Source organism: Dunckerocampus dactyliophorus, chromosome 12 (genome assembly GCF_027744805.1).
Source record: "Dunckerocampus dactyliophorus isolate RoL2022-P2 chromosome 12, RoL_Ddac_1.1, whole genome shotgun sequence".
In the NCBI taxonomy this organism is placed as follows: domain Eukaryota; kingdom Metazoa; phylum Chordata; class Actinopteri; order Syngnathiformes; family Syngnathidae; genus Dunckerocampus; species Dunckerocampus dactyliophorus.
The window spans coordinates 17,871,393-18,114,090 of record NC_072830.1 but is presented as its reverse complement, the minus strand read 5'-3'; the positions used below and the strand labels follow the sequence as shown (position 1 = coordinate 18,114,090).

The 242,698-nt window shown below is 41.1% G+C and overlaps 4 protein-coding genes across 17 annotated transcripts; 1 reads left to right on the top strand and 3 right to left on the bottom strand.

The window, feature by feature from the left end:
• Window positions 1-3,869: 3,869 nt before the first annotated feature.
• On the bottom strand, window positions 3,870-130,580 carry fat3a (FAT atypical cadherin 3a). Of its 7 annotated transcripts, XM_054793646.1 has the most exons (31): window positions 130,397-130,580; window positions 80,766-84,089; window positions 76,540-76,863; window positions 74,770-74,831; window positions 72,404-72,718; window positions 70,887-71,094; window positions 68,746-68,814; window positions 65,686-65,825; window positions 64,426-64,701; window positions 61,218-61,428; window positions 58,405-61,133; window positions 54,486-55,857; window positions 51,139-51,335; window positions 50,832-50,985; window positions 50,411-50,644; window positions 49,280-49,672; window positions 47,302-47,516; window positions 45,097-45,234; window positions 38,261-38,404; window positions 37,283-37,480; window positions 36,078-36,879; window positions 34,335-34,469; window positions 34,086-34,240; window positions 31,292-31,534; window positions 29,860-30,106; window positions 28,525-28,678; window positions 22,550-23,262; window positions 22,189-22,302; window positions 17,294-17,353; window positions 14,443-14,472; window positions 3,870-5,738 (listed from the first exon to the last, which is right to left on the bottom strand). In XM_054793646.1, exons 2-31 carry the CDS (start codon window positions 84,070-84,072, stop codon window positions 5,116-5,118), a joined length of 13,962 nt encoding a protein of 4,653 aa, XP_054649621.1. In that variant the 5' UTR covers window positions 84,073-84,089; window positions 130,397-130,580; the 3' UTR covers window positions 3,870-5,115. The 7 variants fall into 7 exon arrangements, with proteins under 7 accessions (XP_054649621.1, XP_054649622.1, XP_054649623.1 ...); XM_054793647.1 differs by lacking the exon at window positions 14,443-14,472; XM_054793648.1 differs by lacking the exon at window positions 17,294-17,353.
• Window positions 130,581-134,075: 3,495 nt separating this feature from the next.
• On the bottom strand, window positions 134,076-143,649 carry mre11a (MRE11 homolog A, double strand break repair nuclease). Of its 2 annotated transcripts, none has more exons than XM_054794246.1 (20): window positions 143,567-143,649; window positions 143,122-143,184; window positions 142,888-143,020; window positions 141,944-142,104; window positions 141,780-141,867; window positions 141,566-141,707; window positions 140,484-140,598; window positions 140,070-140,255; window positions 139,821-139,992; window positions 139,664-139,744; window positions 139,461-139,590; window positions 138,628-138,728; window positions 137,245-137,415; window positions 137,098-137,157; window positions 136,858-137,026; window positions 135,294-135,380; window positions 135,165-135,229; window positions 135,022-135,071; window positions 134,410-134,521; window positions 134,076-134,323 (listed from the first exon to the last, which is right to left on the bottom strand). In XM_054794246.1, exons 2-20 carry the CDS (start codon window positions 143,139-143,141, stop codon window positions 134,282-134,284), a joined length of 2,085 nt encoding a protein of 694 aa, XP_054650221.1. In that variant the 5' UTR covers window positions 143,142-143,184; window positions 143,567-143,649; the 3' UTR covers window positions 134,076-134,281. The 2 variants fall into 2 exon arrangements, with proteins under 2 accessions (XP_054650221.1, XP_054650222.1); XM_054794247.1 differs by having other exon boundaries at window positions 143,539-143,590.
• Window positions 143,650-143,800: 151 nt separating this feature from the next.
• cep57 (centrosomal protein 57) lies at window positions 143,801-150,894 on the top strand. The gene is made up of 11 exons (XM_054795284.1): window positions 143,801-144,036; window positions 144,195-144,363; window positions 144,566-144,760; window positions 145,190-145,311; window positions 145,387-145,515; window positions 147,358-147,435; window positions 147,511-147,594; window positions 147,671-147,739; window positions 147,817-148,052; window positions 148,685-148,829; window positions 148,902-150,894. The coding sequence occupies exons 1-11, from the start codon at window positions 143,995-143,997 to the stop codon at window positions 149,088-149,090; spliced, it is 1,458 nt and encodes a 485-aa protein (XP_054651259.1). The 5' UTR covers window positions 143,801-143,994; the 3' UTR covers window positions 149,091-150,894.
• Window positions 150,895-155,924: 5,030 nt separating this feature from the next.
• dock10 (dedicator of cytokinesis 10) lies at window positions 155,925-239,850 on the bottom strand. 7 transcript variants are annotated; one of them, XM_054793212.1, is made up of 57 exons: window positions 211,255-215,028; window positions 201,424-201,543; window positions 201,052-201,141; window positions 200,861-200,943; window positions 198,690-198,762; window positions 198,311-198,460; window positions 196,102-196,236; window positions 195,839-196,025; window positions 195,188-195,273; window positions 193,213-193,296; window positions 192,954-193,112; window positions 191,935-192,183; window positions 191,731-191,853; window positions 190,964-191,046; window positions 190,765-190,887; window positions 190,624-190,703; window positions 190,361-190,548; window positions 189,300-189,365; window positions 189,127-189,219; window positions 188,915-189,038; window positions 188,709-188,830; window positions 188,294-188,377; window positions 188,047-188,139; window positions 187,736-187,854; window positions 186,159-186,228; window positions 184,739-184,852; window positions 184,589-184,660; window positions 184,359-184,505; window positions 183,628-183,711; window positions 181,883-181,979; window positions 181,707-181,739; window positions 181,407-181,585; window positions 177,622-177,738; window positions 177,425-177,542; window positions 177,211-177,332; window positions 177,010-177,124; window positions 174,016-174,082; window positions 173,810-173,857; window positions 171,902-172,003; window positions 170,611-170,723; window positions 170,425-170,540; window positions 169,155-169,292; window positions 168,902-169,084; window positions 168,728-168,838; window positions 167,288-167,503; window positions 167,155-167,212; window positions 166,516-166,617; window positions 164,154-164,260; window positions 163,939-164,061; window positions 163,210-163,323; window positions 161,360-161,506; window positions 161,088-161,298; window positions 160,404-160,594; window positions 160,226-160,326; window positions 158,457-158,595; window positions 158,277-158,349; window positions 155,925-156,706 (listed from the first exon to the last, which is right to left on the bottom strand). In XM_054793212.1, the coding sequence occupies exons 1-57, from the start codon at window positions 211,411-211,413 to the stop codon at window positions 156,651-156,653; spliced, it is 6,657 nt and encodes a 2,218-aa protein (XP_054649187.1). In that variant the 5' UTR covers window positions 211,414-215,028; the 3' UTR covers window positions 155,925-156,650. The 7 variants fall into 7 exon arrangements, with proteins under 7 accessions (XP_054649187.1, XP_054649193.1, XP_054649188.1 ...); XM_054793214.1 differs by lacking the exon at window positions 211,255-215,028 and adding an exon at window positions 239,604-239,850 and having other exon boundaries at window positions 155,926-156,706; XM_054793215.1 differs by lacking the exon at window positions 211,255-215,028 and adding an exon at window positions 205,982-209,081 and having other exon boundaries at window positions 155,926-156,706.
• Between the last annotated feature and the right edge of the window lie 2,848 nt (window positions 239,851-242,698).

The following is a 242,698-nucleotide window of genomic DNA, read 5'->3' as shown; positions in this document are numbered from 1 at the left end:
ATGGCGGTGACGTTGACGTACGCCTAAACGTTCGATGCGGCGTCTATGTCTGTCAGACGAGATGAACCGGGCAAGATGTCCTATTGCAATCTTGGTAAATGCATATTTTGTATTCCAGTCGTTAAGTCACATTTTCAGTGTGTACTTTTCTTTCTTTTTAAAGCGTTGATAGAACCGTATTTGATTAAATGTGAGTCGCCTTGTTCTACTGCTGCTTGCTTCATTGTGTTTCGTATGTCTCTTTGAACTGTTGCTAAACGTTTCAGTAAGAAAAGTAGCTATTGGCTGTCGTAGAAGCAGCAAGATAACCTCGTAGGAGAGACAAAAAAGTGAGTAAGAAAACCAGAATTACGTTCACAACTCCAAATGAACTTGATTCTTGGTTTGTTAATTTAATATTATCCATCATTTCATCAAAATAAAATAACTTTAATATTTTTTCTCAGCCAGTGCCTCCCACTTTCTTTTTGTATATTTTTTTACATAATATTATGACTTCATCTCATAATATTTTGACTTTATTATTCTGATATTCTAACTTTCCCCAGGCTTAATTTTCAAAAATGTCAACTTTGTCTTTGTTTTGTTTGTTTCTCACATTATCATTTTTTCCTATACAAGTCTATACTATTTTTTCTTAATATGATGACATGAATGTTAATTTTTGCTGTTTTTTTTTTTTTTGTTCACTTGTATTTTTGGAATCGGCCGAGGGCCAGTAAAAAAAACAGCTGTGGGCCATAAATGGCACTTTGGACACCCCTGACTTACAGTATGTTGCCGTATTTTGGTCATTTTAAACATTAGCGGAACGTTCTTCCCGGGCATATTGATTTCACATAGCAACGTAGAAACGAACGCCTACACCTGGCGTTAACTTTTCTAATCTTAAAAACAAAAACACAGCAGCAGTGGCGGCAGCTCCAATATGTAGCGTTACCTTTCGGTAGTGGCCACAGGCATTGTGAGCGCGGCGCTCTCAGTGTGGTGAAGCCAGTCGCTAGCCCGCTAGTGGTTAACTGGTGTGATGTGGCGAGGTGTCACTACGCTAGCAACGTAGTTCTTCAGAGTAACAATGTTAATAATAATAATTACAGTGTCACTGTAGCTTGGTTAATATGCATGCACATTACATACAAATAGGGCGTGGTTGGCGGTTTTTTGAAGTTTTTTCAGAAGGCTTTATAGGCGGAATATGTGCTTCCCATTACGTGCAGTCATGAGCGGTCCGTTTTTTTATCTGTTTTTATCTGAAAGCACAGAAAAGGGAAAGACGTGTTCATGTCACACATAAAGATTGTGGATGATGGATGATGCACTCCAAAAAAGTGCAGTTTTCCCTTAATAGAAACCTTTCAGACGGAATAATAGCGAGGGATAGCCATTCTTCTTCTTCATGCGCTCCTCCCCTCTGTCGCACACCCACACCAAAGGACTGACTACCTTTAAGCTGAAACTGGAATAAATTAACTGGAAGTAAAACCAGGAGTTAGAAAAACAATGACACTCACAAATAAACTGTATAAATAATAATAATAATAACAACTTTTAGTAAAGACACTAAAAACACACACAAAAAATCCCCAAATTGTATTTATTTTTTTAATGTCCATGTTTTATTTTTCAAAGGATCCTTTTGCAATGTCAACACATCTTTTTCTATAATATCAACATTTATTTCCATTGCCAAAACTTAGTGACAATGTTCCGGCTCCGTAATGAAATACTCAATGAAGCCGGTCACATACAAATGAGCGTAGAACTTTTACTGACGTGTTTATTCTGGATGTTGTGTTGATATTCTGTCCATCTCTGTTAAAAATAAACCAACTGTAAAAATGTCGAACCGTTCATAAGAGGGTAAACTTAAAAAATCAGCAGGGGATGAAATAATGTTTTCCCCCACAGTATGTACACTATACAGAGATTTGAAGCCAAACATACGCACTTTACAAAGGAAAATCCTAGAGTAGAACCATTCCACACCTGTGTTTGTGAGCAAATACAGCAGTTGTGGGTTTTTTTTAACCTTTTCAGCTGTCCTTTTCAGTGCCTTTAATTCAGGAAGTATAATGACGTCAACATACCGCATGTCACCGAGGGGTACAATTTATGAACAGGACACAAAGTTTAATTTACATCTTGAAAAAAAAACATCACATCACATCACATATGTACCTTTTTATAAAAAAAAAAACCCAACACATTTTATCAAATAAAATTAATGCAGCCACGAGTACCTGTGGCTGCTGACAGACTTTTGGGGATTTGTATTTGTGTTGTTTTTGACTGAGCCACTTTTTTGTATTTCTGACGTTTGCGGCGATGTTCTTTATGTGCGGTACATCGGCTTGATATTTACACTCTTACATCACAAACCAGCAGGAGCTGATCAACCCACATGCCTAATGCCTCACTCACGGTGCGACCAAAATGTGAAACAAACTATGTAACTTGTGGATATTGAAATAGACACTTACGCACTAATATACACGCAAAACAATATACTTTATGGTGATTTATAACTCACGCACACTCTTCCCCAACAGGAAGTTACCCGGCATACCTTGCGGATCATAAACGAGTATGAAATAGTATTGTTTTGCATGTATATGAGTGTGTAAGCGGTTATTTTGATATGCGATTCCATTGTGTGTTCCACATGTTACTTGTGGTCGCTTCATTACGAGAGGGTCAAAAACAGACATTTTTATGGGGTTTTCGATGACTCATCATTCGTGGGCAGTCCGAGAATGCAGCACAGCAACAGTATCGTACGCCATTTCAGTTATTTATACTTTTACGCTGGGTTATTATTTCTGGTGTCCATCCCAAGTGTAACAGATTATTACTCATTTTTAGTGTTGGGGTGTACAGTTGGCACACATTCCTGTAAGAAATCATATGTACAGTATAAATAATATATACAATCCTGATCAAAATGTTAAGAGCATGTTGAAAAATGGCAAGAATTAACATTTTGCACTGTTGGATCTTATTGAGGTTGTAAGTAGAGCTTTAAAATGCAAAAAGAAGAAATGGAAATGAGACGAACAAAACGTTTTGAGTAAGGAATTTATTGCGAAGAAGCATCAAAGTGAAATAGGCTGTTCATCAATCAGAATTTGAAGACCACGGCCTTTAAAAGCCCAAAATGTTGGCAAAAAGGTGGATTCAATTCAATTCATTTTCTGTCAGGTATTCAGGCTGTCATGATAACTTGATGGCAAAAGCAAAAAGGCTTTCTCACTTTGAACGCGGTGGCATTGTTGAGCTGCATAAGCAAGGCCTCTCACAGCGCAACATTGCTGCTGAGGAAGGACGGAGGAAGACAGTCATTTTAAATTTCTTCAAAGATCCTGAGGGTTATGGATCAAAAAAGTCAAGTGGCAGACCCAAAAAAATGTCACCGGCCCTGAACTGGAGGATCCGATTGGCTGTCTGTCAAGACACGGGAGGATCTTCGGCTCAAATAGAGGTTGTTACTGGTGCCGAGTGCAGTCCAATAACCATCATAAGGCATCTGCGAGAGAAGGGTTTTAAGAAGAAAAAACATCTTCATCTCCTTCAACGCCATGAAATTCCCTGTTTGCAATTTGCACAAGAGCACCAAACATGGGACGTTGAAAGGTGGAAGAAAGTTGTATTCTCTGATGAGACTTGACGTTCCTGATGGCTTCCAACATTACTGGCATGAAAAGAAGGTTCCACTTGAGATGTTTTCCACACGGCACAGTGGAGGGGGTACCATCATGATTCCTGCAATGGAACAATGGAGCTTCGGGTTGTGCAGGGGCGTCAAACGGCAGCTGGCGATGTGGAGATGTAGCAGGGGGCATCGCTTATGACTGAAGACCCTCGTCGGTGTGGTAATGACTGGCTTTTTCACAATGCCCACCTCACAAAGGACTTCTTCCAGGGGAATAAGCTCACTCTTTTGGATCATGCTGCACGTTCCCCTGATCTAAACCCAATTGAGAGCATTTGGGGATGGATGGCGAGGGAAGTTTACAAAGATGAACATCAGTTCCAGACAGTGGATGCCCTCCGTGACGCCATCTTCACCACCTGGAGCAACATTCCCACCAGTCCTGGAAACACTGGCATCAAGCATGCCCACACAAGAACAAGAGTGGAACAGCTACTCATTACCCCCTTTTTTGAACATTTTAGTTCTATTTTAGGAGAGTTTTCTGTTTTTTTTTGAGCCACGGTCTTAAACGGTTGATCAGCTGATGAACAGCCCATTTCACTTTCATGCTTGTTTGCAATAAATTGCTTACTCAAAAATGCTTTTTGTCTCACTCCCATTTTGAAGCTCTGCTTCGGACCTCCTTAAGATCCAACAGTGCAAAACATAAATTCTTGCAATTTTTCAACTGGTCTTAAAATTTGGATCAGGAGTGTAGGTGGACGTAAAAAAGTCATCATTTTCATGGAGCCTAGTCAACATAACCAAGAGAAGTGACTCTATTGGTAGGTTCATACAGCATCATACTGTCTTTTATAATCGGGGGGGTGTGACCCGAAGAATGGGACTTAACAGACGATACAATATATCAGCAACAACAGCAGCCCTTAGCTTTCATACAATACTTGTCAAGGTTTAAGGGGTTACATTCCACACGATATACTTTCACAAACGTTGCCAGAAGTTTCTTCATACCCGATTTTGGGTTACGAGTTAAACAAGATTTGTACAAGCACTTAAAATTTGTCGGGAAAATGCTGCGTTTCAAGAAAGAAGTACTCCTTTGGCGTCTGCGAGTCAGCAGGAAAACAAACCACCTTGTCACTTGCACGGTAGTCCTTTCTGTGTTTACTATTTCTCCATGACACGTCTAAACCTGATCCACTTGCGGATCCATCTTTCTTTTTCACATTCTCTAACCAGTTCTTCTGACATGAAATATGACTTCCTGCATGAAACAGAAAGGGTACTTCTTGCTTTCCTGCATGTCAAGAAAAGGACTGTTGGGGACATTATTTATTTGGCGTGTAAAAACACCAACTTTTCATAAATAACACTTTTTCATACTTAATTTTTCATTGAATGGAACTGCTGCATTAATGAATGATGTCCTTCTTGTCCGCGAGACTTTGCTTGACAATCAATCACACTTCTGTTTGTTGCTGCAGATCCGTGATGATGGTGACGCCTTGATGCAGCTCGTCCATACTGTCCAGCTTGCCGCCGTGTTCAGAATAATCCAGCCCACTGGGGCCCGATGCGTCCGACGCTGATGATGCTCTGATTGACAGGCACATGTTCAGAGACACAGAGTCGTCACTGTCTACATTTTTTGAGGTAACCCCACACGGCGAAGTACTAAAGTCCCCGAGCACTGCCTCCGCCATGGGAAGATGGTGGGGAGGGAGGTATTGACTAGGGTGGAAATGAGGCCTGCCATGCTGAGGTCCAGTGCTGACAGAACTCAAGGTGCTCTCCTTAGAAACCGGGAGGTTGGCAGTTAGCAGTGCATCGGGCTCTGCATAGTCTTCTCCACCGGGTAATGGAGGAGGCAGCTGGTCTTGGCTGAAAAACTCTTCTTCGTGGGGAGGAGGGTAGTCACTGTCAACGTCGTAGCCCCCCAGATAGTAGTCTGACTCTAATTCCCGGGTACTTCCTCCGAGCGGTGCTGCTACGTTGCCTCTGCTACGTGATTTGTGGCTCGGGACCTCCTCAATGTCTGACAACCTGGTGCTCGGCATCCAGTCTGATGTGTCCCAGTGGTATGCTGGACGGTAGAAAAGGAGGAGGTTAGTCCCAATCTGGAATGTGAGCGTTCAACATGGAATAGGCACAAAATTGTGTGCACCAGACGTGTTACACACAGGCAGTGACAGCAACAATGCACAAAGGTGGTGACATTCAATCGCACGAAAAGGACCTGCACCTTAACAGCAGTGGCATGCACACAAGGAAGGTCTGGATCACAGCATGCTATGACTCACGGGAAATTGCAGCACACCAAAGCCATGTTCAGAAATGCAATATTAGTTAGGAGAGAACATGAAATAGTTGGTCGTATACGAACAGAGTTGTTCACTATTGGATGCAGGGTTACAGTATAATATGAAAATAGAGTCGTAAAACTGCAGTAGTAAAATACCCATAGGCACAGCATTCTGGGAGTGCTTCCCAGCATGCTTTGCGGCAGTTGCTAAAGTTACATGTTTAGAGACAACAAAGTTGTTTATGTGTGTTTACATACCTGTTATACGTTGCGCTGTCGTTTTGTGTTCGCACCGCGATTGTAGTTAGTGGTCTGTCTAGTAACTAGTAATCCCCGTTACGTCAACAGAGAGACAGAATGTCAATTAAAAAATCCAGAGAAAACATTTAAAAAGTTAGTTTTCAAATAAATTTGTATTTCACTGAGTGATGTAAGTATTTGATGCCCTAACCCCCACAGACCGATTATGTGCACATAGAGAACACAAATGAGTCCTGTCCTGAAATAGTTAACCGACAGGTCATAGAAGTCAAAGATCTCACAAGGCCAGGCACAGAAGCCAGGAAGATCATTTTTCATTGCCAGATCCCAAGGATGAGGTCCAGACACAACCCATGCCAGGACGTGTTACCATGCGAACTCAGCATGACAACAACGATATATGTTGGCTCGAATGTGAGGATGTCAGACCTTCTTGTGCATACCGGAATACCGCTATGCCGAGAAAGAGGGTCTTTCTTTCTCAAGAGGGTCTGTTGGCTTGAGATCATATTTTCACTCTATCAATCACACTGTTGAGTAAATCTAAGATGGTGACTCTGAAATGAACAGCCACATGAGTCCGAGTGACCCCTGGGTCTTCCAGGATCACCCTCACGTTTCTCCCTTCAGGCGTTAATTTGAAAAATGAAGACCCTGACAGGAGAGAATTGGACTCATGCAAGATTTGACCTCATGGGGTACCCTGATGATTGTGAGAAAGGTGAGGGATCAGCTAAGAGTTCCAAGGGGCGAGCTGGTAAATGGTCTCAAGAGACTTTGGGAGCACAGTCACCAGGAAAACCCTTAGTAACTCACTTGTTTTTGTAATGGATTGAGATCTTGCAGTGCCTGCCTCTTGCTCAAGAGGAAACATGTACAGACCCGTCTAAATTTGACAATGAACACTTAAAGTATTTGGCCAAGGTTTGGTAGAATGTGATGTGGTCATGAGACCAAAATTGAGTTCTTTGGCATCAGCTCGACTTAACGTGTTTGAAAGCAGAGAAATGCTGACTATGCTCCCAAACAACAGCATTCTTACTGTCAAACATCGGGGTGGAAACGTTCGGCTTATGGGACTGTTTCCCTGCTCAGGGTACAGCGAGACTTCACCATATTGAGGGGAAGATTAACGGAGCCTTGTACTGTCAAATCTTGGAACCAACTGACTTCGGCCAGAACACTTAAGATGGGTCGTGGGTGGGTCTTCCAGCATGACAATGACCCAAAGCAACAAAGGAGCGCCTCAAAAACAAGCACATACAAATCCTACCGTGGCCTAGTCAGTCTCCAGAGCTTCAATAGAGAACCTGTGAAGGATGCTGAACCTCGTAACCTTCAGGCTTTGAACTGTAGCTGCAAAGTTGGGTGGGTCAAAATTCCTCCTGGGATGTGTGCAACCCTGTTGATTAGCTCCAAGAAACGTTCGACCTCTGCACTAAGTCATGTTTTGTTCAACAATCAAATACTTCATATACAGTATTTCACTCAATCAAATACACATTTGTTTACCACCTTTATTTTTTATGGACTGTGTGTTGACATTCTGTCTGTCTCTTTTAAAATAAGCGTACCATAAAAGTGATGAACTTTTCATGTCTATGTAAGGCGGTCAACTTACAAAATAAGCAACTGCAGCATAAGATTCTGGCTTTGACGTCAAGTTTCCAACATCCTAAACCAGTGGACCTCAATAATACTACAGTAATATTGTTTATATAGCCTGAGTCATGAACCTCGGCATGATGTGATATTTGGATATTTATATGTATATATTTAATTTTGTAGAAAGATTTTGAAAAAGTGATATTTAAAGACAAAGATTTGTGTTATTTCTGATTATTGGTTTTTGGAGTCAACATTTCCGCTTTTTGTCATTGTGCCTTTTGCTTTGTTTTTTTGTTTTATTTAAACCTTTTATTCTTGGGTTTTTTTTGGTTTAAATAGTTTCTGCCAATGACAAATGAGCCACGGGCCGCGAATGGCCTCTAGGCCGCAAACCATAAATCTATTTGGCTTGATCATTTCCTGTCGCGGGCAAGCGATGGTGGTTGAGGAGGAGTTTTGTTGTGGCTGTGGCTGGTCGATGCGTTACAACAGCCCTAATAATAATAAGCCCGAATAACTCAAGGATTTGTTTGAAGGTGCACGTCACGCGATGCTTGTTGCATGCGGAGTGAGTGTGTGGCGTGCGCTGGCACCTACGGGTTTTGGAGACTGGGCTTAGGGCTGGGAATGGTGGCATTGGTGCCTGCAGAGCGGCAAGGTGTACGAGCGTGTTCAGGGGTCAAAATGCGTGCCCGTTGGTCACTCTCCGGGAAGGAAAGGCACCGATGTGATGATTAGGGTTGGGAATTGTTTGAATTTGAATGATTCTGGTTCCGATTCCTTGTTTCGATTCCAGTTACTAACGATTCTCAATTCCGATGCTTTTTAGAGGCAGGGTCCTAAAAGTTTACATGGTTTAAATGAAGGCGTTAACCAGAGTTCTTTCTGGAAGGAATGCCACAGCTTCTCCATGAATTGTATCACGATATGAACTTTTTTACCAACTTTACTTGCAAATATCAAACCATTAAACTTGAATATAAATGTTATAACGTTTCTTTATACTGGAGTACACTTTCACAAAAGATGTTTACTTTTGAAAAGTAGTATACTTTTGTTTGCTGCCTCAATGTTGGCGTTAGCTATTTTTTAATGTAAACTTCATTTTGTGAACACAGGTAAACAGGATATAGCCGAAAGCGCTCTTATTTTGAGGGCCGGAAGTGTGTTGTGTATGTTGAGAAGGTCCCTTGACTGTTGTTAACAAAGACATAGTAAACTTGCCTAGCCGTAGCCGTAGCCGTAGCTGAGATCCCGTCCTTTATTTACACCAACTTCCACATCAGCTAGCATCCTAAAACCCTCGGCTACATTGGCACGAGACAGACATCATTTATTGTTTGACTTCCCCGATTCTGACTGCTTAGAGGAAGTCCAACGTAGTGCACCAAAGACGAGGTACACTGTTATTGAATGTGTGAACATTAGTCATGTTGATCGTGCACCGTCCTTTGCATGATATCATTGTGTTGCGCATGTTGCACTGAGCCAACCGGTCTTTTTTATGAAGTTAAGCTAAACTTTTTAGCCACTTCGTCTTCGCTGGTGCACGCCAGCTTTTTCGTTGGTGTTCGTGGCTATTTCTTCCGGTTGGTGAACTGCCCATCAAATCTAGGAATTGAAATAAATATACGATCCCGGGAGAATCGGAATGTGAGTCCCGGTTCCCATCGATGCTCGAGTTTCGATGCCCGACCCTAGTGATAATGCATACATTTTTCCTAATATTTTCGGAATCGACCAACAAAGTCCCAAAGATGGAGCGGTCGATCGCGATCGACAGGTTGGCGACCCGTGCTTTATAGCATGTATGAATCACGGTCATGACTGGGCGAAAACACACTCCTCTCCTGTCTCACGTACACACGCAATCATATTTAGATTACATTGTGCTTGCATTTTTTCATGAACATTTTACATTTAAATCCATTCTCATGAGAAATACTTTGGTAATTTTTAATTTTTTTCTCTGAAAATAGGCCATCTAACAACAGATATTTTAATGGCCGTATCAATAAACGGCGATTTGCCATTACCAGGTGGTCTTGGAACGTTAAATTAAAGTTGACTTTTGTATGAGCTGAGGCACCCAAGTGGTCTTACTTTGTTGTCTACTGGATTGACTTTATTAGTCCTCTTGAGGAAGGTCGGAGGGCTGAAACGTGCTGGGGCTGATTAAGGTCCATTAAGGGGATATCCACACGGAAATGTTTTCAGGTCAAAACGGCAAAGTATTTGATCATTTCAGCCTCTCATCCACACGGAAATGGCGTTCTGGAACCCTATAGTTTGAAAATGGCTTCCAGAGTGGGAAAATCTGAAAACACCAGCTTGTCGTTTTCGTGTAGACAGCCGAACTGCTGTTTTACAGAAACGATGACGTCACCGACCCGTCGCCATCACGTGAACAGAAGTGAGCTTTGACGACAAGGCAACATAATATCGGAATATTTCGACTAGCACGACTCACCCCAGTCGACATTCTCCTGATATTTTGTTGTCTTATTCTCCAAAGTGACTTGCAGAAGTAATTCCACTTATGCGCGCGCGTTCTTTCTTCTTCTATGGTTTGGTGTGTCACGTGGTTGCGTCTGCGTGGCTGTTCACAGCGCCACACATAGGTGTGCCTTGTGTATTACATCGTTTTCACTCAGTGATCCATTCCTGTCTGGATGCAACTATTTACTAATCCGGCACAGTGTGGACACACAATTTTTTGTTCCCCCAATATGCCCCCAAAAAATAATCTCAGAAGCGTTGTGGACAGGGCCTAAAACAACCATTAACAATAAAAGCATTTTAACAGAGTAAGAGAGTTTTTTGCTGTTTTTGTCGGTTTCCTGTCCCTATTCCAAAGAGCACCTCTTTCGTTGACTTCTACACTTTTTGGACATCCTGGCAGCATTCCTCTTTAACTTTTGTTGGTCTTACTATATTGTTTTACATTTATGTCAATCTCAATAACTGTCGTATTCTTGATGTTAATTATTAGTACTGCGTGACGTGACTCAAGCAGGAATGGAAAGCACTGAAAATGACTCAACCCCTACTGTAAATTTCATTTATTTGCAAAACGGACAAACAATAAATAGTGACTGCTCATAACATTACTTGTGCTGAACTATTTACATTGTTCTTGTTTTGTTGGTTCATCCATCCATCCATTTTCTATGCCGCTTCTCCTCATTAGAGTCGCGGGGGTATGCTGGAGCCTATCCCAGCTGACTTTAGGGCGAGAGGCGGGGTACACCCTGGACTGGGCGCCAGCCAATCGCAGGGCACATATAGACAAACAACCATTCACACTCACATTCATACCTATGGGCAATTTAGAGTCGCCAATTAACCTAACATGCATGTTTTTGGAATGTGGGAGGAAACCGGAGTACCCGGAGAAAACCCACGCACGCACGCGGAGAACATGCAAACTCCACACAGTCCAAGCGGAGATTCTAACCCAGGTCTCCTGACTGTGTGGCCAACATGTTAACCACTCATCCACCGTGCGGCCCTTGTAGGTTGATTGCACACCATTTTACAGACGAATAAATGTAATTTACAATGGGGTTGAATCACTCTGACTGCAACTGTAACTGGACTTTTTTTTTTTTTTTTTAAGAAACACAAAAAAGAATCAGAACGACAAAAACAATATCATGCATTAAATCTTCAAACTTGCAGAGGACAATCACCGAGATGGACGTATAACTCGTTCAGTGCTGGGCAAACATATTTTTGAAAAGTAATTAAAGTTGCTAGTTACTTTCCCAAAACAGTAACTTCAAAAATGTAATTAATTGCCAGAGAAAATAATTATTGTGTTTAGAGAATTTGCAAATTTGCATTTAACCTTGCAGTGGCCATAGATCGAGAGCTCATGACCTGCAGTTCTCTACCAATACAGTAGGGAGCAGTGCTTTCCTGAGCATGAACAACCACAACTCTCATTGACAAGCTATTGTGTAGCAGCAGTGAACAATGGCGACTGAAGCAACTTCCAGATTGCTGATATAGATATCAGTGCATAAGAACGTGCCACATTTCAGTGTCAGTAACAGTAACAGTGTTAGTCACGCCGTTATTTTAATGCCGTTACTCCTTGGTAAGGTGGCAGGCAAGAGAGGAAGGCAAATCGGGAGACAAATGAGCGATTGTCCTGTGCTGCCACGAAAACATGCTGTGGGAGTGGGAGAAAGCAGGACGCACACATCCACAGCTCAAAGGAAAAGCATGAACGTATCAATGACAAAAGTACATCTTTGTATATAAAGACACAAGGAGTAGACTCATATCAAAACCTACATTTTAAATAGGCCGCAGATGAATATTATGTTATTCTCGGGAGAACCTTGTTGCTCTGAGCGGTGAGGCTCGTTGGTTGGTTTCAGGAGGAAGAAGGTTCCACTGCACATGGCTGAGCAAAGCCGCAGGGCTCGGTCACCGTAACCTTCTGTACTTAGCGTATGCCCGTCTGGTGCAATCATTATGAAGCAAGAGTTTCACACTTTTATCAAATGGAAAATGTGAACTGGATGCTCGTGCAATGGAAAAGGTCAGATGAATTGCTGCTTCGGAAAATACGCCATTTGATCTTGAGATTTACACCATATAAAATATGACCGCCAATAACAATAAAGTCATTGTAAGACTGCATTACACATCTATAGTTGAAGTTGAAGTGATATGAAGTCTACTCTTTGCAGATAGACAACAGAGAAACAGACATACGGATACAAGTTACGATCAGACAGATAGATAGATAGATAGATAGATAGATAGATAGATAGATAGATAGATCGATAGAAAGGGTATCTTCAGGTTTAATTAAGGAAAATTTAAGACGTACAAATTTATGACTACTTTCAAGACCTCTCCTTCACTAACGTGAGCACTAGGAGTGTTTATTTTGTTTTTTTGTTTTTTTTTTAGTGATTGTGGCTGGCAGGTAGCAGCGTTTATTAATAATTAATGCTTACTATATAAATTAGTGTGAAATTATTGTTTTCCTTGTCAGCGGGTGACACAGTTGTGTTTTCATAGCTAAATAGTTGAAAAACCACATTAAAATAATAGTTACGTAATAATAAACACATACTGTACATGAATGCGATTTTGGGTCCACTATGACATACATTTTCAGTTATTAAAAAAAAAAGTACACACAATAAAAATAATAATTTAGACATGGTCAAAATTATACATACAAGCCTAAAGGAAAACTGCACTTTTTGTGGGGAATTTTGCCCGTCATCCACAATCCCTATGTGAGACATGAAAATGAAAAAGTCTCCAAAAAGCGTCACCAATGCTCCATTTACATATAATGTGGCATATATGTGACATATAACCAAGCTACAGCGACATTGTTATTATTATTAACATTGTTACGCCAATCGAACTACATTTCTGGCGCATTTACACTTAGCCAGAACACATCGGCTAGCTACTAGCCGCTAGCTGCTAGCTTCACCACAGACTAGCCTGCAGTGCGTCAGCATCGTGCTCACAACGCCTCAGACCAGTACGAAAAGGCTAGCGCTACATATTTGAGCTGACACCACTGCTGCTGTGTTTTTATTTCTGTGCTTGGAAAAGTTAAGGCTAGGTTTAGCCGTTTGTTTTTATACGATGTGAAATTTCCATATTATGTGAAACCCATGCACCGACAGAGAACTTCCGGTAATGCTTAAAAATGGCCAAAATACGCAAAATACTGTAAGTATTACATGTTCTCATGAATGTACCTGTTACTACATGGTCGCAGCATGGATATAAAACCATAAAACCCTATTGGAGGATTTTGGAGGTGTTTTAATAGCGGTCTTTGTAGGCAGCATAGGTGTGTCCCATTCCATTCAGTAGTGAGCTGTACTCTCTGTTTTTATATCTTTAGAATGCACCGAAAAGAGAAATAAATGTGTGTTCATGTCTCACGTAAGGATTGTTGATGATGGGCAAAATTCCCCCCGAAAAGTGAAGTTTTCCTTTTAATATAAATATACCGCAAACACCCACATTCATATTTGGTGAAAGTTTCACCTCAAACATTGGCTGGATATTTGACCACTCTTCTTGGCAGAATTGGTTAAGTTGAGTTAATTTGGTGAATATGCTTTAAAGCATAGTAGTCACAAAACCCCTCTATCTCATTTACTCTCTCCGTCTTCCCTCTGTCCCTCTATCTCAACCCGACAGAGCCTGGGTTCTGTTCAAGGTTTCTTCCCTGGAGGGAGTTTTTCCTTGCCTCCGTCGCCAAGTGCTTGCTTGTGTGGGGTTCAGTTGGTTCTCTTTGATGTATAAGGAGCTTGGTTGTAGACCTGCTCCATGAATTTCTTTTTCAGCTGTAATCATGATCAGTTAATAGGCCTTGTCGTGTTAAAAAAAAACAGATGTACTGCATATATTGGAGCCGGTATATATAATTTTGACCCTATATAAATGAGAAAATCCAAAATGAATTCAAATTTGTGCTTTTTGTTTCTGGAGGACTAGATGGTTGCGTGTCAATTTTAATTGTATTTAAGATCTAACTTAAGACTCTTTAAGGATCCAAAGACACGCTGTGGACAGATAGACAGACAGAAAGAAAGATAGGCAGACAGATAGATGTTGTCACCTCTATTGTAGTTATGACTTTGGTCCATGACTGTCAGAGGGAAGAACAACATTAGAGGCGTTAAAAACATTAGCGGTGTTAAAAAAAACACACAAACCCCCCCAAAAAACATTAGCGGTGTTAAGCATTTGTATGGAACGGAACCCATAACCGTAGAGCACAGCAAAAGTCTTAAATCACAATGACTTTTGTTGTTTTAATTATCTTATTCACACCATTCATTTTAACAAACTAATAAAACCAAAACACAATGTACTTGGAAGGATTCCCACGAAAACGGAACAAATTTACACATAACTTTGGATCCAGATAGGTGTAGATCCACATAAGTACATTACTATGACTTGGAATGAAACGTTCTACCCCCAGAGTCATTATGTGACCAGAGTGTTTTTTAAAAAACCTTCTAATAACACAAAAAGTAGGCTGATAACAGATGGAGAAACACAAATAAATGATGATCCATCATTTATTTTCGCACTTTTGCAAATAGTTTCTCCTCGGTGAAGGTCTGAGCTCTGCTAAGAGACACTGGAGTTGTACAGCCAGGGTAATAACTATTTGCTGCTGATTTGGTATGTTTACTCTCTTACAAAAACATGAGCAGTCCATTTTTTTCATGTTTATTTTAACAGAGAGAGATGGAATGTAAAAAAACAATTTGATTGAGTTGAAATAAGTATTGCCTGCCCAAGCAAAAGGCGACTTTAATGCTTGGTGGAGGAACCCTTGTTGGCAAGCAGAGAGGTCAGACTTCTCTAGTTAATCACCAGGATTGTACGCGTCTCAGGAGAGATTTTGGTTCGCTCCTCTTTGCAGATACTTTCCAAATCCTAAATGTTTCAAGGCTGTTGCTTGCCAGCAAGAAGTTTTAGCTCCTTCGACGTTCTTCTATGGAATTTGGTAGTGGTAATGGTATTGTTTGATTACAACATGCATACAAGGTCCATGAACCAGCTCTGCACATGTAATTCTGGGCTGGTCGTTTACCTTTCCTAATCCATATCCGACCAGGTAAAATCTTGCATGGAGTTCCGGAGTGAGTGCGACTGATCTTGCATTTGATCTGTTTTTAAATGATCTCGCCAACGGTGGTCCTCTTTCTCACCAAGCTTCTTCTGAAGAACAGGACTATTTTGTGTGCTTCGTGGGCAGATAGCCGGACTGTGGGGGTCATACGTCTTTCTGGTTGGTACAGTATCTCATTATCAAACACTCATTTCACTCAATCCAATACAAATTAATTCATAACCTGTATTCAGTTTTTTAAATCTTGATCCTCTCCACTTTTAAAATAAAGCTACCCCAAAAAATGATGGGACTGTTCACGTCTTTGTAAGAGGGTAAACTTAACAAAATTAACACCAAATTAGCGGGGATCAAATGGACTTTACAATGGGGTTTGAATCATTTTGAGTGCAGAACACCACACAGAACCAAACCACACACGTGCAGGCATGCAAGGACAGATGGGTGCACAAATGGCGCCTGGGCCTCTGGGGGTTGGAGGAGTTCGGCGCCTTGCTCAAGAGCACCTTGACAGGAGTTAAGCAGCGGACTAGCATCTGCGCAACAACTAGTTCAGATTCATTTTTGCCTGTTGGGCTTTTGAACAGGGACTCTTTAGTCCCGACTGACCTGACTGACCTATTGCCACCTCAAATATATTCAGTGATAAATAAATACAAATAATGATCTCTATTAGTCTTAAATTTAGTGGCTAAAGAAATTAGCTGCTACTTCCCACAAGGCATATGCATTGTGGGAGACGTGGAAACAGTGATGTGATTCTTTTTATTTTTTGAGTGGGAGCCATTAGCTTTTACAGAGGAACCTTGGTTTTCGTCGATTCGGTTTTCGATGAAAACTATTTCCAAAAATACTGCATGTCTCAGTTTTCGTACACTGTCTAGGTTATCATATGACCAAACAGTCAGTTAGCAACCACGCATTGATGACTCAGTCTCTGTGAAGAACGGATGGTGGTTCTTTTAGAGTTAGGGTACTACAGATAGATCCCGGCCAGGGAATCATCTTTATTATCTGTGTGTGGGTGGTTTATTTGTTCATCAAACACGCACAGAACGATGGACAACTCTGTATCTGTCGCCTTTTTTCCTCCTAAAAGGCACTGTGTGCCCTGCGCTGACGGGGTGAGTACAGCTGTAAAATAACCCACCATGACACCACAGAAAGTTGCAAGTGCCAGAAATTTGAGAGAGAAGGTGAGAAACAGTATTGAAATCAAGAAAGAAGTCGTACGAAAGTAGAAAGGTAGCGTATGTTCCAGTAGGATTGTAATGTTAAAGTTCCTGGTTAACACAAGTTGCAGGAGGAACGGTTTACGGGAGACACATAACAGATAGTGAGGCAGGCCAGTGTGTGTAATGATGATTGCTGCTGAAGTTAAAGTGAGCAGCTCTAACTGTTTACTTTTTAAAAGTTACGTTTGTAACGGACTAGAGCGAAACCGTGTCCGCGGGGCTGTTCCTCCACCCATCTCTGCGTTTGCTCGTCTTCAGTAAAAAAGGTAAAAGTGATGTTAATGTTCATTTATCTATTTCATTCATCATTCGTATGTATTTCACATTGATTTCTGCATGTAAAACTGTAATTATTCTCTATAAAATGTGTTTTTTGTTCATATTTTTGAGCGTCTGGAATGGAGTCATTTGATTTACATGGAAAAAAATTGTTGTTTTCGTCTGACCTTTTGGAACGGATTATTGACGAAAACCAAGGTTGCACTGTATTTGTTTTGTCAGTGGGTTTCACAAACTGAAAACACTGAGCTGTCAAAATAAGAGCAGAACAGTCAGAGATGAGACACAAAGTGGATGAGACATGCTACCTTCACTTTCGATTGTGTCGACTGCGTCATTGACCAGCCGAATGACGGTCACGATGGAGGCTTTTGGAAGGAAAAAGGAGATATGTTTTGAAATAGTTATTCATGATGATGGCTGAGGATCCCCTCCCAATCCCATTCTTTATCATCCCTTCCTGCACAGAATGCTTCCTTTTCAGCCTTTAAAGTGATCAAGACTTCTCTCAGACTTGGATATTTCGCTCACACATCATGGGAAATGAGCATCCTTGCCACACAAGCGTGCAATGAACAAAACAACGAAAAGAACAAAAAGAAAACTCATCAAAAAGACATCAAATAAAGCAACATGCTTTATGTGAATGATTTGTGTGCCAAGTAGGGGGGAGCAATATACTGTAGCCTCAAATTCTATTTTTAGGAAATACTGCAAATAACCATATTTACTGCAAATAACCATATTTATGATATATTTTTAAAAAATGCAGCCTGCGTGGAACGTTATGTATTACTGAAAGGGAGTGTGTGCAGCAAGGTCCTCCAGCTGCCGAGAGGGCGCCAACATTCGAATGTATGAATAGCATTATATCCCGCCTCTTCATTCTTTGAGTACGTAGGATTATAACACACGCACATGCATTAGTTATGTTTGTTGTAATTCCAGCTATTTGGCAAAGTTTTGCTACTATGGTTAGCTATCATTGACTGTATAGCCTATCATAACCACACAATGACTACAAATTGCCAGTCGCAATCGCTACGGATATGCCTGTCAATACGAGATGGCACTCAGTGACAGCCATCAATGGCAGTTATTTTATTTGGGCCGAAGGAAAATTTTGAACAATTTTTTTAATGCAGTTTAATTCATAATTGTGAAAAATGTGGACATTTTTGAAATTATTATTATTATTATTACTAGCAGGCATTTTATTAAGAAAATGAGGAGGAACATGATGACTGCTTGCATACAAATAACGCATATATTAAAATTAAATATCAAAATTGGACTAAATAAGACTGCAAAATCAGATACTGTACTTCTCTTAAGCAATGAGAATATACTAAGGAACAAGATGACTAAAATATTGCTCAATTTTGCTGCAAAATAAAAAAAAAAATCAGTTGTCTAGTGCATATTTTAATGTGATTTTTGACTAGCTGTCTAGGACCCACCCAGAATGGATTTGTGACCCACTTTTGGGTCCCGACCCATCATGTGAGAATCATTGTTTCAAAGCACTATTGGTAACATGCTAGCCGGTGGTGGTGTTAGATATTTTGGTTTCAAAACATTTGGAGCGAGTTGCAATCAGCTTAATATTTTCATTAAAATGCCAAGAGGAAAAAGGAGGGGAATAGAGCGAAATCCAATGCATAAATCTGAATTTCTGAAACATTTTTTTTTTCAGTTTCTCATTTTCAGTCATCAAATATACTTTATAATTTTAATAAAATACTAAAGGAGTGCTGTTTTGTAAGCCATTTGTGGATGTATTATGCTGAAATCAATCAGTGCATGTATCACCTTTTAAGGATGTGACATTTTGAAAGATTAGTAACAAGTCAGCGCTTGTCCTCATTACGGTAATGGGTCAGGTGGAGCCTATCCCAGCTGACTTCGGCAGAGAAGCGGGGTACACCCTGGACTGATCGCCAGCCAATAATTGGACATATATATATTTATATACAAACAACCATTCATTCTCACATTCACACCTATGGATAATCTAAAGTCTCCAATTAGCCTAAAATGTATGTTTTGGGGATGTAAGAGGAAGCTGGGGTACAGGGAGACATTTTTGATTTGGATGTTTGGTGGTGGTCGGAGAGGCCGGAGGCGTGAATTGGCAGCCACATTTCCGTCAGACTACCCCAGGGCAGCTGTGGATACAGCGAGCATCTTCATCACGTACACACGAATGGAAAGGCGACAGTGCGCAGGGGCACAGCGGGGGACAAATATAACGCCGAGCGATTTGTGAGGTGTGATTTTTTTGAGGAAGCATTTTTATGATGCAAATGTATTACTCTTTTGAACGCATATTGTTTTCAGAAGCCAAACTCTTTACTGAAATGACCCAGCAACTAAGCAGAACTACATTCCTTGTCACAGAAATCCGACCAGAACTGGACTCGTGGGTCCAAATGGGGGGGTTTAGTCACTGTTGATGTAGTCCACTGCTGATGGGGATGTCATACAACTTCATGTCAAAAAATCCAAACTATCCCTTTAAGTTAAAGTGGGGCGGTGGCTGTTTTTGACAACTAGTGGCTGCAATAATTCATTGAGTTGAGCTTGTTGTGACGCAGTTAGGCGCGCAAATTGAATGATACAGAGCAGTGGTTCAGCCGGATGTTGGGATCCTTCCGTTTGAATGGGCTGAACTTGAGCTTCACCTTGGTCCACTTGCAATCACTATGATTTAAGTCTGCATATTTGTTTCATGAAATTGAAAGGGAAAGTTTAAGAAACATGATAAAGCAGTATCCAAAGTACAGAAATACACACAACCGGCGATAAAGGGGGAATCTCCACACTCTCTCATCCTGACACGCACATACATTGACAGGTTTTCATAGCGCCGGGATTGGAACACCAATATAAATGAAATCTTCAAGATTAAAAACTATTAATGCACAACATAATCATCAAACGTACTCACTCGTTCATATAACTCACACAGAGCAATGAAGAACTTCATGCTTTGTCTCATTCCTTCTTTCTGACCTGACAGTGCGTTCTGCACTGTGAAGCGTTCAGGCGCACTCGTCATTGTGAGTGCTAGGCGCTAATTGGTTTTCACATTATTCACGTACCCCCCATGACCTACCCCTGTGGGTACATGTTCCCCACTTTGGGAACCTAGGATACAGAACATACCAGACACTTTTTTGCTACGGAATACAGTAATTCCTAGTTTAGCGTGGTTAATTGGTTCCAGACCCGACCGCAATAAGTGAATTTCCTCGTAATATTTTCATAGAAAGAAAGAACATAGAAAAATTGACTTTCTGAATACAATTTTTACCATTATTAGAGCCCTCTCAATATAATATAACACCCCTATAGTCACCTTTACAATCATATTGCCAAACATATTAGATATAATCAGAAAATAAGCCATTTAAGACATAAGTAAGACCCGTGCTAATGTGAGTTTCAATAAATGTTCCATTTTGAAAAATGCATCAGCATATTCAAAATAAAAATAAGTGCACAAAAAATGTTCGGGATAAACATAATTATGAGTTACTCTGGTAATTCTTTTGAATACATTATTTTGCTACAGTGGAACCTCAGTTAGCGTCCACCCCGGTTTGCGTGTTTTATTTTTATTAGGAGTTCAATTTAGGAGCTGATATCTAGCAACTTCCATGGTTTTCTTGATCATAACCAAAATCACTGAAGTTCTTACTTGAATAGCTATAGCATTGTTCTGCCAAAACATTCAACTCTTATGAGCTATTTTTGTTGTCATTGTTATATTTGTCCAAACAAAGTTAGCTTTAGTTGTATCAGGCATTCAAACGAACAAGAAACTGAAGAAACAAGTGTGGTTTAATCATTTTTTCCATGACTGTAAAAAAAATATGCCAAAATTAGTTAATAATTCATGTGTGTGAGATCAACTGTGTTCTTAATGTTAAAATGTGTTGTCACAAAAGCCCTTATTAGCACCCTTAGCTTGCAAACAAAATGGCAACCGTAATTGGAAGTCAGCTATGTCGCCTGTCTATGATGTCATCAGCTGCTGACTCTCAAAAATGTTAACACAAAACACATTTTTATAGTTTTAAATACATAAACCAATTCTAAATGCATATAAATAACAAACGAAAGGGACAACTGAACATTTAAGGTTACGTTTACCTTCAATGAATATGTGACTGTCCCCAAAGACATGATGTGGAAGCGAGATCAACACCTTCCCCTTCAACACAATTTTCCTGGTTTTATCATAAGTTATTCCTGGAATTCAATTGTGCTTCTCACCTTCTTTATCAATTTGCTGGTAATTGCAACATTATTTGGTTACATTTTGGGTTATTGAGGAAGAGAAACACCATTTAATTTAAAAAATAACTCATGTCAAAACAGGAAGGTGGTGTCCGTGTTCAAGAACGTCTTCAATTAAGGTAAAAGTAACCTTAAAAGTTCATTTATCCCTTTCATTCATCATTTATATGCATTTGGAATAGTTTTTTGCATGTAAAACTATAAATGTAAATGTAAAAAAACGGGTTTTGTGTTAAACATTTTTGGAATGGAATCTGGAATGGAATTGGATTTACATTATCTATTATGGGAAAAATTGATTCGGTTAAGGTTAATTAATGACGCTAACCGAGGTCCACTGTATTTGAGATTCAGTTTTTTTCTTATTTTCTACAGTTTCATTTTTTTTTCCCACTTTCAAATCGTTTCTTTTCACTTGCAGACTTTTGGCCCGGATTTCACATGCGGGTGCGTGTCATCAACTGAGAGGGGTGTGGAATCGTGACAGGCAGCTTACCAAAATGCCGAGGGACCTTCCCCTATCACGCTGCCTTCAGGGAACGTAGGAACTAAATTCGAGTCACCACTCTAAGTGGGCTACATGTCGCTGAAACGATGAGTTCTGAGTATGCACGGTGTGTTGAACAAATACATGAAATAATTGAAAACAATGCAAACGTATGTATGACCACACGCTGCTTTCTGTCTGATGGGGGTTCGTCCGACTTCACCACCAGTAAGTAGTCATGTAAGAAACCTATATTTATGGAAATTATTGGCATTTGCATTTCAATGCAAAATCCCAGGCTGACCGAACAAAGAAGCAGGAGTATTTTGGAATACAATATTATGATATTTTCAGATTCAAAGTGGAATCTTATTACATGCAGGACAGTACAAAGAGAGAGGGTGTATTTACCATTGTCATCACAAGAGTCAGACTGGAAGGAGCTCAGCGACTGGACCTCCGAGTTACTGCCCCTGTTGCTCCCTGAGAGACATGTTACTTCCTCTGCTATATCCATCATCTTACCTGCAAGATAGGACCAAGGCCCGGTTGGGACGTGTTACTGAGACAACACAAATAAGCCTTTTTGTTCAGTAGTCTTGGCTTCTCATCCTAGAATGATGACTATTTTGAATACTGTGTCCAGCAAATACTGAGTGTCAGTCCACCAACATGTTCCATGAGATTTATCCCCACTTTGTTGTGTAGAAAGATCTAAAGGAAAGCTTGCTTTGCAATGCTGAAATATTGCTGCAAGTTCCAATACACTTACCCTCATCACTGTCCCATGGGCTCTTTTGTATAGAGTCACAGTCTGATCGACAGGGAGAAACTGGAGGAAGGTTTGGGGCCACGCTGCACACAACAATCCCTTTCCTGTTGGTCCCTGAGAGAATCCTCTGTGACTCCGGGTGAAAGGTGCTCATCTCTGTATGCTCCACCGTGCGTCCGTCCACCATCTTCTCTAGTGTGGACTGTGGGTCACCCTGGAAACAAGGTGTGTACCCCATAGGCCTCACGGGGACCTGCGGAGGGCCCATCATCCCGCCTGCTCCCATCACAGTGGGCCCCAGCCCGGTCTCTGAATAAAGGTTGATAGGGTCTCCTGCTGTGGAATGCAGGGTCTTAAACTGTAGACCATTGGCTTTGTTGAGCAGGGCTGCTGTAGCGGGGTCCTGGACCAGAGACAAGTTGTTTCGCGAGTAGCTCTTTTGGAAGACCTTCTTACGGAAAGCAATGAAAAGGACGATGAGGGTGGTCATGACGAATAGCACCACAGCAATGCCAATCACTTCCTCCTTTCCAACCACCGCATGCCCCGCTTGCATGTCGGGGACGACGACAGGCCGCAAGCTGCAACGCTGGCCCACAAAGCCGGCTGTGCAGTTACAGTAGAAGGATCCGTGAGTGTTGACACAGGTACCGCCGTTCTCACACTCGCCCTCAGGATTGCTGTGGTCACATTCATTCACATCCTTTTCACATCTGCAGGATGGAGAGATACAGGAAAGACGAGAAGAAGCTGGTGTGAGAAGAATGTATGATTAACAATGGTTGCACATATTATCTTCTCCCGTGGGGTGTACTTTCCAAAGGAGAACACGAGATAGCAAGAGACTCAAAATGAAATTCATTGAGAATAGATTATTCCTCTCTCAGCTCACAAAACAATCTCTTTGTCTTTAGAATAATTCATGATTTTTACGCCTCTGAAGTGAGTGCAAGGTTGCTAGTTTATGTTCTATCTAGCTTGTGGACCTATGCATACATACATAACCAAACCTTAAGTTTTAAAAACACCTAGTTTTCACATGATTCAGTTTTTGCTGAACACAAAGTACAAAGATAGTATCCGCATGGCTGATCTCGCCAAGATGTACAGGAAGTCCGCATCAACAATAAGAAGAAATCAAGAAAGCTAATGTTGGGAAGGGGTAAAGGTGTCAACAAAACAGAGATCACAGATGATGGAAGATGTTGAGAAGTTGCTGCTGGTGTTGACCCCCCTCCCACCAATAAGTCTTCAATAAAGGTTTTATTCATTTCATTCGTCATTTATATATATTAGACATTGTTTTCTGCATGTAAAACTATAACTATTCTCTATAATGTATTTTTTGTTCTTATTTTTGGGTGTCTAAAACGGATTACATTCCCTCGCCACATTGTGTCTAAAATTTTGTGGCTTCACTCCATCACGTTTTTTCAAACATATATTCATTAATAAATCGTGCTGTTTCGTGGTTGAATACGGCTTATAATTAGTAGAAAATGTGCATATTTAAGTAAATTGTATGTATTTTTTTTACCTAAATTAAGTATTTTCAAGAATAAAAATTACTAAATGAACTAAAATACAGAAGCCAATACAGGATAATTAAAATTGTGAATGTAGTATTCTACATTGGTCACTAGGTGTCAGTAATTGTTCGGTGAGACAAGCACCAGACAGGCTCTCCGGAGCAACAGGCTTTTATCGCAGGTTTAAATGATCTCACAACAGGCACTATGATAATAACATAATAATAATCATTATAATAATAAGACGTTGCAGCCGTAGCGCCTGACGAGCTAAAACTTGAGTCTGAACCCCCAACGTTATTTCCCATTCTTCACATGGAACACGTTTGCTGCAACACACACGGGCACGAGTTTTATTGATGGACAGAGGATTTGGGAGGAGTGGCGCTGTAGTACTTGAAGTGTTCCAGGATGGTAGCATCCCGGGAGAAGCACAGGAGCACTTAAATACAAATACGCATACACACATGCACACATTACATGCACGATATTGGGAATGACACGCCTTGACTTCCAGAGTTCAAGTGGTGCTTATTTACTCCAGCTGGCGGTGGCGTGTTCTTACGGACGTTCATGACAAGAGTTTTAAACTATTTTGAACGGTTTCGGTGTTTTCCTGACCACACTTCGGAATTACAAGACTTGAATAGTGTGCTGACATCTCTGACTTCAACTCGGACCGGTGAGAGGTACGAACTCGTCGAAATAAACAAATTATAAGCGCCGACAGCCGTTGGCCAGGCAAGCTAACCGCCGAAGCTCAAGGCGGTTGGTAAGCAACACTGCAGAAAAAAAAAATCTGATCTCGGCGCGGAAACCTCAGGTCCAGATACCCTGGAAAGGCCACCCTGGAAAGAAATCTAACACCAACAGAGCTGCTAAAAGTGTGGGAGCCACCCAAGATGCAGGAAGACGGGGCGCCACTTAAGCTGTCTCAGCCGTGGACCCAAGTGGAGCTCTCAGTATTTCATGGCTCGAGGAATCTATTGATTGTGCCAATGAGAGAACTACAGCATAAAAATACGGCACGAGTACGGCATGATCTAAAAAGCCCGCAAAACAGATTGGAACTCTCCATCGGAACGACAGCCTCAACAAGAGTTTTTCTGAAAGCTTCTCTGAGATTCAGGAGGAGGTTAAACACCTGAGGAAGGAAAACAGAGCATAGCGCAATGAAATCAAGGTATTACAGGATTCTAATGCTCCCTTGAGTGCTGCTCTTAAAGAAGACAAAGAAGCAAAAGAAAAAAAATTGAGCAACTGAACAACACAATTGATGAGATGGATCAGAATGCACAAATGAACGATGTGATCTTGACGGGGCTGCGGATTAAACCCAGCTCGTATGCAATGGCAGTCGGGAACAAAGAAGAACCAGATGAAACGGATGTCGCTTCAACAGAGCAACAAACTGCCAACTTTCTACATTAAAAGGAGGTGGATGTAAACATCCACACTATCGATACTTGAATCCCGCTGTATGGCAGAAACAGCACCACACCCGTCATCATCGTTGAGTTCACCAACAGGAAATTCAAAACCGCACTACTAAAAACGTGGAAAGAAGCTGAAAGGAACAAACGTCTACATGAATCAGCATCTGATAAAACACAAGGCTGACATGGCCAAGAAAGCATGCGATTTGAGGAAGCAGGGAAAGATCCAAGGCACTTGGGGTGCCAACTGCAAAATCTACATCAAGCTAAATGGAGGACCAGAGGCCAGAGTGCTTGTTGTCAAAGACATCACAGACCTGGAAAAATACTAAAGATCATATCACCAAGACAACAAGGAAAAGGAACACAAAAAAAAAAAACGATGCAGAGGGAAGGATTACATTCATTACCATTTGACATCATCATCAGCACGTCACAAGGGACCACTCAACAAGACGCACTGGAATTAGGAACCCATTTATCTACATTTAATGACACTCAAAATACAAAAGTTAGCAGGGCAATAGGATCTAGAATTTGACACCTTTTTCTTTCCAGAACAAAAACAACAGGAATTGGAGAAAGATATACAAGATCCGGACGCAAACCTTTTTTTTTTAATCATATCAGAAACGACTGCTGTTACTACACGGAGGAACAATACAACGATAACTTTAATATCGACAAGTTGTCAATTATCCACATGAACAGCAGAAGCATGTACGCAAATTCTGATCAAATCATCAAACAACATTTGAGTCAATTCAAGGAACCCAAAGTAATCGCAATCTCAGACACCAACAAAAGTGGAGGGGGAACGGCTGTGTACGCGGCCAAAAATCTGAACGACAAAGCGGCAAAGAACATGTCATTTGCAATTGATAGAATGCAGAACGATTGGAATCTGTAAAGAAAAAAGCAAAAATGTAATCCGAAGTTGTTCATATAGAACGCCTAAGCAAAGTATTGAAATGTTCGAGGACTGAATCAAAGCAACCTTCACAGACATCAGCTACAGGTTGGTAAGTTGCCGAACTGAGCACGAGGGCATGCGCGCTTGCATTGGCTGGGCTCTGGTTGGTTGTTTTTTGTTTTTTTTTTGGCTATCTAGCAACTGTCAGTGACAGCGGTGTCTTCACTCCCCACTTCTAATGCTTGTGCCATGTTGTTCTTTCCAATGACTGTACCGTGTTCACCTCCATCACGCTTGCTAGCGGCGATTTGCATTCACGCCTTGCATTCTCTCCTGGCTCGGTGCGATTAGAATGCCGTTGATGCGGCTGAGGCTGTTGTCACAGGGGATATGCCTAGGGTGGTAGAGTGACTCGCAAGGACAGACTGTGGTTTCGATCCGCAGCACCCCACGCAGCCCTGTCGATGTATCCTTGGCAAAGATACTGAACCCCATGCTGGTGCTGCAGCATCAGTGTGTGAAGAAGCTATTCCATTAATCATTGTGCAAGGTGAAGCCCATTTACAGCTTTGAAAAAAGAAGCCATATCACAGCAACGTTTATGTATTTTCCCTTGGCTGAGTGTTCATTCCCACTCTCCCAGTGGGGGTGCTTGTGCTGTGTGTACTCGGCGGTCGCACACATCTAATGGAGTACACAGCATGCTAGCGTTCGGTTGGTGACAGTTCAAGCACGCTCTCACAGCTCATGTCCCTGTTTCTCAGTATCAACTCTTGCATGGTGCAACCTCATTGTCTCTCCCAATGTTGCAGGTGTACACTCCCAACCCCATGTTGGGTTGGAGCCGATCTGATCCATGATCGGGTTCCGATACGTAATTTATGTTTCACGCAGGTGGTATCAGGAATTTCCGATCCACAAGCCACATCTGCGCTTTAGTGTTGTCAGCGTGTTGTTGTCATCAAACGTAGCTAGAAGGATATCAGCAAACGTGGCCAAAAAGAGTGAAGCTGTCTTGACACGTGGACAGCAGCTGCCCTTCTTACGCATGCAGCACACACACACAAGCACACAAAACAATCGTACATCTACATTTGCTGATATTCATTTGGTGTGGTTGCGACTAGGGATGCTCGGATCTTTGTGCTGCCGATGATATCAATGGCTTCTTTTTTCCATTTTACGCCTCCTTCCTGGTCTTTCCGCATTCTCATTCTGCAACTGCGAGATAACATAACCTTACCTTTCTTTTCTGCATTGAGAGCTTCTTCTGTGGATTTAAACATCTTGTAGGTCCCTTAAAAATAGAGGAATTAATGAAGCTAGGGGTGTTGCCTGCTGTTGCGTGGCGTCACACGGGACAGTGGTACAAAATAATGCCACGACTGCTTCACGGATATGGAATATGGTGGTGACAATGCATACCCATGTGCCAACAATGGGCGCCGCACGTACCGTTGTCGTGCACTAGACATAAACAGTACTTGACAAGGCGTACATAAGTCGTGTGGTGGCGTGGTCATTTCGTGCCAATGCGCACCATTTTGCCTGGCACGTGCGTAATTCTTAAACGAAACGCAAACTAGCCTTCACGCTTTTCAGGCATGCCAAAAATAAATAAATAAATGACAGTCATCCTCGAGGCAAATTGCAAGACCACAGGCAAAATGCGTGCAAGTGTAAACACAGCTTATGATGCTTTCCTCTTCCATTTTTTGTTTTCGCTCCATTCCCTCGATCATTTCTCTCCTGTCCTTCTCTATCTCAACGTTGTGCTGGTTCAAGGATTTGAAAGTTCAACGAGAGATTCCATGATAAGGCTCTTCCTGTCATTGCGAAGAAGCAATCACCAAGCATTGGCTTGTTCGCTCACGAACAGAAAACGTTAGCTGGGATTGACCATCGGGACAGGTTAGTTCTGTTATTTTCATTTCTGCCGCCAAAGTGCTTTCTCATGCGGGGCTCAGGTGGTTTTCTTCAATAGGCAAAGAGTGTGTGCGGTCCTGGACCTGCTCCATATGGAAAGAGCACTGAGACGCTATATTTCTAAAACATAATTCAATTTAATAAAAATGTGAAAAATAAGAAGTTACTCACGTTAGACCCTTAAAGCCTCTTCTACAGCTGCATAGGAAAGCATTGCCAATGGCCTTACACACGCCACCATTCCTGCACGGATTGGGAACACATGCGGTTATCTCTATCTCACAGCGCCCTCCGGTGTACAGGCGGTTACAGATGCACGAGAATCCTGCAGACACACAGTTAAGGAAGCAGTCATGAAGTATTCAGAGCATTTTGTGCACAGTGAAGATGTCCAATGTTCAAAGCGAACACTGTCACTAGGGAAAAAGTTTCACACCCACACATCATGAAGAAAGTAAACACACAAAGACTTAACAATTTTTTTTACATTTTTTGTTCGGCCCGAAGAAAATGATTGGCGTTCATGGCTTTCGCTCACCGCTGTCACAAGTACACACGAACATGTCCGTAGCGCATGCATACACAAAAGCAGTCTCAGATACTCATGACAACGCGTCAGCTCACAATGCCCTGAGCATCCCACAGTTCCTGGCCGAGAAGAACATCGCCATGTTGGAGCAGCCTTCCTACTCACCCAACCCGTGTGATTTTTTTTTCCTCAAGAGGATCCGTTCTGAAGACGTGGGGCAAAATCAAGATAGCCATGACTACGAGGCTGCGGAAGAATCCTTCAAGGATTCCATGAATATGTGGCAGGGAAGGCTGGGAAAGTGAGACCCCTACTTCGAAGGAGAAAACCTGTACTGTAGTTTGTAGTTTAGATTTGAAATATATCTTTTTTGACACACGTCACATTTATTTTTCTGGACTTTGATTTTACTGTTGTTGTAATGCTTTTAACTCAGCTTTCCGTTGGGCGTTCCTATGCATTGTGTGGTTATGCTCCCATTTGGTGACATCATAGCCAGTGTTTTCCTCCATTGGTCCATTGCCTCACTCAGGACACGTGTCCGCTTGCTAGCAGACTGAGACCCATACCTCAGGTGTCTTGGTCCCCCTGTTTGGTCCGTTCTTATTGATCCTGTACTGCCCTCACTCTTGACCAAACAAACCGTACTAGCAGTAATTACAGCATGTTTCAGATTTGGGTACATATTAAACATACTGTATTATCTTGTTAGTAAAAAAAAAAAAAGCATTTTTACAGAGATTTCAGGTATTTCATCTTGCTAAGATGTCAGTTGTTTTTTTTTTAATCTCGGCTTTTCATTGGACAGCGATGATATGAAAAATACCCCTTCTACTTCATTGCGTTTACAAAATACTAATACTTATTAATTCGAAAATGCCTTTGTATATATGGAGATTTATTTTTGACTTTATATTGGATAATGCCGAGTTTCAGGGAGCAGGGTTTTTTTTTTTTTTGCAGTGCTGGTCACTCACCACCAGAGGACAGACTGATGCAGCTTCCTCCATTGCGACACGGCTGCTGCAGGCAGGCATCAGGGAAGAGGATGCACCCCAGCTTCAGCTCTGTCAGTCCAACCACTTCAGCATAGTGTGAGCGCTTGTTCTGCAGTGGCAGCTCATTGTTGTTCAGCATGACTGAGTCCAGGCAGCCCTGGAAGCCCTCAATCGCCTTTGTGTCCTTCTGGGAGTCTATGAGGCTGCGTGAGGTGGGATGCTGCACCTGAGACCATTGTGGGCAAGCATTAAAGACAATTATTCAAAAACACACCCACAGACTTCAACCACAATTCCTTCACTTTATACAAGCACAGTACTTAAGTCTTTATGATTTGTTGGAGCCCTTGACTAGTCGGGTTTTATTACATCAGGGGTGTCCAAACTTTGTCCACCAGGGGCCAGATACTGAAACAGGAAAGGATGTGAGAGGCTACTTTGATATTCTTGATATTTGTGTTTAGAAAACACACTAAAACCAATCCAATGTAGGTCAAGATATGCTAAGCAGTAAATACTAGAGGTTGGCCAGGTTGATCCAAATATCGATATTATCGATACCAGGGTAGTGTGATGTGTGATACTTGTGTGATGAGATTTATATTTTTCAGTTCTTGTCTCTGTTTATTTTCACAAATATCGGTGTGTTTTTGTGTTTTGTTCAAATATATTGTTATAGTTATGCATTGTTACATTGTTTAAAAAACTCTGGAAATATGTCTTTGGACACAAGAGAACTTTGGGGGAAAAATGAAGGAGAGCCAATAGTAGTTTTGCTTTTGTTGACTTATTTTTCACTATTGACTTTATTTTGCTCTAACTATTGTACGTTATAAAAGGGGAGTCATTGTATTATTTTGTTGATATCGTTACATTGTCTCGTATTAGTTGTTAAATTGTTCACAAATAAGTGCATTGATAGAAATGATTTTTGTTCGTATAAAACCTTTGTCTTCTGCTTTATTCTGATTGTAATGTGTAGACTATTTGTGCAAAAATCACAAAATCATTCAATAATCTTGACAAAATTTTCAATAAAAAGCATCGGTATCGGCGATAATGGGCCTGTATTTACTCAGTATCAGATCAATACCATCCATCTGTCCATTTTCTATGCCGCTTCTCCTCATTAGGGTCGCGGGGGTATGCACGGAGAACATGCACAATTGAACCCAGGTCTTCCCGATCTCCAGACTGTGACTGTGTCGCCAACATGCTAACCACTAGACCACCGTGCGGCCCATGACTTAACATAGAACATAAAAACTTTAAAAAGTGCTTCCATGTGAGTAACCTTTTATGATTCTGTATCCAATTTCACTGAGGACAGCATATACTGCAGCTATTCACAATCTTAAAGTGGAAGCTGAGGAGCCATAAATGCATGTTGGACAGAAAACCAAGGACTGACCAGTGCTCCAAAGTAGATGGTTCTGTCTGAAGCAAGAGGTTGCATGTATGCTGGTCCACTGCGCCCCTCCACGTAGCTGTCATCCAGAGACAGACTGCTAAAGTTGCGGTTGAGCTCCAGTGTCACTGTGTGCCAGCTGCCATCGTTGACTCGACGGCCAGAGATCCCCAACATGTGGGCACGGTCACCGTGTCCGTCGCCGGGTACGCAGGTGAGCTGGAACCACAGCTTTCCCTCGTCCAGCTGACACACACAAACATATTATCTATGACAGGCTGCATCCATAGATGAGTGCATTCTACAGTAAGTGATTCTGCCATGCTCCAAAAATTGTTTTCGCTCAAATAAAAACAAACTTATGGATAAATGCTTATCTTTTCAGGATGACAGTCATTGAGTGTACTGTATTTAAACTTTTATACTGTGTAATATATCAGAAGTTTGCATACACATCAGCAGCTCAGTACAACTTGACTCTAATGCTCAGAAGCTAACGAGTTATTCTTACATTAGTTTTTTGTGTTTTAGCATGTGCTGTATATGGAGGCTATAAGGACACAGTAGATCCCCGCACATTCATGATTCAGCATTAGCTATCCCGCAAATTTGCGGATTTTTCGGTCAAAAAAAAAAATTCTTTGATTTGATTTTTTTCTCTGAAAATAGCAATTTTTTTCTGCAGAAAACACATTTGAGTATGAATACGTGACAATACAGGTAGAATGTACAGCATACATGTACCACTGTTAGAAAGTCCACAGTTCTTGCATGTTTATGTTTTTATGCTATCACTGATCACTTCACTGATATTTTTTCGTCAAGCACTGAGATTTTGCACTTTTTTGAACGGTCCCTAAATGCTACGTCGCTGCCACAGCTGAATAAATCCACCAAACAGAAGACAAACACAAGCATCTATGCCACTGCCACTCTAAATCAGTTAAATGCCAGGAGATATCTTGTCTTTTGAGATTCTCCGTTTTAACCACCTAAGGACGTGACGTCAGTGCAAGATGGCGCCCTGTTTGTTTGGCTACGTTAGCACGAGCAACGACAGTCAGTCCAGCAAGGTGAACACGAGTTAATATATGATGTGTAAGTTGTAGACGCAGCTCGGAGAAATACCTTCCCTAGCCTGCTAGCCTCTGTGCTAGCCTTACGACCTGGAAAAAGGCTACACTGTGACTCCAATTCCTTCAGTTCATGCATCATTTACATTATAATTCATTAGTTGTGAGTACCTATGCATTTTATATTTTAATTATGTTTAATACGTGTGTGAGGCATATTTAAGGCTTAAACCTGGATTTTGTTGTGCATGAACAATGTCAAATGAAGAGACAAGGGGAGGGAGGGTTCTGGAGCTAAATGTAATTAATAATTACAACACTTTTATTGCAAATGTTGATATGAAATCCGAGAGAACGTCAAGCTAGCAGGAGGGTTTGGAGGAGGGGGAGGGAGCTGTGTGTCAAGAATTTAAAAGACATTCTATGGCCGTCTCAATTACTTGGGGTTTTTCGCCATTCGCTCATAGATCGATTTGGCTGTCAAGACAAGGAAACATGGCTGCTTTGCGTAAGCTTTGCATCAATGCATATGTGGTCAGATGTTGGAGACGGCAACCTGAAAAGCTGACGCAAAGCAAAAAGACACAAAAAGGTTTCAGAGGATGAGATGGCCTGAACTCAAAAACGTGCCTGAAGACTGGGTAACTACACAAAGACCAGATGGCCGCATACGAAGAGCAACTTTTGCACAAGTCTGTCGGTGGATCCTTACAGCGTGGAGCAGTGTAAAAAAACCCCACTATCATCAATTGGTTTCAAAAGCCTGGACTACTGCCAGATGAAGAGGAGGACACTGAGAGCACACCGAAAGAGAGAGAGAGAGAGACCGACAACGTGTGTGACAAAGGAATTATGATGCTGTTCGATTCTGACACAAAAGAGGAAGACTTTTGTTGTTTCAGTTCCCAAGAGGACAGTGATGAATGACTTTTCTGGTAGGCTACTGTTATCCACAGTATGTTACCTGCACTATTCGGCACTGTTGAACTTGCTGTGTACTGTTCTGCACTGTTTAAATAGCAGTGTTACATTACAGTTTGACCCGCACTGTTTGGAAAAAAAAAAAAGCATTTATTTTATTAAAAGTAGAAAAAATCTTTTTGTTTCTGTGCACTAAATATCCCATTTTATGATGTGGACACCTACGGCTTATAGCCCGGTGGGGCTTGTACAGTATATGTACAAATCTTGTTTTCTCTCTAAATTTAGTATGTACGACTTATACACCGGAAATTAACGTTATATGCTTTGGTGAACAGGTGTTGTTTGAGGAGGTTTTTTATGTCCAGTGGTGTCACATATTTGAAATGAGTTGAATAATATTTATTATATATTGGAATACAGTATGTAATACTGTATTGTACAACAAAATATTAGGGTATCCATGTGCTATTATCCATGAAAATGCAACTAAATACAACTAAAACATTGGGTTACATGTTTGTTATGTTGTTATGTTGTTATGAGGTTTCACGCCCTTACACAGCCTCTATTTACTTCTGTCATTGAAGTATCACAGTGCAGAGCCGTTCTCTCAGATGATCACTAGTGGGTATCTTAAGAACTTCATTTTACCCAATCATAATCATGATCATAAATCAGCAACAAAATACTGCCTCCAAGAGGACCATTACAACAAATAAAATCTCCTTAAAGCGCTGACTGACTGAATGCATGATCGTCCTAATGAAGTGCATGAGAGAAGCGCGCGTGCGTGCACGTACCTTGAGCATGGTGCAAGGCTCACTATGAGTGTACATGATGATTCCTCTCGTCTGCAGTGTTCTTATTCTCAGGCTGAGCTTCAGTTCTGTTTGAAGTCGCTCTGAGAGCTGGTATTTAATGTAGCTGTTACCTGAAAAACTCAGTGACGAGTGACCTGCGCGCACATCACACACGCGCATACACACCAGAAAAACAGGTTACATAAGTTAATGAAATAAAGTGTGGCTGTTTTATTGTGTGACACGCACCTGCGCACTCTCCAAGTTTTCCCGGTGGGCACTGACATGCAAAGCGCCCTCTGGTGACGTCCACTGAAACACACTGCATGTCTGCTGGACATGGCTGGTCTTCACATTGTTCTGACAATACAGCGCAGTTGACGTCTAACAACACAAGCAGAAGTAACTTGGAACTTTGTCCGTTCCTTAAAAGGGCCAAATATTTGTTGCACAGTGGACCACGTTTATGTCGACGCCGCTCAGGTTGGCTGACTCACGCTGACGTAGGCGGTTGTCTGCATAACCAAAAACTGCCATGCTTTCATTTTAAAGACCCCTTTGGCTCTCACATATCACATTTACAAAAGCAGTTTGATCATGTATGTTGACGTTGACTTAAGCGGGCACTTTTCGTCATTAAAAGAACATGGTGGACCACGACCTGAGTTGGTCAACATGAGCGAGTTCCACTGTATAAGTACATTTTCGCATATTAAAGTGTATTACATCATAAACGCAACTGCCAATTTTGTGACGATGACACACGAAATGCATTCGAAGCCAATTAACATACAGGTGGCCCTCGGTTTACAATCTCTTTATTGCAAAACTAAAAAAGGATACTGTCGGCTGCAACCACACCAAAACAACATCAGCAAACTCAATTGTCCACCCTGCACGCAGCGACACACACACACACACACACACACACAGTCAGGACACGGCACGTTCACAGACGATCGGAAGTCACAAAACTATTTAACACTACACTCCACTCCACGTAATTGCCAGGTTGTCCTCTGAAAGCGACAGTAATAACTCAGCAGTGTAGTGGTCTTGAGATGGCAAGCTAGCTAGTGCACAGTTCATTTAATTCTTGTAGCACCGTAATTTCCGTAAACTGTAAACCACTACTTTATTCACATGCTTTAAACCCTGCGGCTTAAACAATGATGCGGCTAATTTATGTTTTTTTTTTACGGGCTACTACTAATCATTTATGTTGGCCTGCAGTTATGGAAAGACACATATAAAATAGACTGCAGTCAATTAAGGCTTGTTTACACAAAAGGAACTAAAGTTCCCATGATGCTTAGAGCGCAGATTCAGGAAGTAGTGACGGTCATATCACATTTTAAAGTCTTATGCAGCGATCGTGTTTTGAACTGACAAATCTTAAGTTTGATCATTTGGAGAAGTACTGCAGCTTCTGCTTGGACGATTTGGACCACAGAAGCTGTTGAACTCCCATGAAAGACCGTGTCTCATGTCTCGAAGCTAAAGAGTGATACTGGGAACGCCGAGTGGAGGTAGGATTGCAAGGTTTATTGCGTGCACAAAGCACTTAATGTGCGGCTCTAATCCTGCCTCGAGCACTGCCACTTCTATATGCTCCATATGTTACAACGTGGACACCTGCGGCTTCTAAACAAGTGTGGCCTATATATGTACAATTTTTTTTTCTTTTTAAATTTAGTGTATCTGGCTTATATTCAGATGGGCTCAATAGTCTGGAATTTACATTAAGTGTTTGATTTACTGCATTTTATGTCCGTTGTGTGTTCTGTGTTCTGTGTACAGTGTGAGTGACTTTGGAGTTAATTTAGGTATAATTTACGAACATCACCGTCTAGGAACGGAATTCATACGCAAACTGAGGACCACCTGTATTTGATATATCATATTATATTTGATCTTGCATCCATCGGACCATGTGATTTTGTGCTCTCTGACAATACCATACATGCCATCTTACCATATCCCATGGCTTACCAGTGCATGTGCAGCGTGAGGTTCGATGAAAGCGCGGTGAGACAAAGCTGACTCGTGGTGTGCTGTACGTCGCCAGGTTGTGTGAATCCAAGATGATGCTTTGTTCACACTGCGCTCCGCGACAATCCAGCCCTGAGCAGTTTTTATCCAGGATGGCTGAAACCTTGAGGACTTCCTCTAGTCGCCGCCGAGAAGCACTAAGTTTCTGAGTGAGGTAAGCGGCCTTATAGTAGCCACCCTCAGCTGTTTGCACGGCAACAAGCATATCCAGCTGCTGAGTCCCGCCAACCGGTTGCAGACTGAGCAGGTGTAGAGTGTCGCGCTGCTGTGAGGTGGTAGCCTGCTGCAGCACCTTCAGGACTGTCTTCAAGTGTGAGGATACAAAGTCTTGTGGTGTTACACTCTCAAAGCGAACTGTCACAGCTTCACGCAGCATGTCAGGAGTGGCCTGCTCGACGTGCACACTGACAGGCACGGGGACAGCAAATCGCCCATCACTAACACTGGCGTTAAGGGAGTATCTACCTGCGTCCAATCCTCCCAGGGCGATGATCTTTCCGTCACGAGGGCTGATTTTGAAGAGACTGCGGTGGACTGGCGGAGCATGACCAAATGTCAAGGCATCATAGGGGTCAGCATCTGTGGCATGCAACTTGCCAATGACACCACCGGGAAACTCATCTTCCATGGTGACAATATGGACCTCTAGTGGAAGAGCGACAGGTCTGTGTACGCTTTCTTCAATCACCCTGACTGTCAGCATTGAAGAGGAGGACAGGCGAGGCCTGCCAGAGTCTGTCACCTAATTAAGGAGAAGAGAGAGGAGATTAGATGCGGATATTAGGGCATACTTTGGGCATAATAATCAATTACAGTAGTCGATTGTAGAGCTGTCAAAATTGAAGCGTTATTGCGGATTAATCCATCATAATTATTAATCTGATTAAAATTTTAACACAATTAACCCATATGCAGCAGAGAATGACTTAGTTTCCCTGAAACGTCTCTGGCAAAGCATTTCGGGTTCTAAATAGCACATTTGCCCTCTTGATCGATTGTTATGAATTGATCGAGTAATAATTCATTCAAGTTCTTATGGGATAAGTTGATTATTATAAGAAGAATGCCTAAGGTCTTATCCTCTAACATTAGAAAAACCTCCCTCCATGTATTTATGGTAATGGGAAAAAGCAAGTGGACTGTACCTGTATGTGAATAACATATTTGGTTGCCAAGTCCCTCCTGAACACTTGACTGGCCACTAGTGTTCCATCTTGCTCCAGCACAAACTCGCCTCCCTCATTTCCAGACAAGATGCGGAAATCAAATGGCGGGCCATTGCGCGAGGAGTCGAGGTCGATGACAGACAGCTGGATGATGCTGGTACCGATGGGCTTGTTTTCCTGGGGAAGAAATCATACTGTCACCCAGACCTGCCTGACTGGATATTCATCTGTTCATCCAAATATTGATTTAGTCATTTTCTCCCACTTATCCTACCCTGGGTCACGGCTAATCTGGAGCCTATCTCAGCGTGCTAGTCAATCACAACCAACCATTAACACTCACATTCACACCTATGAGCAATTTAGAGTCTCCAATTAATCTAACGTGTTTCTTTAGAATGTGAGAGGAAGCCAGAGAATACTGGACTGTCACAATTAATAATTCAGGATAAAGATAATATAAGGAGGTGTTAGATCAACAATCTTTTTATTGCAAAAACAAAATAGGCAACTGTTGGCAAACTCAACTGTCCTCTCTGCATGCAACCGCACACATAATCAGGACATGACACGTTCACAGATGTTCAGATATCACAAAACTCTTAACAGTACACATAACTGCCAGGACTTAATGTTGACATGTAAATGTTGCTAGTGCTTAGCTTTTATGTTTTATGACTGTTTCATTTCATTCTTGTAGGTAGTGTTTTATTACCGTATCTAATGTCCTTCATGTATTTTGTGTGTTAATTTAGGCAAAAGATCCCACTTGCACCAAAACTCGACGTATATCAGTCTAGGAATGGAACCCGGGGCCCACCTGTACTGCTTACTGACGGGCAGAATCAGCAACTTCTTTTCCAAAATATTACAAATGCAATAATACAAATACAAATACAAAAACGACCTTCATACAGTGTTGTGGTCTAAATATGAGTCTGTCAGCAAGACATTTACCTGGATGACAGTCGTAAGGTTGGCTGGCAAGAAGGTGGGTGGGTTGTCATTGATGTCGGAGATGTCTATGTTGACCGTAACAGTAGATGACATGGGTGGGATTCCACTGTCCAGAGCTCTGATGGCCAATGAGTAGCTTGGAACCTAGACATAGACAAATACAAATGATCATTACAATTACAGCTGACACAGTGGTTTGAATTAATCCTTAATATTGATTTGCTCATGCAACACATCAGTCAAAGTGACAAATTCTTTTTATAAACTTAGAATGGACAATGTTGAGGAATCAAATCAGCCCAAACAAATACTGCATTAATTATATTATTGTAAAACTCTCTATAGCTTCAACTATGCACAGAAGCCCACAAGTGTCAGTACTGGGCTGCGACAACCCCGAAGTAAACAATAATAAAAACTAATAAAAAAATATGAACCTTTAAATTGCATATAGTTAGCCTGGACTGACTCTTCACTGCACTTAACCGTAATTACTCTGCTGGCCCTCGTCGACAATTGCTTTCCATACTCAATGCTCTGTACACGCCTAATGTGCCACATTTAGAAGAAGAGATACAATCAAGGGAGTTGGGGTGCAGTCACCACGAAATGCATTAGTAACACACTTTGCTGTAATGCAGTGCTTCTCAAATAGTGGGCTGAGGTGTCGGAAGGGGGGTGTAAGGGGTGGCAGGAGGCTTTCTGTATCAGTGTTTTCATGCACCGCCTGCACGCATTGTATTTATGTTTGACTGTTACACAGGCCTGCGATTGACTGGCGACCAGTCCAGGGTGCTCTCGCCCAAAGCCAGCTGGGAAAGGCTCCAGCATACCCCCGCGACCCGAGTGAGGTTTAGCGGCATAGAAAATGGATGGATGATACGCAGGCCTCTAGCTAGGTGGCAGCAGTGGTCAAACTAATCCAGCCTGTTCAACGCAGTGGAAGAAGTGGAATGAACACCCATGTGCAGAGCTGACAGGTCATGAGTGTTGGAGACGTTTCGGGATAAAAGCTCCAGGAAATACGACGAACCATTCATAGCCCTTGGGTTTATCGTGAATACGGTAGGAAATGAGGAAAAACCGGTGCGTGAATTATTTGCACTTTTTTCTCTTTTTGACAACCAACACAGGCTGAGCAGTCATGATTAAATGTTACAAAACCCTTAAGTTGGAAATTGAGAACCACTGCTGTATTGGATTGAGATCCTGCAGTGCCCACAATGTCTCCCTGCTCAATAAGACACATGGACTGGCCCGTGTGAAGTTTGACAACGCCTTTTATCCTTGATCTTTTGTATCAATGATGTACTTCGACCATTACCATTATTTTTTTTTCTACCAAACATAATAATTCTGAATTGTTCATATCCTGTGAGGGGGTCGACTTACAAAATCAGCAGGGTATCAAATACTGATTTTCCCCACTGTATACAAAGACCGCAGTGACATAAATACACAATGTGTTTTATTGTATTTTTAGCTTGCCGTGGCATACAACTGCACTGCATTACCCTCACAACTGTTTCTTAAGGCAATATGTAGCTCATATTGGATCTTATTACCTCATACGGGTGCACCGAATGCTGCACCTGATATTGTAGCCTGTGAGTTTATATTGCATTTCAAGAATAAGTAAGTGCAGTAATACCATTTCCAAAGCCCCTTTCAGTCATGGGCGCTTAGAATCGTCATCACTTATCTCCCTCATTCGGTGCCCCTGATATTTATTGTATGTGTGACTTTCCAAAGGCATCTGGTACACTTTGTTCATTGCTTATTTATAATGATGACAGATGGTTTAACATTGCTGAACACACACACTCACACACGCACACACACCTGACATTTTGGCTAGTTTGTTCTTCTCTGTGTGTTGTTCTCCTCTCTATCTTGAGAAATAAAAAAGTTAATTAAGTACAACTGGGAGAAATGCCAATGCAGCGGCAAAATAATATAAGGAATTCAGGGGGTGCTCAGGTTCCTGTTCATTTTTACTTCCATGGTGATGGCTTTCCTTTTCTTACCTGCTTGCTGTAACTAGTTCTCCAGTCAGTCTCCAAATTCCTTTTTAAATTAATTTAAGGGACATGTAACACGGAACGCCATAAACTGAGAACCACCTGTATAAGAAAAACCCAAATAAAAAAAAACAACTAATTTTTAAAATCACCTCCGACCTGCTTAGCAGAGGGAAAAGGGGTGGTGAATGTAAATGAGAGTAACACATATAAATACAAACCTTTGTATTAACACAGAGAATCACAAAACAAACAAAACAAATCACTCACACACACAAACACACACACACACACAGAAACCACTTCTTGCTGTGTGATAACTCAAACACACTTTCATCATCTTACAGCTTTGATCCCGCACACCCAACTGTCTCTTTCTGAACACATTGAGATGGCTCATAGACTCCACTCATGAATACTTTATGACAGAAATCTAAACGTTACTGAAGTTTTCAAGCACTCCGGATGAATAGAAGATAAGGAAGTGGCAGACGATGAGTAGGAAGATGGTGAAGGGTGAAAAAAAAAGCGCCTGGGAGGAGGAGATGGAAGAGGCAGACGTGTTTATGGCTCTCATACGTATTCATGTTGTCATTTACTGAGCTCCAGGTGTGAGAATCCCATGTTTACGGTGTGTCTGGCTTGTGATTAATTGCCACCTGCTCTGGGATCCACTTTCCGGTGTGCTTATCATCAGCTGTCCACAGGATACCAAATTGCTGCTATGTCTTAAAGACCAAAAATAACACAAAGTTGTTTTCTAACTGAAATGATTACAGGATATTTGGCAGATAAAAATGGTATTTCCCGCACACATTACATCTACAGCATACAGTAGATCACCGCTTTTCATGGGGCTTGCCATCTGAGACCACCTGCGAATGGCGAAAAAGCACGAGTAATTGATACGCTAATAAATTTTTGACCCACAGCTCACTCCTCCAAACCCTTCCCATCCAAAGCCTCCCTGACCAAGAATCCACAAATTTGGGGCGTGAATACTGAATTGCGAATGTGCGAGGATCCACTGTACACTTAACGGACAGAAAGTCTTTGCTTTAAAGGGTCCCTGACATGATTCATAAACCTGGCTTGAATATATTGTACATTGTTTGTAATTATGTTCTACATTGTTCCATTTGTTGAAAGCGAACGGTGAATTTGCAAAAATGACATTTGTTGTTCATGGCCCCCAGCCATGTCGCACTAGTTCTCACAGCTCAACCTCATTTGACGTCATGAGAGTGATACCGCTCAGCTACACAAACAGCGGCGTACGAGACAGAGGATGTTTACAGTCATTACAGCAAAGATTTGAGCGATGTGTCAATAGTTTCAGGAGGAAGAAACATTTGGAGATGAAATAGAGAACTTGCAGAACAGGGACTTGAGCCTTAAGACACAGAGATAGAAATTGGTCGCCTTCAAAACACAGAATGGTACACGACTCTGGGGTTGCTTATTCTTCAGTTATTGTTTTAAATCGGCTTCTTAATGTGTGTAAAGGCGTTTTTAAAGCCCAATCAGAATGCGAGGATTAGTTTTGAATTGGGTAGCTAGTATAATACACATCTGCGAGTTTAAATATTACGTGTGGAGTACCCCAGGGGTCAATATTGGGACCAAAACTGTTCAATTTGTACATCAATGACATTTGTCGAGTGACAAAGGACTTAAAGTTGCTATTCTGTATTTGCGGATGATACTACTGCCTTTTGTTCTGGGGAAAGCACACAAGAACTAATAAAAAAGGTCAAGGATGTAATGGTCATATTAAAGACATGGTTTGATAAAAACAGATTATCCTTGAACTTAAGTAAAACTAAAATAATGCTATTTGGAAATAGCAGAAAGGATACGTACGATCAAATACAAATAAACGGAGTGGACATTGAAAGATTGAAAGAAAATACATTTGTGGGGATCATAATAGAGGGAAAAATTAGTTGGAAATCCATCCATCCATTTTCTATACCGATTCTCCTCTTTAGGGTCGCGAGGGGCATGCTGGAGCCTATCCCAGCTGACTTCGGGCGACAGGCGGGGTACACCCTGGACTGGTTGCCAGCCGGGGTACACCATGGACTGGTTGCCAGCCAATCACAGGGCACATGTAGACAAACAACCATTCACACTCACATTCATACCTATGGACAATTTAGAGTCGCCAATTAACCTAACATGCATGTTTTTGGAATGTGGGAGGAAACCGGAGTACCCGGAGAAAACCCACGCATGCACGGGGAGAACATGCAAACTCCACACAGAAATGCCCAAGGGAGAATCAAATCCAGGTCTTCACAATCTCCAGGCTGTTACTGTGTTGGCCAACATGCTAACCACTAGACCACCGTGCGGCCCGCATTTCAGTATGTGGAATTAAATTATGTAACGGATTGAGTAAGGAATTTAAACAATGTACTCAGATGAGAAAATTAAAAAAACAATACCAGCAGTTGATGTTTGCTAAATACAAGGCAGAAGAGTCTTGATTATTATACTTATTGTTCTGTCATGATTGTTTTTTATTCTTTATTATTTATTTATTACTACACTTATTATTATGTGGAAAAAATATGACTGCAGGAAGTGAACAATATGTACTGCACAAGATGTGGAATGGATGGGGGGTAGGATTAAATAAGCTTTGCTTCTTCCTACTCCTTTTGGACATGTGGAACTGAGAAATGATGATTCATGAGATGTATTCCATTGTAACCTTCATGCATGTTCAAATAAAATTAAACCAGACCAAACCAATCTCACCCACTGCATGAGACAGCGTGGGCTCTAAACACCTCCTTGACCCACAGAATGCTGCACTCACAGTAACAAAAGAACAATAGCACATGTCCTTCATCCCATCAGTCCTCAAGCTGTACAATAATAATGCTACTATAGCATAATGATGTGCAATACAAACACATACAGCCAAAATGCAATAGCACTTCTACTTGATAATTTCATTTATAAAAGAATTTTGCAGTTTGGAATGTTTTTTTTGTTTAATCTTAAAACCCATCGCCTTGTGTACACTCCCGTAACATTTTTGTCATACCATGAGTACCCCCTGATTCATACGTCTTCTTCAAAAGTAGAATGTAATACAACTGTTACGATTTTGGCACAGCTGTGCCACGGGTTATTGTCTCCCCGGGAAAACTAGCCGTAGTGCACACGTTCGATTTTACTGTCTGGCTTAATATGAAATGACTGACTATTTACTTGTCATCTTGAAACTGAAATGTTTCCATGTACCCCCTGCAATTTGCTCGCATACCATTAAGGGTACCTACAGTACCCCTGGTTGGGAATCTCTGCCTTTCTGTACTGGAAATGACTCGAACTGTGACCTTAAAACCGAGGTACTAACCATGATTATAGCATAACGTTATACCCCAAATGGTAAACAACAGCACTGAGAATATCGAACACTTTCCTTTTTTGAAACTATTTTCCAAACCAGTGCATGAAAACAAACTAGCATTTTAAGGGTTCTATTTTTTGAAGTGAATGGATATTTTTATACTTTTAATTAGGGATGCTCCCATCGATCGGCCACCGATCAGTATCGGTGATATATGCCGATAAATGCCTTTCAAAGCCGATCACCTGTGTAGCGTCTTGGGCTGCGTCGTCCTCCCACTTTCCTGCTGTGTGGAATTTTAACTGCCAACACATGCCATGAAAACTATCTTGTGGGTCTAGCACGTTCAAAAGCTTTAATACAGCGATTGAAAAACAAACACGTGACGGATTATGGTGAGTTTCCGAGGCTCACGGTGTGATCATCAGTCAAACGGCAGCTAATGCAGCCATGTGGACAACACTCGCCCGTATATGTGTGACTGTCAGAAGGCTAAGTGCTCTAAGTGCTCTCTCACTTACCTGGAAGTCCTGCTAGAGTAGTAGTAGTACTTTATTAATCCCACAGCAGGGAAATTCATCTGTTACAGCAGCAAGCAAGATACACAAGTATGTACACAAGTACACAAGAGCTCCAAAAATGTACTCTCACATCCAAAGTCTCCTTAAAGAAGGCGTGTCATCCTCTGTAAGTTTCACGAGTGATATATGTTCTCTTCAAAAACTAAGTCAAATGTGTTTTTGTCTAAATTAAGGTGATGTTATGGTTCCTTTTTTCATATCACATAGCCAGTAGCAGGGGTGCAGCAAGGAATTCTGGGTAGCATGAAAAAAAAATCATGTTGCCCATTTTTTGGGCCTCCTGGCAGTCAAGGGACCTTGGAATTGTCCTGACTTTTCCTCTTTATACGGCAACTTTGTATAAATAAATAAATTTAAAAATGTATACTTAATCCATGTGATCGGCATTGGTGTGATCGTATCGGAATCAGCAGCCATAAAACCCTGATCGGAGCATCCCTACTTTTTATACTACCTATACAAGAACTGTAGAAACACACACACAAAAAAACATTTATGGAAGACAGTGAAGCACAAAAAACGTCCAAAAATTACAGCTTCAGCAGTGTGTTAGTTGGCATTTTGGCCACTGACTAAATTGATATTAAAATCTAACAAAAGGACACTCAAGTCTTGATATTGACAGACATGATGTAAGCCTACTGTTACTTTTGTGGCACTTGTGTGTGTGTGTGTTTGTGTTTGTAATGGGAACATTTCCATCCATGTTACTTTGAGACTCTGCCCAGCAGGGCAGAGGCTATGATGATGCATGCATGACTGACCATTTGCAAATGGTGCATTTAAATTCCGTACAGGCAAAGACGACTATTTTGTTTCCTGATAGTTTGTGAAAAACTGCCACTTCATGTGATTGTGTGGCCTTACTGTCTCACGGTCCAAATGCTTGTTGACACTGATGATCCCGCTGAGTGGGTCAATGAAGAACTGGTTGTCTCGGTCCCCACTCACAATGGAATAGAGAATTTCTCCATTCAGCAGGCTGTCCATATCCTCTGCTACCAGCTGTAACACACACACACACACACACATAATATAGAGTGGGAAAAATAAATATTTCATCCCCTGCTGCTTTTGTAAGTTTACGCCCTTACAAAAACAGTCCAGAATTTTTATGGTAAATTTGTTTTGAATGCAGAAAAAAATTCAGAAAAGTAACATTAAGTAAAGGTTATGATTTAACTGAGGGAGAAAAAGTATTTAATCCCAAAGTCAAATGCGGCTTAATACTGAAAGTACAGACGTCTTGCAGTTGGTCACCAGGGGTGCATACATCTCATTTGGTGTTTTGGTCAAAGAAACATCCTCAAAGCAGAGTGTTTCCACCTCCATGTTTGACAGTAAGGACTGTTAGGAATGGAATGTTTTCCACTCTGTTCTGGATGGGTACTGGCTTAATATGAAGTAACAGAAACGATTTACTTATCATTTTGGAAATTAAATGTTTCTACATACCCCCTGCAATTTGCTTGTGTACTGGTTGGAAATCACAGGGTTAGCGTATCAAATACTTATTACCCTCAATCATGTATACGTCAATTTATAACCTTTAATGTTTTTTTTCTGGATTTTCTTTTTACATTCTTTTTACATGTTTGTCTCTCTTACAATAAACCTACCATAAAAGTGATATACGCACAGTACTCTAAATGTACAAAATCAGCAGGGGATCAAGTACGTACAGTATGTTCCTCACTGTAACCATCAGCCTCTTGTGATTCAAATGTCAGGTTTATGTGGTTACAAAGCGTCAAACCCGTTGGACTTTTTTTTTTTCTTTATAAAAATATTCTTTAGACAATTTTATTAACTGACACTTTCAGATAATTTCAATGTGTGCACAGATCCTTAATATATTTTTAATATTGTATGTTTTATATTTGAAAACACTTGAACTCAAGTGAATATATTTCTCTTGTTATTAGCAACAAAATATTTTTATCATTTGACAGACATTGGACTGAACAATATCCGCTGTGTCGTAATATGAGATGTGTTTTTTTTTTTTATTACTAACACTATCTGCTAAGGAACTATAAATGACAGTGAATAACAACAATAAATTCAAAAGACAATACAAACTGACTGCTGGGAGATAATGTAGCTCTTACTTGTCTTCTTTTCCTGTCACAGCCTATACAAAATGTTGGCGTGTAAAATGCGACTGAAAAATGATGGTGTAAAGTCAACTATACGGCCTATACAGCCTGCACAATTTGTTGGTGTGTATAGTGTTGAAAAAAACTTTACTAACTTTACTAAAAGAGTTTACTGTGTTGGAATTGAGCAAGGCTGTTGGCGTGCTAAGAGAGGCTATACAATTTTTAAAAAGTGTCTCACTCTGTGTCTTAGTGGGGACGTTGCATTATTAAGAAGGCGCAATAACACCTTTAAGCACTTGTTGCAGTCTGCATTCATTTAGCACCGAAATGAAGCACCGCTTTATGAGTGTAAAGGAGATTATAGACTATAGATAAAGGAGACTATATATATATTTAATGTCTAGAGGGCTCTATTAATGTTAAAAAAACATATTTAGAAAGAAGGTCGTAAACATGCTTTTTATGCTCAACTTACAAATATATTAAATTTAACAGTTTGCGGAAATTCACTTATCATTGGTCGGGTCTGGTCGGGTCTGGAACCAATTAACCACGATAAACAAGAGATTACTGTGTACAGTTTTCAAGGGTTAGCCTCCCTATGCAGTATCTAAGGTGCACCTCTAAGGACACCTTTAAGAGCTAGTTGGATGTTTTTGGATTGACTATGGACTGAATACAAATAAACTCCCAAATTTACTTCAAATTTCTGGAAAATAAATGAATCAAACAGTTGTACAGGTGGATGTTTGCGTAATTCAAAAAGATACAGGAAGCGGTCCGCTGCATTCAAGAAGCATGATGTTCTTATGCTCAAGCACACTTAATTGAACGATATTTGTGAGCCTGTGGTTGTTTGCGGAACTGATAAAAAAAAAAACACTGCTTGTGAAAAAAGGCTTAAGGGACTTGTTGAAAAGAAATACCATTGGTCATTGAATATTTTTTTTGGAAATTGGATTGTTCGTACCTGAAGAATCGACTCTCCAATTGTGGCATCCTCCGACACAACAGCAGTGTAAAGGTCACGGCTGAACATAGGGCCGTTGTCGTTGACATCTGTTAGGTTTATGTTTACCGTGGTAATGGCACTCAGTGGAGGCGTACCCCCATCTCGAGCCTCCACTGTTAAGAAGTAGTCCCTGCATGTTTCATAGTCCAGAGATTCAGCAACTGTAATGACACCTGAGGAAGGCAAACACGGAAAAAGACAAAAGTGAATATTTTTGAATGAGTGCGGTACAGTGGAACCCGTTTATCTCAACGCCCCTTGAACTGGCTGTCTGACCTCAACATAGTCGATTGTCGACATCACCAAAATCCAAATCGAAAGTAGTTATTGCTTGCACGTTTACTTGTGATTTTCGCCAAAGACATGCAGAGACTGGGCGACAATGAAGGATTTTGAACCTACAGCAGTTTGTTGACTGAGGTTGGGTATTGTTTACATATTATCCGAAACCGGTGCAAAATCTGTACTTTTGAAAATGTGTCTGTGCTTAAACGATGACCGAACAGGTACTTTAAAAAAGAAAAACATACAATTTTTATCAAAAAACAATGCCTTTTAATTTTCACGGAACATGCAAGTTGACCAGAGTAGTAATTTAAATATAGTACAGGCAAAAAGTTTGGACACACACAATACAACAACACCATTAATAAGGAAAGAAATTCTACTAAGTAACCCTGACAAGGCACACCTGTGACGTGAAAAGCATTTTGGGTGACTACCTCATAAAGGTCATTGAGAGAACACCAAGGGTTTGCAGCGCTATCAAAAAAAAAAGACATCAAATATATATTTAAATATAAGACATATTTAGAGTTATCACACACTTTTTTGTTAAGTACATAATTCCACATGTGTTTATTCATAGTTTTGAGAATCTACAATGTAAATAGTCATGAAAATAAAGAAAATACATTGATTGAGGTGTGTCCAAAATTTTGGCCTGTACTGTATTTCCAAAATGCATATAAAATGATAACTAAGTAATATATTCACCGAAGTGTAATAAAATCCACAGCAAATTATCATAAATATCACAGCAAAACTAGAAGCAATACACAACAAAAACATTGCAAGATTCTACAGTACTTTAAGTGCATATGTTCTGCTATTTAAGTGCACAATTTCACACAACTCAAGCAGAAATGGCTAATTGATACACCATTCTGGTGATCTGCTTCTGTTAATGTTCAGAATACCGGTGTTTGTGAATGCACCTCGCTCGCCATTGTTGGACAATGTGGAAGTGTTGTATTGTGTTGGTGTGGACAGCCACCGAGAAACGTGTGCAAGTTTACCGTGCTGGAATCAAGCACTGCTGTTGGCGTGTTGAGGTCGGCAAGGCATTTCAAAAAGAGCATCAAACTTTAAGTGCGTCTGTGGGGATGTTGCATTACTTACAAGACGTTATTTGCATAATATTACAATATCATCTTCAAGCTCTTGTTGCAGGTGGCTGAGTCTGTATTAATTTAGCACTGAAATGAGGCACGTCAGTTACATAATTTTCCGGTTTACATCGGAACCGGTGTCATTATGATATAGAGTTTCGGTACGCATCTCTATTGCTTACATTATTTTCTTCTATTTGCATATATTCTTATTCTTTTGTTTTCAGCTTACTTTGCACTGAATAGGAAGTATAAGTGTGTACAGTATGTTTTAATGCTGTGTAACTAAACACTAGTTACGTCACTGTTGACTCCTTTGGGTCTCAAATTTTATCTTGAGAAAAAAGCGGTCGACCATGTATGTCAACTCTGACTTAAGCGGGCACTTTTATAATAATAAAAACACGGTGGACCAGGACTTGATGAGTTGGGTCAATATATACGGGCAGGTTCCACTGTATGGCACAAATGACACTCTACAGTAATGAGCTGCACTGAAGAGCATGTACTGACTGTGTTGTGTGAAGATTACCAGTCACACTCACCAGTGAGAGGATGGATACTGAATTTCCCATGCTCATTTCCAGATCGAATACTATAAGTAATCTCAGCATTGGTCCCTATGTCCTTGCTGGCTGCATACACTGTGAGAATCTTGGTGCCCACTCCCACGTCCTCTGGGATGGTCACCAGCCTATCACGACGCTCAAACACTGGCGGGTTGTCGTTTATGTCCAGCACAGTGATTGTAACATTGATCAATGAAGAGAGGGGCACAGGCAAGCCCTGATCCGATGCACGGACTGTTATCTGATATGATGGCTGAATCTCACGATCCAGGATGCGTTCAAGGACGATGATGCCTGACGACTTGTCGATAGAGAAGGATCCTTCGGCAGAGTCTGCTAAAGAGTACACAACAGCACGTCCTGGACCAGCTGCATGGAAAAAATAAGCATGGGGTTGTTTTTCACTTTGACATTCCAAACAAAGATATTGGACAACATAACTATATCATTTACATGAACTTAAATAATGATTGAACAAATGGAAGAGGAGTGGCATGACATGGGCAGGTAGTAGGCAATAAAACAGTATTTTAACTGGACTGTGAATGCTTGATATGGTTTTCAATATATTTACTGCTGAAAGTAATGACACAGAATATACAGGTGGCCCTCGGGTTTACATGTGAATTGGTTACAGCGTAGACTGCACAAAGCCGTCCTCGTCCCGCACCCACACGCACAGTCAGGACTCGTGTCACAGACAGTAGGAAATCACAAAAACTGTTAAAACTGTTAAAGGACCTGTTCCTATGAAAGCGACATTAATAACTAGGCAGTGTGATGAGATGGAAAGGTTGCTAATGTTTGGGCTTTTACTTATTTTATTACCGTTTTATTTAATTTTTGTATTTTTTTATTTTATTACTTCATTTTATGATGCTTTGCATCAAAGAAAAGGAAAGCCATCACCATGGAAGTGTCGTTCGTGTGTTCTGTGTACAGTGTAAGTGACTCAGGAGTTAATTTTGGTATAATTTAGGTATAATATCCGACTTAGACCAAAACTTGACAAACAGTCTAGGAACAAAACTTGTACGTAACCTGAGGACCACCTGTAACAGTAGATGAAAAATAATGAGGTAATATTATTGCAAGTAAAAATATAACCTTCATCGGGGTCTATGGCTTGGATACGGGTGAGAAGGGCTTTAGTGGCAGTGTCTTCATAAACACTTGCTGTATACTGTTGAAGTGTAAAGATAGGTGGGTTGTCATTCACATCCGTCACTTCCAACTGCACCTCGGCACGGCACCACCGTCCACCACCATCAGTTGCCTGGGCGACCAGCCAGTAGCTGGATGTCATCTCCCGGTCCAGAGTTACAGCAGACTTGACCTCACCTAGTCATTGAAGTTATTAAAAGCACATAAAACAGGAGGAGACTGATAAAAACAAGGATGTGGTAAACGTGATGTACAGTTGATGTGTAACATGAGACTGGTGACCTTGCTCTTAGTTGTTGTTGGCAGTTTTATTCGACACAGGCTTGGTAACGTAATCTCGTATCATAAAAAAAGGCATTCCTACCCGTGTCTGGGTCAATACTGAAGTCATGAGATCCACGACCATGTAAGGAATATTGGATCCAGGCATTGATGCCTACATCTGCATCAGTAGCACCAACCTGGAGCAGTACACTATTCACTGGGAAATTCTCTGGAATGAATGCAGTATAGCGTGCCTGTGGACATAAAACACACTCAGACACACAGGATTCCATAATTTACCAAGCAGTGACACCGGCTTGCCACATTCATAATGTTTCACAATATCATTATCAGTCTTTGTCATATCCAAATCTGGTGCAGCAAAAAAATGGCATCTCAAAAGTCACCTGGTCACAAACAGGGTTGTTATCATTGGCATCCGTCACTGTGACCTCTACGGTTGCTTGGGAAACAAATAGTCCGTCACTTGAAGTGACATTTATAATGTAAAGGTTGCGTTCCTCTCTGTCCAGTGGCCCTTTCACATACATTTTCCATTCACCCTGAACCAGGCCCAGTGCAAACACACCACGATGGTTTCCACCTGAAAAACATGCAGAAACACAGGTTAGTAAATCTTGTGACTGAATAATTGTTCACTGGTAATTTATCCAACTAACCGCAACTAACCACAACTGCACACTAATAGATGTCACTTTTACAACAGTTTTAAGCCATAATAACTGCCATGAGGTGGCAGAAGTGCATTTGATAAGAGCTCGGCATGGATCATTTGCCTGTAAAAACACACTCGACAGCAAGGAGAAAGTGGAAGAGCATGGAGGAGTGTAGCATGCAGAAGGTTACGCATTGTAGGGAAATTGTGTGCACACACACAGTTTAGATCCAAATGTGATAATTGTACATAGTTCATGTTATTATATTTGTAAATAATTTGTTATTTTGATGTAAAACAACCATTTGTTCATGGATCATATACAGTACATTATCAGTCATTTGTGTACCTGTTTAATAAGTATGTGAGGCATATTTAGGGCTTAAACCTGCATTGTACATTAAGCATTTATCTTTTTCGCTTCTGTGGTTAGTGAACGATGGCAACTGAATAGAGAAGGCGAGGCTTCTGGAGCTGAATCCAATCTAATAATTCCAAAAGTCACTTTTGTTGCAAATGTTGATCCAAAGGGGGAGAACGGAGAACGGTTGGAAGCGAGCTGTGTGTTAAAAATAGACATTTTTATGGGCAAGAGGGATAAGGGATAAGACGGGGGACAAAAAAAGACAAGGACATTTGACAACAATAACAGAGCAACAGAAACAAACAGGGCTACATCAGCAAATGTCTGTGACGACTCAAAAAAAAAAAAAGATAACTTGTTCAACATGCACAAGGTGCATGCATATATACATACATTCACTTAGGTCTGTGGCTCTTGATTTTTTTTTTGTCATGTCTGTCATGTTTCCACTGTGAAATATTTTTTCAATGCCCCCTACCAGATAAAATCATTGGTTGAAAATTGATTAATTAATTGTCCAAAACAGTGCTCATGTGTAGTGGTCTTGTTTGAAATATTTGGAAATAAAAATACATATGAAATAAAATAAATCCAATTTATTTACAAGAAAATAATTCATTTAATTGCGAATAAAGCTTTGTGCACAGAAAAATAATTAGCAACTTAGAGTGCGCTCTTTTAGGATTATAATGAAGATGTGTTCTTAAATGCAAATACAAATTCATTTAAACTTACTTATTTTAACCACTGTATTACATATTTCTTAAATCTCAAGTACCCCCAGGAGTATTCATACGCCCATTTGAGAATCATACCTTTTAGTAAGTGGTGCTGATGGGTCTAGAATCCCTTTTTACTGCCCCATTACCTTCTTGTTAGTGATCATAATTGACTGCAGAGGATAGTTTCTCTTTGCCAACATAAAAATAATTAGTTTGACAGCACTCATTAGATCAGGGGTCTTTAACAAGTAACTCAGGAGGTACCTGTAGCTTGCCAGCTGATTTTGAGTAGCTCACCAAAGGGTCAAAGAATATTCTGCATTGTTATTACAACATTATGCATCTATTAAATGACAAATTACCACACAATAGCATAGACAATGACCACACTTTGAGTTGAGATCTGCTGTGTGACTGAAGTACAATTCAAATTTTGGAGTTGGAGTTTTTGGAGTACAATTCAAAATGTGAGTTGTGGATACCAACGTTTTGTCAATGTTCTGGCAAAACATGCTTATTCCATTTGTTTGTGTTGAAATAAGCTACAAAGTAAATGCTACAAAAAGGGGTACCAGTACCTCTGGGCCATTTTCATTACATAAAAGTAGCTCGCAGAAGAAAAAAGGTTGAAGACCCCTGTATTAGATAAAACAATACTGACAACAAATGAAAAGTTCCAAGAACACAATGAAGATTCAACCAACTGTATGAACTACAGTATAAGTACAAGCCAAATGCCTTATGAGGAAGGTTTTATGGTCAAACGAGACAAAGATTGAGCTATTTGACCTCAATAGTGAATAGTACAGTATCTCACAAGTCGTTGAAATGTGAGGGGTCCCTTTTGTGATATACTGCATGTTTATATGAGTCAAGGTGAGGCTTTCAAACCTGAGAACACTGTCATGGTGGTGGGAGCATCATGCTCTTGGGTTGTTACTGGTGCACTGCACAAACTGGTTAGAATAATGAAGAAGGAATTTCTTCAAATTCGCCTCAAATCAACAGCTAGACGGCTAGGGAAAAGATTTCAAACCGATATCAAAACTGTTTTTGGTAATGATAAAGCAAGCTAAGATTACACTTCTGGAATGGGCTTCCCAAATCCCTAACATGAACCCTAATTAACATTTGTGGACTATGTCAGAAAACGTACCAATTTAAATGAACGCTACCAATTCCGGCAAAAACTTGTTGAGGGCTACAAAAAAGACATTTATCCGCCCCAACATTTCATTCATTTTCTATGTCGCTCATTAGGGTTGCCGGGGTATCTGGAGCCTATCCCAGCTGACTTAGGGCAAGAGGCAAGGGACACAGTGGACTGGTCACCAGCCAATTGCAAGACACATATAGACAAACAATCACACTCACATTCACACCTATGGACTATTTAGAGTCTCCAATTAACCTAACATGCATGTTTTTGGAATGAGTGAGGAAACTGGAGTACTCAGACAAAACCCACACACAGGAACAACATGCAACATGCCAAACAGAGATACGAACCCAGAGCTTCCAGATCTCCTGCCCGTGCGGCCAACATGCTATCCACTAGGCCGCCGTGACCAATTATGCCACCTATGTGACTTTCAGCTTTTTTTTTTTTTGAGCGACTACAGTGGTACAGTGGAACACGTTAAGGTTGACCGAAAATAGCCATTGCATGCGCATTTACTTGTGTGACATTTACTGTGACGGAAAGGGGGATGAAAGAAAATGGCTGAGAAGGCTTCCACCAAAGAGGGACCTTCTAGTCTATGCCGAAGCTTTGAAAGTAAGTGGGAATTCCTTAAGAAATAACCACTTTGGGTCTTGAGTTTTATGTTGACAAAAGTGGTCAACCGTGTATGTCGATGTCAGCTTAAGTGGGCACTCTTGGGTAATAATACGAACACGGTGGACCAAGACTAGGTGAGACGAGTTGTCAGCATAAACAACGTTGACTTACACATGTTCCACTGTAATACATCAATAACAAACAGAACTCACCGGTTATGTGGTAGCTGACTTGTCGGTTAATCGCAGAACTGTCGTTGTCTCGAGTGTTCAGCACAGCAACCACTTCTCCTGGTGGGTCACTCTCCTTAACTGTGCCAATATAGCGTTGCTCCAGGAAAACGGGTGGGTTGTCGTTGATATCCGATACTGCCACTGTAACAGTGGTGGTACTGGAAAGAGATATTGCCTCCCCTAGATCCGAGGCAATCACTGTGAAGGTGTATGATGGATTGGACTCATGGTCCACGTTCTTCCGGGATGAAATCCAGCCTGTGTTGCTGTCAACACTGAACATTCCAATCAGTTCATCTGACTCACGCTCAGAATGAATCAAGGCCCCAAGACTGTATGTTACTTGTCCATTGGCAGCTGAGTCCAAGTCATGAGCTTGGACCTGAATAATTTTGGTGCCAATTGGCACTCCTTCTAAAACAGTGGCTTCATAAGAGGTGGTCTCAAAGGATGGCTTGTTGTCATTTAAGTCCACTACTTTAACATCAACATCAACGGAAGTTACAGAATCCAGCTTGCTCTGTTGTACAGTGGCAATAACTTTGAAGTGGTATTCTTTAATAAACTCATGGTCCAAGAGCTTATCAATTTTGATCACACCTGTATCTTTATCTATCACAAATACCACATCTTGGTTGTTTTCTCCACTCTCTCCATTAATCAGAGAAAATGTAGATGTAAGAGTGTCATATCCAGGAGGATTGTTAAGGCGCACCATACCTATAGCATAGCCTATTGGTGTATCCTCTGACATGCTGAATGAGTACTTGTGTTGCCCAAATGAGGGAATAATGCCATCTGGAGAAAGAACATGGATGTAAACAGACACTAAAGAGTGGCGAACTGGGTTTCCACCATCTACAGCTTTGACAAAAAAAGATAACACAGAGTTCCTCAAGTGACTAAAGCTTCCTTTTGTAACCATCCAGCCATTTTCTGGGTCAATCTCCAAAATGTCTGCCACAGGGACGTGTGCCTCACTGTAGAGGGAATATGTCACTCTGGCATTGGGCCCATCATCAGGATCACTGGCCTGTATCTGTATCACAAAAAAACCTGCTGCCACATCAGATTTGACAGAAGCTCTGTATTCAGTTGCACCAAAATGGGGTGTATTGTCATTGTCATCCAAAAGTGTAACTCGTACTGTACAGTAAGATCCATGTCCACCTGAGTCTTGGGCTAGCACTGTTAATACAATGTCTTTGTTTGCAGGATCCTCACGATCAAGCTTTTCCACTGTGGTGATTTTGCCACTTGTATCAATGCTGAATTGGTACTTGCCAACGTCGCTGACAAAGGAATACGTAACTTGACCATAGACACCAGGGTCTGCATCTGTTGCCTTTACCTAGAAAAAAACACATTAATTAAATAACTATATTATATTATTAATTCATTATACAGTACAGCGTATATACTGTATATAACTGACCCTCTGCTGATTTCATATGTTTACCCCTTACAAAAACATGACCCCAAGTTGATTTTAACAGAACAAAACAGAATACCAGCAAATAATGCAGAAAAGTTCATCAAATAATGGCTATAAATTAATTTGTATTTGATGCCCTCCCAAAAAGCTGACACCCACACACCTGTTATGTGCCCATTAAGCACACAAATTACTCCTGTCCCTCAGCAAGAAGCTTGGTGAGATAGAGACCACTACTGGCACAATGAAAATGGAATTAATACAAGATAACAGTCACCCTTGCTCTGGAGCTCCATGCAAGAACTCAGAATTACACAGGAGCTTGTTTGGTCAGCCTTTTCAAGTGCAGGCTGGCTTAAGTCCAAAAGAACTTGACACTTGATAACCATAGTTGATGGATGGAGAAGAAATTCTTGAAAGGTTCCAAGGTCCAGGTCAAACTGCTGACGATCTGAGATCCATTAAAATGGAGGATCGATTTTCAGAGATAAAGTTAAAAACTTAAAAAGCAGTGGGTAGCTGCTAAATCTTCCTTCACAAGGAGTGTTAATCCTATTCAAAAACGGACAGACGATGACAGAGAAAGAGTTCCAGCTAGAGTTTGCTAGTCTCTACATGGACTATTAATGGAAGCAAGTGAAAATTAAAAAACTGAATTCCTTGAAGTGGAAACGGCTGATGGAAAAGTAAACATAGCGCTTTAAAAGCACTTGGAAGAAGACATAGAACAAATCGATGCAAGAGATTTTTGCCCAGGCACACCTATTGGAAATATATAAGGAGCATATTCTTATGTCTGTACTCAGAAGGATCACAAAAGACATAATTGAACACGTATCCCCCACTGATATGACCCTTGATGGCTACAAATCACTTCAGGATGACTTTGAAAAACAGGTGACTGAAGCCACGAAAGCTATGTCAGCGTGAGAAATGTGGATACCAAAGTTTGATGAAAGGACTAAAGACCAGGGTCCAAACTATGCTGAGGACAAGGAATCAAATGAAGTATTAAAAAAACCATTTTTGCATCCCACAGACTAGGGAGATGCTGGCTGCTAAAGGAAGTTCAGGGAAACCGGCATCAGTACGGCAGCCACCAGTCCCAGCCCAATGCGTAAAAATCAAACTGACTCGTCTACCCATCTTCAGTCTACCTTCAATTAAAATGCTACAGTACTGGTGAAGAGATATTCAGAATTCTGAGAAACCTGTATGGAAACAAATCATCCATTGTCATCGAGATCTTGAGGGTGGTGCAGGAATTACCTCGCGTTTAGGGTAACAACCCAAAACAGGTCAATGAGGAAAACAGAAAAAGCTCTCGCAGATTTTGAAGAACTAAAAGATTATGGTCCAGTGCAGGATTGACTTACTGTGCTGTCAGTGGACAGTAAATGACCCTTCTTCCTCCAAAATGAGTGGCTAAAATGTGTAGATGATTCCAGAAACAATGTTTCATCTTCCAACAGATTCAGTAAATTATTATCATTCCTGAAGTTTCGAGAGAGAAATCTTGAATAAATTGAAAGTAAGGGCCTGCGAACTGTGTCTAAGGTGCCACAATGAAGATTGCTGCAATAAAACATACCTCTGCAACTACAAGGAGTGCAGAAGGGACCGCCATTACTTTCTCTGCCCAAAAAGAGAAAAGGACAGTGAAAGAACGAAAGAGAGAACCGGCAATCTGACCAACGAACTTTTCACCCGTCAGTACAGAGGAAGGCCAAAAAGCTCTTGTCTAAAAACTCACCCGTAAATCCAAAAGACGCCAAGAAAGCTTGTAGAAACAATCAAGTACTTTAATCGAACATAATGACACCGCAAAGGTAGGTGAAAATACCATCACTAAAGTCAACACTGAAGACAGACCAACTGGTTGCATTGCTGTGTTGGAGAATTTCTCAACAGAGACCTTGACACTGAAGCGAAAGCGTTCTTTGGAAAAGTTATTGTTTTTGACAATTATGAAACCATTGGAAGGTCTAATGGAAAAATGTTTGAGTGAATTGAAACCTTGAGTTGCCAAAAGCATCAAAATCTTCAGGATTTGAAGAGTGGCTGTAAAAATAAGTGGACCAAGATATGTGCAACCCTGTTGACTAACTACAATAAACGGCTTACCTGTGTGTGCCAACAAAGGTTTGTGCTTCAAGCACTAAGCCACATTTTGCATGATAATCAAACACTTATTTCACTTAATCAAATTCCAGTTAATTCATAACCGTTTTTTCTGGACATTTGTTGATATTATGCATTAATTACTAAAATGTCATGTCTTTGTAAGGGGATAAACACACATAATCAGGGTGAGATCAAATCTGTATATATACAGTATATATATATATATATATATATATATATATATATACTGTATATATATGCATACAGTATATTCAATATGTACAGTATACATTTTTTTTATTACAAAAAATGATATTTTTATATAATTGCAGTTATTACCTGTATTACTTTGGTTCCCACAGCAGCATTCTCTCTCAGCTCTGCTTCGTAGACATTCTGGCCAAAGATGGGGCTATACAAATTGGCTGCCAACACATTAACATGAACTTGTGCAGTGTTGGTGAAGACGCCGTCTGACACTGAAACATTAAGACTGTAAACTGGCTCCATCCTTTGTTTATTGTTGCTGGAGAATGTGATAATTCCCGTCTTTTTTTCCATCACAAAGTTCATTCTTTCATTTCCTGACAAAATACTGTATTCCAGCTTGTCAAAGTCAGAACTGTCAGCATCCGAGGCTTGGACACAGGTAACAAATTGACCCTTTGGTGCTAACTCATTCACATGGGCCTCATACAGAAGCTGGTTGAAAACCGGAGGATTGTCATTTGTGTCATTCACCACAACTCTGACAAACACCTCACTACTTAACGGTGGAAAGCCATTATCAGTTGCTCTGACAATGAAGTCATACTTCTGGACTAGTTCATAGTCCAGCATACGGGCAGTCAAAATTAGTCCACTACTGCTGTCAATATGAAAGTAGTCTGTGTTGTTGTGTGTATCTGAGAAGATTTGGTAAAGGACAACATTATTCTTGTCAGAGTCTTTGTCAGTGGCAACAACCTGAAGAGCCGGTGTCCCAATCATGGCTGTTTCCGATAAAACTACAGAGTATGACATTTTCTGGAACATGGGTCCATTGTCATTAACATCCTGAACAGCCACATTCACGTCAACCTCAGCACGGGCCCCAGTCAAATAGTCTGTTGCTCTGATGGTCAGATGGTAGTATGATGCTGTTTCATAGTCCAAAGAATGGACAACACTTATGACTCCAGTGTCAAAACCAATGTCAAACAGAAGAGACGGATCTCCATCAACGATTGTGTAGAAGATATGCTGACCTTCGGGACTAGTTGCATTGATGCCAAGAATAGGAGTATGCACAGCCACATCCTCATTAACAGAAACAGAATAAAACGATTTGTCAAAGACAGGCATGGCTTTGTTGACAACAATAATAGGAAACTCTATAGTGGAGGAGAGCGGTGGATAACCACCATCACTGGCATATATCACCATCATATATTCCATATTGGACACGTCAGATTCAAAGGCCCTCTTGAGCATAACACTTCCTGTTTGCTGATTAATTTCAAAGTGATCATGGTCATCCTTAAGATAGTAAGACACCTCTCCGTTAATTCCTTTATCCCTATCAACTGCCATGACTTTGAAAATGTGTGATCCTGGCTCAGCTTCCACTTGAACAGCTGCATAATAAGGAAGTCCAACAAATATTGGGGCATTGTCATTAATGTCTTCCACCTGGACTTTCACCAGAACTCTCGCTACATGCAAAAGGTCGTGCTCCCTTCTTGCCTCAACAACCAGTTCATAGAATTCTTGCTCTTCGCGATCAAAGGCTAAACCTGTGGTCTGTATCACGCCAGAAGTTGGACGGATTTTAAAATGTTTACCAGGATTCAACAACTTGTACTTCAATGGTTCATTAAGACGGTTTCCCACAGCATTAACAACAGCCACCTTGGTGATATTTGATACATTTTCTTTAATCGCGGAAGTATAAAGGTTATTAGTGAAGCTGAGACCAGAATCCAGAGCTTCTCGAACAACAATAGTCACCAGAGCTGTGTTGGAGAATTTCCCATCTGAGACTTTGACGCTGAAGCGAAACCGTTCTTTGGAAAAGTTATTGTTTTTGACGATTATGATTCCATTGGAAGGTCTAATGGAAAAATGTTCCAGTGCTCCATCTGTTAGAGAGTAAGAGAGTTCTGTAGGGATATCTTTGTCTGGGTCTACGGCTGAGACGCGCAGAGCTTCCACTCCTACATAGGTGGGTAGAAGCAATACTATTTCATACGCACTCTGGGTGAAACGAGGCGGTGAATCATTTGTGTCTATCACTTGTACCGTGACCTCAGTTGGGCTTTCTGCAGTCATCTGTGGCCTGCCATTATCCCTGACTTGAACATGGAAGTGAAAGGTGAAAAATGTCTCATGGTCTAGATTTGCAATAGTTCTGATGGAGCCTGTCCCCGAGTCCACTGTGAAGAACATTTTTGCTTTGTCCTCAACTATTTGGTAAATGAGCAGAGCATTCTGGTTCTGGTCAGCATCAGTGGCCTTGATTACAAGAGGAGAATCTTCTGCGTTTAAGACGATACTGTTGACTGGTGCAGCTTCGCTGATTCTGCCATGATAGTGAAGTTCCTTGAACACTGGTGGGTTATCATTTTCATCCAAGACTTGGATGAGAAGAGTTGCGTTGGTGGTCAGGCCTGCCATATTTGTAGCCTGCACTGTAAGAGTATAAGATGCTCTTGTCTCGTAATCCAGGAGCTTCTGAGTTGTAATAACTCCACTGTACTGGTTTATCTGAAAAATTCGATCTGCGTTGCCTTGTTTGATATCATATGTGACAGTGGACTGACTGACTGCACTTACTGTGGTGACAGAGGTACCAACTGCCATGTTTTCTGTGATATCGGCTTGGTACTCAGGCTGAGGGAACTTTGGGCCTGCGTTATTTGAGATGGTGACAGCAATACGTACTATAGTGGTTGTGGACAGGGAGGGGGATCCATTGTCTGTCGCTCTGACTGTGAGTATGTAGTGGCCTATACTAGACAAGTCAAGGTCACGTGCAACAGTAATGATTCCCAAGACTGGCTCAATATGAAATGAATTTTCATGGTTCCCTGTTGGAAAGTAAAAAATATATTTTTTCTTAACATGATAATTATATTATATCAAAGTACAGTCAGATTTTTAGATACACCAACCTGATTCAATGGAATAGAGTAGCTCTGCATTCTTGCCATTGTCTTTATCCAGGGCAGTCACTTGGACAACAGCAGATCCCACTGCTGCTGACTCATAAACGGAACCCTCATACATAGCACTCGTGAAGATCGGTACATGGTCATTTATATCGTCCACCTCGACTAGCACACGAGCCAGGTTCTTACGATAGGGGAACTCTTGGTCTTTTACCTGTGAAGAAACAAATGGTCAAATGTTGAGGTAAATAGCAAAATAAGCAAAATAGTTGAGCAAAATAAGTTCTATATCCTGATATGTTAAACTGTTGAGTAAAATATTAAAAGTGATTGGTGGAAATTACACCCTTTGTTTAGTGGGATAATTATCATTAAAGGCTGGAGCTAATGGAATCAATGGATGTCCTCATTCTACATAATTGTAGAATAAATGTATTTTAGCAAGTATATTTCATAGCATCTAAAATTAGATCCCAACAGTTCCTGGCTATAAATGCTATTTAACGCTTGTATCCGAGCTTCCATTCAGACGTGCTATTTTGCGTGGAAGAGTTCTTCGTTTTAGCTTTGCGATTGACTGGCATCAATCCAGGGTGTAGGACAGGCACCAGCTCACTCTTATGAGGACAAGTGGTGTAGAAAATTGATTGGTGGATAGTTCCTAGATATATTGTAAATATTGTAATTTTCTTCTTATCCTTTGATGTAATGTTCAATGTTGACTAAATCCAATAGTCATATGGGGGATAAATTGTAAACTAAACCCCTTCAGGACAGTTATCAGTAAGGCTGCCAGCATATCATAGCGTCTTTGTCAGGACAGTGCCATTTGTCGACACTCTGCCATCAACAAAAGGGTTTGTCCTCCAGGGCCATAAACAAACCAACTAGGAGCATTAACTCCTCCATGAATCACCAACTTGTCGTGGTGGAAGGGTTTGAGTGCCCGAGTGATCCTAGGAGCTATGTTGGAAAGGGCTATATGCCCCTGGCAGGGTCTCCCAAGGCAAACAGGTCCTAGGTGACGGGCCAGACCAAGAGTGATTCAGAAAACCTTATGAATAAACGCAAGAGGATGGACCGCACCTCGCCCGGACGTGGGGTACCGGGGCCTGACCCTGGAGCCAGGCCCGGGGGAGGGGCTCGCAGGCAAGCGCCTGGTGGTCGCTCCCCAGTGGAAAAGCTCCGGGGGTGGATGAGTTTTGCCCTGAATTCCTTAAGGCTCTGGATGTTAAGGGACTGTCTTGGCTGACACGTCTCTTCAACATTGCGCGGAAGTCGGGAACAGTACCTCTGGATTGTCAGACCGGGGTGGTGGTCCCCCTTTTCAAGAAGGGTGACCGGAGGGTGTGTTCCAACTATAGGGGGATCACACTCCTCAGCCTCCCTAGGAAAGTATATTCCAGGATGCTGGAGGGACATTAGTCGAACCTCGGCTACAGGAGGTGCAATGTGGTTTTCGTCTCAGTCGTGGAACACTGGACTAGCTCTACACGCTTGTGAGGGTAATGGAGGGTACATGGGAGTTTGCCAAACCGGTCTACATGTGGACTTGGAAAAAGCATTCGGCCGTGTCTCTCACGGTCTCCTGTTAAGGGTGTTCCAGGAGTACGGGATTGGTGGTGCGCCACTACCATACTGCCATTCGGTCCTTGTACAACTGGAGCAGGAGCCTGTTTCCGGTGAACGTTGGCCTCTGCCAAGGCTGCCCTTTGTCACTGATCCTGTTCGTAATTTTCATAGACAGAATTTCTAGGCGCAGCCAAGGCGTCGAGGGAGTCCAGTTCGGGGGCCTTAGGATCTCATCTCTGCTATTTGTAGACGATCTGGTCCTGTTGGCCCCATAGGGCTGTGACCTTCAGTGTTTACTGGGGCGGTTTGCTTCTGAGTGTGAAGCTTCTGGGATGAGACTCAGCACCTCCAAATCCGAGGCCATGGTTCTCAGTCAGAAAAGGGTGGTTGCTCCCTCTGGGTTGGGAATGAGGTCCTTCCCCAGGTGGAGGAGTTCAAGTATCTTGGAGTCTTGTTCACGAGTTAGGGAAGGTTGGAGCGTGGGGTCGACAGGCGGATCGGCGCAGCGTCTGCAGTAATGCGATCGCTGTACCAGACCGTCGTGATTGAGAGAATGCTGAGCTGGAAGGCAAAGCTCTCAATTTACTGGTCGATCTACGTTCCCACCCTCATCTATGGTCATGAACAAGAATGAGATCGTGGATATAAGCGGCTGAAATGAGTTTCCTCCGTAGGGTGGCTTGACTCCCCCTAAGTAATGGGTGAGGAGCTGAGGAGCTCAGTGATCAGGGAGGGGTTCAGAGTAGAGCCTCTGTTCCTTCACATCAAGAGGAGCCAGTTGAGGTGGCTCAGGCATCTAGTCCAGATGCCTCCCGGACGCCTCCCTGGTGAGGTGTTCCAGGCATGCCCAGCCAGGAGAAGGCCCCGTGGCAGACCTAGGACATGCTGGCGGGATAGTGTCTCACAGTTGGCCTGGGAACGCCTTGGTGTCCTCCCGGTGGATCTGGAGGAGGTGGCTGGGGACCGGGAAGTCTCGGCTTCCCTACTGAGACTGCTGCGCCCGCAACCCGGACCCGTAGGAAAATGGATGCATATGAGCATTAACTGTTTAAATGTCTGGTAATGGAAGTAAAAAGGACAGTTATTTCTCTTCATTAACATCCACTACTACTTAGTGACTATTCTGAGAGCAGCGTGAGCTCACATTTTTGGATACCATGCTATAGAGAATAAATCAACGACTGTAGTACTGTAGTACTACATGACCCGCACCCACAGACTGTGTCTATGAGTGCAAGTAAGGGACGGCTGCGTGCAGAAAGGAGAGTTGAGTTTGCTTATGTTGTTTTGGCATGCTTGCGACAGACAGTAGCCTGTGTTGTTTTTTCAATAAAGAGACGTTACAATGCAATCTTTATTCCTAATGATGGTCACCGACGACAGCCAAGCGATTGAAACAAGTGTGGCCAGTATTGAGCGCATTGTATATTCTTCCGTGGTGCCCTGCTCTGTGACACACACCACCAAGCGTGACATGATTTATACTGTTGTATGAATGGCAGCAGGTGGATCCACAGGTTAATTATGTACCTTCTGCCATCTAGTGGAAGCGCATGTAACTGTTCCCTATACGTCACTGGCATAAACAGTAGAGCAAAGATACATTATTACTAGGCCATAGCAAAGAAAAATATCATACCATGACAGTAAAGATGTGCTGTGCACAAGCTTCATGGTCCAAACTCTGGGTTGTGTAGATGGTGCCCATTGTGGGATGAATGCGGAATAGACGCATGCTGTTTGGGTCTATGGAGCTCTGCAAAGAGTAGCTCAGCCGATGGTACTCATCCCGGTCCGTGGCTAGGACCTGAAAGACCTTAGTGTCAGGAGGTGTGTCCTCTGAAATTTTCACCTCATACGATGGCTGGGAGAAGATGGGATCGTTGTCATTGTTGTCAGTAACCGTGATGTGAACCTTGATAGCGAGGAGAAAAGAAATGGGGAAAAAGAGAGAATCATACTCAAATTAGTGGGTTTTATTATCATGTACTCTTGAAAGTAAATGCATTGATGATTTGCAGGTAGTTGTAAATAGATTCCATATTGGACATAGACATATTGGACATAGTGTGCATAGATTGAGCAATCTATGCACACTGACATAGTGATTGTGCCAAATAATGTGACATGAATCTGTTTGGCAACCTGCATTGTGTGAAGTGTCATAATTACCATAGACCAGATGGGAGGGGGTGCGTGAAAACAAAATTTTGTCCCCTAGAGGGGGCATGACGGAAAATAATTGAGAACCACTGCCTTTGACACAAATACATTTTGTAAATCTGTGACGGATTTCTATGTAACCAGACATGCTAACAGATTGGTGTAGAAATTGTTATAAGAGCTGCCAACATTTGGTGTTTACAATTCAATAGAGACACAAAGCACCAGCTTTAACAGTCAATCTGGCCTCAAAACTTGCAGTGAGGTAAACACAAATTAACATATAATCGCAAGTCGTTACTGGAATAGCAAAAGGCAAGCACTGTTGGTTATGTAGACATGGCTTGGAGAAACGCCTGGTCTAACCTGCTCGCGTTAGCCTGGCAACTAGGCTAAAGGCTACACCGTGATCTACCACTTGTCATAAAGTGTTAAAAATTGCACAAGTCAAAAATGTCAATATTGTAAACTACTGGTTCGAGCTTTAATCAGAAAATGAAGTACAAAAACTTCCTGAGCCTTTAGTATTTCTCTTAGTGTGTTACGAACTGCTGAAATCAGAATTTGCACGATATTCTAAATTGTTGAGCTGACCTGTAGTTCTACAGTTGCAGTCAAAATTATTCCACTATTGTAAATTACATTTATTTCCAAAATACATAATAAAGGCTGAATAATTTTGAGTGCATAGGTACATCGTATCGGTGAACCAAAGACAGATATGTGTGTGTGTTACCTGTGTGTAGGCAATGTGGATGCCGTCTGTAGCTTGCACTGTTATGTTGTAGAAGGAGCATTGTTCAGCATCCAGAGGCTTGGCAATGATGATGGTCCCCATCGCCTTCTCGACAGCAAACACATGGTCTGTATTCCCACCTGGTCCACACAGTGGGGATAGACAAGGTCATACTGATACAGACGTGTCGACTTCTAGTTCAAACATACAAAATAGCTGCAATGACAAATATGTGCACACACACAAACACATTGCGAGATATTTATTATGGACCAGTGACTTGCTCCCATTTCTTGAAGCAGATCCTTGTGTGCGTTGAAGTCTGTGAGGTCTTCTGGCTACAACGGTTGGATACCAGTGTTGTAGCCCCATTTGTTCAGAGCAACCTTGGATCTTGGGCCTGTTGTTATTCTCAAGAGTTTGGGTCCATGGTGCATCTGAGCCCAGAGAAAGTTCTTCAGCAGCTGGTATTTGCATGTGGACTGGTGGGAGTTCCTTTTGGAGCTTTTCCAACCAAAGCTGGAGACTGGTTTCTCTCCGAGGTGTTGTTGGACATGGCTGAGAAAGATTTTCTTGACTGAAGTCAGCGTCTGGGGGATGATTGAGATTGTACCGTTCATCTGACTTCACAACATTTATTGAATGGAGTCATGAATAGTTATTCTGGTTGTAGTTTGTAGAACTGCACTGCTTTCTACTGAAAGGTTTTTGTAATATTTATTATTTATGTCGACCCTGCTTGGAGGAATGCCTTCTGTAGCCTGCTAGCCTCTAGCACTAACCTGACGACCAAGCTAAAGTCTATACCCTGACTCCGATTCCATCTGTTCATCGATAATCTTACATTATCATTCATTAGTGGTGAGTATCTATGCATTTTATACTTTAAATGTTTTTATAAGTGTATGAAGCATATTTAGGGCTTAAACCTGGATTGCGTGGTAAGTGAATGGATGCATGAAAGTACTCCACTGCATGGATACCCATGCCATTACCTTAAAGATGAAAGAATAATGATATTCCATGCATGCGATGGAGCATTATCAGGCATATAAATCAGACACGGTTCAGAGAAGTGGACTGTTTTCCAAACAAACACAGCATACCCTATTGACAACTTGTAGGCCTTTTCACATGGAAGATTTGTTGTGAACAAAAATAGTCTACATAGTCAACAGCTCTGGTTGCTGTTGATCCAACCAGGTTTCATTAAAAACTTGATAATACAGCTCAAGTCTAGCTCAGTCCTATGAGCGTGAACTGATTAAGCCTGGTCGGATGAGAGGTGAAACGTCTTCTAAGACAACCTGAACCGTTCAATTGTGATAGATTCAATACCCTGAGAGTACTTTCTTAAATATTCAGCTCTTAGGTTTATTAACATTTTAGACTGAGAGCAATGTAGTTGTTCAATGATTAAATACTCAAAAATACTACTTGCCTACTAATTGTGCACAGTGTTGCTATTTGGCTGTGGCTGACTTCTTTGCTCCTCATAGTTTCCATTTGCCTGCAGGATCCCCAGGTATTTGTAGTTGTCCTGAACATCGTCTATGTTGTCTTCCTGTTGTCCAACCACTTCCGTTGTAATCATCTTTCATCTCTTCTCTACAACACTGCCACACTTCAGTTATCTGAATGACACGACAGTTTCATCGCTGTAGATGTGGATCATTGAGTCGATGTTATTGCTGACATACATTGCTTGATGACATCTATGTAGCCTCCATGTCATGCAGAAGCAGGTTATTCGGACGGTGGCTGGATGGAGTTGTTCCCTTCTGGGGAGTTCTTCACGATCAGGTTACAATCTCTGCCTTTGTGATGGCCACTGTATCTTGTTCTGGGAGATTGCTGTGATATGCTCTCAGATCCACTAGCCCCTGAGCGTTGGTGTTGTGTGATGCCTCCTTGGGCAACACTACTCCTTATGTTGGCTTATGTTGTTCATCTAAATTATATAAAACCATGGAGGAACCAGAAGGCCATGAGCTGAGCTGGGTCCTTTCTGTGCAGAGTTTGTTTTCCTCTTGAATTCTCGACAAAGAACTTTGGATGAGTTAAAACAGAGAATTCAGGATGAAATTCACAGTATCCCAGCTGAGATGTTGCAGCGGTCAATGAGGAATCTTAACAGCAGATTTCAAGAATGCATTCGTACAGGAGGACGCCATCTACAGGATGTAATTTAAAAAAAATTACAATTCCATCATTGTTTCTTAAATGACATGTTTTAAGGTTTCAATTACTATGAATCAAATATTTTTCCTCCATCACTCTTGGTTTTATTGGATTGTTAAAAAGTTCCTGTTTTTTTGTGTCACCCTGTATATATAATATACGAAGTCGCCCGACTTCCCCCGACTTCAATATTTTGTAGAATATATTGAAGTTGAGGCAATTGTTTTGAAAGCTGTACATTAAAAAAAGTTATATGTAGCCATTGTGTTCATCCACGATTGTTGATTTGCTGAAACCTACATTGTATCTTCAAGCTGTGAAAAGGTTGTGGTACATTTCTACCGAAGCGTTACCTCCAAAGCTATACCTCAATCTCACTTAGTAGCGTCTCCTTCATAATATATTCATGTTGGTTACACATAATGAGACACATATAATACATCCCAAGACATTAATACTTCAGGCTTACTGGTGTTCTCTCTTGAGTCAACCACATCATGTGCAACCAACTCACCCGAATGATATCAGCCTCTTAGCTAGACAGTAAATTTTTGTATGTACTTTATTTATCCCACAGCGGGGAAATTTACTTGTTACAGCAGCAAGCAAGCAAGATACGCAATGGATGAAAACAGTCTATTGCTTGTCAGCAGCTTGAACAATTGTACATCACAGACTGACACAGATAAGGTACTGACCAAGTGCAAGTCTGGAGTGAAATTGGTTGCCATCTAAACCAACAAATAGGAAGATGTGACCAACACCAATGAGAAGCACATGGGTGGACAATGACAATGATCAAAACTAATTACAAAGAAATGAAAAGATACCAAGTGAATAGTTGACAGCAAAAAGCGGTAGTAGTCAGTAGTCAGATACCTTCTGAAGAACAGTTCCTGTTGCAAGTGCTCTGTAGAATAATAAACATCCCCAGGAAAGACCTGGGACCTTCCAGGCATGAAGCATTGAGGAAAAAAGGAAGAAAGAAGGTAAGAAACAAAGGCCAGAATGAGAGAGGAGGACGATGTGGTGATTTTATGAAGAGACAGACAGAGAAGGCTCTTGGTCAGAAGTTTACATACACTCATCACGGGAATGGCATTTAGAAACTAGAGAAGCCGCGCAAACCTCCGCGTAGCACCATAGTTAGCCCCATATTGTGAGTCATGCCAAAATAATAAGGTAAAAATATGTATTGGCACTGGAAAAGGTTGCATTGAAAATCAAAACATGCAATTGGCTGGCGACCAGTCCAGGGTCTACCCTGCCTCTCGCCCGTAGTCAGCTGGGATAGGCTCCAGCATACCCCAGCAACCTTAGTGAGGACAATCAGCGTAAACGATGGATGGATGGATAAAAATCAAAACACGAAAATGACTACAAAGTACAATACAGGAAAACCTTGGTTAGCGTACTAAGAAATATGATCTCAGGGAAAAACTAAACTTGAAACACTTATATGAGAGAACAATGCTAAAAACCCACAGCATTTCAGTATGTGGAATCAAATTATGGAACGGAGTAAGGAACTCAAACAATGCATTGAGATGAGCGAATTCAAGAAACAAAACAAGTAGTTGATGTTTGCAAAATACAGAGTTTTTACTTGTTTGTTATGTTTGTCTCAATTCATTATTATTTATTTATTATTACACTGATTATTATATATGATTTCTATTTATTATGAAAAAATCTTAATTATATCATCATGATTAAAAAATCACATATGGAATACAGGAGGTGAATAAATGTACTGCAATAGATGTTGAACGGATGAGGGGTAGGATTAAATAAGCTTTTCTTCTTGCTACTCCTTTTGGACATGTGGAACTGTGAATTGAATTATGTGATGTATTCCATTGTAACTTGTATGCATGTTAAAATAAAATTAAACCATTACCATTACAAATTCAAGAAATAACTCATAGAACAACACAAAGGTGGTGTCGTGTGGATATCGCCTCTCCTCTTCCCTCACTGCTCGTCATCGTCATCTTTGTCAACAATCAAGTTGTCAATCAATGTAAAAGTGACGTTAAATGTTCCTTTATCCCTTTCATTAATCATTTATATGCATTTTTTTATAATCTTGTGCATGTAAAACTATAATTGTCAAACTATAAGAATGTGTTTTGTTTTAACATTTTTGGCTTTCTGATACTGATTAATTGAATTTGCATTACAGTAATCCCTCGTTTATCGCTGTTAATCGGTTCAAGACCCGACCATGATAAGTGAATTTCCACAAAGTAGGACTCCTTATTTATAAATGGAATATTATTCTTAGTTAGACTACAGAAAACGTGGTTACGACCTTCTGAATACGTTTTTAACATTACGAACAGAGCCCTCTAGACATGAAATAACACCCATATTGTCACCTTTACACTTGTATTACCCAATATAGAAGACATAATAACAGAAAATTAGACATATTACACATAAAATACCCTGGAAAAAGACAATTAAAAGCCCCAAATGAATATGCCATTGACACTGACATTCATGCCTATGAGTGGATCTAAACTTCGAACCAAACCTGTCACTGGGACCACACTGCAATCACTGGCATCCAAAATAGGTTAAACCTTTCAAGTTGAGTAAAGTGTGAAATTATATGTCATTCAGATGGTTTTATCTTTTGTAGAAATGTCCATAGATTAGTGTAATGAAATACAAGTGCAAAGATGTTCAGGGCAATCATCATCACCGTCATGCTCAATTATATGATGACTTTTATTTAATTAATTTTAATTATGTACTCATTATGTACTAAGATTATAACAAGATTATAAAAGTTATTTAATGACTGCTGGGTCCATTCATCATTTCTATTCGAACAAGTACACAGTAAATATCTGAAATGTGGGATTCACCATGGTGACTGCGTGGGAGATCAAATATTGAGTAAGCATTACCTGAGCTGCTCTGATAATGCGATTATTTATTCAGCCAAATACGCCATGCAAAAAGCATTAACTTTGTGACGGATGATTATTGTTAGTTGTTTTGCTTTTTACCTGTGATGTCAAACCATAAGGGGGCTGAGCTCCGCTGCATGGAGACTACACCGACAATCTCTGCCACTTTGTCATTTTCCATCACAGTAAAATTGTAGAAAGGCTCATCAAACAGTGGTGGCAGAGCTGTGGGAGGACGATGGATCCACTCGATGTGGAGGCGAGCCGTAGATGACTTCTGAGGACGACCGTTGTCTGTTGCCTTGATCTAAACAAAGAAGTCAACAATTAAGAGTCAGGAGCTGGACAAGACTTCTTACCCCCTGAATATTAATTATTTGTCTTTCAGACACCTTTTAGACAATTCAGCACACAAAACATGTCTTACCAAACGATAGGAAGCTGTTTTAGAAGTAAGTTTTCTTCAATTTTCACTTCCTGTTGCTGTCATTACTCTGTCTGTTTTTGTAATTTAAAGGATCTGCATAAAGTAGCAATGCAGTTTGCTGCACATCCAGCTTCCACAATATTTGTCACCAATTTGCTGTATTATATAAACTATGACACGTCCTCCAAACCTGCAAAGATCTTTACAAAGATCTTCTTTTGTATGGATTTTTTGTATTAATTTTTTTTTTAATTATTAGTCAAAGGTAAAATGGAAATTCTGTGCTTGTAATTGCTAGATTATTGAGGAATAGTGACGATAAAATGAATCTTCAATAAGGTTTGGTATTTTCTTGATTGATGATTTAATATTATTTACATGACGGTCTTTAGGACCGTTTTAAACATTTGCTGATGTAGTCCCGTTGTTCGTTCCTCTTGCTTTGTTATTGTTGCAATTGTTGTTGTTGCTGATGTTGTTGTACCCCTCTATGGAACAGGAAAACTATGGAACAGGAGAAGAGTATCTTACACTTTTCCCTGGCAGAGAAAATCTTTTTAGCATGTACATCAACAATAATATCTGCCCCAATGGCTGGACAGGACATAAAAAAATGCATTGGTGTGCAATCATCATTGACATATTTTGGTGAGTGCTTTATTTGTCTCCATTTTTCATGAACTTATTAACATTGTACAGCTATTGTTTTGCATGTGTTTTATGATGTGGCTCCAATTGAACACTGATTGACATTGAGTGCACATCAGCTTTAAAGTTTGACTTCCTTGTCAGGTTTTTAGTCAGCAGGTTCGGAGAACGTTTCAAATTGTTTATCTGCACAGAACATAAAGACGTTCTAGGTGATCAAGGGAGCTTTTATCATATGCTGTACACATGGCAAAAGTTGATCCAAGGTCACATCAGCTCACATTCTGCCCGGAAACATGATGATCAAAAGGATTTTCAGGATACTACGGTATTATTTATATATCGTAATATCAGCCTCCCAGTTCCCACTTGATGCACTATGAGCTTTGATTTATTAAAAAAAAAACACTAGAAAGAGCCAATATTCAAATGTTGGTGCACTATAATTTAAAGCAAAAGTAAACAATAGTTCTGATGAAGAATGTGAGAAAATCCAATGTGATAAGGAATCAGGTCTATAACATGAAGAGTAGTTACATACTGTCAGGATATCATAGCTCCCAGCATTGAAGGCCTTCCGAGATGACACCACTGCAGTTTTCGTGTCAATAAAGAACTTGCCATCCTCATTGCCATCCACAATGCTATAAGAAAGGTCGCTGTTGGGTCCATCATCACGGTCATAGGCAAACACACGATATATAGGCTCTCCCTTTTTTCTCCTCCCCCTCTCTGGGAGCTTGACCTGGTAGACCTTCTCTGGAAACGTTGGTTTGTTGTCATTTTCATCTAGGACCTGCACCATCACCCACACTGTACTCTGCATTGGATTGGTCCCACCATCTGAGATTAATACCTTAAACAGCAAGACAGAAGATATTAGATAGTGTACGATGATTATATAACGAATCATTCAATGAACTGTCACAGTTTCTTGGTTCAACCCTGGGCTTGAAAAAGACATATCCAAATTCAAAAACATTTTTCCCTCCACCTACATGGTCAACAGCACATGGATGATCTAGGTGTCAAAGTAGATGGGAGACATTGATGGTTGGTAGATGTGAAAAGTTGGTGGTCACGGCATACGCTGGTCTCAGACTGCTTGCTTGCCCATTTCAGTGTTTGTGGTTTGATTTGATCGACTGAAAATTGTGCTCCGAACTTCTCCCACACCCGAATTTTTCCTTCAACTGCCACATAAGCCGTGCACCACTTGGCCTGCCGATACCTGTCAGCTGCTTCCAGAATCCCACAAGCCATCCATGCTTGGTATGACTCCTTCAGCCCATAACCTCTGCCGTCTACCATCGGCTTGGGGGGTTGCCACGACTGGCACCGACCACCTTGCGACCACAGCTCTGATCGGCCACTTCATACATTTTTTAATTGTAAAACAATTTAAAAAATAATAAATAAATAATAGTGTATGACTTGGAAATCAGTATATGTATTTATATTGTGTCAAAAATGTTAATTATTGTTTCAATATGTTATATTTTATTTAGGAATGTCCGATAATATAGGCCGACCAATATTATCAGTCAAAACTGCCATAAAAATTAAATTTCAGTTCATATTGGTACTGTTTTTTCTGCCGCTAAAGATATTGCTGTGTGAATGATGATGTGCTCCACACAGCTAGCTCAGCACATTTGCTGTCCGGAATTATTTCACAGTTTCGCCTTTGGATTGTATATATAGTGTATATACAGTACAGTGGAACAGATGACCCCAAAATCCAAGGCTCTGTCTACAGTATATTGCTATATTACTAATAGGGCTGTCAAAAATAGTTAGTTAGGTAACTCATTTATTTAATTAATTGTGTTAACTTTTTTGCGTAATTAACGCATACGCATCATGGCAAGCCACACCTCTTTGTTATGGCGAGAGGTGGAGGCACAGTGTAGCGCACCCAGCGTCACACAGAGTCTGTGGTCGCTCCTTTATATATGTATCTCCAACTCATAAACACGTCTCTAGTCCCTTCGTCCTGGGAACAACGCTCTCTTATTGTCTCCAAACATCACAACAACGTCTTTATTATGCATTCGGTCTAAATAAACAGAAGGCAAAGAAAAACAATAAGTGGATATTATTATCACTCACTTAGAAACTCTTAATACAGAAGAGCAATTTGCTGCATTTAGGTATGCTCAGAAACCCCAAACTAGGAAGACCATCAACATCGACTGACTTATTGGCTCATAATGGCGACTAAAAAATCATCCAAAGTGTGGGAGTATTTTGAAAAGGTTAAAGGGACTCCAGAACGTGAAGTACAACTTGTGTCAGCAGCTTCTTACATATCAAACGACAACAACCAACACAGCATATCATTTTACGCCAACTTCATTCTATATCCTGACTGTGAATTTTAATGCAAGAAATGAGGCTGCTAACAGAGTTTTGGCAAGTTGTTGTTTTTCAAGCCATGTTGTTCATATTTATGTGCACTTTTCTGATGTGTACCGACAGCGACCGTGTTTTAGTCGTCTCGCTTTTTGTGTCACTAAATAAATGAAGGTACCGGGGTTGCACACCTACCATGCTTTCTGTTTATCTGAGTGTTTTAGCCTGTTTCTTTGAGGTGGAAAAAGTCCCAAATGAGATCTGTTTATTTGTCGAGATAGTCGAAGGCAGCCCTACAAAATTGCCAGTTTATGATTATGAATCTAGTCTTAACTTTTCTGTTATATGAAGGAAGCACCGTTTTTTTATGTTAGTCCTTGGTTTGGTGTTATCTATTGGCCAAATTTGGAGGCGTCATCTTGTTTCCATCGGCTGCAATCTTTCGAATGTCATGCCACTCGTTCAGATCGGACGTTGCTTTAAGGACAAAACCATACATCAGATGCACCTAACGTTGTGTTGGGTTATTACTTCAAACACCAAAGTCCTCACCTCTAAAACGTGTTCTGTTTGTTGTTCACGGTCCAGTTTCCTGGAGGTTGTTGTGATCAGACCTGATGCGGAAAAAAGCAGAGACATATGTTTTAGAAACCACACACACACACACACACCGATGCAAGCAGACCTGCGTGTCACACACATGTGCTGCCGTCTACTTAAACTGTCTTCTAATTAAATTGATATAAGCTTTTGGTAAGCTCAGCTGGTAAAAATAGCCCAATGTGAGATAACATATATCATACAGTCATGGAAAAAATTATTACACCACCCTTGTTTCTTCAATTTATTGATCCATTTTAATGTCTGGTACAACTAAAGGCACATTTGTTTGGACAATTATAATGATGATAACAAATATAGCTCATAAGAGTTTAATTGAAGAGCTGATATCTTGCAACTTCCATGGTTTTTTTCATAATAACCAAAATCACTTAAGTTCTTACATGAATTTAACTCTTATGAACTATTTTTGTTGTCATTGTTATAGTTGTCCAAACAAAGGTACCATTAGTTGTATCAGGCATTAAAATGAACAAGAAACTGAAGAAACAAGGGTGGTCTAATATTTTTTTCCATGACTGTATAGCATATTCACCCCAGCAGACAGCATTTTTGTTTGGAAAGTTTGCGTTTTGTCAATGTAATACATTACAAACTGCCCAATCTGGTTATCACTTTATGCATGTTTTTTTACCGTCTTGTATTAAATCCCATGATAAAAATATCAGTGCAAAAACCAAGTGACCCTCTTTGTACTGTGCATGTGTTCGACCAGAGTACAGAACTACAAGTGTGAACACAGCCTCACACCATGAGGCGGTGTACACCCAGAATAAATAACAAAACTGGCACATAGAGACAACCATTCACACTCACATTTACACCTTTGAGCCAGTTTATTATAAACATAACAATCATTCATTCATTTTCTATGCCGCTTGTCCTCACTAGGATCGTGGGGGTATGCTGCACCGTATGTTGGCTCATTATGGGTGAGAGGCGGGATACTTTCTGGATTGGTTGCCAGCCAATTGCAGGGCACATATAGGAAAAAAAACATTCACACTCACACCTATGGACAATTTAGAGTCTCCAATTAACATAACATGCATATTTTTGGAATGTGGGAGGAAGCTGGAGTACCTGAGATAATCCACGCACGGGGAGAACATGCAAACTCCTCACTGAGATGCCCAAACGGAGATACAATCCCAGAGCTTCCATATCTCCTGACTGTGTGACCAACATGCCACACAGGATACAGCCTTGGTTTGGAGATCGTGTTAGATAAAAATAAAATGAAGCTAGAACCGCCACTGCTTGTCCTTTTGTTATTCAAACTAAACAGCGTTGCCTTATTTACCTTATTTACATGACAGCATGCCATGTCTGTCTCTACATGGTCACAATTACAATTTCGCACCTGCTGTCTCTATCACCTGCAGAGGAGGACATTAATTAAATGGCACATCTTTTGTCTTGGTGGATTCGTTTAGAGTCTGTCTAGAGCTGTCTATTGTGAAACTGTGGGGTAGTGATAGCAATGCATGCGTGTGCATATGTACCTGTACCGCGTTTGTATCGGTGTTTCAGTTACCTCCCCTCTCCGCCCCAACCCAATTGGCTATGCTGTGCATGTTTGTGCCCCTGCACCTCCAAAGATGTAAACCTAGGGGAAACTCTCTCCTGAATGTTACATTTTACAAAGGAATTGAGGCACTGTTTAGAGTAAAGGACAACCATAAGCAAGCATTGACTGACCAGTTCGAGTGTTGATAGTGAAGAAATTTTGTGGGTTTCCACTGATGATGCGGAAGTTGAGCCTTTCAGTAGATGAGGGCGGTGTAGAGTCAGGATCTTGGGCTTGGATCTGGACCACAGAAACATCACGAGGAGAGTTCTCTGGTATTGATGGTCGGTACAGCGGTTCAGACGTCAAGGGGGCATTGTCGTTTACATCCTCTACATGGATGAATACTTCAATCGTGGCGAACTGTGGGACGACCCCGTGGTCGCTGGCATACACTGTCAGCCAATAGGAGTCTTTGGTCTCACGATCGAGCACGTCTGTCGTATAGATCACCCCTGTTGGAGGAAGACACACATTGCAGTATTAACACTATGTTCTTTGTCTATACAAAATGCAAAATCTGATGTGAATGACATTCTTTTCAGAGGCGGAAAGGGCTAAAAAACAGTTCTGGATGTTTTCATTCAGACCAGCCCATGATTTACTGAACCCTGACTCCTGAAATCAAATCCACGGCTCCACTGTGCCCATTTGCCCTGACATCTGTAACCTTGGTGTCATCTTTAATCACACCCTATCCTTTGACCAGCACATCAAACACCATCACCAAAGACAGCCTTTCATCACCCGCTTCCATCCATTCCTCCCCAATTGAGCTGCTGAGACCCTCATTCATGCTTTCATCACGTCTAGACTGGACTACTGCAATGGTCTCATCTGTGGTTCATCATCCAAAGCACTAAACAAACTGCTTTATAGCACAAGGAACTGAAAAAAGTTTGGGTTTTGACTCTGGTGTCTACTTCTGGGTCCAACTGGCTGTCGCAGCATAATCATATAAACAACAAAACAATAAATGAAAATGCTTGATTGTTTATGTCACAATAGATAGAACACAAGCATCATTGGCTTTGACTGCTGACCAAGTCGTATCAATGACAACAGCAAACTCATTTAAAAAAGGACAGTCTTCTTGTCTCTTTCATACACAGTCCTTTTTTGTACAATTTATGGATAAATTCAACAAATTACTTACACTTGTAAATGTTTGAGATTACTCTTCATTGCAATGAGTCAAACTGACGCAATACTGTATACAGAGTTGATTGTTTCAACAATTATGCAGTCAATTTGACGAGAACCAGATTTTCAATAAATGAAGCAGGAATACTTGAGCGTTTGCACAACAGTAACAGAACAGCACGCCTAAAGATGGGTAACAAGTTTGTAAAGGTTTAACCAGTAAAACTATTACATTTCCAGCTCAACTGCAAAGTCCACATGTTGAAAATGTAATTAACTGTATATGTACCTGTTGGGTCAAGACAGTCAACGTTTTTGCCTTCTTCACAGGTCACACACTTCTTGGCAGTGAAATGACCTTGATTCATATTTCCATCCGCACTCTTAAAGAACCTGAAAGTTAGTCCTAGTCGTCTTTGTAGATACTGTCAGGAAAATATGGTTTGTCATTGTACTTAAACTTGTGTTCCTTATTCCATTTGAGTTGACAAATACTAGTTGTAGTTATGCACTAACATAAATATGTATTTCCGCTAAGATACACCTTAGTGTCACACTGACTTGCTATGATTATCTGCATGAGACTCGAGGCCTCTTGTCTCCAAAACAAGTCCTCCACATGCTTATCAACTGATTCAAATAGCTTTGGGTATCTGGGCATGTAAAAGATAGCTTTAGTCTCTTATTTTAGATTACCCCACCCCTCACATATGCTCATCTAATATAGTAATATACTCTCTGTAAAAGTTAGCCATTTTCTCTAGAAGCCATCCCTTTTGGTTGTGTTGATTTGATTCCTTGCCTGCAAGTTTTATTCAATTGAACCTCTCATTATTCTCAAAGAACTTTTCTCGTCTCTTGTCTATTTACAGCAGTGCTTCTCAAATAGTGGGGCGGAGGGGACACCTGGGGCGGTGGGCGCGTTGAACTGTCGGGGGGGGGGGGGGGGGGGGAGTTGGCACATGACAGGCAGGAGGAACTTTCAATATTAGTGCAGGACTGCCAACATGCATGAATTTGTCGTACTCAGCATGCAATTTGACTCTTAATAAGAGAATCTACACAAACACTTTGTAGGTACAAATATACCTTAATCACCATCTCTTCATTTGCCTTCTGCCATGTTTAGCTGGAGCAAATTAAATTTTGCAATGACTCTTTCACTAGCGGACTGGCTTCTCACTCCTCTTCTTCTTACAATCCAGTTTGTTACTAACCTTTGAGTGCACACTCTTTGATGCTTAACACATTAGGAACAATAATTACATTTAGAAACTTTAGTACTGCGAGGAACGGGACACTCACCGTCCATTGCTACTGTTACTCAAACTCAACGTTAATGTGACTGTTTCCAAGAAACGTTTCTGTGTAAGAAACAGTACAACTAAACATCTTGAAATGTTATCATGGTTTATTGCTAAACTGGATACCATTTCATCTCTAGCAGTTCTCTCATACTTCATTTTACCCTGTTGCTTCAAAAGCCGATGTAGCATATCATGTAACATATGTAACATATTAATAGCTTTCAGTGACAATTTTTTTCACATTAAGTCAACGTCACACACCCTCAGTCAAACAGACTAAATTTATGTGTGTGTTTTACCACCAATCTGTTTAAAATTTGATTGTGAATCTGCTTTCTACATCCAGTCTTTTTAAAAATGCCAACATGTCTGCTAAGCAACCAGAGTGAACAAAGACCAGACCGCCGAGGCACCCACCCTTGATCACTCATCACACATTTCCCTGACCCCCAATGTTAGGTCCCTCCACGGGTGAGAGGTCGCTGGGGGGATGGACCCTTGTGGCTGTGACCAGGGGTGAGGTCCCAGCCACCAAGTGCTCGACAGCAAGCACCTTCATCAGTTCTTTGAGTGAGGCTGGACGAGGTACAGTGTTATTGATGTGCATTCAGCTAAGCAGTGCCTTTCAGCAAATGCTTTTCATTAATCATGAATCTATGGAAACAAAATGCCAATTATCATGGCTAATTGTGTTGAGTTTGGAGACAAAAAAGGTACTGGTGATGACATTTGTTGCTAGTATTTACTCCAGCTGGTCTGCCAATCGCAGCTGTCTGAGCATGAAGATCTGAGGAAAGCGAAAGGTCACAGGGAAAGGTAGTGAATGTTGGTTATGATGGACAGACGTAAAACAGCGTGAGAAATAGAGATGTATTCTCAGGGCATTGAATCGATCGTAAATGGACTGTTCAGGTTGTCTTAGAGGTTTTGCCTCTCATCCATGCAGGCTTCATCACTTCATGCTCAAGGACAGGACAGCTCTAGTCTGAGGGCCTCACAATTCTTAATGTCTACCAAACATCTTCACTTTACCAAGAGGTCATTGTCATTTTGCATATTTTTAGTTTAACAGAATACAGTGAATCCCAGCATATTCGCAATTCAGTTTACAAGACCCCGCAAATTCGCACATTTTTGGTCCAAAAAATGTTTATATATTTTAAATTTTCGAAATCTCCAAAAATAGGCCGAAAACGCATCTCATTCACCCTAGGTTGGTAACAATTTATAAATACGTGATAATACATCATAAAATGTACAGACTACATGTACTGTACCACTAATGGTAAACACTAATGAATTTAAGAAAGAACTCGTAGCAAAGTACAAATGTAACGTCTGTTCCAATAGGATTGTAAAGTAAAGGTTCCTAGTGAACACAAGTTGAGGGGGAATGGGTTAGGGGAGACACATAATATGGTAGTGAGCCAGGCTAAAACATGTCAAGTGAGCAAGTAGACAGATGTAACTGTCCACTCTTTAAGTTTGTAACCAACTAGAATTAAATAGGGGCCGTGGGGCTCGTCTGTCCCCTTTCCCTCCTTCCTCTACTCATCACCTTGTTCACCAGCATGAGTCTTTATTAGAGTAAGAGTGATGCTAAATGTTCATTTATCCATTTCATTCAACATTTAGTTTGGATTTTTCTGCATGTATAATAACTATAATTATTCTCTATGAAATGTGTTTTTTGTTGATATTTTCCGGTTGTTATATGTTTTAGTTTACATCAAACCTTTTGGAACGGAATAATGACAAAAACCGAGGTTTCACTGTATCGTTACTTCATTTCGAGCTGAAACAACAATAGCCTACCTAATGACTGTGTTTTGAATCAAGGTCAGATGATTCCAATTGATTCCAATCCCATCAAAAGTATGACTACACAATTTTCAAAGGAAACTTACCTGTTTCTTCATCAATGGCAAATCGTCCAAGCCCACTCCCATCACGAATGGAGTATTGGATTTCTCCATCCCTGCCATCGTCTTCATCATTTGCGCTGACTTGTAGAAGGGTAGTTCCAATCCGTGCATTCTCTTTAATTAATCCTGACAAGGCAAACTGGGAAAAGTATGGCGCGTAGAGGTTTTCATTCACGTCAAGGACCTCCACTTCCACATAAGTGACAGAGAGAAGAGATACTGGTTTTCCTTTGTCTTTGGCCCTAACAGTAAGGTTGTAGAACTGCTGTGTCTCATAGTCCAACTCCTTGGTCAAACGGATAGCTCCACTTGCTTTGTCTATGTCAAACCATTCATTGTAGTCACTGGCTAAAGAGTAGCGGACCTGGCCCCCCAAACCCAAATCTGGGTCTTGGGTTTCTAACCAGGCCACAACAGTTCCAACTGGGAGATCCTCTAGAGCTCTGGCTTTGTACACACTTGGAATAAAGAGTGGGGGGCAGTCATTCACATCTTCCAATATGACTTGTAATGAGGTTATAGAAAATCTCTGTTTACCTTTCTCTGCCTTGTCCCTAGCCTCAATCTTCAAATTAAAAGAAGAGGCAAACTCCCTATCAAGTTGCCCAGCAACATATACGATGCCATTAGTGGAGTTGATACCAAACTGTGTGATGCTGGTCAAAAAAGAGTATATGAGTTCTCCATTTAGTCCAAGATCTTTGTCAGTGGCCTCCACTTGAATGACATCTGTCCCGATGGCAGTGTTTTCAGGTATGGAAATCCTGTAACCTCCTTCTTGCAAAAATTGTGGTGCATTATCATTCGCATCCAGGATGTAGATAGTAAGCAAACGCCAAGCAGATTTCTGTGGCAGGCCAAGGTCATAGATAGTGATGTTGAGAAGATAACGATCTCTCTTTTCTCTGTCCATGGGAAGGAAGACACGAATAAGACCAGTCTCCATGTCCATTTGAAAACAGTTGTCAATATTCCCATCTGAAATAGAGTAAATAATCTGACCATTGAAACCTGTGTCACCATCATAGGCTTTTACCTGGAAAACACTCGAGCCAAGTTTTAGGTCTTCTGCTACAGAGATATCAGTGGGAAAAGATCTTTCAAACAGCGGCATTTGACGGTTGACAGAAAAAAGGTCAATAAACCCCTCCTCTATTTTGGGCTTGGTGCTTGTTTTTGACTTTTTGAGTAATTTTTCAGCCAACTTTTGAGCTACTCTCGTCTCTTTGCAGTCAAAATCTTTGGGCGGAGATTTCCCATTGACAAGTGAAATGTTTACAAACGTGGGTTCGGAAAAATTCTCACCATCTGTGGCAGTTATTTTGAGACTGAAGACACCGTTCTTTGGACTGGCTGTACCCAGGGGGCGTCTCAGTGCAAGGATTCCAGAATCAGGGTTAAGGTCAAAGTACCCCCGTTCGTTCCCTGAAATGATCTTATATTTAACTAGATCTAACTCGTCTATATCGATTGCAGACATTGTGGTTATTACTTCATCCATTGGGAAATCTGTGGAGATCACACCCCGACATGCTACCTTCTCAAATAAGGGCTGGTTGTCATTTACATTCTCGAGGTGAATAGTAACATTCACTTCACTCTCTCGTCTATAGGGTGAGCCCCAGTCGGATGCTCTGACAACAAACACAAATGTCTCTGAAGATGACTCAAAGTCCAACTTTTTTGTTGTACTGATGATACCAGAAAACTGATTGATTTGGAATGGCAACGGCACAAGACTAGAAATACTAAAAGTTATATATCCGTTTTCTCCTCTATCTACATCCATCGCAGAAACTGTTAAGACAGTGGTCCCAACTGGTACACTCTCGTTGACAAAAACCTCATAAGAGGACTGAGAAAATGTTGGGGTATTGTCATTGGCATCCACAATAGAAATCTGCACTTTCACTTTGAGCTCGCTATCTATTTCCAAAACTTCAAGGTTAAAGACACTCTGAGTCATCTGGGTGAACCAGCCAATGGTGGAGATGACACCTGTTAAGGTATTTATTTGAAAAAATTGAGAATCTGCAGAAGGTGTCAATATATATTCTGCATCATCTGGTTCTGGTGTTATTTTTACAGCCTGTACAATTGTGCCTGGCGGTGCAATTTCGCTCAGACTAACATCATAAATGTCTTGCTCAAACTTTACATCCAATGTCGGTTGTTTTTTAACTGCAACGTAGACAACTTTGACAGCAGAAAACTTTGCTGGGTTTCCTCTATCTTTGGCTTGCAATGTGAGGTTACAGCCATATGGATAAGTCTCCCAATTTATTGTCTCAGAAGCTTTTATGGCAAATTCCCTTTCATTAGATCTTTCAATGAAAAACTGGTTAGAAGGGTCCCCACCAACAATAACCACTGAGTCTATATACCCATTTATACCCTCATCTGGATCTTGTACAGTGACAATGGCAAATACTGAGTTCCTGTCAAGCCAAGAGGGGTGGTGGGCAATCACGTTTATGAGTGGCGCATGCATATTTACGCGCTCAATGTGGACAAAGAGCTTGGCCGTGCTGCTGACCCCATTATTTCCATAAAGCTTCATGCCTCGGTCCACTGCCAGTATTTCTAAGTCGTAACGGTTTTGCTCCTCAACATTGAGCTTTCCACTGAGGGAAACTACTCCACTAGTTGGATGCACTGCAAACAGCTCCATTTTTTCCTTGAAAAAATAGTAAAACTCCCCATTGGAGCCAGTGTCTGCATCTGTAGCTGTAACTTGTGCTATGCTAGTTCTGAGAGGAGTGCTTTCTGCTATGGTCACAGAGTACGTGGTAGGGGAAAAAAGAGGCCGCAGGTCATTCATGTCCAAGACTTGGATGCTGATTTTAGTCCAGGTCTCCATGACCGCATCTCCCTTAATGGAGGCTTTGACTGTCAAAACATAGTTGTCCTGAATTTCTCTGTTTAAGATGGCAGCATTTCCACCTTTAGTTCTTATGCGCAAAAAGCAGAAGTCGCCCAGCACATACTCCTCAGCTTTGAAAAACCCCTCATCATCTCCTGATGTGATTCTGTAGCGTATCTCCCAGGACCGCAGGGCCAGGTGGATGCCCATTTTAATTTTACTGTTGGCATAGGTGCGAGCAGCTGAGTTTTCGTAGACTGTGGCATGGTACACCGGCTGAGTGAAGTCAAAATGAGGTGAATTCAGAGAGGCCCCTTGGGTGTTCTGTCCGCAGCAGGGTGGTGGCTTGAAGAGAAACAGCAGCAGGAAGACAAGGCCGAGCAGAGGGGCACGCATGCCTGCCCACTGGCCCATATTCAAATCCATCCCATCGTCATTCCATTCTGAAACACAAAAAGAAAAAGGAGTGAGAATGATTTACAGTGAGAAGGATGTACAGCATTAAAAGAAAGAGCCACATAGCAATGATTTGACCTTTCAGTTCCCTACACCAGTGCTTCTCAAATAGGGTGGTGGGCCCCCCTAGGGGGTGAAGTGAGGTGTCGGGGTCGCGTGAGAGGCGGGGGGACTATACATTTTCTTTGAGGTTGACAGGTTGCTTAGTGTCTATTCATGCTTGAACACTGCTGGTGCCAGCAACTCATACAGTGGTTTGTACCAGGGATGGCGTCGCCGTAGACTTTCAACACCAGCGTAATTCACGGATTGGAATTGTCCCACACCACCTGCGAAGATATATTCCAATCTATGAGCCATGGCTGTGCTTGAATGCTGGTTATTCTGCTAACTCGTTTCAAAATGTAATGCAGTGTGCTGTAGCTAGTGCAGCTAAAGTATGTAAAGTTCTTTAATTAATTAGTTAACTAATGCTCACCTGGCAAATAGAGTAAATTTCTCACAAGAATCATTATCACTACAGGAGGACGATCCAAGAATAGCTAAGCAGACAGAGAAGCCATGCTAGACGCTAAGCTAGCTTGAACGTAAAGTAGTGGAAACAAAATAATAAGTACACTTTAACAGAAGTCTAGTTGAAACCGCAGCCAGTAACCAGCTTTGAACAGGAAATTAGCAAGTAGATTAAGAGTCTACAGCAGGGGGCGGCAACCTTTACTATCACAATTTTGCCCGAGCCCGGTATTCGTGGTAAGCTTATCGCAGGGGGAAAAGACATCTCTGTCATGGCTCAACAAATGCAGGCAGGCAAACACCGGCTCACCCTCCTTTCCTAACCCTCATCCAGTCCCCAGTCAGAACTCAGCCCGGATGCATTCATGGCCTTACAGAAAATCTGATATTTTGAAGACAAATATAATACAACAGATACAAAGACGGACTGCATTGTGAACGAACACGTACAAAAACTGGAATGACGCATTATGTTACTGCATATGTCAACATCCAAAAGTGGAGCCGTTATAACTTGTCATACCTGCATATAGACAGGAGTTTATTATAGCCTAATATAAAATCAACCATAATGATAATAATAACATTAAAGCAAACAAAGCTCTGGAATCGAAACAGTATCGTATCGGCAGATATCCAAATTAATATATCTGGATCGGAAGTGTAAAAATGTGGATCGGTGCATTCCTAGTGTGCACAGATGGATAAATAAATAAATATTATCAGGTTGTCAATAATTTTTTTAATCAGGTGCGACGAACAGACAATAATTGCAAACTACTGCCCTACTCTAATGAGCTACTAATTAACCAACAGAATAAGGGGAAATGTCCCCTTTACACTCCACATCTTTGGAATTTGGAGGAGTGACACCCCGCAGCAAATTGCTATGGTTTGGTGCCTTTGTCAAGGGTACCTTGGTGTACTCACCCAGACCGCTAAGACTTATTGGCTGTGGGGAGGAGAGTGGGTGAATGGCTCTTTCTTGTGAAACCAAAATGGCTTCTGACATCATTCTTCACAAAACCGGAGGTGGTTTGAGAAGGAACAAAATAATTACACGACTAGGAAGATAAGTGTAACATCACCAAAACCGACAGTCAAGAAAATAACCTCCAAGCGCAACATGAAAGGCGAATTCATCATGAACGTATCAGACTCATTTTCCTGAAATTCAAGTCGACTGCATTTCGACATCTTAAAAACTATGTAATAGTTTGCCAGAGGCAAATGTATTCAGAGAGTGTTCTGTTTTAAGGCAGTCACAAATATGTGCAAAGTTGGTCTTTGGAAGACAAACCTGATGCAGTAAAAGTCATGTTGTGGTCAAAGGAAAGCCACACTGGTCTGCAACTTGATGACTTGGCACTTTTCACCACGAGTAAATGGGGCAGGGCAGGCAAGCATTCATATAATAACATATTACCAAAGTACACAGGTTCAATTCTTCGCCACACAGTCTTCCTTGCTTTCACAAGAGCACTACATTTTTGCATCGCACAAGAGGAAACCAAACATTTTTTGGTCTGTGTGTCCAAAAACCACCCCAGTAAGAAACCATGTACGCCAACATTTTAAATACAATTCTTTCAAGTCATTCAGGAAAGAAAGTCTCAACTCCACTGGTGTGAAATACTGAGAACCCTACAATTTTCATCTGACCTTAAACTGTCATTGTGATACCAACTTCAGTCAGTGAAGAGGCTGAGTGGAGGTGGAGAAGACTTTCTGCAAGAAGTGTCTCAAAGCAATTTTACTAGGTCAGTCCATCTCTCTTGGGAAAAAAATAAGAAGCGGAAGGCATTTATGATGCCTCAACACTAAACAAAGCATCCAAACACCCTTGAATAATAGCTTGCTTGCTTTGGGTCATACTCTTCACTTGGTTTATTTAAATGCCAGAGACAACACATGTGCAGGAAAGACAGAAAGATGACAAAATCATTAAAAACATTAAGCAGAATGAAAGGTCAAAGAATATGACTGAACCTCATTGTGATAAAACACCGAAAAAGAAGAAAATTAACACGTGAACCATAAAATGTTGAAGAAATGATTGTGAAAATGAAGTATTTCCCTGTAGTGCGTAAGTAGAATAATGTGCTTTCACATTTATAGTGGGTTTTCTCTGGACTGTATCAGTTGAGGGATGTTTGTAAACCTTAAGTACAGTGGTTCCGCTTACATTGGCAATTCAGCAAATTTGCGGCTTTTTGGTGTTAAGATGTCTTACTTTGTTCAGCGGTCCTTGAATGCACCATAGTTGCGTGAGGCAAAGCAAAAGCGGAACTTACCGTAAATTCCAGTGTATAAGCTGCACCGGTGTATAAGCCGAACCTACTAAATTTTGAGGAAAAAAACAGATTTGTTCTTATATAAGACGCACCGGTGTATAAGCCGCAGGTGTGGATATTTAGTGCACAGAAAGATTTGTTCAACTTTTAATAAAATAAATGCTTTTTTTCCAAACGGTGCGTGCCAGACAGTGGTGCAACACTGATAATTAACAGTGCAGAACAGTACACAGCTAGCTAAAAACAGTGCCGAATAGTGCACGTAACATACAGTAGATAACAATAGCCAACCCTCTTCCATGCCAGAATTGAACAGCGTCCTAATTCATTCGTCACACATGGTTGTCAGCTCTCTCTCTCTTTTGGTGTGGGAAGGCGGGGAAGGTGGACTTAAGCGGGTAGCGAAAGTGAGGTGAAGGAGGAGAAGCACGTTTGGCAGAAATGCAATGGAGATGGAGGAAAATTCGCAAGCTGATGAGGAACGGAGAGGTGGGGTGTCTGTGAGCACTGTAGTCATGTAGCAGCATCGTAATGGTCTTCAACTAGCAGTAGTCCTACGCAAAGTAGCCATGTTTCCTTGTCTTGACTGCCAAATCCATTGCCATCCATCCAACGATCTTCTCCTCAAATCCATTGCCTTTAACTTGAAAGTGGCATCAATTTCATTTCTTCGTGTTTGTTCGATAATGGAAGGTTGTCACTGCGACTGTGCACAACACGTTCCACATTCTGGTACAGTAGGTGGAGGAATGCATCTAAACGTTGGTTCCGACCCGCCATAAACAAGAAGTAGAAGAAGAAGAAGAACGTCTACATCCGGTCGTTTATTTTCGGCAGTAAGTGTTACGTAGATAGATCCTTTATTCATCACCAACAGAACTACACGGCATTTTATGTTTTGTTTTATATGCTTTATTGTATCTGTATTTGTAGTTACTGATGTATACGTGAACAGATATGATGTGTACGCCTGTGGCGCTACTTACATTGCATAAGGCTTACGTAGGGTCAGTTGTGAAATTGCTGGATATTACACATTATTTCTGCTGGAGTTATCCTCTAGACTTCATGAGAACCACAGTACAGTGGGTCCAGGGATACCATGGTCTGCCTTCCGTTAAGTTTGGGTCATCAATTTCAGTGTCAGCACTGACAGGGAAAATTCACTGCTCTTGGAGCACCAACTGCAAAATCTACATCATCAAGTTAAAGTACTTTGTTGTCAAAGACATCAAGGAACTGGACAAACATTAAAGATCACATTACCTCGACTAAAAAGAAAACGAAAGGCACAACACATCGGCTGAAACAAACACTGCAAAGAGAAATGTACTACCTGCAGGAATAATACAGCAGCAATATAAACTCTGAGTATAAACCATGACCATTTTAATCACATGACACCAAAGGCTGCAGTTGTAATCCAAGAATTTATTTGAAGATGATAAAAAAGTAAACATTTGATTTCCATTATTAATCATGTATTTGGTAGCATATTCATGGACAAATGAATACGTGCACTGCTATTAACTTTCAACATAGACGACCAATGTTAATATCAGATGCAAATCTATGCTACATCTTGTGTGCATTTGAAGCGATGAATTTAATGCTTGGCTGCAGTGTGATCAAAGCAGCACCGCGGTGACTTGACTTGGACAAAATGGATGCATGCTGCATGAAAATACATTTTTCAGGCAAATCCTAGTTGTTTTCTTTTTTACTGTGATAATCAGAGCCTTATCTGAAAAAAGTGCAAGAAAGCTGACTGACAGATGGAATAAAGAGTCTAAAAGCTGGATGAGAATACAAACAAGCAAGACATAGAGAGGACAGAAGGAGAAAGTGGGGTAGTGAGCATTATCTCATCCATACATAGCACTGCACACACAAGAGTGCCTGCAACCATGACTGTCAACTCTGGTTAACACATCAATCAGTAGGATGACATCCACTGGGCCGAGAAAAATACTAAATACTAAATTACCCCAAAATATATTTTTTTGTGTTTTTGCCCTACAAGGGACCTTGCCCCACAGTTCCACGTATGACTCATAGTATGACCAATTAAAATATTTTTACTGAAACTGATTTACCTTCAGCCAGTGTATGTGTGCAAGTGGGTTTTGTGTGTGTGTGTGTGTGTGTGCAACAGAGTGGGACAGAGAGAAGGTAAGCGGAATGTGCACATAAAAAGAAAAAATAATAATGGGTCTAGGTCAGACACCACAGATCTAGTTTCATTGCCACATCACAAAATAGACAAAAACACTTGCAAAAAAACAAAAGGTGCAGTTTTATCACACAGCACAATGCCAGAAATGTTGCAGAAGTGTTGAGGGAGCGTGCAATAGGCATGCTGACTGCAGGAATGTCTACCAGAGCTGTTGCTTGTGAATTGATTGTTCATTTGTCTGCAATAGGCCGTCTCCAAAGGCTTTTCAGCGAATTTGGCAGTAGAGTCGTCCCTCGCTATATTGCGGTTCGAATATCGCTTCCTCACAATATTGTGTTTTTTTTCTAAAAATAAGAAGTTAATACATGATCGCTGATTTGTGATTGTCTATGTGAAAAAATATTAAAAGACAAGTTATATGTAGTATTGTGGTCACTAGGCATCAGTAATGTCATGAGACATGACGTATGGAGAGCTGAGCCAACATGACATGGCTGAGACGGACATGCCATGGCTGAGAGCGAGTGAAAAAAAGGTTATCCTCTCATTCTGGAAGTGGTAAGTTTTTGGATTCTGTGTGCTTCTTCCCCACTCCGTTTGAAACAATTTCTTAAGTTTAGAATAAATAAATTGGCGAGGCTAAGTAGTTAGCTCAGTAGCTTGCTGTGCTAGTGGCGGCCGTCTCTTATGTCCCTGTAGTGATACCGTAGCCTGTGCTGTGATGTAACCAAATAATAATAGTGAAAGTGAAAAAGTTACCATTGGGGTGTCAATTCATGTCTACAGGGTTCTAATAATGTTAAAAACTGTATTTAGAATGTCATAAACAGGTTTTCTATGCTCTAACTACAAAAATATTCTATATGAAGATGCTTGCATCTTCATCCACGACGGAACGCCGTGGCCATCTTGTTTACGTGTGTTCCACAGCGGAAGAAGATGCGAGCATCTTCATCACATACACACGAATGGAGATGGAGAGGCGACAGTGCGCAGGGACAGCGGGAGACAAATATAACCCAGAGCAATTTGTGAGCTATGATTTTTTTGAGGAGGCATTTTTATGATGCAAATGTATTACTCTTTTGAACGCATATTGTTTTGAGCCAAAATCTTTACTTAAATGACCCAGCAACTAAGAACTAAGCAGAATTACGTACCTCTTCACGGAAATCCAACCAGTACTGGACTCACGGGACCAAATCGGGGGAGTAAGTCCCTGTTGATATAGTCCACTGCTGATGGGGAGGTCATACAACTTCATGTCAAAAAATCCGAACTATCCCTTGAATATGGAATCCCACTTCGCAGAGATTCACTTATCGCAGTCGAGTCTGGAACCAATTAACTGTGATAAATGAGGGATTACTGTACATCCAACCAGCCTCATCACGTGTAACCACACCAGCCCAGGTCCTCCACAACTAGCATTTTCACCTCCAACATCACCTGGGACCAGCCACCCGGACAGCTGCTGCCACAATCGGTTTGCATGGCCAAAGAATTTCAGCAGCAACTGTCAAAACCATCTCAGAAAAGCTCACCTGCATGCTTGTTGTCCTCCTCAGGGTCTCAACCTGACTGCAGTTCATCATCGTAACCAACTTGAGTGGGCAAATGCTCACATTCATGCGGCCTTTTATTGTAGCCAGCCTAAGGTACACTTATGCAATAATCGTGCTCTACCCGTGCTCTCTAACACAGATTTAGACAGGTTTGTGAACAATATTAGAGAGGAATAGGCTTTTGTGTACATAGAAAAAGAGTTAGCTCATGCAGTTCAGCTCATGATAAATGTGAGCCAAAACAATTGCATTTGTGCGTTTTTGCTGAGTGTATGTACAGCTGAACAACTGTTCCTCTTTTGCTGGCATTGTTTCAACAAGACAATCATTACGATTTAATGCACCGCTGCTAATAATCATAGTCACTGACTACAGACGGAACAGATCCAAGAAAATCATTAATTTATTCATTCATTTTCCACCACTTACCCGGTTCAGGGTCACAGTTGAGCGGGTGCCTACCAGCTGTCTTTGGGCAATCTGTGAGGTACACCTTGGACTGGTTGCTGGACAATCACTGAGCATATGTAGACAACCAAGCATTTAGATTCAGACCAACTGTATTGACAATTACAGTCTTTATTTAACCTAAAATGCAGGTTAGTTGAATGCAACCCTGAGAAAACACACCCAGGCACGGTGAGAACACTGCTCACAGAGAGATCAAACCTGAGATCCAAACCCAGAATCTCCTGGCTGTGAAGCAGACGTGCTACCCACACGCAAATGAGCAAATCCTTTGTTGTAAATAAAGCAACAAACAAACAAGCTGCACTATAATTGTCAATATAGAAATGTTTGTTTCAGCCAAGGGCTGTTGCAGGTGAAAATAATGCTTCAAGCCTGGCTAGGCACCACACTGAATACAATCAGCGCTAATCAATCTCACTGCAAATGAGGAGGGTAGACCTGAAGCTCCTCCAGGGTAATAAGAAAACACCAGAAGCTTCCACATTAAATGCAGAAAAAAAATCTAAATCTCTCTTGCTGGTGAAACAAGGAGTGCACGCATTTTATAATCACATTAGTACTGCTATGCTATTTTTTACGTGATTTCAAAAAACAACAGCTTCAATAACATTATTTATCAGCAAAATGTAGCAAAAACATTTTGTTTTCGTGAACAAACCAGCACTGTGTTTGAATCTTGGCTCGTTTTGCATGTTCTCGGTGTGCTTGGGCTCTCCTCTTTTCCCCCAAACACCAAAAATATCCTTGCCCGAAGTCAATTGGGATAGGCTCACCAGCGACAAACATATTGAAAATGAATGAATGTTTTTTCTTTAGCAATTTTCTAGATACTTAAAACCCTTTACATTGAAGCCATTATTCATTCGGTCACACACTGATAGTGGTCAGCTACACATGACCACAGCTGCCCTAGAGCAGATTGGCCAAACATTCATTCACATTTCTACATCGGCGTGGGCGTCACTGGAGGCGAGGTCGGTGAAGTGTCTTGCCCAAGGACGAAACTGCAGACTGTGATGGACGCATTTAGAACCGGCAACCTTCTGGTTATTGCCAGGACCAGTGTTTACAGTATGTGCCCGATGTGTATATAATCTGGGTCAGAGTCTTCAACTCCTTGGCAGCTGCAAGAGTGCACCTCCATGTGCAGCCAATTGACAACAGCATCTCTGCCTGCATGTGTTTGTGAAAATTGTCTGTCCCACAGATGTAACAAACTCGAAAGGACTATTATCATAACAATCTGATCAGCACTAATGACAAAGTTTCCACAGGTCCTTCATTGTTTTATAGCAAGAGAAAAACGCACGTTTGTTGGATACTCCAATTAAACTATCTGGTCAGAGTTTTATATACACTACCAGTCAAAAGTTTGAACACACTTTGTCATTCAATAACATTAGAAAGTGTGCCCAAGTTTTTGACTGGTAGTTTATATTGAAACCAACAAACTGAATACTGAAATTCTGGAAGCAGACAACCACCCATCTACAGTATTTTCATCCGCACCTGTTCAAGATAGCAGAGAGATGAAGCCGGCTTTGGGAGAAAGGTGGACTACACCGTAGACTGGTCGCTAGTCAATCACAGGTCTTCAATAAAAAGTAAGGTAAAAGTGATGTTAAATGATCATTTATCAATTTTATTCCCAATTTGTTATTATTTTTGCATTATTTTCTGCATGAAAAACTTCAATTATTCTCTATACAATGTATTTTTTGATAATATTTAGGGTGTCTGGACTGGATTATTTGGGTTTCGTGCGGACCTTTCAGTTTTCATTGGACCTTTTGGAACAGATTAAGAAAAAACAAGGTACGAATGTATTTTATATAATTGCGTTGATTTTCAGGGATATCTAACACAAAATGGCTGAGCCAACCATTGCAAAAATATGCTATTGCTCTTTATTGACCTCTGCATTCTTACAATTCTCAACCGGGTCACTACAGACTCCACAAACTCTCAATGGGTCCGTCTAGTGTGAAAGTGCAATATTAATATTGAAATACATGTGGGTGTGTGTTGTGCTTCATACTTTACATTAGGGGTCACCAACGCAGTGCCTGCGAGCACCAGGTGGCCCCCCACAACCACACGAGGAGCCCGCAAGCCTGCTTTTTATTCAGGTTTTTATTTAATAATGTGAGAACACTAGAAAGAAATGCGTTGTGAAATACAAAATGTGAGTGTGTGCTGTTGTGGATACCAGCATTTTCTTAACGTTCTGGTAAAACAAGCATATTCGGTTTATTTGGTTTGAAATAAGCTATGAAAATAAATGTTACAAAAAATGAGCAGCTCTTGGCCATTTTCATTTTGTAAAAGTAGCTCTCACAAGAAAAAACGTTGGAGACCACTGCTTTACATGTAACATAAATAAGTCATTGCGTGTCATTGATATTCTGCTCTCATTCGCCCAAGTCACTCTGTTCTGTGCAGCACCGAGAATAGAAAATACATTATTTATAGGAGCCTATTTTCTGACAGGAATTATTACTGTAGTTTTGTTTTCGCAACTTTTATTCAAAAGGTCGAACTGACACATTCCATGTTTTTCATTACCCTTTGACCTGGGGTGAACTATGTTTTCTCCAATAGTATATTTCCAAATAAAATGAAATTAGCCAAAGTAGTACCAATTTTCAAGACTGAAGATGAACATCAATTTACGAACTACAGACCAGTTTCTTTATTGCCACAATTTTCAAAAATCATCAAAAAGTTATTTAACAACAGACTAGATAAATTTATAAATAAGAATGCAATACGGATACAGAGCTAACATTTCAACTTCCATGGCATTGACTGAAATAACCAAGGAAATTACCAACGCTATAGATCGCGGAGAGTATCCAGCTGCAGTATTTATGGACTTAAAAGCATTTGATCCAATTAATCACAATATTTTAATTAACAAAGTAGAAAGGCATGGAATCAAAGGGTTAGTCTTGAAGTGGGTAAAAAGCTACAAAGTAAACAGGAAGCAATATGCGAAGCTAGGAGAATATACATACACAAAGTTAAATATATCATGGGGCGTACCCCAGGGTTCGGTACCGGGGCCAAAACTGTTCAACTACCGCATTCTGTTCTGGAGAAGGACTATATTAATATTATCTGACTATATTAAAAAGATGGTTTGACAAAAACAGATTAACCCTGAACCTAAGTAAAACTAAAATAATGCTATTAGGTAAAAGCACAAAGGATAAATACGTGTAAATACAAGTAGACGGTGTGGACATTGACAGAGTGAATGAAAATACATTTATAGGTGTGATAATAGATGACAAAATGAGTTGGAAATCCCACATTAAAACTATACAATATAAAGTGGCAAGAAATACCTCAGTATTGAATAAAGCAAAATTCGTTCTGTACCAATAATCACTCCATACTCTCTATTGTTCTCTAGTCTTACCATATCTAACGTAGTGTGCGAAGATATGGGGGAATAACTATAAAAGCAAACTTCACTCACAAACTGAACTACAAATCAGATCATTATCCATAAGAGAACACACAAATCCTCTATTCCTAAAATCGGAACTGTTAAAATTTATTGACCTGGTAAACCTTCAAACAGCTAAAATTATGAATAAAGCAAGAAATAACCAGCTACCCAAAAACACAATACAAATTCTTCTCATCAAGGGAAGAGAAATATAACCTTGGGAAAAAATTTAACTTAAAACACATACAGTAAACGCCCGCACAACACTAAAAACAGCATATCAGTATGAGGGATCAAATTATGGAACGGATTGAGTGAAGAACTCAAACAATGCACTAAAATGAGCCATTTCAAGAAAGAGTACAAGCGGCTGATGTTTACAAAATATAAGGAAGAAGAATGGTGAACCACAGAGACATACTATGCTAAGCCATATGGCACCTGCACTTTATGCAATTTGCAGCAATTTGTCCATACAGATTTACAAACCTCAACTTCATTGTAATGCATTGTTGTATTTCTTTGTCATTTTCTCAAGCTATTCAGAGTTTGCAAAGGGAACATGATAAATGGGAAATGAACAAACGTATTAGCAATTGATGTGAAACAGAGTGGGTAGGATTGAATAAGCCCTGCTTCTCCCTACTCCTTTTGAACATGAGGATGTGAATTATAATATGTGCTTTATGTGAAATGAAATGTTCACATGTTCAAATAAATCAAAACAAATCAAACTCAATGCTGATTCATCTTCTTCAGAGTCACTGCATTTTCTCTCTTGACCCTTCTTGTTCTGAGACCTTCCTTTTCTACGTTTGTCCCCTTTTCATGTGGCAGCTCTTTATTTGTCTTCCTCCTCCTAGCACCGACCTACTTCCCATGTGTTGTTGTTCTCACGGTTCCCTCTGACACTTAACAGAGAGACAGCATGTGTGGGTGGGAATAAACTTTCAGCAGGTGAAATTCATTTATTCACTCACAGTGAGGTGAAATCTACAAACATTCGCCAACGGTGCATTTTTCAGATCCCCTCATTATTTTGTTGCCTTCCATGAAATCATGATCTCTTCACTCTATCCATCCATCCATCTTCTATGCCGCTTATCCTCGTTAGGGTCACAGGTATGCTGGAGACTATACCAGCTGACTTCAGGCGAGAGGCCGGGTACACACTGGACTGGTCAATATAGACAAACAACCATTCACACTCACATTCATACCTATGGACAATTTAGAGCCGCCAATTAGCCTAACATGCATGTTTTGGAATGTGGGAGGAAACCAGAGTACCCGGAGAAAACCCACGCGTGAACGGGGAGAACATGCAAACTCCAAACAGAGATGCCCAAGCGGAGAATCGAACCCAGGTCTTCCTGATCTCCTGACTGTGTGGCCAACATCTTAACCACCCTAATAAAGTATTATTTACTATGGGGAAAATTACAGTATTTTACAGACTATACAGTACGTTGCTCCACAGTATAAGTCATAAATACATACACGTTGTAGTGGACTAGAAGTCACATTTAAATGGTAATTGTGGCTTTTCCACCTCCAAGGCACTCAAAGTGAGGTGACACTATTATCACATTTACCTACTGATGCCACAGCATCAGGAGCAAATGGGGGTTCAGTATCTTATCTCAGATATGTAGTTTTCTACACTGGTCACTCGGTGTCAGTAATGTTACTGTAATGACGCGCAACAGACTTGATCGCCGGAACAACAGGCTTTTATTGCAGGTTTAAATTATCTCACAACAGGCACAGTCTGTAACACAGGCTACAGGCTACTGTTGGCACCAAGCTACAATTCAATTCTGAACCCCCAACATCATGTCATCCTGTCCACCTCTCACTCATCTCCCTAGCACTGGAACACATTCAGTCTTATGTATGTTTAAATGGCTTATTTACTGTTATTGTGTTTACTATATTGGGTAATGCGAGTGTAAAAGTGACTACAGAGGGTGTGCTATGCTCTAACTCCAAAAATACTACATTTATTATTATCACCTCTGTATTTTTTAATTTTATTCTGATTCTGATTCTGATTATAGAGTCATGAATGGTAATAACCCTAAAATCATGTTTATTCTCCTGGCCTCTACCTTTCTCGTGTCGCTCTGGAGAGTAGCTAAGGTTGTGAGTCTTTGCTTAGCTCGTAAGTCTCAAGTGCCTCAGCTGTGGACATCTTGCTGTATTTCTTGTGCAGTTCATTATTAAGGTTCACACCTGTGCTCAGCTCTTTTAGGAGACTAACATCTCTCCAGGTCACCATTATTTTTGCCTCTTGCCTTCTCTTCCATAGAGGGTGCCCTTGCTCCTTACTTGTAATGTAGCCAAGCATCTCAAGGATGACGGACACCGCCACATATATTAGCTATTTTTTGGTTTGAAAAATGTAATTTGGAGCTAGTTGCATAAATTCCTTTTAAAGAATGGCAGATGTGCATCCTGGCTGGGCTGCAATGGCATCTGTGTGTGACTATGGCGATGTACACACTGCAGGCAAATTAGATTTGTTCATCAAATCAGATGTTGAAGCTCTACCATGTATGGGTTGCTATGGTAACATACGTACAGAGGAATATAAACTACCGAATCAAATACTGTGGGTGTGTGTGTGTGTGTGTGTGTGTGCGTGTGATTGCGTTGCTTTCAACCACACTCAAAGTGGAGAGCTTTGCATCTTCCATGCCGATGTCTTCAAAGTTGTTGCTGTTCTGAATCGGCTGTGTTATTGTGCCAAAAGTTGTGCCACTGCCTGCCCCCTCCATCTTTACTGTGTTACTTTTTTATGTGAGTCCCCGCTTCAGGTGACACAAACACTGCTTTGATGTCAGGTTTGAAAGCTCACATCATGTCAAACCTCCTCTACATCCTTCATGCTAAAATCTGATATAAAAGGGATTTTTGCTGTTCAGACTGCATACTGTATATAAAATCGGATTTGGTGTCGGCAGTGTAAACTTGGGATGGGTACCAAAACTCAGATACATACAGGCGCCTGTGTCAACATTAACTGTCGTAACCAGATGTGCTAAAGGTGCTAAAGGAATGGAACACAGTCTTTTTAACTTTATTTCTATCTTAATACACCAACAGCAGTGCTCAATTCCAAGTCCGCAGACACACTGTGCTGTCCAGCTACATAGCACTGTCCACAACAGCAACGTAACATGTCCTCATTATCAACCAATCACAGTCACGGGGAGCAAGGTGTATTCACAAACAGAGGAATTGCGAACATCACAAGCAGAAACACAAACAGGTTGTTTTTTTTTTTCCTACGTTCTCTGTGTTCTGTACTGCTGCTGGTTTTGCTGTGATAATTAGGACAATTTGTTGAAGGTTTTATTTTATATTGGTGAATTTATTAGTTATCATTTGATATATATTATTGAAGTATTTAAATTACTAAAAATAAAAAGGCACTGTTTTTGGAAAAAATTTATGTTTTCCCATTTTAAAGTACCGGTGGACAACATTTTAAAAGTAACGATTTGGCATTGGTATTGGAGAAAATTACAGCAATACCCCTCCCTAAAGTAAACATAGCCTTTGTTGAATTTTAATTATTTTTAACTTAATTAAGCGGCAGCTGTTAAACAAATTAGAAAAATACCAACTTGGTGAGAACTGATAGAAAACTCCAGCTTCATGAAATGACAACAAATGTAGCAAAATGGCTGAGAAGTACGGCTGCACAAAAAAAAACCCATCACCATCTCCATCCTCACTAACATGCAATCTAATTTATAAAAGCCGATTTTTTCAAATGCACCACTTTACTCAAGGACTCACGCGGCACTGTCGGCATGATGGCTGACACGTCCTCTTCACTCTCCACATTCCCCAAAAGCCCTCGCTCGCCAGGGTGACTTGGCTCCACTCTGGTTCGATCATCTATTATTCATCAGGTCTTAGGAGGAGTGATCACACTGATTTGATTGATTAACTTTTCTTTTGACTTGTCTTTATCATGTGGATGTACTGTCAAGTTAGCGAGCGTTCTATATTTTTGACTTGATTATTTTGTCCTTTTCTATTTCTATTAAATGTACTGTCCCTTTCCAAACTATACTTTTTTTTCCCCAACGAACAAATACAAGAACATCCTCACCGGCAAGCAGATGTTACCAACAGTGGTGTAAAAGAACATATTGAACAACTAAATGTCTGCCACAATTCATAGTTAAACTTCGTAAAAATTTAGTTCCAGTCGAATAAGAGGATTGGCATACAAAGCTTTCACTCATCGCTGGTATTCACGTAAATGCCCATGCCATGTGCACATACACACCAGCAGTCTGTGGGAAACGAGCGACAATTTGGTCATTGTGTTGTTATGATACATGTATATTATGATACATACAGGCTATACATTCAATAATAGCAAAAATAAGTAGCTAAACTTTGCCAAATCACTATCATTAGCTGGCAACATACATGGCTAATGTGAGTGTGTGTGTTGTGTGGTGTTGTGTTGGGCGTGGCTTGCAACGCCGGAGCACGAAGTGAGCGGAATTTACAGTTTTCAAGTCCATCATGAAACGTCCTTCTGGGACATCCAATGAAGAACAGCAGAAAGACCATCAGATTTCTTTAAAGCAAAAAAAGACTATAATAATAATAATAATAATAATATTAATAATATTAATAATAACGTACAGTAAGGACTTGAACCGGATATGTGTGAAAAATCATCCCATAGAATCAAATTCTCAATTCTAAGCAAGAAAATTCAAATTTTTTCCATAATTGTGCAACCTTACTGAGAAGCCAAACAAACCATTAACCAAATACAATAAATGAGCAGATAAATACTGAACACACCCCTCACACTGTACTACACCAGGGGTCTCAAAAATGCAGCCCGTGGGACATTTGCGGCCCGCCGAATAACATTGTGCGGCCCGCAACATGTCATCGACGATGACTGTAAATGTGGCCAGCGAGGTCTAAGTTAAGCCACTGATACTCATATATAGTGACGCATAAGCCACCATTGAACTAAGCGTGAGTATGTCACATAGTGAAATGAACAGAGGGGTCACGAGACAGAACATCACCTGCAATTGTTGTGCTAACACAAAAAAATTAAACATGACAGCACAACATGTAACAAGTAAGTAAACACACATAGGGCAACTAACACTACTATGGGGAATAATAAACAACTCTAAACACATAACTTCAACATAACTTTTTTACAAACCAAGTGCCACAAAGCATGCTGGGAGCCGGCATCACTCTCAAATATTGAGTAACTTCTATCATTGTTTCTTCTCAGTGAGTCGAGTCACCATTTTACATGTCATATAGGAGGAGCTTGGCACAAAATTGGGCGGAAACCACAGAAGAAGAAGAAGAAATGAAAGCGAAAGAAGAAAAAATAAACAAGCTGTGCAGAATGGTAGACTCGCCCGGCGAAGTTAAACGGAAAGATAACCAGGCATAGTTCAAATCAAAAGTGTGGACTCGTCTTCGTCTTCGTCTTTTGTGGCGTGGACAAGACAATACTAGACTGTGCAGTATGGAAAAAATGTCTCACGAAAATACGACACAGACCATTAGTCACCGGTAACTACCTGAAGCCTATCCCAGCTCAATGCAGCAAAATATAAACAATTAAATTATTTATTTATTTTGGTCCACCCTATCACCGTATCGACATATTATCGTTATTGTGTGCCATGTATCGCACATCGTATTGTGAGGTACCCTGAGATTCCCAGCACTACTCCCAATACTTGACACAACATTCACTATGAATACAATCCTCTACTTCAATGATTACACTAGGAGGAAAAGCAGAATAAGAGAGAAAAATATACTCTTGAGTTGTGAGGCTTCCATCAGGCATACAGAGTAGAGAGAGCTACGGGGGGCATCCCTCATGGGTGAAAATGAGGGTGCTTAACCTAACTGCTTGAGCTCCTGTAACAGGAGATTTTCTCCCCGGGATTAGAACGAGGCTAAAGGCTTCAGACCATTTTTGTTGGAAGGGCATAGAGCACAATCAGGCAGGTATTTATAGCAAGCAGCGTTCCTGTCCTGGCCTGAAGTAGCTGCTGCTTTTGTGAGACGAAAGCTCATGTTTCTCAGTAATTGCCCGGTCTGCACACAAAGATGTGTATGTAACTGCATACACCGACTTAAACACAGCTGTGAGTGCAATTGAGCAGGAACATCTGGACAAAAGCTTAACTGGCGGTTACAAAGACAACATTACCCCTGCCATAATACCTCCCCACCATCACCACCACGAAGCACGGTTGTGTGCATGGGAGTGTGTGTTCCCCAGTAGCTCCACCATCCAACAACTTCCACCAACTTTACCCCTTAACCCCAAACTTAAAAGTATCTATGAGAGAGGTGGGACTGGGTAAAGTGGAACACCCACCATGTTTACGCTCCATTTTTACAAGCTTCAGTTGGTATTCTCCCTGAAGCTGTCCTATCTAGTCCGACTGGAGCTGTCCTACCTAGTGTTTGAAGCCTCCTCAGATGGAAGGCTGAGCGTCTTCTAAGACAACCTGAAGAGTCAACAGTCAGTGCCCTGAGAATACAATGACCTGGATGAATGACAATATTCAGCTTCAATATGATCATTTGGAAAATGGAGCAAAAGAAGAAAAGCTACGAGAAGTTTGAGCTAGGAATGATCTGATCGATTGCAAATGATTAGTATCGGCTGATTTCTGTGAAAAAGAATGTGATCGGCGTATGTCGATAAATGCCTGTCAATGACGAGCACTAAAGCCGATCAACTGAAAAATTATTGCAGCCTATAGCGATTCCTGCGTGCAGTGTAGTGTCTTGCCCTAACTAACGTCTTGGGCAACGTCCTCCACCCACTTTCCGTCACACTGCACAGGCGTGCCACAACTTAAACAGGTCTGCCGTGTGGATCTTACCTGCCAACACATGTCATGAAAAATATCTCACAGGGGTAAGCATGTTAAAAAGCTTTAATTTAACAGAGCATCTGAAGAACAAACACTTGATGGTGCATGGTGCGTTTTCATCAGCCAAACGCAAATGTACTTGATCTCACGTCCAAAGTCTCCTCAAAGAAGGATGTAAGTTTCACGAGTGATATGTGTTGAAGTTGAAATAGCAAGTCAAATATGTTTTTGTGTCAATAAAGGTGATTTTATGGTTCCTTTTTTCATATCAGCCAATAGCAGGGGTGCAGCCAGGAATTCTGGGCCCCATGAAAAAAAATGACGTTTCCCCACTTTTTTTAATTAATTAATTAATTACTAATTTTTATTAGTAATTACCTATTTTATGGACCCCCTGGCAGTTAGGGGACTTTGGAATTATCCTGACTTTTCCCCTTTACACAGCACCGCTAGTCAATAGCACTTATAAATAAATTGAAAAATGCACAATTAATCCATAATCCATCAGTTAATCTCACTTATGGATGATCGTATCAAAATCGGCAGCATAAAACCCTGATGGGAGCATTCCTAGTTTGAGCGTATTTGCCGAGAAAGCTATTCCGTAGAACTTCGACCAAGTCCCTAGAAGAATAGCTGGCAGGTCTAAATGTAATGTACCCGCTGAAACAAATCTGTAAAAAGTTGAAGATACTCAAGCAAGAAACTGAAGGGCTGCCACAGTGGGTCCAACCAAGTGGTAGGACCAGCTTGGCGTACTGCAGCAACAAAGCACTCTGCAAACTCATTGCTCGAGGATATACTAAATATTCACTATTTTCTTACATGCTGCTGACATTCTCTCTAACCGGTCAATGAGCTGACACCAAACCTACATCAACTAGATGTGTTTGTGTCTTAACAGACACATTTATTATTTATGTAGTGCGATTTCCGCCTGAAATGGACCATACAGACCCATCTGACCAGAATAAGCTCATCATCTGGCTGTCCTAGACACTGTGGACAAGCTCATCCAGACACCAGAAACGCTTAATCCTTCAATGACTTTTTTATTTTGTCAATCTCAGGGCACCTTGTTTTTTTATCGCCTTGTTTTGCATCTTAATTGCACTTTACCTAATACTGTCTGGCATCAACGTAAATGGCATCAATGTAAAAATAAAGCACTCCCTCATGCGTCATATATTGTATATATACATTGTAAATAAATTTAAGCAAATTAAATATATTTTTTTGCCTAAATTAAGCATTTTCAAGCATATAAATGGCTAAATTAATTAAAATACAAATATAAGGCATTCAGAAGAAGCATTCAAAGGCATGTTGTGATGAGGTGCCATTAATGTTACATCGATTTGACAAAATCCACCACAGGAAGCACTGTACAGAAAGAGGAAATACAAAAGAAACAACAAAAAGGAACTCTCCCAATGCTAACATGTGCGCCTGTATGATGTCTTATTTATGTCTCAAATGTCTTATTTTCTCTTATTATGTCTACTATATTGGGTAATATAAGTGTAAAGGTGGCTATAAGGGTGTTATTTGATGTCTAGGGGGCTCTAATAATGTTAAAAAATGTATTTGGAAGGTCGTAAACAGGTTTCCTAAGCTTTAACTACGAAAATATTAGATTTATAAATGAGGAATCCTACTTCACGGAAACTCACTTACCACGGTCTTGTCTGGAACTGGTTAACTGTGATGACCGAGGGATAACTGTGTATACTTGTATAAATATATATTCTATAGAGAAAGAACGAGACCATGTTACTGAAACTGGGCAGCAAATATCCAGGTCATATTCCTTTTGAGCAGGCAGCACAAATGAAACTGGATAAAGTGGTCCATTACGACGGTTTACTTTGGACTGGCACAACTTCAGGTCAGAGTTCATTTTAGTTGCACTCAAAGTCCTGCCTGAATTTAGTCAAACATTGAGTCAGTTGACAGCGACAAGGAAGCTTGCCCCAAATTAACTGTCATGCTCTGATTGAAAAGAACAAGCGCGCAGCATGGCCACGGTAAATTGAGTGTAATCCTGTTTAGTCAGACTTCATACGATGCCTGGAACCACAACAACTCCTCCTCTTTGCCTCATATCTGGGGCGCTATTAATTCTTTCGAAACATTTGCAGTAAAAGGCAGTACCGAGTTCTATTCATCTTTGTCTGGGTGCAGAAACTGCACACAGACTATCATTTGTTATATGTTTTTTTGTGCCTTTGCCTCTCCTCTGTGCTTTGGTTTTACTGGAGTGAGTTAAAGTTTCTGTTCTTAAAGTCATTAGTTCAGGCGTCTTAGAATTGGCTACAAACAAACAGGCAAACATCCAAGATTAAAGGCAGTTCAGTGAAGTGGAGAAAAAAAGATTGGGTGAGATTTAGGGCTGCCTCACACTTTCCCACACACACACCTCTGCTGTAATTTAAGTGTGGGAGGAACTTACAAACTGACCGTTATTTTGCTTCTGTCTTCACCAGTTGTTTAGCTTGTTCTTCAGTCTTTGTCTTGCTTGCCACCTCCCTTCCATCCAAGCCTATAAATGTAGCTGTGGTAAAGAGAAGGGGGGTGAGCTACCATGGCAGCAGATGCCAGGGACTCTTCTGGCCGGTGCCCATGGCCGAGCATTCCAACATCCCAACACCACTCATCTGGCCAACTGCAATAACATGTCACCAGCAGACAAAGGCTGCCTGACTCCCAGAACTTACCATGTTGGCATCATTCCACCTCCAGACTAAATTGGTGTGTTTGTTCACTCACGTGACTCTTCTGTAGAATTTGGCCAAAAGGTTTGAGAAAAATAAAAGTTGCATGAAATTTTGGACATTGAACGGTCATCATGTGCAATGTCAGCAAACAGCACCAGACCTACCTCAGCATTAAATGATTGACTGCTTGTATGTTTTGGTCTTTTTTCCCTTTGGCTTTGGGACTTTTACATGTATTTGTACAAAGAAAAGTATTATGCACAGTCAAACCTCAGTTTTAGAAAGCCCTAGTTTTCATTCATTCATTTTCTATACTGCTTTGTCCTCATTAGGGTTGCAGTGGTATGCTGGAGCCTATGCCAGCTGACTTTGGGAGCGATGCGGGGTACACTGTGGACTGGTTGCCAGCCAACATTCGCACCTACGGACAATTTAGAGTTTCCAGTTAACCTAAGATGCATATTTTTGGAATATGGGAGGAAGCCAGAGTACCCGGAGAGAACACGCAAACTCAACACAAAGATGGCCAAAAGGAGACACAAACCCAGATCTTCCAGATCTCCAAACTGTGTGGCCAACATTGTAACCACTAGACCACCGTGCAACCGACCCAGTTTTCATGTGATTCGGTTTGCCGAATCTGCCTCGAATCTCGTACACTGTCTCAGTAATCGGACTGTATATTGCGCGTAACAAACTGTCACATAAATGCGGAGGATGATACTCCCAGCATTGCTTGTTTATTCAGCCATCTTGGATTACATACCCAACACAAAAATATGCCTGTGAACACAAAAATCTCACGATACTTAGTTTACACAATACTATGGTATCCTACAAGGCAGGATGCGGAACGTCACTACCAACAGTGATTCAAAAACCTTTCTTCCCTTCTGGGATCTGCTCCCATAAGATAGAAAGACATGGACACTCCCAGTGCAGGGGATCACATCACAGGTACACTTTGTGAAGTGTTCTTCATTATGGTGCCATACAGACTCACTCTGACTGGCCTGTAATGAAGAAGAGTGTTGAAGTTCGTTGCATTCATTTGGTAAACTCAAATGAGAATGTGACACAATCTAGTCCGTTTGCCACATCAACAATAACCTAATGTTGCAAAAGGAGTAATGGTGTTCACAAAACAGAGATCACAAACAATGGAACATGTTGAGAAATTGTGGAAACATTTCTGTCCCCCGGGAGGGGGCATGACAAAAAAGAATTGAGAACCACTGCATTTGACCCAAGTCATGACAGCTGAGACAGTCGACTCACTAGATATTCTAGCCTGTTCAAAATAAACCCCATAATGACTAAAACAGATTTCCTGTGGCTGGCGGAGTCTAGATCAGCTCATCTGGCAACAGGACAAGAAAATGGGACTTGTTCTGAAGAAGTGTGAGGCAGTGAATGCGAGTAAAGAGCGGTTCTTTGCTCACGCTTAGTATGCATAACCAGACAACTGGCAGTGTTGACTCAGAGAGATTGCTGTTGAGCTCTGTTCAGTCATTTCTTCCCAACTTGCATCAGTACAATTGGTCTTGACTGAACGATGAAGACTTATCTCATCTATTGTAATCTCCTCCAGAATTGTGTAATGGAAAACCGTAGAAAGCCTCCAAATTAATCCACCAAGTCCAAATAATTATGTGTCATTTCATTAATGCGATTGCTCTTCCGCACGCGATAGAAAGCAGATAAGAAATTGTAAACACAACTATGTACAAACAGAAAAGATATGCTGCCATGCAAATAAGATGACACTATTTAGTCTGTTTAATCAAAGAGCGATAGATAGACCTGTTACGTGTGAAAAGTACTGTAGCGTCCTAACAGAGACACACAATGACACCATGCGCTTTTGAAGATTTATTGCCAACCTTAGCACGCCAACAGCGGTGTTCAATTCCAAAACCGTATCCGCAGGCTTGCACATGCCAGGGTTTCCGGTACATGTAATTGATCATGGCGGTGTGCCACTACAAAATAAAAGCCACGACAGCTTAAAAATTTGTTTGTTTGTTTTTTTACTTGAAAAAATGTTAAGTAATATGTTGTATGAATGTATATATATATACTGTATCTATGCTATATAGACATATATATATAGCTTATTATTTACGCGCACACTGACCACAATTACTTTGAAAACAATTTAAAATATTATAGAAATGTTTCACTGCACTTTATTTGATAAGCACGCACCGGAATCGCCTGTCTGCCTCGCTGGCACTTGCTCCAACATCCAACGTGAAACTAACTAAAGCCTGCATGGTGGTGTTGTGTTTTCTTCTTCTTGCGAGTGGCAACCAGCTTTGAGGCACTTTACCGCACCTGCCATGTTGGAGTGTGGCTCAGAGTTATGAACGTGATACGGCAACCGGATCGGCCCGATCTCGTGGCGGAAGCTGATATTATCCGATCTTCACAAATACAGAGGATCAACGGATCGGGACATCCCTAATTATAAATGTATTTTCCCAAATGATTCCAATCGTTTTAAACATTTCCTGAAGTAAATATCGCTGACTTTGCACATTTCCTGATAAAATCCAGGGCAGAAACATAAAATGAGGTTGCCGCAAGCGTTTCCTCTCGACCTAGTGCGCAAGCCAGACAGCCTGTGTGATGGCTTTAATGTAAGCGTGACATCATTATTCTTGCTAGTTGGACCATAAAATACACAGAAATGTCATACAGAAGGCGCTTGCGGTATTCACATCATCCTGAAGGGGTGAGGGGGTACGTGAGCTGGTGCTTGTCACTGCCATCCTTCTGCAGAGAGGATAAGCCAACTGGAGAGTCAAATGCAAGATATTTGTATGCTCTGTTGAATGAATGAATTTGACTGCCAAAATGGAGGATTATATACCCAAGCTCACCAGGAGGTGATCAAACCTTTACAACAAAGTATCAGAACTTTTCTACAATAGGGTGGATGTACTTCATATACAAAAGGTAAGAACACAAATGTTTGTCAGTTAATAAAAAAAAATGAATATGTGACTAAGAAGTATGGGGGGTAAGGGGGTCTGGGGGGAAAGGAACCCCACCCCCCCACCCCCCCAATATCATGGTATGGGAAACACTGATTTACTTGTGTGCACAAGTACTTGGAATTGAAAAATATATTATTGCACTAAATCAAGTTATTCAGATCTAATTATTAGTTGGATTTTGTTAGTAATCCAGTCCAAAAGGTCAAACAAAAAAATAAAACATACAAAAACCAAAGCAATTTGTCCCTGAAGAAATAATGCAAATTCAATGAATCCAATAGTTGCCATATTGTACACAGCTCAGACAGTGTACGAGAACTGAGGCAAAATTTTGGTGTAAATTTCAGTTAAAAACTGAATCATACAAAAATCGGGGCATTCAAAAACTGAAATTTGACCGTATTAGTATTCCTCGTCAGGCTAACATTGACAAAATCTTGTTGCTTCTCAACACACATGACTTCTGCAGCCCTCATCATGCAGGTTTTAACAAACTCACCGCCGGAGTACAACTTTGATTTTGCTCGCAATTACAGAGCAGACTTTCGCTGTTGCTACACTGGCCTCTCAGCTGTGGGTGAAAATAGACTGCTGTTTCATCAAACCCTGCAGCAATTCATTTATCTTTATACAGTTTATCTATTCTCACTCAGCCTTGTATGCTGTCGTAGTTTTCGCCGTGACGAGCCTCATAGTGGTGCCGAATATTATATTCTTCGAGCACCGAAACTTGCTGTATTACACACCAAAAACACACAGGTTTCAACATTTTGGTGAGTAAAAAAGAGGGCTTAAAAATGTCTACTTCATGTTATTTATGCATTTTTTTTCATTTTGAAATTCATCCTGCGGGCCGAGTGTTGAGTCATCTTTTTGTTTTTTCTTGAAGGAACTACTCCTGCTAGACTTGATTCTACCAGAATGTCATGGCAGTTACTTTATGTAAGACACTGAGGCATCACTCAAGGGTGAAAAAGCATCTCACGCACCACAACACATAGAAGTCAACAGGAGTGTGATAGAGAGCGTCCAACTAAGTGAGGAGGGTGAGAATAAAAACTGCATTCTCAAGATGAGGCGCAGTGAATTATAAGCACACAGTTAGAGCTAATGATATGTGGGCTATAGATTACACTGCTTAAATATATTACTCAGTGTCTAACTGCAAAGAAACATTCCAAAAGGTATGGGGACATTTGTTGCTATACAATGGAACCTTGGTTAGTGTCATTCCATCGTTCCAGAAGGTCCAATTCTAACCAAAGTGGACGCTAACCGAATCATTTTTTTCCATAAGAAATAATGTAAATCCAATTAATCTGTTCCAGAAAGCCAAAAATGTCAACACAAAACCCGTTTTTAGAGTTTTACAATTATAGTTTTACATGCAGAAAACAATTGGAAATTCATATAAATACATATAAATGATGAATGAAAGGGATACATGAACATTTAAGGTTACTTTTACCTTCAAAGATGTGATTGTTGATGTGCCTAAAAACAGGAAGGTGGTGGTTGGTTGATCTTGCTGCAATATCATGTCTTTAGGAACAGTCACGTCTTAAGTGAAGGTTAAAGTACCCTCAAATGCTCATTTATTGCCTTAATTCGTGATTTATATGCATTTAATTTAATTGTAAAACTATAAAAACGTGTTTTGTGTTGACATTTTTGAGAGTCAACTGCTGATGACATCAAAGACGGGCAACATAATGTAGCTTCCAGTTCAGCTTCTGGTTTTATTTAGCTAGCTAATAGGATGCTAAAAAGGAAGGGTCTTTTGTGATTAAAAAAAAACAAAACATTAAGAACACAGTTGGACTCACATCACGACAAGACGCACGCCATATTGAACAGGAGAATGCACGCCAACCGAGACGAAAATTTTCGACGTTAACCGAAAAACACGCTAACTTGTACGGATGCTAACCGAGGGTCCACTGTACTTTTCCAACCTTAAACCTAACTACGTGTTGAATCCGTCATCTATTTTATATGTGTTCTGTACAGTGTTCAGTTGCTCAGTTGGTACTGCCTTCTGGGCCCATCTACATTCACCTACTTAAAAAAAAACATTTTCGACCAAATGCAGCAAATAAAATATACCTCAATTGCACACCAGTGAAGTCCTCCACTGAATCCAACTCACATTCCTTTAAATGACAGCCAGTATTAGAAGCCATCTTGTTCGGGAGACCTGACAAAAAATATACAAATTAAATCTCCATATCTAGGTTGCCTTCAGAGGTGGCAAACTAGAGCAGTTGTTAGGGCTTTGGAGTGATGTGCAGCCAACAAAATCATCCTCTCAATGCAATCTACTGAAGCCCAAACCCACCTCCACGCCTCATTCCACCATGTTGATGAACACTAAATTGTATATTTCCGTACCAACACTGACTGAAATCAGAATGTGCCATGCTTTCTTCCATGCCTTCAGTAGATGTTGGCTTTCAGGACCAGTTAGCTGAAGCATGGAGAGCAGGGGTTTTTGAAGTCAAACATTGTGGGCCTCCCTGCCAAGCAGCTACAGCACCCCCAAAGCCAACACCCCACCCACAAACAACTACCCCCCAACATACTCTGGCACACAAGTACATGCAGATGTGTAAACACAAACAGATGCATATTAGTTTTTAAGTAAAAAAAAATTACGGTAACAATTTCAAAAAGGTTTCACTGTATGAAAATAATGGTGCTGCTGTGAATGCTTTCAACATATTTGAAAAATATTTGAAATATCATCTGCTTTAACATTCAAACCATCTGACTGTAATGTTTAGCCTGAATACTTGAGAATTACAGTGGCACCTCGGGTAGCGTCCACCCCCGTTAGCGTGTTTTTTGTTTTTTTTACCCCCAAATTTTGCCTCGGTTTGCGTACATGTTAGCGTACAAAATGGTGCGCGCCTTGTCGTGTTATTCATTCATTCAATATCAAAGATGCAGTTATACGTTTTTATAAAATCGAAAGCCCAATCCCAACAACGTGTCTTTTACGTTTTTTTTTGCGCAAGAGACTAAAGGAGGTGATGATGCAACTCCTTACTAATGCATTAGGATTGAGAGCAATTTTAATGCCTTAAAAACGACCATTAGGTGACAGAAGTGCATCATGAGCGGAAGGAGAAACACACATGACAGGAAGAGGAAGCCCTTGCATAAAGGCAGCTGTTACACTGCGTACCACACGAAAAAAAAGATGCATTGTAGGAAAATGTTAACGCTTGCACAAGCACACACGCACATGCACACACATAGTTCAGTTCCAACTCACATAGTTAGGTTCCAAATGTGATACTGTAAATAGTTCATGGTGTTGTATTTGTAAATAGTTACTTCGATGTGTTGTTTATGTTGTGCTATAGTTGTTTAGATACAGTATTTGAGCTGTCAAAAAAGCAAAAAATATTTGTGTCAAAGTGAAAGTTATGCTTGAAATATATTTTTTCGCCCTTTTCTAGTCAGCAACAGATATTTGCTCAAACGTACCTATGTTCTACTGCTGATTACTAAAGAACGGAAAAAGGTAGAAGCAAACTTTTTTTTCTGATGAAACAACACAATATGTTGTGTGTCTAGAAGGTTCAGTCAAAATCGTCTAAAATGGCCATTACTGAAGGGGTTGTCTTGTGAAAAATGGCTGGGATTGAATGACTTTATACACTGCGTGAGTCCAACTGTGTTCTTAATGTATTTTTATCACAAATGTCCTTGTTAGCATCCTTAGCTTCCAAACAAAATGGCACCTGGGAGTCAGCTACAGTATGTCACCCTTCTATGTCATCAGCTGTTGACTCTCAAAAATGTTAACACAAAACATGTTTTGTCTATTTTACACAAATAAAACAATTCTAAATGTGTATAAATGGCAAATGAGCATTTAAGGTTATGTTTACCTCATTGAAGACATGATGCGGCAGCCAGACACCACACGGACACCGTCTGCCTGTTTTGTCATGATTCGGTGAGTTTTGGTTAGAGTTGAACCTTCTGGAACGAATTAATGACGCTAACCAAGGTACTTTGTTGTCCCTGAACAGCTACAGACTGTACAGCTCAGGGATTTCAAAGTCTAACATGTGTGACTTGGAGCACACCACCGGTGTTTGTCGCATCTTGTGTGCTTAAGGTGTACTGTACATTACCTGCAGTTTTCAATGGAATTTTCTGCCATATTCTAATCGCTCATGCCACTCCATCTCCAGCCTCACACTTTGAAAACCCCAAATGTGGAGGAACACACTGACACAACACAGGAACAGATCACATCATGTTGATATAACGTGTTGGACAGGAAAAATAATAAAATTATAAAAGATTGGACATATACAAGACCATTTCAAATGATTATCAGTAAATTAATGAAACTGCATCTGTAAAGAAGTCCATATTGTGAAATATCCACTGTGTGTAGTTTCTTCTGAATGCCTTGACCAATTTGAGTATACAATATACGCACTGCCCAGCCAAAAAAGATGACACGCGCCAGGATCTTGTATTGATGACAGGAGATTTTGACCACAGCGCAAAGTTTGCCCACTGTCCTCCCGCTTTTTAATAGTGGACCGTTCTTAACCCGATTTTAGCAGTTTCAGCAACCTCCTTAGATGTTTTCTGATGCTTGATGCATGCCAATGTCTTTGGACATAGTTGTTCAACAAATGAAAAGCTACTAACTGCATAATTTTGGGTTAAATAACACCCAGTGTAATAACAACCCATCGCCGTAATTATATATAATTTTGACTTATCGACTTTACCAGCAGTTACAGTTCATCCAGAGAGGAATAGAGGGAGATAAAACGAACAAGAAATTGAACTTTTTCTGCAGTGCTTTTCAACTGCCTGTCAAAAGGTCAGAGCTGCATGGTTACCAGCAGGCTTGACTGTGCGTGTGAGTGTGTGTGTGCGTGCGTGCATGTGTGCGTCTGGTGGGTGAGGCAGTGAAATGTTAATGAGGGCAGTGGGATGTGAAGAAACAGCTTCCAGCCTGATGAATCTATTCAGACAAAGACAGAAACAGACACACAGAGAGACAACCGCTGCAGGAGGAACTTCAGGGGTCCAACACTAAAATCTGAATATAAATGGACACAGACGAACCAGCAGCTTAGTCGGGCTGTGTTTGTTTATGTATGTACAGTATGTGTGGATCCCTCACATTTCCAACAGTCCCGTGGGTATTAAGCTTTAATATTCTGATGTCATTCATAACTTGTGTCGCTTGTTCAAACAGAAAAACATCACAGTAATAGGATAAACACACTCTCAATCCATCTTTGCATTCATAATATCAATTTATTTCCAGGACACATCATCAGAAACGATTCTAGTATTATGCAGCGCGGTTGTAATACCATCATATTCATTGTTAAACTGCTCACTTCCTTCCAGTGTCAAAGTTGTACATTATTATCTTTGCCAAGGGAGAACTAAGTCAGCTACGTTACGTCGCCCGTCTATAATGTCATCAGCTGTTGACCCTCAACACATGTTTTTATAGTTTTACAATTATAGTTTTGCATGCAGGGTTGAAGCTGTGGTGGTGGACTGTACGGGAGCCGGACTGCCACTGCTGCGTCACTGAAGCAGGATTTTTTTTTTAATATTTAAATTGACTGTCGTTTATGTCAACATTAGGGTCGTTTTCACAGGCTTGAACAACAAATGCATTAATGAACATGAAATGCTTTTTCTTCCACTCCTTATCTGTCAAGTGCCAACAGGGCAGACAGATGATTCCGGTGCATGTTTTTCAAAACAAAGTGAAGTGAAAAGTTTTCATGAGATTTGATATATATTTTATTTCACATTAATTGTGGTCAATGTGTAAATAATAGGCTATACATGTATCTATATAGCACAGGGGTGCCGACGTCTGTTCTCCAAATTTTTTATGCTGCCGCCGCGGCACAGGACCAAATCAGGTCCGAATCAGGACTGAATCATTTTGGCATTCTGGAACAGATTAATTCAATTTATATTATTTCTTCTGTAAAAATTTATTCGGTTAATGTCCGTTTCAGTTATGAGCCAGACCTTCTGGAATGGATTAATGACACTAACCAAGGTTCCACTGTATATCACAATATATACTTCGGCATATACTGTAAATTATAAAAGACCCATATAAAAAATGGGGGGTTAAAAATACGTTACAGACACAATTGGACTCACGCAACGACAAGACGTGCGCCATAATGTACACTAACCTGGAAATATATGCAAACCGAGGCAATTTTTTTTCGGCGTAAATGTTAGACGTCCATCAATCTTCTATGCTGCTTATCCTCACTTGGGTCGCGGGGGTATACTGGAGCCTATGGAGAGGCGGGGGGTACACCCTGGACTGATCGCCAGCCAATCACAGGGCACATATAGACAAACAATCATTCACACTCACATTGGCATCACCAATTAACCTGTTTTTGGAATGTGGGAGAAAACCAGAGTATGCGGAGAAAACCCATGCACGAACGGGGAGAACATGCAAAGTCCACACAGACAGGCCTAACGGAGAGTACAGAAGTATAAAAAAGTCTATAAATAAAAGATGCGACACACTGTCTGTGTCTATCAGGATACAAATGTTGTCTGGATCATCACACCACCTCCAGTGGCTTGGTGAAAAATTATAGTCGGTCACTCGTAGTTCAACACCAGACCTGTGAAACCCTCTACTATGTCTCCCGCTTGCTCAAACACATATGCCTGAAGCTAAATTCACACTGTGCTATTAAGTACTTTCCACTCACTTGACTTCCATGGGTATACACGCGCACACACACACACACACACAACTATTAGGATATGTTGCACTGTTATTTTTTGCCTGAGTCTGCCTGTGGCTATGTTTATGTGTTAGTGTATGCATGCGGGTATTGCCAGACAATTTTGTTTGCTTTCCCACTACAGTAGATCCGATGGCAAAAATCAGTAATTGGTACACCCATAAAAATGTCTATTTTCGACACATAGCTCGCTCCCATCCCTCCAGACCCTCTTGCTAACTTGACATTGATGTTCTCCAATTTTGGATCATCATTTGCAATAAAAATGACTGCTGGAATTATTAGATTAGGTTCAGCTGCAGAAACCTCTCCATTCAAAGGGTGCTTGGTCATAACGGTGAGGTGTCCCGCCTGGCGCACGGCCAAAGAGGCTCCAGAGGAGGCAAGGAAGGAAGGGCAGCGTGGAAGGGCAGCGGGGAAGTGCAGCGAGGAACTGTGCCTCCAGCAGCCCAGAAATAGTGCCTGGAACCCAGCCAGAGCGGCAGATATTTAAAAAAATATATATATGAACAATCTCGGGATAATTGGAATATTAATACTGGTTCCCATCGATGCTTGAGACTCGATTCCCAACCCTACTTATATTCTAGAGCAAAAAGTTGCAAAAATGACATAATTCATAGATTGGGGTGGCCATGATTAAACAATTATCTATAATCGACTGTGAGGAATTTCATGTATTCTTGTGGCATTAGATTGTTCTACATACTAACATTAGCAACTAAAATGTAAGGTTGCCTAGTGATAGGCCTGTCACGATAACAGATTTTGCTGGTATATACTGTACATGTGCAGTAACTGTCCAACAAATTATTGTCGATAATCGATATTATTTACAACATTTTTTGAGACTGATTTTTAATTATTTTTTTCATTAATTACATGGCATAATAATGAGAGTACACCGTATCTAAAGCAATAAACTATATAACTCGTATTTAACATTGTAATTGGAAAGTCAACAGCTTTTAAATAGATTAAACAAACAAGCAACATAATAAACAAACAAAAAAAGACAAACAAAAAATTTATGAAAATGAAATGGACGCTGTCTCTGTTAACAAAGAAAACACTCCAATAAAAAACATACACACACACTCACCATGCACACAAATATGTAGTGTAATGTTAAACTAATATAGGGGGTCATATTTGAGCTGGCCCACATATCTGTGGTAGCAGAGAAAAATGCATTGTTTCTGATGTCCTTCAACACGTCTTCTTTCACTCCGTTATACAGTTCAGGAAATGTTTGAGACATGTTGTACATGAACGTTCTCCCAGGCAATTTGTTCTGTCTGTGAAACATTTTTAACATGTAATGTAGCGAGCGACACTGACTGACTGTCAGGACAAATGCTCCTTCTGTTTTAGGTGTACATAAAAGTTGGTTGTACTCCTGTGGTTCCTCGCCACTACTTTCGCACAAATGCGACACCTCACTTTGTTGGTGTTCATGCGCTCACACTGGGGATGCGGCATTTCGCATATCGCTTTTGTGGCGTCATTCATGTTAACGCATGCTGGCTCACGAGGCTAATTTGATGCTTGCCAAGGTAGCCCCGCCTCCTAGTAACCTTGATCTTGAACCAATGTATGTTATGTTCTCATTCTGTTTTTTTTTTTATTTGTTTGCCCTTGTTTATTTCTGTTATTGGGCTCTCTTCATGTCACTATTAATTTATTACAAATATAAGATTTATTCACTTGTTTTTTAATACTTACAGTATAAGATTTTTTCTGAGAAAACAGTATAGTAGTAGTATGACAGCCTTTTTCCAAAATGGATTAAATAATTTTTTGCCCTCAAAATTCTGCAGACAATACCCAATAATGACAACATGAAAAAAGTTTCATTGAAATATTTGCAAATTTATTAAAAATAAGCAAAAAAAGGAAAAAGAAATTACATGTACATAAGTATTCACAGTCTTTGCTTAATATTTTCTTCGTGTACCATTGGCAGTGAATACAGGCTCATGTTTTCTTGAATAGGATGCCCCATCTTGGCGCACCGGTCTTTGGACAGTTTCATCCATTCCTCTTTGCAGCACCGCCCAAGCACCATCAGGTTGGATGGGAAGCATCTCTCTCCAGAGATCTTCATTAGGATTCAAGTCTGGGCCATGCAAGGACTTTCGCAGAGTTGTCCTGAAGACACTCCTTTGATATTGTGCTTAGCATCTTTGTCCTGCTGAAAGATGAACCATTGCGTTCGTCTGAGGTTAAGAGCGCTCTGGAGCAGGTTTTCATCCAGGTGATGAGCTGTGCCTGGTTTCCTCCAAACATGACGCCTAACATTGACGCCAAATAGTTCAATCTTTGTCTCATCGGGTCAGATAATTTTGCTTCAAAGTCCAGGTGGATTGCCATGTGCCTTTTACTAAGGAGTGGCTTCCATCTGGCCACAATACCATACAGGCGTGATTAGTTGATTCATGCACAGATGATTGTCATTTTGGAAGGTTCTCCTCTCTCCACAGAAGAACAGAGCCAGAGTGACCACCGAGTTCTTGGTCACCTCCTTGACTAAGCTCAGTTTAGACGGCCGGCCAGTTCAAGGCAGTGTCCTGGTGGTTCAGAATTTCTTCTATTTATGGATGATAAAGGCAACGGTGCCCATTGGGACCTTCAAGCAGCTGTTCCCTTCCCCAGATTTGTGCCTGAAGACAAGCCTGTCCTCTGCGCTCTACAGACAATTCCTTTGACTTCATGCTTGGTTTGTGCTCTGACGTGCACTGTCAACTGCGGGACCTTACATAGACAGGTGTTGGCCTTTCCAAATCATGTCCAATCAACTGAATTTACCACAGGAGGACTCCAATGGAGCTGTAGAAGCAAGGATGATCGGTGGAAACAGGATGCACCTGATATACATTTACAGCTTTGTGGCAAAGGTTGTGAATACTTATGTACATTGTCTGATTTTTTTATTTCATTTTTTTATTATTTGCAAAAAAATGTTTCATGTTGTCCTTATGGGGTATTGTGTGTAGAATGTTAAGGGAAAAATGTATTAAATGGAATTTTGGGTGTAACAACAATATTACAAAACAACAAAATGTGGAAAAATTGAAGCTCTGTGAATAATCTCCAGAGGCACCGCATCAAGCAGTGTCACGAATTTTGAGGACTCATCTCACAGTGTGTCTGCCCCTTGGTGCACGTCAGTCATAAGACACCATCCACATGCATCCACACAGTTACAGACATCATCAAACAGATGGAGATGGAGGCGACTTAAAGGAAAACTGCACTTTTTTTTGGAATTTTGCCAATCATCCACAATCCTTATGTGAAACATGAACACATTTCTTTCCATTTTCTGTGCATTCTAAGAGACAAAGTATGACTGAGCTAACAATGGACGTCATGGGACCCACCTATTTCGACGATAAAGCCCTAAAACAAAAACCTAAAAAAAACGTCAACAATGTTCCATTTACATAACTGACATGTGTATTAACCAAGCTACAGCTATATCGTTATTGTAGCAGCGAACACGAAGAACTATATTTATCTGGCAGAGTAACGCAATGCCTAGTTCGTCTCTCGCAACGCCTCAAGCCACTGCAACGGGACAGACTGAAGAGGGGATACTACTGGCTCTCAACTTCGCTACGAAGACACAAATGTCGCCATCTTGGCTACATAGCAGAAGGAGAGGGACTACCTTGAGTGGTTGGAATTTACAATTAAAAAGGAGAGAAGAAGAAGAGGGAGTGGGGACAGCCCTACACTGTCAAAATAGATTTGAATTCTATCGCCCTATTGCGATAATGCATGTTGATGACGCAATCCCGGATGATGTTCATCTTTGATGTTCAGTTACAGGCCGCAGGATACGATTTGGTGGGCCGCAAATGGCCCGCGGGCCGCGAGTTTGAGACCCCTGCTCTAAACAGACACACAGACAGAACCACGAGACACACCAAAAAAATAGAACAAGAAAGAATGCATGTGCACGAGGTCCGTCGTGATCTTGCTCGTCTCGCTTGTCCAGACTTACGACAACGTGGAATTACTTCTGCGAGTCACTTTGGAGTCTAAGACACAAAAATATCAGGAGAATGTCAACTGGGAGTCATGCCTATTTTGTTGGTTTTTCGGCAGCAGCACACGACCGCTCAATTCTGCTGATGTTGCGGTGACGTCATCAGTTTCAGAATGTAGCGGGATGGTTGTCCGCACGGCAAAGACAAGACGGCTTTATCAGATTTTCCCACGCTGGAAGCTGATTTTAAAAGATATATTTTAACATAAACATTTTAAAATACATTTTATTGCATTTTATTGTTTCCGGGCAAGCCTGAAACAATAAAATACTTTACTGTTTCCACCTGAAAATGTTCCCATGGGGATAGGCTCTCAGTTTTACACTGAGTTTTACACAGTTTGGCTCTCCTTAGGGTCTATGTAACCTGTTTGGAAATGTTTCTATTATAATTGATATGCCAAAGAATACATCAAGATGTATGTAATTATTGCAAAAGGCTGACTGCATATGTCAATTTGAATTTTAGGCCATAGCGCCCATCCCTAGTGTAAACGTTAACATTCTAATTTGATTAGTTCTATTTTTGGGCTTTAAAGTATTGGCTTGCCACAGTTTGTCACATGAGCTTGGTTTTGCTAATTTAATTTATTATACTGATTATAATCCCCCAAGGGAAAATTAAATTTACACTATGCTGTGTATAATGTTTTGCATGCCACATGGAACCGGACCACACACATAGGCATGCAGGGAAAGATGTCAGGCCTGCGGGGAGGGTTGGATGTCTTGCTCAGGGGCACGTCAACATTAGTCAGGAAGCAGTGACTTGACCTTGCCTTACATATCAATAAAGAGAAGCCACCTCAAATTTGTCAGTTGTGGATGTGTTTCTTTCAAGTAGACAACAACACTGCCATGCTTGCCAACGCCATGGTCACATCCGTCCTTGAGTCCTGTAACTCTGCACTCTCTGTTCTTACACTCAAACACTTATAAAACCTACAACTGTCCAGGAGTCATGGCTTGCGATAGTGCCAAGAAGAAGCCAGAGCTCGAAAAGCCTCTTCCGTCTATAAAGTTTCCTGTTTGGGAACATTTGGCCTTCCCCTGGCCTTATATAAACAGACAAAGTTAGGTGGATAAGAGGAAAGCAGTGTGCTGGCATTGTGGGCTACAAGCTGGAACTATAATTTGCATTCCATTGTACTGTTTTGCATTCCAGGGATCTTTCTATTGATGGATACAATTATTGTTATACACATTGTTTTCTTGCCTTCAACCCCAATTATTCAACCACTCTATCGACCCTCTCCCTCTACTCTGTCTCTCTATCTAGACTAGAGCTGCCCTATCTAGTCATTTAGCATGAACTGATGAAGCCTGCTCCTGAGCAGTCCAGTTGTGCTGAGAATACAATGACCTGGATGAATGACAATATTCGCAGACATGTCTCCCTATCTCAGGCCAACTGGTTGAGACAGACGGCAGCCCCACAGAGTCTGGGTTCAGATCGAGGTTCCTTCCCTAGAGGAGTTTTTCCTTACCTCTGTTGCCAAGTGCTGGCTTATGTGTTGTTCAGTTGTTGTTCTAAATGTATCAGGCGCATGCATGGTTCTTGATCAGTTCAATGTGTAAAGTGCTGCAAGAGAACTTCTGTTGTGAATTTGCGTACTACTGAAATATGAGATGTATTTGTTAAAATAAGCAAAATAATCTGGCGGCAGAAAAAGAAAATTTGACTTGTTCTCTTGGCAGATTTTTGCACTTTAGACCCGCATTTCAGATATTTAATCTGTCTTAGAGTTCCACTTATTATAGTGTGGCACCTCCTGCTCCTGTTCTCGGCCATGGCTTGGAGCAAGATTTTAAGCTCAATTAGACACACCTCCTGGCCGGTTATATGATCCCGCCACTGCTGTCTTGCTGTTTGCACATGAACAATGAGCACACAAATCCTGTAGCATGCCTTCTGCTCACGTCACAATCATAAAGGCTGGGGACTAATCTGCAGCTGACCAATACTGACAGTGAACAGACTCCAAGTCTGCCATTTTCATCGTCCTCTCACAGAATGCTGGAGTACAATTTTTCACCAATAATGACAGAATAATCAGCACTTACAATGTCTTGAAGGGGAACAATGTTGAATTCAAGTCAAATTTTCTTTCTGTTGGCAGAATATTGTGCTTATTTTAAAGTAATATATCTCAGGTTACTTCCAATAAAAAAAAATTGCTCAAACATAGAAAGTGCCTGGTAAGGGAAAGGTGTTTTTTTTCTCATAGTGTAGGGTTATAATTTAACAAACCACAAAATGTTTAATTACTAGGACGCACATGAAATTGCAACTCAGCAGGCACTAAGAAAACATCCCTTATATTATCACATCACTGTCTCTAGCATAGACTGTTGGGAAGGGCAGATTCATAGATTCATACAGTTTCTGAGCCGAGTAATACATGAAGTGCTGAAGTGCCAAATCGGTCTAAGGCAGGGGTCAGCAACCTCTAGCATCAAAAGAGCCATTTGGGCCCGTTTCCACCAAATTAAAACTTACTTGGAGCCACAAAACCTATTTGAACACTAAATTGAAGGTAACACCACATATATAGTTTCCTTAAACCTATTGTCACGTTCCTTTTTTGTCTTCCTGTGCTTCCTGACGGAGTGACGACCCACATCTGGCAGTTAGTCGTGTTTCTGCAGCCTGTTTTTAAGCCTTCTCCACAAATTTCGAATCAAAGTTCGCAATAAAAGTGGTGCACATCGATTTGTTCCAGTTCCAGTACCACTTTCCATGTCGCTTTAGTTGCCATCATTCATGAGTGACAAAGGAAGCTAACAAGCCAAGTAGTGGACCAGCGTCGTGGTTTCTCACTGACTGACCAGAAAACACTGCCCCTAGCACTTCGGTGGAGAACTGCACGGCACACGCTCCAACTCTGACTTTGAAAGGCTCATGATGGCACCAGTAGTGACTACACAGAAGCCTAAACCAGCTGGAGCCACAGAAGAAGGATGCAAAAGAGCCACATGTGGGCACGGAGCCGCAGGTTGCAGACCCCTGGTCTTAGAGTACACTCAAACTAGACCATTCGTACTGTGCTGGCGTTGCCTTTGATTCCCCCTCCCTCTCCTGGCCCCCGCTGGCCAGCACTCACACTGAGTCCATCAATTTTACAATGCTGCATTGCTGCAATTTCCCTGTTTTTTGGATCTTATTTTGAGTTGTTCTGATTGTTTCTACTGGGCAATGTGGCGACTGTCATTCATTACTTAATGACACACAGGTGAGCGAGTGTGGGTTTTGACTTTTGGATTATTTTTAGTATTCCTTTTTCTTTCTGTTTAGTGGATTGTCTTTAGTCCCTTTCCCAGCAAAGAAATTTGTATTGACTACCCAGACCTTTTTATCCAGGTAAAATAATCTGTGTGGTTGATGTCGTTTTAGTGTAAGGTTTTATCAAAATCCCAGGTAAATAAAAAAACTTCCTGTGGTGGAAATGGGGCTATTGAAAACTTGCAAGGACCAATCACAGCTCGCCGTTTTTCACGCCATTCTGTTGTGTCAATTTCCAAGGAGGCGAGCAGTTACAGTACCCGTCTGGCATCATTATCGTGTCATGATTAAAACCAATGCGATTATGGCAAAGCTTCTTCTAAATACGTTTGCAGATCTTCGCATTGTTCAAAAAATGAGCCTGTCCTTTTTTTTTTGTATGTGTATCACTGTAATGCATTTTTATTCCTCGCAGTTCGTACACGTGGGTTACAGTGCTGCAGCTAACAATTGTTATTTCTTTGTCAATTAATCTGAAGTTTGTTTCGATTATTTGAGTAATTGTTTAGGCCCTAGACCAGGGGTGTCCAAACTTTTCCCACATAGGGCCGTTTCATTTAATATCTACAATGCGCCATTGGCCAATAATACACCAGCCGCGGGCCGCACTTTGGACACCCCTGCCCTAGACGGTCCAAATCACTATGAACCAAATACAGTTCGTGGTCTGGTCCTGTTGGGACCAGCCCTTTCACAGGGCTCTCATCAATTGCAACTGGACTGTTGCGGAGGTCTCAGAAGACGTTTCGCCTCTGATCCGAACAGGCCGAAACGGTACGCAGGTCGACTGAACCGAACATGCGGAACGGAAACGGTTCAATACATCCGTGTGAACCGTTACACCCCTACTAGATGTAGATGTTTGTGTGGGCAAGAGAATAGAGTGTTTGTATCGGCCCAGATGGCCTCGTGATTGTGCTGTTTCTGCCATCAACAAGCCTTCAACATGTGTTGTTCAAAGCAGACGTAAAATATTGCATGTCTAACAGTTCACAACATACCAGAAAAAAAACAAAAATGTCCCATCACTGTTTTCCAAAGTCAAAGCTGATGTGTGTGAATATCTTGTTTTGCCTAAAACACAAAGATAATACGGCTGTCTTCATGGATGACTAAGGAAATTAAACATTCTTCACATATGAGAGGCTGAAATCAGAGGATTTTAAAATGTAAAAAAAATGATTAATCAAAAACCAAAATATCCACGCATCCTTACTAGTGTCGCGGGGGTATGCTCGAGCCTATCCCAGGTGACTTCGGCCGAGAGACAGGGTACACCCTGGACTGGTCGCCAGCCAATCACAGAGCAAAAAACAAAATAGTTGTCTATTAATTAGATAATCAATTTATTATCGATTCACTGTATTATTAATTGCGGCTCTAAGTGCCACAAAAACAAAAATCAGCACACTTACATGAATCTGGGGTGTGAATTATAAAACAAAAATGCCTCTTTATTTATTATTTCTTTCACATCTGTGCAATGTAAGGCAAAATACTGTCAGCATATTGAACACAATGTTCCAACGCTAGTTCATCTAAATAAATATTCATGTGAGTCACTGATGGGAAAAGTGATATGGTATATTGCTGTGTCTTCTATGCTTAAATGCAGTCGATGTTTAGGGAGGCAGGCTCATTGTGAGACGAGGCAGTCTCACAAAAGAGAGCGAAATTGTCCATACGCATATGGAAATGACAAAGAAACACAATATTGCTGGGCATCTGAATTGACACAGCCACCATTCAACAGCATTCCAGCAGTTGTTGAGAACAATGGTGGGGCCTTGCATACAAACACACACCCTTACCCACACACCAGCCAACCGTCCCAACGCTGAGAGTGAAGCTCCACACACAACACAGACCAGCCCCCCCCCCCCCAACTTGAAGGAAGAGGGGAACCATAGAAATCCCTCAACTCACTCTCTCTACACGCTGTGTAGGGGGGCCTTCAGAGTGCTGTCATTTGGCACGAACAGACGCTCATAAAGGCCTCGGGACTACGGAGATGAAGGAGAAGTGTGGGGGAGGGTGAAGGAGCAGGGAGGGAGGGGTAGCAGTAATGCCATTTCCAAGCAGGCAGCCTGTGGAGCCAAGCGCTCAGGGAGAACAAAAGGGAAGGAGAGAGGGCCTCCCTCTAACTCCTCCTCCATGTGGAGGTCAGTGTGCTTCACAGAGAGGTCAGCCACTGCAGGCAGGGAATGACACCCCTCTGCAGTATCTGCAAGTCACCAACAGCATGACATGCGACGCAATCCACAGTGCAGACATGCACTCGGTTACATATTAAGATGTCTGTCAGACAAACTGAAATTATACTAACATTTAGGGGAGGGCCTCTTTACAAACGTAGGGGTTTTCTGCTCTGATGTGCCCCTTTTCCACTGTTCGGTGCTGGTGCAGATTCAGGTCAGACCCTGAACTGACTATACACCAGTTTCACTTTCATTACATCACAGGGATTACGCCCCAAACCAGGAAATAACAAACGGGAGATCAGCGTACGCAATTAATTCATGTTTATTTTGTCAAACAATGAATGAAAAGCAATGAGTCTCCCGGAGCGCAGGTTACGCTTGAGCTTTTATGTTCCTGATCTTATACAACCTAAAACTAATTCCTAATCTTCCGTCACAATTTGCCAAACTATCAATCAATAAAAAAAATACTCACAGCTATTACTGTGTGTACTATTCAAGTAAAGAACAGATATTCTGCAAGACGACAGTATTTCAGTGTTTCCCGTACATTTATGTGTGGCGGCTCGCCACTAATTAATTTTGGCCATCACAGATCAATTTGCTGCTACCTATTAAGAAGTCACCATGTTTCTGCAGAGACTCTTATGGTGAAACCTTTTTTTCACTTGCGCTTCCGCTGTGTGTTTTGGTCCGGCGTCTGCAGTGATGCGGACTCTGCATCGGTTGTGGTGAAGAGAGAGCAGAGCTGAAAGGCAAACTCTCAATTTACCGGTCGATCTACGTTCCTACCCTTCCCTATGGTCATGAACATTGGGTAGTGACCGAAAGGACAAGATCGCGGGTACAAGCGGCCGAAATGAGTTTTCTCCGTAGGGAGGCTGGGCTCCTTTGAGATAAGGTGAGAAGCACTGTCATCCAGGAGAAATTCGGAGTAGAACCACTGCTCCTTCGAATTGAGAGGAGCCGGATGAGGTGGCTTGGGCATCTGGTCAGGATGCCTCCCGGATGCCTCTCTGGGGAGGTGTTCAGGGCACGTCCGACCGGTAGAAGGCCTCGGGGAAGACCCAGGACACGTTGGAGAGACTATTGGGTTGGGAACGCCTTGGGATCCGCCGGGAGGAGCTGGACAAAGTGGCTGGGGAGAAGGAAGTCTGGGCTTCTCTGCTGAGGCTGCTGTCCCCGCGACCCAACCTTGGCTAAGCAGTAGAAGATGGATGGATGGATGGATGGATGGATGGATGGATGGATGGGAGTCATCCAGGGGGGTAGTGAGGAAGGAATCCATAAAAATGCTCCTCAACAGACGCAACTGAATAGTGAGAAATGTGTGAATGAATGTCAGTTTTAATAATACTCAACGTCATTCACTTCATCGTTTCACTGAGATTGTGGTCGGCGGTGCAAAAAATTATTACGCACATTAGCGTAATTGGAGGTTAAAAATTTGACAACTAACTAAGTCTGCACTGGCTGTCACATTTACAGCAAAAACCAAGACCTGTCGAAATGGAGGTAACCAGCGGCTATTTACCATTCAGCACTGAGCCCAGCACGCTTTTAGAGCCACAGTTCAGCCCCAAAAAAAAAAAAACACCTCCAGTTCAGCACCCCTGCGGCGCCGTGAGAACGGGAAACAAAGGCTCTGAAAACTTCCTCCGAACCAACTCGGAAACAGCAACGGCGGAAAAAGGGTAAGCGATGCAAACGAATAAATGAAAATCAAGTCAAGTTAGGAGACCCATTTCTCAAGGGATCTTGCCCTCACACTTGACCAAACACACCGCATGGGCAGAGCAAGAATTTTTTTTTCCCAAACAAAACATCACACGTGTGAAAAAAGCACAACAGATGAGCAGTTATGATGCATATTTTAAGATAATGGTGATCAACAAAGCAGAGTCACCAAGCAGCTGTCAAGCGGTTAAGTCATATGTTTAACATCAGGGTATCTTCCAATCAGGTTCATACAAATACCAGATAACACAACCGTTTAAAGCAGTCTTCACGAGTTAGAACGAGATACAACTAGTTAAACTAGAGTCCTGCATTTGCTGGGATAACCGTGGTAGTAGTTTTTCTGCGCCCTCCGAAGCAAAATTCTCCACCAGCAGCAGCGCTGATCTGACACGGATTTAAAAGATAACTATATACGTTATCAATATTAAAATCAAAGCCACATCAGACATATGTTTTGTTGGTTTTTCACAACAGTATTGTCTATATAACACCGCAGAAGTCATTTAAGGATACCTTTCCTACAGAACAGGTGTATACCTTGTCTTTCGTAAACAAACTAATCAGCCATGTTACGTATGTATCTTATTTACACAACAGCATCAGCACCATTTGTGTCTCTTGATTGTCACACACGTGCAATTCTCCTCTGCTCTCTGTGTCGTGCATGGCGGGAGGAGTGATCGCATTAATTCAGTGACTCATCTTATTACATGTGCGAATGTATTCACGAGTGAGCGAACATGCCATGGGTTTTCAATTGGTGGGTTTTTTTCTTTCTACTTACTTTGTATCGCGAAAGGTGGCAGTTGTAATACATAACTTGCAAGGAGGAATCACATTGCAGTCATCCCTCGCTACAACAGGGTTTGAATATCGCTCCCTTTTTTAAAACGTCATTTTTTAATAAATGATCGCTGTTTCGTGGTTGACTGTGGCCCATTATGAGTCAAGGATTATTGAAATACAAGTTATATGTGGTATTCTGGCCACTCAGCATCAGCACTGACACAAAACATTGATGAGGCATGGCATGGCACATCACATACTGCATGGAGTCAGCCATGGCATGTCTGACATGACAGAGTGAAACAAAGTTCTCCTCCTATTCCGTGTGGAAGTGGTTAGTTTTGGGCTTCTTATTGTGTCTTTCTTTCCCTTTCTTCCCCTTCCTCCTTCCTTACGTTTAGAATAGACATGAGCCGGTATGAGATTCTGACCGTATGATAACCTTGGGCAAAAATATCACGGTTTCACAGTATTATGATTACTGCTCTAAAATGTGTTACTTTGAAATACCTTTATTGAAAAGAAGAGAAAACAAATTCTGTTGTACAGTCATTTTCAAACATCATAATGGAACATGATGGCAGTGGAACATATGTATTTAAAATCAATAAATAAACAAAAAAATAAAAATTATTTCGAAATAAATAATAAATAAAATGCTAAAGTGCTAAATGCTACGGGATGCAAAACTCTACGAGGGCACAAGTCTTGTCACACCGGCGCTGTTTGATGCTAACGAGGCAGCTAACGTCAATGCTAGCTATGCCGTGATGGTTAAGTTGCCGACTTTGGGCAACACAGCTCATGCTCAGCACATCAAACCGCAGGTCCAACAGCAAGGAATAACACAGGACATAAAGTATTTCCACATGGTGGCCGCATGGACCACCACTTTATCTCATACCGTAGGACGATTATTCACTTACAGAAATTCACTTACCGCGGCCGGGTCTGGAACCAACTAACCGTGATAAACGAGGGACGACTGTACACTCATTCTATGACATTCTGTGGGAGGCCAGGCTATGTATCCATCTATTTACAGTGGGACCTCGGTTAGCATCCGCCCTGGGTAGCGTGTTTTTCAGTTAACATAGACAATTCAGTTTGCATACATTTTCCGGTCAGTGTACAAGATGGCGCGTGCCTTGTTGTGTTAGAAATACGCTGCGGGAGGCCAGCTGTGTTCTTAATGTATTTTTTTATCACAAAACATTCTGTTAGCATCTTTAGCGTGCTAACAAAAAGGCAACCGGAACCAGAAGTCAGCTATGTCGCCCATCTATGATGAAAAACACAGTCTTATATTTTTACGTGCATAAAACAATTCTACATGATAACTGAGGAATGACAGGGATAAATGAACATTGAAGGTTACTTTTACCTTCATGGAAGACGTGACTGTTCCCAAAGCAAAAATGCAACAAACACAGCATGTAAGCAAAAAGTAAAAAAAACACACAAATGTCCCAGAACGTATGATTTTTTCTGCAGAACTTTGTCATTGATAGCGAATGCTTCCCTGTCTCAGGTGGGGACTGATGGTCAAACACACAATCATGAAGTTGGGAGAAAACCACTCGAACACACCCCAAGCTCACGGGAGGAGCGATTGCATTCATTGACTGACTTTTCTTCGGACTTGTCTTTATTACGTGCATGAATGTACTGTGGAGTGAACCACTGTGCCATGTTTTGACTTGTCTTTCTGTTAAATTCTATTAAAGGGGACCTATCATGCGTGCGTTTCCTCTTTTCCGACCTATAAATGTTGTTACAATGTTGTATTCTCGTGTTAAACGATGCCAACGCGTCAGATAATGAGGTTTGCGCTATTGGAAGTGAGACCAGAAAGCAGTTTTGGACGGCTCTGCTGTGTTTTACAGTTTGTTATTTAACACCGAGTTCCATTAACGTCAATGCAACCCAGACTTCCTTATATTGGCATGCCCAGCACCCCCCGCTCTGCTTGGCTCTGTTCACGGTGTTAGCATGTCGAGCAGTGGCTCCCAGGAAGTGTTTGTTGGGGTGTGCCTAAAGAGGCAAGCATGAGGCAGACGTGGTTGGAGTTGCTGATTCCCGGCCAGCAAGAGCAAAATATGCTCATCTGTCAACGGCATTTCACTGGGACTGTTTTGTGGACATGGGCCAATACGAAGCTGGACTATCCGCCAAACTGTTGCTGAAGTCTGACGCCTTTCCAACGTTACATGGTCGTGTTGAAGAGTCAGAAGAGCAATCTGTAAATAACAACGTATCAGTGTCCTAACTGTTTATTTGGTGTAAGTAATCAGACAAAAGGGGTTCAGAAGCTGTCCGGAAGTCCTGGGAGTGTGACCAATCACAGTGGAGTGGGCTCGGCGGGAGGCGTACCTGGAGCAGGGCCGCGGGTGGACTAAATTACACAGACCGTTTGGGCGGGAGGCAGGAAACACTGAAGGAAGAGTCTGGAAGATCTAGAACGCTTTCTGTGTGGGTTATCGTGTGTAGCTGCTCTTTAGGAGTCCAGAACTTAATACAAAGGCCCGAAAATGAGTCTAATAGGTCCCCTTTAAGAACGTGAATTGTGAATCATGATTTCCTTGTTTAAAATTACGATTGAGATTCTCTGGGATGATTTTTTTTTTTTTTACAATTATTATTATTAGACTCCTCATGGTCTTGTTCGGCCTTAAATGAACTTCCAGTGGTCTTTCCGCCATTCTTCATGGGAGGTCTCGGAAGGATTTCTTAATAGCAATTCACAGAAAGACAAGAGAATCCAACAAGTCAAGAAAATGACATGCTCACTCATGCAACAACACATTCATGCGCACAGTAGTAAAGACAAGTCAAAAGAAAAAAAGTCACTTAATTAATGTGATCGCTCTTCCCGCGTACTGATGAATGACAGCCAACGAGCCCCGCTGGCCAAGATGAGGCAGCTCTGCCGCCCGGGCCAACGAGGCTCGCTAGGGCTCGGTGAGAGTGAGGAGAAAGTGTCCGTCGTCATGGTAGCGTAAATCCTTCAGTAAAATGCCAGCATTTGTTTGTGATGCAGCTCAAAATTGTCGATATTTGGAAATTAGATCGCAATTTTTTCCCGATTTTTTTGTGTAGCACCAGAATGCACGCTAATATTATTGGTCATATTATTATATTATGGCATATTTACAATTTACATAGCAGTACATCACATGTTATAATCATTAATAATATAAACATTGATTACACGTTGGTGGGGGGGTGGGGGGGGGGAAATGAGGATAAACACTAAAAGTGCAATGTTAAAATCACATATCATATCGCAAAATATCTTCTCCACATGAAGAGAAGGTGGTGATAAAAGGAGGTGCAAGGATAAGAGGTGATGGGGTAGTAGAGAAGGAGGTGTTGGGGACAGAAGTGGGGAGGTGTAACACAGGCCCACAGAGCATGGAAGACAGATGTGCAATTGTTGGGCTGTCTGCCAGCTGAAAGAAAGGTGAGAGAGAAGGAGCTGCAGATGTGTGAGCACACAATGTGTGTGTACGCGTGTCTGTGCATGTGTGTAGAGAAGCAAAGCTCTAGATGGGGGGGGGGGGAAGCACATGGGTCATATTGGCTCATTAGTCGCATGGATCCTAATGGATTTAGCAGAAAGCAGAGCAGAAATCAGCAAATGTATTCCACCCTGCTAAAGCATCCCTCACATGAGTACCAACCTTCATAATGGAAATGCATGGAACATCCAGGACCAGCCCCTGTTATTGCTTCCATTTGCTTGTCTGCAGCAGCATGCATTCCGACAGGCATCAGTCTGACAGTCGCAGACCCCAACAACCTCAAACATCCACCCCCCCATTTCATTTTTTTTAATGCAGACACAGGATACCACCACAATTACCACATAGTTAACTATCTTCTGTGTACACGAATACCAATCGAACACCTGTCTCTGCAGGATATCATCAATCAAACTGAGCCTTTTCCACCTTACTACTCCAAATATGCATTTGATTATTCACATCCCGGCATAGGTTGGTGGTTAAAAGGGGGAAGCCATGATAAATAGTGTGATGTAGTCCGGATGGGGCTACCGGGGAGAGTGAGACTGAAACACCGCGCTTATCATCAGCAATCACATGTTATTGAGGACACACTGCTGCAGGACGATATTAAAAACCCCCTCACGCCATGGATCGTCCACTTTCCCCTGCACGGCCGTGACAATTACGTATATAATACAAGCATCACCGGTTGCAGAAACTCCCGTTCCGCCGCATTCGTGCCAGCACGTTTCAATCCATGTTTGGAACTTTGCACGGATCATCTTCAAAATGATGGCGGCTCCAGCCGCAGGACTTACCCGGTCATGCTGCACAATATCCTGGCGAAAAAGTCAGCTGCACGGGCTTTTTTTTCCCCCATCCACGGCGGTATCACCGTAATACAGAGCGATAGTTGCTGCTCGGCGAGTAAAGATGCTCGGCTGCGCTTCCTCTCCTCTTGCCGCGCGCGCATGGCAGGGCCTGGTCGCGCGCAGAAGCGCGGGGGGACAGCGAAGCCTGCAGGAGAAGAACAAAAATCAGTTCACATTATTCAACCATAAAATCCCCATACAAAGTAGGCAGGGGGCGGGTGGATCGATTCGAATACCGATAGTATCGATACTAAGGGTAGCACCAATATTGAATCGATAATATTGTGATGAGATTCATATATTTTTCAGGTCTTTTCTATGATTTATTTTCTATTATTTCTTTTATTTAGTTTTTTGTTGTATTTTTCATATTGTTAAACATTGTTGATGTTGTTATATTTACACATTGTTTGAAAACTTCAAATGATTTGAATGGGAGTCAGTTTTTGCTTTTTTAGAAAAAAGTTGACAATGTACATTAACATACTCCTTGTAGGGGATTTTTCAGCTCGATGTCAAATGTGGATCAAGTAGGCCTACTAAATAAGACAGACTGACAGGCGGAAGTTGCTAAAAGCACACGTGGTGGGTGTGTCATAGCAGCATAACTCCAACTCTGAAGGTGTGCAAATGTCTTGCTTCTTATTGTTCAATACTACCAGTATAATTTTTACTGCTCGTCAGTTGTCCACGCAACAGTCTGCACATAGTATGCAATTCACTCTTTGATGCAAGAGAACACAATAAATGTGCGCCTTTCCTGGCGCTCATCCAGTCACCAGTCAGAACTCAGTCATGATGCATTCGCGGTCTGACAGAAAGTCAGATATTTTTATCTCTTTTCAAAAATGCACATTGTCCTCACTCGAATGTTAAAAAATGGCAAAAAATGTCGAGCATTGCGAAGGGAGCCACAACAAGGAGGCTGCAGAGCCACGTGCGGCTCCAGAGCCAGGGGTTGCTCACCCCTGAGCTAACAGGTTCATTTCTACCACACACAGACTGGCTAGGCTACAAAACCCCCGCAACTGCCGCCTGACAAGGAACACACTGCAGTGCTCAGTCAATATGGAAGGTTACTTTTTATCAATGCGGATATTTAACCGTTTCTGCCAAATAAAATAGATTGCTTAAATCGTTTTCTGACTATATATGTATTTAAAAAATGACAACAAGACAACAAAATTATCTACTACTGATCCCTGTAAGTCATGGACCCTTAGAATTGTCCTAACTTTCCCCCCCTTTAAGGCGCCCCTGATTTGACCATCGCTCAAACAATATAGTGAAACAATATATTTTTGGGTGGCCAAATATCTTTTTAATGTGATTTCACGGTAGCCGAGAGGTGCGAAACAATTTTCCGAACTGTGTAACACTCTTACATTGCATAAAACAAATGTACATTTCAAAAAATAACGAAGACTCGAAACAAATGTACATGTGCTGGATATTAGACATGCATTATCATATTGCAACATATGGTGATGGCATAGCCATGGGCCTCTGGATCTTGTCACGGTATCACTGTGCATTCAAAATGGCATCAATAAAATGCACCTGTGTTTGTTGTCGTTAACATACAGTATACCTGCCCATACTATAACTCCACCGCCAGCCACTCATCCCGTGTTGACATCATCAAACCACTCACCCACATGACCCCATACACGCTGCCCGCCATCGCCATAGAATGTGAGCATTTACACTCTCAAACGGCAGTCAGGTCGAGACCCTGATGAGGACGACGAGCATGCGGATGAGCTTCCCTGAGACCGTTTGTGCAGAAATTCTTTGGTTATGCAAATCTATTGTTGCAGCAGCTGTCTGAGAGCAGAGGTGAAGATGCTGCATGTGGAGGTCAGAGGCTTTAGAGGTTGGTGTGTGGTTACACAAGGTTGGATATACAGCCAAATTCTCTGAAAGGCCTTTTTAGACGGCTTATGGTTGAGGAACGAACATTCAATTCACGGGCAACATCTCATGAAATGATTCATGAGATGTTTTCCCATTGTAACCTGCATGCGTGTTCAAATAAAATGAAACCAAACCAAACAGCTCTGGTGAACATTTCTGCCGTTAATGATGTTGCACGCTCCCACCACGTGTCACGATTAAAATTTTAAAACCGCACATTTTGGAGTGGCCTTTTGTGGTGGCCAACCTATTGCGCATCTGTGCAATAAACGTGCTGTCTAATCAGCATCTTGATATGCCACAGGATGGTTCGTCTCAGTAAAGGAGAAGCGCTCCCTAACACAGATTTATCCCGGCATTAATCAGTGCCATTCTCCAGCAGTCTGGCTCACACAGAAATGTAAGCCACTCCATCGTTGTTTGCTCTTAAACCCGATTGGACGGTAATTGATGCATTCAATGAGGCAGATTCTGTGGGGAAAATTTGGTGTTTTGCTGGAAGTTACATAATAATGTTTACGTTCATTGAATACATGGGGACACATTTTAGTCAACACACTCACCGAAAATATAAAATACTTTCAAGTCGTTAGATTAAAGTCCAATTCAAGTCCTGCGTCATTGATGTCAAAAGTCCAAGTTGAGGTGCAAGTCTTTGAAGTCGGATCCAAAGTCATCAAAATTGTGACTCGCGTCTACACGTCTGGGAATAAGCCTTTAGTGTACCTAGAAAAGGTTCAACATCTTTGACTGCAGCTCATGAAAAATGGGAGCAAAAACAAGAGTTGCCTGCATATTTTTTTATATTTTTTAGCTTTGAAAATAAAATCTTCCTCAAGAAATGAATCATATTCAACCTGTACATACAATTTCTGTCCAAAACGCTACAGAATGTTCTATTGTGTTTTTTCAAACTATCCCAATTGACATTAACCAACCCTTGTAAAAGATAACACAGGACACATTTTTACATTTGTATTTTCATAGTTTGTAGATTACAATATGGACAACGTCAGAGTAGCTCTGTAATGACCATTGTTGAGGTGGCCTCCGTAGTAAACATCAAAGTGGGGAAAGCAGTGGCTGGCTGTTGTTTTAGCCACCTTTTGTAATGGTTTTAAGGCGCCCCCTGGTGGCGGCCAATGCAGTGGTTAACCACTGACCACTTTTGATGTGAGTGTCTCTCCTGTCGCAATAATAAGGGGCGACAAATGGAAGGGGTCTGAGATTAGTTTGACTTTTATTTACAGCAAGGGTTAAGGTTAGAACACAACAGATAATGGATATGTGAAATGAAATACTGTCTTGTAACTAAAAACTACTGTCGGTCCTTTTTATTGGCAATGGAAGCGCACTATTTCACCGTGTGTTTTTGTAAACATACTAGCCAACAAGCGGCCAGAGACAAGGAGGTCCCTCCAACGTCAATCTACATCTTTCTTCATAAAATTCATGGAGAAACACAACAAATGTGCTAGAAATTGAGTATTTCTTTGTTCTGTTCACTTACCATTGATTGAAGGTTAAAAAGAGGATGATATATTGTAAACTACGCGCAATAAAAGGAGCCATCATTCATCATTGTGGGTCTGATAACACAATGGAATTAGACACTTTTGACACCCAGATGAATTTTCACAGCCTTACCTTTTGACTGGCTGCTTTAAGCATCCGTTATTTTCACTTTTGAAGGAACAAAGGCAATGAAGACTTTTATAGGAAACATTTTAATTAGAGGCTATCTCTTGTTTTATCTACACATCAAAACAGATGGAAAGAAAAGCTTCAAACAATCCTACTAGAGTGCCATGGAAAACCGGCAAAACAACTCGCAAAGTACCATTTTGTGTCATTTTTGAGGGTGAAACAACACAAGGAAGACCACGGAGCTGTTATGAGGGACGCGGCTCTGAGTTATCGCCTTGCACGACGGCTGGGGCCTTTAAAAGGATCATCCTGGATAGAAGTAAAATAACGGATTAAAGGTTGAGTGTGGGAAAGGACAAATGTTATTGATGTGACATAAAATAGTTCTGCTTTACCTCATCATCATCATCATCGCTGTCATCATATGCAATGCCTTTAGATGTCTGGCTCTGGCTCTGAGAGCTGTGCCGCAAAAAGGACGAGGATGACGAGGACGATGGTCTGGCTCTGAGGTAATCAAGAGGATGGTGAAAATAAGAACTAGGGATGGGACATGGCTTTAGATGATCATTAAGAATTTTTATATGATACATCCCTCGTTTGTTTGTATCGGTACAGTTTTGTTGTGCCAGTGTGCTGCATAAACAGGCTGCAGTAGCTCAGAAACAGGAGTTAAGTACAAATCTATTCATAACCTGACCAAATTTTAAGTAACAGTAGATTTGTATTTGTTGATTGGGTATGACTCAGCTGGTGATGACTGCAAGTGATACAAGAATGTAGCAACAGAGTGAAAAATGTTGGGGTTTTTTTCTGTACATTTTAGACAGGAAGCTCATCTGGAGGGTCTGGAACCAATTAACCGCAATAAACGAGAGATTACTGTACATATACTGTTTTTTTTTATTTGGTTGCTTAATCATATTGTTGGTTTTCCTAATCATGGATCAAAGACACCGATTTACCATCTCTCAAACAAAAATATGAGTGAAGAGAAACAAACATACTTGGGCGCTTTCATCACAGGCGTCTCTTCGTCAGAGTCGTCAATGGTGATCTGGAGATGACAAGAAGCAAAGGCAGATAATACTGACATGAAAGACAAAAATAAGTTACAAAAAAAATAAAACAAATGTTTTTGTTCACATACATTATCTGCTGCATAGGATGTGGTCGCTGTGGTCCGACAAGATCTCTGGGATGAGGCTTGAAACGCTACATAAGGTCGGAATGAGCATTTGTGACCATCCGCACACATTTGAAGTTGCAAAACACTCACCGTGCATGATGCTTCCGCTTTGGGTTGTCACTGAAGATTTCTTGGAAGTGCCCCGTCCAGAGGATTTAGGTTCTGAAGCTTTAGCACCTGGGTGACGGTAAAGATGAAATATTTTAAAGAAAAATAATTTAACAAGAGGTTTTGTTAAAAATAAATTAAAAAAAACAATTACTTTTTTCCTTTTCATAAAATAAAATGGAATGTGTTGAAATACCTATAAAAATAATTAAATATTTTAGAATATATACAACTTATTACATTAGAATATAAAACATTTTTTGTCAGTAAATGCAAAAAAATTAGGGCTGTCAAAAATAGCGTGTTAACAACGGTAAATAGTGTATTTAATTAATTACGTTTAAATTTTTGTTGCGTAATTAAGGCGTACGCATCATGGCAAGCCACGGCTCTCTGACGGCAGTACAGTGTGGCTCCCCACAGAGTCACACAGAGCCCGACGCTCTTTTTTAACTTTATTCTGACCTGAACACATCAGCAGCAGTGCAATCCAACACCATATACAAGTACTGTATGTACTGTATCTCCTACTCCAAACAAACACGTCTCTAATCCATTCGTCACTGCAATGACACTTCCTCATTGTCACGAGACAGACCACGAGATACATCCACGGAAACTCCAAACATCACAGCAACGTCTTTATTATGCGTGTATATACAGTATGGTCTAAGTCAACAGAAATGCAAAGAAAACAAGCAAACAGTCAGTGTACAGTCTATTCTTATCACTCACTTTTAACTCTTAATGCAGAAGTACAATTTGCTGCATTTAAGTGTGCTCGGAAATCCCTGAAAATTCACTCAAAATGTCAATTCAACTTAAATGACGTGGTGTCTTTGAACACAACTCCTAATTGCTCATAATAACACGGTTAAAGTCTGATTCAAATATTCTGCTGTTAAAGAAACCAGTGTTAGGTAAATAGATTTGAGGACATGTGTGCCATCTCTTACGTGTTTTCAGTTAATTTGGCACGGCAAATTCATACCAATATATACAATCCTGCCCTGTCATTTATCTTTCTTTCAAAAAAATACAGTAAAAATGAGCATATTTCAAACATACAGTGGTGCGAAAATGTGCTTGCCCCCTTCCTGATGTCTTACTCTTTTGCATGTTTGCCAGAAAACGCCTTGATGACCCCCAAGACCTTTTGGGAAAATACTGTCTGACGAGACAAAAGTTAAACTTTTTGGAAGGTGTGTGTCCCATTACATCTGGCGTAAAAAAGTAACGCTGCATTTCAGAAAAAGAACATCAACAATAAAATATGGTGGTGGTAGTGTGATGGTCTGGGGCTGTTTTGCTGCTTCAGGACCTGGAATACTTGCTCTGATAAATGGAACCATGAATTCTGCTGTCTCCCTAAAAATCCCAAAGGAGAATATCCGGCCATCTCCTCGTGACCTCAAGCTAAAACCAACTTTGGTTCTGCAGCAGGTCAATACAGTAATCCAAAACGCACCAGCGAGTTCACCTCTGAATGGCTGGAGAAAACCAAAATGAACTAAAATTAAGATTAAAGGTTTGGAACGTGACTCACCTCTCCCCCGCCCTCGACCTCGCCCGCCCCGCCCTCTGCCTCCTCTTCCCCTTCCTCTAGCAGGCGTAGGTTCTTGCTCGGAGTCCACGTCGCTCAGCTCGTCTGACATGTTTATGTCCCTGGTGTCCTCTCCTCGCTCCATGCGGTGAGCCTTGGCTCTGTTGATTGCCTGAAAGAGGAGGGAAAGGCTGAGATAGAGGAAACGTTCCATGCCCGTCCGTGTGCGTTCACGTCACGAACCTCTTTGATTTCATTTTCTTCCTCCGTTGTGTTCCTCTTGGACTCTCTGACTCGTCGGATCTGGACATTCATAAAATGCGTACCAGTACTTTAACTGCCCGGTTGTCACTGATAGAACAGACATCACGTGCCAGCTGCCGTGCTCACCTCCGCGTCGATTTCTTGCTCTGTGATGACGCTTCGGCCTTGGAGGTGGCGCTGCGTCTTTTCCAGCTGGTAGGTAATTAGCTCCTCGATGGCGTCTCTTTCGTCTTTGTCAACAAACTCCTGAATGGCTTTGCCCATGCCCTGCTCTGTCAGGAGGGACAGCTGCACCTTCTGTGGACACACGATGAACACAGTGTTGCAGCCCACCACAACTAAAATTAGACCACCACAGATAGATTTGGCGCTAACTGTTTGCCCTTGCTCACAAACACATTATAATGGGACTGTCTGTGTGGCTTGTTGTTCCAATCCCATACAGCAGATGGCACTGTAGCTCTGCTTCTTCCCACAAATCATATGCAAGTACCACAAGTGACTCGGTGGCACAATGATGTGTACATTAGCTTGAACTCTTTCAATACCAAAGACGTATTTATACATTTTTATAATCCTGAACGCCCGATCCCAAAGACGTAGTTTTACGTACTTGTAAGTTTTTTTGCACGAAAGGCAAAAAGAGGTGATGATGCAACTGCACACTAACGGATGCCACTTTAAGAGCCGTTTTAAGCCATAAAAACAGCCAAAAGGTGGTAGAATTGCATTTGATAAGAGTTCGGCATGTGAATTTGAATGGAAAAAACATACATGACAGCAAGGAGGAAGTGGAAGAACGTGGAGGAGTGTAGCGTGCACAAGGTTACGCATTGTAGGGAAATTTTAACACATGCACACACAAACACACATGCGCACACCCGCGAGTACACGTGTGCACACACACCGTTGAGTTCCAAACGTGAAAACTGTAAATAGTTCATGGTGTTATATTTGTAAATATATTGTTATTTTGTTTATTTTGTATTGATTATGTTGTCGTATAGTTGTTTAAGATATTCAAGCTGTCACAAAAGCAAAACATTTGTGTCAAAGTGAAAGTTGAAATGTATCTTTCCACAAAAAGCTGGTTTTCTCTCTTTTAGTGGGGAACTGATATTTTCCTGAAACTTACGAAATGTAAAAACCGAAAAAGGTAGAAACAAACTTTTTTTTCTGATGAAAGATGGGAGTCTAATCTTTCCTTTGGTAGGTTCCATGTTTATATAGCCATAGAACACAATATTCTGTGTGCCTTGAAAGATCAGTCAAAATTGTCTAAAATGGCCGGTGGTGAACGGGTTGTCTTTTGGGATTGAATGATTTAATATATGCACACACTTACATGGGGCTCAGGAAACATCATTGATGCTTTTTTAATTGGCCGTGCGTGCATGAAACAAAACACATGCAAGTCAATGACTCCATGTTCTGTTGTTAAAATTTCAAAACACTCCACAGAGAGAGATTGCGGTCCCGTGTGAAACACTGTGTTTGTGTGCACATCACCTGCTCTGCCACTTCAAAGTACTGCTTGACCAGGTCCTCCACTCTCAGGCCCTCAAGTGCAGATGTTTTTATCACCTTGCTGTAGTCAACATAGATTTCATCTACGCACAGACAAAAGCATTTATATAGTATAGATTAACACATGCGTTGGGTATCGCTTATCCGATACCGGTGCAAAATCAGTACTTTTGAAAGTGTATTAACTGTAAATTTAAAATCACTTTAATTTAGACAAAACATATGAAACACAGAGGAAGAGACACCTTTTAAGGAGGCTTTCGATGTGAGAGTATATTGTCTGATGGAGCTCTACGTCCAGGTAGTAACATAGCTAGGCTCCAAGTGAGAGAACAGTCGGTGGAACCCGGTGCCTTCCACCACTGAGAACAGCGATTTTTCCAGCCTTCTGACTGTCACGCACATACCAGTGACTACGTTAGCTGTGGTTTGACTGTGGCTGCTTGTGTTTGTTCTTCAAAAAGCCGTGTTAAATGAAAGCTATTTAACATGCTCCCCCGGTGAGACATTTTTCACGGCATGTGTTGCAGAATGCAAACCTTACATCACTCTCACAAATGACACACAAGCCCCGCACAGCAGACATGTTGAGTTTGCCCCCACACACCTGCGCAGTGTAAAGGTGAGGGCGAGGGGACAGTACTATGTTAATCCTACATGCAAAAGTCGTGCATTCATTGAGTTGCTTAAACAACGTTCTCTCCTAACTGTATTGTAGCGCACCTGGCAATTAACTGACGCGCGGCATCTATTAAAGCAGAGGCCACTATAGAAAATATACTATCCAATATACAACAAGGGCAATCGAGTTTTACCTTTGACTTTCTCCTTTTTCTCGCGGCATCTGAGAAAGTGAATGATGTCTTTCGGGTTGGCTACGCGGTCCACATATTTCTGACTGAAGCGAGATGTGTTGAACATCTCGAACCCGCCAGAGTAGTCCACCTGAGAAAGGGAGAACAAACATGAGCTCTGGCGGTATTATGACTGGAGATTTCGAGGAGGGAGTCAAGCTAACCCTGAGGCGAACAAGTGGCTTCTCTGGGGTGAGTGGACAGCCCAGTCGCTCCCTCTCGGCTTGCTCTAGCATCTCGTTGACCTACAAACACAAATTCAAACACTAACAGATGAGACAAAGAGCAACAGACTTTTGTCTGCTGCTTGATGGAGAGTACCTTAGCATGGCAAAGGTTCTCCACTTTCTTGGTGACATTCGGTGTGTCCACCGTGAACGCATCCTGGTAGTCGGAAAGCACCACATCTTGGATGAAGAACTGACGCACTGTCTTTAGGGGGATCTTCTGCAGGTTCATTTTACGGCCTTTCACCCTAAGCAACCCTATGTGCCTGAATACACCATAACATCAGGCCGCTGTAGCTACCACGTAGCCTCAAATTGCATGCGTGTGTGTGTGCTTTGGTACTTTTTAGTAGCCTCCCCAGGAGACAGCGATGTGGCTACAGAGCTGCCGGGCTGCGTCACGTAGAAGAGCTGCTGCTCATTTCTGGTTGGCGCAATGAGGCACTCGTGCTCATGACCCCACACCACCAGGTCCAGGAATTCATCCAGGAACTGCTCGGGAATGTAGTTTGTGGGGCCGTGCTTACTCCTGGACACAAAGACATAATGCACTCAAGACTAGACAACAAGTTTGCTGTGTAAAGAAGAACTACGGGAACCTGAGCTACTGTACATCCATTCAGACCTCCTAAAGGCCGCAACATGATTCTACAGGGCGGAACCGATCGCATCAAAACAGCGTGAGCAGTGTTCCTATACGGTATCTCTTGGAATTGATCTTGTTAAAGTGGTCAAATGAAGTGAGCAAGTCCCACACCTGTTCTGGTGAATGGCAAACAGGTTAAACCACTCATCCTGGTCTTCTTTGGGGCGGAGCATCATTACTTGATTGTTGACAAACATCCTGTACAGACGCTCATCTGGGATGGACCCTAGTACACAGACACACATACATTATTACATACTGTACTCTTCAAACCAAGGGGTGTCCAAACATTTTTCATACAGAAAAATCAAAGGATGCGGGGGCTAAAAAAGATATTATGGTTATTGTTTGCTTTTTAAAAATTGGTAATTATTTAATTTTTTATTTTAATCTTTTAAAATTGTATTTCTACAATCTAAAAATATTAGAAATCAAAATTCAATCTAAAATATATTTTAAGATCAAGTTGGTGTTATTATTAGTATTATTTGCTGTTTTTTAAATGAATTTCATGTTTTTATTAATTTTAGAAAAATTGTAAATCAAATGGAATTAATTTTTTAAAATAATACTTAATTTTTTCTTTTTTATTACTAAAATCTATTAAAATTCTACATAACATTTTAAATACACATTAAATCTAAAATATATATTTTAAAATAAAGTTGGTGTTATTATTTGTTTTTTTAAATTAAATTAACTTTTTTATTTTAATACTACAATCCAGTGCAATTCTAAATAAAATTTGAAATCAAAACTAAACCTAAAATATATATTTTAAAATAAAGTTTGTGTTGTTATTAGTATTGTATGCTGTTTTTATTAATTATTTTTGTATTTTATGTTTTTAAATTGTATTTCTAGAACTAGAAAAATTGTAAATCAAAATTGAAATCAAAATTCAATCTAAAATATATATTTTAAGAGAAAGTTTGTGTTATTCTTAGCATTATTTGCTGTTTTCTTTAATTATTTAAAAATATTTTTTTAATTTTTTATTAATACATTTTTTTTATTTTATTTCTACAATCTAGAAAAATTCTAGAATTTCAATCTAAAATATATATTTTAAGACAAAGTATGTGTTATTGTTAGTATTTAACTAATAACATTATTGAAAACAATTTGGATTCCACAACGTGCTGCAGGCCACCCCTGCTTTTAACAGTGTCTATTAGCCTATATGTACATACCAAGGCCATATAAGGCCAGCTTGCTGTTGCCTTTCTGCAAGAGGATTGGGCTGATCTCTATCTTCTCCACAGACTGGGAGTGACCGAAGTGGTTCACCAGACCGGAGGCACTGAGCAGATCCAGCGCACACAAACCTTCAGCCTTCAAGAGGAGAACACCACATCAAACCACCTGTACATGTTAATCTTGTGTGTGTTACTGCAGGGAACTCACCCCCGTTGGGTCGTCGTGGTTACCGTGGATGCTGAACACAGGAATGGAGATGTTCAGGTTCTCATCCTGGTAATTAACCCACGGAAACCTGAATAAATATTGAAGACGGCTTCAGTATAAGATGGTGGGGAGTTGTGAATACGCAAACACACTGTGGGACTTACTGGGTGGTGTTAAAGTTAGCTGTCTGGTCACTGAGTATGTTGAAGTGTATCGGCGAGTCTCCCATGCAGTATTTCCTCAGCATGGTGATGCAGGTGTGCAGGCAGCGGCGAGTTGGCTTGTTGTCATGGAACAAATCACCACCCAGCAGGATGAAATCCACCTAAGAGTCACAGTCATCCCTTGTTTATCGCAGTTAACTGGTTCCAGACCCGACAGCGATAAGTGACCTTCCATGAAGTACAATTCTTTATTTATAAATTGAATATTTTCGTAATTAGCGAATAGGAAACCTTTTTATAACCATCTAAATACATTTTTTTTTTTACATTGTTAGGGCCCTCTAGACATAAAATAACACACCTATAGTCTCCTTTACGATCACATCACCAATATAGTGGACATAAGAGAAAAGACATAAGACATAATATAGAATCACACATGTTAGAATTGGGAGAGTTCCTAGTTGTTGTTTCTGCTATACTTCCGGTTTGTGTCCAGTACTTACTGCAGTGGTTATCGTTTCATCAATGTAACATTACTGGCACCTAGTGACCTGTTTATAATACTACATATCATCACAAGATGTCTTTGAATGCCTTATGTACTGTATGTGTTTTAGCTCATGTAGACTTTTTTATGCTTAAGCCAAAAATATGTCAATTATGCTTAAACATGCATTTTTTTGTTTACTAATAAGAGGCCATAGTCAACCATGAAACTGCAACACAAGAGGCCTCTTCCTCTCAAATATTGTTCATTTCAATATTGAACTCTGTAGGAACACTGTTTATTTTTTATCATTAAGATTCAGCTCGTTATGTTCCAGAGTACACTTTACACCACTGCAAACTACAACTACAATTACAAATATGTTGTTACATGAAGACTTATGTGCCTCTGTCAGTTAATTTGTTTATACACAAACATGACTTGTGTTATTTACCTGATTTGTCTGGGCACATTTTAAGATCTCGTCAAATGTGTTGTAGGAGTCGTGGCCACGGACGGCGTCTTTCTCAAGGTAACCGAGGTGGATATCGGTAGCAATCAGGATCTTAAAGGTGTCACCATCGTCCCTAGCGAGAGAAACACAAGTTAAACTCATACATTGCATTGTGAAGCATTATAACCCCCATACAGTATATGTAATTAGGAGAAAGTATGTTAACAAACTTACAAGGCGTTTTCCGAGGACATGATGATGCAGAAATTAGATGATCACACCAGACTAAATGCCTTTCTGCAAACATACACAAAGAACAGAACATTTACCCCTTTGTTACCAGTGCTAACACTCTAAGTTGATGTATTAGGAAACTTAAAAAGTACATGCTAGCTAAATAAACGTCACAGCAACACCATGTGTTATGACTTCGAATGAAAAGTCGCATATTAAAATAACACGATGTTAACTAACATAGTGCAACATCATGCATGGATTTTGTACAGTACAGTACTAGCAAACACAATTAGCTTTCTAGCTTTGCTACAGCTACGCACTAGCTTTATGTTGCCAATTAAAATGGAGCTCGGATTTTATTATGAATATGTGTTTAACTATCAGTTAAAATGGATTAAAACAAATCACGCGTACATAAGAAAAATCACATTGCAGCACCCACCTCTCCACCAGAAACACAAACATGCCGTAAAACTCCTGGCAAGTCTTGCGAACCCCGCCCTCCAACACGTTACTCCTTCCGAGACGTGCTCTTGTGGGTATTGTAGTTTAGTTCTCTTTGCGACTACAGAACATGTCTTGGGGAAAAACTACATTTCCTGTCAACAAGCGTTGTGCGTTTGTTTTGTCAATAAGGGCAGACCGCTTCCACCAGTACCACAAATTGTCAACAAGCGTAGGACTTCCGGGCTACGCTGAACTCTGAATCGCTCCTTTTTTTTAAGAAGCAGTGTGTTGGTTTGCTATTTGTTTTCATTCGACACAAGCAGTAGAAACGGCACGCCGCGAACCAAATGTTAGTTACGTGACTTTATTTTTCATTTTTCTAACATTTTCTACTTGTTTGTCCATCGGATCGGGAGAACTTCAATGGAGACTCTGTCCAAAACTGCTGAGTGTACGCGGGAAACGGTACCTTTGCTAATACAACTTACAATAAGGAAATAAAGCAGCTGAACCTCAGTTAAAACAAGCGATCGACTCCATATTGTTACATATTATGAGTGTGCAGTGTGTTACATCATAGTGGTGCTAATAATCTGTTGGTATTATTATTGTGTTTCGTGCAGGAGCTGCATCCACGTATTGTGTGTGACAACCTGTCATTGCCCTCCTATAAGGACTATCCAGCTCACCGGCCATGCACAGGCACACTTGAGCACCAGACACCAAGTGACACATATGACCCTTATCGGCCTCCATCACCCAGCAAAGGCTACCCAGAGACCAACAGTGCAGGTTATTCTAAATTCACAGGCTTTCTCCATCATGTATGTCTCCACTGTCGCATGTCAGAGCACCATGGTTACAGCAACACATGCAACATGACGCCACGCTGCTTCTGCAACACATCTGCTCCTCTCTAAACTCTCTACTCATGCTTTTCCATCCGAAATGCATGAGCAAATCTCGTGTTTTTGAATTATTTTTTTTTCTACAGCCATCTTGTCAGCTCTGAGGCATCTCCAGGAGAAGATCAGGCGGTTGGAGTTGGAGAAACAGCATGTAGATCTTGATCACGCAAACAGAGGAGACGCAGCACCGCATCCACATGCCCACAGGACGGCACAGAAAGCGGCAGCCAGTCAGACGGATGAAAGAAAGCCGACGAATGAGCAGTACAATTGCAACCAAGGTGAGCGTGGTCACGACATATGAATGTTACACATATGCTTGGAGCCGTAACATGAACATATGCAGTCATGTGGCAAAAAAAAGGCTATTTTTTTCCAAAGGTGTACACACAATTTAGTGGTGATTGGGCAAAACAGCTTAACATTACAGCAGGTGTTTTTGGAGAGGACATTGGGCTGTGCGGGAAATATCAAGTCAGTCCGATTTATGGGGGTCAAATTTGTGGTGTAACTCAACTTCCCGTAGATGTTGTTCTTCTTTAGACCACAAACGGAATCAGCAGCACCTAACCCTAACCCCAGACTCCAAAATATACTCTATCATGCACATAAATGAATGATGAGCAACATATTTCATTTTCAGATCGTGTCCATGCATGATGAGCAATAACGCAGATTGTGGCATTTAACCTGTGTGTGTTCCTGTGCAGCGTTAGTCACCCAGCTGGCGGCCGCGGAGTCTCGCTGTGTCAACTTGGAGCGTCAGCTGGGTCACATGAGGAAGATGTTGCGCAACGCTAAAGGAGAGAAGAGCAGCCTGCTCAAACAGCAGGTGACTGCTCACAATTTTATTTTTCTCTCTCCAATTAACCTAACGGGGTGTTTTGTGCTCTCCGTGTACCGTCAGGCGAGCATGGAGGCTTTGAGGTCTGCGCACAAACAACCCGGTCCTGTCTCGGAGCAGGTCCAGCTGCAGAAAATGGTGCGACTGGAGCAGGAATATCTCAGGCTGACGCGCACGCAGGGACAAGCCGAGGTACCCAAAGGAACATAAAGTAGCAGACGTTATGGGTGCAACGGTACGGCATCCTCACGGTTCAGTACATACTTCGGTGTTAAGGTCGCGCTTTGGTTAATTTTTGGTACAGTAAGGAAACAAAATTCAAAGCATAAAACTGCTTAGCCTTTGTGTTAAATGATTTTTTTAAAATGAAGCATGAAGATGCAAATACAAGCTACTGGCACACAATTCTCCAATAAATAAAAAATACAATTATATATCTTATCCTATGTTAATATATATATATATTACAGATTGATATAGCATACAGAATCACTGAAGGATATGGGGGTGGGGGGGCACTTTGATGGGTACATTAAAGGTGCTAAAAGCAATCTAAAGTAGTATAAAGTAGGTCTCTATATTGTAATGTGCTTTGTGTCATAAGTGACAAAGCAACTTACTGTAATATATAATAATGTATCTCATTAATAACAGCTTTTATTTTTAGAATAAGCCATGGGCCAATAAAGAACAAGCTGCAGGCCAAAAATTGCCCCTGGGTCGCACTTTGGACACCCCTGGTTATAGTGTTTCTTTTTAAGAAGGTGCAAGTGCAACAGTAGGAGTTTCAACAGGGTGATGATTTTTATTTTTAGTGAAGTTTCTTACTTGAAGTGCAGTATTCAAAGTTTCAGTGTGTAGCACCATTCTCATACTGTTTCAAGTTTAAGTATTTTACGGGAGGTGAAGTGTTCAAAAGCAGGTGCACCGCACCTCCAGGTTGGGGCCAGTAGGCGGGGTTCCCAGCAGACCGAGGACATCCGCACGAAGGGCGTCCGGAGTCGCCTCCACCCATTGCTGACACAGACAGGCGGGGCACGACCACTGACTTGCACGAGGCCTGGCAGCAGAAGCGGCACAGCGCCCATGCGGCTGTTGTTGCCTTGCTTTCCGCTTCCACGACAAATTCCCCGCCTTTTTGTCCGCTTTTAGGAAGACTCCCCCTCACTTGAAATATGCAACGTTACTTCGCGGTGAGGGCTTTTCGCCAGCCTGGACAGGTGCACGCGCGCAAACACACCCACAAAATGTATTACAAATCAGTGGTCGGGTAGTTTACCATGTACCGCTGCGTCCTTAGTAGAAGTAGTAACCATAACAACAGAACTGTGAAGATAAACAACATATACTGACACTCAACTGCAGAGTGTACCAGGCTTCTATTGAGGTTATAATGTACAGTATATGCTTTTTAAAAAATAATGTTAAATCATATTTGTGAGGAAAATGTGACACAATTTTGTTTTGTATATATATACAAAACAAAATTGTGTCACATTTTCCTCACAAATATGATTTAACGTATATATATTTTCTATGCCGCTTATCCTAAGTAGGGTCACAGGGGTATGCTGGAGCCTATCCCAGCTGACTTCGGGCGACAGGCAGGGTACACCCTGGACTGGTCGCCAGCCAATCGCAGGGCACATATAGACAAACAACCATTCACACTCACATTCATACCTATGGACAATTTAGAGTCACCAATTAACCTAACATGCATGTTTTTGGAATGTTGGAGGAAACCGGAGTACCCGGAGAAAACCCACGCACGCACGGGGAGAACATGCAAACTCCACACAGAGATGTCCAGTGGAGATTCGAACATTTCTGTGTGGAGTTTTCATGATGATGTCCACTTTCACTTCCATGGTGATGGCCTTTATTTTCGAAGCGCACGTCCACCGGAAGAACCTTCCAATGGCGTGCAAAGAGTTAATTAATAAGCGAGTGACAGGAAGAAAGGCTCTGACTTGCTTGAAGGAAAGTAATTTGGGGGCACTTAAAAAAAAAAAAAGCATTTTTATGTGTCAGGTGAAGATTGACGAGCTGGAGCAGAAACTGCAGGAAGAGGAGCACCAGAGGAAGCTGCTCCAGGATAAAGCCAAGCAGGTACCACAACACATTGAAGCTGCTTCTTAAAGTGAACATTGATGTGCTCACCATCACTTTTTTTGTGTTCCTCAGCTGCAGATGGGTTTGGAAGCCAACAGGATTCTTCTGCAGTCGTCGTCATCACGTTTGACCAAAGAGAGGAAGAGCATCTTAAAGGTAAAAGTCTTTAAAAAACAAAAACGGGCATCACCACCAACACAAACACTGATTCACTCTCTGCTTTGCTTTTCAGAAGCAGTCGTCCTACTCAGACCCTCACTACAGACTCAACCTCAAAGATGTACCTTTTGTGGCCGGAACGGTAGCGTAGTATAAACCCGCTGCATCTGTCTACTTCCTGCCTTTAGGTCATATTTGATTTGGTAAATTTGTATACAGTCAGTAGGCGGCAGCCACTCAGTCCGAGCCAACGTGCAGTCGGTTCTGTCTCTCCTAAAGCGCCACCAGCCTCACCTGTGCAACAATCACGTCCTCGACAACAACAGCAAGCCCTTCTGCTTGGACGCGGGAGGCCGACGCCGCTCGGACGCTTCCTCTGGCGCCGCCTCTTCCGCCAGCGGGGAGCTGTCGGAACTTCTGCAGGCCCTACAGGAGGAACTAAGACTGATGAGTTTGTGAGTACACTTTCAGATCAATTTTTGCTTTGAAATGTTATATTATGGCTGTTGGTGTTATTGTAGTTCTCTGTGTCCCCTCTTAAATGAAGGTATACCAAACACTAGCAGGCAATGTTGATGGTTTTGCATTTTGTTCTCTATTTCTTCTGTCTGTCCCCTCTTAAATGAAGCTTAACCAAGCACAAGCAGGCAATGTTGTTGCGTTTTCTTCTCCAGTTTCTGTCTGTCCCCTCTTAAATGAAGCTCTACCAAGCACTACCAGGCAATATTGTTGCATTTTGTGGTCTATTTTCTGTCCGTCCCCTCTACAATTAAGCTATACCAAGCACGAACAGGCCATGTTGTTGTTTATTGTTTTTTGTGTTCTGGTCTGTTTTGTCTGCCTGTCCCCTCTTAAATGAAGCTCTACCAAGTGCTAAAATCAGAGCGTTGGCTCTGCCATCTTCTGTTGCTTCATTTTGCTCGCTCTTTTATCTCTCTGTCCCCTCGTAAATGACGCTAAACAAAACACTAGCGGACAATGTTGTCCTTGCTTTTTGTTCTATATTTTATGCCTGTCCCTTCTTAACTTACAAGCTAAAACAAGCACAAGTAGGCAATGTGTTTTGGTGTGTGTGTGTGTGTCGCAGAGAGCAGGACGAGTTGATGCGTCAGCTGGACCTCAGTGTTTCTCTGCAGGAAAGAAAGCAGCTCGAGAGGGAACAAGAGCAGCTGCTCCTCAAAATGGAGCGCAAAGGAGATCAGATCAGTAAACTCTACAGGCATAAAATACAGGTACGCACACACAAAAAGATCACTTAAAAACCTCGTGGTCATCCTTTTTATTGTCGATGTTCCTGCGGCTAGATGAAGAAATTAAGAAAGGAAGCACATACGAGGCAGGCGAGCAGGACCCCACCGACAAGAGTGAGCGCGACGGTTCCCACTAGGGGGCGTTCTGCGGGAGCAGTCAAGACAAAACCAGGGGAGAAAAGCAGGTGCAATCTGAGGCTGCTCAAGGACATGAAAGCCCTGCAGACTTCATTAAGGACCTGAGATGCTGCCAGGAAGTAATCACATCCACATCCACATGAATCCTGCAGGTGCTACTCCCTTAAAGTGCATATTTAATTTCCCTTATCGCTACATGTCACATTGCAACACACAACAAAAGGAAAGCTTAATAATGATGACATCGTTTTGCTACCAGCAGAGGGCGTTACAGTTTAAACATGTCGGTTTGAACGTCCCCAATACAAATAATGGTGCTGTCTATGTACACTCTTGCTGCGGAAACATTATAATGCTTGATATATTTTTATTTTTTTAAATTATAAAACATTCATACGGTAAGGAAATGACTGTGAAAGATTTCTCTTTGATATATACAATATGATATTGTGTCTGTGTGGTTATCACATGTCAACATACAGTACAGTATCTTCAATAAAGAGCGAAAGCTGCATCAAGTGCATTATTTACTATTTTTTAATGGTTTGCTATGTCCACCTAATGATTTTATAAATATATAATGTGTCAAATTATTATTTTAATGACTAATTAACGTCTTGTATTCCATTAAGTACACCTGCGCAACCAAATAGGACCATTATTATAGTCAATTTAGTGGTTCCTATCTCGAAGCCATTTAGGCAAAATGGAGTGCACTACTTGGCTGCAACCAGCAGGGGCACTGATGAGTCATTCTCACTATGATGTAAGCTATGCTTGTTATTGTGTAGCATTTAATTTTAGTCATTCATTTTCTATGCCGCTTGTCCTCACTAGGATGGAATGCTGGAGCCTATCCCAGCTGACTTTGGGCAAGAGGCGGGATACACCCTGGACGGGTCGCTAGCTAATCACAGTTTTAATTATTATGTGTGAAAATATGTAATCATTATTCACAATTATTAATAATTTATTTTTAAAATAGACATCTATATAAAACACTTTTTGTCTTTTCTGCCATCTAAAATTAATTAAAAAAAACATTAAAATAATCACTGCCGATCCCCAAAGATCACTAAAAAACAGCTCCCTATAATAATGATAATAATATAACAAAGTGTCAATCAAAAGTGAGCATCATTAAGGTAGAATTGTTGTTGTCATGTTTATGTCATTCTGTGAGCATAGCTGGGCAGTATCAACAACCGGGTCAAGCGTGACCCCTTTTATTGCATGTTAGTGAGAGAGAAAAGGCTGACTAAATAATAAATGGACCTGCGTCAGTGACCGCAAACATCCACAACCTGCAGGGTTCCAAAACCACTTGAGCGGAGGACATGTGATCCTCTCCGTAGAGGCTCCTGTGTCTCATCAATGTGTAACCAGACGCCAATCTTTTTGTTCGTGTCTGTGCGCCGCTGTGATAAAATCGCTTTCGGAGCCTGGAAGAAGGTGACCTACAGTACAAGAAGAGGCATTCGGACCACAAAGGTTAGATTCAATTCAGTCCTTGCTGATTGGTTCTTTTTCATGAGTCAGTCTCAATGATTTTGGACAGAGCTGGTCTGTTGGTGTAAATGTCATCCACTGGAAGAAGGAAGGTGACCGTTTTCATCTTGGCTCTGCAGGGACAAATGGACAGTTGCAATTATCTTCCAAAAGTATAGTTATAAAACATGTAAATCATTATTATTGTAACTAAAATCACATGTAGGTCATTTTTAAAAAGCAATAAAAGTGTAACTATCTATCAAATGCGATAATAATTTGAATTTGCTCTCATTCATTCTCATCACAATTTCTATGCCACTTGTTGCTAGGCAGATTTAATAAGGGTTCAAGCAGAAGCACCTCATCATGATTGGCCTGTGCAAAAATGAGAACACTCTAGTTAGACTACATTTAGCAAAATAAAAATAAAAAATAAAGTATTCAAATAAAAATTTGCAAATGTTGTGATCCCCCTCCTCCAAAAAAACCCATAATACTGCAATGTGTAATCATTCTAACTATTTTAACTCGCTTTTAGCTAAGTTTTTTAAATAGCAGAATATCACCATCGCCGTGTTTTTGTCCTGCCACTTGTTGCTAGGCAGAATTCGATTCACCGTTCAATCACTGCCCCATGATTGGCCAAAGAAAAATTAGGTCCAGACACACGTGAGAGAAATTATTCAAATAAATTGAAAGCGGATGAACTAGCAGTCTAACGAGCTCTCAGAGAATATTTCTGGTCATGTTTGTCTTGCCGCTCGTTGCTAGGCAGAATTTATTATGCAGTTCAATCAAAACTGCCCCATGATAAGCCAATGAAAAATAATGTTTATATGCGAGTCAGGCATACTTGGGAAATTACTCCGAAAAAATATATAGCGTAAAATTAAAAACCAAATACATGAATCGATCGCAGATCGCAGAACCGCTGACGTGCATCAGTAACTTATCATTTCAGACAAAACGAAAACAGCTAAAGTAGTTCCAATTTAACATCAATTTACAAACTAACACCCAGTTTTGTTATTTCCACAATTTTCCAAAATCATTGAAAACCATTCAACAACAAGTTGGACTAATTTATTAGTAAGAATGAATTACTTGCAGACAGCCAATACGAATACAGAGCTAATATTTCAACCTCCAGGTCACTGATCAAAATTACAGATGAAATGACCAATGCTATAGACCGCAGAAAGTGTGCAGCTGCAGTATTTATGCATCTGACAAAAGCTTTCAATAATATGTAATATGTGATGTATTCCAGTGTAACCTGTATGCATGTTCAAATAAATTAAACCACTACCATAATCATACATTTGACAAATTCTTTATTTTATCAATGTATTTAAGCACCTGTAAGTGCTTAGAAAAGCGCTATACCGGTGATATAACAAGCATCATCTTTTAAAATAGTGTTACAGTTGCAGGCTGTGTTATTGCTAGGCAGAATTCATACGCTTTAACAGTAATTCCCGAATGGACCAAGGAAAAAATTGCCAAGGAAATGAATAAATTATGAAAAAAAATGTTTTAAATACATTTTACAATTTTTTTATAGTCTTAGAGGCTACATTATATAAATGTGTTGCACTCCTGCAATTATTAATTACTGCTTCGTATAAAATATTAGCGTCATTGGATACAAAGAGAAACAGCACCATCTGCTGTACTAATGAGTTACTGCACTTGTGCAAGAGCTGCTGCCCATCCATTCTCCTCATTAGGGTCGCGGGGGCACGCTGGGGCCAACCCCAGCTGACTCAGGGCGAGAGGCGGGGTACATGACAGAGGGTACCTTTCATGTTGATTATTGTGACTGTAGAAGTGTACTGCTCCATATTGTTTCTAATATTTTGGTTATTTTATCGAGCTAAGTGATTGACAGCATTTCTTCTTTACCTGTTCTTGTGCACATATTCCTGCAGGGACTTTCTGTTGCTGGCTGAGCCGTCCTCTTGACCACTAGATGAGGCATTAGCAGGGTTCCCACTGCCATGTCGGATCTCCTCGTGTAATCGCCCCCATCCAGGGGGGCTCTGCCGCCCTGCGTCTGTCAGGAGGGGGTCCACGCCAGGCAGGCTGGAGCTCACAGAGTACCTGCGCACTGTCATGACAACGTTGTCTGGGGAATGCCAGCAACATGCAGTCGATAAATCAGGGCTCTCAAACCCCCTACTTGGCATCAACGTTTAGCGTTATTTATTATGTATTGTGTAAAACTAAGACATGAAGAACATCAAATTAAAAGCACAAAATGAATGCCGACCCAACATCCACCAGTTCAAGTTCCAGCCAAGTTTTTCCAGAGAGATGATTACGTCGCTGTTTGACGTGTGTGGTAAAAGGCAGTGCGCTAGCATGAATTAACTTGAGACAAATGTGCACATTAGCACTCAATAAGTCATCAAAACTTACCTTTATGCATTCCCACATAGTATCAGCATTTGACACCAAATATGAGGTGAAAGAAAAATGGTAAAAATACAGTAGTCGTCTATCTGTGCGGCGAGATCAAGTTAGCACACGCACAATGACACGCGTCAAGTGAAACGGATGTAACAGAGAGAATCCGGCCACTTTTCAAAATAAAACATAAAAAATGAAATAATGGAAATTATTTTTTCTTTCTGTGCGGCCCGGTACCAGGCCGCGGCCCGGGGGTTGGGGATCACTGCTCTAACATGTTACCTTTCCTAGCAGGCGTGAGTAAGTGAATGAGACGACTACCAGTGAGTCCCGTTCCAGTCAAAATCAAGACTTTTGAACGATTGGTTCAATACTGAACCAGCTCTATTTCAGATGTGTGACAAGCTCATTGTGAGTTCCATGTTGGTTACTGCGTGCCAGTATAAAGAGCAAGTGCCTTTGACCATCTCATATTATATTTTAATACTTATTTTAGATTTATTACCCTGAGTGCGGCCCAGCCTTACCCAGAGTCTATGTCCAGCAGCCCCCAGGTAAACTGAGTCTGAGACCCCTGAGATAAATAAATACATACCTTTATATTTCTTCAGGATGGGAGAAGATGCATTCCTCCTGAGATTCCCATAAGGGTTTTCCATCACTGCAGGTGCTTCCTGTATGTGCTCCTGGTCCTGGTCCTGACGCAGCACTCTGTTCTCAGCCTCCAGCTTCTTGATCTCCTGCCGCATCTCCATGATAACCTGCGCCAAGCTGCGGGTGCTCTCCATGGTGCTGCTGCTGCGTTGCCAGAACCACGGCTTCCCGAATACCGGCGGAGGAGGTGGTGTCTCACTGTGCTGCTGGGCTTTTGACATGGTGACTTTCCACCCCCTCGGTGTACACAATCCGAGTCCAGATCTTGGTGCTTGTGCCTGCAGCCCATAGCGGCACTTGTGTACACATTCAGAGCTCAGCCCTCAGGGAGAAGGTTTTATTTATTCATCAGCAGCCAGCCGGGTACTGTTTCTGGAAAACTAAGCAGGGGTCCTACATGGCACATGGAGACCTAAATCCACATCAGCTTTGTGGTTCTCAATGCACCATAGGGGCCCATTTCTCTACAATCTAGATTTACAGTATATACCTACCTCTTAGGGATAATTACTGGACTACTGGTACCAATAATGCCGAGGTATGGTTCTTACATGTACTTTTACTCACTCAAGTTCATCCATAGTATGTTATGGACAAATGTTCTCATTTGTCTTTTGCAAGTGAAAGTTTCTTCATAATAATATTGCTTTTGAAATGACAGAAAACAATCAAAACACTCCAAGTCACATTTTTAACCCAAATATAAAAAAAAAAACAAATATTAAAAAAAATATTATTTTTAATTTTCATTTGAGACTTTTGTTCAAAAAATATTTATAGATTTTTATTTTAGGTTTCTTCTAATCCTTTTTTCTCTGATTTTATTTTTTTCAGATAAAATATTTCATTCAGTCGGTCGTCATTTCTAGATAATACAGTTAACATGTACAGCATACATGTCACTTTTATTGCAAATGTTGATCCAAAATCAGAGGAGTAATTTTCCTGTAATTTCCCCAGCGTTCTTATTTTTTTTACTCCCACATTGGCTCAAATGTTTTTTTTTATAACATCCTATAGGAGAACATAGTTTTTAAAATCATATCCAATCTATCAATATAAAAGCTAATGATGGATGAATATAACAGCATTACAACTACTAATGTTAATAATATTAATGATAATGACAATAATAATAATAATAATCATTATTTTATTTATGTCTGCAGGATTGAGTCTCTGCTTTTTGCAGATAATGTGGTCCTGCTGGCCTCATCAAGCCGTGAACTTCAACTTTCACTGGATCGGTTCACGGCCGGGATGAGAATCAGCACCTCCAAGTCCGAGTCCATGGTTCTCTCCCGGAAAAGGCTGGAGTGCCATCTCCAGGTCGGGGATGAGATCCTGCCCCAAGTGGAGGAGTTTAGGTACCTTGGGGTCTTGTTCACGAGTGCGTGAAGGATGGAACGCGAGATCGACAGGCGAATCGGTGCGACGTCTGCAGTGATGCGGACTCTACGTCGGTCTGTTGTGGTGAAGAGGGAGCTGAGCCAAAAGGCAAAGCTCTCAATTTACCAGTCACTCCTACCCTCACCTATGGTCATGAGCTCTGGGTAGTGACCGAAAGGACAAGATCGTGGGTACAAGCGGCCAAAATGAGTTTTCTCCGTAGGGTGGCTGGGCTCTCTCTTAGAGATAAGGTGAGAAGCACTGTCATCCGGGAGAGACTCGGAGTAGAACCGCTACTCCTCCGCATTGAGAGGAGCCAGATGAAGTGGCTTGGGCATCTGGTCAGGATGCCTCCTGGACGTTCAGGGCACGTCCGACTGGGAAGACCCAGGACTTGTTGGAGAGACTATGTCTCCCAACTGGCCTGGGGACGCCTCGGGATCCACCGGGAGCAGCTGGACGAAGTGGCTGGGGAGAGGGAAGTATGGCTTCCCTGCTTAGGCTGTTGCTCCTGCGACCCGACGTCAGATAAGCGGAGGAAAATGGATGGATGAATGGATGGATGGATGGATGCTACTATTAAAAGAGACTAGTATTAGAAAAATTGATTTTTAGACTTGCGTGGTATCTTTTAGCTTGATTATTAATTAATTGAGAAACTGTGATTAATCTGATTAAACTTTTAAAATCATTTGACAGCCCTAATAATAATAATAATAATAATAATAATGATTATTATTTAATTTAATTAATAATTATATATATTTAGATCATAATTTTAAGTGATAACATAATAATAATACCTAATTCTGTGGCGCGTGAATGTCGCTGTTAGTGATTAAACCTCAGAGTGAGTAAGCAACCTGAGCCCCCCACGGTGTGTAGTGGAGAATGGCAGCATGTAGAAGCAGTCTGCGTGTGGCTGAGAGAAACCCAGTCAGCCTCCTTCCGCCTCACACCACCTTGGCTGCGAGTCTACACAATCATTACCCAGCAATCACTCATTAACAAATTTTTATTTCAATGTTATACATAAAACATTTTTTTAAAGTCAGCTAAACAAATATTTATATGTATATTTCATTAAAAAAGGAACATTTCAAATGTTTTAAATATTAATATTTCTTATATACAATTGAAAACAGTAAATAATAACAGTAACAATGCATTTTGCACCATAAAAATGTTACAAAACCTATCATTTTTTCCTTTTTTTTTTTTTTTTTAATTTGAGCATTTCCACTTGAAAATGGGCGAGCTGATTTTCGGGTCACGTTAGCAAAGGATACAAATTAGCACTGTGGAGCTGCTTTACATTCAAAACACCAAGTCGAGGTGCCTTCAGCTCTTTCTTTTGTTAGCTTACTTAGTCTGATTTCGTATTTGAAAAGTTGAAAATGCACCAGGGAAGCGACGTAATGACGCGTGAAGCTCGAGCTCAGTAAGGACACTGTACTCTAAAGGGCAACGCTGTGGCGAGAAGGCGCATGTGTCTCTAAGTAACATGTTTTTGCTTGTCAGCGTGTAAGCTGATGAGGCTGACCCACTCTTCTAGAACCAAAACAAACAGAACCAAGCGCATCCATCCCCGCCCCTGGGCCACGTTCAACAACAGGACAATAGCAAGACTAGCACGAGCACAGTCTACACACGTCTTCTTCTTTCCTTTGTCTTCTTCTACCACAAACAAGCACAAGGCGAGAGTCCTCAGCTACCTTTTTAGCCGTTCAGAAGCCGCTGTGGCGCTCCGTTCCGGGTTGCCTTGAGTGAGGAATCTGGACACACAAAATAAAATGGAAGTTAGTGTGTAAATGTGTAAAAAATGCTCATCAGCGCGATTAATGACTACTGCTATGACAATATTGGCTCTGTTGCTGCTGCGTTGTACAATATACTTGTTAGAGTAAGCCTTTCTGGTAGTCATGATGATAGGCCCAAGGGGTGTGGCCTAGTAAGAACATAAGACTTCCACAAGGATCGTCTTCTAAAACATTGATTGAAGGCCGCTTGTTGCTAGGTAGAATTCAACTCACCTCAACCATATTTCCGCAATAGGCCAATGAAAAAAAATGGGCTTTTGCTCTGGAAATTAATCCAAAAAAAGCACGATTGTCCAATGAAAAGCATGGATCTCTGTTGCAAGCTCAATCGTGGAAAAAAAAAAAAATTGTACATAAAGTTACACTTGTTGCTAGGCAGAATAACCATAATTCTCTGGTGGAGCAAAGAAAAACCCATCATGACGTCACAACAACAAAACAAAAAATTGGCGCTATGTGGTTTTTAATTGGAAAATGACAATGAGACGGCTTTATTCACATATTCATTTAGCAATTTTAAATGCTGCTTTGTATTAAATATGCTATACATAATATCCCTGATGCGGCACGAGATCCAAAAGTAGAACTATTGACAAAATTCGGCCTTTCTAAAGATAATAATATAGCGATAAAATGGTTTTTGTTATTCAGAGCAATTTTTCCCATAGGAAATAATGTAAATCCAAGTAATCCGTCCACCCAAAATGTTAACAAAAATACATTTTATAGAGAATAATTGTAGTTTTACAACAGAAAGCAATGCAAAGTAATTATAAATGACAGGTGAAATGGATAAATGAACATGTAGCATCATTTTTACTGGGGATATCCAATAATATCAGCCAATATTGGCATAAAAATGACAGTTCATATCCGTGTTGGGTTTTTTTTCCTGCCAATAATGATATTGACGTGATGACGTGCTCCACGCAGCAACGTGCTGTGCTGAATGAGCCCAGTGTCTAATTTCACCAATTGTACACATCCAGAGTTTCATACTTTGCGCTTTAATTTTGTGCCACATAGAAATGGGCAACTTTCAAAATAGTATCATTGCCAGCATTATTCAATTGTATTCTTATTTTTATGACTGTAATATGGAATAAGATGTATTATTATTACTAAGCTGTCTTACTTGTTGATAGTAGGAGAACATACTATAATAGCCGACTTTTGGTCATCATTTTTTTAATGGCTATTGTGTTGAGACAAAATGTTTAAAATTAATTTGGCATTTTTGTGCTAATATTGCCACTTACACTGCATATTGCAGTATTTGGCTTATTTTGCACAAATAGTGTTTATTTGTGAAATGCATCCAGTGGCCTGGCAATAGTTTAAGGGAAGATCTGCTGCCAATATCGGTACTTTGGGTTTTGCATAAAAACATGTTCAAACTGTGGTTTTATTGAACAGGTGCAAAGTTAAGGTGGTGCAGACAATGTGGCTAACATGCTGGGGTGTGTGCGTGTGCAGACAGGCATGGTGAAGCGACAGGAATGAGTGAGCCCCAGACATGACATACCAGTCTTAGACAGAGTGGAAAGAGAGCTGTTAGAGAGAGAGGTGGCGCTGGAGGCCAGAAGACGTTTTCGCAGCTGCAGGGTGGAAAAGAAAAAGTAGAAGGACAACAATGACGTGACGTGAGAGAGGAGAAAATGGAAGATGCTTCGCTAAAAGTGTGTTTGGGGCGCCAAGGCGAGACCTGCTCATTCATGATGGCCGACAGCTCGCTCAGCATGTCCCTGTAGTGAGCTCTCATCTCCTCCTGGTACTCCAGCTGGTCCTCCTTGATCAGACGCTCATTCACGTCCAACGCCTGGCCGCAAGCTTCTGCAAACTGCCTGCATGCCGAAAACAACATAACACTTTCACATTCATGTTTCTATGCAACGGGAGATGGGAGAAAGGTATGCAAAAATGTCATGTTTTTCACATTTTCAAAAATACGTAACACTAGGGCTGACAAATGATTACAAATTTTAATCAAATTAATCACAGTTTACAAATTAATTAATCGTGATTAATCACCACATGTGACATATGCCCTTTTTACTGTATTTTTTGAACAAAAAGATAAATGACAGGACCCACTTTCATATATTTGCATCTATTAACAGTTCCAAATGAAATGAAAATTTCAATCATGCTAAAAGATACTACACATGTCTGAAAATCTAAAACACCAGTCTATTTCATAGTAGCGGAACATTTGAATCACACTTTAACCGTGTTATTATGAGCCATGATGAGCTGCGTTCAAATACATCACAGAATTTTTTAAAGTTGAATTCAGTGTTTTGAGTGTAGATGTATTTTCCGGGATTTCCATGCATACTTAAATGCAGAACAATGTACTGTACTTCCGCAGTATGAGTTCCGATAGTCAGTGACGAGAATATCCACTTTCTGTTTTTCTTTGTCTTTCTATTTACTTAGACCTCACCTACGCGCATAATAAAGACGTTGTGATGTTCCGAGTGCCCCTGAATGCACTTCGCTGTTGTCTTGTGACAATGAGAGAGTGTCGTTCCGAGGAGGACGAGAGATGTGTTTGTGAGTTGGAGATACATACAGTATATGGTGCTGGAATTGCACTGCTGTTCTAAAATAATGACACCTAAAATTTTAACGGAATTAATAAAATGAACTAGTTACTGCCGTTACCGCTCCATTTTTGACAGCCCTACTTAAAACACATTAAAGTGCATTTTCGTGTGCATCTTACTAAACTCTGATTTTATCGCTGCCCTCAGCCCTGAGACAGAGCCAGCTGGCCCATGAGGCAATTTGGGAAGATGCTAAGGGTGCTGTGGCCTCAAGGGGGCGCCAAAAATAAGGAAAACAATTAACCTTTAATAATTAAAAGTACTTTTTACTATCAAGTCTTTAAAATGGAACAGCTCACGTTGATTAAAAATTAAAGAAATTCCCAATTACTAATATTATGTAGGGATTATTATTATTATTATTGTTACTACAAATGATAACAAAAAAAGTCTCATGATTTCTGTAGTAGTTTTGCATATAGTTATTTTATTTTAAATAGGTTTTATATAAAGTCATTTTATTTAGTTTACTGTATATTTAGACGAATACACTGTGTGTATACAGGTATTGCATTGTGTAAATGTATCTTAAATATAGACTTATTGAGTGCAGACTGTGTGGCTATTTAAATTGTTTAATGTTGATTGTTTTGTTGATTGTATTAAAAATGTATTACTATATTTGTTATTTATTCACAGGATTTGTATTTTGTGGCAATGGTATTTATATTGTATTTCAGATATTTCAGACATCTTAATATTACAAAAAAAATCTTAATATCATTTCAATTAGATCAACTAAAATTAATCAATCTATCAATTATTTAATAATTTAATAATAATAATCATTAAAAAAAAGAAATTATATTTCTCTTGCAGGCAAAAACCACTGATAGATTGACTGATTGATTGCAGTATGCACTACCTGAAGATCTGCTTGAGCAGTTTGACTTGGTTGTCTGGATACTTCTTGGCATTCTTCTCTTCTAAAAAGGCCCGAGCGTAGGCCATCGGGCCTGCATTCACCTGTAGAGCAAAGGTCAAGTAAGCGACAAAAACAAAAAGCATGGGCAGAGTTGGAAGCGTGAGGGGAGGACACACACTTTGGCACTGACGCTTCCCTGCAGTTTAAGCTGCAGTCGGATCATGTCCACCTCCTCCATGTTGCACAGCTGGTTGAGCTCGGAGACTTTCCGCGACATCTCGTCAATCGCCACCTCGATGGGGTTCATCTCCGTGCTCTGCTGCTCCACCACCTGGATACGCTTTTTCAGGTAAGGGAAGCTGGAGCTTGCTAAGGAAAGACAAAGAAAAAACAACTTATTTGAAATCATGGCTAAGCACATCCACACAAGCTAATGAGATCCAATCCAAGAGTTGGAGCACAAATTTTGCCTGTTGGTTCCGAAGGAGAACTCATTACATTTTGTTGCAGAGGTGGACAAAGGAACACAACAAGAGACATCTATTTTCATCGTTTTGGTGTTAGAGTCCACTTGCATTGGGAGCCAAGTGGGACGCTGACCCACCACATCCAGCAGGTGAAGCCACAGCGAAAAAAACCGAAAACTATGGTGTGCTCAAGGGCCGCCGAACAGAGTGCAAAATCTCATTGCTTCACAAAAAACAATATCAGTGAAGCATAAAGACATAAACGTGTCAAAATTCTGGGCTTGTACATGTATGCTGTATGTATGCTTTTGTATACAAGTCTTATATTAGATCTCATTACAGTATATTATGCAGCCGTGCCTAAATGAAAATGCAAATAAAGAAAGAATGCTCACTGGTTAAAATGGTGCGCCTCTTGCACTGCTCCTCCACATCTCCGTGTTTCTTCCCGGAGAGCGTGAAGGGTGTCTCGAACACAAAGCGGTTGATGTTGTGATGCCTCTCAAAGTCCGTCCTTTTGTCCTGTTGTTCCTTCTCATCAAAGTAAGGCAGCACGTACGTCACCTGAATGTAGGCAAACTTTGGGTCCAGGTCTTTGGGGTTGACCTATGTGAGAAAAAGGGAGATTTTAACACTTTCAAACCATCACAAAATTGCCGTCACTTACCTTATTGGAATCTTGAATCATTTTGACATTGTCGGCTCCGAACTTGTCCGAGTAGAGTTTTAGCAATCTCTGGGAGATTTCCGACAGGCCGGTCAGCTTGGGCTCCTTGTAGATGAACTCCTTGCTCTCCTCCTCCTCAAAGAAACCCTGCCACAGCACACAACAACAAACACATACAATCATTGTATGCTACATACAATCTTAACACCGTAAATCGGGGTGTCCAAACTTTTTCCAGCGAGGGCCACATACAGATAAATAAAATAATAAAATAATAAATAAAAGGATGCAAGGGCCACTTTAATATTTTGTAAAGCAACACATCTAGATAATGTAAGAAGTTATATATATTTCAAGAAAAAAAACTGCATGGTGAAATTTTTTTTGCTGTTCTTCTACTAAATTTTCTTCTCGTAATTATGACTTTCTTCCTGTAATGTTATGACTTTTTGATCAACTTTATTTTTTCAAAAATTACAACTTTAGTCTTTGTTTCTCATAATATCACCACTTGAACTAAATATTTTTTCTTTAATATTTCAAGACTATGCTTCTAAAATGTCATTAATTTTCCTCATATTACAAGTTTCTTCTCATAAAATTACAACTTTTTTTTGTTAGAATGTGACTTTTTCCTCTTAATATTTTAACTTTAGTCTTGTAAAATTGCAGCTGTTTTTTTTTCCATTTGTGCTGTTTTTTTATTTCAACTTTCTTTTTGTAAATTTTCTTCTTATAATATAACTTTATTCCTATAATATTGTGACTTTATCCTTGTAACACTTAAAAGTTTTCTGCAACCTAATTAAAAAAACAGACAACGTTATTCTTTGTTTAGTTTGTTTTCATAATCTTACGAACTTAAAAAATGTTTTTTTTAAATATTTCAACTCTATGCTAATAAAGTTATTTTTCCTCATAATATAACAACATTATTCTCGTAAAAATACAACTTTTTCTCTTCATAGTTTGACTTTGTTCTGGTAAAATTACTGCTGATTTTTCATGTTAATTAAAAAAAACAGCCGGCAAATGGCCCCCGGGCCACACTTTGGACACCCCTGCCGCAAATGCTCCAATTAACGCCTCCATTCAATCAACCGCACAGACTCCTACAGTCGGCAAGTGTGTGGTCTACAAGAGCAAATAACCGCCAGGGTCACAAAAAACAATGGCATGAACAGCTGTGGCTGTAGGCAACCTCCTGTTTGCCGCCGTGTTGCACATGTTCAGATATTCTACATTTTAACTCCTCTTTTGTTATAATTAGAGCATTTACGGCATGTACAGTGCATGATTGCTGTCCAAAGTGACTGAACTCAAGCCAGTCTGGCTTCACGTCGCCCCCAAGTGGTGTGAAGACGTCTTTGCCATTGTGTTAGAAAGAATGAGGTTTATTTTGCATAACTTCCTGTCTGCTCTTGTTTGTTGAGGAATAAACCCACTTTGGGATAAAAAGGGAGTCAAATGGAGCACAGCAAGCTTTTGACAAACCTTTCCAAAGGGGGAGGATTAGACAGTTAATAGCGGCAAACGGGGAGGAGAGGAGCAAAGTTGTTAGCGCTGAGGAATGTGGCAAACAAAGACAGCCCAACTTACCGCAATCTTGACATAGAATATAATACAAAAGGAAGAAAAGAGCAAACAGAGACATTAAAGGCACTGGCACATAGGTAATGTGGTCTCCACTGATTGGCCACAACATTAGGTACACCTCCACATTCACGGTCATAGAACTAGTGGCTGTAATGTAGATTGCAGTGGTGTATAAATAAATCCTCATTCAAAACTAATTAAGGATGCAGAGCAGCATGGTTCTGAATAGAAGGCATTCAGGAACAGTCCCTCACCTGTCCATAGAATGCTACACGGTAGTAGCGTCCAAAAAGGCGCTTCTCTGAGTTCACCACCTCTGTCACCTTCAGGTAAGAGCGATGGATGTCGTAGTACAGCTCCGACAGCCTCTGCAGGTACAAAAAAACACAGGTGTGCACGTGTGTATGCCCACAACATCATGGAAAACAGCTTCGCTACACATTTTAAAATAAATAAAGAATGGAGCTCTGCCAACTAACCAACAGTCAGCTATAGTGGAAGCTGTTAGTTTGATCGTTTTGCAATTTGTTTTTCTTCAGCAAATAGGCTCAGCTAGCATGATCTTCTTGTTCAAATGTGAGTGTAATGTTAGCACTGTAGCTCACATATCTATGCTAGTGTTGCTAACATTTGTGTCCTCCTGTCCCACTCCCTAATGTTACCTTGTTTTATGTGATATACGGCATCTATTACGTTGGACAAGTGCAGAGTTACAGTGTAAAGTAGATAAAGTACACAGCAGGGCTTCTTGGAGCCACGCGCTCTGTTGGAGACAGGTGTGGACAAACACAGCCCATTAGCATTAAAGCTACGCACACAAAAAACGGCGTGTTCCCAGCACGGCTTATTAAAAATACTTTTAACATTTACATTGAGATCTCACACTTTGTTCAGCGGTCCTTGAATGCAGCATGCGCTCAATAACTCGTGTGTGAAGGGCTCTAGGGTATCTCACTATGCACTGTAAGAAGGCCACAGCTTACCTTGAAGTCTCTCCTCTTCTCAAAGACAACAATGACAGGCTTGTTGATGTCAGCGATGAGCTCGTATCTCTCCGACTTCCACAGGTAGTCCACGCACAGCTCCAGCTGCTCCACCAAGGTGTCCTAAACGTGGCCACAGAGAAGACCACAAACGTCGATGAGAGAGCAGATTGGCGAAGTCATTAAACTGTCCCAGATAGAGATACAAGACCAACCTCAGTGTAAGGAGTGTCCTGCGTGCCGGCGTCTTCCTTCATGGCTCCCTCCTCCTTGACATTAGGACTGATGCACATGAAGGCTGCCCAGCCCAGAGAAAACGATGCTGGAGTTGTCAGAAATTATGAAAAGGATCTCAGGGTGCAGTTGATAAGTGAGATGAATCACACATATTTCACACATAACAGTAAACACTGTATTTCCTCATATAGTGGCAAGTGCGTCTGTATGTACTGTACACAACTGCAGAGAGTACCAACCATTTATTTATTGAAGGGGGGGCTTCATTTGGACATTACTACAGTAACAGTGAACATTGAAATGTTTTGCCATTTTTGCCACTTTCTTGTTTAACTCCACTGTAAACGTCAGCTTTACAGATGCCACGCTGACTGTGACATATGGCGGTACCAGTAATTGGACAGGTAACCACAGTCATCTATCTATCTATTAATCTACCGTAAATTCTGCTGTATAAGCCCCAACTTTTTTCTTAAACTTAGCTGCGGTTTACACAGTGGTGCGGCTAATTTGGGGCTAAATTCTAATCTCGTGACATCTTCTTTACTTCAGAACTCCTACTAATTGTTCAAATACTGTGCTGCTCCCGAGTCAGTGAGGAAACGATAGCTTTTTCTTTGGCAGGAGCTATCAACGCACTCACAAGCTTGACAACCCACTGGATGTCAGTGAAGGTCAGTATAAATACCAGTATAACAACATAACAGTCTGACTCACGGTGTCGTCTTTCAATGAACACTTTACTAACAGCACTGAATTGATCACACAGCAACTTAATACTCAAATAGTGTATGTACAAATATACAAACAGGTCCCAATATGACTTTTAAATTAAAAAAAAACAACATTTTTAAGTTTTCCCGTAAAGGCAAATGCGTCTGAGCAACACATTAATTAGGGTACAGCAATGACATTAGCTTCCCTCTTTTTCCTTTGGCTCCCTCTGGTGGACAGAAGCACCATTTTTCATGTAAAACTCGTATTGATACATGTTTGTATATTTCTGAGGAATAACGTTTGAGTGTTAGTTGCTGTGTGTTGAGTTTAATGTTGTTTGTAAGATGAAACCGTGAGTCAGACTGTTATTTTGAGTAATAACCTCTTGCAATTTCCAATGGGTTGACAAGTTCTGTGTGAGTTTTTTCATAGCTTGTGATTGGCTCCTGTCAAATGAAGAGCTGACTGGTCCTCACGGGCTCGTGTGCACCACAATATGCCACTTTATGACGTGGACACGCGCGGCTTAATCACCGGTGCAGCTTATATAACAAAAATCTGTTTTTTCCTCAAAATTTTGTGTTTGCGGCTTACACACCAGTGTGGCTTATACATCGTCATCTGCGGTATATGTCTATCATCATCTATTTACCTGAGATGCAAAAAGTAGCTATTTATTCAAATTTATTCTATTTATTCAGTTCTTATTTATTCAAGTGCACCGAGGGTAGGGTGGACGTGACTATTTGAGGAAATGAGTATTTAACAACATTGACACTCTAGCCTCTTTCACACAGAAATCCTGCAAAATTGGCGCATCAGAGCCATAACAGCAGGTCCCGCATTTATTTGTATACAGTAGCTCTCCGCTGTTCACGGCGGTCATAGTCCGTGGTGAAAAATTGCGAGTAATTGATACAGATTTTGACATTTTGACACACGGCTCATAGCTAGTGCCTCCTTAGCCAAAAGAACTTTTGCATCTCACGGCACACAGCCATACAACTATGGTGTGTTCAAAGACTGCCGAACAAAGTGCGAAATCTCAACGCATGACGAAATAGCATTAACACAGAATCATCAACAAAACACAAAAACATGTAAAAACTGTGGGCTTTCTAATGGTGGTGTATGTATGCTCATAGTGTATTTTACCTCTATAATCACATATTTATAAGTTCTTAAGTTGAGTTCTTCCGACTGAGATGTGTTTTCTGCAGAAAAAAAGGCCTATTTTCGGAGTCGCAAATATACTGTACTGTATACATTTGAAATAGAACAGGAATCCTGCTATGTGTAACATCTAAAATACTTTTCTAATGCTGCCATTTGCTTGCTGCCATTTGCAAAACAACAGGCACTGTCCTGCTTTTGTTACGGCTCTGACACTACCATCCTCAGCTGGAAAATTCCAGGCTTGATGCCCCAAAAATCCACATTGATGCCATTTTTAAAGGCAGTGTGAAAGTGTTCCGCTCGGAATAAAAATATTACAACCGACATCACCATGTCTCTTGAAAGCATCACAGTGCACCTGATAAGATCATCACCCCCTGCTTCTCTCTCAATCCCACTGATGGCCTGACCCAAACACCCAGCCGGCCCCCAGGCTCACACACTCACTGTCTTGGTCTCGGGAGGTAGTTAGTAAGGAGCTACATTTAAACACAGGACTTTCTTCGGGGGACACACTGGACATCCGGGCCTTGTCTGCTCTCCAGTAGCCTGTTTGGTAGGAGGGGAGGAGGACACATTTTTTTTAAACGTCCACAAGCAGCTAGGTAGCTTGTGTTCATCACATGCATGCAGGGTATGCAACAAGGTTAGAATGAAGAATGGGCATACAGTACAAAGAGGTGGTACGAGGTCATTAGGGCCAGGAGGGGCATAGGGATGCAAAGACAGAGACACGTTACTGACATGACAATTATTCTTCACGCCTTCCTCAGCAAAGACATCCAAATGTGCCCGATGATACAAACACACACGTATGACCATTGCAGTGACAATGCTAGTGGAAAAGAGAGTGTGACTGAATTTCTTAGTTAGAATGCCTGAAGAGATGCACACACTGAGAAAGAGAAATGTCATAGCAACTGCATATGGACAACAGTACTGAGACAAGCCTCTTCCGCAACTCGTACATTGGCCTTGGATGCCGAGCCAGCAGTGCCTCAATGCTTTTGTGCATATGTCGTATTTGTACAAAAGCGTGAAAACAGGGAATCCATGCTGCAATACTTTGTGCATGCGTGCACTCACCTCTCCTCTTAAGTGACTCAGCAATCAGAGCAGAGATGTGGATGTAGCACATAGCAGCCTGAGGACAAAAAACAGAATCTGTATTTGCCAACTTTTGAACAAAAATGTTAAAAATGCATAAAACAGGTAGAACCTCAGAGAGATCTCCATTGCGGACGTGGACCTTGGCCATGCTCTCCAGCCAGGTGCGTCGCAGCTCGGGAGTGCTGGCGTACGAATTGGCCAAACTGTACTGAAGGTCCACCAGCATCTCAGGATCCTTCTCGTGCTCCTTCATCTGAGCCGTGGCCATCAGCACCGTCCTAACACGCTTGGTCAAGTCTTTCACCTCGGCTGGGAAGGGGGAATTCTGACAGAATAATGTACTTTTAATGATCTGACAGTACATTCATTGAAATATAGGTAGAGTGGATCCCTGCTTTCCATGGGGGTTATGTGTAATTGATACGCCAATAAAAATGTCCATTTTTGACAAGTGACTTTTGCGCACTTTAGTATACCTTATTTTCTTTATATATATATTTTCTTATATATATATACATATATATATATACATATATGTATATATATATATATATATATATATATACATATATATATATATATATACATATACATACATATATATATATATATATATATATATATATATATATATATATATATATAAAATTTAACTTAATGTGCTACCTTTAAAGTCCGCCATAATGAACTGAGGTGAGCTTGTTGTGATGCATTTTGATACGCAACTGGAACAAAACAGAGCATACCGGATGCTTTTTGTTACATTCTAATGCGCTACTGCCTTGGAGTCTATGTGTCTGTAAGTAATGTGCAACTACAATGATATGATATCTATGAGGATTGAGAAATGTGGTATTTTAGACAATTTACCTGTATTATCACATATTTACGAATTATTACCGACTTATGGTTACCTTTTTCTGTGGAAAAAGCGACCTATTTTCAGGGGTAAATGTATTTTTAAAAATTATTTTATGAGCCAATAAAGTGTTACATGTGCAAAAAAATCCAAATTTGGATCAGAATCAATTTAAATAGCCACTTCATGCATACGCCTGAAGATTTATGCATTACTCAAAGGGAAAGTAACCATAAAGTACCAGAGGTAAAAGTAAAAGTAAAAGAGGTAAAAGTGTCGATGACAGTTTTCCAAAGTCAACGATGATGTGCGTGATTTTTTGTCTAAAAAACAAAGATAATAGGTCTGCTTTTAGGGATGACTAAGGAAATTTAAAAATGTTCACATTTGAGAGCCTGAAATCAGCGGATAGTTACATTTTGAAATTCAAAAACAATTAATCGAATACCAAAGTAGTTAATCGTCAATTCATTGATTAATTGTTGCAGCTCTAGAGCAAACAACAGTAAACGCAAGTATGTCACGCAAGGGTTTCACACTAACAGATAAGTAGTGCAACCAACATTATAAAGCGCATGCAGAGGTAGATAAAGCTGTTGGATGCTGACCACTCAACAGAAAAAACTACATGAGGAGCTCACCTAGAGCCACAGGCAGTGCATTACATATCACTTGAACGTAGGGCTTTACCTTGAGTGGGGCGTCTCCATTGGCAAAGTTATTCACGATGGCCAGCGACTGCTGGAATCTGGAGCCTCCAATGCCAGCATCGGCTATCAATTGGCTCACTGCCTTGATCACCTAAAGATGACGTGACAGCATGAAAGTAGGTCAAATTTACAAAGCAAAAAAAGGCACACATACCTGAAGATGCGAGCGCACTATAGATTTGCCTTTAGTAAACTCAAAGTTCTTCCTCATGACAAAATAGAGCAGGGCAGCTGCCTCCGTTTGGGTGGAGCTAGAGCGGTGGTTGCAGCATTTGAGGATCTCGTAGCAAAGACAGCCGCAAAGGTCCGCTTTACCTTGAAAGAACGCACTGGGGAACTAACAGGAAGAGGGGAAAAAATGACATCTGTGGACATGTGGTGAGAATCAACATGGTGGCGTAGAAGACCTTTTGCACAAAGAGCCTGAGCGCTGCAAAGATGTGGCGCAGGGTGGCGGTGGATTGGTTGATCTGAAAGAAAAGCAAGTAGGTGTCCAGCACCTTCTTCATCAGGGCGTTCTGTCCATCATCCATCAGCAGTTGCTTCTGAAACATATTTCATATATGCAATGACGTATTTGAAAAGCACACAGTCAAAATTGTTGTACTCCCATTGTCTTTATTAGCAGCACTTACTGATGTAAAACAATTTGCAATGATACAAAAATAAATTTAAATAATTCAACACAAGCAGTCACTGTTTATTGAAAGTGACCAGTACTGAAAGTTTTTACTTTTTGCAACAGGGGTTAAATCATTTTGAGTGGTGTTAACCACTGCAACCACCAGAGGGCAGCAGAGTACCATGGATGAAGCCAAACAAGCAGCAGGTCTCACTGAATAGTCTCGCACAGTGGCAGAGTCAACTCTCCGGCCACCACTGGTAATCTAGACATTTCAGGTATCAATTTATTGCCACCCCTTTGTGAGTAATGGTCTCACCTTGGCCACCGCCACTGGTCTCCCAGACTTCATAATGTTGGTGGAAAATATTAATTATAAATTAATATTGTATAATTAATTAATTAATTCATTCATTGGTAAATATCAATTTTAATACTAATGCAATATTAAAATTGATATTAGTATGTATAATATGTATCCCATTTTTATTTAATATTTTGCTGCCATATGTAAACATAACAATAAAAAATGTATTTTAATAAAATCAGAGTGATACCAAAGGCCATGTATTGGTAATCCCTCATTTATCGCGGTTAATTGTCATAAAATAACACCCCTATAGTCACCTTTACGCTCATATTACCCAATATTGTAGTCATAATAATAGAAAATAAGCCACTGAAGGCATAAATAAGACTTTTTCATGTGTGTTGCTATAAATGTGCTGCGGCAATCAAATCTGGTGATTGTGTGTCTCACCAAACATTACAGTAACATTGCTGACACATAGTGACCAGTGTAGAATACTACATACCATCACAGTGCGTCTTATATGAATGCCTTATATTTGTATTTTCATTCATTTAGCTATTTTTATGTATGAAAATGCTTCATTACTATATATGGATATGTAGAACATAAGAGCTAAAAAATCCCAATAAGACATAAAAATAAATTGTGTAATTTGCATATGACACTTTTTATTTACTAACTATGCCAAAGTGGGGCTTCCTATGCAGTTGTGGTGGCGTACTGTCATGTTGTGAACACGCACCTTGTGATGGTGAACAAAGAGCTCTAGAACATCCAGCACAGTGAGTGCCACCTCAGTAGACAAGTTGGCCTCCACATCAGTGGGACTCAAATTGTCCCCATCCTGGATATTCCCATCTGGAAACAAGAGACCAACGCAGATGACATGAACAAAGTCCCTCAAAACGTGCCTGTGTGCGTCACCTACCGGTCTCCATCATCTGCAGCAGTTTGGGGTTGGTGAGGGCATTCTTTCCCCGGATGATGGGCATGGTCTGGGAACGAGCCTGTCGGTGACCTTCCGCTCCTGAAGAAGCCATCCTGAAGGAAAGCGCGACGGTGAGCATATCGTTGTGATTGGAGTACATTCTTTTAACCAACGACACTCCCTGGACTGTTCATTAGATACACGTGCACAGTTAGTAGATCTGGTAAGATTGTGCAGGTGTACCTAATGTTTTGGTGCACACGTGTGCAGTATACTACATAGTGGAGATATAAAAATGGATGCTACGGTCTATGAGCAAATGGAAAACAATAACAACCACACAAAAGAATAGCGGGGCCATGCTGAGAACAGAGCTACAGTGTCTACCATGAAACTATTAAGTGGTGGTCACATCACTGATGAATCGTTACAAATATGTACAGTATCAGCCTGATAATGTTCCGATTCTTACTTCATTTTCCATTATTTGTAGCTTTAAAGGTCCCTTATTATGCAAAATATGCTTTTTTTTCCATTCTAACTGTAATATGAGTCCCGAGAACCAAACGTGTAAACATTTTATTATCTCCCTCACTTGTTTGCTCCACTTTAGAGAAAAGAGGTGCTCAAAATGCTTGCCTTTGAGGAAAAACCGGCTTTCTTCTAGACATGATAGCGGCTCCCACCCACCCCTAGCCCGATGAGCCCGTGTATACGCCAACCACGTGACAGTGAATGGCTTTGTTTAAAAAAAAAAAGAAAAGAAAAAAGGCTTCGCTACACATCTTAAAACCTGGAGCTCTGCCAACTATTGGTCAGTCGGCTACAAGCGTGGGAGCTGTAAGTTTGATCATTTTGTTTTTCTTCAGTGCTTCAGCGAATAGGCTAACCTAGCATGATGTAAGCACTGTAGCTCACATACTGTAGCTATGCTAGTGATGCTAACTTGGTGTCCCACTCCTTAAGGTTACGTTGTTGCATGTGATATATGGCAATTATTATGTTGGACAAGTGCAGAGTTACAGCGAATACTGGTATGTAAAAAGGGGATTAAATGCAATAGCAATAGCGCTTTTTGGAGAGTGATGGGGGTGAACAAACACAGGTCAATAACATTAAAGCTACAGACACATGGTTTAAACTGTCTAAATTCCGGTATTAACGTTAAGATTTTGGACAAGACTTATTTCAACTTGTTGAAAAATAGTATAATATGGGACCTTTAAGGACAATTCCAATACTGTATGTTTAAACAACAGTTGTGGCCCAAGCGTCGGAGGCTGCTGGTTACCATTGCGGGAGGAGGCTTGAGGGCTGGGAGGGATGGTTAGGGACCTTCAGGGTGCCATTGGCGTGGGTGGACTGGGCCAGCTTTAGTGCCGCTGCTAGCTTCCTGTTCACGAGCCAATCACATCACAGCTAACATTAGTAGGTTTAGTTTTACTCAGTGTGCATTTTGTGTGTGGCATGACAAGTGCAAGCTTGAGCATGCCTGAGACTGCTTTGCAGAACATTGTGTAGCATTCAGGTCCACTGTGTCCTTGGACCTCATAGTTTTACTGGCATTCACCTCGATAATGTGTGGTTAAATCGTGCATGTTAGTGGTGAGTAGAGGTCTGACAATTACATTAATACACTGCAGATTAGAATGGGATGCCAGTTAAACTGTATCGCAGATCAGCTTAGTAACCCGATCCCAACAAACAGATGTTTAAAATGCACCGCGGTGCTGTTTGATGCTTCAGTGAAGCCAGATCACAGACTAATGCAGGAGGCCATATGAAAAAAAATATTAGTGCCTTGGCCGGCTCAATGGAAAGACTACTCATGCAATATCTAAACCAGTCACCGCATTTGGTACACCTTGATTTAATACAACTCCTTTACAGGAATAATGAAGTTAGTCTATCTTTAGCTCTTTATAGGGCAATAAACCATATTAGGTAACCTAAAATCATTCACTGCAAGACAGAACCATGTGACGTCTCTCAGCCAATCAATAAAGAAAAGCAATGATCATAATGACGGAAACTAGATGGTATTAATTTAATAAGACGCTTGTATCCTGCAGTGGTGTAAACCTGCACTGCATCATACTGGATCTTACATTTTGGCTACGTGGGATTGTGAAGACAACCTCATATTATGGGACGGTATCAATCAAAGCTCAGCATTATTGGCTCTCGCATTAGATCTCAGGTGTACCTAATGTTGTGGCCAACGTGTGGACATACTGAAACTACAAGAATCTGCACGCCCATTTATCATTGCAATGTAAATGACGTGAAGACAGTCCATCAAAGCACACAGACACTTACAAAGGCATGCACGGATGGGAATGTACCATGAGGCATGCAGGTGGATAGGACATTCAGATATTTGTCTGTGCATGTACCTATATGTAAATATGTTGAACACAATAAAAAACTAAAGAGGTGAGGCCCCCCCTGCCCCCCTGCAATGATGAACAAGAAGGAATTAGGGTGCTTTGCGGCTTTTATCAACTTGTCATCTGATAGGCTGGCTGTCTGCCTCTCTCGCTTGCATGCTGGATACTGCCGGTGTAATTCATCCAACGGCAACTTCAATGGGCGCCGAGCATCAAACGCAGCAACAGAGACAGACAGCGAGACAGTGTAACATGGCGAGCTCCCCTTGGCCTGCTATCACAGACGAATGTTAAGTAGCTCGCAGCCCCCCACACAAGGCTGCGCTACATCTGAGAGCGCTAGCTGAGGGCTTCCAGCTATCTTTATTCCGTTAATGCTTGCACGCAGTAAAGCCTCTCGTTGGCTTACATGCAAGCTGAGAGTGGGGGCTAATTTAATTAGCTGGGGAGGAAGCAGAAGATGGAGAGAGCGGGTGCCAATGGCTCAGCTCCAGTAGTCCTGCACGGGAAAACAACCCCCACGGTGTGCTCGCCAAATACTACAGCACAATATCCAGCTGTGCTGCACACATCACAGCAAGACGCCCCTCCCCATTTTCCTCCCATCTTGAGTGTGCACACGCATACGCAGCACACATTAGTGTTTCTGCCTGACCGCGTTCTTTGCAGGTGTTGTGAACACACGTGTAATCCCATGAATTATGCATAAACTCAGGTGGTTGTGTGTATGCATGTAAAGTTAATAAGATGTTTGCATGCGTGCAGCGGTGTTGCAATTAAAAAGAAAAGAGGTTCGCCTCTTTGTCTACCTGGCGATGTGGCGCTTGCCCATGAATCTGAAGTGCTGCAGAGAGAGCCTGAAGAGAGGGAACATGCACATCACATGACAGAACAACACAAAAATACAGAAACAAGGGAAATTACTGCACTGCTCAGCAGACTGGAAGAGGAAATCATCCGACTTTACCCCACTTTTGCTGTACAATACAAGAGATGCGTGCTCAGCAAATCTTACTCTAATATTTTAAAGAAGTCCGAGATCTCCTGGTGAATGGCCCGGTGCCAGTAGGAAACTAGCACATCTGGAAAAAGACAACACAGGGAGATGGGAAGACATGTGTTGGAGCTATTAGAGTGACTCAGAAGAATTATAGCCAGTCTGACAAATACAGTAGAACCCCTGCTTTTGTGTTAGCGTCAGCAAATGGCAAAAATCAGCGAGTAATTGAGACGCCCACAAAAATGTCTATTTTTGAGACACGGCTCGCTCCTCCCCTTTCAAACCCTCCTGCTAGCTTGATGTTGATGTTCTCCTCCGATTCTGGAGCAACATTTGCAATAAGAGTGACTATATGAATAAGATGAGCAATGAACAGATGGAATCAGTGTTACGGTGTAGAAGTTATACATAAGTTTCACTTTTGTGTCACACAGCAACTATGGTGCGTTCGAGGACCGCCCAACAAAGCGTGAAATCCCAACGCTAGATGAAAAATCATTATCAGTGAAGCATAAAGACATAAACATGTAAAAACGATGTACTTTTTTAAAAGTGGTTCATGTATGCTGTACATTTTACCTCTATTATTATGTACTAATAACTAATTACCGACTTAAGAGTCCATGAAATGCTTTTTTCAGACAAAAAAACTGAAATAAAATAAAAAATAAAAAATTTGACTAATAATCTGTGAATTTGGGGGGCCTTTAATGCAGAAATTATATGCAGGGATCAACGGTACCTAATACCAGACTAAACAGATAAATAGTAATATTACTATAACACCATAAAAGTTGTACCACAAAAAAGTCATAGTATTACGAGAATAACGTATATTTCTCAAGAATAACATTGAAATATTATGGCTAGCGATGCTCCGATCAGAGTTTTATGCTTGCGATTCCGATACCGATCAACCGTAAGTGAAATCGGCCAATACCGATCACATAGATTAAGTGTAAATTTTTTAATTTACTGTTGGCTGCATGATATAGAAAAAGAGAACCATAAAATCACCTTCATTTAGACAAAAACATATTTGACTTACTTTTTCATGAGAACATACTATATCACTGAAACTTACGAGAGTTTGAGAGGCCTTCTCCAAGGAGACTTTGGATGTAAGCGTACATACAGTAGTTTGATTCTAGCAGGACTTTGAGGTGGCTCCAAGTGACAGAGCAGTCCGCAAACCAGCTGTCTTCCACCGCTGGTCATATAGTCCAATGAATTCAATTATTTTTCGGGTTATTTGCTTTAGAGTTCTGAATGTCACGCACATATAGGTGAGTGTTGTCCAGCATTGGATTCATTAGCTGCCGTTTGAATGCTGCTGCCATCAAGTGTTGTTGTTGGGTTAAAGCTTTTTAACGTTCTACCCCCACGAGATACATTTTCGTGGCATGTTTTGCAGTGTGCAAAATGTATATCACGCTCACAAACGACAGGTACGGTAAGTACGACACGGCAGACATGTTTGTTTTAGGTTTAGCATGCCTGCGCAGTGTGAAGGAAAGGAAAGTGGCCGGGAGACACTCGCTACAGGCTGCATGCCGCAATAGTATGAGCCACAGGTGATCGGCTTTTGTGATCGGAGATGAGAGGCATATATCGGAGCATCCCTATCCCCTATGACAACAACAAAAAAAACAAAAACAGAGACAGAATTCACCAAGCGATGGATTGTTCACCCACTAATAGGGAACGTGAGCTGGGTTTAGACCATCGTGAGACTTGAGACGTGAGACATGACAACTACATGAAGTCCTAATGTTATGAGATTGAAGTCACAATAAGCATGTTTAATAATATATATAATCTAATATATATAATATATAATGTAGAAAATAGATATAATACGCCTTTATGTTACAAGAAGAAGTGGAATGTTATAAAAATAAACTTGGAATGTTTTGAGAAAAAAATATTTTTTCACAAAAGAAAACGCTGAAAATTAAAATAATAAATTCTGAATATTATGAGAAAAAGTATTAATGTGATGAAAAAAATTTAATAAGAAAAATGACAAGAATGTTTTAGTTAAATAATAAAAAGAATGTTGTACTCAGAAACATAATACTTGACACTTACATAAAGCCCTACTATTACGAGATTAAAGCCGTAATAATATGAGAAAAATATTGTGACGATACAAGAGTAAAGTTGTAATATTACAAGAAGTTGGAGTGTTATGAAAATAAAGTTGGAATGGTTTGAGAAGTAATAATTTTAAATAATATTATGTATTCACGTGTATATTTTTTTCTGAGGAAAATGCTGAAAAGTTTTAAGTTAAAAGAAAATATTATAAGATTATAATCTTAAAAAATACATTTGTATTTAATTACAAAAAAACCTCACTGTAAAGTTATGATAATAATGTAAACGGACAAGAATAAAGCTGTGCTATTAAAAATAGTACATAACTACATGAAGTCTTAATGTTATGAGATAACGTACTATGAGAAAAATATTACGAGAAGAGGTTGGAATCCTATGAAAACAACGTTGGAATATTTTGAGGAAAAAATATGCTTCTTTTTTTTCAAAAGAAAATGCAAAAAATTACAATAATAATTTCAGATTATTATTATAAAGTTGTATTTTTTTTAAAAACAGTCTAATGTTACAGGAGTAATGTTATATTTAAGAAAAAAATACTATTGTGCTGTAATATAATATAAAAAAGTCAACATTATGGGGATGATGTAGTGATATTACATTACTGAAATTGTGAACATTACTAGAATAAAATCAGTCACAATATTAGGAGAATTAAGGTTTTTTTTTGTTGTTGTTTTTTAAATACTTGCTGAAACAACACACAAATAAGTCGGAATTTCAACAAGTGACCACCTAGATTTGGGAAAAATGAGACTTGCCATACATTCATAAGGATTAATTCATACATTCATACATTCATAATTCAGCAGACACTGATTGACAAGATTCTAGCCCAAACTGGTAAGAATAATCAGAATAGCGCGTAATTAGTCATGTGAGGTTTACCTTCAGATATGGTTTTCATGATGTGCAGGAAGCACATGAGGAGGCTGCGGGTCTCCGCCTGGTCTAGCTTGTCACAGCGAGAACCGTAGCCTATGAGGGACTGAGGCCGAGCAAACTGACAACACATGGAGCCCAGTCAAAGATCTTATTGTTGCTATCAATTATCTGAGGATGTATGTCACTTTATTCCTTTTTCTTTACCTTCTCGCAGCCATCCATCTTCTCACTGTTCCTGTCACTGTTGCTGGGGTTGGAGTCCACGCTGATTAGGGAGCCCCGAGAGTCGGCCTGGTTGCCCGTAGCAACTGCCAAGGATGAAAAGGCTAGCAGAGGAGCAAGGGGGGAAGGGGTGGGTGTCAGTGACCTCATTTGCACTTTTTTCTCCTGCAAAACAACGTACAGTGCCACACACTACCTGTGATGGAGTTGAGCACCTCTTTGGAAAAGGAGGCATCCACTGAGTTGCCGTGGCGAGTGACGGGCAGCGTCCCTCCGGCCACACCTCCTCCTACGCTGAGGTCGTCTCGAGAACCCTGCAAGTCAGAAGAAGATGTACGTAGATGAAACTCAACTTGATAATCACAGCTTGGTATGTTGTCCAGTGACATTTACCTGACCGCTGGAGGTCAGGTAAATGGGGAAAAGGTCCCTGAGGAAGAAGCGAGGCATGTTGTCCAGGATCAGACCATAGAGAGGAAGATAGAGAGATGCTATTCTTGCTTGCTTCTCCTGAAAGTAATAAGAAGACAACACATATTTTATGATCATTCGAAAAACATCCTTAAGGTTATAATTCATTTCATTGTCACATTAAATGCTTTTTGGAAGCTAAAGACAAAAGACAAAATAACCCTTTAAAAAAAAAAAGTTTTAAATATCAGTGAAATAGCAATAATACCATACCAAGATGGAGCTGCGGATGTTTGCCTCTAGCGCTTTCTTTGTATGATACTGTATGTGACCATATTTTGTTATAGTAAAGTGGCTAACGTATTTATCTAAAGTATTTATCTGTACAAACCACTGTATGAGTTGCTCGTTCAAGCAAGAATAAAGACAGCCCCCCACAGCTCCCCCAACACTCATTTAATGCCCTACATTTTATTATAGTGTGTAGTGTTCTTTTCTCCATTTAACTACTAAGTATACATCTGTGTAGGCTCTCAGTCGTACAGGAGTTGTCCATCGAGGAAAAGGCTTCTTGAGACGTCATCTGTACTTCTGTGTAGAAGGTGTCGGACGTCGGACGGTGTCCGACACCTTCTACACAGAAGTACAGATGACGTCTCAAGAAGCCTTTTCCTCGATGGACAACTCCTGTACGACTGAGAGCCTACACAGACGCATTGCGACCAACTTTGGGAGAGACATCCTTCTGCTGGTACGTAGCTTAGAAAAGGCCACTCTTAAATTAGCAGATTTAAGGAACCACCTCAGATTTAATCTTAGATGCAGGCAGAGTAGGTTAATCCCCAAATGCATGAGGCAAGCGTCCCTTGAGCAAGGACACTTGGCAAGGAAAATGCAACAAAACTACATCAGAAAAATACAGAATTTGAGAATTAGGAGGCTTAACATAGAGATAAAAAATAAACAGTCTGAAGTAGAAACCTTCTATCAGAGATTGCAAACCAAGCTTACGCACGAAACCTATCAGGAGGTTTGTGAATTTACCAAATCAGGTTATATGAAGCACCATAGCAAAACCAAATAAAGGCATAAGGGAAAATTCCAGAAACTTCTATTGGAAAATCGACCACAGCTTGTCGTAAACACTAAGGATGGGGGGAATCAGACCAATACTAAAGAAAATTGGATCAAAAATCTGTCAGACAGAAGCCTCTCGGAGACAGAGAAGGCAGTATTAACCAAGGGTCTCAACTTCTCAGTGACTCCTAAAACGATACCCACAGTAGACTATATCACAGCAGCTGAATCGGCCATCAGGAACAATAACCTTTCTAGAACAGAGGCAGGGGACCTTCGTCTGAGAATATCGGCCCTTCTCAGTAGTGCCAAACCACCACCGTCCAATATCACGTTAGGTGAGAGGAAAGCATTAGCGGCTCTGCAGAAAGATGAGAGCATCACCATCTTACCAGCTGATAAGGGCAGATGCACAGTGGTTCTCAACACATTGGACTACGAAGAAAAAATAACAAGTCTAATTAGTGATGCCAACACATATGAGCAACTTAAAAGGGACCCATCCAGTAGGTATAAGAAAGAAATCATACACTGTCTCCAAAAGTTAGAGAAGGAAGAACTAATTGACAGACAGATGTATCATAGGTTATACCCTGGGGAGGCTACACCATGTATCTATGGCCTTCCAAAAATCCACAAGGAAGGGTTTCCCCTCAGACCCATTGTCTGTAGCATTGACTCTACCACGTACAATGTAGCGAAATATGTAAAAACAGTCTTATCCCCATTGGTAGGCAACACTGATCATCATATAGAGAACACAAAAGGGTTTGTGGCGAGCATCAAAGACCTCAGATTGGAGCCAGAGGAAACTTTGGTGTCTTATGATGTGACTTCACTTTTCACATCTGTCCCCACCTCAGCAGCAGTCTCGGTGGTGAGGAAGAGACTGCTCGAGGACTCAACTCTGCATCGGAGAACAAAACTTAGTGCTGACCACATCTGCCAATTACTGGAAATTTGCCTTAACACCACATATTTTCAGTTTAGAGGGAAATTCTACAGACAAATTCATGGTTGTGCTATGGGCTCACCAGTCTCACCCATAGTGGCGAATCTGTACATGGAAGAGATGGAGAAACAGGCTCTCACATCCTTCTCAGGGACAAAACCAAGGCACTGGTTTAGATACGTGGATGACACCTTTGTCATAATCAAAAAACAAGAAATTCAGTCTTTCACAGATCACATCAATGCGGTGGACACCAATATCAAATTCACTCGCGAGGACACTATAGAGAACCAACTAGCCTTCTTAGACTGCAAGGTAATTATAGGAAAGGACAGAGCTACTTACAGAGGTCTTTAGAAAGGCCACACACACTGACCAATACCTGCTTTTTGAATCAAACCATCCACTACAACATAAACTAGGGGTTATTAGGACCCTCCAACATAGAGCGGAACAAATACCAACTAGTGCTGAGGGAAAGAAAAAGGAGACACAACATGTCCAGAGAGCGCTCTCAACCTGTGGGTACCCACGGTGGGCTTTTAACAAATGTCAAAAGAAGAGAGTAGGGAAAGAAACCCAAAAGCCCACAGAAGCAAAAAGGAGAGGAGTGGTAGTCCCTTATGTAGCGGGGGTCTCCGAAAAACTCCAGAGGATCTTATGGCAACACAAAATTCCTACCTATTTCAAACCAGTAAATACCCTGAGACAAAAATTAGTGCATCCTAAAGACAAGGCTCCAAACCAGAAACAGAGCAATGTGGTCTATTCCATCCACTGTAAAGATGAGGAATGCAAAGAGCACTACATTGGGGAAACTAAGCAAATGCTCCAAAAAAGGCTTTATCAACATCGCAGGGACAATGCTAGTGGTCCTCAATCAGCAGTACATCTACACCTGAAAGCTACCAATCACTCTTTTCAGGACAGCGAGGTTAAGATTTTGGCCAAAGAAAACAGATGGTTTGAAAGAGGAGTTAAGGAAGCTATTTTTGTCAAACAACAGAACCCATCATTGAATCGGAATGGTGGTTTGAGGTTTAATTTGGACCCTGTGTTCAGCAGGTTACTGAGACCAAAACCCACAGCTCTTAGTCTTGCAAATGAGGTGAAGGCAGGGCCGAGCCAGAACAATAGATGCTAACAAGCCAGTATCAGAGTCGTTCATACCCAATTCAGGGAGCGACACTTCCCTTTTATCGTAGGTGTGAATAACAGGATAGGATTATACCACTGCTCCGCCCAGGCTTAGTGTAACGAACCAATAGGAGGAGGGTGTTGGCACACCAATTCCGCCCACTCTTACTGTATTTAAGGCCTAAGCTACCAGCACTTATTAGTTTGCTGACGAAGCTCTTCGGATGAGGAGCGAAACGTCCGACACCTTCTACACAGAAGTACAGATGACGTCTCAAGAAGCCTTTTCCTACTAAGTATACAGTAGCACTAGAGTGACTCTGTCTACTGGCAACACATCCCTTGTGTGTCTTTAACACACTTGGCCAATAAATATGATTCTGATAAAACTGCATATCATATTTCTTATGACTTCTTCATGACTCTGCATCATTAATGTTAAAATTTGCATCGTAACTTTTCCTCTCTTGTTTGCTAACTACCGCTGTCGTCATTGGTGTGTGTGAGTGACAGGAGGAAAAGCTCTGACTCGCTTGGGCAGAAATAGTTTGGTGCCACCTGTTGGACCTTGAGAAGCTTGAAAGTCTCTTGTTCTACCGACCTTGGTGGCGTAGCGTGCATCCAGAGAGTGCTTGGCCATGAGGGTCTTCAGGGTGGCCAAAGCCAGGTGCCTCAGGTCCTGCTCATCTTGCAGGGCCAGCCCAAGTTCTCGTAACAGCAGGCCCGTCATGAAGTGCTTCCTGCAGAACTCTCCGGTCAGGTTGTACTCAGGCACAGAAGCTGCAATAAAGAACGAGAATGCATGTTAAATTAAGCTAATCGATGTGATGCAGATGTGATTACAATAAGCATTGTGTTTTGTGTAATGTTTGCACACACAAACAAGAGTGCACATATTTACCATGAGTGCTTTGTGGCTCTGGGGATGCATGGTCTGATATGGACATACACATCAAGAAAGAGGTGACAGGGTAGAAAATAAAGAGGAGAGCTTGTTACCATAACAGACAAATGACAGCGAGCGACAAACTCGGTGCATGACTATTAACACAAACAAATAACGGCTCTGCCTATTACCTGTGATGCGAGCGGAGGGCAGGGGCAAGCTGAGCGGAATGTAGTGCTCGTGGTTGCACACCTCTCTCAGAAACTCAAACTTCAGTTCACACAACACCTTGAAAACACAAGCGCGATTCATGGATTCATTGCACGAAATGTATACACAATGGAACCCCTGTTTTCGTCATTAAATAATGAATTCAATTAGAAATAATGTAAACCCAATCAATCCGTTCCAGACACAAAAATATGGGGAAAAAAACCCTTAGTCAGAAAACAAAGCAAAATAGATACCCGGCTCACTTCCTGTAATGTGTCTCATTTAAAAAGTTCCCCCTGCAACCCGTGTTAACTAGTAACCTTTACATTACAATCCTACTGTAACAGACGCAAACCTCCATACTTTGCTATGAACTCTTACTTGAATTCAAATTCTGGCACTTGCAATTTCTTTGGCGTAAAAAAGCACACAGCACACTGAGAAATATGCAGCGCGGTTGTGTTTGAAAGGAGGAGGAAAGGAGACAAATACTGAGTTGTTCATCCTTCTGTGTGCATTTTATGAACAAATAAACCACACCGACACATAATAAAGATGATTAAAGGATTCCCTGACGGGAATCTGTCTACAGTGTACCTACTCTAAACGAACCACTCTCCATTCTTCACAGCGACTGAATCATCAAACTCTGTTATTGTTTGGCCAAACAGTGCCCGAACAATAACCGAGAAATAGTTTTGCTAAACGCAGAAGCCTGCAAAAACCGAGGTTCCTGTTAACGTCCGCCCCGGTTAGCATTAGTTTTTCAGTCAAAGTAAAAAAATTTACTGCAAAATTTTGCCTCAGTTTACGTACATTTTCAGGTTAGCTTAGTCTTGTCGTACTGTTGATACACCGTGTGAGTCCAGCTGTGTTTTTAATGTATTGTTAGCACAAATCGTCCTAAGCTTTTAACAAAGAAGCTAGCTTGCTAACAAAATGGCAACTGGGACCGGAAGTCAGCTATGTAGCCTGTCTATGATGTCATCAGCGGTGGACTCTAAAAAATGTTAACACAAAACATGTTTTCATCCTTTTACATGCATAAAACAATAAACAATTTTAAATGCATATAAATCATGGATGAAAGGGATAAATGAACATTTAAGGTTACCTTTACCTTCACTGAAGACATGATTCTTGATGTGCTGGCTGGAAAATGCTGGCACTTGAACCCATTTTTGGTTATTGGGGTGAGAAATACTATCGAATTCAAGAACTAACTCATGGCAAAACAGGAAGGTGGTGTCCGTGTGGTGTCTCGCTGCCACATGGTGTCTTTGGAAACACTGACATCGTGAATGATGCCTTCAGTGAAGGTAAAGGCAACCTTTTCTTTCTTTTCTTGGGAGAATGAACAGAATAAGATTTTCATTGCATGGTATAACTGCTGTTTTACTATGCACATGACAATAAAACTCTCTTGAATCTTGAATCTTGAATCTTTAAATGTTCATTTATCTCTTTCATTCATCATTTATGTATTAATGTATGTATTTATATGCATTTAGAATTGTTTTCTGCATGTAAAACTGTAATAATGCGATTTGTTTTAGCATTTTTGTAACAGATTAATCAGATTTACATTATTTCTTATGGGAAAAATGTATTCCGTTTTATTTATTCCGTTTCAGTTAGAGTCAGACCTTCTGTCAAGAATTAATGAGGCTAACCAGGGTTCCGCTGTATTTAATTTACTGTAATTCTCTGTTAGGGTTTGTACCTTGCTGTCAGTTGCAGTGATCATGTTGACGTAGTTGCTGATCAGTTTAAAGGTGAAGCCTCTGTCCATCAGAGTGAAGCAACGCTGCAGAAAAAACACATTACATGACAAAATTAGGTAGAGCTTTCACAAAATAATTAAATATGTGTCCTTTGGTCATGCCCAAACTACGCAGTGATTTCCATATAAATGTAACAAAGAATACTAATATATAATATATAACGCCCCTTCCTCCTATACATAGGTGGTCTAAAATGACAGATAGAATTTTTTAAATATATACTGTATATATTTTAATTTTTTCTTCTTTCCGGTATTTAATTTAACATATTATTTCAAGATTCAAATGTAACATTATTACTCTGCTGTATATATTACGTTGCATGCATGACAGCACACAAAGAACCAGAAAATAATGCATGACTGTAGACCACAACAACATATTTTATGCGCCTTAAAAGCCAGGTTCAAATAATACAGTTTAACTGTCCTTTGAATGGCATTTAATCTGTTATAAATCAAATATACAGCATCATAACTTCTTAAATAGTAAAGAAAGAAAGCCCATTTCTGGACCACGTTGTGGTCTTAAGCACTACTTCAAAGACACTTTTATCTGCAGTTTGTATGGCTGTATGTGTTGAACCTCAGTAGAGCAAATGTTCTTATGGAAATCAAATGCATCTGTTGAAATAAAATACTGCATATATATTCAAGGCAAAAACTACTACCTTGACAAAAGCTGCCACAGCTAAGTTGGCGCTGCGCGACTCCTCTGCCAGGTCTTTGTTCTTCCAGAAGATGTGATCAGACACCGTCTCAACCAGGGTTTCCACACGGCTCTGGTAAGACGAGGGGAAACGCTGCGGCCTTGGAAGCTGACAAGAAAGAAGTAAACGTGACTCTTCATGCACAGTGAATGCATGTGTTCAATATTTTCTTCGCCAATACACCATATTACCTTCACTTTGTCCGAGTCCACCAGATGTTGGGCCATGGACTTGACAATCAGTTCAAAGAAGAACCAAGAAAACTGAAAGAGACGTCAACAGCGCTATTGATAATGTATCGATGCACACGTATGCACTTTATGAAGTCACGTGGGGCTAACCTTCAAGACGTTCCTGACTGCTGCTTGCTCGTTGCTCTTCAGGTCAAAAGTCATGCCTTTGGCCAACTCCTCGTGCACCGTCCTGAAGCCATGAGCCTCTGACTTGAATACATACTACACACGGAACACAATGAGTGACTCAGAGGAAAAGGAGCAGTCGATAAATCAAAATGGCTTTAAAAACTCTAATTAACGGCCCCATTCAATAAGGACAAGTCTCCTATAGTCGCCAGGTGCGTGGTCTAAAAAAACGCAAATAACTGTCGGGGTCTCTAATTAGTGCCAGGTCATGTCAAATCAGGCCTCCTGATTTACTGCTTCTATTGACAGTAGCTGCATTTGGAGTATCATGGCTGGTCAGCACCCAGGTTTATCCACCTCTGTATGCGCTTTAAAATTTTGCTACTCAGATATTGGTGCGAAACTCAAGCGTGTTACACTTGTGCACTCATCAGCGGTATTAATGATGGCTGAGCAGTTTGCTCCTTACTGCTATTACAACATTGGTTCACTTGCTGCTGTGTTGTGCAATACACTTGTTTGTCCTCCTGGACTTTTCGGCAAATCAACGCCCCTGCAAAAATTACAGCATTTACGATAATTGATGGTTTTTTTTTAAAACATATTTTTTACATTTTTTTCTGAATGTTGAGCAGACGTGGTTGTAGCTCAGCTTCCCATAGCTGATGCCATGTTGTTCTTAAGACAGTAAACTAGATGAGACTGAATCAACAGAGCCTCTGCTGGTTGCAGCCAAGAAGTGCACTCTGTCGTGCTTGAGTTGCTTCAAGACACAGTTAATCAACACCCATCGCATCACAATTAGTTGATTAGTATGATAAATATATTAAAAACGATTAAAAGCATGTTAGCAAATAGCCTTCATTCATAGAAGAAGGCCATGTTACATTCCCCACGTGAATAGCAGCCTCCGCCATTCACGCTACAGTGAATTACAACTGGAGGACACACACAGAGAGCGCCAAATATTGTGCCAATCTGTCACCATGGCAACAGCAGCTCCATCAGCCTTGCTGCAAAGTCCTCCTCCATTTGTCTCTGCCACAAATTCCCTCGCAGTTTTACAACACTGCGGCCGACAAGAAACAGTTCTTGTGGTCTTTCTGACTGAGACAATGACCCAGTTTGTGTCCTACTCAAATAGCTTTTCTTTCTCTCGTCTTCTGTACGCGTGTTTGTGCAGTTTTTCCGTCGTGTGGCCACAACATACTCCATATCCACAAGTAAAGCCCTCTTTTGTGTGTGTTTTTTCCCCCTTTCTGCAAATAAAGACGTGTGTGAAGTCGTTCCACAGCCTTGTGGAAAATAAAAGTTATGATAATCGTTGCATGACGTCCGTGTGAGATGCAAGCATCATAACATGCATCCCACACATACCGCAAACAAAAGTTCAGCATACCTTAATATAGGAGTGCAGATAATGATCAAGGTTTTCCTCATGGCACTTGGATACAATGTGGACCAGCACTCTGCAAACACAAACATGGATGCGGCAGTTTTTCTTTTAAATTGATTACATAGCAGCCATTCAAATGTGAAATCTACATATCAGCTTGTCTCACAATCCTCATCATCTTGTCTTAGGAGATGCAACTGTAGCCCAGTTCAGCCCTGCACCCTGGTCGGGGCAACGAGCTAAAAGCCAGAGCTGTCGAGTGGAGCTCTTAAGGTTAACCAACGTACTTTGCACAGCCACACCAGCCAGGGGCATGGTGCAAAAATTATTAAGCCCTATAAATCCTACCTAGCAATAGCACATGCAAGTACATGAGGCGCCCCCTATGGGTTGTGCTCAAAATACAGGGAAAAATTTTCGGAATACGCTAACCAAGGCGTACAATGTTCCCTCGCTCCATCGCTGTCCATCCTTCGCAGACTCGCTGTTTCGATGTCTTCTGTGTCCTTATTGGCGAAGGGAGAACCTGCTCATTATCTTCTACATCCTGATTGGCTGTAGACCATTGTCAGTCAATCTCCTTCATGCCGAACTGCCGTGTTTCATGTTGTCTGATCGCTAGCAAACAGCTTGCTGAGACTCTGAACTTTGTATGTTTGCACATTTTCTCTCCGGCAAAACCCACAATGTCGACGAAACGTTGTGCACCCAAAAGGCAGAGGACGATGCTAACCGTTGCACATAAAGTTGGACTTCTGGACATGCTGAAGGAAGGTAAACGTTCCGCGGCTGCAGGCTCTCCAGGACGAAGAGTGAAACACACGTGAGTCACTTAATAATTTCTTTTGCCCAACCTCGCAGGTTGATCATTACAATTCAAACGAGGGTTTGAACTTAAGAGTGTGTAAACAAGAGAGAAATGTGAGCAAATGTTAATGCCTGTCTGAGAAAAGTGTATGAAGTGTATTGTGATGAATTTTACAGCCTTAAAACATATAGAATTGAAAAAAAATAAAGTTGCCTACTTCGCGGATTTCATTTATTGCGGGCTATTGTGGGAACCTATCACCTGCGATAAACTAGGGAACCTGTACGCTATTTGAGGTTCAACTGTATAGTAAAAAAAATAGCTGTTGGGCCTGTTGCGAGATAACCCAAACCTGCAACAAAAGCCTGTTGTTCCGGTCTGGTGCTTGTGTGTCTCACTGAACATTACAGTATTACTGACACCTGGTGACCAGCGTAGAATACAACATATCATCACAACATCTTTCAAGTGTGTCTTCTGAATGCCTTCTATTGTATTTTAGGTCATTCTGACATTTTTATGCTTGAAAATGAAAAAATACAAGGCAAAAAATACCAAAATTTGATTAAATATCCATATTTTTAACTAATAATAGGTTGTATGAAATGAAATAGCATGATTTATTAATTAATATATTTTTGAAAAAACGTGATGAAGCGAAGCCGTGAAATTCAAAGTGCGAAATGGTGAGAGATTACTGCACATCACATAGTGATGATGGTGTCTGTCAACTCAGTCTCCCTATAAAAAGCCTGTAATGGCAATAATCTACCTGGTGGTGGCAGTAGTGACCTCATCATTGTCAGTCTGAGTCAGAACCTTGAAGAGCTGGTTGAAAAGCACCGGCAGAAATCTGATGATCACTGGGATTTTCTCCATACTGAGGAGACCCTGGAAGAGGGTGGAAAAGGCGGAGGAGAAAGAGCGAGAGAGGAACAAGGGAGGGTAAAATCATTAAAAAAAGGCTCAGGACCGCAAAATGAAATCTGACATACTGTAATGTTTCACTGATTAGACGCGGAATGGTTTGGCCTTGTTTGAGGAATCAGTGGGGGGATTGGAAGTGTTTTTTTTTCCTCTAACCTTCAGGCAGTTGAGGAAGTTGGAGGTAGGAGGTAGCGAGAGGTCCAGCTCTCTTTTCTGGCACTGCTGGAAAAATCGGTTCAGGTGGGGGTCCTGGCGGGAGGAGAGGAATCCAGGAGAAACACGTCCAAGTTATTAAGGAAGTATGGGCTGCATTTGCAAAACATACAGTACGTGGCTGTAAGAGGTAAAAAAACATCAGCCTAACCACGCTCATGACTGCTAATAAGGGTCACCTTGATGTTACCTGAGTGTATACAGTTGACACCACATTGGTGGACACTTTGAAGATGGCCTTGGCCCCATCCACCCACTTCACATCAGCTCCATTCTGTAAAGCACACACATCATGTGAATAACGGGCCTCATTCGTTCTTAAATCGCTTCTACTCCAGAACTGCTGCACACAAAAGGGTGAAAATTTGTCAAAACACGCACCCTTACTGTGTTGCCCGTGCTATTATTTTTGGTGTCACTGTTATTAGTAATCCCCCATAACAAGTCAGATTCACTTGAAATTCTTCACATAGCTCACATAGTGCTCGAGAAAAAACATCCACTGTAACTTCGTTCGTCAAATTACCACAAAATTTGGTACACAACTTTAGAGGACTGGCAAGCACATGTGTCACAGTCAAAATATACCTTCAATTCCCTCTCACCTTGGTGTTGCTGGCCTCTTTTGTTGCCAGGTAACCAGGTGGCAGGTTACTGGAGACAGAGATGTTGAACTCCTGAGATGACAGACGACCCTCTTTGAGGAGAGGCAGCCAAGAGTAGCCCACTATAAATCCACCAACACAACACAGGATATTCAATGTTACAAAAAATAAAATCCTGCACCAGCACACACACCAGTGATGCTCACCAGGGGTCTCCAGGGCTTCTTTCCTCTTAGCGTTGGTCTTCGCATTGATATCACAAGTGACGTGGTAAAACGAGAAGAGCAGATGGTGCTTTTCGTGAAGTTGTGTCGGGAGCTCGATCTTCACCTTTTGGCACGGAAGAAACAACTTATCTTATGTGTTCTTGTTGCAAGCACCAATTGGAATTTGGATGTGATGATTTTGTTGAGCCCACCTCATCGTAGAAGTCGGGGTTCTGAGAGTGATGCAGGACGGTGGAACAGGCCGCTGAGGTGAAGACTGGACCTCCTGGCTTGCCGTAAATGCACTGGACAAGACAAATGAAATGTTTGGGTGTCCTTTCATGGCATAATGAAAGCCATGCTTGTGTTCTGGCGAGCATGTTACCTTTAAAGGTTTGGCAAGTTCTTCATCTGAGCTGCGGAACTCCACGTAGACTGCTAGATTACGAGCCTGTGGACAAAAAGACCACGATAACGCATCATATATAAATAATGGCAGAGGAAATGTAGCCACATGTCACTAAGTAAATAGGTATGAAATTTCCAAAAGGCAATGACTGCAGTTTTGGTGTTTAACACTAAACAATAGGGGTGCCATTCCTTGAACCAGGGTGTCTCAAAGTCTTAAAAACAATTATGATGAGTGCTAGATTGGATTATAAATTCTTTTTCTAGATCAATTGTTATCATTACCATTTCAATCTTTGACTTAATAGAACCCAAGCATGGAGGTGCAAGGACCCTCTTGAAGTATAATACAGACAAACATCGGTTTTCCAACACGGCAATTTTCATATGTTTCGGTTTTAAAGAGTTCACAGTTCTTGTACGCTTTCTTGGTGACCGTACATTATTACGAGTAACAAACTGTTGGCTTTTACGCTTTGCTACGTTGAATCTTTTGCAAAACAAACTCCAGGCTCGTAGTGTTGGGAAAGGTATGCTGGGGTTATGCTGGAGCCTATCCCAGCTGACCTTGAGCGAGAGGCGGGGTACACACTGGTCACCAGCCAATCACAGGGCACATACAGACGAACAACCGTTCACACTCACATTCATGCCTATGGACAATTTAGAGTCGCCGATGAACCTAACATGCATGTTTTTGGAATGTGGGAGGAAACCGGAGTACCCGGAGAAAACCCACGCACGAACTGGGAGAGCATGCAAACTCCACACAGAGATGCCCAAGCGGAGATTCGAACCCAGATCTTCCCGATCTACTAACTGTGTGGCCAACATGCTAATCACTCGGTCACCGTGCAGCCCTATAGGAAAAAATACCGTCTTATATTCTGGTCAATAGAATATTTTGTTTTTATTAGTCAGCTGTTTGAGGAAAACTGTCTCAACGACCGTAACCTGTGGTCATGGAAGAGATGTTACACGGAAATAAACCCTGAATGACGCCATAGTGAATGGTCTCATCTCCCCACACTGCTTTACCTTGGCAAAGCTCTTCTGGCTGTCGTATTTGAGATGTTTGGGGTAGACATAGATGTGGTTTCTATAGACACGGTACGGCTGAGTGAACTTGGTGGTGTCTTGGACAAACTCCTCCACCTCCACTGTGGGTTGGTGTTTGCTCAGATCCTCAAAGGGCTTCACAGGTATGTAGGAGGATGTAACACAGTCTGAAAATATAAATACAAGATGTTCAGAGAGAGAAAGGCAGCACTGGAGAGGAAGATGTGTCTAAATGGTCATACTTGGAAGCTCCAGTGGAACATAGTCCACTGTGACATCCAGCGTCCCAGGGATGGTCTGAAGCTTGCTTGTCTTCTCAGCCCTGGTTTGGTAAAAATGTTGTAAGAATGTTGCCTTGAAGAAGTCAAACTGAGCTTCTTTACCTTCTGTACTCTGACACGAGCTTAATCAGGTCTTCTGTGGAAATCTTGTTGCTCTCCTGTTTGAAGAGAGGCGAGAACCGAGACTCTCGGTCCAGTGCCCCGTGGTTGTCCTTAAAAAGGGACCTTTTAACATAAAGAGATAATAAAGGTTATGTCAGGATGAAACAGAAATGATCATGTTCTGTTGACTGACACTGACCTGACAGACCAAGCAAAGGGCATTCGGTATTTTCCCAGCTTACCACAGAACTGTTTGTTGGATTTTAGAATCTTTTGGACAGTCTGTATAAGGAAGCAGAAGGATGATTGATCACAACAGCAGCATATGCTAACAAACTAGCAAGGAGTAGTAGTTATGTCGGCCGTGTGGCAGTATTTTTAGTTAAAGTCTGAAAAAGACGTTGCAGCTGAGTGCAAAACTTGTCATGCACAAGTTTCCCGTGGTGGCACGGAATAGGGGAAGTTTAATACAACCTCATAGTGCATTTGAAGCAGCATCACAAAAAACAGCATAAGATTTCTGCAAGGCCGCAAAGGCAAAGAAACAAACCTCTAGGCTCCTTCAATCCACCAACGCTGTCCGAAACATTTGCAATAGTGTGAGAAACTCCCACGTGACGGCAAAAAGTCATTAGCTATAACAGAAAAAAGCCAGCCCCTGTTGGTGGTGAGTAATTTCGAGCTTAAACACCTACTGTTGCTGACTACCAAACAAAACAAACAAAAGTATGATTCGGTTAGACAGTAGATGTACATGGCTTTTGATTTGGACGAAGTTGCGAGGTCGTCGATTGGTTGAATTGGTGTGAATTGGCGTGATTGCAACACGAGGATCCTGGAGGATCTGCTTTATGTTAAGATTTCAATTTGCACTACTGCCTTTTTATATTTGTCCACTAGATGGCACTACTATTTCCCGTTCCAAGCATGCAGCAAAATTGCTCAAGTTCTTAAGTTCTTTCTGACCTTGCTGGAGTCTGTGTTCTTGATGTATGGCTCTGTCCCACAAGCAATATTTCCCATCAGCACTTTCTCTACTCTGGCCACCATCACGATGTCCACGTGAGGGTTGGTCAATGAGAATATCGCCTGCATGAATTGCATGCCAAGAACATATTATTAAATTCTCAACACCTACTTTTGGAGTTTGGTGGTACAGTTTGGTGGTACCTGTTTAGGAAAGCATAACCAGTGCTCCAACTCCACGCTAGGATGACTATCTCCTGAACTCTTTTCCGCAGGAGAGCACAGGCCGTTCTCCTGAGCTCCTGAGCCAGTGCCCGCACTGCATGACCCGTTGCTGACACCCCCCAGCATCTGACGAACTGCCTCGTGGTTGAGGTCCACATGGAAGTCAGCAGATACTTTCCTCCCATCTCTTATATCCAACAGTGCTAACGACACGAAGAAAGGCTCAATCTGGTGGAAGATAGGGGATAAAAATGAGTCATTCTTTACAAATGAAGGATGAATTAAGTGCCTTTGCAAAACTGCTTATCCTGCTTTTTGGTTTTTGTTTAGAGCTTCGGGTGCCTGCTAAGCTAGCTGGCATCCATTACACTAACGTAACATGACGGTGCTGTAAAAATGTGAGGGTAATGTGTAATGAGCACTGTGGCTGACATAGCTAAGCTAGTGTTGCTAACGTTTGTGTCCTTCTGTCCCACTCGGAAATGTTCAGTAGTTGAATGTGATATAAGGCCTTTATTAAGTTATTAAGTGCAGGAACGTGTATGGTATAGAGCTGCAACAATTAAGTGACAAAAATTCCAGCATCAAAGCTAGATTTTGGCTAATAGACTTCCAATACAATATTGTGGGACTTTTGAGATTTAGTATTGATGAAAGATAGTATAAAATGAGACCTGGTTGAGGAGTGGAATGCCACCCCACAGCACCGTGTGACCAGGCTGCTGACCAATCCAATCCAGCAAAGAACACCAAACAAGAGTCCATAGCAACAGCAGGATAAGCCGTTTGGCATTGGCAGGGAACAATCGGCTGCTCATCCCCCAAATGCATATTCCTTACAAAATGGGGCATGCACTTAAAAAGAGAAATAAACAGGCTTTCCAATGGGATAAACGTTGATGGCAAGAAGCATTGTTCCAACAGAGACATAATCTACAAAACACACATTTTCCAACTTGCAGTCAACATCAGCAAGCTGAAGAATAACGCTTCCTTACGTTAGTGACCGGTCCTGTTTCACTCTCACTGATGCAGCCCTGCAGCATGAAGTTCAGCGATCGGCAGGTCACCATGAACCTTCTACCCAGTTTCTCCTCAAAAGGACGCGCTGTGGTGTTTTCACTTGATGGGTGTTCCACTCGTGGGCTCCTCAGCACCTGTGATTGACAAATGCCACATTGTTCGCCAGCCGCTGCAGTAGATATAGTTTACAGTAGGTATGAATTCAAACATATGCGTGGTGCCATTCATACATACAGGAGTGTCGGGGTCAAGTGAGAAAAGATTCAATCGCTCTTCTCTCCGAGCACATCGAATTCCCTCATCTGTCTCTGAGATATACTGCAGAAGAGAAGAAGACACAATGAACCAAAAGAGAAATACACTCTTCTAGATAATTATATCCTTGAAAAACCATAAACCGCATTGCTGCTGCACGCTCTGAATAGACACTTGCGTCTATATCTGCACCATGAGGTTAGATTAAAAGGCTTTCTAAGGAGTATAATTACCTTAAACCACAATACTAATTATGCTATTCAGTCGCATCCCCTCAAAGGAAGTAAAACACATTTGCGCAATTCTTTTTGGATTTTTGTTTTGTAATAGTCATTTTACCTAATTTCTTATTTTTAATAGTAGGTTACCGAATGACACTGTTCGTTGCATATATTCATTATACTCAATATACTATTTTTTTGACTGGAATTTAACAATCACATCTTTTAAAATGTGCTTTAACTATGCTTAAAACATAACTAGACAGCCAGTGTTGTAAATCTAAGAAATAGTAGTACAGTGGTACCTTGGTTAACGTCCGCCCCGGTTAACAACCCAAATTTGTGCTAAAATTTAGTTTTGGCTTGCATTCGCCTGCTTGGTTTGCATCCAAAATAACGCCATCTTGAATCATGCAGCCAAGACGAAATCTCTCAATAGTTGCGCATGCTCAAGCAATGCATCTGCTGCTGCGGTCGCCGTTTTAGTTCGTTTCTAACAGAGTTGTAGAGAGATACGCGACGTAACACACACATGGGCCGCACAAAAGAGAAAGGCAATGGACCGTACTGAGACAAGAGTGCAAGACCTGAGAATTTCCGGGTTAAAGAAAAGACCGTCCTCATTTCAGAGGTATGCAAATGTAACGGGAGTGGCTCTGTCATTGGCTGCGGTGCATACTACTCCGGTTCCCGCGTAACAGTTTGTCAACTCAGCGGTGCATGGAGGTTTTTGGTTCCAACAGCAACAAATAAGCATTCAAACTTACTGTAGCATGTTCGCGGTATCCCGAGTCAAACATAGCACACATCGCCAGCTCGCTGATGCGCTTCCGTGGCGTCACTGCCGCCAATGTTTTGTTTTTTTCCATTTTCTATATTAAACGGCAAGGTACATGTTTATTGGTTCGAGAAGGGTTTGTAGGGTTTTTTTTCTAGCAAAACTAGGTAAAAGGGATGTTCTATGTCCAGTTGTCCATTCATTCGTCATTTGTAAATAGTTTTGCCTCATTTTCTGCATGTAAAACTATAATTATTGTCTATAAAATGTGTTTTGTGTACACAATTTTGGGTGTGCGGAACGGATTAATTGGATTTACATTATTTTCTATGTGAAAATTTGCTGTCTGTTTTGGTTTCAGTCGGACCTTCTGGAACGGATTAATGACGTTAACCAAGGCACCACTGTAGTAGGGTCACATTCACAAAAAATAAATCATAACATTTTGCAAGAACAATTTTTTATTCTTAAAATTAGAATAAATAAATAATTTTTGATCAAAATTACAAGAAAAAGAAAACAGTCCTAATTTTACAGGAATAAGACAAAAAAGAGCAATATTAGGATTAAAAAAATAATTTCATGAAAACACTGTCCTACTTTTACATGATAAAAGTTATAATATTATGAGAAAAACGTAGCAACATTAAAAGAAAAAAGTTGGCACTTCCTGAGAATACCGTTTTCATTTTGCAAAAATAATGTAGTCATTTCAAGAAAGAAAAATAGCAATATTATCGAAAAACAGCAGCAATTAGATGAAAGTATAGTCAAACAAAATATATACAAATATAGAGAAAAAATATGAATATTATTATTGTATTATTATAAAAATGAGACAATTTATTAGAACTTTTTTTACAACATTAAAACCGAATTCTTGTACTTTGTTTTCTAAATAAATACATTTCAATACGAACATCTTTAGATTATGACAGAGACAAAAGCAGCCAACCTTAGCTAGCTCAGGGTTAATGCCGTTTTCCGTCGCATCTTCGTTCTCCTGCAAACAGCAGTCGGTCAATGACAGGTCGAACACATCTGGAGGAAGAGCAAACATCATTTAGTATCTTGATGGGCTGTCCCAAAGGTCAAAATTCAGCAGTAATGCATTGTCAGTGTACATTAAGCTAGTACAGGTGGTCCATGGTTCCTTGTTACGACGTTCTGTGGTTACGAACGCGCTCCCGTAAATTCATTAAAAACGTAATTTTGGTCGGTAAACACGGGACAGGATGACGTTGCTAATTTATTAACTTTATACTCTTCATTATGTCTCCCAGGCGGCAGTGCGCCAAAGAAAAGAAAAACCATCACCATGGAAGAGAAAATGAACATCATAAAAAGCTCATAAAAAGAGAGAGGAGAAATGCCCACCAATATTAGCTGCACTCTTGGTCTCTATCGCTTGGCTGGATAAAGGATTAAGGATAACGATTATTTAACGCTAATGAATGCTAGCAGGGTCATGGATTCCTTGTGCTGTTACAGGGAGATCTGGGAGGGGAAGAGGAGCTTATCCTTCCAGACTAGCCTCACACAATATTTCATAATACATGTATAATATTCATTCATCCATCCATAGCTTGCTCCAACTATTTCTCACCCTGGCGATGGTCAGACAGGTCCAGACTCTTGCGGTCCGGAGCGGGCCCGTCGTGAGGCGTGATCTGCAAGATGCGTGTCAAGGTGCTGATCCACTCCTCCATGTCCTGCTCAGTCTCCGCGGCCAGCACGAAGTATGTGACCTCGTTCATCTTCAGCTCAAAGGCATGCTTCCTCAGACGATTATTCTTGAAGACATCACGTCACTGTATGTTCATAAAAACTGAACAAAAATGGCGCACCTTGTGATGATTTATAGCATACCTGCACCACACCGGTACATGAGTCAAGGAAGATGCAACCTTTGGGTTCCTTGGAGATCTTCTCGTCCTTGTAGAAGTTCATGATGTAGGAGTTGTCCGTCAACTGCGTCAGCTGGAAGTATCTCCTCTTGAATGACTGTGCAATGACATCAAGGCATGATGTTGGAATACATTACATGTCTGCAGGACCACAGTCATGGGAGGTACCTAAATAGCAGTGTGCTGCAAATAACAACAGCTTATTTGGGGTGGAACAAAAATGCATGTCTGTTCATTATTGTTATGGGATTATGCAAAAACCACACATCTTATTTTTTTCTTTTTGCTGTTTGAGTAAAGATGGAACGATCACCCGCAATCTGAGAATGCATCTAACATCTTACCTCACTCTCATGAACCTAAAAATAGCCTTCAAGCTAACCTACAGACATCTTTCGTAAAAACTAAGTAGCTATCGGTGCGTCATTTGGGTGCTAAATGCATGCAGACTCAGCCACCTGCATGTAGCAGCATCCTGGTGGACGCACACAGAGTCTGACTCCCTGTTTAAACTTTATTGCTGACCTTAGCACGCCAACAGCAGTGCTCAGTCCTAGCGCTGCACACACATTTCGCCGTAGCGCTCGGCGTCAGCACCACAGCACTTCCTCATTATCCACCAAACACTATCACGGCGAGCGGGGTGCATTCATGAACTGCGGAATTCTGAACGTCGTTGGGTTACACGTGCGCTGCATTGCTGCTGGTTTTTCTGTGATAATTATGATTTGTTGTGGATTTTATTTGATATTGGTGAATGTGTTACATAGTTAGCATTTTATTTACATGATTGAGGTATTTAAATGACTATTCTGTTCAACTCGCGTGTCATAAAATTCCATAAAAATAAAAGGGTATTGTTTTTTTGGACACAATGTGTACATTTTCCCTTTTTGTAACACTGTTACAAGGCACTGTTTAAGCATCGGCACCGTTTCAACAGTACCTACTTGGCACCGGTATTGAATAACACGTAAACTAGGGAACACCAACTGGTAGGCCGACGTCCGAGTCCAGACAAAGATGCCGTCCAATACGGACCAAGAGTCAATAAATTATTGAAGTATTTGAAGTTTTGGCAGTATTTCTACAGGGTATCCACGGGGTCTTAAAATGTCTTAAAAAGTCTAAAATCCTATCATTATAATTGAAGGCTTTAAATGTCTAAAATTCTCTTAAAATCTCATAAAATAATAAAAAGTTTAAATGTTTTAATTTTTGGAGGACTCTATAACCTAACTACAAAACGGAACTAATATGAGTTCACAATAAAGAGGCTTCTGATGTTTTTAGTTAGGTTAAACATTTTGTATTCTTTTACCTTTTGCCAGTATGGCTGTGAAATGGGTCTTAAATTGTATTCTTTACGGTCTTAAAAAAACTGAAAACTAAATTGAAACCTGCAGAGACACTGTAAATCTATTTTGACCTGCGCATCTTTTGTAGATATTTTATGGTAGACTTTAGACGATATCGGTTGAGAAGCGTGGAAAACCCACTGGCCAATTGCATGTGAGTTAAGCCATTCCACATGATGCTACTCAGCCAATGAAATCTGTGCATTGGCTCTAAATACAGCAGATGAAAGAGGAGAGAGGTGTGACACGGAAGAACGAGTGAGACATGCAAGGAAAGAAGATAGAAACGAGCGATAAATACGGATAAAGAGGAGAGCGGGACAAGTGAAAGTTACGAGGAAAGAAGAGCGATATGTCCATCCCCCTGTCTCCCTGCTTGCTACTCCCGCCTTCTTCGCCTTGGCCACCGTCGTCGGGACCAAACCTTAGCTTGAGGACATTTTCTATGTCTGAACCTGTTTGCATTTGAGTTGAATACCCCTGATGTAAATGATGCCCAACCCTAAATTTATGTTCCTGAGTTAGGATTCTATCTTATGTTGACTTATGTTTTGTTTTAACTTAACTTTTTTTTAACTTTTTTTTTATTAGAACACAGATTTCTGTCCTTTGCAGAAGCGTGTTTGTCTATTATCATCTATTGCTTCGTTTTTTGTCAGAGCGCACACTTCTGATTGCAGAAATTCCACAATTGGTTGGGCAAACAAACGAAATTAGTATTTTTCATCCTTAGTTCAACCTTAGGAGAGGTCTGTGCTCTCTTGAGAGCTATTCTAGTGCACTGAAAGAAAAAAAAAGATAACTGGTCCTCACCCGCACAGTGATACTGTTGTTGACAGTGCTGTTAAAGTTGCCCTTGTATAGCCAGCCCGACCGAAACACTCCAACTCCTCCTCCACCTCCTCCCCCGCCTCCTCCTCCTCCTCCACCACCTCCTTTGGAGGAGGACAGGGAGGTGGTATCCTGTAAAAAGACAAGTAAAGTACAACCTCTCAGTCAGTAGATCAATAGAATGGAAGTCGGCCATTTGTCAAACGCTGTGCACCAACACTGATGAGCTCACTTGAGTGTGTTGTAACAGCGTGAAGGCTTCAAAATAAACTGATTTGAGCGTCATAAGGCCAGGGCGTTTCCAGCATGTAATGCATTCACTCTAAAAGGCATTTGTCAGAAGAGAGAAGCCATTACCGACCTCATCTTTGTCCATGTCCTCATAGTCGATCTCAAATGAATGGGAAGGCAGCTTCTCCGCTTTGTATAATTTCCTATACAGGACAAAAGCAGGAGACAATATTGATGTGGAACTCTGGTGATGAAGTATGCAAAGACTTAACTCAATTAATCCTCTCTTGAGCAGACTAGCTGGCTTCACAGAGTCAACAATAGATAAGCTGTCGGTTTGCTTTGTCACGAGGATGGCTGCGCCAGTGTCGGAAAGACATCTTTACAAAAGGTCACGTGGTGGTAAAAGCTGTCTAAAATAATCGCCGCAGTCGGAGGATTTGCGGCCACGGCGGGCTGACGTAGGAATGTCCGTACTGGCAGATGCAGTCAAATCTTAGCGGAAACCGCCAAATGCACACAGGAGCTGCATATTTTGAGTATGACATTGTTTATGCATCACTTCACTTTGCTCTCAAAGGATGCAAGTTGGCTTGAACTCGCATAAACAGGAAGATTTTTCTGTGCATTTTGGTCTTTGGTCCACACGGGTCACTGAATGCTGACTGTTTGGAAGGACTGCCCAAAACATAATGATGATGTACACTGCAGAAAGTCACATTTAAGTAAGATTAAATACCTAGAATGATGGTAAAAAACACAGTGGAACCTTGATTTTCGTACACCCCGGTTTTCACCAGAAATTATTGCCATAAATATGTCTCGGTTTTCGTGAACCGTCTTGGTTTTGGTGCCCAAACAAAGCATCCACGCATTGGTGACTCAGTCTCTGTGACAAACGGATGGTGGTTCTTGTACAGTTGGGACGCTATAGACAGATTCCGGCCAGGGAATCCTTTAATCACCTTTACTGTGTGTGTGAGTGTGGTTTATTTGTTCGTAGAAGGCACACCGAACGATGAACAACTCTGTATCTGTCTCCTTCCTGCCTTCTTTCAAGCACTGCGCCGGGCGCTGATGAGGCGTTCATATGAGTCTGTGCTTTATTTCAAGAAAGAACTCGTAGCAGAGTATGAAGATAGCGCCTGTTATATTACGACTGTAATGGAAAGGCTCCTTAGTTCACACAAGTTGCAGGGGTAATGGTTTAACGGAGACACATAAGAGTCTGTCGAGCAAATGTGTGTCATGATGGTTGTACCTGCTGCTGAAGTTTACAATAAAGTACAACGCTAACCTTCCACTCTTTAAAGTTAAGTTTGTAACAGACTAGAAAGAAACCTCCTCCATCCCTCCCTACGCACATCTCTGTGTTTGCTAGCCTTCATTAAAGGTGTAAGTGATGTTAAATGTTCATTTATCCGTTTCACTCATTAACTGATATGCATTTTGCTCTTTTTTTTGCATGTAAAACTATAATTATTCTCTATGAAATGTATTTTTTGGTTAATTTTTGGATGTCTGAAATGGATTAATTAGATTTACATGATTCCTTCTTGGAAACATTTATTCAGTTTCTGTCTGATCTTTTGGAAGAAATTAATGATAAAACCGAAGCTCCACTATACTTATTTTTGACTAAGAATAGTTTTTTGCTGACTATATTGCTTATGTCGGAGGTTGGATATTGTAATAAGTCTCAAATGTAGCCTGATGCTGGAATTACACTGTTTAAAAGTGCTTTTAGTACGCTGTTCTTTTTAGATACTATTTTACATATGGGCCTTTAACTCGTGTGATAAAAAACCAAAAACCAAAGGGGCCTGTAAGATTTTCTATCCTGCTTTAAGTGCACTTCCTGTTGGTTTAAAGGTCATGTGAACTGACAGTGGCGACCCATGGGATAGAGGGTGAACATTCCTGTGGTTGGAATTGCCGGACTGTTTTGGATCAGTCCCATCTCAGAATCACTTTGACTTATTTCAACGACTTAATGACCTTCCACTCCGGGATTGCCGTTTTCCTTCGACCCGTGCCACCAGGCTTTGTCCTCAGTCATCCATACCTGTCCCATTTTCAGTGGGAAACTACCGAATTGTGCCGTTCTTTCCCGGCTCCCTCCTGCTTTAACACTTTCCCGTATTTTAACTTTGGGCAACACTTGGGCAACATTATCGTAATACATCCAGCAGCTGGTAAAGTCAGGTGGAAATTCTGGCAGAAGAGCAGAATCTTCCTTCATTTTCAGGAAAATGTCCGAATGCAAATGTTGACAGGTGTGCCATAACACCATAACGCTACCTTGGCAGCAGGCGGTAGTCTCCAGCATAGTCGTCATACTTAAACTGGACCACGTTTAGATCCGAGTTGTAATACTTGCAGGCCTGCAAGAGAGCGGAGAACATGAATAAATATGGGCTTTCACAAAATGCATTGGGCCAAGGCGGCTCTGGAGGAAGCCCATCCAAGCACACATATCAGAATGCATCGACCTGTCTGACCAGCAGACATTCAGCCTGGAGATCTGCACCCTCAGGAACAGCTGACCTGAGAGTCCTTCTCTCTTGGGGCACTGTGGATACCTGCAGGGATGAGAGGAAGGAGAGGAAACGTGTTACCATGGCAGCAGCTGTGCACAAAATGGGCTATTGGGTTATTGTTAGCATCTATTCATTCATTCCTCACCGCTTTTTAGTCCTCTGAAATGCAGCTGGGGTGCAAATGAAGCACCCAGGCCCATATTTTGACATATTCCCACATTATGCAATGATGCTGCTGTGTGTTCTACAAGGGATTTCCCTCTCATGCTCTTTGAAAGCTATATGTTGATCTGATTAGGCTGCATTAGCTGCACAGACACTTACTGTGAAATCATTGTCAGGAAACAGAAGCAGCTCTCTAAGAGGGTCTTCCTTGAGCTCAGCTCCCAGTTCGGAGATGACAGCCTCATAGTCGAGAGGATCAATCAGCTTGGGCTTCTCTTGCTGCAAAGCAAAACAAAAGCCATATTAGTAACTTGAGAGACATTCAAGGGATTTGTAGCACAGGCTCGCGCACTGAAAACAGACTGATAATAAATCTGAGCCTGTGACATGAATGCAGCCTCAGTGACAACATGTGGTTTCAACATGGAAACAGTAAATTATCCCTATAGGCAACACACAATCTGACTATTCTTGGGGGAAAAGTCATGATCTCAACATTTCCTGTGCGGTGCTATGACATCACCAGGACCTAAAAACAGCGTACAGGAAGAGGCTATTACCACTGATGGCAGGCAGGGACACACCCCGAAGCGCTTGATGACACAAAGGCAAAATAAGATACAGAAGCTTCGCTGCAGTTGATCTACCCACGATAGGGTTGGAATTTCCGCGCTGTACAAGAATACACCACGCATGTGCACAACAAGCACACTGACGCATGATGTGACTCGGAACATGAACTGAGACAGGAAAAAAAATGTCTTACTTCCATGCAGTATAGTCCAATCAGAGACAACATTGGGAACACATGGACAAAGGAGAACCACAACCAAGACTGCTTTTACAAAGATAATCACCCTAAATGCTTGAATTATAACTGTGGCAATTATTTACCCAAAAAGCAAAAAAGACAGGGGCTGTTACGTCATTTATGAACAACCATAGGCCTATCGCACATCACAGCAGCAGAACCAATGTTGTAATAGTGAGAAAACTGCTCAGCCAGCATTAATGCCGCTAATGAGTCCATTTTAAACAACAATAAGGCAAGTGTAGCGCGTATGAGTTTCACACCTACAGCGCAACCAACATTTTAGGTTAAGTTAGGTTAAGTTAGGTTAAGTTAGGTCAGGGGTGCCCAAACTTTTTCCACCGAGGGCCACATACACGCAGTGCAAGGGGCCGCTTTGATATTTTGTAAAAGCAACACATGTAGTTATGCTAAGAAGTTATATCCTGTACATTTCCAAAAAATCTGCATCTCAGCTTTGTGATATTATTAGTATGAACTTCGGTCTTTGCTTCCCCCCCATTTTTTTCTCTCCAAATATTTAAACTTTCTTCTTGCAAATGTTCTTTTTGTAATATATACCTTCATTCCAATAATATTTTGACTCCCATTATGTTATAACTTTTTCCCCAACCCAGTTTTCCTTGATTTTGTTTTGTTTGTTTCTCATCATATTAGAGACTATAAAAAAAGCATGTTTTCTTTCATAGTTCAACTTTATGGGACTGAAATGACATTATTTGTCCTCATAATATTACAAGTTTTGTAAAATTGCAGGTTTTTCTCAACATTTTTCTCTTGACATTTTGACTTTATTCCCGTGAAATTACAGCTGTTGATGTTTATTTTTAGGATTGCAACTTTCTCTGAATATTTTGACTTTATTCTTGTAAAATTATTGCTGATTTTTCCATTTTTGCTGTTTTTTTTTTTTTTTTTAGGGTTAGGTTAGATAGTACTTTTTTCATCTTGAAGGAAATTACGAGGTAGTCTGTCCACACAATCAATAGATAAAATACATCAAAAACAACATAACAACAAACAACAATAAAAAACAGCATTTATAAAAAAAAAGCACAGCAAGATCAATAAATATGTTACCACTATTAAAAATAAAAGCACCAAAACTAAGATGCATGTAGAGATAGATAAAGTTGCTGGGTGCTGACCACTCATGATACTTTAAATGCGGTCACAGTGGATCCTGGCATATTCGTGATTCAGCCTTTGCGACCCGGCAAATTTGCTGATTTTTTTTTTTTCCGCAGAAAACACATTTCAAGTCAGTAATCATTCATACGTTTGTGATAGTACAGGTCAAATGTACAGCATACATGTACAGTACAACATAAAGACCTGATTTCAGTGTAATATGGCAGTGCCCTGTTGGAAGCATGAGCTTTGACAGCCAATCCGAAGGAAAAATTGAAGACAAGTTAGTATATGATGGTAAATCGTTACGGGACTTACAACAGGCAAGCAGTGTGGATTATGTAGACGCGGCCTGGAGAAACAGCTAACCAGCACGACCTAGCGGAGCCACAGAGCCACTTGAGAGGGAAATGGAAGCGGCCACACAAGCGCTAGCCTGACGACCAGGCTAAAGGATAGACTGTGTCTCCGATTCACCTTTCATTACCATTCTTCAGTGGTGATACATTTTATTGTTTTAAATGCACTTAATAAGAGTGTGAGACATATTTAGGGCTTAAACTTGCATTTAGGCTGTTACAGTATCTTTAGAACAACGGCAATTGAAGAGAGAAGGGGATGGTTTTGGAGTCGAAGCTATTCTAATTACTACAACAGTCTCTTTAATTGAAAATGCTGATCCGAAATTGAAGGAGACTGTAAACGTCAAAAAAAAAAACTACATCAGGAGGTTGTCTACAGCCACAACTGTCAATGCCAACGTTATTATTTGCTTTTGTAGAGCATGCAGGAATGGTTTTGTGGTTAATTGCATGGAAGCTGTAATTGGGGCATTTCAGCTCACTTTTGATCAGCCGGAGATGCATCTTTATTACTGTGGTTGTATCTTGCAATGCAATAAAAATGTGGACTCATGGTAAGAACCAAGCACCACTAAGTATCCTAACAGATATATTTAATTTTTCATGCACTTCAATCCACAAATGAAAACACAAGTCAATTGCAGTTGCTCTATCTAGACACCAGAAAATCAACAATGTACAGTAAATTCACTCAAGGTGAGTTTCCCAATGTTATACTGATGCTAATGTACAACGGGGGGATGAAAAATCAATAGGTAGTATACTTTTGCTTCCGGCTCGCGCCGTAATTCATTCATCATTCGTCTGAATTATTATTGTACCATTCTTACAATCAACCTGCAACTTTACAAATGAATTACTAATTCAATAACTAAAAATAGTTGAACCATTAAAGCATCAATATGTCTTTGTTTGACCTTAAAGGTGCTGCACACTACCTTGCAATAAGATGGCGTGTATGTGCCGTTGCCATGGCAATCCCAGATCACCTTCAGTAATTCAGCAAGTCTAAAATGACATTAAAATATGTAATATGCTAATAAACAACCCATTTGGTGAACCGTTTTTTTTTGTTTGTTTGTAAAATGGATGAAGTGGCCATTTTCAGACTTTTTATCTTGTAAAGAGGCAAAAAAAAAAGCTTTATATGTATTTCAAGACAAAACTTTGTGTTTATAGGTCGGTGGCTCTGAACACGTTTCGCCGCGGGACGAACCGTCATCGCTAAATTACAAGCGGCGACACAAATTGCGGAATTTTTCCACTCAAACTTCTCCGGTATCTTATATTGAATGGGACTGTTTGCAACACAACATGAGCTGTAGCGGTGAGACGCTGTCTGCCTTTATGGCACGCTCTTTTCCAGTAGATATCGGCAACTGCGTGTCAGACGGACAGCATGTTAAGTCCCCACTTAATGTCCTTCCACTCCCGCTCAAGCTTGACAAAGTCGCCCATAAACATGGCACGCGCCCCGTGGCGGGGTAGAAAGCGAATAGCGCAGACAAGATCGCGAGGTGCATTCACAAACATTGGGTATTACATTTTTTTTCCTGCTCAGGCATAGACCAGCGACCCACTGAATGCAGCTCTGCGACCCACTTTTGGGTCCAGACCCACCAGTTGAGAATCACTGTAGGTGACAAAGCATAATATTATTATTAACACCTATTATTACACCTTTTTGCTCTTTTTTCCCCCATTGTTGCTGTTGTTGTTTTTTTGTTTAATTTAATTCCTAGAATGTGGCCCGGGACAATAAAAAAAACGAGCTGTGGGCTGCAAAATGGCCCCCGGGCCGTAGTTTGGCAACTGGACAATTTTTCTAAAACACAAGCACTTTGGACATGTAATTATGTGGTTTGACTCAAATAAAAATATATTAAAAAAATAAATAAATAAATGGAAGCACAATTAAATAAAAACATAAAAAACAAAAATGACAAACAAAAGTGTAAAACATAATAAAAATAATAATAACAAAAATGAAGAAAAAAAAATACCATTAAAAATGATAAATACGTGGGTCCCAGGCTGAGACCATTTGGTGTACCAGCCTGGACCAGCTCTAGCATCACTAGCGTCATAGCTTTAAATCATATATTAGTCACTTACCAACTGAATGCTTTATATTGTTTTTCACACAGTTTCATTTTCCTATCATCATCAAAAGAAACCCCCCTCTAGCTGTCTGTTTCTAGAATGGAGCTCTGCTAAATGAACTCTAGTCACTGAAAAAGAATAAGAGGAACTGAAGCACTCACGAACCTTCATGGCAACAGACATCGGTCATTACCGACGCAGAAATTGCACAGCAGCCGGCTTGTCAGACAAGAAACGTTGACAGCAGTAGCAAGAGCCGTAAGCGACAGCGCACAGGCAGCAAACAAAACAATAAAGACGAAATACATACAATACTCAACTGGCTGAAAGCCGATCTCACACGTTTAGTCTTTATTTTCCTCCTGAAGGTGATTTTGCTCCTGAAGCTCATAGCAAAAGCTAAATAAACTCAACGGCTCAGCTGTAAACAAGTACAAAAAAAAAAGAAAACACAACAACAAAGTGTCAGTTACTATTCCAAAGATGCTAAACAAACGCACGTCGCAGAACATGTGCTCTGTCGCAAGCAGAACTGGCACCTTGTTCGGGTGGCTACACGCGCGGATGGAGAGGAAGTTGTTAATGTTCAACACACTCACACACACCCACACACACACACACACACACAGTTCAAAATTCCCCAACAAATGAGCTATCAACCAACCAGGTGCTAGAACTCCTTATGTTCATATTTTGCAATTTCATTTATACTAAGACATGATATTAAACTACCACGGTATAGTATAGTGGTACTGACCAACACGCTTTGTTGGTTTACATACAAACTCACAAACATTAACTTCCTGTTTTGAGTTTGAAGTCTTACTAAAAAAACGGGCCAACAAGAGAATTATTCTGTTGCATATGATTGTGTTCAGTGCTTTTACTTGTATGCAGGGTCATAATAGTCAGAGCCTGTATACACACACACACATGCACACGCACACACACACACACACACGCACACGCAGCTGTGCACTTCCTCAGATAAAACCTCAGAGCAGAACAGATATCCATAAGAGGAAACGACTTATAACAGTTGATGTGCAGACACTAGTTTTTGGCAGATAATGCTATTTTTTTTTGCATCTGATACAAGACATGACTAATTCAATTGCTTAAAACGTGTTTAATAATCAACCAGATGATGCAAGTCCATAAGTTTGCCCCTAAAATGTATCAATTGAGGTCAACAAACATTGTATTATATCTTCTCAAGGGGCAATACTATAGAAATGGAACTTGGATATACTTTAGAAGGCAGCGTGCAGCTTGTATCGCAGTATATATCTACTGTTATATACTGAAAATAAGTCCTACATACATGTATTATTGTCTAAATAGCTGGCAACACAAGTGAGTACACCTCACAGAGAACATGTCCAAAGTGTAAATGTCGAGCACTGCCTTATTCCTCTTGGGCATAGAATTCACCAAAATCCATGAGTCCTCCATGATGACATCACAGGTACTCCTCCACCGTCCTTCGGATTGAGGATGCCCCACAGGTCATCCTGGAGGTGTGTTTGGGCTCCTTAGCATGTTGGCAAACTGTCATGCAGACCGGTTTCCTGAAGGGACGGTGCTCATGCTGTGGAAGAATGTTTCGCCTCAATAAACCAGAGTTCCCCGAGTGCGGGCAGCACCCATGCAGCACCAGACCATGACACCACCATCTTGCAACTCAATTGCGTTGCCAGATATTTAGAGAATAATGGCTGTGTGGGGTTTCATTTCTATGGGATTGTTCCTTGAGAAGACACACTGATGAAAATGCTTGCTTAAATGTGAGATGGTGCGAAGATGACTAAGCGGAAAGCAAAGTGCAGTTCTTACATGTCGTCTATCAAGCGAACACATTATCTTAATCTGCAGTCCAGCTGCCTCGGATACAGTAACTCCTTTCTTTCTCTATCTTGTCCTCGTCTCATCAAACGCCCTCTTCCTTTGCTTTCCATCATGTCTTTTCACCACTCTCTTGCTCGCATCCTATTAACCTTTCAACATGTCTGCTCAACACCTCCCACGGTTTGCTCTCCCTCGCTATTAGCAGGCGTGAGGTAGATGTTGATAAACTACAGCTGTGAGCGGGGAGCATGTAGACCACGAGACTGGCCAACTTGGATGAATTGTGCGTAATAAATCTGCACGGGTCAACAGTTGAGATGGAGAGCCAAGCACGGTAACAATGAAGGGAAACTAAATGACATTACCTCATTGTGAACAAGGTGGTCTGTGTTTATCTGAAGTACCGTACAGTATATTTAATTGATCACTGTCTTGCTAAGGGAAAGGAGACGACCAAAACTGGAGAGGATGAAAGATTGATGGGGAGAAAGTTGAGGAAGTCAGACACATGAGACATCTGCTTTACATCATTACAACAAGGTTTTGCGTCATAAAATGAGTGCTTTATGTTTTTAATTTTAGTGTTTTTGTTCACATATCTCTTACGAGTGATTCATTTCTGCAACATTACATCAAACATTATGAATCACAGAGGTGCTAGAGTTGCATGAACGCTTTTCAGTCATGTCAAGTCCACTGAAAATGCAGTTGTATTCATTCAATTTGGATATGGCGTTATCCATGGTGGTGTAACGGTACTGTACGCTTCTCCCTTTCATTGGAGGGGGCATGGTTTCGATTCCCGGCCAGGGCTGCATCAGGAAGGACATCAATACAATATCTGAAGGTGAATTTGAGCGTTGGTGTTCCCCAGGGTTCAATGATAGCACCAAAGTATTTTTTTAAGCAAATAGGCGGCTTGCTATGATGATGCCATAATTCCTAACATTTTGGTTAGATTTTTATTTTTTAGAATATCCAACAAGTAATAATAGTGATTTAAAAAAATATTGAATGAAGTACTGTATTTTGTCTGTGCATTACTAATGCATACTAATGCATCACTCTTGCACCTCTGTAATTCTTAACTTTGATCATTTTAGGGGTTATTTACACTGAACAAAAACATGGATTAAACCTGGGTAATCTACAATTTTTTTTTACCAAAACTAGTCCGTTTGCCCTGTACTGTATAGTTCTGCTGAATCCAGTGCCCAAACAAAGCACCCTACGTGTTGGTGGCTCATTATCTTTGGATATTTTATTGAACGCAACTGTTAAATAACCTGCCATGGGGTCAAAGGAAGTTGTGAGTATCAACAATTTGGTAAAGAAGGTGAAAAATAATATTGAATTCAAGAAGGAACTCAACACAAAGTGCGAAGATGGCGTCCCCTCCCCTCCTTCCTCGCTGCTCCTCGTTGTCTTTGCCGACAACAGTCTTCAATAAAGGTAATGTTAAATGTTCATTTATCCATTTCATTCATCATGTATAATTCTTTCAAATTGTTTTCTGCATGTAAAACTATAATTATTCTCGATAAAGTGTATTTTTTGTTAATATTTTTGGGTGTCTGGAATGGATTCAGGGCCGCACGCCTAGTGGTTAGCATGTTGGCCACACAGTCAGAAGATCGGGAAGATCTGGGTTCGAATCTCCGTTGGGCATCTCTGTGTGGAGTTTGCATGTTCTCCCGTGTGTGCGTGGGTTTTCTCCGGGTACTCCGGTTTCCTCCCACATTCCAAAAACATGCATGTTAGGTTAATTGGAGACTCTAAATTGCTCTCTAATCCATGGGTATGAATGTGAGTGTGAATGGTTGTTTGTCTATATGTGCCCTGCGATTGGCTGGCGACCAGTCTAGGGTGTACCCCGCCTGTCGCCACGAAGTCAGCTGGGATAGGCTCCAGCATACCCATGACCCTAATGAGGATAAGCGGCACAGAAGATGGATGGATGGATGGATGGATAGATGGATGGATGGATGGATGGATGGATGGAATGGATTCATTTGCTTTACCTTATTTGCATGATAAAAATTGCTTTGGTTTTTGTTTGACCTTTCGGAACGAATTAATAACAAAAACCGAGGTACAGCTGTATGTCGTCTTGGCTGCGGATAGTTTATATGACAATGGCATTTGGAGACTAAACAATTTTGCAAATGATTGCGTTACTGTTCCCATCTAAACACAGAAAAAATGATTGTGTCATCCATTTCTGCATCGAAGTGATGGGGTAGTGTTTTCTCGTGAGTCAGCTCGGTGAGAAACCGTGATGCTGGTCAACGGTTTTGCATGTTAGCTTCCTTTGTCGCTCATGAACGACGGCAACTAACATGGAGGACGGTACTGGAACTGGCAGTAATTGATGTTGATCCAAAATCGGTGGCGAATGCTAATTACTAATTAGTAATTGCTAGGTCGCAACAGGTGTGGCTCGTCACTCTGCTAGGAAGACAGAAGAGGAACATGACAATATGCTTAATATGGTTAGTCCTCTGAACTAACCAATTACTAGACATCAAGCATCAGGTTAATCCATCCATCCATCTTCTATGCCACTTATCCTCATTAGGGTCATGGGTATGCTAGAGCCTATCCCAGCTGACTTCGGGCGAGAGGCGGGGTACACCCTGGACTGGTCGCCAGCCAATCGCAGGGCACATATAGACAAACAGTCATTCACGCTCAAATTCATACCTATGGACAATTTAGAGTCGCCAATTAACCTAACATGCATGTTTTTGGAATGTGGCGGGAAACCGGAAAGAACATGCAAACTCCACACAACGGAGATTCAAACCCAGATCATCCAGATCACCGGACTGTGTGGCCAACATGCTAACCACCGGGCCACCGTGTAGCCCGCATCAGATTAATCGACTAAGAAAATCATCATTAGTTGCAGCAATATGCGTGTTGTGTTCCTTTACAAAGTGACATCGCTACCTACTGGCTTGGCATGAATGTTGTGTGTGAAGAGGGATTGCTTTGACATTTGTATGGTCATCTCTAATTAAAAGGTAAAAAACACACACACAAAAAAAGCCTTAGTGCCATTTTTGAAAGTATATTCTGAAAGTATTTCCTACAGGGAAGCTCAGTCAAGGGCTGAGTCAGTGTGAAATATTCACTTTACCATAGAGACCTGAGAGGGAGATGAAGAGACGAAAGCTTTATCGTGGGAAAGTAAGAAAAAACAGAAAACAAGGGGGAACAACTGTAAAGATCACACTGTGCCAAAACATTTTTCCACTGAGCTTGCAGAAACCAGGGTCTTGCTCGGGATAACAAAAAAAAAAAAAAAAATGGTGGTTCCAGATACCTAACAGATGGCTGCATTGTGCTGGACAGTTGTTTAGGAAAAACACATCCAACTTGATGTAGTGCAATCATACACTCAATCATGCATGCATGCATTCATTTATTCATTCAGCCAGTGAGCTGAAGGTTGTTTTTCTGTGTTTTAAATCACCTTCTATCTCCATGTATGTGGGGAGTTTTTCCACTGATTCCTTATGTATGACCCCATCCTCCACCACTGCTACCCCCTTCCCCATTTCCGTCCTCACAGCTGTTACAGCCATCCCCTTCTTTTTGAACACGAGGTAATGCGGACAGCAAAAATGAACATGGTTTCCCCAAGAAAAAGTGAAAGCACACACAAACCCCCCCCCCAACAAACCACCCTCATCCACACACACATGCATTTGGTGCGCCAGTGCCGGTTACCATGACAATGATGGTCAGAGGTGAGCTGGCGGCGGTGTAGCCTTCCAGGGTGGGTGTCGCAGCATCCGCTGACGTTTGGTCCTGCCTTGAACACATGTGGCCGCAGTCTGCCCCACCCACCGACCGTAGAAGTAGAACCACACTGGCAGAACAACCCATGTCACCTGTTGTGAAGCCAGATGGTGGAAAGCAGCCGCTGGTCCAGCCAGTGGTGCCAAGCCCTTCCTCAAGCCCTGTCAGGCAGCGAACGCTCCATCCTAACTAACCTTCCGTACAAGCTTCCACTAGTGTACTGCTACAGATTCTGTGGATATGGCTGAGAAAACACACCGCCAGTCTCTCTCTTTCTCTCTCTCTCACACACACACACACACACTCACTGACTGCATCTGTGTACAGTCCAGCCCAGCCCAGCCCAGCTCAGCCCAGCCAAGCTCACCCCAACAAATGGCAGACAGCAATAACGACCAGAACCAGCTGCTACACAGTACACAAAGCCGCATCATTTTTCCTCACTGTCACTCTGCAGCACTGTCTTTTGATTATTTTCCTCCCAGTCACACCACTCCTTCCACTTTTGCAGAAAGCCACCGGTGCTGCCGCAGTGGCGATAACACACACCCTTTGCTGCAGACTGCATAAACTTTGTAGTGTGTGTTGGCGCCTGAAGGGAAAGCCAGGGTGCTCCAGACTAAAGGCTGGCAACAACGCTAGTACAGTATGTGAGGCTCTGGGGAGGTTGTTGCAGAGTTGTGAGCAATAGAGCAGAGAGTGGAGGGAAAATAGGGAGTGGGCGGATTTCGAGATGAAGCATGCAGCATGTGGACAGAGTGCACAGAACTGCTCTGGTAGATGTCTTGTACTGCAACACTCACTGGTGTCCGCTCTAATTGTCTCTCAGTCTTCGCCATAGCGTTGGGCGTAGCCTAAATTCTTAATTTTCACCGTGTGTGGCTCAAGACGCAGATGAAAAAAGCTATTTTTTAACATTGAAACACATTGCATGACATGAGTCACTGACTGTGTGAATTGTTAAACCAATAGTAAAGTGCAGGTGTCAGCTAATGCCAAACTGTTAACAATCATGCAAAAAAAAGCCCTATTTGCTTGTCCAATTGTTAATTAGCCGGCAATTTCCTGGTTCATGGAGCATGGTGTAGGGCAGCGCCTCTCATATGGTGGGGCACACCCGTCTGGCAGGGTCCTGTGAGGTGTCAGGGGTGGTGTCAGGTGAGAGGCAGGGGGACTTTCTGTAGTAATGCTCTTGAATTCAACACAAAGACGTAAATACATGTGGATAAAGTCCTCCCTCGCCACATAGCGGCTTGAATTTCATGTCTTCACTCTCCACATTCATAATGGGCACTGTCTGCAAGGCCCCACCGCTGTACTGAAACATCCTGAAACGGAAACGTCCCACACCTGTCCTCAGGCGGTTGAAGGTTGTCCACTGCTTTTGGTTTAGGTGCTCACCAGGGACTTCGTGGGGTCCTCAGGGTTGCATGCTCGATAGCAAAACCAATGTCTTCAACACGTCTACGGACCCCAGCACTAGCGCTCCTCCAAATACACTACTGTATAACCTTTACGGGTGAACTTAATTTGAGCTTCTCTAATTTTGAATGCACATGTCCAACATGTTCAATACTTAAAGCACGTAACGCACAACTTGCTGTTGTCTAACATTACAGTTGTGCAAATCCCTGACTTTTTGTGAGTAGTATATAAGACATTAAGAAGACGCATTCAAATTGTGACTCTAGTATTCTAGACTGGTCACCAGGTGTCGGTAATGTTACTGTAATGATGGGTAAGACACACAAGCACCAGACTTGGTCGCTGTAAAGGCCTTTTATGGCAGATTTGAATGATCTCACAATAATAATCCTAATAATAACACGGCCTACTGTTGCTGCCGTAACCCATGCCAAGCTCTGACCCCCTGACGTCACTTCCTGTCCTCCACACATCCGGACTACACTTACTGCGACACACACGAGCATGGGTTTTATTTATGTCTTAAATGGCTTATTTTCTCTTATTGGGGTATTGGGTAATACAAAGTGATTGAGAACCACTGACGTGGCGTTAAAAATACAAATATGTGAGGAGTGTACTCACTTTTATGAACTATTGTAAATAAAGCTGAGTACAAAATAGTATTTCAAAATGAGGATAAACTAAAAATAAACTTAAAGAAAAAACTTAGCAGTCAAAAAACAAAGACATCAAGCTTTGGTGAAAAACCAACACTTAAGTGGAGGCTTTACATAAAACGTATAATCTGGCTGCGCGTGCGTATGCATTGTTGTCTAAGGACTTGTCTGCAGGCCTGTTATTTGCCATCTCATACAGATCCGCACATTCTCACGCTGTTTGCCTCCTGCTGGGGTAACCATGGTGTTGATCGTAGGTCATAATTAGTCCAAATGTATCCGTGTCACTTGAGATCCCGCCCCAACACCCATGTGCGAGGCTCATCATTATTATTATTATGCCTTATAGGGCTAAATATAACCAGTACACAGAGAAAAGGCAAACACACTAAGCATTAAGAAGTTTACTGTGTTTTCCTTTCCTTCTTTACACAGGGCTTGAATGACAAAGTGTAAGCAAGCAGGATATTGCAGGTGTCAACATGTAAAAGATACGGTGTGAATGAATGATCAGGAGAAGGATTGGGGTTAAATAAGCTCTGCTTCTTCCTGCTCCTTTTCAGCCATGCTGAATTGAGCAAATGTGATTTTACTTAATGTAACTCGTCTGAAACCATGCCATACCACACCACTTCACTTTTTAAAAAGTCAAATAAGCATCCTCCCTCACAGGCGATTGGCTGTTTGTTGCGGGGAGGTGCCGGGTATGTGTCAGATAACCATTACTTTAAAGCGTGACTTGACATAAAAGAATGAGGAAATGACGGAGGCTGCAGCTAACAATTATTCAGCTGACAGTTAAAAGGTAAAATGAAAACAGCTGTTGCTTTACTATACATTCGTGTGTGTTTTAATGCACATTTGCTATACAGTCTACGCTTGCATGTCGGGACCAGAGTTACAATGTATGTATTAAATGAAAGAAATGACAACATCGTGGTGTACAGGCCGTCAATTTGTGTCAATGTCTCCCAGCTGTGCTGCAGCTTCATCTGTCCCCGGGAAGAACTACTGCTCGGCCCTCGCCTCTCTGATGGCGGCCGCTTTTTATGTGTGCACATGCTGCATAATCATGCTTGCGGTTGAGCTATTTACACAATAGACAAACGTACACCATTTTACTGGCTTCAAATAGCCAACCCGGGCCTAAGGAGGAAACCTCGGTCTAATAAAAACTCCTGGATGTTGCTTTGTAAGCAGTTAGCTGGGCTATAGTTGGGTTCCCTGAAGAGCAGGGAGCTGAGTAATGGTGGTGTTTGATGTGGTGCTGAACTCCAATTACTTTAAAACGCTCTCCTGTTACCACGGTGACCAGTAGAGGGATGCTGTCACTCCTTAAAGAGATAGTTTGGACTTTTTGACATTAAGTTGTATGACATTCCCATCAGCAGTGTAGTCCATCAACAGCGTCTTACCCCCCCACTTGGTCCCGTAAGTCCAGTTCTGGTTGGATTTTGTTGATGAAGAAAGTAGTTCCAGGTAGTCGCTGCGGTTGCACATGTAAGGAGTTTGGCTTCTCAAAACAATATGAGTTCAAAAAAGTAATACATAAAAAATAAAAAAACACACCTCAAAAATCGCTCGATGGTATATTTGTTATATCCCTGCGCACTGTCGCCTATCCGTTCTTGTGTATGTGACGAAGACGCACGCATCTTCTTCCGCTGTGGAACACACAGGTAGACAAGATGGCTGTGGTGCTCCGTCACGGAAGAAGATGCGAGCGTCATCGTTCCATACACAAGAATGGACAGGTGACAGTGCGCAGGGATACGTCGGAACCATCATCATAAGCGACTTCACCTTATCATGCAAGATGTCCGTCTCTTTGTCCAGGCTACCGAGTACAACAAGCAAACAATAAGACAACCCTAACAATCAAATAACTTAGCTTCTTGTAGTCCTTATATTACTTTAGACTTGCAGCCTTGCTGTTTTCTTTGACTTATGAACAGCTGTGTACTTCTTTTTACACTAAAAATGTCATTCATTATTACAAACCGGAGATCAGCTACTGTGTGCATCTTGAAACCTCGACCTAAGAGGCTGCACTGTATTCGATTCAGACACTCTGAATGTGGCCTGTGTGAACTCACTGAGGTTTGCACTTCGCAGTAAAACCTCAGGGTGTACACTGCATTTGCACTAACAGGAAGACAGTAAAGCTGGGCAATTTGTTTCCTGCATTTCATCCCAACCTACACCCTTGACTCTATCACTGATTTTGTGTTGAAATCGCTTAGACAAAGTATGAAAATTCAAAAATTGTTTTCTAATTGGTCACAATTCATCATAAAAGAGAAAGTACACATACTATGTGATCGAAAAATGTAGAATTTACAGGTATAACTTAGTTATATGTATATGTATAACTGTATAACTGTATGTAATGTCCAGAAGAACAAGGACCATAGGACCACTGGACCATTACCTATGGTCATGAACTTTGGGTAGATTGCAGGTACAAGCGGCCGCAATTAGTTTTTTCCATAGGGTGTCTGGGCTTTCACTTAGAGATAAGGTGAGAAGCATTGTAATCCGGGACAAACTCGGAGTAGAACTACTGCTCCTCCTCATTGAGAGGATCCAGATGAGGTGGCTCGGGCATCTGGTCAGGATGCCTCCCTGGGGAGGTGTTTAGGGACCGTTTGCCTCGTAGGCGGCCTCGGGGAAGACCCAGGGCACATTGGAAAGACTATGTCTCTCAACTGCTATGGGAATGCCTCTGGATCTGCCAGGAGGAGCTGGACGAAGTAGCCATGGAGAGGGTAGTCTGGGCTTCCCTGCTTAGGCTGCTGCCCCCCGCGACCCAAGCTCGGCTAACGCAAAAAAAATGGATGGATGAAGAACAAGGAAACCACTGGTGTATGAACACACAGTTGCAGACATTGAACAGCTGTTTCAATGTGATGACAGAGGTACTGCAAAGAAAGACCGTAAAACAGCTGTTAGTGACATCCACACCAACCTGCAGAGAGAAAGAGTGAAGGTATCACTATCTACTGTTCATAGAAGACTTCATGAACACAAGTACGATGGCTACACCAGCAAATGCAAACCACTCATTAGCAAAAAGAATAGGAAGGCTAAATTTGCACAAAAGTACAGAGATGGGCATCAAAAATTCTTCAGTCCATGCAACTTTTGTCTCAGAATTTTTGTTCGACGTCTGTTACTTTGTACACCAGTGGTTTATTTCTTCTTCAGGACATTCCAAACGGTTGCAGTGGCTATGATCAATGTTTGTGCAGTGGTTCTGACTGATTGGCCATCTTATGTCAGTTTCACAATTGCTTGCTTTTGCTGTCTGGTTTTTGTGTTGTTTTCACATCTAAATGCAGTGCACGCAGGCAAAACCTATCCTACCCAATCTTGTGGATTGAATAAGCAATGCGATAGGACACATCTGCGCAACAAAACACACCTGTCCAAACAAAAGGTGCTATCTTTTAAGCTGTGCATCTGATCCACTTCTGCAAGGCACTGCATAGTGGCACCCAAGCGTAAAATCTTCTTTTGATGTAACTTCTTTCCCGAGACACGCCAACATAAGGTGGAAGTTTGCTTCTTTTGTGATGTCATTCATTTGCATGCGATGAGCTATAAGATGTTTCAGTCAGAAAGCCACTTTGAGGCCAGACCTCTGCAGACTTCTATGCACGCTGTATGTTATAGGACCCCCTTTGCAAAGGTAATAAAGTGATAAAAGTTTTATGTCTTTACTTGAGGCATTCACTTCCGTAGGATATATATTTTTTCTATAACTACGGTGTAGTTTACAATATTTTACTCTGGGACCTGTACTGCTGGATTATGCATTTGTAAACAGGATTATATAACTATATATGGTTGACTTTAAAGCAAAGGGGCCAAGACAAAATTCTTTACATTTTGGAGCAGATCCAATGAACACACCATCATTTTTATACACCCCCCCTTGGTGGAGATCTGCACTGTACGGATTGCCCTTCTAGTTTTCCTGCTAACTCAACTCAAAATGGCATTTTCTTCTACTTTTTATTACATTTGAGAGGTCCATCTTGACTGTTACTGACATCATCTCTAGTAAAGAGTTTGACTGAGTGGGGTAACAGGAAGAAGTACACTGTCAATGCCATCTAGTGCTGAGAGCTCAACACAGCAGGCTCTTCACCTCTGTCCCTCTGCTGTTACTTTATTACGCCATCTGCAGGAGCCGCTGAGAGCCAGCGATATTATCTGCTCCGCTGGCTGCTGTTGGTTTATTTAGAAAAGGAAGCTATTAAAACGTCTTTAACTGAGAACTCAAGTCCAGAGGCGGTATGGCTGTTGTTGTGGGCGGGGCTATGGAGACGAGGTGGAGAGGATAGGGGGACTGGGGAGCAACTGCTGGGAAAGTGTCTATTGTTAAAAAAAAAAAGATCCCATTCTTTTCCCCCCCAAGTAAAAATAGATAGAGATATTAGAGATATCAGAGATATTATAATGCAAGAGCATTCATTAAAAATTCATATCTGGGCAACATTTTGGCATTTTTTTGCACTTTAAAGAAGCCAGTCTTTTAAACCAGTGGTCCCCAACCCCCGGTACCGGGCCGCACAGACAGAAAAAATAATTTCCATTATTTCATTTTTTTTGTTTGTTTGTTTTATTTTGAAAAGTTGCCGGATTCTCTCTGTTACATCCGTCTCACTTGACGCATGTGGGAATGCATAAAGGTAAGTTTTGATGACTTATTGAGTGCTAATGTGCACATTTGTCTCAAGTTAATTCATGCTAGCACACTGCCTTTTACCACACACGTCAAACAGCGATGTAATCATCTCTCTGGAAAAACTTGGCTGGAACTTGAACTGGTGGATGGTGGGTCGGCATTCATTTTGTGCTTTTAATTTGATGTTATTCATGTCTTAGTTTTACACAATACATAATAAATAAGATAAATTAGATCGCTATATTGTACGAAATAATGTACAAATATGTATGAAGTAATGCTGGCAATGATGCAATTTGGAAAGCTGCACATTTCTATGTGGCACAAACATCCGTATAAGAACAAAGTAAAGCGCAAAGCATGAAACTCTGAACTAAGACAATCAGTTTTTTTGCTGCATGTAAGCACTCATGCGCCAATTTCTTTATCAGCAGAAAAAAAGGAGACCAATATCTCATATTATTGAACATCCCTAATATCAATTGTTCATTTTTGTTGGTGTTTTCAACCCTGTAATTCCAGTATGTTTGCATAGAGTTTTAGTTACATACACACCATTCCAATATCAATAGTGACGCACACTTAGCAAGGCAACCTGGCAGAAAACACTAATCGCTGTGAAGTTTTGCTGCATGCTTTGAATGGGAAAAAGTAGCACAATTTGGTGGGCAAATATAGAAATAAAACATTGAAATCTTACATAAGGTCTGCTATAAGGTCTAATAAAACTAATACTGAAACAAGGTCTTTGTCTGAGGCGGTGAGGTGATTTTTACAAGTGCTGTTTCTGTACTGTGGTGCATCCTAAACCCTGACTGAAAGACCTCAAGTAGGTGGCAGTTTTGAAGGAAATGATGTAACTGATTGGCAATTACTTTCTCTAGGACCATGGAGAAAAATGGAAGGTTAGCTATTGGTCTGTAGTTAGCTAAGACATGTGGATCAAGGTTAGGTTTTTTAAGAAGCGGTAAAAGAAGAAAGAGAATAAAGTTACAATTTTTGTAAAATAAATAAATAAATAAATATTAATAATATGCTATGTCACTGATAACACAAACCTGAGATGCAGGCTCTTTTTTTCTTTGAGTATAAAAAACGCCTCAGCATATGAGCAGGTGTTGGTTTAAAAAAAATGCAACAGTGCCCCTGCATCTTTTGATTTGTCAGTATGCGGCCCTCGTTTGGACACCCCTGTCTTAAAACCTTGGCCATGCAGTTAATGAAGGTTTTAACATGGTGACAGTTTGATACTGTTCCATTATTTCCTATGGGAAATCTTAGCATAAGGTGGAACAGATTGTGTTGACTTTAGAGGTACCACTGCATCTGTACCACTGTGCCGCCTCCTTCCTACTGTTTACTAAGACCTTCTGTTGTGAAAGTCCTGAATCAGCATCTTAGGAGGAAAGTCTGGGATCCATAAAGTGCGGCACACAAGAGATATTTTATTCAGCAAACAAGCAGCAGAGAGACACACAACTACTGTCACATAGTTGCAGCCTCATTAATTCACTCCCCCACATGGCACCCCCCCGCCCCGGCGTTCTATCCTGGGTCGGACCCCAGCTGCATTGTATTGTGCAAACCACTGATTTTAATATTTGCAATAAAAGCCATGCATTTTACAAAATAGATGAACCAGCGAGATTTTTAGGAAGCGTTGTTTGGTAACAGAGGTACTCAAATAATAAAAAAAAGAGGCTTTTATGTTGCTATAATGCTTTAAATGAGAAACAGGTTACTGTTGATACTGCAGGGATGGTTTATAAGAACAGCAGCAGGGAACACAGCCACTCTTTCATAGTGATTTTATGAGACGTTAATTAGAAGCAAGGGGGAAAAAAAAGGAATGGAAGGTTCGCTTCTCCTTGCTGAGGAAGGGATTTTGCTGATATTAATCTGCTCATCATCGCTGGAAAGATTGAGGTTGTAATAAATATGAGAACGATTCCTCTCAGCTCTGCCTCTGCAGTCCTACTTTTACAGTTACACAGCCTCCCTTGTTTCCGGGCTAGGTATACTCTGTTGGAGCCAACTCAAACTCCAGCGAAACCGCAATCCCTCTGCATGACGAGGCCGCTGTCACTCGGAAATTATCCCAAATGATTCCTGTTTCCTGTAACCCTGTCAGTAGTGTGTCCTCGCCCTGAACTTGCTGTGTTGTCATGCTAAAGCCACAGAGAGAGAAATCTTACACTCACGTAATCCTGACAGAAACTTACACCGAGCCTATGGATACGCAATGAAGGCGAAGTACTGCAGCGCAATCGTACAAATTGTCAAAGCAGACGCAAGGAAGGAACTGACTTGGTTTGCGAAAGTGGCTCTCCCTACAGTTGTGAAGCCACCAAGAACACGTACGGCGTTTAGTGACACAAAAGCGGCTCAATTGATTTCCACAAAAGTATTGTGGGTAAATAAAAAAAAAAAAAGTGATCCAATCTTTCATTTTTCTTAATAACAGTCCAGATCATGAACATTTATTCAGAACATGGACGGGTTCCCGCTTCCCAGCATTCCTTCGGCACTTGTTTTGCCACTTTGTTTTGTTTAATCTTAACATAGTTGCTGTTTATTATTGCCCTATAGCACCTATGTGTGTTTACTTACCTGTTACATGTAGCGCTGTCATTTGTGTTTGCACCGTGGCTGTAGTTACATTGTAGTTCGATTTAGTAACACCCTGTCAGGTTCACTGTGTGACAAGCTGAAAAAAGTTCTTGCATTATTATGAGAGTAAATTCATATTTTGAATGTAAGACACTATATAAAAAAAATCTCTCTCTCTCTCTCTCTATATATATATATATATTTAAATACTAGGTTTTATTCTATAATTGAAAAAATAGAAAATATATAAATACAATTATATAAACAAAATGTTACTTCATGTTCTCTTTTGCAGTGTTTTTTGTTTGACGAAAATGCATTTACTCTCGTAACATAAATTTCTTCTTGGATCACAAATTCCTCTTTCTATAATTTCATTATTTTATGTTCCTGTAGCATTACAAGTTTTTCGTCTTGAAGACAAATGACTCTTTGTCACACTCTGTGTGAAAGTTTGGATGTTGAGTTGTGCTTCCCCCAATAGTTCCAGTTCATTGATGTATTTGTGATATACTGTATTTATTCCACCTTTTCTGCCTGGATTTAACACAACAACACTGGTAAAATGTGACACTCTTAACATGAATGCATTCATGACTACTATTTTTGTTGCTTCTGTTGTTTGCTTGTTAGTTAACTTTAGCAACTTTAGCTTGCTTAAAGGAAGAGGGTCTTTCATTGGGCATGCAATAGCCAATACTGAACTGGCAGCAGGGCCGCACGGTGGCCTAGTGGTTAGCATGTTGGCCACACAGTCAGGAGATTGGGTTCGAATCTCCGCTTGGGCATCTCTGTGCGGAGTTTGCATGTGCGTGCGTGGGTTTTCTCCGGGTAAATTGTCCATAGGTGTGAATGTGAGTGTGAATGGATGTTTGTCTATATGTGCCCTGCGATTGGCTGGAGACCCCGCCTCTCGATCAAAGTCAGCTGGGATAGGCTCCAGCATACCGCGATCCTGAAGATAAGTGGCATAGAAAATGGATGGATGGAACTGGCAGTGAGCTTGTCACACAGTGAAATGAGCAGGTGAGTCACAAGAAGGAACACTACCTACAATCACTAACTACACTGACTCCATTGGAGCCCATCACCATTCGGGGCCGGGAGGCGGTCGTAGTGGATCACTACGAGTACTTGGGAGTCCACACAAACGGCCGACTGGACTAGAAGGTGGCTACAAGAAGGGCATGAGCAGACTCAACTTCCTGAGGATGCTTATGTCCTTCAGTGTGTGCAGCAAGCTGCTGGAGATCTTCTACCAGTCTGTGCTTGCCAGTGCCCTGTACTTTGCTGTGGTTTGTTGGGGGAGCAGCATCAGCAAAAAGGACATAAACCGGATGGACAAACTGATCCGGAAAGCCGAACAAGTTACCGGCACTCATTTGGAGGCGGTTGCAAAAGAGAGATACAGGAGGACAAACTGCTCTCCATCATGGACAACCCCACCTGCCACCCATATTCATATTGCACAGCATTTTATTTAAGAGTGTTTTTCTTCTTCTTCTTCTTCTTCTTCTTCTTCTTCTTCTTCTTCTTCTTCTTCTTCTTCTTCTTCTTCTTCTTCTTCTTCTTCTTCTTCTTCTTCTTCTTCTTCTTCTTCTTCTTCTTCTTCTTCTTCTTCTTCTTCTTCTTCTTCTTCTTCTTCTTCAATTGAGCTACTGTAACCAAGCAATTCCCCTTGTGGATCAATAAAGTCTGTTAAGTCTAATCACAATGTGAACAAAAAAAGGCCAGCACAACATTTAACATTAAACTACTACAGGCAATAATAAACTAATAATATATAAATAATAATAATAATAATAATAATAATAATAATAATAATAATAATAATAATAATAATAATAATAATAATAAACTATGTTAACTCTAAATGTGCAACTTGACCAAGTTTTTATGAAACAAAAAGTGCTGCAAGTCATGCTGGGAAGCCGAAAGCACTCCCAGTGACACTACAATATAATATTTTATATTTATGTTTTATAATTTAAAAAAAATACTTAAAACCCCTTGTTTTGGAATACTTGATACGGCCCAGACTCTTACAGTCTTTTTTCTCAACAACAATGTATTGGGGGCCGCACGGTGGTCTAGTGGTTAGCACGTTGGCCAATACAGGAACAGCCTGGAGATCGGGAAGACCTGGGTTCGATTCTCCCCTGGGCATTTCTGTGTGGAGTTTGCACGTTCTCCCCGTGTGCGCGTGGGTTTTCTCCGGGTACTCCGGCTTCCTCCCACATTCCAAAAACATGCATGTTAGGTTAATTGGCGACTCTAAATTGCCCATAGGTATGAATGTGAGTGTGAATGGTTGTTTGTCTATATGTGCCCTGTGATTGGCTGGCGACCAGTCCAGGGTGTACCCCGCCTGTCGCCCGAAGTCGGCTGGGATGGGCTCCAGCATGCCCCCGCGACCCTCATGAGGATGAAGCGGTATAGAAAATGGATGGATGGATGGACAATGTATTGGAGTTACAGTCCACTTGCATTGAGGCCAAGTGGTGCAGTGACCAACCAGAGCCAGCAGATGGAGCCTACCACTTACAGGTCTAGAGTGAAACCGAACGGCCATGTTGTTAGTAGCACTGAGGTTACTGTTGCTTTAAGAGTGGCATAATTCAAATAGTGAAACTACTTGAGCAAAGTGAAAGCTCTCCAGAATGCCTCAGTAAATTACTCAGTCATAACGCCAACGAACGACACCCACACAAAGCCTACATGTAACCTTTGGGTGACCTTGAAACCAGCTATCTTCCAGACGCCCACTTCCCCTTGCCTGCTCCGTGTCCCCGAGGTCCCACTGTAGACCCACAACGCAGCTGCTCTGAAGACTTTTCCGCCTGTGTTTTTATTCATAAAATCCTTGCCCTACACCGAATCATGTCCCAAATTTCCCTTCCCCCTAGTTCCTTGATTTAGAGTCTCCCTCCCAGCCTTGCTTTTCTCTGCTGGTGTGCTTCCAGCAGCTCTGAGATGAGGCACTCAAACTTGTTGTGCGTACACCAAAGAATATATTTAACATACTGTATATAATATAAATCAGCACAGAGCCATAAAAAGCATGTAGAACACATGCAAGCAAGGATCTTTTAGACTTTAGAACTTTTAGACTTTTTAACTTTAGACAGTGCCTGAACCATGTTTGTCAGCACTGGTAGCAATGTTATCTTTAGAACGGCAACGGCAGAATCTTTACTAAAGCTTTTGTATTACATCATATTTTTATTGTGTGTCCAAAGTGCGGCCCAGGGGCCATTTGTGGCCCACGACAGTTTTTTTTTTTTTTTTTTTTATTGGCCCCCGACACATTCTCAAAATATGATTGAACAAGAAAACTAAAAGAAAAAAACAACAGCAAAAATTAAACAATCCGTAATAATTTTACGAGAATAAAGTCAAAATATTCAGAGATAAAAGTCGTCATTTTACAAGAATGAGGTTGAAATGTTATGAGGAAAAATAATGTCATTTTAGTAGCATAAAGTTGAAATATTAAAGAATTGTTTGTTTGTTTTTTTAAAGTCGTAATATTATTTGAAACAACACAACAAATAAAGTAGTCATTTTTGGACAATTAGGCTGTGAAAAAAATTATGTTACGAAATTAAAGTCAAAATAAAATTGGAATAAAGTCATGAATATGAGAGGAACTTTTTTATAGTTTAAATAGTTGGAAAATTAAAAAAAAAAAAACAACAGGAATGGGAAAAATCAGCAGTAATTATACAAGAATAACATCTAAATATTGAGAAAAAAAGTTGTATTGTGACAAGAAAATCATAATTTTACAAGAACAACCTCATAATATAATGAGGAAAAATAATGTCATTTTATTAGCATAGAGTTGAAATATTAAAGAAAAGAGACTTTTTATGAATATTTTGAGAAATCAACAAAACAAAGTTATCATTTTTGGAACATTTGTTTGGGGAAAAAGACTTAATATTATAGGAATAAAGTAAAAATATTATGGGAGTAAATAATTACGAAAAGAAAATCTGCAAGAAGAGAGTTGAAATAATTAGGAAAAAAAATAATGGCAGAAATGGAAAAAACTGTTGAAATTTTATAAGAATAAAGTCAAATTATTAAGACAAAAAAAGTCGGATTCTAACGAGTACAAAGGTCATACAGTATTTTCCGAGAATAAACTACTATTATTTGGAAAAATGTCATTTTAGTAGCATAGAGTTGAAATATTAATTTTAATTTGAAAATGTTGGGAAAGGTAAGAAAGTTGAAATCTTTGGAAAATGCAAAAACACAGTTGACACTAATTATAGGCTTTTATTTTTATTTTTTTTACCTATATCACAAAGCTGAGATGTCGTTTTTTCTTGAAATACATTAAACTTCAGAAAATATCAAAGCGGCCCTTGCATCCTTTCAATTTTCAGTATGTGGCCCTCGGTGGAAAAAGTCTGAACATCCCTGGTGTAGATGTATCTAATGTTGTGACCAGTGAGTGTATACGAGTACAGGTGGTCCTTTTTTTATGGCATTATGTCATATTTTTCGTGTTTACTTCATTTTGGTCCATCAACAGGAGACAAGGCAACATTGATCTCAAAAGCTACACAAACCAAAGACCTGGATCTTGTTTCTTGTTTCTCTTAAGAGAAAATGCATTGGAAGTACTGTCTCTCTGCTCCCCCTCTGTTTATGTGACAACACAGCTCTTTAAAAGTATATTTAACAAGCTTTTGGTGAAATCTAAACTGGTATATACAGCAAAATATAAAAACAACCTACATATTCTACCCAGCATACCGCATATTTGAGTACTTTATTCATATGTTTTTTTACTGTGCAGCCTCTGGTCCCATGACAAAAATACCAGTGTGAGTGCTAAGTGAACCGCACCAAAGGTTTTGATCCGTACCAGTGTACTGAAATAGAAGTAGTCCAGAAGAACATACAGCACTTTTGAAGTAAGTCTATTACCGGCTGTAAGTCTAACGGGGCCATTGAGACGGATATAATGGTTTTTATCAGTGTAGCTGCGCCTGGACTTACAGCGCTGGTGCCCTAAGATTAATAATGGCAGCTCGTCTCGGTCGCTTCCTTTTTATATACCTTCTGCTATCAAGGGTCAAAAGGGACAGGTCTGGTTGGACTGGATTATAGTCAGGGTGATCAAAGCCAACACGGAGCAGTTAGACAGGCGGATCTTGGAGTGTGTAAAAAGGATTAACGGTTCTGTTGCTCACAGCTCCAGACTTTGGCTTGAGCTTGCACTAGTTGTCTCGCAGGCATTTCGCTTTTACACGTCAATGGTTTGAGGAGGAAGATGAGCTTAGTAGTCCCTCGAAGGAGAAATCCAATTTACACTCTGTATGACATGAGAAGTAGAAAAACATATCGAGACAATCAAAGAATGACCCAGCCATCCATTTCTTACACATCATAATCAAGTTACATTTCTATGAACCAGCATGCTTCGGATCGGGAGGAAATCATGTTACCACGAAAGCACAGGGAGAACAGCCACAGCTAAAATTCTAAACTGCATCTCAACTACAGACTTTATTTTTTTGGACATTAGAGGGTCTTGATCCTGCAACCTTCTGGTCCGCATGTCTGGACTTTATAGCCAAACAGAACAAGACACGCCAGCAAGCAACAATTGAGGAGAACAAGGGACTCCTGTCTCCACCATAAGGAGACCATTTTTATCCAAGAGGAGACTGAGGGCAGCAAGCACCCTTCTGATCCCCAAGTCAAAACATATTAGCCAGTCCCTTACAGACCAATTGGCCACTGCACACCTGGTTATCCACTGCCTAAGTACAGTGGATAACTGCAAAAACCAGGCAGAATTGAACACATCAGTCCAGAATGAAACACGCTGACAAACAGCAACAGAAGACAACAAAGGTCTTGTGTACTTTTCAGTACAGAATATGTGACTAACACATTTTATTCAAGAGGAAACCGAGGGCAGCAAAAAAAACAGAGCACTGCAGCAAAGTGGAGACCATGGAGTGCAGTTGTGAAAAAATGAGCCAACAGGATGTGTGAATCTACTCCTGAGCCGTTGCACACAAAAAAGTGAAACGAGCTACGGTGTTTGCTTGTGCTATTATTTTTTGGCCAAATACACCACATGCTGGTGCTGTCATTAAACCCCAAGGTTCAACCCTATAAACCAGATCACAAAGCGCAATGCGCTCTACAAAACACCCGCTGTAACTTTACGGTGGTTTGCCGAATCGCTGCGGAATTTGGTACACAGCTTTAGGGGGCTGTCAAGCACATGTGTTTAAAATTTGAGCAAGATTGGTTGAAAAACATGGCCGCCATCAGGCAAAACATCTTTACAGGGCCACAGGTGGGACTGTAACTAGCAAGTAATTGTCCGTCAGTTATTGACCATTTGTGGAATGATTATAAAACCTAGAATATCTCTATTACATGTATGCTAGCATCTATTCCAAAACATTTTGACCACAACCCATAGGGGGTGCCACCAGGCCTGTCACGATAACAGATTTTGGTGGTCGATAATTGTGCTAAAATCTATTGACAATAATCGATAATTTCTACCTTTTTTTAAACCATGTTATCATTTGGTTTATTATTATTCAGTGATCATGTTGTCATGTCACATTTGCGCCACGAGATGGCACTCAAGCATCGTGCACCTGAGGCACAGAAGCCGCCTACGAGAACACTCGCGACGAGACAGCGAGCTAAAATGCAAAGTTGCTGATATCTCCCAGGCAATTCCTACCGTTGGCTTTTCAACCGTATTGAAAGGCTGCATTTCTTTTGCAATGTAGCAAGCGACACTATGAACGCGCACCGTTTTGCGATGTTTCGTTCAATATTTACTCCGCCGATCAAACGCCTCAGTAAGCGTCGGCTGCCGGGAAGAAGGCTTTGCTCCGCATCCACACTGGAACTGTGGCATTCGGCTTAGAAACGATTACTTTTGTGCCTTCATTCATCATCGCGTATGCTAGCTAACTGCTCGCGCTCCGTGTACGTAGCCCCGGCCTCCACCACTTCTGCACACTTGAAAAACATAAACCTTTTTTTAATCTTAATTAACTTGACGTAGTGAACATAATCCATTGGTTAATTTTATAGTAATTCCGGGTCAAAATTTGTATTTTGCATTTTGATAAAGTTTCAAATGAGCACTGATAAATAGATAAGTAATCATCCTGCATATGTTTTATTCCAGTCTGATGTTGGCGTCCTTCTGTATGAATGGCTTGGATATGACCTTCACTTTTTTTGTCCACTCACGATGGCTATGGTTTAAGCCTGCATATTCATTTCAAACCAAATTGAAGGGGAAAGTTGAACAATCATGATAAAGCAGTATCCCAAGTACAAAAATACATACAGTCCAACCAACGAAAAAGCCAAAAGCCCTCTACTTTCTGCTCCGTTCTCTTTGCGCCGTCAGGCATTCGGGCGCACTTGTAATGGTGAAAGTTAGGCGGTAATTGTTTTTCATTTTCATTCACGTGCCCCCTACTACAATTGGTGTACTCCTGGGAGTACGCAAACCCCACTTTGGGAACCCAGGCACTCCATCGCTCGTTTATCGCAGTTAATTGGCTCCTGACTGAATTTTCAGTAGGATTCAGTAGGATTCATTATAATCCATATATCCATTTATAAATGGAATAGTTTCATAGTTCGAGCATAGAAAACCTGTTTACAACCTTCTAAATACGTTTTTTAACATCAGAACCCTCTAGACATGAAATACCACCCCTATCGTCACCTTTACACTCCTATTACCCAATATAGCAGCCATAATTAGATAAAATAAGACACACAATATATAAGACATAATATAAACTCACACATGTTAGCATTGGGAGAGCTCCTTGTTGTTATTTTGTTTTTTTTTACATCCTGTTCTGTACATTACCTCCTGCAGTGGCTATTGTCCCATCAATGTAACATTAGTGACCTATTGACAAGTGTAGAATAGAACATCATCATCGCGTTTTTGAATGTGTCTTCCGAATGCCTTATATTTGAATTTTAGTTCATTTCCCCATTTAGATGGCTGAAAATGCTTAATTTAGGAAAAAAGTATGTCAAATTAGCTTTAATAAGCATATTTTTTGACTAATAATAAGCTGTATTCAACCACAAAAAAGTGATAATTTATTAATTAATATATTTTTGGGAAACTGTGAGAGTGAAGCCGCGAAATTCGAAGCATAAAATGGCGAGGCTTTACTGTACTAGAGTATTCAGAGGTAAGGAATAGCAACAGGGTGTGTTTATTTTGGTCATTTTTAGCAGTGCAGCCTCTTGGCTATGATGAATGTGCTCAACCAACAGTTGGTTTTACCGATGGAGAAGTCTCAATAGCGAGTAGGACCGCGTCGAGTCGACTAGGTGAGCACACTCTGTTCTTGTGCTACTCAGTCAGCAGATGTAGCTCAAAAGGTTTGCAGTTAAGCATCACAAGGCATGCACCAGTGCGTGTGTGCAGATGCTCAAGGGCGAGGGCAGCGGGACATTGGTTGGGGGGGGGGGCTCAGACGGTAATGGCAGTGGCATATTCAAGCCTCCTACTCAGGAATGCAGAGTGAGGGGTGAGACACAACACTTCAATTCACTCACAAGAGAGTAAGTGGACTATTCTTAGTCCAGTTATGTGGAGTGGACCCAACAGGACCCTCACACCGCCTTGTTTCCACCCCGAGGCCTGGGTGAACAAGAGGCGAGAGTGCATGCATGGTGGCATCCATCGTGAGCTTTTCAAGAGAATGAGGCTTAAAGTTCACGTCTAGAAAAGCAAAAGCATGGCAAAACCAAATGGCTCTCTCCTAACTTTAATGTGACTTCATTTGTCTTATTCTGCAGCAAATTGCTGCGCAGAAAGTTTCCTAATTCCAGCTACGGTGTGCCCAAAGGCCCCGTGCAGCGTCATGTAGCAATCAAACAGTGGCTCAATTCAGCAGGAGACAACAACACAGCCTTTCTTTTTGTTTCCCTTGCTCTTCTCTTTGCTTTTATTTCACTGTCCTCACGCTCTCTTCGCCCCCTCTGTCTGCCTGAATGAGTCATTGAGAAGATACACCAGTCCAAGCCGTGCTCGGTCCCACTGTTATCAGGCTAACGCCGGCTCAGCCGTCTGCAGTTCAGTCATAACAAACGTCTAAAAAGAGCTATTCATCTCATTTAATCCCTTGTTCTACTCTCTTGTGTGCACACTGTGACGATGCGAGAAGGCACTCGCGTAAAATAACTAGGAAGTGAAGAAGGAGGCCATCCAGCTGCTTTGAAAGAAACAGTCATCATTTCTGAGATTCATAAAAGTTAATGAATGAATGAATGAATGAATGAATGAATGAATCATACTGTTAGTTTATGTTATTATATAATACAAAATATAAATAATAATTTTGATATTTTTGGGGTATTTTTGGAAAACATTTTGTTACTCTGTTGTCATTATTCTTTATTTTACAATTAAAACAATATATTTTGATAATTACTTAAAATAAATATAATATAATAATAAAAATAATAAATATAATAATATAAATATAAAATATTTCATAATAATAAATAATCATAACAAATATATTATATTAAATTTATTTACATAATTTTATGTATTAGAATTAATAATATATTTCATTATTTTACTATTAAACATAATTTTTTTCCCCTCATAAAAATACAACCTTACTCTTGCAACATTGCATTTTGTTTCATAAATGTGTGTCGTTATTCTTTTTTTTCTGTAACATGGCTGAATCTAATTCTTAAGACTTTATGTACAGCTGCACTTCAAATTCATGACCCCCCCATTGTAAATTCTGTATGTGATTCCGTATTCTGTATGCATTTGCAGACTTTTAAATTTGCAGTATAGTATAGTAAAAACAAAACAAAACGACTTAAATATCTCGGTGTAAATAATCACAAATAAGCACTATTTTTGCAATTACCGTTCTGGTCAAAGTTTTGCAAATTTTATTAAATACATTTTAAATTTAATTTTGCAAATACGTAAATGTAATTTGCAGTGGGGGTTCATTAATTTCAGCTGTATGTATAGATTTTTTTTTTTTTTCGGTTGTAATTGCGCTGGGCCCAAAATATAGGGAGGAATAGAAGATGATGTGTTTTGGAGAAAAACAGATTTTACAGATTGGGAGCGAAGAAGCACTCCTGCTGCAGGGCACCTCTCCCAACACACATTTAGCATGTATAAAATGATGCAGACCCCTCGACAAAGAAGTGTGCATGAATTCAAGAGGCATGCTGTGAGAGAAACAGAGAATGTGTGACTTCCTGTCCCACGCCTGTCACAGTACGTGACTCATCGCATGCATGGGGGACAACAGCTCTCAAAAGTTGCAACACAAGGTGCTGACACAAACACAACACATACAACTCATGTACTGGCTCTCGTTCAATGGGGTGTACCTAATGAAGTGGCCGGTGAGATACCGTTTAGCTCGTTCGTAATGTGCCAACATCGATGGCGCGTGCTCTCGGGGGACAATAAATCACATTGTTTGTCCTCATAGGAGTACGTACTTGAGCTGACAAAGAGGACAGCAGCTGCCAGGCGAAGCTTCAGTGTGACCCCCTTTCACTTTCACAATGCTGCACGAGTACGGACACAAGGTCCACCTACAGTACGACAATGTGGGATGAGTGATCGGATCACTGATCATTCATTCATTTCCTGCCCACTAGCGTACATTGTCAATGTTGGCAAGATTTATAGTCGAAGATAATCTATATCACTGATTCTCTATTGGTGGGTGGGGACCCAAAAGTAAGTCGTGACACTGAAAAAAACCCGATGTCCGTGAATGCACTTGCTCCCTTGCTGCGCCACCAAAGGGTGCATGCTATGTTTCTGGAGGACTTTGTCAGGCTTGAGCGGAAGGGGAAAGACATCAAGAAAGGACTTAACGTGCCGTTTGTGCCAGCAAAATAGAGAGGGCAGCGTCTCACCGCTGCAGCTCACGTTAGATATTTTAGAAGGTTGAGCTGGAAAAAAAAAATCTGCAATTTGGGGCACCGCTTGTTATTGAGGGGTGATGGCGGGTCCCGCAGCCAAAACAGTTGAGACACACCTACATTGGGGGTGTCTCAAAGCGGGGGCCACTGCTCCAGTTTTTAAACCAACCCAGGTAGGTATGCAGAGACATTGACAGATTTTAGCCTTTCCTTTTTTTGAAACAAACATTTCCACATTCTTCTTGTACATTTTTCTTATAATAGTATGGCTTTATCGTCATAACATTTGGACTTTATTATCGTAATATTATAACTTTAACCACTTTTTCACACAGGGTCATGGAGGGTTTTTTGTCTTCCTTAACAATAAAAAGTTTCATTTAAAAACTTCATTTTGTGTTCAGTTGTGTTGTCACTCCATCCATCCATTTTCTATACCTCTTCTCCTCATTAGGGTCGTGGAGGCATGCTGGAGCCTATCTCAGTTGATTTCGGGCAACAGGCGGGGTACACCCTGGACTGGTCGCCAGTCAATCGCAGGGCACATATAGACAAACAACCATTCACACTCACATTCATACCTATGGACTATTTAGAGTCGCCAATTAACCTAACATGCATGTTTTTGGAATGTGGGAGGAAACAGGAGTATCCGGAGAAAACCCACGCACACACGGGAAGAACATGCAAACTCCACACAGAGAATCGAACCCAGGTCTTCCCGATCTAAAGACTATTACTGTGTTGCCGACATGCTAACCACTAGACCACCGTGTTGTCACTAATATTTAAATTTGTTTTATGACCTGAAACATATAAGTGTGACAAAAATAGTTTCACACCACTGTAAATGTCTGAAGGGATGGTAAAAATGCCACAACTGCAGCCTAACATCAGCTTGCAGATACCATTTTAACACAGACCCTGGGGGACTCAAATCAACTCAAATCTTCTCCCCTCCTCTTTTAATTTCTCTCTCTGGATTTTCCCTGTTTATGGTTTAACTGATCCAGCTTGATTCTTGTTTCTGGGGAAATAACGGTAAAACTATGGATGAACATAATAGCTTGAAATGAGATGGAACACTTGACAAAGAGCTATGCAAAGACTGATAGGAGAGCTTCCTGTTAGAATTCCATCTTAATTGACCCCTGTGTGTTGCCGTGGAAACAGAGGCACAGCGACGTAAGGGTAGCTCCCTGTTAATACAACCAGTACCGCTCCTCAGGGACAATTGATTTTCAACATCATTTGTTTGTCTTGTGTTTTTTTTTTTTTGCATGGTAGAAGTGATGGGCATATCTATAAAAAACACACATGCTACTGTATTGTGATGTATAACTAGGCGGGTCGCTAGTCGAGCATGATGCACCCCAGGCAATCGGCATGTCATGAAGAGAGAGCATCGTCAAGTTGACAGCCAGTCCCCTGACGAATACGTTCCATTCATATCACAGACACACGTCTACCCAGAATGCCCCCCATTGCTCAAACGCTGTCTGACACGCATTACAGCTCCAGACATACAGACATACCCACTGGTGTTATTTCTCCCCAAGAACAACCCTCCGATTACAGCCAAAGAAGCTCAAGCAAATGCAAGAAGATGCCAAAAGTGTCCATTTGGAGGATTGGAGAGCAGATGCTTGATGCTTTCCATAGTTCTTTCTTCACTCCTTCGCAGGGACAACAGACAAGGCAAGGCGGAAAAAAAAACAAACACATGTTGGACAGATGTGACCTCTCCCAGTGCTTGCATGCTTCAGGTCATTGATAAAAATCGCAAACTCTGGTAAGGGAAAGGTCCTCCATCTTGAAGGGTGACTTTCATGTGCTTTCACATGAAGGGCAAGCAATCATGCCGACAGATGGATTTCTTTGGTTTATTGTGATTTAAGTAAGAAAATATTCAAAGTCGTCATCAGTTGCGTGAATGTTTGCGAGAGTTGGGCTTCAACAAAAGCCACAAAATGTTGCTTAATCATTTTGGAGACTGTGGACTATTAAACTGCAACAATAGCAATGATACATTCACACTAATCCATTGCATGAGTCCAAAGAACAACCGCTGTGGTCAAACAGAATCAGATCTGTTTTAGGGCTGGGCGATAAGAACCAAAACTCATACCCCGATATATTTGGGTTGAATATCGATATATACGATATATATCCCGATATTTCTTAAGCAACGTGAGTTTAGACAAAATCAAAGCCAAATAAGCGTGTCAAGTTGTTTTATTAAAATAAATACTTAACACGAGGACGTTTGTTGAAATTTAAAGCCAGTGTGTGGGTGGCAGTCGGAAGTCTAATGCGGATAGCCCGAAAAGTGGTTGGATTCGTCGGACTGGATGGCCGGCCGTCGGCGGCGGTGGAGGAAACTGGGTTTGCCGACTGCCTGGGGTTCCTGTTGGAGCGCCATCAAGCTGATATCGCATCCAAAGTTTGCTTAAGGCGTGATCCTCTCAGTTTCACTAGTCACTTTGAAGAAGTAAGTCAAATATGTTTTTGTCTAAATATTATGGTTCCCCTTTCATATCATATAGCTCAGGGATCACCAACGTGGTGCCCGCTGGCACCAGGGAGCCCCCCATGACCACCTGAGGCGCCTGCAAGCCTGCTTTTCATTCAGGTTTTCAGTTTATAATGTGAGAACACTACAAAGAAAATAATTGTGAAATACAAAATGTAAGTTGTGGATACCAGCATTTTGTAAATGTTCTGGTAAAACAAGCATATTCGGTTTCTTTGGGTTGAAATAAGCTATGAAAATAAATGTTACAAAAATGAGTAGCTCTTGGCTATTTTCATTTTGTAAAATTAGCTCTCACAAGAAAAAACGTTGGTGACCCCCAATATAGCCAATAGTCAATTTAAAAATGTACACTTAATCTATGTGATCGGTATCGGCTGATTTCACTCATGGATGATAGGTATCGGTATCGGCAGCATGAAAACCTGATCGGAGCATCCCTATCTTGGAGTAATCAGTGTACATCTGTTATAGTTGTATAAATTGTGAAAATGAGTGAACAAACAGTCATTATTGTCGAAGTAACACAAGTGAGTGAATACATCATATGTCACAAGCATGCAATATTTCCTTTCATATGTCATCTTTCATTCCGTAAAGTTGCGGAATTGCCATTTGTGACATGTATTTTCTCACAAGCAATCGGTACTGTCTATAAAACGTTTGGAGCATTTCTTGAAATGCTGGCTTGTTAAAGAGCAGCATTTCTTTGGTGATGTATTAAACTAAACTGTTGTTTTTTTTTCCCCTTATGGCAAAACTGGGTCGAGTGGATATGTTTGAGGTGGGCAAGTTCGTTTTGTTGCCTTTTATGTTTCGAACAGATTTAGCATTTTTGCAATTTTGCTCATTACTGTGGCATTTCGCTTTGCAATCATCTTTTTTCCTCCTAAATTCTATGACGTTACCTTGCACTGCTTCTCAGGAAGTTCCACTCTTTTGCTGTGTGCTAGCGGCCCTGCCTCGCCCCCATTTTGACAAAGCAACTGTATGACTGACAGAGAGGTCTCACTCCGTTCAAGCCGTTCTAAGGAACGCCTGTGGAAGTGTCTACAGTAGGTGCTGAAACCAATGCATGGAGTGAACCCTCTTCCTGCCTGTTTGGAGGCGAGAGATGAGGAAAACGTGCACACACAAAATTATCCATTTATGATTAATTGTCATAAGTGCGTTTTTTTCTAAACAAAAAAGATGTTTTAAGATTTGGTGACATGAAATCTCGTGACACCCCTACCTCACAGTGAACCAAACTGTTTCCAAAGTTTGAATATTTAAAGTGAGCATCACTGTTATCTAGCGCTGCCTTAATCCTCTTGGCCATGGAATTGACCAGAGCTGCCCAGGTTGTGACTGGAATCCTCTTCCACTCCACTCCATGATAACGTCACTGCTGGAGGTGGTGGGTGCTTGAGGGGATGCCCAAAGGGTGCTCAATTGGGTTCATGTCTGATGGTGACATACTTGGCCATTCCATCACCTTCACCTTCCTCAGCAAGGCACTTGTCATCTTGAAGGTGTGTTTGGACTTGCTATCATGTTGGAAAACTGTCACGCTGCCTAGTTTCCTAAAGGGAAGGGATCAGGTTATGCTTGTGTCACAGTACATGTTGCAGCACTCATGCAGCCCCAGACCATGAGGCTACCACCACCATGCTTGAACGTAAGCAAGATACAATTATGTTGCTACTCACTTGTGTTGCCAGCTGTTTAGACTATAATGGTTGTGTGTTGACTCATTTTCAGTGGATAGTAAATATATGCTGCCATATAAACTGTACACTGACTACTCTAGAGTATATCCAAGTTTCATTTATAGTATTGTCCCTTGAGAAGATCTAAAATCGGGGGTTAATTCTGAGGGAAATACACATTCAAGATCACAAAAATGCTCCATTTGTGTTTGTACCATAAGGGCATCATGGATGCCAATGCTCATGAGCGAGCATTACCAAGGTCTGCATAGTGGGCAGCCTCGTGCCATTGCAGATACAGAGCTGTACAATGGGATGCCAGGGCAGACATGTTAGCCATGTGGTTAGTGTGGGCTGGAATCCACCAGCGCTGTATGTCATGTGGTTTGTCCCAGCAGGCAGCATCCACCGCAAGGATGACACGTGTGGCTACATGCTGCTGATTTTTGAGCAAACCTCACAATAAACACTCCAAAAAAGATGTGAAATAAACTCAATTCATAAGCTCAAATGGAAGAAATTCTGTCTTTATGTTAATGCTGATCTTCGCCATATTTGCACTGTAGCTCGCAGTGAAGCCAGAGAAAACAACTAAAGACCACCATCCATGCCGTTACATATTTGAAGATGGGTGGTCTGCCAATGAAGAGAAGGATTATAAAGCAGCCTTGACAGCGCAACAGGAGGAGGCCGGAACCCATTTTTTGAACTAGCCGTACTACAGTGAAACTATAGAAGAGCCAGAAACAGAGAGGGAGTGACACGGAGTGAATGAGCAGAACTGGAAGAGAAACAGAGAGAGAGGCTCACGCTTCAATGAATGTCACGCCAAAGGGCCCGATTCTGCTGACCTGCTTTCTTTCACCAACAAAAAAAGCCATGCATTAACACATTGGTACAAACATCCATGTGAGCACGCGCTCAAATGCCTGTGGACCTTTTACACACCCGCTTAGTTTGAGCTTGTGCACAGCAGTGTCGTACCTGCACAGTTAGACACATGTTTACCCCAGATTCGTCCAGCTGCAGCTGAATCCTACTTAAAAGGTCCCATTTATGCTGGTTTTTGACTATTTAGTGAGTGAAAAAGTGCGTTTCATGAGCCCTACTGGGAACTAATGAGCGTTTGTCCACTTTTGACATACACAGTCGTCCCTCGTTTATCGCAGTTAATTGCTTCCAGACCCGACCGTATTTCTAAATGGAATATTTCCATAGTTTGAGCATAGAAAACCTGTGTACGACCCCTTTAGTCACCTTTATATTCATATTACCCAATATTGTAGACATAATAAGTCATTTTAAAGACTCATGCCCATGTGTGTTGCTATAAATGTGTTTCCTAGGGGAGCAAAATGCAGGGCGGACAGAAAGTGACGTTGGTGGTTCACAGTTGAGTTTCAATTTGCCATGGGTTACGGCCGCAACAGTAGCCGGTGTTTTTATTAGGGATTATCGTGCTTGTGGTGAGATAATTCACATCCGCAATAAAAGCCTGTGGTTCCAGCGATCTGGAACGACAACTAGACCAAGTCTGATCCTTGTGTGTCACACCGAACATTACAGTAACATTGCTGACACCTCGTGCCTAAAGTAGAATACTACATGAACGTCTTAGAATGCATCTGTTGAATGACTTATATTTGTATTTTATTTATGTATTTTTAATTTTATTTTCATTTAGCCATTTTTAATACTTAAAAATGCTTAATTTAGGCAAAAACAAGTTACATTTGTTTAAATATGCACGTTTTGACTAATAATGGGCCATATACAACCACAAAACAGTATGATTTGTTCATATATTTTCGAAAAACCGTGACAGAGTGAAGCCGCAAAATGGAAACTGCGAAGTGGTAAAGGACGACTGTAAATAGATGTCATATAAAAATGTGCCCTCCAAAGTGGCAAGAACTTGGGAATTTGTTGTGCTGTTTTGCATCATGTCCCCAATTTGAGAAGATTTCAAATCGGCAAGCGTCACAATTAACTCTGTTTAGCTTTTTCTTTGGCTTTTAAGTCAGCTAATTCAAAAAGCTGCCCACACTGCAGCCTCTCAGAGATTATGTCGCATGCCTGAATGCCAGTCAATTTAATAGCTCAATGAAAAACAATGAAAACCAGGACAGAATGTGAAAACAGCACATGTCCTGGGAAAACAGGACATTTGGTCACCCTAAGCGACGCTGGCATCGCTACGTGAGCTACAGTGCTTCCATTACATTTTAACAGTAACATGCTTGATTAGCCTAGCTGTTGAGGAACAACAAAAATGTGCAGCTTCTATGTCTGTAGTTGACAAACCAGCTTTATTTTAAGATGTGCAGTGAAGCCTGCTTTTTTACAAAGATGTCCTCCATGAAGAGGTGCGCGGGCCCATGAGGTCAGAGAGTCAGAGAGAAACTGAAACAACCTCTGATGGTTTCAATGCACAACACACATGCCAAAATTATACCCTTGCCGCAAAGCATGCTGGGCCATTATGGTAATCATGGAGACTACGTCCCAGGAGCTTCTGGAAGGCTTTGACGCGGAATACAACTATTTTTTAAACCAAATGTGGCCCACCCCTGCTCTAGAGACACATATTACTGTTAGAACACCATTAAAAAGTCACTTTTGCATAACAGGGCACCTCTGTTGCCTTAACTGTTGCAGTTTAAAAGCTACAGGGGCAACGAGTGACTAGCAGCAGGCTCATAAAGTGCCTCAGTGATGTATACTGCAGTGGTGTTGGCTCAACACAAGGTGAATCCTCTTATCTGTATTGTCCAACAGGGGGATTCAACTATCAATGCAAAATATTTCTACTTGCACAGAGAAATACAGTTTATGTTTCAACAACGTTTCCTGGGAGGCTCCCAATCTGAAACGTTCTGCAATAAACCAACTGAATGTCCATCCTTGGATTGCATTGCGATCAATGGTGCACTCTGCTGAGCTGTGTCCTACTGACACAGTAACACCACAAGTGAGGAGAATGGGGGAGTGGAGCGGAGTGGAGTGACCTTTCTTTATGCAAATCTCCAAAACGGACAGTCGGATAGGAGAGTCTATCTTCTACACAAATGGAAACATGAATCATTCCGTATAATATGTCGTGTGGCTGTCTTTTTTTCTATTTATTCTCCATCGATCACCCCTCCTCCCATCTACACGTCCTTGCTGTGAGGTGTGACACGCCCACTAGAGCCTGTCATTATATAGAGATTTTTTTTTTAAAAAGGTTGAAATGGAAATGGAGTATCGTGGTTGATATCATGCTCCTGTGTCCCTTCCTCCATTTTCCAGATGCTGCCTGCCGCATCCCACTAACCTACAACCAAGCCACAATCTCATTCACCTCAGTTGGACACACTGGAAACACCTTCCGTCCCCTCTCTCGCCACATTGCGGAAATAAATGCAAAGAAATATTAAAACATACAGTATGAAGCATTTAAAGGTAGTGTGGGGTCATTGCTGCACTGAAGCCTGCACTGCATAGAAAGATGCAAGATGAATGTCAATGGCAGCTCTAGCACAGCTGGAAGGCGGGTGGGGGGGTAGCGGTCTGCAGAGGTTGTGGACTCATGAGGTCCCCTTTCAAATCAGCTCTGCTTTAAATGTTTGCCCATTAACACCCAAGTAGTTCACAGCCTACAGGTGGCAATGCGTGTTTTTAACGAGCATGTTTTCCATAATTGACACCGGTTCTTTACTCACGGCCACTGCGGAGTGTCTGACGGCGTTGCAGGCTGTCTGCCGGATCTCCGCCGCGCTCCCGGGCTTCAGCAGGTTCTTGGTGAATCTCCGGGTCGATTCGGCCGCCATGTCGTCATTCGAGCGGTGGCAGGGGGTCCGTACAGTCCGGGGTAATGTGCCGCAGTCAGGACCCTCTCCTTGCTCCCAACATGAGCACTCGACACAGTGCTGTTTACGCACACGTACAGTAGTAGACACACTGGGAAGCCTTGTTGGAAATAATCACACATACATCCGGTTGTTACTTTCAAAATTAAACAGACGCGTGGAAACGAACTCTGCAGGCCGCACTTTTCTCTTATTTTGAAGGCCACATGCATCTCAATCTTGGTATTATTCGGTAACCTGACGTATTTTTCACGATCGCTTTAAAAAGCATTTTCAACCAAATAAGCACATACATTTTAGTAAAAAAAATCCTCACACATTAATAATGTAATGATATTTGTAATAATAACAGTCACCTGTTCATATTTTAAATTTCATACTGTACAGTATATCTCAGTAATCAGTAGTACGTTAACGATCAAAGAGGCAGCAGTTCAAACGCAAGCAAAGGCGACACTCAGTGGCAGAAAATGGTTAATTCTATTAACACTGTGACGCTGTGCGCGGCACAAGCGCCAGACTGGCTCGCTGCAATATCAGCTTCTTATTCCAATATTGAAATTCTCATGCAGGCACAGTAATTCCCAGTTCGGGCTAATTTTGCGGCTGCAACCCACGTCCAACCAATCTGAATCAAAGACTTGAGGATCAAAGGCTTTGAGCTCCACACTAATCAACATCACTTCCTGTCTGCCACCGCTTTCAGCTCCTCCAACCCTGGAACATATATTTTACGGCAACACATTTATTAACACAACACATAATGGCCCTAATAGAGTAAGCAAACCGTTTTACATTATTATCATATTTCACATTCTATTACGTGAAAGAGGTATAGAAAATGAATGGTTTATATTACGTTATAACATTTGCAACTATGTCTGTGTTATTTACTAAAAATGGTATTTATGCACCGGTAGCTCTCCCTGGTGTATAAAAGAAGGATGCTAAAGAAGTTGCTAAATCTGTAAAGGCCTAAATCAAATGTTCCTGTTAAAAAATATCAACTAATCTGCCAGACTATTGCTAATTCCAATCAATTAACACGAGTGTCCCATTTTTGGCAGCAAATTATATAAAAACAACTGCCTCCCTGGGGAGAAGCAGATAACATTTTGCATTTCCGACAAAAAGCAAGTGACTATGCTGTAACTAACTAGCTAGCAATGATTGTTTGAGAACATTTGCAAGCAAATGGACCAATGCATCAACAAACGTGAGTCCAGTGCTGTTTTTCTAACGACGCTGAAGTTGGCTTCCAAATCTCCAGCTTCTAATTCGACACTTCGGGGAAATTTAAGGTGGAATTACCGTAATGTGCAGTGCGACTGTTTGTCATGATTGTCTGTTTTTTGTGACACTTCTTATTGTGATTGAGAAAATACATCTACTGATGCCTCTGGTCACATCTTCAGTGATCTTCTTGGAATCATTGGGTGTTTCAGGTCTTTCAGCATCATACAACCTCATCCAGGTGCCCCTCGCGCCCCGGCTTGTGACCAGATAGCTGGCTAGCAACCATGTCTACAGGACGTTCAAGAGCAACCCAAGGCTCAAGACTACCAAGAACTGGAAACTGCTGGAATACCAGTGTCACCGTGCAAGAGGCTTATAGTACGAAACAAGTTTAAGTTATCCAGGAACTCTTGTTTGTTTTCCGGCTTAACCAAGCCAAACATTGAAGATGTTGGATAAGCTGTATTACAAACCGAATAACAACTTGATTAGTCAAGTCAGGATTGTCTAGTCTTGTCATAAGCGCTTAAGAGGCGCCCCCCGTGAGCATGTTTTTCGGTTAACATCTAAAATTTTGCCTCGGATTGCGTTCATTTTCCAGTTAGCGTACAACATGTCACGCATCTTATCGTGTTATTAATTCACTGCATAAGTGCAACTGTGTTTTTCATTTATTTTGAGCACAAATGGTAATGGTTTAATTTTATTTTGACCATGCATACAGGTTACATTGGAAGACATCATGTCATGCTCTGTGTGCTGCTCTGCTGCCCTCTGTTTGTGATTTGTTGCAGCACACCCCCGAGTCTGCCAGGAGGAGTTAATTGACACACCTACAGACAATTTACCTGCTGCCTTCTTAAGCTCCAGTCAGACTCGCAACCATTCCCAGATTGTTCCCAGCTCTTCCCCTGCTACCGGCTCCTTCCAGCAACCTGTTTAAGCGTCTAGCTACTCTCTGGTCTTTTTTGATTACTCAGCTTATGTACCTCAGGATTCCCTGCCAGGTTATTCCCCCTGCAGTGGTGAGTGTAATAAGTTTCTCAGCAGCGTCCTCAGTTAGCCTTTTTCTATGCCACCTTTTGTGAAACTCTTTCTGTTCCAGTTTTTTCCCCTGCCCTGCTTGTTTTCCGGGCTAGCAGCGTCCTTAGTCCTTAGTGTTTTTTCCCGTGACTAGGTCCGGTAATATTTTTGTTGAACTTTGTATTTTTATACGTTTTTGTATTTTTCCCCCACATTGTGGTCACCTTTGTTGTAATAAACTTTTAATAAACTGTTCCGTCTCCGCATTTTGGAAGCCAAAACTCGGCCTTAGCCGAAACATAACACATCACATGTTACAGTTCACAGTTCCACATGTCCAAAAGGGAGTAGGAAGAAGCAAAGGTTATTTAATCCAACCCGTTTTCCATTTTACATCAATTGCTAATACATTGTTTGCGCACTTTCTGTTTTCAACATGTACCATTTACCAATTTTGAAATCGAAACCACATTGAAATACCATAAGAAAATTTTAAGGCAGTACCACAATGTGTTGTTACAATAGGAGTTAAGGGTTGTGATTTATTGATAACTTATGTAGCATTGATAATAAATCTATAATTATTGATGAAAAGTTAATAGTTGACAGAAACGTAGTTCATTAAGTGAGTACAGATAATGTAATACTTCAAGTAATCCTAAGAAATGAGAAATAAGTGTTTAGACATG

Coding starts and splice junctions, on each gene's coding strand:
- mre11a (XM_054794246.1), bottom strand. CDS start 143,141: ATGTCCTCGGAAAACGCCTT. Junction 143,021..143,121: donor ATGTCCTCGGAAAACGCCTT/GTAAGTTTGTTA, acceptor TTCTCTCGCTAG/GGACGATGGTGACACCTTTA. Junction 135,072..135,164: donor CATCCTATGCAGCAGATAAT/GTATGTGAACAA, acceptor TGTCATCTCCAG/ATCACCATTGACGACTCTGA.
- cep57 (XM_054795284.1), top strand. CDS start 143,995: ATGGAGACTCTGTCCAAAACTGCTGAGTGTACGCGGGAAACG. Junction 144,037..144,194: donor CTGAGTGTACGCGGGAAACG/GTACCTTTGCTA, acceptor TGTTTCGTGCAG/GAGCTGCATCCACGTATTGT. Junction 145,516..147,357: donor GCACGCAGGGACAAGCCGAG/GTACCCAAAGGA, acceptor TTTATGTGTCAG/GTGAAGATTGACGAGCTGGA.
- dock10 (XM_054793212.1), bottom strand. CDS start 211,413: ATGGGTTGTTCTGCCAGTGTGGTTCTACTTCTACGGTCGGTGGGTGGG. Junction 161,507..163,209: donor GTGTAGCATTCTATGGACAG/GTGAGGGACTGT, acceptor GTGCTGTGGCAG/GGTTTCTTTGAGGAGGAGGA. Junction 158,596..160,225: donor CTGCTCAAGCAGATCTTCAG/GTAGTGCATACT, acceptor TTCGGCATGCAG/GCAGTTTGCAGAAGCTTGCG.
- fat3a (XM_054793646.1), bottom strand. CDS start 84,072: ATGGATTTGAATATGGGCCAGTGGGCAGGCATGCGTGCCCCTCTGCTC. Junction 71,095..72,403: donor GGAGCTATGATATCCTGACA/GTATGTAACTAC, acceptor TTCTTTGTTTAG/ATCAAGGCAACAGACAACGG. Junction 61,134..61,217: donor ACTCTATTCCATTGAATCAG/GTTGGTGTATCT, acceptor ACTTTCCAACAG/GGAACCATGAAAATTCATTT.